Source organism: Elephas maximus, chromosome 7 (assembly GCF_024166365.1).
Source record: "Elephas maximus indicus isolate mEleMax1 chromosome 7, mEleMax1 primary haplotype, whole genome shotgun sequence".
Classification (NCBI taxonomy): domain Eukaryota; kingdom Metazoa; phylum Chordata; class Mammalia; order Proboscidea; family Elephantidae; genus Elephas; species Elephas maximus.
The window spans coordinates 127,723,953-127,988,041 of record NC_064825.1 but is presented as its reverse complement, the minus strand read 5'-3'; the positions used below and the strand labels follow the sequence as shown (position 1 = coordinate 127,988,041).

The following is a 264,089-nucleotide window of genomic DNA, read 5'->3' as shown; positions in this document are numbered from 1 at the left end:
CTGTGGCTTTTGGTGGAAGAACATGGCCACGCCAAGCAGGAAGCCAACCCGGGAAATAAATCTTCCTGCCTCCCTTTGTCCAAACCCATCCAGCAGCCAGAAGGCCCAAGAGCCCAGTTATGATCTTACAGGGCAGTTTGGGGGGCACAGATCAGAGAGGAGAAGGGTAGAAATGGATCTGGAGGGGCACACCCAGGGTATCGAGCACCCTGATGCCTGACCCGGGGGAGGGAAGACCTGGTTGGAATCTCACTTGCTCTTAGTGTGGTGTCCATGCCTGGGCAGACCCAGGCCTTGAGGTTGAGCTGGATGTTGAAGGAGTGGGGCCTAGGGGTCCAATGGCTGTGCCTGGAGGCTCATAACCTAGCCCTAAAGCTGGGGACAGTACCCAAGTACCACCATCTGGGTGAGGATGGGGGGCTGGAGAGTGCCCACAGAATTCCAGGGCCTGGTTAGGAGCCCAGGCTTGAGAGTCAGATGACTGGATTCTAGTCCAGCTGTGCTGCAAGTTACTTGACCTCTCTAAGCCTCAGCTTCCCCATCTGTAAATGGGGATCATTAAGCCCATCTCATGGGGGTTTTTGGTGAGACTTTGGCAAAATAGAAATGTGTCCTCTGTGTGCCTATTGAATGCAGAGGTGCAAAGAGGGGGCCCTAGGCAGACAACAGGATGCTCAGGCCTCTGGCAAGCTAAGGCCTCCAGCCATCCCTCACCAAATGAAGAAATAGCCTGCTCCCCAGAGCCCAGCAATCCTTTGCCAAAAGATAGAATTTTCAAATTAAAAAAAAATTTGTTTTCCCCATATTTTATGAGGATGAATTTCAAGTCTACACAAAGACTGAAAGAATATGAATAATAGATAAGTGGTAACTTTGGTGAAGGGTAAAAGCCTACCAAACCTGTTGCTATCAAGTTGATTCCAACTTATAGTGACCCTATAGGACAGGGTAGAACTTGCCCCATAGGGTTTCCAAGGAGTGCCTGGTGGATTCAAACCGCCGACCTTTCGGTTAGCAGCTGTAGCTCTTAACCACTACGCCACCAGGGTTTCCTTGGTGAAGAATAAGACAGTTAAGTAATACTGGGGAAGTCCACACAACTTGAACAAGGCAAGGTCATGGAAGCTTCATACACACCTTCAAACTCCCTGGGGGACCAATTCACTGGACTGACAGCTGGGAACCGTGGTCTCAGGGGACATAGTTTACAAAGAAAGTGTTCTACATCCTACTTTGGTGAGTAGCGTCTGCGGTCTTAAAAGCTTATGAGCAGCCATCTAAGATACTCCATTGATCCCACCCATCTGGAGCAAGGCAGAACGAAGGAAACCAAAGACACAGGGAAAGGTTAGTCCAAAGCACTAATGGATCACAACTACCACAGCCTCCACTAGACTGAGTCCAGCACAACTAGATGGTTCCCAGCTACCACCACCAACTGCTGTGGCAAGGATCACAATAGAGAGTCCCGGACAGAGTTGGAGAAAAAGGTAGAACAAAATTCTAACTCACAAAAAAAGACCAGACTTACTGGTCTGACAGAGACTGGAGAAACCCCGAGAGAATGGTCCCCAGACTCCCTTTTAACTCAATACTGAAGTCACTCCTGAGGCTCATCTTTCAGCCAAAGATTGGACAGGCCCATAAAACCAAACGAGACTACATGGGCACACTAGCCCAGGGGCAAGGATGAGAAAGCTGGAGGGGACAGGAAAGCTGGTAATGGGGAACCCAAGGTCGAGAAGGGGAGAGTGCTGACGTGGGAGTGGCAACCAATGTCACAAAACAATATGTGTATTAATTATTTAATGAGAAACTAATTCTGTAAACCATCTAAGACACAACAACAAAAAGCATATGAACCCATACACCCTCCACCTCGTCTCCCTGATTATTAACATTTTCCAGCTTTTGCTTCCCCTCTATACTTATTGGCAACCCTGGTGGCGCAGCGGTTAAGAGCTACGGCCGCTAACCAAAAGGTCGGCAGTTTGAATCCGCCAGACGTTCCTTGGAAACTCTGGGGCAGTTCTACTCTGTCCCATAGGGTCCCTATGAGTTGGAATCGACTCGACAGCAGCGGGCTTGGTCTACACCTACCTGTATCTAGTACATATACATAGTGTGTATTTTGCTGAACCATTCTAAAGGAAGTTGCAGACATCTTAATACTTGGCATCTATATGCTTTAGTAGGCATCTTTTAAGAATGAAGAACCTCTCCTTAGAAACCATTGTTACCATCTCAGTCTCAAGAACTTTAACAGCGATACAGCAAAATTATCTAATATTGCCTCAAAAATGCCCTTCACAAGCCCACTCCTCAGACAAATATTAGGCTGGACTATAAAACTTGAAATAATACTCATAAAGACTATATCAGCCTGAGACCAGAAGAACTAAATGGTGCCCGGCTACATCTGATGACTGCCCTGACAGGGAGCACAACAGAGAACCCCTGAGGGAGCAGGAGAGCAGTGGAATGCAGACCCCAAATTCTCGTAAAAAGACCAGACTTAATGGTCTGACTGAGACTAGAGGGACCCCGAAGGTCATGGTCCCCAGGCCTTCTGTTAGCCCAAGTCAGGAACCATTCCCAAAGCCAACTCTTCAGACAGGGATTGGACTGGACTATAGGATAGAAAATGATACTGGTGAAGAACGAGCTTCTTGGATCAAGTAGACACATGAGAATATGTTGGCACCTCATATCTGGAGGGGAGAGGAGAGGGCAGAGGTTTCAGAAGCTGGCCTATATGGACACGAGGAGAGTGGAGGGAAGGAGTGTGCTGTCTTATTAGGGGGAGAGCAATTAGGAGTGTATAGCAAGGTGTATATAGATTTTTGTATGAGAGACTGACATGATTTGTAAACTTTCACTTAAAGCACAATAAAAATTAATAAAAAATAATAATACTCCAATGGGTAGGAGAGAGATGCTGATGAAGAGTGAGCTACTTGTATCAGGTAGACACTTGAGACTGTGTTGGCATCTCCTGGCTGGAGGGGAGATGTGAGGGTAGAGAGGGTTAGAAACTGGCAAAATTGTCACGAATGGAGAGACTGGAAGGGCTGACTCATTAGCGGGAGAGCAAGTGGGAGTATGGAGTAAGGTGTATATAAGCTTATATGTGACAGACTGACTTGATTTGTAAACGTGCACTTAAAGCTCAATAAAAATTATTAAAAAAAAAAAAATAATACTCATGAAGAGTGCTTCTGAGTGTGCTTCTTAGTTCAACCAAATACACGAGACCATATGGGCGGCTCCTGTCCGGAGTCAGGATGAGAAGGCAGGAAGGGACAGGAACCAGTTGAATGGACATGGGAAATCCAGGGTGGAAAGGGGGAGTGTGCTGTCATATTACAGGGATTGCAACTAATGTCACATAATAATATGTGTATAAATTTTTATTTGAGAAATTAATTCGAGCTGTAAGCTTTCTCCCAAAGCACAATAAAAAAATGTTCTTCAGAACTTTTTTTTTATGTTAACTGAGGAGCCCCAGGATCACATGTTGCATTTGGGTGTCATGTCTCTTTACCCATTGCCACCAAGTCAATTCTGACTCATAGTGACGCTATAGGACAGATTAGAACTGCCCCCATAGGGTTTCCAAGGCTGTAAATCCTTATGGAAACAGATTGCCACATTTCTCCTGAGGAGCAGCTGGTGGGTTTGAACCACTGACCTTATCATCAGCAGCCGAGCCCTTAACCAATGAGTCATGTCTCGTTAGTCTCCTTTAATCTGGAAAACCCCATTTCCCCCTCCTTTTTTTTTTTTTTTTAATCTTTTATTACCCTGACATTTTTGAAGAGTCAAGGTCAATTCTTTTGTAGAATGGCCTACAATTTGCAGTTGTCTGATTGTTTCCTCATTAAATTCAGATTAAACTTTTTTGGTCAAGAATATTACACAGCTGATGTTAATTTAAATTAACTTTAATTACAATAATACACAAAGATTTTTTTGTAAAAAATTTTGGGAAAGTTAGTTCCCCCTTTGACTCCTGCTGTCTCCCCATAAGCATGGTTTATGCTAACATGTTCCATGTGTGTTGTTAGTTGCTGTCAAGTCAATTTTCTACTCATAGCAACCCCATGTGACAGAGTAGAACTGCCTAATAGGGTTTCCTAGGCTGTAATCTCTACAGGAGCAGATCGCTGGGTCTTTCTCCTGCAGAACCTCCAACCTTTTGGTTAGCAGCCAAGTGCTTAACCATTGCACAACCAGGGCTCTTTATGTATACCTGCACATGTATATGGGCAGACATCAACAGGGACCATCCTCCCCAGCCTCCATGCTTCCATCTGCTGGAATCAAGTGGGAACCCCTGCCCCTTCCTGCCCCCAACATTCACAGCTGGCCACCCCCACCCCCACTTTGAAACCATCAGAACCAATCATGCCCTTCATCCCTGTTGGTAACAAGCCCTGGTGGTGCGATGGTTAAGCACTCAGCTTCAAACCAAAAGGCTGTTAGTTCGGATCCACCCAGCAGCTCTGTGGGTGAAAGACCTGGCAATCTGCTTCTATTAAGGTTACAGACCGGAAAACCCTACTGGGCAGTTCTGCTGTGTCACAGGGGGTCACTATGAGTGGGAATCAACTCACGGCATCTAACAACACAACATTCCCGTTGGTCACTTTCACTATGAGATGCTCAGGGCTCCCAGGCTCCCTACAGCTCTGTCCACCCCCTTTCTGTCCATCTCATGGGCCCTTCGGCTCCTGACACCTGTCCACTGTGCCCTCTGGAATTGATGGCCCATCTTCAGCAAACTCTCCTGTGTCCTCACGCCCTTACCTGGATGGTCCCTTCAACCCCCTGCTCTTGAAGACAGTTTGCTGTCCCTGAAGCCTCTGCCACACCCCTGCTGCCGCCCGCTTCTGGGCCTGGAGGCGGGGTAGGCATCCTCTTTAATCCTCACCACAGGTTGTAGACTTCCCGCCTCCTCGACACACAGGTTTGAACTCAAGTTATCAGTTTATACCACCCACCGGGTCTCTGAAATCTCCCATCCCACAGAGGCTCATTTCTGGATCATTTTAGCTCCTGACTTGCTGTCACTCTCCACCCTACAAAACCAAACCAAACCAAACCCACTGCCATCGAGTCCATTTCATTTCGACTCGTGGCAACCCCATGTGTTACAAAGTACAACTGCCACAGAGGATTTTCTTGACGGTAAATCTTTACAGAAGCAGATCGCGAGGCCTTTCTTTCATGGCACCAATCGGTGTGTTCAAACCGCCAACTTTTAGGTTAGATGAGCGTAAACTGCCTGCACCACCTAGGGGCCTCCCTCCATCCCGTTGTTGTTGTTAGGTGCCATCGAGTCGGTTCCAACTTGTACAGACCTTAGGTACAACAGAATGAAATCCTGCCCAGTCCTGTGCCAAGCTCACATCCTTCATCCTACTGCTGTCTTATTTTATTTGTTCTGTTTCAGTTAATATTTTATGGTGTTTAAGGTGAAAGTTTACACAGCAAATTATGTACCCATTTAACAATTTCTGCATAAGTTATTCAGTGATATTGGTTACAGTTTTCACAATGTGTCATTATTCTCATTCATTCCCTTCGAGTTGCACCCTTTCCAGTACTCTAGTTTCCATGTCCCCTAACCTTCTCACCTTCATTTTAGAGTAATTTTTGTCCATTTGGCATCCTATAGATGATTTTTCTTAAAGAAGCTCATTACTCACACACACACACACACACAAAAACCCACTGCTGTTGAGTCAATTCTGACTCATAGGGACCCTAGAGGACAGAGTAGAACTGCCCCATAGAGTTTCCAAGGAGCGCCTGGTGGATTTGAACTGCCGACCTCTTGGTTAGCAGCAGTAGCATTTAACCACTACACCACCAGGGTTTCCTCATTACTCACAGGTGATTATTTTTTATTTTATGAGCCAAACTGTTACTTAAAAGGTGACCTCAAGAGTTAATTTCAGTTTAAGGTTTAAAGCAGATCTGAGAGTGATAGTCTCAGGGAGTCCTATAGGCTCAACTGGTCTAGTAAGTATGCACTTTTTAAGAATTTGAATTCTGTTCCACATTTCTTTCTCATTCTGTAAGGATCCATCTATTGTGGCCCTGAGCGGAACCATAGGTAGCGGTAGCTGGGCACCATCTAGTTCTTCCAGGAGCCAGCACATCCTTTGGACCTGGGATCCCTGTGTTGAGAAGCTCCTGGAACCAGGAGACAGCGTGAGCTGTAATCCTGAAGTCAGCAAGAAGCAGCAGCAGGCGAGGGTGTAGTGGGCTTCCTGGCTCACTGAGAAAGTTGAGGGCCTTTGGGCAGAGGCCTAGGGCAAGGGAGAGGCATGCCTGCAAGCACAGCTGGGAAGAGGCAGTCCTGATGGAAGAATTATATCCTGAGTGTTCCTGACCTCGAATTGTAACCTGTTACTTCCCTAATAAACCCCATAATTGTGAGTATTATCTGTGAGTTCTCTGTGGCCAGTGCAATGAACTATCAAACCCAGCAGAGAAGAAGAAAGTGCTGTGGGAGGGACAGTTGATGTCAGAACTGGTTAAGATGGTAGAGAGAGGAGGCATGTCTGACCTCCACCTCTTAAGAATCAGCCTCAGGCTACTGATCTAGGTTCTCCTTCCCCCTTGTGAAGTTAGAGGAAGTCCGACACTGCCCCCACGCCATTTTTACAACTATTAGTCCTTTAGACTAGTTTCTTCTCTGAATCTTTGGTTTCCCCCTTTCTCATTTGTTCCAGATGAGTAGAGACCAATTACCTGTGTTTTATTGACTATGCAAAGGCATTCGACTGTGTAGATCATAACAAATTATGGATAACACTGCGAAGAATGGGAATTCCAGAACCCTTAATTGTGCTCACAGGAAACCTGTACAAAGATCAAGAGGCAGTTGTTTGAACAGAACGAAGGGGTACTGCATGGTTTAAAGTCAGGAAAGGTGTGCATCAGGGCTGTATCCTTTCACCATACCTATTCAAGCTGTATGCTGAGCAAATAATCCAAGGACCATTATGACTATATGAAGAAAAACAGGGCTTCAGGATTGGAAGAAGACTCTAACAACCTGCATTATGCAGATGACACAACCTTGCTTGCTGAAAGTGAAGAGGACTTGATGCACTTACTGATGAAGATCAAAGACCACAACCTTCAGTATGGATTGCACCTCAACATAAAAAAAAAAAAAAAACGCAGTGCCGTCGAGTCGATTCCAACTCATAGCAACCCTATAGGACAAAGTAGAACTGCCCCATAGGTTTTCCAAGGAGCGCCTGGCAGATTTGAACTGACAACCTCATGGTTATCAGCCGTAGCACTTAACCAGTACGCTACCAGGGTCTCAACATAAAGACAACAAAAATCCTCACAACTGGACTGATGAGCAACATCATGATAAATGGGGAAAAGATTGAAGTTGTCAGGGATTTCATTTTACTTGGATCCACAATCAACACCCATGGAAGCAGCAGTCAAGGAATCAAACAATGCATCGCATTGGGCAAATCTGCTGCAAAAGACCACTTTAAAGTGTTGAAAAGCAAAGATGTCACCTTGAAAACTAAGGTGCATCTGACCTAAGCCATGGTGTTTTCAATCATCTCCTATGCATGTGAAAGCTGGACGATGAATAAGGAAGACCAAAGAAGAATTGACGCCTTTGAATTGTGGTGTTGGAGAAGGATATTGAATATACCATAGACTGCCAAAAGAGTACAACCAGAATGCTTCTTAAGAAGCAAGGTTGGCGAGACTAGGTCTCACATACTTTGGTCATGTTGTCAGGAAGGATCAATCTCTGGGGAAGGACATCATGCTTGGTAAAGTATACGGTCAGCGAAAAAGAGGAAGACCCTCAATTAAGTGAATTGATACAGTGGGCGCAACAATGGACTTAAGCATAACAACGATTGTGAGGGTGGTGCAGGACCAGGCAGTGTTTCGTTCTGTTGTACATAGGGTTGCTGTGAGTCGGGACCAACTCGATGGCACCTAACAACAACAACAGAGACCAATAGTTGTGTCTTAGCCTATCCCTGTCTTAATCTTAGAGATTTCAATGTACATGGAGATGATGCAACTGCTGGACCTTTCAGTTCCTGGAACCCCTCTTCTTCCACCATCTTGTCCTCCATCCTACTCCAGCCATTCACTCCCAGAGTCACACTGGAGAGCTGTGCTGGCCTGCACAGTGGCCACCAGCTACACGTGGCTACCGAGCACTTGGAATGTAGGTAGTCTAACTGAGATGTGCATGAGTGTAACATACACACTAGATTTCAAAGACCTAGTGTAAAAAAAAAGTTAACTATCACTAATAATTTTTATATTGATTACAAGTTGAAAGATCATTTTGGACATGTGGGATTAAACAAATAAAAAAATAGATTAGTAAAATTAATTTCATCAGTTTCTTTTTACTTCTTAGAACACAGCTACTAGAAAAGTTTTAATTACATGTGTGGCTTGCATTACATTCTACTGGAAGTACTGCTCCACACCTTTTCATTGCCAGTAAGAGCAGCTCCCTCCCTGTAATAGCAGTCCCCACCTCTAACTGGCACTCCTATCTTTCCAGCTTTCTCTCACACCCTAACTCCAATAAACTTTTGACTCAACTGGGACTACTGATTCTACCACATTTTTGCTGTCACCCACCCCTCTTGCGTCCTTGCGTCCTCCCTACCTAGGCTCAGTTCCACAGACGATCATTATAATCACTCCTTTGCATAAATGTATTTATTTATTCAGTAAATATTTGGTGAACACTTGTTATATGCCTGTTATTCAGCACATGTCATCGAGTCGGTTCCGACTCATAGCAACCCTGTGTACTACAGAACAAAACACTGCCTGGTCCTGTGCCATCCTCAAAGCTGTTGGTATGTTTGAGCCCCATTGTTGTAGCCACTGTGTCAATCCATCTTGTTGAGGGTCTTCCTCTTTTTCAGTGACCCTCTTTTACCAAGCATGACGTCCTTCTCCAGGGACTGGGGCTTCCTGATAACATGTCCAAAGTACTTGAGACAAAGTCTCGCCATCCTTGCTTCTAAGGAACATTCCCGCTGTACTTCTTCCAAGACAGGTTTGTTCGTTCTTCTGTTAGTCCATGGTATAATGAATATTCTTCAACAACACCATAATTCAAAGGCATCAATTCTTCTTTGGTCTTCCTTATTCATCATCTGGCTTTCGCATGCATATGAGATGACTGAAAATGCTATGACTTGAAGCAGGCTCACCCTAGTGCTCAAAGTGACATCTTTGCTTTTTAACACTTTAAGAGGTGTTTTGCAGCCAATTTGCTCAATACAATGAGTCTTTTGATTTGATTTCTCGGCTGCTGCTTCCACAGTTGTTGATTGGGTTGTTGATTGTGGATCCAGGTAAAATGAAACCCTTGATAACTTCAATCTTTTCCCCATTTATCAGGATGTTGCTTATTGGTCCAGTTGTGAGGATTTTTGTTTTCTTTATGTTGAGGTATAATCCATACTGAAGGTTGTGTTCTTTGATCTTCTTCAGTTAGTGCTTCAAGTCCTCTTCACTTTCAGCAAGCAAGGTTGTGTCGTCTGCATAACGCAAGTTGTTAGAGTCTTCCTCCAATTCTGATGCCCCATTCTTCTTCATATAGTCCAGCTTCTCGGATTATTTGCTCAGCATACAGCTTGAATAGGTATGGCAAAAGGATACTGGCACATGGGATACATCAAGTAACAATATAAACAAACTCCCTGCCCTTGTAGAGCTTATATTTTGGTGCCAAAAGATAAAGAATAAATAAATAAATAAATAAATTATATGCAAAGATGTTGGTTCTTGTTTTGTCCTCCAGGGAACATTTGACAAGGTCTGGAGACATTTTTGATTGTCACGAAGTGGTGGGGGGGGTGGTTGTTATCTCTAGTGCATGGAAGCTAGGGATGCTGCTAAATATCCCACAATGCACAGGAGAGCCCCCCACAACAAAGAATTAGTCAGCCCTGATGGTGCAGAGGTTAAGAGCTTGGCTGCAGTTCGAATCCCCCAGCCGCTCCTTGGAAATCCTATGGGGCAGTTCTATTCTGTGCTATAGAGTTGCTATAAGTATGAATCAACTCTACAGCAATGGGTGTGGTTTTTTCTTTCTTTTTTTTTTTTTTAATGTCAATTGGAGTCCCTGGGGAGTACAAACAGCTAATGCACTTGGCTGCTAACTGAAATGTTGGAGGTTCAAGTCCATCCAGAGGTACCTTGGAAGAAAGGTCTGGCAATCTACATCTGAAAAATCAGCCACTGGAAACCATGTGGAGCACAGCTCTACTCTGATATACGGGGTTCACTGTGAGTCAGAATCTACGCATAGCACCGGACAAATGTCAACAATGCTGAGGTTGAGAAACCCTGTGTTAGAAGGCATTCATGCCTTAGAAGAAAAGCAGAGCAGCGTGAGAGGTGTTGGGAATTCTTTTGGGGTGGAAGGTGTGATTCTAAGTACAATGGCCAGGTCTGGGGCAACCTCACTGAGAAGGTGACATCTGGAGAAGAGATGATGACCAGGCTTCCTATTTCATTGAAAAAAACTGAAGCATCCATCCCATGGGCTGTGTATACTCCTTTGCACCAGTTATTATGGATAAACTGTTTACACTCTCAGCAAAGACCAAACCTCCACTGGGAACTCCCATTCCCTCTCTCCCATTCAAGGCCATCACTCCAGCAAATGTCTCCTATTCAACAACAACAACATGACCTTCTCTTGACTTTCTGCCCCACTGCAGCTGCCATCATATTTCTCTCCTTCCCTTTGCAACAAAGCTTCTTGAACGAGTTGTCTAATATCACTGCCTCCAGTTTTTTTTCTTCCATGTTTCTTATGCCCAAGTCCATCAGGCTTTTCTCCTAAACTGTAGTAAGGCCACTGGGGATTTCCATAGAGCTAAATCTACTGGTCAGTTCTTGTCTTCAACTGGCTCGACCTTTCAGCAGCATCTGACACCCTCGATCATGCCTCAGCTGTGACAAACATTCCTCTTTAGGTCACCATGCTTGTCTGTTTTTCCTTCTAGCTCTCTGGCCTCTCCTTCTCAGACTCCTGTGCTGATTCTTCCTGGTCTCCCCAACCTGTACACAAGGGAACCCATTGCCATTTAGTCAATTCCAACTCATAGCAACTCTAGATGACAGAGTAGAAGTGCCCCATAGGGTTTCCAAAGCTGTAAATATTTACAAAAGTAGACTGCCACATCTTTCTCCCTCAGAGCAGCTAGTGAGTTTGAACCACCCATCTACTGGTAAGCAGCTGAGTGCTTTATCCATTGTGCCACCAGGGCTCCTTACATGAAAGGGTGCCCCAGAATTCAGTCCTTGGGCATCCCATCCAATCTTCTACTTTAAATCTATATACTGATGAGTCCTAAATTTATATCTCTAGCCCAAGCCTCTTCCCTGTACTCTGGACTCTGGTGTCTGGACTAGTATCTCCACTGGAAGGTCTAACCCAAACCCGACATGCTCAAAACCAAACTTCTGCACAAGTGGAGGGAGTATGGACAGTTTATCCATAATAAGTACAGAAGAGGCAGAGCATACAGGCACCTTGGAGCCATCCTTGATCCCCCTTCTCACACTCCACATCCAATCTGTGAGCAAATCCAGTCGGTTTTGTTTTGAGGCCTTAAAATGTTTTTAATATAAATGCTATCATATCACAATATTGTTCTACAGCTTTTTTCTCTCTCTCTCTTAACAATATGCTCTGGAGATCCATTTGAGAATGCACAGGCTCCTTCACTCTTTTTAGCTTTTACCCTCTAACAAATAACCACAGTGGTCGTTTAGATGTTCCTCTTTGCACGTGTGTTATATTTTCTCATGGGCAGAATTGGGGACGAATCCAACTAAAACGGCTGAACACATTTACACTCCAGCAGTGTCTGACAGTGCACGTTCTCTTTACATCTTGCTAACACTTGATAACAATTTACAGAAGCTTGGTGGCCTCAGAAGCGTGCCTGATTGCCACCCGGACTACATCTCCCAGGATGCACCGCGCTCCCCTTCCTACCTGATTCCCCGTAAACTGGAATGACCAATCCCTGAGGACCTCAGGAAGGGGGCGCTGCCTCTATCCCTTACCTCCTCTGCGGCGCCCGGAGCAGAAGGACTACAACTCCCATAAGTCACTGAGGACTGGCCGGGCCGGCAACCATTTCAAGGCTCGGCACGGGCGAGAGCGGGTCCAGGACTTCACTTCCCGGCAAGCCGCGCGGCCCAAGGTGCGGGACTCCATTTCCCAGCAGGCTCCAGGCCGCGGGCGCCGCGGTGCCTTGTGTGGGATGTAAGCGCGGAGGTGGGCGCGGGGGACGGAGGCCAGGACTCTTCTCGGGGTCTGAGGGGGTTGGCTTGGGGGCGCCCTTCGGACGGACTCAAAGGGGTCGGGGAGCAGGGTTCAAGGGAGGGGGCGGGGCGGCTATTGGGAGCCCCGGCGGGGTCCTTGGGGCTCACCCCCATCGGGGCCGGGGTACCGGGGCTGTGGGGGACGAGGAGGCCCTACAGCCTCGGCTGAGGGGGCCTCGCCAGCAAAAAGCGGGAGCAGGTGCGCAGAGGGTGAAGGGGGCGGGGAAGCAGGGAACAGGTGTGTGTGCAGGGTAGGGGAGACCTCAGTCGAGCCTGGGAGGGGGCCTCCCGGCCGTGCCCACCTGAGCTCCTTCCCCGGGCTCGCCCGCAGGCCGCTGCCCGCCGCCATGGGCCTGAAGGCCGCTCAGAAGACGCTCTTTCCGCTGCGCTCCATCGACGACGTAGTGCGGCTCTTCGCTGCTGAGCTGGGCCGGGAGGAGCCAGACCTGGTGCTCCTGTCCTTGGTACTGGGCTTCGTGGAGCATTTTCTGGCTGTCAACCGGGTCATCCCCACCAACGTGCCTGAGCTCACCTTCCAGCCAAGCCCTGCGCCCGACCCCCCTGGCGGCCTCACCTACTTCCCCGTAGCTGACCTATCCATCATCGCTGCCCTGTATGCCCGCTTCACTGCCCAAATCCGCGGTGCCGTCGACCTGTCCCTCTACCCCCGGGAGGGGGGTGTCTCCAGCCGTGAGCTGGTGAAGAAGGTCTCCGATGTCATCTGGAACAGCCTCAGCCGTTCCTACTTCAAGGACCGGGCCCACATCCAGTCCCTCTTCAGCTTCATCACAGGTTGGAGCCCGGCCGGTGGCAAGGGGCGGGAATCCTGGCCCACCTCTTCCCAGCACTGTAGGGTTTACAGAGCCCTTTTGAGCCTGTAAACCTTGTGAGGTGGGGCAGGTGTTACTTCTCCCCCTCCCCCCGCCTTGCCTTTGCAGTTGAGGAAACTGAAGCCCAGAGAGGAAAGGGATGTGCCAAAATCACACAGTGAAAATGGCAGGACCGAAACTCTAAATCCAGTAACCCACCCTCTGCCCCCCTCAGCACCTCCCCTCCCTGCCATTGAGCAGCCACCGGAGTCTGCAGCCCAGACTGAGGCACACAGAGCGCCAACAGATTTGAGGGTGAAGAGACAAAATAAGGCTACATTTGAGAAAGTTAAATCCAATAATATGTATAAAAATGTTTAGAAGTGAACAGACCAGGGGCTTAACCTCAGGAAGCTTAGGGCTTGCAAAGTCAATTGGCCGTCAGGTCCTGGATTGCCATGTTCAGCAAGAGCCTAGCAGGAAAAGAGTGCAGATAAATTAGGAGCATCTGCCGTGGGGTGTGTGAGGAGAGTGTTGGTCAGAGTGTCCTGTTTGTGCCATCCCTATTATCATCTAAGAAGTGCAATACAATGAGAAAACCCTTAAGTAAACAGAAATATATAATACGGTTGTGGAAAAAGGGAAGGGACAAGGTCAAAGACTAGGTTGAGCTAGAGAAGATCCAGGAAGGTCTTTTGCTGGGAGGAGGGGTGGAAAGGAGGAGGGAGAAGCTTTGAACACATAGAGGGATGGGATAGAGGAATGATGGGCAGGAGTGGTTGAATTCGGGCATAGGCTTCATGGTGGGGTGGGAGAGAGCATGACCCAGCACTACCTGGCCTCCTTCTGCCCAAGTCAGAGAGGACTCAATTTCGTGACTTTTCCCTCCCACAGGCACCAAACTGGACAGCTCCGGTGTGGCCTTTGCTGTGGTGGGGGCCTGCCAGGCCCTGGGTCTCCGGGATGTCCACCTGGCCCTGTCTGAGGACCATGCCTGGGTTGTGTTTGGGCCTAACGGGGAGCAGACAGCTGAGGTCACCTGGCATGGCAAGGGCAACGAGGATCGCAGGGGCCAGACAGTCAACGCGGGTGTGGCCGAGCGGGTATCACATCCCCTCCCTTGCCCCATTCACACTGCTAGCCCGAGCCAGCCAAGAGACTCTGCTTTCTTGGGCCACCCTTCTTCCCGTCGCTTCCCTCATATGTCAGGAAGAGAAGGCAGGCGGGCCCCTTCCCTGGCTGTCATTCCCTGGAGCAGGCACAGGCTGGGTGGGCCATCATGAGACATCTTGTCTTATCCCCTACCAAGAGCTGGCTGTACCTGAAAGGATCATACATGCGCTGTGACCGCAAGATGGAGGTGGCATTTATGGTGTGCGCCATCAACCCTTCCATTGATCTACACACTGACTCACTGGAGCTGCTGCAGCTGCAGCAGGTGAGGGCTGCCTCAGGGCCAGAGAGGGCTAGGCCAGGCTGCTGACTTGCTGTGGCACCCTGAGCAGGGACACTTTTCCCCCCTGAGCCACAACTTCCTCCTCTGTAAAATGGGTTAATAATCCCTGGCCTGGCCTTTCCCAGGCTCTTGCAAGGGTGGAATTGACATGTGAATGGGCTTTGACTCCAGTGAAGGACTGGTTCCTCAGTTCTGGCCCTTCCCACCTGGCAGGAGGTCCCTGCAGGTGCTGGACATCACCTCTGCCTGATGGGCTGAGAACCCCCGGCTCACACCTCTCTCCTTTGGCCCCTAGAAACTGCTGTGGCTGCTCTATGACCTGGGACACCTGGAAAGGTCAGCAATGGGAAGGGGCGAGGCTGGGCCTCAGAGGGCTGAGGGGTTAGGGGGCGGCCTGGGCTCAACAACATTCTCCTAGATACCCCATGGCACTGGGGAACCTGGCAGATCTGGAGGAACTGGAGCCTACTCCTGGCCGGCCGGACCCACTCACTCTCTACCATAAGGTGGGGCATCTCTGGAGGGTGCAGAGGGGAGGCCTCAAGCAGTGGCTGGGGCCCCCTTCTTCCTGGGAACTAGCGGGGGAGGGCAAGCAGGGCAGAACTTTGTGTGTTGGGGGCAGCACTCATATACTCCCCATTTTGTGAGTGTCTGCTGTGTGCCTCGCTCAGCACTGGTTACAGGGGGTGGAGACATGACCCCCTGCTCAGGTAGTCCTGGCTCTGGAAGGCGGGGGCTGCAGGAGGCTTTATCATCAGTGCGGTCCAGGATGTCCAAGAGATGGGATAGATAACCTTGTGTCCTGGGCTCCTCAGCCTGTGAGTGGCAGGGCCTGGTGTGGATACATCAGCCTTGCTTTTCCTGTGGTCTCTCAGGGTCCTCCCTAGAGTGTAACAGAGATCAAATGTGGTGGGAGCATTGAGGAAGAAGGGGTGGGGGCAGGAGGGATGGTGGTCTGGGCTTGGAAGGGTTCATGTTCGTGTAGGACAGGTGTGTGGGAAAGCCTGGGAAGGGGACATGCCCAGAGCTGGGAGGGTGTGCTCCTCCCCCACCCTAGGCCTTGGTGGGAGTGAGCGGCCCACCCCCCACAGGCCAGCCCAGGTCTCAGCAGCCATGTTCTAGACCCAGATGAAAAATACCTGATAGAGGGGCTGGCAGGCAGCGCAGGTGGGATCAGAGGTTGGGACTCCGGGATCTCCTGTTGCTCCCTCTGGGTGTGACCCAATGGGGCATGGGTGCCGCTGGAGCAGCTGAGGGCTGCTCCCCTGAGGCCCCACTGCCCACCCCCCCAGGGCATTGCCTCAGCCAAGACCTACTACCGGGATGAGCACATCTACCCCTATATGTATCTGGCTGGCTATCACTGTCGCAACCGCAATGTGCGTGAAGCTCTGCAGGCCTGGGCCGACACAGCCACTGTCATCCAGGAGTGAGGACCCCCACGAGGGCCCCCAGTCCTCCCTTCCTGCCCCACCTCATCCAAGAGTGAAGCCTGTCTCCCAAATTCCATCCAGTCCCTGGGCCTCCAAGGCCACCATTACCTGGGGGGAGGACCCCTGATAAGGGCCTTGGGCTTCCCCTGCCTTCGCCTGTCCTCCCCATCTCCAGCCACCCTCAGCCGGCAGCGGGACTCCTCCCCTGGTCTGACCACCCCCACTCTCGGTCTGGGCTGACAGACAGTCCTCTAGGAGTGATGACCCCAACCACTCCCCTGGACCCTGGGGCTACTCACCATGGCCAACACCCCACAGTGCCCTACTGCTCTCGCAGCTACAACTACTGCCGTGAAGATGAGGAGATCTACAAGGAGTTCTTTGAAGTAGCCAATGACGTCATCCCCAACCTGCTGAAGGAGGCAGCCACCCTGCTGGAGGCAGGCGAGGAGCGGCCAGGGGAGCAGGCGCAGGTGAGTGGCCAGGCCAGCCATCGGAAGACACCTGATCTCCCAGTCCCAGGACATGCAGATGAGGAAAGCTGCCTTGGTTACGCTGTGGCTGAGGTCCTAGACCTGAGTGTGAGGAGGCTGAGGGTGTTTTGAGGGGCTCTTACCCTTTTTTTAGGGGGAAACCCTGGTGGCATTGTGATTAAGAGCCATGGCTGCTAACCAAAAGGTCAGCAGTTGGAATCCACCAGGTGCTCTTTAGAAACTCTATGGGGTAGTTCCACTCTGTCCTATAGGGTTGTTATAAGTTGAAATTGACTTGATGGCAGTGGATTTGGTGTTTTGGTTTACCGTGTAGCTTCAGATAAATGGGGTCGAGACCTACCCCTCTTGTGGCCAGGGCCCCTCGTTCAGACTGGGGGTTCGTTGGAGATCGGGGATGGTGCCCACTTCTCAGTCCCGGCTGTTGTCATTAAGTGCTGTCAACTCAGTTCCTACTCATAGCAACCCTGTGTACCACAGAAGGAAACACTGCCCGGTCCTGCGCCACCCTCGCAATCATTGTGCTTGAGCCCATTGTTGCAGCCACTGTGTCAGTCCATCTTGTTGAGGGTCTTTTTCTTTTTCACTGACCGTCTACTTTACCAAGCATGATATCCCTCTCGAGGGACTGATCTTCCCTGATAACATGTCTAAAGTACGTGAGAGGTAGTCTTGGCTAATGACCGGTTTTGCCAAGGAAACCCATTGCCAATTCTGAGTCGTGGTGACTCTATGTGTTACAGAGTAGAACTGCTCCTAGAGTTTTTTTGACTATACTCTTTACAGAAATCCTTCGCCAGGCCTTTCTTCTAAGGCACTACTGGGTGGGTATGAACCACCAACCTTTCAGTTAGTAGTTGAGCGCAAACCGTTTGTGCCACCCAGAGGTTCTAAGAATGCTCTGCACCTGTGCTCACCTTTTCTGGAGCCAGGGCTCTCTGCCTAAGACTCCAACCTGTGCCCTCCCTTTATCTCACCCAGGGCACCCAGAGCCAGGGTTCTGCCCTCCAGGACCCTGAGTGCTTCGCCCACCTGCTGCGCTTCTACGATGGCATCTGCAAATGGGAGGAGGGCAGCCCCACGCCGGTGCTGCACGTCGGCTGGGCCACCTTCCTCGTGCAGTCCCTTGGCCGTTTTGAGGGACAGGTGAGGGGCCCTGCATTGGATGTTTTCAGGGGGGCTGGGGACAACAAGTGGTGCTGGAGGTCGCTAGGGAGTCAAAACTTTTATGGCCCATCCTCTGGGTACAGATGAGACTGAGACCCAAGACAGGATGGTGGCTGCTGGGGCCTGGAGTCCTGGACACTGGCCTGCAGCCCGCCCCTCAGCTTGCCCCGCCTCTTGGCCCAGGTGCGGCAGAAGGTGCGCATTGTGAGTCGGGAGGCTGAGGCAGCAGAGGCTGAGGAGCCCTGGGGCGAGGAGGCCCGGGAAGGCCGGCGACGCGGTCCGCGGCGGGAGTCCAAGCCTGAGGAGCCGCCGCCGCCCAAAAAGCTGGCGCTGGACAAGGGCCCAGGCGCTGGGCAGGGTGCGGTGCCAGGACCGCCCCGGAGGCCCCCAGCGACCAGCCCGGGTACTGCCCGTGGCCCTGAGGGAGGCAGCGCGGGCCCGGCACCTGTGCCTGCTGCGTCACCGCCACCGGAGGGCCCGGTGCTCACGTTTCAGAGCGAGAAAATGAAGGGCATGAAGGAGCTGCTGGTGGCCACCAAGATCAACTCGAGCGCCATCAAGCTGCAGCTCACAGCGCAATCGCAGGTGCAGATGAAGAAGCAGAAGGTATCCACGCCCAGCGATTACACACTGTCTTTCCTCAAGCGGCAGCGCAAGGGCCTCTGAACCACCAGGACTGCAGCCCGGATCCAGGCCCTCTCCCTCTGGGTCGAGGTGCCACCCCCACCCCAGGGGGCCTAGGCCCAAACCAGGCCCCACCTGTTCTTGACCCCAGGCTTCAGACTCTGACCCCATACTCCCAACTCTGTTGCCCCCAGCTCAGAACTGAGGGCTCTGCTTCTGCCCTAGGGATATAGGTCTGGTACCCCAGAATCCCAGCCTGCTGCTGGAAACACCACCTCAGGCCCCCACCACCAGCCCCTAGAAACTCAAGCCCCACCTCGGAAGCAAGGACTAACACTAGGCCCGTGGTGTAGCTCAGAGTGGGTCCCAGCACCTGGGGTCCACCAGCCGGGGAACCAAGGACGCCTCTCAGTTCGATCTAGGAGCTCATTTCCGCACTTGAGCATTATATCCCTTGGGAGTCCAAGCCCCGGTCCATAAACATCTTGTCCCGCTTCCAGAACTTGGAAATCTAGTGTCTTCCCCTCCCTAGCGAACCGTCTGGGACCCGAAGCTCCGCCCCTTTCCTGACCAAACTGGCCCCGGGTCAGAGCACGAGCGCCCTTCGAGCCTCCCCGAATTCCAGCCCGTCTCGGGGGACCTCGGAGGAAATCTGCAGGGGTTGGGAGTGGGTGAGGGGAGCCTGATCTCTTCCTGTTTTGTACATAGATTTATTTTTCAGTTCCAAGAAAGAAATACATTTTGTAAAAAAAAAAAAAAAAGGTCTGTGTGTCCTCTGGGGAATCGGGGACGGGCGGGCGGCCGGGTGTGGGACTCCCCGTTCTCCGCCCTCTGCTCCGGACGCGCCACCTGTAGAGCGCGGGGAGCCGCCGCCGCTGCCGCAGGACCTCGGCGCCCTGGGCTCCGCCCCCGGCCTCGGGACTTCCCCTGGCCGCCGGGGGCCGGCCCCACGGGCGCCACCTCCCGGCCGGGCGGCGGGGCATCCCCAGCTGGCCCCGCCCCCGGTGGCCGGGCCCCGCCCCCGGCCCCGAGCCCCGCCGCCTGCCCCGGCCGCCGCCCGCCCCGCCCCGCCCCGCGCAGCCCCGCGCCGGCTCCGCAGCTCGCGCCGCCCGCCCGCCGGCCCGCCCGGCGCCGGGCCATGGCGCTGCTGCGGGACGTGTCGCTGCAGGATCCGCGCGACCGCTTCGAGCTGCTGCAGCGCGTGGGAGCCGGGACCTATGGCGACGTCTACAAGGTGCGCCGGCGGCGGGCGGCGGGGAGGAGGGTGCGGGCTCGGCGCCCCGCCAGGGCGCCGGCCCCCAGCCCCGCCCCCCCTCACCCCGCTGCGCCCCTCCGCCCCTGCAGGCCCGCGACACGGCCACGTCCGAACTAGCCGCCGTGAAGATAGTCAAGCTAGATCCAGGTGAGGGCCCGGGGTCAAGGCCTCTGCGCGGCAGCGAGGGCAGCGCCGGGGCGCGGGTGAGGGGCCGAGGGTTGACACTCCGAGCCCCCCAGCAGGTGCTGTCGCCTGGCACCTGTCTGGCCCAGAGGGAGGCACTCTGTGTCCATTTTGCAGATGTGGGCACTGAGTCAGGGCAACCTCTCTGCTGCCCCATCCCATGATGCCCTGTGCTCCCCAGGGGACGACATCAGCTCCCTCCAGCAGGAAATCACCATCCTGCGTGAGTGCCGCCACCCCAATGTGGTGGCCTACATTGGCAGCTACCTCAGGTGAGGCTGCTCCCTCTTCACACCCCCCAGGCAGTCCACATGTGACCCTGCTATGTGCCCACCCCAGCTCTGTGTCCCCCCAGGAATGACCGTCTGTGGATCTGCATGGAGTTCTGTGGAGGGGGGTCCCTGCAGGAGATTTACCATGGTGAGGCCCAGGACTCCGAGACTCCAGTCCCAGAGGGCCACAACCTTCCCCCAGGCCCAGGATGGGGCAGCAGGAGAGAGCCCAGGCCGTGGACTTGGGCCCCTCGCCTCCCCTGACTTGCTGTGTGACCTTGAGAGAAATGCTGTCCCAGACTGTGCAGGGAGGAGATGTGGCCAACATTCCTTTGACCCAGCACTGCCTGCTTTCCCCTACACGGGGTGGTCTGGGAGGATTGGCATGTCCCCCAGCCCCCTTTCCAGCCCTTACCCCTTCCATTTCAGCCACCGGGCCCCTGGAGGAACGGCAGATTGCCTGTGTCTGCCGAGAGGCCTTGAAGGTAGCTGGGCCCACAGAGCATCCCCATCCCCTAGTCCCCAGGAGCTGTGGGCAGGGAGCCCAGCTGGCCAGTGTGTGTGTGTGGAGGGGGGGTGCTCCAAGCAGGGCTGGCCTGAGGGGCTGTGGGTCCTGGGGGGTAGGGGCCCCAGCCCTGTTGCAGGAAGCAGCCCATTTCCCTCTCAACTCAGTCACTTCCTGTTTGGGGAGAGGGGAGGAGGAAGCAGCTTGGGTGGGGGGCCCCAGTCCTAAGAGGAGGTTCAGGACAGGTGGGATGGTTTTAGAGTAGGCCTGCTCTCAGGGGCTCCTCTTTGTCCCCAGGGATTGCACCACTTGCATTCTCAGGGGAAGATCCACAGAGACATCAAGGTAGGGGTCTGGCCAAGGGCATTGTGGGAAGGAAGAGAAGGATCCTTCCTCTAGGGGCACCAGACAGGATTCGCTCTTCTCCATTCCCACAGGGAGCCAACCTTCTCCTCACCCTCCAGGGAGACGTCAAGCTGGGTCAGTACCTGGGGACGAAATCAGGGTGAGGGTTCTGTGGATGCTCCTGAAATCTTAGATCCCTAATTCAGGTTCCGGGTGTCCTTGGGCAAGCTGCTTTTCTGCCTTGTGCCTCAGTTTCCCCGCTTAGAACATGGAACAGTGTTCCATTCCTGCTATAAGTTGATTCAGGTTGGGTCTGTACAATGTCTGATGCAGGACCAGGTGCTCGGTCAGGGTGAGGGCTGGTGACCCCTCCCAGGGGGAACGTGGTCTTACCTCGGGCCTGTGGCAGCTGTGGCTGGACCTGGACGGTCTGCTGTCTGAGCCCCACCAGGTGCATCCTGACCCTGCACCTTGGGTGTAGTGGAAGCCGGAGGGTGGATGAGAGTTGCCGTTTCTCCCTGCAGCTGACTTTGGGGTGTCAGGCGAGCTGACAGCATCTGTGGCTAAGAGGAGGTCTTTCATTGGGACTCCATACTGGTGAGGCTGTACCCTGGGTAGGGGGCGGGGGCCACAAATGGGGTACCCAGTCATCCCATCTGTGACCCTGCGTCTAGGATGGCCCCGGAGGTGGCGGCCGTGGAGCGCAAAGGTGGCTACAACGAGCTGTGTGACGTCTGGGCCCTGGGCATCACCGCTATTGAGCTGGGCGAGCTGCAGCCCCCACTCTTCCATCTGCATCCCATGAGGTCAGCCCAGCAAAAGCCCCTTGCCTACCCCTGGCCCTGCTGATGACCCTTGACTTCTGACCTCGCATCTTCCACAGGGCCCTGATGCTCATGTCCAAGAGCAGCTTCCAGCCGCCCAAGCTGAGAGACAAGACTCGATGGTGAGGGCCCCCTGCCCCCTCCTGGGACCCCCTTTTTAGCCAGGCCTCCTGGAGAGGAAGAGCCTTCTGCCAATTCCCAGGGTACACTGCGAGAGCCCTGCCCTCTCTGGCCTCCACAGACCACCAAGTGAAGACTTGGCGTGGGCAGGAAAGAAGACTGCCTGGTGATAACAGAGGGGTGGCTGTGTCACAACAGCAGTTGTTGCTCAGGCAGGGGCCCTCGGCCTCAGGCTGGCTCCTTCCTGGGCGGGCCCTGCTGGCTCCTGCTGGTGGCTGGGACCGCTGGCAGGATGCCCTGCTTGAGGACTCACCTGGCTCTGGGGATGGGGTCTCTTGTGCCCACTAGGACTCAGAATTTCCACCATTTCCTCAAGTTGGCACTGACAAAGAACCCCAAGAAGAGGCCGACAGCAGAGCGGCTTCTGCAGGTGGGAGGCAAGGGGCAGGGCAGGGGGGCTTGCTGCTCAGAAGTGGGCCCCGAGACCAGCAGCCAACCTGATTGGCCCCCTCAACCCTCCAGCACCCATTCACAACCCAGCAGCTCCCTCGGGCCCTCCTCACTCAGCTGTTGGACAAGGCCAATGACCCCCACCTGGAAAGCCCCTCCCCTGAAGACTGTGACCTGGAGGTAGGTGAGGGGAACTGGGGAAATGGGTCTTGGCTGGCCTGGTTGGAAGGAGCCCAAGGTGACATAGGGCAAGGTCCCTTCAGCTTGTCTGTTCCAGCACAAGAACCCCCTCTTCAGACAGTGGAACTCAGCCTGAGACCCTTTCCTCAGCCAGAGCTGGGTCTGACAGGTTCCTGCCTTTGGGCCTTGCCCTGCCCGTAACACCAGCTAAGGTGTCTTCTTGCTTTCTGTGTGATCTTTGGCAAGTGTCTTGACCTCTCTGTGCCTGTTTTCCCACCTCTAAAGTGAGGGTTGCATTTTACTTCATGATCATCTGAGAGGGTTGTTGTGAGAACTTACTAGGCTGGCTACATGGCCACTATTTCTGCTCTTTCTTAGACTTATGACATGTTTCCTGACACCATTCACTCCCGGGGGCAGCATGGGCCGGCTGAGAGGACCCCCTCGGAGATCCAGTGTGAGCCTGGGGGGTGGGGTGTGTGCGGGTTTGGTGGAGGGGGCCGACACTGAGACCCTGGCCCCTAACTCCTTTACCTTGGGCCCCCCCAGTTCACCAGGTGAAATTTGGTGCCCCCCGCAGGAAGGAAACAGACCCACTAAATGAGCCGGTGAGGGGTTGGAAGGGTGGCACGTAGGGGTGGGATGGGGTCAGGAACAGGGGGGCGGAGGCGAGGGGCTCCAAAGGAGGTGGGGCCTCTCGAATTGAGGGAGCTGTCCCAAGCAGGCCTGTCCCTCCTGGGTTCTGGGTGCTGAGGGTTCTTTCCTGCACCAACCCCTTCTGGACAGCCAGCTGGGAGGTGGCAAGATGACCATGCCTTTCTAAAAAGGGGATCTCTCATACCCTGAAGACCACCCCCCGCCCCCGCACATTCAGCCACGTTTCTCTCTGCCTTATTGCTGCATCTTTGAGTCACTGTCTCTCACTCTTGGTATCTCTCTTTGCTCCCACAGTCTCTTAATCTCTCTATCACTTGCTCTCTCACTGTCTCTGTGCCTCTTCATCGCTGTCTCTGTCTTTGTCTTTCGCAATCTCTTGGTCTCTGTCTCTTACTGTCTCACAGTCTCCTGCCCACTGTCGTTTCACTTTCCTTCTCTCTGTCTGTCTTCTCTCTCTCCCACAATCTTTTGATTGCTCTCTCACAGTGACTCTCTGTCTCTCTGCCCCTCCCCTGGCCTCTCTGCCTCGGTTTCCCCACAGTGGGAGGAGGAGTGGACATTGCTGGGAAAGGAGGAGCTGAGTGGGTAAGTGAGGGAGGGAAGGAGGCGGAGGCAGGGGAGGTTGGGGCGGCAGAGAAGGCTGACCTCTGACTCCTCCCACCCAGGAGCCTGCTGCAGTCCGTCCAGGAGGCCCTGGAGGAGAGGTGAGGGGCTAGGTGGGGGAGGGGGCAGCCAGGCCTGGGCCCGTCACACCTCCTGCCTCATTTCTCTCGTGTTTGTCCCCTATAGGAGCCTGACCATCCGGCCAGCTTTGGAAGTCCAGGTGTAGAGAGAGGCAGAGATGGGCGAGGTGGGGTGCTTCAGGGAGTGCTGTTGGGGTCCCCCTGCTAACAGCCAGTCTGGCCCTGACCCTCCTGCCAGGCCCTGGACTCCCCAGACGAAGCCATGGGAACCATCAAGCGGGCCCCGTTTCTGGGGCCGTCCCCCACTGAGCCTCCAGCTGAGAACTCTTTATCCAGCCCTCCCGGTGAGCCCCAGACTGGGAATGCTGGGAGGCAGCTCCAGGGTGGCATCAGGGCTGGACATCACAGAGGTTCTGTGCCTGCAGGGACCCCACCCCTGGCTCCACCAGGCCCTGACAGCCCCCCACTGCTTCCCACCACCTGGGCCACCATGAAGCACCAGGCGGATCTTGAGGTGAGAAGTGCTGTGGGGGGCTGGGGGCTGGGGAGGCTGGGGCATCACCTCGGCCCTGATTCCCTCCCTCCCTCCCAGAGATCATCCTGCCACGGGCTCCCCCCGACCCCCAAAGTGCACGTAAGTACTTGCCCCACAGCCCACAGCCCTGCCCCTCTGCCCCCCATGCCCCTTTCCAGCTCTGGCCCCCCCACAGATGGGCGCCTGCTTCTCCAAGGTCTTCAATGGCTGCCCCCTCCGGATCCATGCAGCTGTCACCTGGATTCACCCTGTCACCCGGGGTAGGCCAGGGTCAGGGGGCCAGGGAAGAGGCAGGAGCCGGGACTCTCCTGGCTGGGGTGGGGTGTATGACTGATCTCTGACCCGTACCCAAACCTGCAGACCAGTTCCTGGTGGTGGGGGCTGAGGAAGGCATCTACACGCTCAACCTGCATGAACTGCATGAGGATACCCTGGAGAAGGTGAGGTGGCAGGCAGCCGCGAGGGCAGGTGGCTCGGGGGCTGGGTGCTGACCCCCATCCACCGACCTCTCTCCCTCCAGCTGATTTCACACCGCTGCTCCTGGCTCTACTGCGTGAACAACGTGCTGCTGTCACTGTCAGGTAGACATCGGGGCGGGAGGAGGCGGGCCTGCAGCACCCTGGCTCCACAGCGCCTGCCCACCAGCCCTCTCGAGCCTCCTCCCACCCTCCCTGCAGGAAAATCCACGCACATCTGGGCCCATGACCTCCCAGGCCTGTTTGAGCAGCGGCGGCTACAGCAGCAGGTCCCCCTGTCCATCCCTACCAACCGCCTCACCCAGCGCATCATCCCCAGGTCAGGGCCCCTGGGGGACTGGGGAGACAGAGGGCCAGAGCCGGGGTGGCACTGTGGCGTCATCTGTTCCTGGGACTGTTGTGATCTCAGACATGTGACATCATCTCTCTGAGCCTCAGTTTTCTCATCTGTCAGTGCAGTTGATAGCCTTCTTCCCCCACCCCTGAGGCTTGTTGGGAGGCAAAAAAGGAGATAGCGGATGTGAAGGTGCTTTGCAAACTGTAGGGGACCTGCAAACTGTAGAACGCCTACCGCGCTTCATAGGTTGAGGGGCTTAATCTGACGGTTGGCAAACATTTCCTGAGTACCCGTTATACGCCAGGCCTTCTGCTGGGCTCGGAGCTATAACGAATCGAATGCATCCTTGTCTTCAAGAAAGAGGGTGAGGTAGACCCAAAACCAGACAGTTAAGAGCTGAACTGTGGCCGCTTAGGCAGTGGTGGCTCAGTGGTACGGTTCTCCTCTTCCATGTGGGAGACCCAGTTCTATTCCCCAGCCAGTGCACCTCTGCACAGCCTCCACCCGTCTGTCTGTAGAGGCTTGTGTTGCTATGATGCTAGACAGGTTTCAGCAGAGTTTTCTGACTACGATAGACTAGGAACAAAGGCCTGGCGATCTACTTCCTAAAACCAGCCACTGAGAACCCTGTGGATCATAAAGGTGCAATCCACCGCTGACCACGGGGATCGTTCTGCTGTGCGTGAAGTCCCCATGAGTCAGGGCCCGACTTGATGGCAGCTAACAGCAATGCTGAGGCCATCTAGAGGGAGAGCTTGGGGGGAGGAGTTCAGAGAGGTGGACGAGTTCGTGGATTTTGAAAGTGCGTAAAGGTTTTCCCGGCAGACGAGTTAGGGAACAGCACTCCGGGCAGAGGGAACAGCAAGCACAGATGTGTGCGGGGCCCCTGGGGAGCTACAAGGCGTTTGGCTGAGGGAGGGGGAGGAGCAGTGGAGACGAAGCTGCACCGGGGCTGAGCCCTTCCGGTGGTGCCAGGTCGAGGATTAGGCTTTGTCCAGCTGACAGAGGGCACCGCGAGCACGGTAGAAGGATTACTTTGCGTGTCAGTCAGGATTCTTTCTGTGGCTGGTGATTCTGGTCACTGGCTAAGCTAAAAGGGAACTTAATGGCTCATGTAACTGGAAAGCCCACGAATAGGTTAGCTTCAGGCCCAGTTGGATCCAGGACTTAAATGGCACCCCTTGGCTCTCTTTTTCTCTTGTTAACTGTATTCTCAGGCAGGCTTCCTCCTCAAATGATGGCCACCTGCAGTTCCAGGCCAGTGTTCCGGTAGCAAATGGCCCAGTGAAACTGGAACTGCTCTTTCCAAGGAATTTCAACAAATATTCCAGGGTCGATTCTATTTGGTCTAGCTTAGGTCCGTGCCCATCCCTGAGCCAGTTACAGTGGCCAGCCAGTGAGGAGCTCTGGTGGCCAGGCCTGGGCCGTGTGCCCTCTCCTGGAGCCTGGGGGAAGGGGAAGGGGCTCATCAGCCCCACCCAGAGGGAGGAGATGCTGGACAGATAGAATAGGAGGCACCTGGTGGATGGTGGGAAGGGTGAGCTAGGGGGAGGTTGACAAGAAGTTATCTGGAAAGGAGTCCCATGTCCGTGTCGTGACCAGAGATGAGGGGATTAGGCTGAGGGATGGTGAGAACTGGATGGACTGGAGCAGTATTTAGGAAGTGGAATTGACAGGATTTGGTGGCTGATTGGAGCAAGGGGGAGGGAAGGAGGGAGGGATCAGGGACCTCCAGAGAAGCAGCTCAGCTTCGCAGTGTTTTATGAGGTGCTGGAGGCAGTCCAAGGTCCCTCACTTAGTCATTCAGCAGATATCTCCTGAGCCCCTAGTACATGCCAGGCACTGTTCGGGGTGGGTACATCCATGAGCTAAAGAGCCCAATATCCCCGCTACCTTCTCCTGACTTCCTCATGGCAAGACACACAACACGGTCGACACAAAACAGGAGTAAATTCTGTGGCGATGCCCAGAGAGGGAATGCTATGGAAGGCAGAGAAGCAGGGAGAGGGGAGGGCCTGGAGGGCTGTAGTTTTAAACAGGGTGCTCAGGGAGGTCTGTTTGAGCAAAGACTTGAAGCAGGTGAGAGAACAAGCCCTGTGGATCTCTGGGGGAGGGCATCCGGGCAGAGGGGCCGCCCAGTGCAAAGGCCCTGAGGCAGGAGCACACCTGGCCTGTTGGAGGAACATCATAGAGCCAGCTTGGCCAGAACAGAAGGACTGAAGGGAGATGTGGCCTTGTGGCTGCCCTGTGGTCTTTGGTTGTGACTTTGTGATCTGAGGGCCACCTCACGGTGTTTAGCAGAGAAGTGACGTGAGCTGTCTTAGGTTTTAACAAGATCACTTTAGCTGGAGAATATACTGAGGGGTGAGGGTGAAAGTAGGGGGACCCGTAGGAGGCTATTGCGGTGAACCTGGTGGGAGGGGGTGGGGGCTCAGCCAGGGTAGCCAAGGAGGAGGTGAAAGTGGTCAGATGCTGGACCTAATTTGGAAGACAGCCAACAGGATTTCCTGACAGATGGGTGGTGGATGGAAGAGGATGGGGAGTCAAGGATGACTCCAAGGTTTTGGCCCAGGCTGCAGGAAGGATGGAGCTGTCATCAGCTGAGGGTGGAGCAGGTGTCAGCAGGGCGGGGGCGGGGGGGTGGTGAGAATCTGGTGTGGTCACATTGAGCACCGATTAGTACGAGGGAAGCTGTCCCCTGGTCGCTGGCTGGGTGGGGCTGGAGTTCTGAGACCAGGCCTGAGTTGTGGGCTTAGAAGTTGTCAAGGCCAGGTGGGTGGTGATGGAAGCTGGTGGACCAGGCCATGAGGACGGGGAAGCTAGGCCAGAGACTGTCCCAGCTAGGAGACATTGAGGGCCTGCCTGCCCTGGGCCCTGGGGTGCGCTCCCTCCAGGGCTGTAGTTGCAGCCTGTGACCCGGGCTTCATGAGCTCAGTCCCCCAGCGAGCCCTGCTTTGGCCCAGGACCTGCAGGAGATGGCCCACCAGAGCCACAGTGAGCCCCAGGTGGCTTTGGGCGTGTGTTTGGAAAATTAGAGTTGTGGCATCCGCCACTTTGGACATTAGGAATGGAGACTCTGAATTGTTGGGAGAAAAAACAAACACCGAGAACTGTGCCTCTGATTCATTTGCAGGCCGTTTGGGGAAAACAGTGGGAGGAACGTGGGGAGAGCCGAGGGCGGATGGACAGCCAGAGGCAGACTCCTCAGCGGGGCCTGGTGGAGGCAGCAGGCAGGGCTCCAGACATGGAGCCCCACTCCCCAAAGGAAGAGACAGGCTCACAGGGCCTCCTGGGAACTTGGGGAATACCAGTAGCCAAGGCAGGGATCCTGCTGGTGACCACCCCTTGCCATTTCCTCCGGGCCACTGGGCCCACGTGACCTCAGCTGCAGCCAAGGCAACAGATGGCAGGTTGCTTGCCATCTTCTTGCAAGTCATTTGACCTCCTTGGGCCACTTCACCCATCTGTGAAATGGGGCGAGTGGGGGGGGGATGGGGCCATGAGCACTCTCTGTAGCCTGCAGAGCGGAGCCTGTGTATGTCCTGGCCCCTCCACGCTCTCCCTCATGCCTTCATTTCTTCATTTATACCCTGCTTTCATCTACACGGGATTTCCAGACTCAGAATAGATGGAGAGGTCTAGTCAGGGATGGTATAAGCTTGCCCTTTTTGAGTGCCCACAGGGTACTGGGCGCTGCTGAGCCCTCCCCTGTATGAGCTCATTCAGTCCTCACAGCAATCCTATCAGGTGGGCACTACTGTTATCCCATTTTACAGATGAGGAAACTGAGGCATGGAGAAGCTAAGTGACTTGACCGAAGTCCCACAGAGTTAGTGGTCATTCTGTAATTGAGACCTTTGGACTCTGGAGGTGCTCCAGGCTGTAGTGGTGGATGCTGGAGCCATGAGACTGCCTTCAGATCCCATTCACTTCACCAGCTGTGTTACCTGGGCAGGTCACTTTACCTCTCTGGGCCTCAGTCTCTCTCACCTGTGAGGCAGGGATGATAGAACCCACCCCATGGGGCTTTGCAGGCCTCACCCACAGATGGCGCCGTGACACATGTCCCGTTGTCCCTCTGCAGACGCTTTGCCCTGTCCACCAAGATCCCTGACACCAAAGGCTGCCTGCAATGTCGCGTGGGTAAGAGCTGGGCCAGGTGGGCTGGGGGAGGGAAGTGGGGTGCAGGCCAGCACGGCGCCCACTGCCCTCTTCCTTTGCAGTGCGGAACCCCTACACAGGCAGCACCTTCCTGCTGGCTGCCCTGCCCGCCAGTCTGCTCCTGCTGCAGTGGTACGAGCCACTGCAGAAGTTCCTGCTGCTGAAGGTGCGGGGTGGGCGGCTGTGAGGGACCCAGGGAGCACCAGGCAGGGGCAGCCGGGGCCTGAGCACCCTTGTTGCCCCCCAGAACTTCTCCAGCCCCCTGCCCAGCCCAGCAGGGATGCTGGAGCCCCTGGTGCTGGACGGGAAGGAGCTGCCACAGGTGTGTGTGGGGGCTGAGAGCCCTGAGGGGCCTGGCTGCCGTGTCCTGTTCCACATCCTGCCCCTGGAGGCTGGCCTGACGCCTGACATCCTCATCCCGCCTGGTGAGCAGGAGCCCAGGCTGCTGTGTGCGTGTGTGCGTGCATGTGTGAGAGAGAGAGCTAGCTAGCAGACTCTCAAAGCAGGTCCCCCCAGCCTAGGGCTCCAGGGATACCCTGGGGCTGACAGCAGCCAAGTGGGGCCCACCTCAATGAGCCTGGGCTGAGCTTCCACAAAAGATGCCATGGAACCAAAGGGCTCGGCAGCTAAGGACGAGTTGAGCAGCACCGCTCTGGGTTGTTGCGGAGGGGCTGCACAGACAGAGGCCCCCATTGCAAGCGAGGAGACAGGATACTGGGTGCTGGGATAGTCGGGGGGCACAGCAAGCATGGTGGGTAGTAGGTACCAGGGGCAAGGCAGACAGGTTGGCTGGGGCTGCACACGCAGGCTTTTACCCTCAGTCCTCACGAAGGCCCTGCAGGGTGGCCGTTGTCTCTGCTGTGCTGCAGACAGGGACCCTTGGGTCCCTGTGCAGAGAGGTGAGGCGACTTGCGTGAGGTCATGCTGTGACTGAAGCAGGAAGCCTGGTTCACCTTACCCAGCAGCCCCGGGCCCTGACTCCCCCTCTTGCCTCAGTTTCTGCAACTGTTTCCTGAGACTAGGTATCTGAGCCCACGGGGCCATTGTAAGGCTGGCTATTGCATGTCCCCGTGTTCTCTTGGGGGCCAAAGGTGGTTGGTGGCTCAGCCAGGCTGTGTCCCCTTTTCTGCTTGCAGAGGGGATCCCAGGCTCGGCCCAGCAGGTGATCCAAGTGGACAGGGACACAGTCCTGGTCAGTTTTGAACGTGAGTGCTCATGAGGTCAGGGCTGGGGCCAGTAGAGCATCGGGGGGTGGGAAGCCGTGTGGGTTGGCCTCCCTAGAAGGGAGTCCCCCATCCATTCTGGCCCACTGCCCTCTCCCTGTGCAGGCTGCGTGAGGATTGTCAACTTGCAGGGTGAGCCCACAGCCACACTGGCACCTGAGCTGACCTTTGACTTCCCCATTGAGACTGTGGGTGAGTGAATCAGAGGTGGGGGTGGGATTGTCTCCAGCCCAGAGCACATGGTGTGGCCCTGGGGCCTTGGGCTGGCAACTGGACCAGGAGGCAGGTCCCCCAGCTCCTCCTGAGAGCCTCCCGGTAACCCACAGTCAGTGAGGGCCTCTGTGGCCCAGATTTGGGCCCGGGGTGTGGCTGAGAGACTGACCCCCCAGGGCAGGATGTAGGGCTGACAGTGGCCCTACCCCTCCAGTGTGTCTGCAGGACAGTGTGCTGGCCTTCTGGAGCCATGGGATGCAAGGTCGCAGCGTGGACACCAACGAGGTGAGTGGGTTGAGGGGCCCGGCTGCCCATCCACCCAGCTGCTCCCCCGCCTGTCCCCACCTCCTAGGAGAGGACCCGCCAGGGTGGCCTCAGTGTCCCTTTTCTTCCCAGGTGACCCAGGAGATCACAGATGAGACGAGGATCTTCCGAGTGCTTGGAGCCCATAGGTAGGACATAGAGGCCCAGCCTCCCCTGAGGCCAGAGAGGAGATGGTCATGGCCGAGGGGTCCCCTACCTGCTCACCTCTGGTCCTCTCTCCCCTCCAGAGACATCGTCCTCGAGAGCATCCCCACTGACAACCCAGATGCTCACAGCAACCTCTACATTCTCACGGGCCATCAGAGCAGCTACTGAGCGGCCCCAGGCCTCAGCTGCAAGACCCGAAGGCCAGGGGCCTCCCAGCGTGGAGCAGCCCGGGCCTCCGGCTCTGCTGGGTGAAAGGGCAGAAGAATCCTGAGAGCCATTTTGGGGCCTGGGAGAGGGGAGCCCACCCCACACCTCTGCAATAACTGGACCTGACAAAGCTGTTGTCACAGCCCCGCTCCCAGGCAGCTTGGTCCCCAGTGGCCCAAGGCAGCAGTCTGGGACAAGACAGGCCGGGCCTGGGCGATCCATTCCATTTTGTTCCACATTCCCTTTCCACTCTTTCTGCCAAGAGCCTACCCCTACATGCTGTTCCAGGGAACAAGTATTTAAAAGAGAAAACTATATTGGTATTAAAACTGGTTTGATTTTGCTCCACTGGTCCCTGTGGGGGGTGGGGGCTGAGCCATGCCTCATGCCTCATCTTCCCACACCCTCCCTCCTGTCTGTGGGTCCCAGGGCTGTGGGTGCGTGCCTGTGTCTCCTGAGTTCGGAAGCCAGGCAGCAGCGAGGAGCAGCCGGGGCCCCAGCAGGCATCTCAGGGCCAGGTCCTCTGGTGCGCCCCAGTCAGGATCTAGCCCCGGCTCTGCAGCTGAGGCCCCTTTGTGGCTTGGACCCCAAGGGGTGATGTGGATGGATGAAGCTGGTATAGAGGCTTAGGAAGGCCTTGAACAAATGGGTTTTCATCCAGGGCACCCCCTGCCCCAGATAGGACTGCACCAGGTCACCTGTGGGTGGGCCAAGGGAGGCTATTGGCCTTGAGAGACAACCCTGCAGTGACCACTAAGTGGGGTCGCTGTTCCAGTCCTGGGGCTGGCTTCTGTCCGCTGCCCAGGCATGTGTCAGGCCAGGGACAGCTAAAAACGGGCATGATCATTGGGTCTGACCTCGGGAAAATTAGCCTATGTCCATTTAACAGATATTCCCCAGGGCCCTCAGTGCCAGGCCCTGGGGTCGTTGCCAAGATGTGGGCCAGCCCCTGGTGAGGAGACCCCACCAGCTCCTGAGCCTACATCTGGAGGGCATGTCTGCCCATGGCTGACCTTGTGCTTACATTGTCATTGTCCCACGGCTCCCTTTCAGGAGGCTCCATACCCCCAGGGCCAGGGTGCCCCTCACCCCAGCACTTACCAGGTTGTTCTTAACCAGAGCCAGGGATCAAGCCAAGGGTCAGGTGAAGCCAAGGAGGCAGGATAGAGGCTGACCTTGACAGAGGTTGGGGACACAGGCAGGACCAGGGCTGTGAGGTGCAGGAAGGCCCTGGCCTATCACCCTCCTGCTAGCCAAGGCCAGCATCTGAATGACTTCTTCACACCTGGCAGCCCCTCAGGAAAGATTTGCTGAATGACTGAAAGGATGAGTGGGTGGGTGGTGGGGACATGGCAGCTCATGTGAAGAGACTTGGTGGCACCATGGTTGTCACATTATCCCCTTGGCCACCCTTCAACAGAGCCCCAACTGGTGTGACTTAAGTCTGGGAGGGCTTCTTGGCTGAGATGGGGAGCCAGACCAGGGGAGGGGCCGCATCTCCTGTGTGCCAGTCATCCATGTTCCCCGAGAGGCCCGAAGAAGAGTGAGAGGCCCCTTCCAAGTCCTGAAGGTTTGCGCCTACCTGGAAGAAATTTGATGGGCCGAACAGTGGGGTGACAGGGGTACAAAGTGAATTCCTAACTCCCAGGTTTCCAGGAAGTGGTGCAGGATTAAGTTGTGGAGTTCAGGGACAGAGCCCCCACTCAGCAGAGACCCTGGTCACAGGTATCCTGGGGACTGCATCCACAGAGCAGCAGGCAGCACACAACGCCACCTTGTGGCAGGTCGTCCCAGCCCTCAGACACCCCCATCCTGAAATACCACATTCAGAGTCTGAAGAGGATCGGGGTCTCAGGGTGGAATATGCCAAAGGAGGGGGACATGCGAAAAGCAAGCGCCCCTGATAAAATGTTTGTTTCCAGCAAAGACAGGTAAGGAGCGAAAGAAGGGCCAAGAATACTAACATTGTTTCTGTTTTGTGTATTTTTTTTAATAAGTAGTGTTTGCCCAGCATACAATTTCTTTTCTAATACAAAAGAGGTACAAGGAAACTGGTGAAGGCTGTCTGTTTTCACCACCCTCAAAGGAGATACAATAAGAGTCTCCTTCTCACCCCCGTCCCCAGCACCCCTCCCAGACACTCGGAAGCCCTTCTAAGGTATGTATGCATGTTTGAGCAATCTGGTATGTTTCATGCCTACCTTTCCCCGTTGGGTACATATGGTAACATAGTCCACACACTGTTCTGTCCTCGCTGGCCCTTTTCATATTTGCCCTGGAGATCTATCATCAGCACTTCCCCCCTGGATTTTTTTCAGGAGCTACAGGGTGTTCCATTGTATGGGTTTCCCAATTAATATTAACTTTAAGTAGATCCCTATAGATGGAAATGGTTGTTTCCAGTATTTTTTTGATATGACCAAAGACGCTGCCTTAAAGATTCCTATGCCAGCGTCACTCTGTACATATTCCGGTGTTTCTGCAGGAGACATCCTGAAGTGTCATTGCTGGGTCCTAGGAGGCTGTGTTTGTCACCGTGATAGTTGGTGTCAAGTTGCCTCCTGGGGGGGGAGCTTCGGGGATGAGTCCCATCAGCATTCCTGTGGGAAAGCAGGAGGCGCAGGGCACCCGAGATCCCCAGGACGTTTGGGTAATTTGCCCGTTAAACACAGCCTTCCAGGTGTGAGGGCCAAGGGAGCGTGACACTCAGAACGTGCTCTTCTGGACATCGAAGGGCTTGCTGTGTTCGCTGTAGCATGTCCAGCACCTGGTCACCACCTGGGACCCATAACCCACTGCTGTAGAGTCGATTTCCGCTCCTAGTGACCCTATTGAGTAGAGTGGAATTCATAGGGTTTCCAAGGCTGTAATCTTTAAGGAAGCAAACCGTCACATCTTTCTCCCTTAGAGCGGCTCATAGGTTCAAACTGCCAACATTTGGGTTAGCAGCCGAGCACTTAACCACTGTGCCACCAGAGCTCCTTTTTTCAGGACCCAGTTGGCTTTCCCTGTGAAGGAGTAAACACGATGTAGTGCTGAAGAGGAAGCCTGGAGTAAGGCCCCTGGACTTCGGTAGCCACCCCATCTTGCTGAGCTTTGTTCTCCCCAGGTATACCGTATCCTAAGATCTCTAAGATCCCAAGATCCCTGGGTGGCACACGCAGTTTATGCTTGACTGAGGAACCCTGGTGGCACGACGGTTAGGTGCAACCGGAAGGTCTTCAGTTCAAACCCACCACCTGCTCTGCTGGAGAAAACACCTGGCAGTCTTTTCCCATAAACAGTAGTGCCTAGGAAACCCTCTAGGGCACTTCTACTCTGTTACACATGGTCATTAAGGGTCAGAATTGACTTGACCGCACACAACACTAACCTGGAGGTTGGTGGTTCAAACTCACCCATTGGCACTGTGGAAGAAAGGCCTGGCAATCTGCTTCCATAAAGATTACAGCCAAGAAAGCCCTATAGAGCAGTTCTACTTTGTAATGCGTGGGTTCCCCATAAGTCAGAAGTGATTTGACAGCAACAGGTTTGGTTTTGTTTGTTTGCTTTTTAATATATTGTAAACCTACCTGCAGGGCTGTTGAGGGGACTGGAAATAATATACATAATGCAACAACAGGGATGAATCCTACATATGTAACAATGAATTAAAACAGCAAATCTCATAAAACTGCACACGGTATGAGAGCACCTTATACAGGGCAAAAGCAAGCAAAACCAACCATGTATTGTTTGATGCTACAAGCGCAACTCGATTCAAAAACCAAGGGAAGGAAAGCACAAATTCCAGACGGTGGTCCCTCCAAGGGGGCTTGGTACTCAGCTTGGGTGGTAGCTTCACGGGTGCCGAATTTACAACTCAGTTCCTAACTTACATAGGTGCATCCTTTTGTGGGTAACAAATATTGTGTAAAAAAATGTAATAAAATATTCAAAAATAATTACTCAGTGAAACCCTTCAATGGCTAAAAACCAAAACAACCTAAGACAATCCTTTCCTAGATGATGACTTAAGTGGAGAGAAATCATACCTGTGTTCTTTCCCAAACTGTGAACAGAATCCTCTCTCTGTAGTTGCCTTCTTCTATTATTTTTTAATAAGCAGCTTTATCAAGGTATAACTGACATACAATAAAATGTACTATTTGATGAGTTTTGATGTAGGTATACACTCATGAAACCATTGCCACAGTCAAGATAATGAACATTTCCATCATCACTTTCGAAGGTTCCCTCGTGCCCTTTGGTAATCACTTCCTCCTACCCCTCCTGGCCACCCCATCTTCTGTCACTGCACGTTCATTTGCATTTTCCAGCATTTGTATCAATGGAATCATAGTGCATGTATTCTTTTTGTTTGGCCTCTTTCACTTAGCATAATTATTTTGAGATTTATCCGTGTTATTGCAAGTATCAATAGTTCACTCCTTCTTATTGTCAAGTAGTATTCCGTTGCATGGATGTCTCACAGTTGGCTGATGGGCATTTGGATTGCTGCCAGTTTTGTACTACTAGAAATGAGGCTGCTGTGAACACGCATAAAGTCTTTTGCGGCTATATATACTTTCATTTCTCTTGGGAAAATACTTTGGAGAGGAATGGCTGGGTCATATGGTAGGTGGTAACCTTTTAAGAAACTTCCAAACTGCTTTCCAAGGTGGTTGTACCACTTTACATTCCTCCCCACAGCGTAGGAGAGTTCGTTACGCCACACCTTTGCTGACATTTCATACCCAGTAAACCCAGTGCCGTCTTAATTCTAACCATTCAAATGGGTGTGTAGTGGTGCTGTAGAGTGGTTTTTTTTAATATATATTTTATTTTTGTTGTTGAGAATATACACATCAGAACGTATACCAACTCGACAGTTTCTACATGTACAATTCAGTGACATTGATTGCATGCTTGGAGTTGTGCAACCGTTCTCACCCTCCTTTTCTGAGTTGTTCCTCCTCTATTAACATAAACCTCCTGCCCCTAAGTTTCCTATCTGATATTTTGATCTGTTGCATAGTGTTTTTCATTTGAATTTCCCTAATGACTAATGATATTGAGAATCTTTTGTACTTATTTACCATCCTTTGGTGAGGTTTCTGTTCGAATCTTTTGCCCCTTTTAAAAGATAGGGTTGTTTGTTCTTTTACTGAGTTTTCAGAGTCCTTTATGTATTCTAGATACAAGTCCTTTATCAGATACGTGATTTGCACACATCTATTGCTCTGTTTTTCTAATTTGTACCTAAGTCACAAATTCTACTACCCATCTCCCCCCCCCCCCCCCGCCCGGTTCAGATTGGAAGCTATAAGTAAACATGGTTTTCCAGAAAAGAAAAATTATGGGAAGTATGTGGGTCCTGGTGGTGCAGTGGTTAAGAGCTTGGCTGCTAATCAGAAGGTCTGCAGTTTGAATCTACCAGCTGCTCCTTGAAAACCCTACGGGGCGGTTCTACTCTGTCCTGTAGGGTCACTATGAGTTAGAATCAACTTGAGGGCAACAGGTTTGGTCTGTTTTTGGATGTGGGTTCTCATTCCATGGTAGATATCATTACTCCTAATTGGGATATGGGATCACATGCAGGGCTCTCCAAAAGTTGGACAGGGGATTCACTCCTTACAGGCTTGGCCAGCTGTATCTTGCCCAGGGCCTGGGGGTTCTGAGCTATCAAGTATAGAGTTAAGACACAGAAAATGCCAGGGATTAGGAGGAAAAGGCTGAAACTTCTCACCCTTGTATAAAGCCAGGGAGCATCTATGTCTGAAATCTGTGTGCAGCTCTGGCCCCTGCAGCTCAGCAGATACCACGTTAAAATCAACTGTGTTCTCCGATCTCATGGAATCTACACAGTACCCTGCAGCGCAATGCCATCATCTATATTCTGCAGAAGTAACTGAGGTACGGAGAGATGAAATGACTCCCCTAGTTGCCAGCTGATGGATATCTGAGGCTGACTCCCAACTTGCCTCAAAACTGGGAAGCACTTGCTCAACACTCCTTAAAATCAGAAAGTGGCACAGTTTGGATTCAAATCCTCTTCCGTCCAACTCAGGAGTCTCAGGCAAATAGAAACTATATGACTTTGTAATCTTGGGCTAGTCTCTTAAAGCTCTCTGTGCCTCAGTTTTCTCATCTGTAGAGATAATACTCATCTCATTCAACAGAATGCTTTCCAAAAAAGAAATTCACAGTAGGTGCTAATATTTACATATTTTGCCATTTTGATGGTTATATATGGAGATTCCTGTACCATTTTAATTGGCATTTTCTTAGGGAGACTGTGCACCTTTCATGCTTCTTGGCTATTTGGATTAGCTCTGGGAACTTGTCTGTTCATATTCTTTGCTCATTTTTCTATTGTTTTTGTCTTTTTTGCTAATTAAAGAATTGTTTATTATAGACATTAGCCCTTTATCTGCCATATATGTGCCAAATAGCTTTACTAACCTATCATTTCTGTTCTCTTTTATCACAGGAAATTTTTTTGTAATCAAGCATACCTTTTATAAATAGTTTGAGTTTCCTGTCTTCCTAAATTCTCTCAACCCCTAGATTACCCTATTGTCTCCTAAATTGTAATCTGAATGTTTATTTATATTTAAGACTCTGTACCATCTAAGGGGAAACCCTGGTGGTGTAGTGGTTAAGTGCTACAGCTGCTAACCAAAGGGTCCACCAGGTGCTCCTTGGAAACTCTATGGGGCAGTTCTGCTCTGTCCTATAGGGTCGCTATGAGTCAGAATCGACTCGATGGCACTAGGTTTGGTTGGTTTTGGTACCATCTAAGGAGTCTTGGTGGCACAGCTCGGCTGCTACACCAGCTGGTCCTTGGAAACCCTATGGGGCAGTTGTAACTCTGTCCTATAGCGTTGCTATGAATTGGAATTGACTCAATGGCAATGGGTTAATAACTAAATCATTTTTTCTTTACTGAATTGAAACATCACTTTTCTGGTATTCGTGCTTGCATATGGGGAATCTATTTCTGGACTCTACTCAGATTCTGCTCCACCGATCTGTCCTTCCTACAGCCAATATACGGTTTTCGTCATTGTGTCTTTATACTACCCTATCTGGAAAGGCGAGCTCTTCCTCAACCTCTGTTACACCTTTTTCCACCATTTTCATTCGGATATGATTTTTAAGATAATTTCTCCAAATCCCTTCCAACCCCGTTGGGATTCTAATGGAAACGATTTATTCTTGTTAATTTTAGAACTGACAATTTCATATTATCATTCACCTAAGATTTTTTTTAAGATTATTTAAGATTATGTTCTCACATTAGCTCAGATAATTTTTAATCCTTCAATAAGACTATGCCGTAGCTGGCTTCTTTTTTTTTTTTTTTTTTTGCACTTTTTAGTTTTTTCAAAGAAAACCCAAACCAAATCCACTGCCGAGAAGAGTCGATGCCGACTCCTAGCTATAGAACACAGTAGAATTGCCGCATCTGGCTTCCCAGGCTGTAAGTCTGTACTCTTCCGCAGAGCGCCTGGTGGGTTTCAACCGCAAATCTTTCGGTTAGCGACCCAGCGCTTAAACACTGCGCCACCAGGGCTCCTTCAAAGAAAACAGGAAGTCCCTTTTTACCTGCAGCGACAACGGATCCGGTTACTGCGCGCGCGCGCGTCGCCCCCCCCACCCCGCCACTCCACGGGCCCGGGTTACCATGGGAATAGAGGATGACGTCACCCAAAGCTTCAGCGCCGGACCCAGGGGTCCACAGCCGACAGGGCTGGAAAGGCGGCTTTGCCATATCTACGCATGCGCACTCCCTGCCCCTCCTTCCTGCCTTAAAACTCGTTGGTGCTGGGGCTCCTCAGCCGCGACCTCTTGGTTCATCCGGTCGAAACTTCGCCCCGGAGAGTAGAAAAAGAATCGAGCGAGTGACAGCCAATCCCAAGACATTACGACGCCATCAAGATTGACTGACTCAACGGACTCCAGCCAATGAGAGAGCGCTCCTCTTCCACGTCATAGAGTTTGCCCATCCCCTCCCCGCCTTCCTGGACTCCGAGCTCAGTCCGCGCAGTAACAAACGAACTGCGCGCAGCGACAGCCCCAGCTCGCCAGGCTTCGCCGCCATTTCCTCCCTCGGCCTAACGGTTCGGCCAATCCCAGCGCGCATCGACAACGGCTAGGGACCGGCCAATCGGAAGACGCCGATCCCGACCCCTCGAGCCTCGGCCCGGTCCAATCGAGGCCCCGGCCCCGCCGCCCCCGGCCCGCCCCCGCGGCGCCCTCTCTCCTCCCTCTTTGTGCGTCTCGCGCCGCCGCCGCCGCCGCCGCCCGCCGCGTGAGAGGACGGCTCCGCGGCAGCGCAGTCCGGCCCCCCCCCGGAAGATTGGCGAAGGAGAAGCCGCCGCCGCCGCCGCTAAGGAAAAGGAGCCGCCGGTGCCGGTCCCAGGGGCGCCATGGCGACCGGAGCGCTGGGTAAGCTGGGCCTCCCCGGGCCCAAAGGGAGCTTCGAGCCGGGGCCGCCGCCCGCCCTCGGGCCTGGGGCGGGTCTACTGGTGCCCGGGCCGCCGCCGCCGCCGCCCGCGGGCGCGATGGGGGCCCTGACCGCGGCCTTCCCCTTCGCGGCGCCACCGCCGCCGCCCCCTCCACTGCCCCGGCCGCCGCTGCCGTCCCCGGGCTCCGCGAACCCGCCGCCGCAGCCGCCCCCTCCGCCGCTCTACCAGCGCGTGTCGCCGCCACAGCCACCCCAGCCGCCGCGTCAGGACCAGCAGCCAGGCCCGGCCGGCGGCGGAGGAGGTGAGTCGGGCCGAGCGCGCGAGCGGCGTCGCGCCGACGGGCCCGGCCGGCTGAGGGCCGCGCGGCTTCGGCGGCGGCGGCGGCTGCACGCGGCAGGGGCGCGCGCGGCCTGGTTCACGGGGACTCTACCGCGCACGCGCGCGGGGGGAGGGGAAGAGCGGGAGGCAGTCTGCTGTGCGCAGGCGCAGTGTGGCGGCCAGGCCTCGGGGCGCCGCTGCAAAGCCCGGGGCCCTTATTTGCTCTCCGGTCCGCTGGCATAGGGGGAGGCGTTGAGTGGCCCGGGTGTAGAGGGTGGCAGGTGGGTAGACCGGGAGGACAGGAGAGCGAAAGGGTGAACTCGTGACTTGGGCCGCCCTTTTGATGGTCTAAGTTGTCTGAAAGGGAAAAGAATACCCAGAATCGCCTCCCTAGTTGCACCTTAAGGCGAGGTTTTCAGTACAAAGAATGAAAGAGGTTGAGAGTTTCCACCTGATGGTTGGGGCTGTTCCTTCCTGGTCCCTTTTTGTGGGGTGGGGTGGGGGGAATCTGGTCACTGCCTTCCCTGTTTTATTTTCTGATCTCCCTTCGTTTACCCTAGAGCTTGCTCAGTCTCACCGCCTCCACTTTACTGTTGTTTTTAAAGACTTTCCCTCTTGGCTTGCACCCTTGGGGAACTAGAACGACTTCTGCGTGCTAACAGTTGGGAGTTTCTGCCTCTCTGTCGGGGAAGGGCCGCTTAGCTGCTTTCACATACCTTGTTGGTGTGAACTCATACATCTTTGAAGAGTTCAGACTTTAAGTGTCTACCTGGCCGGGATCACCGAATGCTGATCATGGCTAAACGCATGGAGAGTAAGGTGGTGGTGTTGAAGGATTGGGCTTTTCACGCAGTAGTGTGTAGTGATGAGTTCAGGGGTATCCCGGCTCCATTCAGAAAGGTGACTGGTGCGGGGTGGAGGTAGGAGCCAGCAGTTCCCCCAGCATTGTTCTACAGATTGTCTGTGGTCCTTCACTCTGCTCCTGTCTCCCCTGGGGCTTCTGAGGCATTCCGGCCAAGGTAGTATAGACGCTATTTACTTTGTTAGTATTAAATTTAATTACGTGAGATTTTGTGTACTACGTTTTGTCATTTCATATACACACGTTAGTAGTTTCTTTAGAGGGAAGTTATAAATGTGTAACGTTAACTTCTCTGACCCAGCTTCTCTTACGCTTGTAGTAGCCATATGTTTCGTTTTAATCTCTGATCTCTGACATTTGTCTTACATTCCGTGATGTTTAAGTTTTAGGTTGGGCCCTCAGTTTCGCCATCTGCTGAGGTTCTGTGGAATACAGGTGTCTTGTGCTGCCTGTTGGCAGTTACTGTGCTAGTTTGTATTTGCATCTGATGGATTTTATCTGCCTTTAGACTTCCCGAGTAAGAAGCGGAAGAGGAGCCGCTGGAACCAGGACACAATGGAACAGAAGACGGTGATTCCAGGAATGCCTACTGTTATTCCTCCTGGACTTACTCGAGAACAAGAAAGAGCTTATATAGGTAAATACACGTTCTGCATCTAAACGCATTTTCAGGTTGTTACTGTTTATCCTGAACAATATTTCTGTCCTTTGGCAGTTTGAGATTTTAGTGGTTTCTTTTTTGACAAGAGGTATGATGAGGTGTACTTTTATGGCTTTAACATAACCTGCCAGTTTTTGCTCAGTGAGTCCTGCTTTTGCAGTTCAGTGTTTTGGTTTGTTGATAACAACAGTGTTCTCCACGAGCGCCAGGAAGGTAGAGGGGCCCACTTAGGAGTGAGCGTAGTGTCCAGGCCATCCCCCACCTCACTCCATCCTTTTCAGCTGCTGTTCAGTTTCCTTGCCAGTTGGTGAGGTGAGTGTCTGGTGCCTCTGGACATGGCCCCAGTGGAGAACACTGCAGGTATTGTACACCCAAGTAAAGTGCCTTTTTCGCAGCATGGCCTTTCATCATAATTTTGTATTCCTCCCTCCCCCTAAAACGTGGTTTTACTTTTTTATAGGTACTTTCTGAAAGAAAAAAATAAAGCTCAGTTTAAACAAAAAAGTGGTTCTTTAAGTGTGTTTACAGTTCACCCCTATTTACCATTTTGTTGAATTTAACCTTCCCTTCAGCATCTTTTCTGGTTTGGTCCTTGGAGAGCTGTCTTAAAATGAAGGCTCTTGTATTTACTACTAAAGGATTCTGCTGGGAAAGGGATACGGCTTGGACATGGAATGAGGTGTAGGGTAAAAGGTCTGGTCTGTTGGGAAATTTCAAGAATTAAGCATGACTGCCATTGGCCCACACTGGAATCAAAATTAATCTCAGAATTATTTTTTCTTAAATGTAAGGTTTTTAACGCAGGTTTTACTTTTACATACCCGTGCAGCTGTTTCAAAAAAAGTTCATTTGATAAGTGATTTCTACTAACTAAACAGACATTCCCTTTGGGGAATATTAGCCTAAAGACCTCCTAGACCTTTGAGGCTGTGGCCTTCACAAACAAAAAACTTGAGGGCTGGAATGTTGTAATTCTTGAAGGCCTTAATTCTTAGATTGCCGAGAGTTTCGAAGCATTGGAACTGTCTTTCTCCTTTTCACAGTGCTACTAATACTTCTTTTTTCCGCACTGATCCTCTACTCCCGCCAACCCCTTCTGTTTCACGTTAGACCCATTTAGGCTTTACAACCCCACTGAAAATGTTCCCTAGTGGAGGGATGTCCCAAGAACATGAGCAGGCTTAGAAAATGGGGAAAACGCATCCTGTATGTGTCCACTTCCCTCCCTGTGAAGGTATAGCGAATGCACTGAGTTCCAGGGGCTATGTATAGCTGTCATCAAAGTAGATAGAAGCCAAGTAGAGGCTGGGGTGGATCTCAGCTCCCTGAAAACCACAGAACAGAAGACACAAAAGCTTCAAACCTATTTGTTTCAGCTGGAAACCCTGCTGAGAATTTCCGCTTTTAACGAGTTCCCAGGCGATGCTAATATTGCTGGTTAGGGACCAATTCAGAGAACCACTAGTAGAGCATGGTTCTCAAAGTTTATTATACATAAGGATCAACCTGGGTATCTTGTTAAAAAGTAGAGTCTGATTCAGTATATCTGGGGTGGAGATGCAAATGCTCGGCAGGGTTCGAACTGGAAGAGACTGGTTTGAAGCCCTGGGAGCTGTACACCATCAGCAGAGGGAATTGTCTTAAAGTTATTAGCGTGGGGACTTCCTGATTTCTCTTTAATGCCAACTGTTTATTCAGATTAGATCCCACACCCCCACAGTCGAGAGTACCGCCCGTCCCCATGAAGGTGACTGTAACCTTGAGTTGTTGAACTTAATACTCGACGATAAATTGGAAGTTTCTGGCACGAAGGAGCTTGGGGAAGGATGTTTTAATTCATCTGTCCCTACAGTGTACACTGTCTTGTTCAGAATGCTCCCAACATCTCTTGACATCAGTAGATTCTCCATTTGTTCAGAGCTTGAGTGGTGTGTGTTGTAGTTCTGTGAGATATATTTAAAACGAGGGGGCCTGGGGTTAGGCACGCATTAGTCCTGTCTTGGGGCCAGCTCAATATTAAGCCAGCCCAGTAAGGCCTGCCCTTGTTAGAGATGTCTGCTCAGTTTTCAGGTACTCTGAAGGTAAGAAACAGGTGGTTATTCAGCTTGCTGAAGAAAGGTGATTGGCTCAGCAGTTGCCATTATCTCGGAAAATCAACCGTGTAACAGCTCCCCTAGTCACTGGCAGCTTTCCTGATACCCTCCTCTCTCTCTCTCACATACAGTCTCACATGCCAAGGCCTGAGAGCCATGTACATTCTCCTTGACCCACACTTTCCAGCCTCTGCACCCCACTTTCGCTCCTTATATTTAACAGCAAGTTTAAAAAAGACTCTTGTGTCCATGTGATTACCGGTTTATTAAGGTAAATGGTGTGTCATCTAACGTGAATAAAAAGTAGCAGGAATGGGGAGAACCTTACTAGAACGGGTCTGGTTGCACAGAGCACGTACAAACTTTTGTTAAGAGGTTGAAATGGGTATTAAACGTCTTGTTGAAGAATTTTTTAATGAAAATGATCGTTGTTCAACTGGTTTTTTGTTTTTTGTTTTTTTTTTGTCCCATGTAATTGGGTCTTATTTCAGGCCAAGTTTAATATTTTAATGAAGAAAAGTAACTTTTGCCCTCAAAGTAACTTGGTGGGAACGGGGTATTGGTGGTCGCAACTCTGGTTTTGGTTCTGGGTGTCAGGTGTATAGCAAGCCTTGGGGAGGACGAGGTAAATCACCTCCTAGTAATTGCTTTGATGTTAGCTTTAGTGAATAGTCTTTACTGCTAACCCCTCTTCCAACAAACTGTTTGCCTCCTAAAGTGATAACCATTTTGAAGTGAAAAATACCTATAGATGTAAATGGACTCCTGCCGATAGGTGGTTGGGGGTTTTTGCCTCAATGTGTTCACTGATCAGTCGTCCCTTTCAAAGTCTCCGAGTTCTTCATGCTTGTTGTTGAGATTTGAGATGTTTTTTGGTAACATTGTCTTTTTTCCATCCTTTTTTTTTCTTTCCTAACCTGGTTTCTTCCAGTGCAACTGCAGATAGAAGACCTGACTCGTAAACTGCGCACAGGAGACCTGGGCATCCCCCCTAACCCTGAGGACAGGTTGGGAAACAGTTTTAACCAGCTGACAGTAACGCTTTTACCTTTTTCTCAATACGTTTTACTGGTGGCAACATGTTGTGTCAGTTCGATAAAATTCTAGTAAGACGACCGGTACTGTGACTATTTTAAGGTATAGGTTTTAATTAGCAATATCGTATAGCAGTCAACAGTTAGAAAGTTGGAATGAACCTTAATTACTAGCAGAATAAAAAGCTACAGGAAAATGGACAACTGGTTTCCAATTGGTAAGCGTGTAGGTTTTAACCTGATTTGCCTATCCGTAGGGACAGTGAGGTGGCCTGTTAACCTGCCTTTTCAGTACCTGCTTGGCTGAAAGCCCAGGGTGTAGAGCTTTTCTCACAGGTACAAGATGCAGGATTAAGACTATTTTTGAGCATCACTGAATTTGAGCAGGCCAGAAACTCTACCTGGTCAGCTCATTGCTGCAGTCTTCCTGCTGATGGTTTTAAAATCAGATGAGATTTCTAACCAATTCCTTTCACTGCCCGTTAATTTTCAGCCTTGGCTATTGCCTGGGGGCGGGGGGTTGGGAGAGGCCAGAGCTTTCTTACCTGTTTGGGGAAGGCAAGCACCCAACCCTTGCATTTTAAGGGGGCTGTGGTCATGACCTTCAGTTCACAGGTACTTTCACCTCTGAAAAGTTGAAAGTTTATCTGAGGGACATGAATTTTTTAAAAAACAGATTTTATTGGCTGGTTGATCTTTGAACAGGTAAAATTTGGTCTTTTAATAAAAGGGCACTAAATCTACCTCTTAGTGACGTTTCTTCTAGTGCATGCGCATAGCAGAAAACACTAAAGAGGAGAGTTTTGGGCTTTTTGTTTAGTGCATTAAATCAGGACGATGACAGAATGGCTCCAGATGCAAGTTAAATATTTGCATCTTTCTGCGGCCCCTTTACCAACAAATTAACTTTCTGATTTCTCCATATTCACCTTTAATTTTACTTATTAAATTTTAATTTTTTCACCTGTAGATAATGGTTGGAGGGCTGTGTTGTGTTTATATTTCTTTTTGATTTGAAGATTTTTTTTCCTTAAGAAATTTGCATCGTAGGCTATAAACTACAACTGTTTAGCGCCTTTCTGGCCTTTTTCTGTTTAATACTATGTCTACAGGTTACCAGGCAATTCTTCAAAAGGTTGAATTTTTAACAAACCTTCTTTGCTTCCTGGAGAGGTGGGATTAGAATTTAGTTGATCTAATACAATGCTAATTCAAGGTGAAGAAATTGGGCCAACCTAATCTCTAGAATATTAGCTAATCTAATCTCTAGAATATTAGTTATTGTCTTTTACTTTCATAATTTGTCAAGAGGTTGCATTGTTACAAAGCCTTTAAATGACCAATTTTGTACTGGTAAAACTCGTTTTGGTGATCAGCCAGAAATGCTTAATTCTAGGCAGTGATGGGGTGGGCGTTAGAAACATGAGACACGTTAGAAGTGAAGTCAGCGGAGTTTTCGTCTGTCATACTCAATTTGAAAGAGGCCCTAATGCCTGGTTGGTTTTGTTTTGAGCCCAGGTTGGAGGGAAATGCATGAGTTTCTTACTTTAATAAAATAAGATAATTTTCTAAGGTGTATTCTCAAAATTAAGCCATTTTATGCTATTTTGATGTTGCTTAACTTGCACAGTTTAAAAATGTCTGAAAATTTCTTGTAGATTTAAACGTGTAAGATGGTAGTCTGATGAGCCGGGGTATGTTTGCTTTTCACAATTATTGGATTGTGCTAACAGTTTATACAAATGCTAGAAGCGGAGGTGTCATTTAGCCGTCATTAGCCATGAACAAACCTGACCTTTTATTCCATCGTGTGTGTAACGTGGTGTGACATGGTTCCCTTTAGGCTGAAGACAGTGGGAGCAGCCGAGTTCAGTCCTTGCTCCAACTAGGCAAGGTTCTTTCAACTAAACCAAGGGTGTAGGAGTCTTGACAACTTTCAGGATGTTTTTTTAATAACCTGATCCACATGGTCTCTTCCCTTCTTGCAGCTGCTACTAAATTTTTATTCAGAAAATCAAGCTATGGTCCTTTTTGTAATGTGAACTCAGATCTCTAGGAGTGTAACTTCTCTTTTTTTATCACCCCAAAATCCAGCTGTGGTAAACTGACCATTTTATCGTTACTATTTTTTACTTGTAACAACAGCATTTCACTCCTTAAAAAATGAGAGAGAGAAAATCTGCTTTCTGGACTTGTAAACTAGGGTGGAGAAACAATAGGTTTTTCCCTTGCTGTTTGCAGGTTCAGACCCTAAACAAGTATTTGACCAAATCTGCATTCGCAGCCTCTCTTAGAAGCTGCTTTAGCTTTTAACGTTTTTCTCTACCTAGACTCCCCAACCTCGAACAGCCAGAAAACAGGTTGACTCCTGGGCCTTGGACACAGCCAGCCAGGCCATTGAAGGAAAAGCAGAGACGAAGCCTTGCACCATCTCTCTCCATTGTGGGGGCCAAGTAGCTACAGTAACCTTGAGTCCAAATTGCATTGGGTCAAAGAGCTCATACTTCTCATGTGTCAGGGGCACAGACACTCTTCCTGATAGGGCGTGAGCTCTCCACAAGTTAACGTTTGACCTAGACTTGGGGTTTCCGTGACTCATAAAGTTGTAACGATGTAATTTTTTTTTTTTTTTTCAAATAAAAGAAAATCCGTATTTGGCAAGAAGATTCCAGAGGATGATACTGTCCTTGCCATTTACAGTACAAAGATTACCCCCAAAATCAGACCTTTTTTCCTCTCATCACTGTTAGAAGCAACACACACACACACACACACACCCCTCTCAGCCCCGTTATGCTAAGCCAGCCTCCATCTCTCCATTCCACACGATCTTGAGTAGCACACGTTATGGTCGGTTCCTCCGAAGAGTTTGTGTTAGGGTCTAAGAGACAGAGGGCTGGGAAAGACTTACTATAGCCCGTGTGGGGATGAGAGAATAGTGGGGGCCAAGCAGTGACGGTGGTCTGTCTCCCACAGGTCCCCTTCCCCTGAGCCCATCTACAATAGTGAGGGGAAGAGGCTTAACACCCGTGAGTTCCGCACGCGCAAAAAGCTCGAAGAGGAGCGGCATAACCTCATCACGGAGATGGTTGCGCTCAACCCTGATTTCAAACCACCTGCAGATTACAAGTAAGCAGAGGGCTGGGCCATCTGGGATGAGGACACGTACCGATTATGTGTGGTCTTCTGGCACCAACTCTTCATCTCTTACCCAAATCACCCCTAATCACAAGTGGCGCCAAGAGTTGGTTCCAGAAGAGCTATTGGTTATGTGTGTCATCTCTCAGACATTGCACAGGAGTTGACAGCCTTGTCTGTTTCAGACCTCCAGCAACACGTGTGAGCGACAAAGTAATGATTCCACAAGATGAGTATCCAGAAATCAACTTTGTGGGGCTGCTGATTGGACCCAGGTGAGTAACCACTGCTCTGTGGGATGTAGCGTTCTAAGAACCTCTGTGGCTTGTTTCTTTTGTGCCTAATTGATGCTCTTGGCTTACTTGCCTGAATTTGACAGGAACTTCACTTGGGCTGAGTTAGGCCTTCCTGTGAGAAAATCTCTGTAACTTCCCCATTTTACTGTGGAGAAGTCAAATCCACAGGATTGCTCTGCTGACCTTAACTTAGAGGTCACTAAGCTTTTGTTGAGTGGAAAAATACTCTGTTTTCTATACTTGTAGTTTCTCACCAATGTCCAGCCTGTGTGCTCTGGACTGAACTTGCATGTCAGGTTTGGTAGCTCAATGCTTTTTGCCCTTTGGTTTCTGTCGCTGATAGAGGGAACACCCTGAAGAACATAGAGAAGGAGTGCAACGCGAAAATTATGATCCGGGGGAAAGGCTCTGTGAAAGAAGGGAAGGTTGGGCGTAAAGATGGCCAGATGTTGCCAGGGGAAGATGAGCCACTTCATGCCCTGGTCACCGCCAACACCATGGAGAATGTCAAGAAGGCAGTAGAACAGGTGAGCCAACCTGGAAATGAAGCTTCTTACAGAATCCAGGTGGTGGCCCCAGCACATCTGTAACTATACCTTTTGCATCTTCACCAGATAAGAAACATCCTGAAGCAGGGTATTGAGACTCCTGAGGACCAGAATGATCTACGGAAGATGCAGCTTCGGGAGCTGGCACGGTTGAATGGGACCCTCCGGGAAGACGATAACAGGTATGTGGTCAGTTTCGGGGAGGGCAGGGAAACTTGAGGAGCCGTGGTAGAGGCTAGGTCGTGTGTGTTCCTTGAGTTGATTTTTTCTCCCCCCTGAACAGGATCTTAAGACCCTGGCAGAGCTCAGAGAGCCGCAGCATTACCAATACCACAGTTTGCACCAAGTGCGGAGGAGCTGGCCACATTGCCTCAGACTGCAAATTCCAGAGGTGAGGGGCTGCAGCTCGTCCATGGTATGCCTGGCCGCCCTTAGCACATTGATCATTTGTTAATCTTGTGGGCCCGAGAAAGCCTGTTTTCTGTGAATGTGGTCTGTAAGGGTATGATTTAAAGCCCAGAGTTAGAAACAGCTTTGCATAGAACCCCCCTATTTTACTGCTCATCTGAGTCCAGGAAAGTTGGAAGTTTCCATTGAGGGTATAAATGTTTTCAGTGGGGCTCAATATTAACTGTTGTTGCTGCTTGGTATTTGCCCAGGAAGACTAGGTGGCCTTTGAACACCTACTGTCAGCATTTTTCTGTTTCGGGTGGCAGCTACGTAAGGCCTTGTTGGGGGGTTCTGGCAGCTTCTCCAATGTTGCATAGTCTTTCTTCCCTCAGACTAGAAGTAGCGATGAAGCTCAGTTGTTGGGAGAACACGTGCTTTCCTGGCTGATGTGGCTGGCTCTGGTCGGGTGCTACTCTCCTTGGTTCTTAGCCTTGGGTCTCTGCTGTGGCAGAGGTACTTATAGTCACAGGTGCAGAACTGGGCACTGAGCTGAAAAGCTGATGAGACTTGCCCAGTAAGGTTTCAGAGAGGAATGATGGGCTGATACTGATTTTTCTCAGAACATCTGTATGTAAATTTCCTGGGTATAAGTTTGTTTCTTATTTGGTTTTTTCCATTTCTCTCTCCCCACTCTGCCCGCAGGCCTGGTGACCCCCAGTCAGCTCAGGATAAGGCACGTATGGATAAAGAATATTTGTCCCTCATGGCTGAGCTGGGCGAAGCACCTGTCCCAGCATCTGTGGGCTCCACCTCTGGGCCTGCTGCCACACCCCTGGCCAGTGCACCTCGGCCTGCTGCTCCGGCCAACAATCCACCTCCACCGGTGAGCCTCGGGCTACTTCTCTTGGTCTGGCTTCCTCATTCTCTTCCTCAGAGACTGGGAGCTATGACCAAGTGCCTTGGATGGAACAGAGTGATGGACATGGCTGGCAACATTGTCCTTCCGGGATGTCAAACCAGTTTGGGGACCGCTCACTTTGAGGACACCTTGTCTGTGTTCTGGTCCCTTGGCATAGCCGAAAGAACAGTGTTGCCACCAGGGGGAGCAGGCAGGGACGTTGGCGGGAAATGCCCTCACATAGTCTCTCATGTCCACCACCCAGAGTCGCCCACCGTGGATGAATTCTGGCCCTTCGGAAAGTCGGCCCTACCATGGCATGCACGGAGGTGGTCCCGGTGGACCAGGAGGTGGCCCCCACAGCTTCCCACACCCATTACCCAGCCTGACAGGTGGGCATGGTGGACATCCCATGCAGCACAACCCTAATGGACCCCCGCCCCCTTGGATGCAGCCGCCGCCACCACCGATGAATCAGGGCCCCCACCCACCTGGGCACCATGGCCCTCCTCCAATGGGTAAGTAAGTGTCAGACCAGAAACCTTGGGGCTCTGGGATACGCAAGGGTTCGTATCAGGTTGCTGGAAGCAGCTGGCCATGGCTGGGTTGTGCACTGGGTCTCCTTGACTTCCGAGGCCTGGCTCCAGAAGGAGCAGGCTACCACTCTGGTTCAAGGGGTGACTTCTGTGTAGGCAGGCCTGGGCCCACCTCTTCTAGGAAGGTTCTCGGATAAGTTGGTGGTAGGGTGTTTTCCTGGCCAGTTCACATGTCCTGCTAAGTCCCTGCTCTTTCCTTCCATCAAGATCAGTACCTGGGAAGTACGCCTGTGGGCTCTGGGGTCTATCGCCTGCATCAAGGAAAAGGTAATGGAGATGATGCTGTTCTCTTGGCCCCTTTGGGTCCTCCCTTCAGCCTGGGAGTGAGTGGGGGTTCTGTTCCAAGCTCATCTTCTCTGAGAACTCAACCTTTGGCTTGCCTCTCCGTGCAGGTATGATGCCGCCGCCGCCTATGGGCATGATGCCGCCGCCGCCGCCGCCTCCCAGTGGGCAGCCCCCGCCCCCTCCCTCTGGTCCTCTTCCCCCATGGCAACAGCAGCAGCAGCAGCCTCCGCCACCCCCTCCGCCCAGCAGCAGTATGGCTTCCAGCACCCCCTTGCCATGGCAGCAAAGTGAGTGGAGTATGTTGGGCTCGTGGGGGTGGGTGGGATGGGGTTGGGGCTGGGAGGAACACATGAACCTCAGCTCACACACACACACACACACACATCTGGGGACGAGGCTCTGGTCTCTGCTGGGGGCAGGGGTGTAACAGAAATGGGCCACATGGCCCAGAGGGGTTTTCTGGGGAGGAGAGCTGATGTTTGGTGTGGTTGTGTCTGGGGAAAGGTTTGTGGGGTGCCTGGAGGACAGCCTGCTGTCAGAGGTAGGGTGTCAGAAGTCTAGGCTCTCGCTGGGTTGGGCGAGCCGCAGGCTGGCCTGGGCCTTGTGTGCTTGGCCAGGTGGGGTGGTGCACGCATGCTCAAGGAGAGGGCTATGACTGGGCCTGAGAGACTGCTGGGCGGGCCAGGGAGTGGGGAAGAGAGCAGCTGTGGCCTTGAGGTTGATTGTGCCGTTTGGTGGTGGCGGCGGCGGCTGGGCGGAGGGATGTCAGAGCCGGTTCTTGTGTCTGGTACCTTCCCCTCAGCCCTTCCTGGGGCATTGGTGACAAAGGGCTTACTCTGTTAAGCCCCAGAGACCTTGAGGCTGACCCCAGGGTAGTCCTGCCCACCCCTCCACTCCCATCACCAGGACAGCCCTGCCCGCCCGCCTGCCCCCCACCACCGTACCGCATGCCAAGCAAGGAGCAGACGCCCTCGCCCCCCATCCCAAGGCAGCAGCCGCAGAGAGCCGCGGTGTGCCCCCCGCGCGTGTGACCTTGGGCTTCTTTACCACCCCAGATACGACGACTACCACCACGAGCGCTGGCACAGGGTCCATCCCGCCATGGCAACAGCAGCAGGCGGCTGCCGCAGCTTCTCCAGGAGCCCCTCAGATGCAAGGCAACCCCACTATGGTGCCCCTGCCCCCCGGGGTCCAGCCGCCTCTGCCGCCCGGTGCCCCTCCCCCTCCGCCGCCTCCGCCGCCTGGTTCCACCGGCATGATGTATGCCCCGCCCCCTCCTCCTCCGCCTCCCATGGACCCTTCTAACTTTGTCACCATGATGGGCATGGGGGTGGCGGGCATGCCGCCCTTCGGGATGCCTCCAGCTCCCCCACCGCCTCCACCACAGAACTAGACTTGTTTTTTTAAGAAAATATATATTATAGAGAGAGAGAATTGGTCTCGTTTAAACACACGCCGAACCTCACCATATGGAGCCAGACATTGGGACGCACGCATGTGATTGTGTGTGCACGCATGTGTGTGTGTGCACGCACTGGGCTGGGCCAAGCGACGACGACTCGCTTGGGAACGGGCAGGTGGTAGCAGGGGCGCCAGCTTGGGCTCTCCTGGCGCCCCGTAGCATCGAGTGTCTTCTTTGTCTTCTTTCTCTCCTCACCCAACTCCCTTTGCCTCTCCCCAAACCGGGCCGCCAGGATCCCTCCCCGCGGCGGCGATGGCCAGAGCCATGAGAGTGAGGACTTTCCGCGCCCATTGGTGACCCTTCCAGGCAGACAGCCTCAGCAGCGCCCCTGGTGGACAGGATGGTTCGGCAAAGCAGCCTGAGTTATTTTTGTGGACGGAATCGGAACACGCTGGCTCCATATCGTGAAATTGTTATTAATTTTTTTCTTTTTTCTTTGTTATTTCCTTACCTCTTCCTTTCTTCAGACTCCGTCCAAGGAGACGCTCTCCCCGGTCTTCTGCTGCAATTCAGCTCCTTTCCCTCCTCTCCTCTCCACTCCTCGGTTCTTCCCTTTCCAAGGAGAGGGGAGCAAATGGTTTTAGGCACAGGCTCTGGCTATTAGTGTCCACCTAGTGATGATGGGGTTCCTTTGGTCCTAAGTTTTTCAGGGTGCCAATGCTACCCCAGCGATGTTTTTGATAAGTTCGGGGCTTTTTATCTGCCACTGTGATGCAGCATCTCGTAAAGTGCAGAAGGGGGCTGTTCTCCAAGGTTCCGGGGTCCACATCCATCCCAGCACCCCTGCCAGCAATAGGTAGGGCAGCCACCTCGGCCTAGCCTGCCAGCCCAATGTTCTCTCCTGTCTCCTGACCACCTAAGTGGCCTCAGATTCCATTTATTCCTCTCCTTCCTGGAAGGCTTCATTTTAAATTTTATTTTTATCCCAAACGTCTGAATGTTTTGCAGTGTCTAAGGGTTTGAGCCTCTTGTTCTTGATTCTGCTTCCTTTTTTCCCCTTCCCTCTTCATGGAGTGATGACGTTGACAATAATGTATAATGCGCGTTCTCTTCACTGGTTTATCTGCAGAAATTTCTCTGGGCTTTTTTTCGGTGTATGATTTAACGCTGCGTTAAAGGGGGATATTCCATTGAATAAAAGAGCAGTGTGGTTTTCTGGGTCTGTTTTTTTTTTCCGTTTTCTCTTGAATCCCTTCCACCAGCAGCAGCAGTGCATTACCTTTGCTTGTGTTCAGCACCTGGCTCCATTCTCTCCCCTCCCTGGGGGAGCTGTGGAGCAGTAGTGAGGGAAGCCTGCCACCTGCCTCCCTGTGTTGTGGCTGCGGTGATGGAAGCTGAGTATGTGGGCGGCCCCATGCTCCCCGTTGTTTACTAGTTAATGCAGCTAAGGACCCAGTTAAGCCTTCCCTGGTCACCCCCCTACTATCCCCTGGCCTCCATCCTTTTGAAAGCCTCCCCCTGGCTTGGACCCCCCCTTTTGATGAGCTCTAGTTGTGATCTGTGCTTGGAAGCTGCCACTTACTGAGGCCCTGGGCCTGGGGAGCCTTGACACTAAAGGTCAGGCCAACTAATCCTGCCTGTTGGCACAGAGCAACTAAAATTAAAACCGCCAGGTGGCTTTTTCTTTCTCCGCTGGTGACTTGCAGCCTGCCGACGCTGCAGGCTTGGGGGAGTGGTGGGGGTGAGCTAAAGTGCCCCACCTTGTACTTTGTAAGCACTTCTTTGTAAAGGGCCTTAAGCTGTTCGTTCATGTCTGGGGCAGTGGACAGGGCCCATTGTGGCACCAGAAAAATGCATGTTTCATCTCCATGTAGTGGTGAGGTGTCACCTGCCTCTGCCTGTTGTCGCTGAGGGGCATGGTCTCTGGGAGGAGAGCTATGTTAGCAACCCTTCGTCTCCCGCTGCCTTTCCTTCCTTCAGGCAGGTTGAGGGACAGGCAGGCTTCTGTTGCCCCTGGCATCTGTCCAGTGGGGACAACTCTGGACTGGGCCGCTGTCCATCCTTGAGCCAGGGCTGGCTACTGCTGTTTACCCAGAGTGGGGCCTGGTGCCTGGGCCCTGGCCGGGATGCGTGTGCTGCTTTGCTATATATAGGTTGATGGGCTGAGGACGCCTCAGAAACAAGGCCGGTTCAGCGGGTTCCCACAACCAAGCCCTAAACTCCAGTCAACCAGAAGGCAGAGGGGAAGGATCTTTTCGTTTGTCTTTAACCGGGGGGCAGGGACAGGGCTGGCTACCTACCGTCTTTGACCTTGGCTTCACCTCATTGCTTCCCCGACAAGCTCAGTTTCCCTAGTGGGCTCATTGGGCGGTTAATTAGCTCTTTGAAGCTCTGGAAGAGGCAAAGTGGCGCTATGTGGGTTTTAGAAATAAAATCAATAAATGACTTAACCACAGCCCAGCTATCTCCCCTGGCTCTCCCCTGGGGCCGGCACTATTCCTGGGCTTGCTCCCTGCCGTCAGCCTTTGTTAAGGTTTCAGGGAGTAACAAAGTGGCTGACGAAGGAAGGCATCAGTCTCAGCCTTTGACCAAGCTGCTCCAGGCCCCAAAATGGGAGAGAGCAGGAAGCCTGGGCACTTGGCCGCAGCAGGCACCTGCTTTTGTGGCAGAGTTGGAGCTGGGAACCACTTCCCCACCTGACTCAAGGCGCCCGGGGCGGAAGGAAGCCAGGCACCCCCACTTCAGTTTGTGCTGCTACAGCAGTGTTTCCCCGCCCCCACAAACCTGGGCGACAGGAATGCATTTGGGAAAGGTCAGCACTGGGCTCCGTTACTGAGACTGGCCAGGCGCTCTGCCGGAGACACCCAAGATTTATCCAGAGAAGGAGGCGCGATTTCTGTTTAGAAACATAGTCCGATGTAAACAACCCAAGTTAGTCAAGGTTGGGAAAGGGCTTTCAGGGCTTACTAAGGGAAATCACACGCACTGGGGGGTGGTGACAGGAATGGGGAGAAGGAGGTAAGCCTGAGCCCCCAAGGTTTGATTGTGCTGGGCTGTGGCCTGCATAACAAAGGGAGGGTTCTGGGTGGCATCAACCCTGGGGGAGAGCCTGGGAGCTGAGTGTGGGAACACAACAAAGGCTGAACCACGAGAAAATCAAGTAGTGGGACAGACAGATTGAAGACACCTGCATGCCAGTGCAGTCACGGAGCAGGGGTCTTAACATAAGCACACTGTGGATAAGCAGGAAGGGGGCAGGTGGATCCTTGGGGCCAACAGCCGGAAAAGGCTTGGATTACTGGGAAGCAGGATGACGTGGGAATGGGCTGTGGGACCAGTTCTTAGTGGTAGGCCAGAGGGGTCCGAGTGAAGGAAGGCCGTGGCCGGAATGTGCTGCAGCTCCAGGTGTGACATGCAGCCCTGATGCTTGAGCAGGTTTGCTGTGCCAGTCTCCTGAACTGTCCTCCCGGCAGCCCACCATGGAGGGAGTACAGGCCAAGGACAGGGGTGGGACACTTTGAATTTCAGATGCTGGGTCAAGCCCAGAGATGAGGTGCTTGTGGGTAGAGGGTGGGGTGCGGTCTCCACAGCAGTGCAGCCCGGGGAGGGGCCCAGCTTGCAAGTCTCCAAGTGGAAGGAACCAGAGAGCGCCAAGCATTTGTTTTTTAAATACCAGAAGAAAAAAAAACAATTACTGTCGAGTCAGTTCTGGCTCACAGTGACCCTATAGGACAGAGTGGAACCGCCCCATAGGATTTCCAAGGAGCACCTGGTGGATTCGAACTGCCAGCCTTTTGGTTAGCAGCCGTAGTTCTTAACTACTGCCACCAGGGTTTCCATTTTTTAAATGCAAGGACAAACTGACATTTTTATTTCGAAGTAAAGCTTTTCATATTCCTACTCTGTGTCAGCATGTTTTGGTGTTTTCTTCCTGATCTCTAAACAAGGCACCAAGGTAACGCTGTTTGGGGCATGGGTAGAGCAGACCAAACCCGTTGTTGAGTAGATACCGCCTCATAGCGCCCCTACAGGACAGAGTAGAACCGCCGCATAGGGTTTCTAAGGCTGTAATCTTTACGGAGGCAGACTTCTCCCATGGAGCGACTAGTGGAGTCCAAACCGCCACTCTGGGTTAGCAGCTGAGTGCTGAACCATAGCACCACCAGGGCTCCTTAGGGGTACAGCAGGGCCTGGGAATCCAGTCCCAGGTAGGAGTTGCAGTTTGGCCACAACACCAAGCTGGTGATGCCAGAGCTGGGTCTAGTGTGGCTCAGGAAATCCTCAGGAGCAGCTTGGCCTTCTCCAAAGCCTGGGGCTCTCAAGAGCATCCGGCAGCTGTCCAGGCCTCTGACCTGCTTTCTTGGCCTTCAGACCAGAACAACCAGTCCTCCACCTCATCCTTCCTACCACCTGCCTGGGAGGCCCAGGCCTGGTTTGAAATAGCACAAGGTGCTTAGGGCTCATTTGCTCAAAGAACAAAGCAGGATCTAGCCTGCTCCCACAAGATTAGGAGGCAGCAACTGGATGAGGGATTTATACTCTCATTTGAAAATACAAGAGGTCTCTGGGTGGAGCAAGCTGTTTGCAAAAGGTTGGTGGTTTGAACCCACCCAGTCGTGCTGTGGAAGAAAGACCTGGTGGCCTGCTTCTGTAAGGGTCATAGCCAAGAAAACCTGGCGGGGCTCAGTTCTACTCTTTAACACATGGGGTCACCATGAGTTGGAATTGATGGCAATGGGTTTGGTTTTGGTTTTGGTTTGAGAGTGTAAATTTGATGGAGGAACCCAAGGCTCAGAAAAGTAAAGCAACCAGCCGAAGGTCACACAGCAAGTCAGCACTGAGGCCAGGACTTGAGCAGGTATCTGGGCAGCCAAAGCCTCAGAAGGAAAGGCCAGAAGCTGCCGGGCCTCACAGACATGTATAAAGGCTCTGGCCTGCAGGTTAGACACTCCTTTTACAGGCGCGGTCACAACTGAGGATGCTGGCCCTCTGTCCCACTCCTCTGCTCAGTGCATGGTCCCTGGGTGGGAGGGGTGAGTGAGAGAAGGGCTCCTCCCATCATTCACCTGCAGCTGGACCACCAAAAAATAAACCTGTTGCCGTTGGGTTGATTCTGACTTATGGCAACCCCGCTTGTTAGAACTTCTCCATAGAGTTTTCTTAGCCTGGGTGGGCTTGAACTGCCAACCTTTAGGTTAGCAGTCGAGTGCAAACTGTTCGCGCCACCCAGGAACCTAGCTGGACCACAGGGAGACCCCCATATAATTAACCAATAATATGAGTGTGTGGCAGGGTGCTTCACCTTCTCCCACCCCTGTGGACCCACACGACTACAGTTCCCAGGGGCCCCTGCTCCAGGCTGGGTGCTGCCAGCCAAAGGAGACCTGTAATCTGACCGTCCCCCTCAAAAGGTCACTTCAGAGCTTCTTGAGGGACAGCAACAAAGGGATCTCAGTGGCTCAGCTCTGATGGGAGTGGGGCAGGGGCAGTGGCCCTGCCTCAGTCGACCTCCCCCACACCACCCCCTAGGACCATGTAGTCTCAGACGTTCAGTGTCCTGTCTAACAGGGCACACTGACCCTCAGCTCCTGCCTCTCTAGCCACAACACGCAGCTAACGCAGGTCCTCTGTCCTGTGCCTGGTGTGGAGCCCTCTTGGTGGGGCACTGAGAAGCCTGACCAGAGCTCTGCAGCCTGTGATCTGCTGGGACAGGGCAGCCAAGCTGGCACTGATGAACTCCTGCCACCTGCTCTCCTTGCCAGCCCCCTCACCGCACCAGAAGCCTGGTTGGGAGCTCACAATCCAGCCCTGCCTTCAGCTGTTAACTCAGGAAAGGGGCCCAGAGAGGGAGAACACCTTATCCAAAGTTGCACAGCAAACCGGGGCTCCCCGCCAGAGGCAGGGGACAGAAGACCCAGTGTTCAAGGACTGGAGGAAGTGGGCCAGCACAGGGCTGCAAGCAAGCCAGGCTGAGCCTGGCCTGGCCCGTGTGGAGGCTGGGCCTTCCCCTCCCTCCTCTCTTCCCCTTGACCCCAAAATAGCTCCCAGAGCTGTCTAGCCAAGACCCTCCCAACCCATCACCGGGAGGGGGGAGGCGGAGTGTGCTGCCCAGAGCCAAGCCTTAAATCCCCCCCGGCAGCCGGGACGTGCTCCATTCCCTGGCTGGAGGCACCGCGCGGCCGCCTGTCCACCATCAGTCCTCTGTTCCGCCTGCCCACCTGCCCACAGCCATGTCCCGACCACTATCAGACCAGGAGAAGAGGAAGCAAATCAGCGTGCGCGGCCTGGCCGGCGTGGAGAATGTGACCGACCTGAAGAAAAACTTCAACCGGCACCTGCACTTCACGCTGGTCAAGGACCGCAATGTGGCCACCCCCCGAGACTACTACTTCGCTCTGGCTTACACTGTTCGCGACCACCTCGTGGGCCGCTGGATCCGAACACAGCAGCACTACTATGAGAAGGACCCCAAGGTGCCACTTGGGGCGCTTGGCAGGGGGGCCGGCTTGGCTCCCCTAGGGAGATAGGAGATCCTGGCCTCCGGAATAGTAGCCCCTTCCTGGGTCAGGGTTTTCTGCAACAAAATAAAAGGCCACCTCAGTTTCCTGGGGCCAGAGGATGCAGGGTGCCGGGGCAGTGGGTGCTGGGTGCAGCCTAGAAGGAAGGACCTGGGCAGGGGCCGGTCAGGGGCTGGGGTCAGAGGCCCAGCGTCCACTCAGAGAAGGATGGAGGGGCTACTGGTGGGCAGGAAGCCCCCAGTGACCTGAGTTGGTCACGGAGTGGAAATGCTTATTATTGCATATGTGCAAGCGTGTGCCGGTGCAGTGGGCAGGAAGAGGCTGGGCAGCTGGGGCAGACGGATCAAGTGTCTGGTGGAGTCACTGGTAAATGTCAGCAACCTAACACCCCCATTCCCCAGGCAGGAGTGGGGGCAGGGCAGGTGGGGAGGGGACCCAGGACACCAGGAGAGCAGGCACTATCAGCATCCTGAATCCCTCTTGGGACAGAGGCTTCAGGGCCTGGGCACTGTAGGGACTCCAGCCCTGAGTCATGGTGACCTTGGCGGGTGACTTCCTGTCTGGGCCTTCCCCTCCACATTGTGCAGGTGCCTCTCTGTGTCCCAACCCCATGGGCTGTCAGGAGGCCAGAGTGAGGAGGTGGCTGGGAAAAGCCTCCCTCCTCTCCCAAGCACTGCCCATCCACGTGCTCCTTCAGTCCTTACAGGCATGGCCAGCCCCACTTTCCAGATGAGGAAAATGAGGCTCAGAGAGCAAAAGTGATTTGTCCAAAGTCAGAGGAAAGCTGGGACCAGGTCACTAGTTCCTCCGAGTGCGGAGAGAAGATGGGGACAGAGATGGGTCATGCTGGGGCCTGGGAGTGGGGCAGGAGGGATGGGAGGTCCAGGCCTCACTGGACCTGGCTGGACGTGGGTGGGTACCCCTGACCCCCTCCCCTGCCCACCTGTCTCTCTGGGCAGAGGATCTACTACCTGTCACTGGAGTTCTACATGGGACGGACACTACAAAACACCATGGTGAACCTGGCCCTGGAGAATGCCTGCGACGAGGCCACCTATCAGGTGCGTCGGGGGTGAGGGAAGCGAGAAGGCCAGCCTTAGGGACCAGGGATATCCTGCTGGCACTCAGCTCTGAGTGCTACTACCCCTCCCCTTCTAGCTGGGTCTGGACATGGAGGAGCTGGAGGAAATAGAGGAAGATGCAGGGTTGGGCAATGGGGGCCTGGGCCGGCTGGCAGGTAAGTGGACATGGGTGGGGGAGGGGTGCAGAGGGCTTCTTCATGTTGGTCCCTGACATCCACCTCCCTGCATGTCCCCAGCCTGCTTTCTGGACTCCATGGCGACTCTGGGTCTGGCTGCCTATGGCTACGGAATCCGTTACGAGTTTGGGATTTTTAACCAGAAGATCTCTGGGGGCTGGCAGGTGAGGCATCCAGAGCCCCGAACCTGTGGGGGCCTAGTCCTGAGGGGGAGACCCACTGGGCCGTCTATTTCCAGAGTTCCAGAGTCAGCCCCCACCTTGGTGGGAAGCATCCTTGCCCTCTCTCTCACCCTGAAGTCAGCTAGTCACCCATGGAGTGGGCAGTCCCCACCCATGGACTGCACAGACTCACATACACACACATACACACAAACACATCCTGCAGGGTAGGCCACCCGACTGGGGCCCACCCAGCACCCACTAGGGTGCCACTCCTTCCCTCCTTCCCGGGTGGGCTGCAGTCTGAGTGTGTGGCTCTGACCCTGCCCCCTCTCTCCCCTGACCTGCCCTGGGCTCAGATGGAGGAGGCTGATGACTGGCTTCGCTACGGCAACCCCTGGGAAAAGGCCCGGCCTGAGTTCATGCTGCCTGTGCACTTCTACGGCCATGTGGAACACACCAGCCAGGGGGTCAAGTGGGTGGATACACAGGTGAGGGTAGGGCCAGGGGGGAGGGGTAAGCTGGCAAGGTGGGCAGGGAGGAGGAGGTGGGCCCTAGAGAAAGCAGGAAACCAAGGGGTGAGTCTGGAGGCTACTGGACCTCGTGCTATCATCCCTATTTTACAACTGAGGGCACTGATGCTCAGAGAGGTTAAGTGCCTTATTCAAGATCACACAGCTGGATCCAGGATTGGCAGAGACAGGGTCACAGGGGAATCAGGTCAAGTGCAGAGCCCAGGAGGAAGGGAGAGGCTGCCCTGCACCACCAGTGCCCCTCCACTGACCTTAACTCTCATGCACATCTCAACTGAGGGCTCAACAGGAAGCCAAACAACAGCCAAGAAAGGGGGACAGGGAGAAAGTGCAGGTCTCCAGAGGGGAATTGACTTGTTCAAGGTCACACAGCAAGTCAAAGGGAACCTGACGTCAAACCAGGCACCAGGAACTCAGTGTAGTCAACATATTTTGCTGTGGCTCCAGCAAGGCTGGACAAAAACCTCTCGGGGTCTAGAATCGGGCATTCATTTGTTTGACCATGGTCCAGGAAGAAGCCTGGCAGGACAGCTGGCTCAGTCTGGCTCTGTTGACCTAGCCATGTGCTTTTGGGCCAGTCTCCCCTCTCTGAGCTGCAGCTTCCACTCTGCTCCATCAGGGCCTACTTAAGTGCTGGTGTCAGAGGACAGTGCCCCTAAAAGGGCTGCCTGGTAGGAGCAAATGTGCCCCTGGCACCTTGGCGGCAGGCAGGTATTGGCAGCAGTGATTGACACCTGCAATTGTGGGACATGGAGCCAACACTCCTCACTGCTAATCAGCCCTGTGGTCAACCAGGCATAAGCTCCTTGGATATACTCCACCTCTCTGGCTGCTTCCGCCTGACCATTGACTCCCCCAGCCCTTCCATGAGTCCACAGTGTCCACTGGGGTGTGCTCAGGCCAGGTGCGCCACCCAGCCCCATCACTCATGCCTCTGCCTGTGGTCCTCACAACAGCCCTGTGAGGCAGGGGTGGGAGTGGGGTGGGGGGGAGGTGTCGAGTGGCAGTCTCTCTTTATAGGTGACATACAGAGAGATTAAGGGGTTTGCTCATGGTTACTCAGCTAGTTAATGCCACAGGTGGGACTGGAACTGAAGGTGGGCAGAGTGCAGGGACAAAGCCCAGTGAGTCAGACATGGGCAGATGCCCAGGCTGGTACCCTTGGCCGATGTCCAGCTCCTGACATTGGTGCCACCCGCAGGTGATACTGGCCATGCCCTATGACACACCTGTGCCTGGCTATCGCAACAACGTTGTCAACACCATGCGCCTCTGGTCAGCAAAGGCCCCCAATGACTTCAACCTCAAGGACTGTGAGTTGCCTTGCCTTCAGCATCAGCTGCCCGAACCACCCCTGGCCGACACTCAGCCCGAGCCTGACCCTGTCCCCTCTTTTGTCCCTTAGTCAATGTTGGTGGCTACATCCAGGCTGTGCTGGACCGAAACGTGGCTGAGAACATCTCTCGTGTCCTGTACCCCAATGACAATGTGCGTCACCCCCTGGGCTGTGGCCCTGGGAGAGGGCAGGGAGACTGGGGAGGGACGCTCCCTGGTGCTCTGGTCATACCCAGGGCATCTCACTGGCCTCTGCATGCGCTGCTGTTTCCCTGAGTCCTGAAGGAAGCAGATTAGGGTCCAGGTCACCTCGGAGGGGCTGCTTCCTGGAGGAGGAGACCTGGTGGTGTGGTGGTTAAAGTGCTTTGCCGCTAAGGGAAAGGTCAGCTGTTGGAACCCCCCAACTGCTCTGTGGGAGAAAGATGTGGCAATCTGCTTCTGTAAAGATTACAGCCTTGAAAACCCTATGGGGTTGCTATGAGTCGGAATTGACTCGAAAGCAGTGGGTTTCGTTTTTCGGTTGGGTTTCCTGGAGGCATCTACAATACTCTTGTTCCTTGCATGCCCCCTCCTGACACTGTCCCCCCACCAAGAAAGACCCCTGGGTCTTGGGTTGGGGACAGTTCAGGGTTCCACATCTTGGCATGGATGGGAGTGTCCCTCTGCCCACACCTGCAGCAGCTGTAGGCCATGCCCTTGACACCTTGACTCTGCCCTGTCTCTCACCATCCTCAGTTCTTCGAGGGGAAGGAGCTGAGGCTGAAGCAGGAGTACTTTGTAGTGGCCGCGACACTCCAGGACATCATCCGTCGCTTCAAATCCTCCAAGTTTGGCTGCCGCGACCCAGTGCGCACAAGCTTCGATGCCTTCCCTGATAAGGTACCAGGCCTGGACGGGAGGGCCACTCCCTACAACTTATATAGTGTGTTCCAGATCCTCTCCTCCTGCCTCAGCCAACCCTGCCAGGCACGGGGTTCCTGTCCCCATTTTTAGAGGAGAGAGCCATTGAGGCTGACGGGGGGAGGTGGTGACTTGCTCAGGGCCCTCAATCAACTGACACATAGCCTGGGCCTCCCTCTTCGTTCTCCTGCTCCACAGCTGCCCCCAGGAGGGCCTCCACCCTGGGACAGCCACAGAGCCAGGCTCTGGAGAGAGAGCCTGGGGGGCGGGGAGCTCTGAAGAGGCAAGGACCGTCCCCATGGGCACTTAGTCTGCAGCCCAGCCTGATCCCCAACCCATCCCCCTCCCCACAGGTGGCCATCCAGCTCAATGACACCCACCCATCCTTGGCCATCCCTGAGCTGATGAGGATTCTGGTGGACTTGGAACGGTTGGATTGGGAAAAGGTGGGCGCAGGACCTGTCTGCCATGAGGACCCTCAGTGCCTCAGGGACTGGTGGACATTTAAGTCCCTTCTCAGTCTGGGGAGACGGTGGGAGTGCAGCCCCCACTGAACTGGGGGACAGTGAGCCCCAGGTGGCAGTGTCCTAAGTCCGACCCTACAGTCCTACCTGGAGCTCCATGGGGCCTGGGCCCAGGGTCCTAACCCGCCATGTCTGCCAGGCGTGGGAAGTGACAGTGAAGACCTGCGCCTACACCAACCACACCGTGCTGCCCGAGGCCCTGGAGCGCTGGCCGGTGCACCTCATGGAGACGCTGCTGCCACGGCACCTGCAGATCATCTACGAGATCAACCAGCGCTTCCTGAACGTGAGCAGGGCCTGGCCAGGTCGGCCGCAGAGTGGGAAGCCAGCCTGTGTCTGGACGCTGGGAATCCGGGAGCTATGGGGAGACCCCTGGGGGGACGGGGCTGGGGCCGGCCCGGTTCCTGGGTCCTAGTCCTATGCTGTGTTCTCTGGGTACAGCGGGTGGCAGCCGCGTTCCCAGGGGATGTAGATAGGCTGCGGCGCATGTCGCTGGTGGAGGAGGGCGCTGTGAAGCGCATCAACATGGCACACCTTTGCATCGCGGGATCGCACGCGGTAAACGGTGTCGCTCGCATCCACTCTGAGATCCTCAAAAAGACCATGTGAGCCCAGCCTCCAGGCCCCGCCCCTTCCCTAAGCCCCGCCCACCCCAGCGTCAGTCTAGGGTCACCCATCATCCATTCATGGTCTACCTCAATTGCCCCTTTCCACAGGTGGCATTGCCCTTACAAGCTCATAGCCTCCTCCAGGACAGTCCTGTCCCCAGATGACCCCTCTTACACGCAGCACCCCCACCTCCTCCAGGGCCGCCCACTACCAGACCCTTTTCAGCAAAGGGTAGAGAGGAGGCCTTTATCCCACGGGGGTGAGTGGTGACCCTTCCCCAACCTCTTCTGCAGCTTCAAGGACTTCTACGAGCTAGAGCCTTATAAGTTCCAGAATAAGACCAATGGCATCACCCCTCGGCGCTGGCTGGTTCTTTGTAACCCTGGGCTGGCAGAGGTCATTGCTGAGGTGAGAGGTCACTGGGTCAACATGGGGTCAGCACAGCCAGCAAAGTCAACATGGGGTCACTATAGGGATCGGCTGGGTATGGTGGTGTAGGCTGTTCATTAACCAAAATGCCTAGCTGAGGGTCGAAATCCATCCCTACTGGATTCCCCAAGCCTTTCGTTTGCTTGGAGGAAGGGGCAACATTTTCTTATTTGAAACAAGGGCACCCTATGGGCCAATGAAGGCTCTGACTGTGCAGGTCAACATGGTACTGTCCACAGTCTAGTGGAAAGGGTCATCAGTGGGCACATCTGAGGGGGCAGAAATCTGGTGGAGGAGGCCTCAAGGTCATTGGCCACCTTAGGACGAAGTTAGGAAGGCCCCGCATGGGGTCAGGTAGGGTCAACCATGAGAACTCAAGGTTGGGAGGGGAGGAAGACAGCCATGCACACACCATACCCTAGCTGGGCGTTCAGAGAGGGAGGGGGGGAGGGCTTGCAAAGCCGTCCGCTGGGTGGATGGGGTTGGTTGACCCAGAGGGGTGTTGGGAGGAGAGAGGGTGGGCTTGAACGAGAGCCATCTTCTTGCAGCGGATTGGGGAGGATTTCATCTCAGACCTGGACCAGCTGCGCAAACTGCTCTCCTATGTGGACGATGAAGCCTTTATCCGGGATGTGGCCAAAATCAAGCAGGTGGGGAGGGCTGAAACCTGGGACACCTGTGCCAGGACATGTTCTTTGGGCCAGGTGTCTGGGTGAGGAATTGCAAATAGAGCTCATCTCTCCTGCCAACCCCAGGATATTGGTAGATGTTACCTGGAGTCCATGGAGGGAAGGCATCATCTGAACTCACTGGAAGAGTGCTGACGTTGATTAGCAATGTCTGCCTTGGTGTAGGCATGGAGAAAGGTGGCAAGTCAGCCTCCTAGCAGCTGCCTTCCTGAGCCTTGGTGGATGGAGAGAATGAGGACTGTGGGATTTCTTGAGGCCTCTTGGTGAGCCCTCCTCCCTTTCCTTGCCTCCAGGAAAACAAGTTGAAGTTCTCTGCATACCTAGAGAAGGAATACAAAGTCCAAATCAACCCCAACTCGCTCTTCGATATCCAGGTGAAGCGGATTCATGAATATAAACGCCAGCTCCTCAACTGCCTCCACGCGATCACCCTGTACAACCGTGAGTGGCAGGGACTCAGCTCTGTCTCTCAGTTCTCCCCTCCATGTGCCTCCCAGCATTTCACATGCTTCTTAATCAGTATCTCCTTTGGCCTCATGACAGTTCTTGGGACATGGAATGATCCCTTTTTCACAGATGGGCAAACTGAGGCTCAGAGAGGGGGAAACGACAGATCCAAGGTCACATAGCAAGCGATTGCCCAAGTTAGGCCTCTTGTTTCCCAGCCTGGACCTTGGTTGGGTGGGTGCTGTCAGGCGCTACTGCCCAGAGGGAAAAAGCTTGCCCACTTGAGCCTTCTCTTTTATCCACAGGCATCAAGAAGGAACCCAATAAGTTTTTTGTGCCTCGAACTGTGATGATTGGAGGGAAGGTGAGAGACTGGGGCACAACCACAACTCTGGTCCTTTGATACCCAAGTTGAGGTCAGCCTGGTGGGTCATAGGATAAGGGGTCGGGGTCAGGGATGTGAAGCTGACCCAGATTGTGTCCCGCAGGCTGCACCTGGGTACCACATGGCTAAGATGATCATCAGACTCATCACGGCCATTGGGGATATGGTCAACCATGACCCGGTGGTGGGAGACCGCCTCCGCGTGATCTTCCTAGAGAACTATCGAGTCTCATTGGCAGAGAAAGGTGGGGGCCACCAACTGGAAGCCTAGGGAGGTTCTGATTAGTTCAGTCCCAGGACAAGGCTAGTTAGGCACTTGGGCTTTAAAGAATCTGGAGAGGGCAGTGCTTACACAGTGAGTTCTGAGGGAGGAAGCCCACCCCACACTGCAGTCCTTAAGCATTCCCCAGTGGTCTTCTTGTAATGGAATTTTAGGCAATGGAGCGGGGGGGGAAATTAGAGTGGATGGTGGTCTTCAAGTCCTGCTACTGATGGGGGGCAATGTAGGTTGGATCTGAGATGTTCAAGAACTCGCAAGAGATGGTGGCGAGGTGGGGTGGGGGTGGAGACTTGGTTGGTGAAGACTGGAGGATTGGGGTAGAATCTAAATCTGGCTCTGTCTAGGACCAGCCTAATCCCTAAGTACCAGATGGGGTGGGGCTCCTCCCTGCTCTGATTGTGTCTTCTGCTGCCCCTGCCCCCACAGTTATCCCAGCCGCTGACCTCTCCGAGCAGATCTCTACTGCGGGCACTGAGGCCTCGGGCACTGGCAACATGAAGTTCATGCTCAATGGGGCGCTGACCATCGGTACCATGGATGGAGCCAATGTGGAGATGGCAGAAGAGGCGGGCGAGGAGAACTTCTTTATCTTTGGCATGCGGGTGGAGGATGTGGACAAGCTTGACCAGAAGGGGTATGGAGGTCAAGGGCTCCTAAGTTCAGAGTCCACGGCCAGGAGCTGTGGTTCCTGGAGGGCAGGACTGGGGTTGACAGATGTGCTTGGGAAGGCTGGCCTGGGCTGCACAAGGTCTTAGGTATTACGGCCATCGGGTTCTGGAAAGCTTTTGAGGTACTGTACAACAAATAAGGTTAATGAACTGGGAGAAGAAAGAAGTAATCCAGAACTGAAGGAAAAAGAAGAGAAAATTATATCAACCCTAAGAGATAATACTGTTTCTGGAATTGGAAGTAAAATTAAATCTGTAGCTTCCCGGCAGCCATGGCAAAAAGGGAAATAAGAGTACAGTAGATACAACGGCTGTGTTTGTGGTCAGAAACACAGTTCTTCAGAGGAGACATTTTCCTGGTATTTTAGTTTTTAAAGTCTGGTTTAAAATATGATGTTTTTTCTTATAAAAATAATGCATACTAATTAACTAGAATAATGAAAAAAATACAAAGAATGAAATAATTATCATCTATAATCTTATCCTCCAGATATAAAGTCACAGTCCACTTTTTAACATGGGAAACCCAGTTTGATTTTTTGGCCAGTGTACCTCAGCACAGTCACCTCCCATCTGTCAGTGGAGGCTTGCGTGTTGTTATGATACTTAACAGGTTTCAGCAGAGCTTTCAGACTAGGAAAAAAGGCCTGGCAATCTATTTCTGAAAAATCGGCCACTGAAACCCTATGGATCACAATGGTCCGATCCCATCGTGCATGGGGGTCACCATGATGGCAGCTAACAATAACAACACAGTTTTAAAAAATTGGGAACAAGGTATGTACCATTTTGAATCTTGGTATCTTCTTCAACAGTAGAGAGACATTTCCAGTGTCATTAAATAGTCTTCAAAATATTTTAAATGCTTGCATAATGTTCTGTCATAAAGACATGCTATAACTTATCTATTTAGTTTTACATGGTTGAACCTTGGTTGATTTCCCGTTTGTTACTCTAAGTATCGCTGTGATGAGCAACATTTTACATTTTTGAGTACATTTCTGAATATTTCCTTAAGATAATTATTAGAAGGGGGTTATTTCTGAGTATGGAAGAGTATGGAATTTTTGAAGCTCTTCACACATATTGCCAAGTTGCTTTCCAGAAAGTTGGTGCCAGCTTACACACCCACCAACAACTTACAAGAGCTGCTATTAAATAGTGAGAGTGATTTCTTCTGTGAGATTTGACTGGAAACTTCAAACTTTGTCCTTTGGGCAGAAGCAGTCATGTAGTGTTTTGAACAAAGTTCAACATATTCAGAACTAGAATTCAGAAAAACGATTCTAGCTGCAGTATGGAGAATGAATTAAAGGCGACAAAAGTGGAGGTGGGGAACCGAAGTGGAGGCAGACACCATAATGCCTGGAGTGTTGCCTGAACCAGGGCAGTGCTGGAGGTAGAGCTTAAAGGGACACCATGGAGAAGGAGGCCTTGGTATCTAGCTGGAGGTGGGGAGGAAGGGAAGGAGATGGGCCAGGACTTGTGGAGGGGTTTGAACTGGGCTGACTGAGAGGATGGTTGTGATGCCTCAGAAAGCAGAACACTGGATGGAAAGCTGGGGTTCTGGGGACAACAATGAGCTTAGATGGACAGCCTGAGATTAAGGACATTCCTGAGGACATACCTATTGGCCCCCTCCTGGAGCCAGGCTAGGGCTGGACTGGGTGCGTGGTTGTTGTTAGGTGCTGTTGAGTTGGTTCCAACTCATAGTGATCCCATGTACAGTAGAACCAAACGTTGTGTAGTCCTGGGCCACCTTCATGATTGTTGGTATGCTTGAGTTGATTGTTGTGGCCACTGTGTATTCTGAGTGCCTTCCAATCTAGGGGGCTAATCTTCTAGCACGATATTGGACAATGTTCTGTTGAGATCCAGAAGGTTTTCATTGGCTTATTTTTGGAAGTAGTCTGGAAACTCCCTTGAAACCTGTCCATGATGGGTGACCCTACTGGTATGAAATACCAGTGGCATAGGTTGGCATAACGGGGGAGAAAAGCCATTCACAGAGGAACAAACCGGAAGGAGACTGTGGTGGTGGTATGTGTTATGGAGAGAAGCATTCACTTTGGCGTTTCAACCTGACATGAAATTTTCTGTCTCCTCTGGACCTCAGCTTCCTTATCCACAAAGTGGGGAGTGACAAGTCAAGCAGAAAAGGAAGGGGGCTGCAAGGAGGATCAGGGAAGGGCGAGAGAGGTGGTGTGGCAGCTCCAGGGAGTGCAGCAGCAGGCTGGGCCTAGGTTCTGACCCTGAGGTTTGAAAAAACCAAATCAAACCGATTGCCATCCAGTCCGACTCATAGCAACCCTATAGGGCAGGATAGAACTGCCCCATGGGGTTTCCAAGGGTGTAATCTTTATGGAAGCAGACTGCCACATCTTTCTCTTGCAGAATGGCTGGTAGGTTTGAACTACTGACCTTTGGATTAGCAACTGAGTGCTTTAACCACTGCACCAACATGGCTGCTCCCTGACGCTTGAGATGCATCCATTTTCTTGAAGGGGAGCCAGGACCCCTTTTCCAGGGTGCTGACCACAGCTCTGCCCCTGCAGGTACAATGCTCAGGAGTACTATGACCGCATTCCCGAGCTCCGGCAGGTCATCGAGCAGCTGAGCAGCGGATTCTTCACCCCCAAACAGCCTGATCTGTTCAAGGACATTGTTAACATGCTCATGCACCATGACCGGTGAGGGGCACCTGGCCAGAACTGTGCAGGGTGGAGCTGCTTGGCCAACCCTAGCTGAAGCAGGGTGGAGAGGCTGGGCAGGGGTCCTAAGCAGCTGAGACAGGCTCCTCTGGAAGCAGCCTCACTCTCCAGGCCCCCAGCTGTGAGTGTGGGGGATCTGCCTGGACAGGACCACTTAGCCCTTGCTTAATGGAGCTTCCTGCCTCTCCATTCCGCTTCAGGTTTAAAGTCTTTGCGGATTATGAAGACTACGTTAAATGCCAGGAGAAAGTCAGTGCCCTGTACAAGGTGAGGGGGCCTGGGCCTGGCGGTGGGTCTGGGTGGCCCTGGCCGGGATGAGGCTGAAGGTAGGACCCCTGGGTCCTCTGCCGGCGGGTGAACCCAGAGCTCCCTACTGGCCTATAGAATCAGAGAGAGTGGACGAGGATGGTCATTCGGAACATAGCCACCTCAGGCAAGTTCTCCAGCGACCGCACCATCGCCCAGTATGCCCGGGAGATCTGGGGGGTAGAGCCTTCCCGCAAGCGCCTGCCAGCTCCTGATGAGACCGCCTGAGCCTACAGACCAGACCCCAATCAGCCCGAGTCTGTGTGCGATACCTCGGGCCAGCCCTAGCTCCTCGTCCGGGGGGGAGGAGAGGGGGAGTTTCTGTGTCAGACGTCTAAACCCCTTCCTGGAATCCCCATTCCGCCCCCTCGAGGTCTCAGTGTCCAGCTTGACTAAGGACATTGCCCCTCTTCCGGTCCTTGGGCTCCCAGCCCCCCGCCTATTTGTGGAGTCTGACCAACTGCACCCACTCCCCAATAAAATGATTCTCCTTGGGAGCCTACTTATTCCTTTCTCTGTTGGGAAATATTTTTAGCTCTTGGCGGGCACAGCAGCTGCTGAGCAGTGCCCTCTTACCCCCAACCCTCAGCAGGTGCATCCCCTCGGAGGCGGCCAGGGGGCGGGGCCTGGGACTCTGCAGCTGTCACCCTCCACGCCTCCCTTCCCAGTGCTGTGTCCATACTAGGTCAGCGGCCAGCCCGGCTGGCCGGGGGCGGGGCGTGCGCCTGGGTGGGGCCCACGGGGCTGGGAGTTGGGACTGGGGCTGAGGCCTCCGGGACTACGGAGGATCCACGCTGTCGAAGCAGAGCGGGAGGAGGAGGAGCATACGGCTGCAGGGTGTTTTCATGGCTCCGCCCTCAGGTCCGCCCACTGCGGCGTTTAAGGGTCTCTTAGCAGGTGGCTCTGCTCGGTCTAAGGCTTTATCTAAAGCTAAAGCCCGGGAAGGCGAAGGTGGCGGACACTCAGGCCATCTAGGCTCGCCCTCTTCACGATGGGGAAACTGAGGGCCAGAAAGGGCCTGTTTCTAGGCCTCCCATTACGAAGCCTGAGGTGTGGGGGGAGTCCCGCCTCTCCGGGCAGGGAGCCGCAAGCCTCGGAAGGGAGTTTTGGGGCTGGTGGTTTCACAGTGACTGTGTTTGAACCCAAACAGCCGGAAACAGTTACCAGCTCCTCTAGGCCCCGCTGGTGGGGACCCCAACCGCCTGTGGCTGCCCCTCCCAGGTTCCTCCCGGTCGGGGCCCAGGCACCCAGTCTCCAAACTGCGGAAAACCCACCCCCCGTCTGCAGCTGCCCCTCTCCATGTGGCCCCTGGGGAGCCAGGCTTCCGGGGCCCCGTTCCTGCTGTGTGTGAACTCCAGGCCTCCTGCAATGCACCTCCAGACACCTCCGTCTCCAACCAGCTGCATTTTCATCTCTCCCTGCCCACAGGCCCCTCTCCCTAAATGCTCCTATCACGTCCTAGCCCCTCCCCCAGACCCTCCCAAGGACCCGCTGCCCTAGGCCCCCACCTCCTCTGGCTGTGCCCCCCGCTGCCCGCAGGAAGACGACCGCCCAGGGTCGGGTGAGCCCCGTGGGAACGGTTTGTCTCGAAAACAGGAACCCGGGCCGGGGGCTGGGCGGGGCGCCCCTTGCCCACCGCAGTCCGCTTCCTGCCCCTCCCGCTTCCTCTGCCCGACACCCGGGCAGGGCGGGGGGCGGCAGCGCGGGAGAGCGGACTCTGGGTTGGTGCCCCCCACGTCCCGAGCCTCCTGCCCTCCGCTATCCGCCCTCTGCGCGGCTAGTGGCGCAGCCTGCCGCCCGCAGCCCGGCCTCCGGGGCGGCGCGGCAGGGAAAGGGTTAAGCTGCCGCAGGGACCGCGGTGTGCGGGGCGCTAGGGAGCCCCGCCGAGGAGGCGCTGCCGGAGGTGCTGAGCTGTGCAGGGCGGAGGGCAGAGGGGAGGGGGCGCCGCGAGCGGGGGCGGGGCGCGGAGAGGGGCGGGAGGCGGGAGCCGCAGCCGCAGCGAGGCCGGCCGCGGGAGCGCACGGAGGTGGCGCCGGCCCGCCGGGTGCGGGTTCGGTGCGGCGGGTCCCGAGAGTGAGTGAGCGGGGGCGGGCGGGGCGCCGGCGGAGGAGGACCCGGCCCCCAGGGCCTCCCCCGCGGCATAGGCGGGCTGGGGCGGCGGGTGAGTGGGGAGTCTGAGGTGGGGGTCTGGGTAGGAGGGAGCGGCTGGAGAGCTGGGGAGCTCTGGGTGATCCGGGCGAGGGGGCGGCACCCGCTGCGCACTGGGTTCATCGCAGCCACTTCTCAGCAGGACCCTCCCCTGAAGAGCCCATTTGACAGATGAGAAAATTGAGGCTCTGAGAGGCCAAGTGACTCTCAAGGTCACACAGCGAGGAAGCGGCAGAGCTAGGCAGGGACTGCTCTGGGTGGCTCCTAGGAAAAGTCTGCCGAAGAACTCCATTGAGGAGCCCCCAGCCACAAGCCCGGGGGAGTGTGTGTAGGGGCGGGGGTCCTCTCCGTGGTGCAAGGCTTTGCCAGGGCCGGGAGTGGGGGGCGTCAGGGCGCTGGAACCGCCCTGGGCCGCGAAGGAAGGGGGGGGCGGCGGAATGGGCGTGTGTGCGCACCTATGGAGGTGTGAGCATGTGTGTGGGAGAGTGTGCATGCGTGTAGGCGAGCTAGCAGGCTTGTAGGCACACGTGTGCGGATGTCATCGCCTCTGTGGCCCGGGACTCGAGGCTGGCCTGGCTCGAGTGAGCAGCAGTCCGGGAGTCGCGCTCGTGCACGGGTTTGCATTCTGGGGTAGAAGAGCTGGGTATGTGTGCCCGAGGGCTCCTCCGTGCAGGTGTGCATGGGTGTGGGTACCATTGTGTGTGTGAGACGGAGGTTGGGAGGCAAGAGCCTGTGCCCCTTTGTGAACTGGGGGTCTTGCACCCCCATGTGGGTCCCTGTCCTCGGTGAATACCTTGTGTATGGAATGAGTGCCTGTCCCTGCATTACTGGTGGTGTCATACACGCACCCGCCACCCCCCATTGCGCTAGCGCCCCCTTTGGGGCGCTCTACTCTGTGCCTGAGTGTGGCCGGCCTGTGAGCGCGTTCACAGTTCGACTGTGCAGGGTGGGGGCCTGGGAGTGGAGCCTAGGAGAGGAAGAGGGCCTGTGGAAGCGCTGAACCGGGACCCCCGAGGCCTTCACGGAGAAGGGGGCCTGGGAGCGCGCGGTTCCCAGGCTCAGGCTTCCCGCTGACGCCTCCGGGCCGCAGCGGGTCCCCCCGCCCCAGGAATGTTTCTCTCACCACTGCAGCCCGCCTCCCCAGGGGCAGGTCCCCGGGGGCCGCCTCAGCCCCGCCTCCTCTTCCCGGGCGCCCACGAGGGGGCGATGCGGGCAGGACGCCTGGGTTCTCTCCTCCCCCCTCTCATCTCAGGGAGAAATTCCTCCGAGGTCCCCTCAGGCTCTGGGTTCCCAAAATAACCCTGCGGGGGAAGGGAGGCTGTGTAGGGAGGGAAGCGGGAGGGGCGCAGAGACGAGCTGCGGAGTGCTGCAGGTGCCTCTGGGAGAGGGGGGCGAGGAGCAGAGGGCCTGCGGGGGGCTGGCTCGTCCTTATCCCCGAGGAGCCCCTGGGCCCTCCGGGGACTCCGAGGGAGGGCCGGAAGCCTCTCGGCAGGTCCGTTTCCCAACCCGCGGGTTGCACCATCCCGGCCGGACCGTTTAACCTGGGGAGTGGCCGCGGCCGACGACTCCGCCCCTGCCCAGCAGGGGGCGTGCCCGCCCCGCCCCATTTCTGCCCGCAGGGACGCTCCCCCGGCCGGCGTCTCCGCAGACTCGGGTTCTGCCTCTCCCGGGACAGGGGTCCGGTCCGAGCCCGTGGGAGGCTCCCGGAGCGCAGCTTGGGCCCAGCCCACCCGCGCCTGCGGCCATGGCGGGCACCCTGGACCTGGACAAGGGCTGCACGGTGGAGGAGCTGCTTCGCGGCTGCATTGAAGCCTTCGGTGAGTGGCACGGGAGGGCACACCCAGCTGAGCCCAGCCTGAGCCCGAACCCGGGACCCTGCCTCCCAGCGCAGACCCCTGGCCGGGACCCACCCAGCGCCGCACCCTGCAGCGAAAGCCTCTTCCTCATCCCAGGGTAGGGAGACACACAGGCTTCAGACAACTAAAACATTACCCAGACCTAGTTTGCCCGAGCCGGCCTTGAAGGAGGCCCCGGGGTCCCCAGACTCTGACACGAGCGACATTATCTGTCTCGGGGGGGATCCGGAGGAACTTGCCATCTCCGGCCCGGGAGCTGTTTCCGGCTGATGGGGGGCGGCCTATCTGGTGCAGGGATGCCCCTTCCCCCAGCACTCAGGAAATGACCTCTGGACTGTTGACCCCGGGAAACCCAGGCTCTTTCCTTCCCAGCTGGTTCCCCTCTGGACCATGGGCCTGGCCCGGACGCCTCCCACCCCCTGCTCCTCAGATCCAGCCTGTTCGGGAGGGGGCGGGGTCAGGAATGCCCCCGGAGGGGCCAGATGCGGGGTGGGGGGGCTGGGGGTAGTGTCGGGGACCACAGCTGCGGGACCAAGGGTCAACCCGCTTCTCTTTGACTCCTCGGAGTTAGATGACTCTGGGAAGGTGCGGGACCCGCAGCTGGTACGAATGTTCCTTATGATGCACCCCTGGTACATCCCCTCCTCTCAGCTGGCGGCAAAACTGCTCCGCATATATCCTTGGCGGGCCTGGCCGGGGCCCCCGGAGTCCGAGTCCCTGAGCGAGCCCGGCTGTCCAGCCCCAACCCGACAGAGCTTCGCTCCCGGAATGTAGGCCCCGCCTATATCCCAGAATTCAGGCTGCGCCCCAGACTCCCTCTAGGGCCTAGACTCCACCCCTCGCAGCTCAGGCCCCGCCCTCAGACTCTCTCCCCCCACCTCAGCCTTGGTCCCCTAATTCTCCCTAGAGTCTAGGACCTGCCCTGCTCCCAACCCAGGCCCCAGCTCTTGCCTCTCTCCCAAAACCCAGACCCTGCTCTCGGTCTCCCTCCAGGACCTAGGCCCCACCCCCACGCCTCCTCCCGAAGCTCAAGCCTGCTCATCCTCAGAACCCAGGTCTTGCCCTCAGCTTCTTTCTAGAACTCCAGCCGCGTCCCACCCCAGGCACCGCCCCACCCCAGGCACCCCCCCCCCAGTACGTCTCCTAGAACCAAGCCTCGCCCCGAGCCCCCTCTCCCCCAGTTCAGGCCCCATTTTCCCTGACTTGCTAGAGGTAGGCTCCATCTTTGTATTCCTTAACTCTGGCCTTTACCTACCAACAATCCCGGAAGGACAACTCCAATTCACTGCAGGTGAAAACGTGTCACCTGGTCAGGTGAGTTCCTCCTGAGGCTCTCTTCCCTACTTTTGCAACCTTCTCCTCAGGCTTCAGACTCTGATGGGCCTGAGGGTGGAAAGAGCATAGTTCTGGGAGCTGGGTCATGTGAGGTTGAATCCCGGCTCTGCCCGTGGGGGGCTGTGCCTCCAGAGCCTTGCCCCTTTTTCTGACTGGGCCTTGTTTTTCTTATCTGGCCAATGCCGGGTGGATGTCTCAAGGGGCTGCTGTAAAGAGGAAGGAAAAGCTGGCTGGGGAGGGGGCAGGGAAACACAGTTGGAGCCATGACAGGCGTCCCTTCCTCCTTGGAGGACTACAATCCTCATGAGCTCCTTGGACAGCCCTTTGGGGTGGGGGAATGGCTGCCTTAGGTGACTCCGCCCTCCACCAGGTACTGGATCTCGGCATTCCCAGCGGAGTTTGACTTGAACCCTGAGCTGGCTGAGCAGATCAAGGAGTTGAAGGCTCTGCTAGACCAAGAGGGGAACCGGCGGCACAGCAGCCTCATCGATATCGAGAGCGTGTGCGTGAGGCGGGGGGAGCTTGGAGGGCTGAAGCCGGGCTCTCAGCATTCCACACCATCTGCGCTTAATAAATGTTTGTTGAATTGAATGAATGAGGGTCATGTCACTCTCTTGCTTAAACACCTTCCATGGTTCCCTATCACCTTCAGAGCTCCTCAGCTGGGCATTCCAAACCCTTCACAGCCCTGGGCCAGCCTGGCTTTCCTGACTCATCTCCCACCACCCATCCCATGCACTTCATACCCTGGCTATGTGGGCCCGTGCACCATCCTCTGAGCCTGCTACTTACCCCTGCTCATAACCGTTCCATTTGCCTTCTCCCTGTTATCAAGACTCAGCCCAAGTTTGAAGTTTCCGCGGGTTCTCCCAGGGCAGCGGAAGTAGTTCTTTCCTCATTCCCGTGGCACTTTGTACAGACGCCTGTACAAAGACCTCTGCACGTGTAGCGCGGTCCTGTGACTATTGTTTCTGTGTCTGTCACCGTCAGTAGACTGTGAGGTCAAGGGCAGGGCCTGTGTCTTGTGCACCTGTTTCCTCAGTGGCTCGCACAGTGCCTGGCACAGAGTACCTTTTCCCTAAATGTTGAAACGATGTTTCATGTCAACTTTCCATGTGTTGAGCGCATGACCAGGAGAGACACTGAGGACTTAGCGGAATGGGACAGCATTGCTTAGGACAGTGCCTCGCACCGTATGGTCCTCAGTCGGCTTGAGTGACATGTTTGCGTGAGTGTGGGACTGTGAGGGGTGGGGATCCGTGGCAAAGGGCTCACTCCCCCTGCCCCTCCAGCCCCACCTACAAGTGGAAGCGGCAGGTGACCCAGCGGAACCCCGTGGCTCAGAAAAAGCGCAAGATGTCTCTGTTGTTCGACCACCTGGAGCCCATGGAGCTGGCAGAGCATCTCACCTACTTGGAGTATCGCTCCTTCTGCAAGATCCTGGTATGGCCCCAGGGCCTGCAGTCAGGGGCAGTACAGCTGGGGAGGGGGTTCTGGCATGGGTGGGGTCCCTGGGGTAGGCTGGGGCTTCGGCGGAACCAGCACAGGGCAGCCGGAGGGCAGCAGCAGCCAGCGGTGGGAGGCGGGGGAGCTGGGAGGCACTGAGGTCCTTCCCGCCTGCAGTTCCAGGACTATCACAGTTTCGTGACTCACGGCTGCACCGTAGACAACCCGGTCCTGGAGCGGTTCATCTCCCTCTTCAACAGTGTCTCGCAGTGGGTGCAGCTTATGATTCTCAGCAAGCCCACAGCCCCACAGCGGGCCCTGGTCATCACGCACTTTGTTCACGTGGCAGAGGTGCCTCCCCCCACCTCCCCCTGCCCTGTTGCCCAAATCCACCAGCTTCCCCAGTTGCCAGTTGGGCTAAGGCCCTCCTCCGCACTAACCCACTGCCTCCTCCCCAGAAAGTAGGGCCCCATTCAGTGACTCTCTGCCTCCCCTCCCCCATCTGCCCCCCAGAAGCTGCTGCAGCTGCAGAACTTCAACACGCTAATGGCTGTGGTTGGGGGCCTGAGCCACAGCTCCATCTCCCGCCTCAAGGAGACCCACAGTCATGTCGGCCCTGAAACCGTCAAGGTGCCTGGGATGGGGATGGGAAGGGGCATCCCTGGGGGCTGGGCACTACTGCCCTCATTTGACAGATGAGGAGACTGAAGCTCGAGAGTTTAAATGCTTTTCCCAGGTTGCACCATGATAGTGGCAGATCGGGGACTTTAGGTCTGCCTGACTCCAGAGCTGTGCTTTCTTCTCCTTCATCTTTTATTTATTTATTTATTTTAACGTATCAGGTGATAGAATAAACATAGAAAAGTACATAAAACATATGTGCATTTAAAGGAGAATTATAAAGAAAAAACCTGTGTAACCACCACCCAGGGCAAGAACATTGCCAGCCCCCAGAAGCTCCCAGCAGCTTAGAGCGTAACTCCCCCCCTCCGCCCCCACCGGAGGAAACCACTGTTGTGACCTTTGTGGAGATGATAACCTTGCTTGTCTTTATAGCTTTCCTACCTAGGCAGGCATTCCAAAACAGTGTGCTCTTTTGTTGCCTACTTCTGAACTTTCTGGAGCTAGAATCAGAGGTCCCTGAATGGCGCAGTTTGTGCTCCAGTACTAAAGATTGGCGGTTGGAATCCACCGCCCAGTGCCACGGAAGAAAGACCTGGCGATCTGCTTCCATAAAGATTGCAGCCAAGAAAACCCTATGGAGCAGTCCTGCTCTGTCACACACTGGGTCTCCATGAGCTGGAATTGACTCAATAGCAGTGTTTTAGTTTTTTTTTTATAACTGGAATCATGTGTATTTTTTTAATGTCTTGCTTCTTTCACTTCACGCGGTGGCAAGCAGGGGTAGATTACCCAGTGAGCAAGTTACGCACGGGTTTACTTCTGCTTACTTACTAATCTGAGGTACATAACTGCACCTGTTTTCACCACAGCAAAGATCTAGAACAAACAATTTCACATGGGTTTTTACCACATCAAAGATATGTAATTAACAATTTCACATGGGTTTCACCACATCACTGGTTTGGTGTGTTCTAGGTTTGGGTGAAACCAGTGTGAAATTGTTCATTGCAGACTAGTAAGTAAACACAAGTAAGCCGGTGTGGACCTTGCTTACTGGTTAATCCACTCCTGGTGGGGAGATCCGTACATTTTGTTCTGTGGAGCAATTGTTCGTTCCTTTTCTTTTCGTTGCCATATAATATTTCATTGTAAGTCTCTACCCCAATTCATGTATCTACTCTACTGTTGAACATTCAAGTTTTTGGCTGTTACGAACAACACAACTAAGAACATTCTTCTAGGTCATTGTCCTGTGCTGCCTTGCCTCCTTGAGCCTCAGTTTCTTTTTCTGTTAAATGTTGATGATAATCTGTGCCCAGGCCTGGTGTTCAGGTGTGGTATTTGGCAGTGTGTGTTGCCTTGAGTCTGTGACCTATGAACTCTGACCCCAGGGGCTGAGGGAGTCAGTGCTGAGGGACAGTAAGGAAGGATTTGAACCTTCACCCCTCCTTAGCCCTGACTACTCATCCTCTCCCACATTTCCAGGGCTGGGGGTGGGGGAGAGGGTGGTGGTTGAGCTAGTGAACAAGTGTGTATGTGTCTGTGTGTGTTTGTGTGTGTGACTCCCACCACTCTCTGCCCCCCAGCTTTGGGAAGGTCTGACGGAGCTAGTGACGGCCACAGGCAACTATGGCAACTACCGGCGCCGGCTGGCAGCCTGTGTGGGCTTCCGCTTCCCCATCCTGGGTGTGCACCTCAAGGACCTGGTGGCCCTGCAGCTGGCACTGCCTGACTGGCTGGACCCTGCCCGGACCCGGCTCAATGGGGCCAAGATGAAGCAGCTGTTCAGCATCCTGGAGGAGCTGGCCATGGTGACCAGCCTGCGGCCGCCAGTGCAAGCCAACCCTGACCTGCTGAGCCTGCTCACGGTGAGGGGCTTAGGGGTTTGGAAGCAGCGTTGACAATTACTCCTGCCCCTGGGTTTATGTGAGGCTCTGAGCTCTGCTTTGGGTTCTAAGCTGTGGCCGGTGTTCTGTGCTCTGAGCTGGGCTCCAGGCTTCAGATGGGGCTGTGGACTGAGGTCTGACCACTAGCTGGCATGTAGACCTCAGGCTGGTTTGAGGTTGGGCCGGGGTCCTGGGTTGAGTTCCTGGCAGGTGTGTTCTAGGTTTGGGATTAAGCTCTGGGTTCTGGGTGCTGGGGTGGCATCTAGACATGGTCCTGGGCTCTAAGGTTCTTGCTCTGAGCAAAGACATGGTCTTAGGGTCTAGGTTGGGTATTGGGTTCTAGTCTAGATCTGGACTAGGTATTAGATATTGGGCTAGGGCTTAGGTTTTAGGGTTTGTAGTGAATTCTTAGCTGCTTCAAGGCTCTGGACTGGGGTCAGGGTTGAATTCTGAATGCTGGCTGAATTCTAGGCTGGGGGTGAATTTCAGAGATCTAGGTTGGGTTCTGGCCTAAATTTTTGGCTGAGATCTTGAAAGTGGGTTGTGTTCAAGGTTTGGGGTCAAGTTACGGTTTTGGGTTGTGGCTAGGCTGGCTTGTGGGTACTGGGTGTGTTCTGAGTTGGGCTTTGGGGCGAGTCTAGTTTCTGAACCTGATTCTGAGCTGTGACTCTAGGCTGTAGGCAGTGGGCTCCTGAGAGCAACGAGGGCCAGGAGGGTGTGATCAGATCTGTATGTCCCAGGTGTCTCTGGACCAGTATCAGACAGAGGACGAGCTGTACCAGCTGTCCCTACAGCGGGAGCCGCGCTCCAAGTCCTCGGTGAGGGAAGGGATCCCTGCTTCTCCACTCTTCACATCCTCTTCCCAGCCTCCACCTCTGCCCCACCCGAGAACCCTGGGATAGGAGGACAGGAAGAGCTCTTAGAAGCTATCTCACTCTTTCTGCTTGTTGGACAGATGGGGACACTGAGGCCTGGGTGGTGGCAGTGACCTTAGGCAGGATCCCTTCTCCCCCGGAGGTTGCCCTGAATCCTGGGCTCCCACTACCTCTGGCTCTAGCTCAGCCTGGCCATTCTCACAGCCAACCAGCCCCATGAGCTGCACCCCGCCTCCCCGGCCCCCAGTGCTAGAGGAGTGGACCTCAGCTGCCAAGCCCAAGCTGGACCAGGCCCTCATGGTAGAGCACATTGAGAAGATGGTGGAGGTGAGACTCTGGGGTGGCCGGTTCCAGAGCCTGGGGGCTGGGAGATAAGTCCACTGGTGGAAGTAATGGTCAATACGGTGGGCTTTGCCAGAGCACCACCATGGGAACCACCCTAGTGACACATCTGAGGGCCAGTGCTCTGTCTCCCGAAAGCACAGGGCTAGCAGGTTGGCTGCATGGAGCCGAGATGCTGATGGGGGGAGCTGGGTGGGGAGGTGGTGGGGAAGCTGGACAGCTGCCCACATCTCAGAGACAGCCTTTGTAACACGGATTGGGAGTGTGGGAAGGGGTAAGGCCTGATGCCCCTCCTGCTCTGCCCGCTCCCAGCCGTGTGTCCCTCTGTGCCCCCCAGTCTGTGTTCCGGAACTTCGATGTTGATGGGGACGGCCACATCTCACAGGAGGAGTTCCAGATCATTCGTGGAAACTTCCCTTACCTCAGCGCCTTTGGGGACCTGGACCAGAACCAGTGAGGAGGCCCGGAGGGCTGGGGCTGGGGGAGAGGGAAGGCCGCCCAGCCCGCTTCCCCTTGGGCTTCTGTTTCCTCACGTGCAAGCTGAGGCTCTTGAACCAGATGGTCCTGGCAAAGGAAAGCACCAATGTGGAGAGGGGCTCTTATTCTGGTGGGGAGGCAGCCAGCTGTGCAGGCTCAGTGTTACCTCACTCATTCCGACAGATGAGGGGCTCCGCCTGAATCCTGCAAAGACTATGGCCTGGGGACTGTTGCTACAAAAATGTTGTTTTATTTGTAGAGTTCACAGCTGGCAAAAGTGTGGGGAAGTCGAGCTCCTTGGTAGCCTGTTGTAATGAATAGATAAGAAAGGCCTGTAATTAGCAGCACCGGCTTGCTTATCAACAGTCCATAGGCTGACAATTTGGAAAAACAGCTGGTTTTCTTAAGTAGGTTAAACATGCCCCCCGGCAACCATGCCCCCTACCCCTGCTTTGTTGAGCAGACAAAGCTCAAATCAAAATGAACAGTCCACCCCAGGTCGTTTTTTTTTTTTTTCTTTAATATTACCTGTATTTGCAAAATCTTATTTTTTTCAAATTATAAAAATTGGTGGTAAAAAAAAAAAAAAAAAATCCAGATAGTGAGATAAGCTCCCTCCCACCTTTGCCACCAGAAGACGTAACTCTCCTAACGTTGTCAACAATGTCAAGGGGTTGGCAATACGTGTATCCTTCCAGTCTTTTTTTCCATGCTGGTGCAAATCGATACACATTTTGTTTATTTGGTGTCTGCTTCATGGACAACTGAGATTAGAGTATAAATCTACTTCTGCCCTTGGCTTTTCGTGGTGGTTGCTTGTTTTTCCTCTCAGAGCTGGAGCAGAGGTGGATAGGTTCCACCCTGTCTCCCCAGGGAGGCGGGTGGGTTTTTTCCAGGCCCCTTTTTTTGGTGATGGTGCAGGCTTTGAGACCTTTGTCTTCTCGGATTTGTGTTATTTGTAGAAAAGCCCTTCCACACCAGTTGCCATCAAGTCAGTTCCAACTCATGGTGACTCAGGTGTGTCAGAGTAGAACTGTGTTCCACAGGGTTTTCAATGACTGATTTTTTTTGGAAGATGCCAGGCCTGTCTTCGGAGGCACCTCAGGGTGGACTGAACCTCTAACCTTTTGGTTAGCAGCTGAGCATATTCATCATTTGTACCACCCAGGGACTCCCAGAAAGGCCCTTATTCCCCTCAAGATTACAAAAATTCTCTATACTTTTGTAATTTTATTTTTTATATTTGTATTCTCAAATTGGCAGGAATTTAGTTTTCAGGCACAGTGGGAGGAAGGAATTGGGGTTTGTATTTTATTTTTTATGGAATGGACAGTTGTCCTAGTGCCCTATTGATTTGAGGGACCACCTGGATCACATTATGGGCCTCCAAATACAACAGGTGGAATTTTCCAGGGCACCCTTTCAATGAGGGTGCAGCCCCTTGAGACCATTGAGGGGCCCAGCTTCACACGGGGACCTCAGCCTTAATTCCCTACCTCTCCCAGGCCCCAGTGGTCCTGTGGCCTGGGACTCTTGCTACAATAGACTTGTGCCTGCCCGGCCCCTGGTTGGGTACAAAACCAGCACCTGTCTCATCAGGAGGGTAACCAGCAACTCCCTCCCACAGCAGCTGCTGTTCAGGCCCCAACTCACTGCCTCATTCTAACGCTCCGTCTTTGTTTCTGGAACCATTTCTTTCTTGCAAACACACCTATGCATTGAAAACAATTTTTGATCTGTTTTAGCCAGTATTTCTAGATGTTCCTAGAAGTGGGGTTTTGGGGTTTTTTTAAATCACTGTCTTGTCAGAACTGCATACCTGGTTTGTTTGTTCTTTTTCTTGTCACTTAACCCTTTAGCATGCACATCGTAATTCATGCCCTCATTCTTTAGGGCGGCTGCAGAGCAGCCTGAGGGGCAGCTGGGCTCTCATCTACCTGCCCCTTCTCCTGCCGATGAACATGTAGGCTGTTGCCAGTTTTTTGCTATTCTGTGCTGTGCTGCTGTGAGCGTCTTTCTACCGATGCACTCCAGGCAGCTTTTCTGTAGGAGAAATTCCTAGAAGTGGGATAATTGGAACAAAAGATATGCACATTCTAAATTAGGAGAGAGACTGCCAAACTGACCTCAGACAGGGTTGTACCAGTTCGCAGCCACATCACCAGTTACCAGTGCCCGTTGCCAAACTTCCTTGCCAACACCGGGTGCTATAATAAGCTGAAAAATGTTTACTAGTCTGATCGGCAAATGGTATCTTGGTTCAATTTGCATTTCTTTAATATTAGTGGGGGTGGGGCATCTTTTCATATGTTTATTGGTCATTTGTATTTCTCATGTTAATTGCCTGTTCATAGTCTTTGTTCATTATTCTGCTGGGTTGTTGGTCTTTTTTGCATTGATTTTTAGAATCTCTGTTAATGGATATTAACTCTTTCCTGTTGAATGTGTTTGAAAATATTTTCTTCCCGTCTGTCATTTATGTCGTCTTATTCCATATAAAATTGAAAACTTGTTATGTGCTCAACATGTCCGTCTTTTCCTTTTTGGCTTCTGAGATTTGTGTCATTTGTAGAAAGGCCCTTTCACCATCAGTTGCCACTGAGTCAGTTCTAACTCATGGTGGCCCGTGTGTGTTTAGAGTAGAACTGTGCTGCGCTCCTTGGAAACTCTATGGGGCAGTTCTACTCTGTCCTATCGGGTTGCTATGAGTTGGAATCGACTCGATGGCAGTGGGTTTTTGGGTGCTCCACAGGGTTTTCAATGGCTGAGTTTTCAGAAGTAGATTGCCAGGCCTTTCTTCCAAGATGCCTCTGGGTGGACTCTACCTTTTGGCTAGCAGCCGGGCATGTTAATCATTTGCACCACCCAAAGACTCCCAGAAAGGCCCTTATCCCCTCAGGATTACAAAAATCTTCTCCTATACCTTTACAGATACTTTCGTAGTTTTATTTTTTTACATTTGTATTCTCAGTTTGGCAGGAGTTTAGTTTTCAAGCACAGTGGGAGGAAGGAATCTAGGTTTATATATATATTTCTGTCCCAATGCCCTACTGATCTGAAGGACCACCTGGATCATATTATGGGTCCCCAAATACAACAGGTGGAAGTTTCCAGGCCACCCTTTCAGTGAGGGTGCAGCCCCTTCAAGACTTTTGAGGGCCCCAGCTTCACACAGGACCCTCAGCCCCAGGTGAAATAACTCCCACTGGCTGAGGATCTGGGCCTGTACAGGCACTGCCATAAACACTGTGTGTACATTATCTGCCTTATTAACACCCATGGAAGCAGCAGTCAAGAAATCAAACGACATACTGCACTGGGCAAATCTGCGGCAAAAGACCTCTTTGAAACGTTAAAAAGCAAAGATGTCACCTTGAAGACTAAGGTGCACCTGATCCAAGCCCTGGTATTTTCAGTCACTTCATATGCATGGGAAAGCTGGACAATGAAGAAGATTCAAGAAGAATTGATGCATTTGAATTATGGTGATGGTGAAGAATATTGAATATACCATGGAATACCAGCAGAACAAACAAATCTATCTTGGAAGAAGCACAACCAGAATGTTCTTTAGAAGCGAGGATGGCAGGACTTCATTTTATGTACTTTGGACATGTTATCAGGACGGACCAGTCCCTGGAGAAGAACATCATGCTTGGTAAAGTAGAGGGTCAGCGAAAAAAGAGAAGGACCCTCGATGAGATGGATTGACACAGTGGCAGCAACAATTGTGAGGCTGGCGCAGGACTGGGCAGTGTTTCATTCTGTCGTATATAGGGTCACTATAAGCCAGGACTGACTCAATGGCACCTAACAACATCTCATTAAATTGACAAGAACCCCAGGCGATGTAGGAACTATAATTATCCCTATTTATAGATGAGGAAGAAGTCCTCGTGGTGTAGTGGTTAAGCACTTGGCTGCTAACCAAAAGGTCAGTGATTCGAACCCATCAGCCGCTCCTCGGAAAAAAGATGTGGCAGTCTGTCTCCATAAAGATTAAACCAAAAAAACCCCAAACCCATTGCTGTTGACTGGGTTTCGACTCATAGTGACCCTGTAGGACAGAGTAGAACTGCCCCATAGGGTTTCCAGGGCTGTAAATCTTTACAGAAGCAGATTGCCACATCTTTTTCCTCTACAGAGTGGCTGGTTGGTAGGTTCAAATCACAAACCTTTCAGTTAGCAGCTAAGTACGTTAACCACTGTGCCACCAGGGCTCCTTATGTAAAGGTTACAGCCTTGGAAACCCTATGGGTAGTTCTACACTGTCCTGTAGGGTCGCTGTGAGTTAGAATCAACTCGATGGCAAAGGATTTGGTTTGGTTTTTGGCTTGTAGATGAGGAAACTGTGGCGCCGGGAGATAAACCAGCCTGAGGTCACATGGCCAGGAAGTAGTAGAGCTGGGATCAGAACTGAGGTCTGTCTATCTCCAGAGTCCATGCTGGCTCTTTCCCCAAAATATGTTAATAGGTGATAAGAGGGTCCTGTGGAAAACCCTGGTGTGTTTCCTGGAGGATTATGCAAGAGGGGATGGGCCAGCTTGTCCCAATCTCACCTGGCCCCAGAGCTCATCAAAAGGGTCTGAGTTCTCAGAGTTCCCAGTGGTGTTCCACAGAGCACACCTGGTGAAGCAGAGGCGGATGCCGGGGGCGCACAGCCCCTTTTCGTTTACATACCAACTCTGTGAGGTGGGCAGGGCGGGAATTATTATCCCCACTTTTCTGAGGAGGAAGCCAAGGGAAAGTGAATTCCTTAAGACCACACGACTGGTCAATGACAGCTGCTAAATCTGCCCGACTCTGAGTTTAGTGCTCTTTCTTTTCCCTGCGTCAGGCGCCCCAAATCAGGAGTTCGTAAGGACTTTTCATTTGGTAGGGGGATTTCCCAGTGGGAGGGTTAGGCAGCTGAGGGCGGTCTAGGAGAGGGCTCACGCTGAGGCTCCCCCTCCCCGCGCAGGGACGGCTGCATCAGCAGGGAGGAGATGGTCTCCTACTTCCTGCGCTCCAGCTCCGTGCTGGGCGGCCGCATGGGCTTCGTACACAACTTCCAGGAGAGCAACTCCCTGCGGCCGGTTTCCTGCCGCCACTGCAAGGCCTTGGTGAGTCCCCGCCCATGCCCCGCCCCCTCGGCCGTGGCCACGCCCACACAGGCCCACCTCCGGTTCTGGCCCTGCCCCTCCCTTGCTAGCGCCTTCTCAGCCGGGCAAACTATTAATTCCACCTTTCTATAGGGTCGCTATGAGTCGGAATCGACTGGATGGCGCTGGGTTTGGGTTTTTTTTTTTTTTTTTGGCCTTTCCTCTCGGTGCTCTGCACCTGGCCCTAGTGTCCCAGAGAGGGTCAGTCCTAGTCCCCGCCCTCTAGAAAGTGGAGGCAGGTCATCCCCTCTAAGTCCCCGCCCCTCAGCATGGACCTCTCTTCTATTTCAGATCCTAGGCATCTACAAGCAGGGCCTGAAATGCCGAGGTGAGATGGAAGGGTAGGGCTGCTGGGCTGAGTGGACAAGAAAGGTTTTCTTGGAGAGTGGCTATCTGGGTGGAGAGTCTTATTTTGGTGGAGCAGTTGCCATGGAGTGAAGTTTCTTAAATGGGGAGAAGCATGCCGATTGATGTGAAGGGTTTCTTTTAAGACAGCTTTTATCTTGGTAAGGCAGCTGCCCAGGGACAGAGAATTCTGGAGAGGGCATAGACTGGTGAGTGGGTTGAAGAGAGGACTTTAGAAGGAGACTCTTATTTTGGTGGGGCAGCTGCTCAGGAGAAACACGGGAGAGGTGCAGGCCTGCACAATGGGATGGAGGGTGTTCTGACCAGCGGTCCCTGCCTGGGCTCCTCCTCTGCCTCCACTAGCCTGTGGTGTGAACTGCCACAAACAGTGCAAAGATCGCCTGTCAGTCGAGTGCCGGCGCCGTGCCCAGAGCATGAGTCTGGAGGGGTCTGCACCCTCACCCTCACCCACACACACACACCACCGGGCCTTCAGCTTCTCCTTGCCTCGGCCGGGCAGGAGAGGCTCCCGGCCTCCAGGTAAGCATGGGTCTCATTCTTTACTGTTCTGGGGAGGGGGGGAGGCAGCATGCTGTGGCAAAGTATTAGTTTATCCAGGATTGTAATTCTCTTATTTTGGGGGGGGGGTGATGAAGAAGGGTTAGACAGGTAAGGGTGCCAGAAGGTTGCCAGGGAACCCTCTACTTTCTGAGGCTGGGGAGGAGAAAAACTCTTATTTATAAAGAAGCATGAAATGAAAGGGGCTTCAAAGCCCCAGCTGCACTCTTATTTTGTAGGGGGATTGACAAAGAATTAGAAAGGGTGTTATCTGAGCCATTTGGCTGCCCTGGAGGCCACTCTGAGAAAAGTCACTTGCTCTGATAATTTCCCAGTGGCTATCTTGGGGTCTCTGGTGGTTTGGGGTCAGTTTGCTGAATGACAGTTTGCCACCTGGTTATTTGTGGAGAACAGTGTCCACAACTAAGATGGTTGACCATAACTGTTTGGGTTGGGGTAAGTCCTCAAAAATAGAGGCAGACACAGGGCATAAGTCCTCCAAACCAGAAGAGAAAACCATTTGCACTGAGCCTTCCAGAAGTGCTGGTATCTAAAATGTGAAACACACACAAAACCGACATTTAAGCAAACTGCTCTGACAGATCTGCGGCTGCAAAAAAGCTGCGGCAAACTGAAAACAGAAAAAATGCCTCAAAAACTGGGCCATTCGGTCAGCCGGTGAATTGATTTTTGGTGGATGGGTTTGCTTCCGGGATGGGGTGAGGTGCCTTCGGCGTGTAGGGGGAAGGGCTGCTGAGGTCACAGGGACCGGGAGTTGGTTCTGTGACACCCCCTCTCCCCCACTGCAGAGATCAGAGAGGAGGAGGTGCAGGCCGTGGAGGATGGCGTGTTTGACATCCACTTGTAATAGGCGGTGAGTCCTCCTGGGGCCTGCCCGGAGCCTCCCCACTGAGGGCAGTGAGGGTAGGGATAGCAGGGAAACCGGCGCTTGGTCCAAATGGCCCACGCTGGGTGGACTCCTGCCTTGCTGGGGAGGGTCTCCCTCACAACCTCTGTTTTTCTCTTCCCAGCTGTGACCAATTCCAGAACTCATGTCTGCCTTGGAGAAAAGACTTGGACCAGAGCAGGGAGTGCTGGGGCAGGAGGCTGGGGCTGGGGTGGGGGTGGCATGCAACTGAGGGTAGGCAGGGCCAGGGCTGGAGTCCCTAAGGTTGTACAGACTCTTGTGAATATTTGTATTTTCCAGATGGAATAAAAAGGCCCGTGTAATTAACCTGAAATCAGAGCCTAGACTCCTGGGGGGGCTGGAATCCTTAGGGACTAGAATCTTGGGCTCTAGAACTTTGTGGCTAGAGGATTTGGAATCTCACGTGTCTGGAATCTTGTTGTTGTTATGTTGTTAGGTGCCCTGGAGTCCTTTCCAACTCATAGCAACCTTACGTATAACAGAAGGAAACGTCGCCCAGTCCTGCGCCATCCTCACAATTCTTGCTATGTTTGGGCCCCTTGTTGCAGCTACTGTGTCAGTCCATCTCGTTGAGGCTGTTCCTCTTTTTCGCTGACCTTTGGGAGACTAGAATCTTGGGTAGAATTAGAAAACCTTGGAACATAAGAATTTTGGGGGTGGTTCTAGAATCTTGAGGAGTCCAGAACCTTGGGAGTCTAAAACTGGAAACGAGAGCATCTTTGCACCCCAGAATTGCTGGGTCCAAGTGGTTATCTACACCCATCACCTTCAGCGCACAGCTGGAATTCTCTTCCTTAACAGGTGGTCTTTCAGTCTCTGCTTGAACAGCTCATTACAGAGAACTTTGTGGGGAGGGAGGGAGAGGAGCAGCCCAGAGTGCTGGCTGGGATAGGGAGGGGGAAGGCCCAGGGCAGCCTGGGGCACCTACTAGGCTTTCAGGCCCCAGGGTGGGGCCTGCACTCCCTGGGCAGGCAGCCTCCTGGCCTGTGCTTCTGCCAGCCGGAGGACAGTGATTTCCAGAGGAAACGCATATTGATCCTGTTCTCAGCCTCTGGCGGCCTCTCCCAAGCCGGCCCTTCCCTCCTGAGCTTGCAGTGGAGGTTTTGGGGGTCACCACTGCCTGACGGACGAGTGCTAACACCCCTTCGAAGGATGCTGTGGGTAGGGAGGGTGGGCTGGGGATCTTCTGATGATTCCGAAGCTGGGCCTGGCTGCCCTTGGGGTCAGGAGGCTCAGCAGACAGCAGCCTTGGGAATGGGAACTACCTCCCCCTACCATGCTGGGGGTGCCTTACAGCAGCTGCGGGAGTGTCCTGGGGGTGGAGGCCTGAGTACCCCCAAATGCAAAGCACGTATCTGTGGGCCTGACAATGGCCTCAGTGCCCCAGCGAATGCCACAGTCCCCTTCCCGCAGGGCTCCCTCCTCCCTCTGCATCTCCCTCTTTGAGAACCCCACTTCCCCTGGCCTATTCCTCATTTTAAGTCACCCTCTCTCCTTGTTACATTACATCTCAGGGGAAGCCCTGTCCCTTTTTGGGTCCCCAGCCTTGTCCCCCATTGGGTTCCCTGCTCTGCCCCTCCATCCGTCCTCAGCCCCCTCCCGCCCCTCCCCCTCCAGAGGCTGTAATATCCGTTTCACGATTTGGGGCTGAGTTGCTATAACAACAGACGGCGATTGTGTTGTGAAAAGCAGCTCGCCTCCTGCGCTGCCTCCATCCCTGCAGCCTGGTCGGCTCACCTCCCCACCACCCCCAGCCCCAGCCTGGCCTCTTCCCAGGGTGTGTGTGTTTGCATGGGAACCCAGGTGGGTGCGTGCCCCGCCGGGTGTGTGACGTGGAACTGGCTTGTCGTGGTCATATGTGTCTTAATTTGGTGTGTGAGCTTCCTAGTGTGTGGGCATGCATGTGTGTGCACGGACATGCACGCCGTATTTGCTGCATTTCCCCTCCACCGAGTGTCCCCACTGGACTCTGCGTGGGGGAGGGGCGTGTGCTCACCTCAGTGAGCCAGTGTCCATGTTGGGTGGCTGCGTGTGAGGAGGGGGACTTTTTGAGGCCCCCCTGCATCAGGTGGTCTGAAGCTTGGGCTTTGGAGGAGATAGCCTGTGGCTGGGGGGAGGGGCAGTAAGGTGTGGAGTTGCTAGGTGACCTTTCCTGCCCTTGGATGGGCAAAGGTGGCCCAGAGAGCTGGGCGCTGGAACAGGACACAAGTGCCTCACTTTCCTCCCTGCCTCTGTCCCCCATCCCCCTATCCCTGGGCCCATCCATAAGGGTCTGAGAGGCAGAGTGTGTGTGTGTGTGTGTGTGTGTGTAGGGGGTGGCACACCTAGGCTGCAGGGTGTGTGTGTGTGTGTGTGTGTGTGTGTGTGTGTGTAGGGGGTGGCACACCTAGGCTGCAGGGGGAGGAGTGGCAGGGGCAGGGCAGGGGGCTGTGGGGTCAAAGAGGCGATTTCACATGCATAGCCCTGACTCAGCAGTTCCCATTCTTCGGCTCCTCCAGTGGCCTTGGTGAGGCTGGCCTGAGGGGCTCTCCAAGGTCAGACAGGGCTTCAAGTCTGGGACCTGACTCAGGGGTCCCCCTTCCTAATCCCTAGGAAACACCCCCTGCAGCCTGGGTCCCCTTTTCACCTTCTCACAGGCTGGGGAGGGAGGTCCCCTCAGGCAGGTGGGTGTCCATGTTCATCCATTCAGTAATTGAGAGCTCCGTGCAAAGTGCCTCAGGGGGGCACGATGACCCCGGGGCAGCCCCCCGCCCCGTGTTTGCCTCTAAATGTGTGCAAAATCTGTGTGTTCTTAGCAAAGCCTGTGCTTCCGGGGTGGGGTATTTCTGCAGGCGGCCTCGTGTGTCCCTTTGGGAATACATGTGTGTACACATATAGGCATGCACGGGTGTGAGTGTGCCCCATGTGCACATGTGTATACCAGTGGTTGTATGTGAGTATTCTTGCATGTTGCCTCTGGGTAAGGAAGAGCTAACCACCACTGGCTGTGCAGATCACAGACTTGTCACAGAAATCAGGGTCCTGGGGTGCACTGGCAGAACTGTCTGGTGCACACACCCCACACACAGCCTCATTCAAAATCCAATGTCCAGCTTTGTAGTACACACACTAGGATCCAGTTCCCCCCTTCACTGCATAGTGAGTGAAGGGGTGCTCCCCCCTACTCATACGCAGGCACAGTGATGGAGACAGGCACGCTTACAGAGAAGACCTTCCCCTAGGGCCACGCTCATTTTGATACTCAGGGTTGGGGGAGAGGAGAAAAGAGAAGGGGTTGCAGCCCCCTTCCTGTCAGTGGTCCAGGCAACATGCATGTTCGTCCCTGTCCCCAAACCTACTCCTACCCTAGCGCAGTGTTCCAGGCAGGGACTCATGCTTCAAACTTTGGGATTCCCATGAGGCAAGGATGGGAAACCCCAAGTCCCTAGGTCTACCCCGCCCCCATCTCTGCCTTTCCCTCCCCCATTCCCTCAGTCCTTATCCCAACAAAGTCCCCCCTCCTCAGTTCTGGGAACTCCAAGCCAGGGGGCCCCGGGCGGTGGGAGGCAGAGGCCAGGTTGTAGCCTGGAAAAAGTCCCCAGCAGCCGCGGGCGGGTATCCCTTCCCCAGGCTCCCAGCAGCACCGGCCCGCCCCTGGGTGTAGCCAGCAGAGGGCGCTGCAGTCCAGGCCCCGCGCCGGTCCTGCTTCCCGGAGCCCCAGGTCCCGACCCACAGCCTCCCTTTCGGCCTGGCTCAGCCCTGGACGCTGCCACAGGGTCCCGCTGGAATAGGGGTGCGGGACCCGAGGGCCCGCCCGACCCACTGGCAGGGGGCTAAGGAGCCTGGGTGCCCGGAAAAGGCACTGAAGCTGAGTTAGGGTCTGTTTGGTCGGGGGCCAGGTCGCCTGGATCGAGGACCGCGAGAAGCCGGGAAGAGCTCGGATGCCCCGGGGCCGGGACGCCTGGGTCCCATGCGGGGGAGAGAGCTGGGCCAGTGGAGCACGGGCTTGGCGGGGTCTGCGCCTTCTCATTGGCTGCGCCGTGCGTCAGTTAGCGCAGCGTGACCCAATGCGCGCGCCCGGGGGGCGGGCCCTGGAGCTAATGCTGCCGTCAGTCGGTGTTGCAGGGATGCGGCGGCGGGAGCAGCCGCCCTGACTCGCGGAGCATCCTCCTCCGAGCGGCACCGCGGCTGGGCGGGCGGACGGGCGGACGGGCGGACGGGCGGGCGGGGACGCGGCGGGGAGCAACAGAGGCGCTAGGCGGCCGACATCGCTCGCCTTGCCTCTGCCACCCGCCGGAGACTGGGCGGCCCCGGGGCTGTGATCCCCACCCTCCAGCTGCTGGCACCCCCAGAACCAGGTACGGCGTGGGGGGGGTGCTGCGGCGAAGACGGGCGGGGGGCGGGGGCCGATCGGGGGAGGGGAGCGGATCAGAGGGGTCGGGGGAGGCCGGAAGGATGGATTGGGGGGCGGGGGTGCCGCACGGAGAGCACTGGCTGTGTGACAGCAAGGAGGTGAAGCGGCTGGGGGCCTGGGGGTCGGAGGCTCCCGGTGGAAGGGGCACTGGCCCTGAGCGGGGGGAACGGAGGGGCATCGAGAGGGAGGGTCGGTGGGGGAGGGGAGGAAGCGAGGAGGGGCACCCAGAGGGCTATGAGAGGGGCTCTGGAGGGGGTCCCCAGTCTGTGCTAGCCCCAGGCGCTGGAAGCAGGGCTCTACCAGAGGGGCTGGGGAGATGTGCTCTGAAGGGTCTGCAGGGGAGACACCAGTGAGGAACTGGGCTTCGTGGGAGGAGACAGAAAGAGGGCTGAAAGGGGGAGAGGAGAGAAGTGGAGAGAGAAGGAGCAGCGGCCAGGCCAAGGGCTCTGAACTGGGGGGCACCGCTGAGCACTAGGCTTTACTGGGGGATGGGAACCAAGGGGAGAGGAGGTTATTGGGAGGGAGCAGAGGGGACATGTGCCAAGGTGCTGGAGGCAGAGACGGCAGTGCTGGTGGAGAGACGGGGGTGATGGGGGGCTGAGGGAGAGGAGCGGAAGCTTGCGGGGGAAGGCTGGGGTGATGAGAGGGAGACTGGGAGATCAGCAGGAGGGGCTGTGTTGGGGTGGGGATGTGGTGGGGGCGGACAACAGGGTTATGGGCAGAGACTGCTTGCTGCAGGGGGAGAGAGGCAGCAGGGCCCTGGGCTGGCCCTCCACCCCAGAAGAGGAAGACACCATTCCTCGTGTCCCAGCCTCCTCCCCCAGCTGGAGAGCCACCTGCCCTGGGTTCTTTTGGGCTGGGTGTGAGCCTGTGAACCCTTGATGGGCCCTTGGGGGCAAAACTGGCTTTGGGGGCTGTTGTCCCCTTTACTCTCAAGCCCCACTTGAGACTGGGGGGGGGAGTACTAGGAGGGCATTTGGTGCCTCATTGAACTAGCCAGGGTGGGGAGGGGGCTGTTGTCTGGTATCTGGAGGCAAAAGGGCTGCTGTCCAGTCCTGGACTGATAAAATCTGAGGGGGTGGGTCTCCAGTCTTCTTGACTGCTGTAGGGGCTTCTGTGCACCCCCGCTTTTTGTGTGTGTTGGGGTGATGGTGGGGCGAGGACCTTCCATTCATTCCTTCCCCTCCCTCTTGCCCACCTTCCCGGTGTTTGGGTGCTCCTTTGGGGGGGGTGGGCTTTAGGGTTTTACACCCTCTGTCTTCTGTGGAGAAGGAGAAAGAGAGGAGGGAGAGGGAAGGAAGAGAGGAGGGAGGTCTGTTAACCCGGGAGGCCTTCTGTTTGGTGGGTGCTTTAGCCTCAGCTCTCTAACTCTTCCTGCTTCCAGGGATGCCTCCAGACATACTGCTGTCTGAGGCTGGGCTGGATCTTTCCGGGTGCAGGGAGAAGGGTCCTTCATTCCTGCTAGAGGAAGTGTCCTCAGATCCATCCCAACCTCAGCCCCATAGAGATGGGTAGGACTGACCCACAGGCATAGGTTGGGGGCCACAGGGGGGCTGGGGAGTTCTCCTCAGGAGCCCGGGCCTCTGCCGGCTTCTTTGCTTCTTGGTCCCGGCTGAATCCACATGATGATTCCTGAGGGGGCAGAGGAGGGCCCGAGTTCCAGAGGGGCTGTTGGAGGGGCTCTTGGAAACCTCTCTTCCCTCCTGGGCTCTCAGTCTCCCTCCAGCTCCAGATGCTCCCTTCTGCCCACCCTTGACAGTGACACAGACACCCTGACACTGATACACATGCTTGGTGACACCCACCCAGACACACACCTACACAAGCACACACACCTGCGTACACAGTACACCTCCCAGCAGCATATCGCCCACACTCCCCGCCCAGAGAGACTGCCACCTCACTGCCTGTCTCTGAGACGAGACCTCCCTCGGTGCCCTGCTCCTGAGTCCATGGTGCACGTGTGGCCCCTGCTTATCTCCAGAGCCCCACTCTCCACTGCCCAGCCCTCACCCTCAGGCATACACAGCGGCCCGCCCAGCCAGCCAGCCCCCTTCCCAGATTCCCAGTCAGCTCAGGCACACCTGTGCTTTTCCAATAATCACCTTCATTTCCCAAGCACTCACCTCCAGGCACATCCTCCCCTGCCAGGTAGACATTCCCCCCCACACACATGCTCCCAGTCATACAACCTTCTCCTGCTCCCCACCCAACACACATGATTAGATACCACGTGCTTGTTGCCCAGGACTTTGTGTGTGTGCACACCAGCACACACATACACACAAACACACAGACACGTGCATGCCAACACACTGTGCCTTGGATCACTCCCTAAGCCTCCATTTCATTCTCTCTGTCATCCTTGTACCCTCAGAAAGGCCTCCACGCCCCAGGCCCTCCTTCCCCTCCTGACCTTCTGCAGTCTGTCCTGGTCTAGCCCAGCCACACCTGGCTTCCCTCAGAACCTTCCCAGCAGCCCTCACCCAGAGGCCCCCGGCCCGCCTGTCATGGAGACACTCAGTCCATTCATCCACAGCTCCAAGGCCAGCCCCCATGGGGATGCCCCAGCATGTGTCCTCACACGCCACCCACCCTGCTGCTCCATCTGTCTGTGTGGCTCTCCCACCCCGGCCCCTTCCACACCAATGGGCCTCAGAGACTCATTCAATAAAGAATCCAGAGCACCCCCTCTTCTGGGTGCCTGTTTCCCCACCGCTGCCACCCTTTACCACCATGGGGAGAGGGTGAGGCAGTGTGGGCTCACAGCTTCCACATCGGTAAAATGGGGGCCTCATACCTACCTCATGGGCTTGTCAGGAAGACTGGATGACATGATCATGGCTATGGTAATAATAGTAACAACGACTGTGTTTGTCGTGTACCTACTGTGTGCCTGGCTCTGTGCTAAGTGCTCTGTGAACGTTCCTCCATCTGCTGTGTGTGTCAGGCACATAGAAAGCCCCCAGCACATGGTGGCTATTTTTATCACCATTGTCATAACCTCCCCCCCAACACCTGTCATTGGGCACCTTTAGGAACATTCCCAGGCACCTCATGCTTACTCACAAGGCCGCCCCTGGAAACCATATGCCCCCTCTGCATCACGGGGGTGCACCCGCCCAGGCCAGCATCCTCCAGCTGTGCCAGCCCCCATGCTCCTAGGCACCTGTGCTCCAGCCCCCACTCCAGCGAGTCATTCTTTCACACCTTGCGCCCCAGCCCACCCATTCGCTCAGCCCCGCACACCTGGCAGACTGCCCTGCAGTGCGCACCTCGAGCTGCTCCCTGTGCCCAGCCCCTGCAGGCGTCTCTCCATGTACAGAGACCTGCTGGGGGAGGGGGGGTTGCAAACACACCTGCCCACTCCCACCCTGTGCTGGTATGGGACACCCACTGGTCTTCAGTACCATGTGTCCATTCTTCTACCCTTCTAGGCAGGAGGGGCGCCTGCTGAGTGGATGAGGGCACAGAGGCTCTGGGGTCAGAGGGAACCAAGTCTGAGTCTCAGCTCTGCCACTTATGAGCTTCACGACCTTGGGTGGCCCCCTTCCCTGTCTGAGTACAAGTTTCCACATCTGTAAGAGGGTGTAGTGACAATGCCCACCTTCCTCATGTCCCTCGCTAAGCCCTGATGAGAATCAAAGAAAACATTGGACACGTGTAGTTTTGCAAACTCTGAATTGCTGAGGAGTTATGAAAGTAATCATTAATACAGCACACACGTTTTCACACTTGGTTCTCTGCTAGGCGCTGTTCTAACTGCTTTGCATATATTAACTCATTTTGACAACATTACTATTATCCCTGTTTTACATATAAGGAAACTGAGGCACAGAGAGGTTAAGTAACTTGTCCAAGGTCACACAGCTAGAAAGGAGTGGAGCTGGCATTTGAAGGCAGGCTCCAGAGTCAGTACCTGTAACCATGGCATTGTCTTGCTTGTCCAGCTGCTGAGGTTGTGGCTGGTTGTGGACATGCCCAGGTCATCAGAGCTGGGAAGAAGGACCTGGAAGGGGAGGCGGGAACTCTTCTTAGTCTTCCAATCCTGCCTGAGGTTTCAGGGAGGAGAGGAGACCCTCCAAAACACATTCTGTAATTGAAAGGGACCTCAGGTGTCAAGCTGTCCTCTGTCCCCTCCCATATGATTCCAGAGCCCCATCCTGAGCCTCTCTGAGCAGTAGTCATCCGCCTCAGCTCACACACCTCCACAGACAGAGAGCTCACCACCCCCTGGAGGCAGCCTACTCCGCTGTTGGATGGTTGGGATTGCCAGCAAGTTTCTCTTAAGCTCAAGCCAAATCTCCCCCCATACCACGCTCTTCTCCCACCTGTCCACGGGCTGCCTTCTGGGGCCAGCAGAATGTGTGTAAACCCAGCTCTTCCTCCCTGGCGCCTGGGGGAGGCCCCTGCTGTCGCACTCCCAGCTGGCATGAGAGGGAGCTGGCATGAGGAGCGGAGAGCCAGAGGGAAGGGAGGCCTCGCGTTTCCCACGGCTAGAGGGGTGTGTGTGAGTGTGTGTGAGGGAGAGTGTGTATGTGTGTGTGTGTGTGTGTGTGTGTGCAGTGGGCATGGCCATAGAGGGGCTGGGCTGTGTGGATGCTGGGAGAGGGCCCCTGGGGGAGGGGCAGCAAGGAGTTGGAGTGACCCCTTGGGCCTGTGCAGGGACTCTGCCAGGGTGGGCATGAACCGAGCCCCAGGGCCAGAATTTGCATCCATTTGTTCCACTTGCCCTGGTGGCGTGGGCTGAGGCCTTTGGTCAGGCAGGAAGGCCTAGGTCTGGAGCAGTGGGGATAGTCAGAACCATCCAGAACAGAAGGCCAGTGACTTCAGCTCTAGTCCTGCTCTGCTGTGTGACCCTGGGTCGGTCAGTGCCCCTCTCTGGGACTCAGTTTCCAGCTAGGAACAAATGATGGGGTGGACTCCATGAGCTCTGAGGTCTCTCTCAGGCCCAGGGACTGCGGGGCTGGGACATCTGCAGAGGGCAGTGTCCCCTGCCGAGGCCAGATCAGAGAAGGGGGGCTTGGCATCCCAGGCACCATGCTGAGGCCTGTGGACAGTGCTGAGTAGAAGAAAGGCCACTGGCTTTGGGGCCAGCAGACCCCTTCCCCCCACCGTGACCTTGGACAAATGTATTCATCAGTTTAAGTGCAGTTTCCTTGTCCTTAGGCCTAGGATGACAGAAGTACCTCCTAGAACCTTGAGGATTCAATAACACCATGGGCACATGGCCCAGTCTGGGGCCTGACACAGAGTGGAGGGCCCAAAAGATGTACCCAGATGCCACAGTGGCATTGCCGTGGCACGAGCCTGGCCATGGCAGATGAGGAAACTTGTCCAGCTCAGAGGGACCCAGAAAGGGTCACCAGGAAAGAATGCAGTCGGGGAGAGTAGCCAGGGTACCTGAGGGTAGTCCAGTCATCCCAGCTCCCACCCCCGCAACTCCAATACCACTGGACCAAGGCTGCAGAGCCCCTCTGTGGTTAGGGGGTGCTAGAAGGTGGCCTAGGAGGGGAGAGGCCAGCTCCCCAGAGGTGCAGTGGCAGGCAGTGTATACTGCACTGGCATCAGGAGCAGGCAGGATCTCCTGGGCTGCTCTGGTCAGTGTCCCTTCCCTGGCAGTGGGCACTAGAGGGGGCGAGTGGGTCTTGGGGGGGCAGCACCTGGCCACTGCAGTGGGTGCAGAGGTGGCTTCCACCACAGGAAGTCCTGAATGGGCCTGGGGGAGGGGCATTTGTCTGCACAACTCCAGGGGGCACCAGTTCCTTGATGCAATTGTGCTGAGCAATGGCTGGGCCCTGGGGGAGGAGAGCTGTGAGGATAGGGGTTGTTGCTGAGGCCGGAGAGCTGAGTACCAGGAGTTGAGGAAGGATGAAGTGTGGAGGGGGCTTAGCAGGAACCCCGAGTGTCCTGGGAGAAAGGGTGGTTGAAGGCTGGACCAGCAGAAGCCCGGGTCCTGGGGCAGGGGATGGGGAAGCTGAGGAGGGGAAAGGAGCTGGGAAGGGCAGTAGGTTTCCTGGGGATGCTGGGGTGGTTGTGGAGAGGACTCAGGTGTCCGCTTAGCTCACTCCTCTCGGGGCTGTCTTTGCCTTGCAGCCTACAACTGCCCCATGGATCTCTCTGGGTCCCTGAAGAGCAGACCCAGGGAGGGCCAGGGAGTCCTGGTCAGCCCACAGCCCCTGTGGCCCCCCTCCCCCAGTGCAAAGCCAGGCTGGCCTGTGCTGCTGAGCTGCGGGCTCTGGGCAGAATGAGTAATGAGCCCAGCCCCTGCCCCTCCGCCCTCCCTAGCACGTCATAGGCCTGGCCTCTGCCCTTCAGCCAGCCCACAGGCCTGTGTGCCCAGCCCCTTGCCACATTCTCCGTTCACTTCTTAGCACACATACACAGACCAGTAGCATCACCTCCCCCCCCCCAAGTGACCCCCGCTGGCTCTGGGCTCAGGACCCAGCCTCTGAAGTCCCCCCACGATCCTCCAACATCCAGGGAAGGGTGGGGGAACCTGCACCTAGCCTTCTCCATTGACACCCCCCTGCCATCTCCCTAGAGGGCCCGGTGGGTGTGCCTATGACAGGTGGACCAGATTGGGGAGGGGGCAGGGGACCAAACCTGCTCCCTCTCCTGAGCCAGGGTGAGGACGCAGCAGCACGCAATCCCATGGCCTTGCCAGCAGAAATCGATAGCTAATTAATTCCCTCCCCAAAATAGTGTCCGGAGGTGGGGGCGGGGCCGGAGAGAGGCAGACAGAGGCTGGGAGAGACCAAGACCCCAGGGGGAGGGAGGGAGGGAGGACGGGAGGATGGTCACTTCTGGCCACCAGAGCTGATGCCTCTGCTGGCGGTCTTAGGTAGCGCCTTCTGGAGAGGAGGGGAGTGTTGGCCTTTCCTTCCCCCAGGTCTGAGGGATGCCCCTCCCCTGCCCTGGGCTGGGGCGGGGTGCATGTGTGTGTGGCGAGGGCCTCAATCAGGCCAGGAGCAGGTGCTGCATTTAATTTGATTGGCTAATTAGCTCGCACATGTTAATTATCCCCATTACCCAATGAGGAGAGGCAGTGGAAAGGCTATATATAACCCCGACAGTGTTTGTAGGGAGAGGGGGGCTGCATGCCTGGGTTTCCTTACCGCTGCTAGAAGGGGCAGCCCTGGGAGGGACTGGGGCCAGACACTTGGGGCCCTGTTGGAGCCTGTGGGATGGGGCCAGGGGGCAACAATCTGAAGAAGCCAGGTGGAAGGAACTGAGGAGAGCTGAACTTTGAGGGGCTCTTGGAGATGGCTCCCCAAACACTGCTGCCAGCCTCCTGGGCCTTCTATCCCCATTTTCCTTTTGCACACGTGCTGCTCCATCCGTCACTGCCCACTGGTGATGCTCTGCTCACGTCCTCACTATTAGCCATCTCTCCTTGCATACCCCAGCTTCCTCCCACCCCGCCCTCCCACCTTCTCCCTCTCCAAGTCACCCGCTTCTTCTGGTTGCCACTCTCTGAGCTACACCTGTGGCTGCTTTGCCCTTTGTCACTTTTGTGGAGATGCTGGAGTCAGACAGACTTGGATCTAAGTCCTAGCTCCCTGCTGACTGCCATGTGACCTTGGGCAAGTCCCCAAACTTGTCACCGTGGGTTTCCCCAGTGGTTAATGGGAATAATGGGACTCCTCAGAGTGATTAAGTAAAATGACATTTGTAAAAGTGCCCAGCACCCAGGTCCTTGACAAATGCTGTTTGAATTTGGAACTTAATTTTCTTCCATCTTTCCTTTTCTCCGCTGTCAGGCCACCTTTCTCCTCCATTACTCTTCCATTTCTGTCACTTTTCACATGCTGCTTCTCCTTCCTCTTTTTCTGGACACCCCCCTTCAATCTCTCCCTGTCTCTTCCTAAACTCTCAGCCCTCCCTGCTTCTCTCCTAGGCTTCTCCCCACCTCCTTCCAGCCTCTCCCTCCCCAAAATAAAATCAATGCAATATTCAGGAGGGTTGTTGGATATAAATAATTACGACTCGGAGTTTAACGAGATGCAAATTCCCCTCCCTGGCGTGGGGTATAAATTGCTCTCTGACAGCCCGTTACAAGGGTAATCATTTCAGAAAGGCAATTTTATGCAAATGAGCCTGCCTGCCTCCTGGTGGCTCCCCCAGCCCTGCGGGGGGAGGGGCCTGAGGGGTGAAGAGAGCCCAGGCAAAGGGGCCAGGCCTGAGGCTGAGGACTGGGAGCTGGAGGTTGAGGGTGACAGACACAGGTTCAAGAAGGACCTGGTCTGGTGAGCAGTGGGCTTGGGGCCAGGGAAGTGTGTGTGGGGGGGTGTGATTTGGGGGGGAACTGGAGACTTGAAAGCAGATGCCCATGTCCTTGCATGGATGGGAGAGCTTGGGGCCTGGATGCCTGGGTCCTGGCTGACTTCTCTCTCACCCCCCTTCCCGGCCCAGTTACCAGGTGATACCATTGACGAATTGGCATTTAATTAATCCCAATGAATTATTTAGCAACTTCATTACCCAGCATTAGGGACTGATGACAGAGAGCTGAGGCCGGAGGTGGGAGCCACGGCACAGAGGTTGGGTGGCTGAGAGAAGAAGGGGCTGGGGTCACCAGCTGTCAGGAGAATCCCCAGGCCTCATGGACAGGAGCTGGCCCTGGTCCTTCCACCTGGGTCCTTCTGGAGGGTGAGGGTCAGAGCAGCTGGGTTGGGCTCCTACTGAACTCTAAGGTGTCACTGGGTGTTGAGTATCACCTTCCTTCCCACGTGTCTGCATCTCAACCCAATAACGCCCCTAATGAGCCATCTACCCCACTTGGCTTGTTGGGCCCCCAGTATCCCTGTCCATGGTGCTACCTCCTGCTCCCTACACCCTCGAGGTAAGGGCCGGCTCATCAAGTCCTAAAGGGAAAAGTTGGGCACCTGCAGGTGTGAGGGGGGAGCTAGACACGAACGGCCAGCCCCCTCTGAGCCCCTCATTAACCCTTTCCTCTCTGTCTTCCCGCAGGCTTTCCTCCCCCATCTTCCACCTGAGCCTGCAGCAGGGGAGGGGCGCTGCCGCCGCTGCCCTTCAGGGAGAGCCGGCACCTCGGCCTCTGCGTTCCTCGCCCTGCGGCCGGGCCCATGGCACTGTGAGCCGGCCAGGGAGCCCCGCTCGGCGCGGGGGGCGCCCGGCCCCCTCCCCGCCCCATGTGCCCGCAGCTCTGAATCCTGAGCGGGGCCGGGGGCCGGGCGGGGCCGGGGCCGCCGGAGGCATGGCATCTGGGAGCCGGTGGCGGCGGCCGCCGCCGCTGCTGCTGCTTCTGGCGCTGGCGGCGGGCGTGAGCGGCCTGGAGTTCGGCGGCGGCCCGGGGCAGTGGGCGCGCTATGCCCGCTGGGCGGGCGCGGCGAGCAGCGGCGAGCTCAGCTTCAGCCTGCGCACCAACGCCACACGCGCGTTGCTGCTCTACCTGGACGATGGCGGCGACTGCGACTTCCTGGAGCTGCTGCTGGTGGACGGGCGCCTGCGGCTGCGCTTCACCCTCTCGTGCGCGGAGCCGGCCACGCTGCAGTTGGACACGCCGGTGGCCGACGACCGCTGGCACATGGTGCTGCTGACCCGCGACGCGCGCCGCACGGCACTGGCAGTGGACGGCGAGGCCCGCGCCGCCGAGGTGCGCTCCAAGCGGCGCGAGATGCAGGTGGCCAGCGACCTGTTCGTGGGCGGTGTCCCGCCCGACGTGCGCCTCTCGGCGCTGACGCTCAGCACGGTGAAGTACGAGCCGCCCTTCCGCGGCTTGCTGGCCAACCTGAAGCTGGGCGAGCGGCCCCCGGCTCTGCTGGGCAGCCAGGGCCTGCGTGGCGCTGCAGCCGACCCGCTGTGCGCGCCCGCGCGCAACCCCTGCGCCAACGGAGGCCTCTGCACCGTGCTGGCCCCCGGCGAGGTAGGCTGCGACTGCAGCCACACGGGCTTCGGCGGCAAGTTCTGCAGCGAAGGTGAGCCCGGGAGCCGGGACGAGGGGGTGAGGGGGCTCCGGGGTCCGTAGACTTTAGGAGGTGCGAGGGTGTGTGTGTGTGGCAGCACAGGAGGCTAAGGATGTGTCCCTGTGAGCGGCGTGCGAGGAGCAGTGTCCGGGTGAGAGGGCTTGTGCTGTCAGCGGTGAGCAGGGTCGGTGTGTGCGAGTCCATGTCCGCCTCATGGGCCTCTGAAGTCCCGAGGGTCGGGCCAGGGAGGCTGTGCTGAGGCGGGGCCTTGGGAGAGGAGCCGGTGGTGGGCGTCAGATCCGAGGCCTGTGAGGGGCCCACGAAGGGCAATGGGTGGGCCCTGGGGCGTGGTCAGCTCAGAGGACTGGGCCTGTGGGTTCGTGGGCGGCCCAGGTGGGCGGCTGTTGGCGGCGCGTCTGTCGGTCTGTGAGGGTCGGGCAGGGAGGTACCGTCCTTGAGGGCTGTGAAGTCTGGTCCGGACCGGCAGGCGAGGCGGCTGGAGGAGAGTGGGGATTGGTAGGCCGTGACTGCTGCGTACAGGAGGGCGGGACGGAGGGTTTCCTTCTTGTCTCAGAACCAGCAGAACCCCTGAGAGTGAAGGGAAAATGAGGGTGAGGGCAGCTCCTGCTGAGGAGCTATTCTGGTGAGGGGCAGAAATACTACTGGTGGTCAGGTGAGAGACTGGGAGTGGGTCTGCCAGCGTGAGCTTGGGAAGGGGGAATGCTGGCTGGACAGGGTTAGTTAGGACTCCAGACTGACTCCTACAGGCTGAGGGAGGACGGAGTCCGCCAGCACCCAGCCACAAGAGGCAGAGTGTTTGGCAGGCAGATGGGTGCGGTGAGGGGACAAGGCTGCCCTGTTAGTGGAGTGGTGGGAGGTGGAACTTGAAGATGCCTCTGTTCGGTCCTGCTGGAGAGTGGGGGGCTGGGGGAGTTCCCCATTAGTGTTGAGGTGGGGCCCCTGCAGCTCCTTTGTCCTCTATCCGTGGCAACTCTTTTCTGAGCAGGTGTGTGCAGACAGACATGCTTTCCTTTCCCCAGCACCTCTCGGAGTTGTGGCCACTCAGTAGTTGTGTGTGTGTGTGCGTCTGCCCTCCGAGAGGTAGTGACTTTTGGGGAGCATGTGCATGTGTGTGCCCACAAACTAATGCCGCCCTGGGGATGCTTTGGGAAGGGTTTCCTTGTGGCTGCACGTGTGGGGACAGCTATAGGCCGAGCAGTCTGCAGGTGTGGCTCTGCACTTTGCACAGTATCTTGGTCTTGTGTCTGAGGACATAGCTGAATACATAAGGATGGTTTTCTGTGTGTTTTCTTGGGGTTATTTGCTCAAGGTTGAGGGATGTATCCACAGAGAGCTGTGTGTATTAAGTTAATCTGGCACCTTCTCACCTTTTCTCCAAGGAGCTCAGGTGCTCCCTAAACTGTGAATGGCGTGTCTGTGTGTACGCCTGCACACGGAGGCCGTATATCTGGCAGTGTATATATTATGCGTGAATGGGTCTGTTTGGATAGTAGTATTTATAGAGAGAAGTCCAGTGCCTGGTGGAGTAAGTTGTACACAAGCATAAGAGTGGACGCTCCTGCACAGGCACCCATGTGCCTGTGGTTTTGTGAGATGGACCTCACTCAGACACCAGGACTCTATAAGGAATCTTTCTTTCCGGACCTTAACCTGATTCTTTGGTTCCTAAAAAACCTTCCTAAGAAAATAGGATGAACTACCGTTCTCATTTGATGGGAGGGAAGTTTGAGCCATAGAGAGGTTACACTAAGTGGTCCAAGGTGTCACTGTGGCGGAATTGAGTCTGGGTGGAGGAAAATGCAGCCAGAGGCACTCTGGTCCACCAGAGTCCTTGCATTGATTCCCAGGGAGGAGTCACTGGCCAGCGGCCCCCAGTGAGCCAACAATGTGTGTGCTTTTGAATGCTAGTTGTGCAGTTGTGTGGTTCTCACACCTGTGTGTGTTCTCGTAGCTGGGTGTATCATCTAGGTGTGCTGGATGGCTGTTTGTGTTAGCTGTGAGAGATGCTGCTTGTGTGTCTGATCCACTGTGGGGGGTGCGTGTGTGTTCGGGATCCATGTGAGAAAAGGGAAAGTGAGATAATAGGTGGGTGTCAGGCAGCTGGTAGGGGCAGGGTTGCCTCTTTGTGTGTGAGGTGTCTGCTGGGAGACTGGTGCCTTGTCTGTGATAAAAGGGCAGGGATGGTGTCTTTACTCATCTCTGTATTCCCTGCACTGAATATAGTAGCAGGCACTTAGTGGGCGTTTGATGAAGATTTGTGGAATGAATGAAGAGATATTCATAATTGTTTGAGAGAATAAAGGCTGGGGGGTAGGGCCAGAAGTATGTATGAAAATATGTATGTATGTCTTTTCAGATGTATGTTGTGGGTGGGTACCAGGAGGTGTAAGCACCGATTGCTTTGCACCTGGAGCAAAGAGACACAGTGACAACCCTTTGGAGTCCCCCTTCCTCCCCTCACCCAGCAACCTCATTCCCTCTCCTTATATTTGCAGCTTATTTCCTGACCAGCTTTCACAGTATCCTGTGCTCATTATGCTTTTTCTAGTGCATTCTAATCCAGCTCAGGAGGAAAGGCGTGGGCTCCCACTGTTGGGTGCTGGGGTGAGGGGAGCAGGCCTGGCTCATTATCTCAGAGATGGATCTTGGGTCCAGAGTTCCCAAGCTTCCCTGGAAGTTCCAGTCACTTCGTTATTATCCCCTTTAACTGGTTCCCAACTTTTCTGAGATTTAGGACATTTTTAAAAGTCACTAATTCATAGCACTCCTTTCAAATAGTGGTTATTATTTTTATATCTGTTTATCGTGAAAATAAAGGTCTCAAAGCTACTATGAATTCAGGAATGCTTTTAGATGACTTTGGTTTATATGTGCTGTGGTTAATCAAATTTACATTCAAAAAAATAGTTTTAGCTTTATATGCGAGACGTACCAATCCGCTACTAGATAATATTTTGTGGGCGTATGGATTTGCAGGTCCTTTGGAATGCCCTCCTGCCTTCCTGAGTCTGGGAGATTGACCCACTGACTGAGGAACCTGCATGCTAGGAAAATTGCTTTTTTTCTCTGGGGGTCTGGCCACAGGTAATGAAGATAGAAGTAAATATGAGTAACGGAGAGTCTGTGTTTCACTGGCGGTTCTCTGCCGAAGCTGGGATGGGGCGGACTGGGATTTTGCAGCGGTTGGCATGTGAACTTTCCCTCATGTCACTCATGTGTGTGGAGAAGGGTCTGAAAAGTGGTCAAGGAAGAAGGGGTGTGCCGGTGTGTGTGGGAAATGTAGGGCAGGATGGGGCGCAGGTGTATAGGAGGGTGTGCGAGGTGTATACCTTGCTTGGGAGAGAAGTAAGAAAGGAGTGGCGATGTGTGTGTTTGCAGGACAACAGACACGTGTCTCACGTGTGTTTTGTAAGTTTGTTGGTGATTTAATTCAGCAGTACTTATCGAGGCTCCCTTTGTGATAGGCCTTGTGTCGGGGCTGAAGGAGAGTCAGAGATGAATAAGAGGACCCTTTCTGCTCCAGGAATTGACTGTTTCATTGGAGACCAAACTAAACCCATTGCTGTTGAGTCATTTCTGACTCATAGTGACCCTACAGGGCAGAATAGAACTGCTCCATAAGGTTTCCTAAGGCTAAAATCTTTATGGGAGCAGACTGCCACATCTTTCTGCTGTGGACTGGCTGGTGGGTTTGAATGTTGATCTTTCTGTTAGTAGCCGAGTGCTTAACTGTTGCACCACCAATTGTTGTTGTTAGGTGCTGTTGAGTCAGTTCCGACTCATACTGACCCTACGCACAACAAAACGAAACACTGCCCGGTCCTGCGCCGTCCTTACAATCGTTGCTATGCTTGAGCTCATTGTTGCAGCCACTGTGTCAATCCACCTCGTTGAGGGTCTTCTTCTTTTCCGCTGACCCTGTACCCTGCCAAGCATGATGTCCTTCTCCAGGGACTGATCCCTCCTGACAACATGTCCAAAGTACGTAAGACCAGTCTCTCCATCCTTGCCTCTAAGGAGCATTCTGGCCGCACTTCTTCCAAGACAGATTTGTTCGTTCTTTTGGCAGTCCATGGTATGTTCAATATTCTTCGCCAACACCACAATTCAAAGGTGTCAGCTCTTCTTCGGTCTTCCTTATTCATTGTCCAGCTTTCACATGCATATGATGTGATTGAAAATACCACAGCTGGGGCCAGGCACACCTTAGTCTTCAAGGTGACATCTTTGCTCTTCAACGCTTTGAAGAGGTCCTTTGCAGCAGATTTGCCCAATGCAATGTGTCTTTTGATTTCTTGACCGCTGCTTCCATGGCTGTTGATTGTGGATCCAAGTAAAATGAAATCCTTGACAACTTCAATCTTTTCTCCATTTATCATGATGTTGCTCATTGGTCCAGTTGTGAGGATTTTTGTTTTCTCTGTGTTGAGGTGTAATCCATACTGAAGGCTGTGGTCTTTGATCTTCATTAGTAAGTGCTTCAAGTACTCTCCACTTTCAGCAAGCAAGGTTGTGTCATCTGCATAACGCAGGTTGTTAATGAGTTTCTCCAATCCTGATGTCCCATTCTTCATATAGTCCAGCTTCTCGGATTATTTGTTCAGCATACAGATTGAATAGGTATGGTGAAAGAATACAACCGTGCTGCACATGTTTCCTGACTTTAAACCAATCAGTATCCCCTTGTTCTGTCAGAACAACTGCCTCTTGATCTATGTAAAGGTTCCTCATGAGCACAATTAAGTGTTTTAGAATTCCCATTCTTCGCAATGGCTTTGGGAATGGTTCCTGTCTTGGGCTAACAGAAGGTCTGGGGACCAGGACCACTGGGGTCCTTCTAGTCTCAGTCAGACCATTAAGTCTGGTCTTTTTACGAGAGCTCCTCTTAATTGGGGCAGCAGATATAAAAGCTGTCATGTAGTGGTTAAGAGCATAGATTCTGCAGCCACACTCCCCGGGTGGTGACCTTGGACTTAAGCTCTCTTTGTTGTGGTTTCTTTATCTGTAAAATGAGAATAATAATAGTATCTGCCTTGTACAGTTGTGAGAATTTAATGAGCTAATTCATGTGCTTAGAACAGGGACTGGTGCATAGTAAGTGCTCAATAAATAATAGCAAAAACAACACCATATAGAGTGTGATGTAAGTCCAAAGAGATGCAGCAAGGCTGTGTGGCCTAGTGATGAAACCACAGACTCCAGTGGCACAAACCTGAGTTTAAATCTGTCTTTTCTGTTCACTGGGCGTGTGACATCAGGGGAGTACGTAGCCTTTAGATGAACTTTTCTTTATCTGTAAAATGGGGAACAGCGTCCCTATCTCACAGTCTTGTTGTGAGAATTAAATGAGTGTCTGGCATATAATAAACAGTGAATAGATGGTAGGTATTATTATAAGCCTCCTGGCCAGTGCACGTCACACACAGCCACCACCCATCTGTCACTGGAGGCTTGCGTGTTGCTGTGTTGCTCAATAGGCTTCAGAGGAGTTTTCAGACTAAGACGGATTAGGAAGAAAGGCCTGGCAATCTACTTTCAAAAATCTCCCCATGACAAAGGATATGAACAGGTGCCTCACCAAAGAAGACATTCAGGTAGCTAACAGATACATGGGGAAATGCTCACGATCACTAGTCGTTAGAAAAATGCAAATCAAAACTACAATGACGTTCCATCTCACTCCAGCAAGGCTGGCACTAATCCAAAAAACACACAATAGTAAATGCTGGAGAGGTTGTGGAGAGACTGAAACACTTATACACTGCTCGTGGGAATGTGAAATGGTACAACCACTTCGGAAATCGATTTGGCACTTCCTTAAAAAGCTAGAAATAGAGCTACCATAGGATCCAGCAATCCCACTCCTTGGAATATATCCTAGAGAAATAAGAGCCTTTACACAACCAGATATATGCACACCCATGTTTATTGCAGCACTGTTTACAATAGCAAAAACATGGAAGCAACCAAGGTGCCCATCAAAGGATGAATGGATAAATAAATTATGGTATATTCACACAATGGAATACTACGCATCGATAAAGAACCATGAGGAATCTGTGAAACATTTCATAACGTGGAGGAACCTGGCAGGCGTTATGCTGAGTGAAATTAGTCAGTTGCAAAAAGACAAATATCGTATAAGGCCACTATTATAAGAACTCAAGAAATAGTTTAAACAGAGAAAGAAATATTCTTTGATAGTTACGAGAGGGGGGAGGTAGGGAGGGTGGAAGAGGAGTATCCACTAATTAGATAGTAGACAAGAACTATTTTAGGTGAAGGGAAAGACAGCACACAATTCAGGAGAGGTCAGCACAACTGGACTAAAACCAAAAGCAAAGAAGTTTCCTGGATAAACTGAACGCTTCGAAGGCCAGCGTAGCAGGGGCAGGGGTTTGGGGACCATGGTTTCATGGGACATTTAAATCAACTGGACTAATAAAATCTATTAAGAAAACATTCTGCATACCACTTTGGAGAGTGGCGTCTCGGGTCTTAAACGCTAGCATTCGGCCATCTAAGATGCATCAATTGGTTTCAACCCACCTGGAGCAAAGGAGAATAAAGAACACCAAAGATACAAGGTAATTATGAGCCTAAGAGATAGAAAGGGCCACATAAACCAGAAGACTACATCCGCCTGAGACCAGAAGAACTAGATGGCGCCCAGCTACAACTGATGACCGCCCTGACAGGGAACATATCAGAGAGCCCCTGAGCGAGCAGGAGAGCAGTGGGATATAGACCTCAAATTCTTGTAAAAAGACCAGACTTAATGGTCTGACTAGACTAAAAGGACCCTAGTGGTCCTGGTCCACAGACCTCCTGTTAGCCCAAGACAGGAACCATTCCCAAAGCCAACTCTTAGACAGGGATTGACTGGACAATGGGTTAGAAAATGATACCGGTGAGGAGTGAGCTTCTTGGATCAAGTAGACACATGAGACTACGTGGGCAGCTCCTGTCCGGATGGGAGATAAGAGGGCAGAGGGGGTCAGAAGCTGGCCAAATGACACAAAAAGAGACAATGGAAAGAAGGAGTGTGCTGTCTCATTAAGGGGAGAGCAAGTAGGAGTATATAACAAGGTATATATAAATTTTTGTATGAGACAGACTTGATTTGTAAACTTTGACTTAAAGCACAATAAAACTTAAAAAAAAAAAAATCTGCCCATGAAAACCCTATGGATCACAATGGTCTGATCTGCAACTGATTTGGGGGATGGTGCGGGACCAGGCAGCATTTAGATCTGTTGTGCATGGGTTTGCCATGAGTCGGGGGGCAACTCAATGGCAGCTAACAACATTACAAGTAAAGTATTATTGGGGTTCTAAAGAAGGCGAGAGTTAACAAGTTGGGGGGGATCCACACTGGGTTTTACCAAAGTCATGCTATTTAAGATTATCCTTGAAAATTGAGTAGCGTGCTGGGTTTGGGAGAGGTTGTTCCAAACAAAAGACTGATAAAAATAAAGGCATGGGAGTGGGAAAAGGTAAGTCATGTTTGTAGGGGGCCAGTGAGAAGCAGAGGGAAAATAGTGGAGGTAGGGAATAAAGTGGGAGAAATAGGTTGAGGCCATTGAATAGTATGTACAGAATATTGGCAAAGGGAGCCATGAAAAAAAATTTGAGCAGGCGTATGACTAATCAGAGAAGAGCTTTATTTAGGAAGCTGGGAGTGGCGTGTAAAATGGACTATAGGGGCAGAGTTACGTGGTGGAGAAGTCCATTGGGAGGCTGTTACAATAGTCCAGGAAGGACTTATTGAGGCCCTGGACCTTAGTTGTTGAGGGGGATGGGGAGGGAGGGTGATGGCAGCACTGGTGACAGAGGAGGTTGAGAGCCACTGCTGAGGCAGAAGCTGTAGGACACTGCCTTTGGGACGTGAAGGGAGAAGAGGGGAGTCAGAGATGAGGTTTCAAGGCTGGAAGGATGGTGGAGGGGTTAAAGGAAGGAGGGAGATCGGGGAGGGGGGAAGGTTTGGGGGAACACACAATCTGTGTGTTGAGCTGTGGTGCCCCTGTGAATTCCTAGACAGAGATGCCCAGGCAGTTGGAAATGGGAAACCACAGCTTTGCATTGAAGGCAGATGGAGACCTGGGAGCCACGTGCATGCAGAGATAGTATTTGAAACTCAGGGACTGGGTGAGGTGACCGAGGGTGAAAATGAAGAGAAACGAGCACAAGATTTCAGAGGAGCATACAGTTGGAAGGAGGAGGAAGAGGGGCAGCTGCAGACACGGTGAAGGAGGCGTTCAGAGCAAAAAAAAATTACGATCCCGCAGTCAAGGGGGGAGAGAGGGACTAGCAGCTATTGAGCATTTGCTGGGTGCCTTGGATGTTTTGGAGTCCCTGCGTGATGCAGATGGTTAGTGTGCTCGGCTGCTAATTGAAAGGCTGGAAGTTCAAGTCCACCCGGAGGCTTCTTGGAAGAAAGCCCTGGCAATCTATTGGAAAAATCAGCCATTGAAAACCAGAGCATAGTTCTACTCTGACAGACGTGGGGTCGCCGTGAGTCGGAATTGACTGGAAGGCACCTGGTTGGGTTTGGTTTTTGGTTTTGAATGTTTTAGCTCCTGTAATCCTCACCATCACCACGTGAAGTCACTGTTTCCACTTTACAGCGGATGAAACCCAGGCTCAGATGTAAGTCACATAACTGGAGGTAGAGCCTGTTGTCACCTCCCTCTCCCTGCTGCCTCCACAAAGAAGGGGTGCTCAGCAGGGCCTTTCGATTGCCTGTGGCTGGTTTATTGGGGTTACTTAGGGAGATTGCTTCATCAGAAACCAGTAGCCACCCCAAATCCCAAGAGCTCTTAGGCCAGTATTTGAGGAGGGTGTTCTTGTATTTGTTGGTCAGTTGTCCCAGCACTGAGAGAGGGAATGGAAGTAGATCAGTAAAATCGCAGTCTTCCGGAGCCCGCAGGGAGAAACTCACCCTGAATAGCGGGGATGATCCCGTTAAAACACGGAACTCACCAAAATTTAACACATTTCAGGTGAAAAGCTTTCCGAACTATGTTATACATTCGTCTCTGCCTCCTAAGCATGATATCTGGGCTGCGATTTAACCTTTTCTCCATGAGTCAGGTTGGTCGGGATTCCCCTAGGGTATCGCACCAGACCGTCCTACAGTGGTTGCTTCATTGAGGTTTGTCCCTGCATGAAATTATCCCCGGCTGCGGTGCTTTTGAGGCGCCCTGGTGGCGCAGTGGTTAACAGCTAGGCTGCTAATCAAAAGGTCGGCAGTTGGAATCCATCAGCTGCTCCTTGGAAACCCTGTGGGCAGTTTTACTCTGGCCTGCAGGGTCGCTATGAATTGGGATTGACTCCACAGCACCGGGCTTAGTTTGGGCGGTGCTTTTGTGTTCCCATATCAGCTTCTTGCAGTTTTTCCATCTCTGCCCTTTGGAGGGGTTGTTAGGTAGCAACCCATCTCCTGACTCCGACTGCGGTTCCTGCTTGTGTACCTGTGTGTGTGTGTGTGTGTGTGAGCCTGGAAATCAGCATTCCCAAACATGTTAGAATTGTGTGTCACTAAGAGTGAGGCTGTCCCTGGGTGCTGCAAACAGTTAACGCATTTGGCTGCTAGCTGAAAGTTTGGAGGTGTGAGTTCACCTAGAGGTGTGTCAGAAGAAAGGCCTGGCAATCTACCTAAAAACCGGCCGTTGAAAAACCCATGGAGCACAATCCTACTCCTACACACATGGGGTTGCCATGAGTCGGAGCCAACTCTGACAGCTACCGATACGGTGAACGAGTGACGATGGGGCCTGAGAGGCTGTCCTATGAGAAAATAACGGTTTTTAATGTCTGTTTTGGCTGCTGCAAAGCCTTTTTCTCCCTTCTTTTGTTCTGGTCTTCATTACTGTCCTTGATAACGAATCAGTTGGAATCCTGAGTTCATGTTAGGCCAGGTAATGCCATCTACGGCACAGTCCCTGCCCTCTGGCGGGACCATCAGGACCTATCTAGGTGAGTGAAAGCTCAGCAGAAGAGGGTCACTTTGCAGCTCTGACGTTCAGTCCCTGTGGTCCTCACGGCTTCTGCTGTTGTGAATGGCTCCAGGCAGAATGTGGTGAGCTGCTCAAGAGAAGAACTCAGGGAGTAGCTGCTTTCAGAACCCAGAGATGAGATAGACGCTCCTAAGTAAAGGATCCTATGACGTAATGGTTAAGAACGTGGGCTGTCTGGGTTTGGATCCTGGCTTTGCTACCTGCTGGCTTTGTGAACTTGGACAATTTACTTATCCGCATTGTTTTTCAATGTCCTACTCTGTAAATGGATGTAAGAATGTTGTAAGGACTAAATGACTTAGTGTATAGAAATCCTTGACCGTGTGTCAGGCACTATTCGAAGTGATCAATAAATGCTACTATTGTTATTAATCCCAGTGGTCAGGGAGCCTTCAAGGAGGGGGCAGGACTTGGCTAGATCTTGAAGGAAGGATGAGTGTGGTTTGTAGAGCTGGGAAGGGAATGGTTTTCCTGCCTGAAGAAGAGCCTAAACAAGGATGTGAGTTGAGTGTGTCAGGAGACAGTGAGAAGACCAGAATGGTTGCAGCTTTGTGGGTGATAAAAGCTTAAAGTAAGCTTCTGGAAGTCTTGACAGGCCAAGAATGTAGCCCATTAGAAGTTTTAAAGCCAGACAGATTTGGGTTCAAATTTCAACTCTGTTCCTCACCAGCAGAGTGACCTTGGACAAGCTACTTCTACTTTCTGAGCCTTAGTTTCCTCATCCCTAAAAGGAAGTTATGATCGTCTCCACTCACCAGGGAACAGTAGTGAGTCAATGAAACAACTCATGGAAAGAGCCAGGGACACTATAAGTCCTCAATACGTGAGAAGTGTTATTTTATTATTCGCTCAACAAACCTATGGATGCCTGTTTTTGAGCCAGGAACTGTGCAAGCAGCTGGATATGGAGAGATGAAAGAGGCATTGTCCTTGCTCTTGGGTATCTCATGGTCCAGTCAGGAAGCAGACATGTAAACACAATTGCAATATAGATTTGCTAAGTGAAAGAATAACAGAATGTACATCTCCTGGGAAGTTGGTTCAGAACACAGATGGAGGTATATTGACCTGGGTCTTAAGGGAAGAGTTAACTGTCTCAGGCACCTGAGGTAAGAGTTGTGGGGATGGGGAAGGGTGTTTTCAAGCAGAGGGAAAGCATGTACAGAAACATGCCGTATTAGGGAAACGGGAAGAAGTTTGGCGTGGCTGGAGCCTGGGTTGTTGTAGGAAAGGAGGTTGGAGGGAAGCATGGCCACATTTCAAGTAGATTTTTCCTGAGAAGATTGGCCTTTATCCTGTAGGCAGTGGGAAGCCTTGATAAGTTTTAAGCAGGGTTGGATCACTTGGTGTGTGGAATAGGAATCACAGGGTGAAAAGGCTGGCTGCGGGGAGAGACGGGTCAGAGGCTTGTTAATGCTGGGGCGTGAACATTAGCGCCTGGACTTGGGGCAGTGCTGGTGGGGAGGGAGGGATAAAATGGGTTTCTGAGAGTAAATTTAGTTTTTAGGGTTTTAGGAGGTGGAACCGATTGGACCTGGAAATTGGCATGAAAAGAGAGCAAGGCTGATTTCTGTGAAGGAGCCCTGGTGGCACAGTGGTTAAGAGCTTGGCTGCCAACCAAAAGGTCAGCAGTTTGAAGCCACCAGCCGCTCCTTGGAAACCCTATGGGGCAGTTCTGCTCTGTCCTATAGGGCTACTATGAGTTGGAATCAACTCGACAGCAACAGGTTTGGTTTTGGAACCTGATTATAATGAGCCCTGGTGGTACAACGGTTAAGTGCTTGGCTGCTTGGTTCGAACCCACCTAGCAGCTCTGCTGGGAAAGACCTGGCAATCTGCTCCCATAAAGATTAGAGCCTAGCAAGCCCCATGGGGAAGTTCTCCTCTGTCACATAGGCTTACCATAAGTCTAAGTTGACTCAAGGGCACCTAATAACAACAACTTGATTAGGGTAAGTCCCTAGGTGGTGCAAATGGTTAAGTGCTCAACTACTAATCAAAAGACTCGTGATTCGAACCCACCCAGAGGTGCCCTGGGGGAAAGGCCTGGCGATCTGCTTCTGAGAGGCCGTAGCCTTGAAAACCCCGTGGAGTACAGTTCTACTCTGCACACATGGGGCCGCCATGAGTTGGAATCAACTCAGCATCACTGGTTTTCTGGTTTAAGTCTGATTAGGGAGTGCTGACAGGAGGGCAGAAGTTGGGGGGAAAGGCTTTAAAAAATTAATTAAAATACATTTTAAAAATCGATTTTATTTCTTAGTGCAGTTTTAGGTTTACAGGGAAATTGTGCAGAAAGTACAGAGAGTCCCCATATACCTCTTCTCCCCACTGCCCGCTGTTTCCTCTATGATTAACATCTTGCATTGGTGTGGCGCATTTGTTACAGCTGACGAACCAGTACTGATACGGTATTCCTAACTAAAATCTAGGGTTTACATGAGGGTCCGCTGGTTGTGTTGTACAGGCCTATGGGTTTTAACAAATGTATAATGTCACATGTCCACCATTACAGTATCATGCAGAGTAGTTTCACTGCCCTAAAAATGCCCTGTGGCCCCACCTGTTCATTGCTCTAGGGGGAAGGTTTTTCAGTTATAATCGTGGTTATAATTTATTACAGAGAAAGGATACAAAGTAAAATTAGCAAAGGAAAAAGGTGCATGGGGAGAGGTCCAGAGAAAACCAGGCACAAGCTTCCAGACTCCTCTCCCAGTAGAGTTTCACAGGACACTTGATTCCTCCGCCAACAAATTGGGACAACCCTTGTGAAATGTTATTTACCGGGGAAACTTACTAGAAACTCAGTGGTCTGGGGGGAAGGGTTTTGAGATCCATGTTGGACGTGCTGAGGGTGAGATGCCTATGAGACACTCAGGTCAAGCTGCTCAGAAGGCAGATGGTTATAAAGGTCAGGAGCATAGGAGAAAGGTCTGTACCAGGGACACTGGAAAGTTCTGCATATGTGCGTGTGTGTGTGATTATCACGGCAGTATTTAGGAGGTCTGTCTGGTAGCTGCGTGGCGCAAATGGTTAAGCCTCGGCTACTAACGAAAAGGTTGGGGGTTTGAACCCACCAAGAGGAGCCTCAAAAGAAGGGCCTGGCTATCTGCTTTTGAAAGGTCACAGCCTTGAAAACCATATGGAGCGTAGTTCTACTCTGTGAGACATGGGTTGTCCATGAGTTGGAATCTACTGGACGGCAGCTTTTTTTTGTTGTTATCTGGTACCCGTGCCAAGAGCGCTGGGCTGGGAACAGGCAGATAGGCCAACCAGGAGGAGGCTCTTGCAGTAAACCAGGTGTGAGGGGTGTAGACTGTGATGACCTAGGACTGCAGTGGACCAAGGCAAAGATGATTTTGTGCTCCTGGGCAAGTTTCCCTTTTGTACAAAGGAGATGGATAATGCCACCCATCTCGTTGGGGCTGGTGTGAGGCTGACACGTGCGAAGGGCTGGTACGGTTGCCTGGTATGTGGTTAAATGAACGGAATCTCTGGAACCTGGCAGAGTGTAGGGCAATTAGTGGGTGCTTAGTAAGATTTTTTTTTTTTTAGTAAGTGCTTGTTGAAAGCAGTGCCTTCGCTAAACACAGGGCAATGGGGTGCTTGGCTGGGTGTGGGGATGGGTTTTGGTGGTGGCGTTTCCGTGTCAGAGAGCTGTCCCGGTAACTGCTGAGCAGATGGCTGGGAGTGCAGGCTTGGCACTCAGGGAAGAGGCCGGGGCTGCAAATACAGGCTCGGGAGTCCATTAGCCACAAAAGGGAGCTATCACCACTGCCAAGGTGAGCGGGTAGAAGAGAGAGGAGTGCAGAGGGCAGGGATGGGGCCTGGAGGGGCCGTTATACCAGGTTAGGGCTGTAGGTAAATCAGCAGAAAGCAAGAGTAGCAGAGGAAGTAGCCAGGATGGGGCAGACTCAGGCAGGGAGCAAAACAAGCTTGGCTGTTTCACCATGCTAAACCGAGCATGGTGCACGTCTCTGGCAGGTAGAAATAATTTTTTAAATACCTACCATGCTGGATTATCTAAAAAAATCACTGGCCTCCTTGTTTGCCCAGTTGCCGGAGAGATGGTTGTGCTGAATGACCAGGGCTTCAGCACCCTGGGACCCAAGGAATCCAGACACACAGTCTTCTCTTCACAAAGGCCTTTCCCCAGGGCCTCTTAAACTCACCAGCTCCCCCTGAAGATGTAATGCGATTCTGTTTATTTAATAAAATTGTTGTATACACAGCTTCTTGGGAATGCACTTGTTGGGAAGAGCAGCTCTGGGTTGTGTAGAAGTATGTTGGTAAATCACGTAGACAGAGAAAGCTTTGTTGTGCAGGCTTAGGAAACAGAGAAAATATGTACATGTGTATAGAAAGGAGTCCCTGGGTGGTGCAAAAGGTTAGTGCACTAGGCTGCTAACTGAAAGGCTGGAGATTTGAGTCCACCCAGAGGTACCTCAGGAGAAAGGCCTGGCAATCCACTTTGGAAAAATCAGCCACTGAAAACCCCATGATGTGGAGTTCTTCTCGGATACTTATGGGGTTGCTGTGAGTCGGAATAGATTCAATGGCACCGGGTTTGGTTTTCGACATATATATACATGGAAACCCTGGTGGCGTAGTGGTTAAGAGCTACGGCTGGTAACAAAAAGGTCAGCAGTTCGAACCCACCAGGCACTCCTTGGAAACCGTGTGGGGCAGTTCTACTCTGTCTTATACAATCGCCATGAGTTGGAATTGACTCGATGGCAATGGGTTTATACACATATATATGAAAAAAACTGTCGCTGTTGAGTCAATTCCAACTTGTGGTGACCCTTTAAGACAGAGTAGAACTGCCTCATAGGGTTTCCAAGGAGCGGTTGGTGACTTTGAACTGCCGACCTCTTGGTTAGCAGCCAAGCCCTTAACCACTGCACCACCAGGGGTCCATACACATACACACACACACATACACACACACACAAGCAAGTTGGACACATTGTGTCTTTGGCCCCCAGAGGGAGGGCAGGGTGGTGGTTGTGGGTATATGCGTTATTATGTATTAGATCACTGTACAGGCACTGAAGTTTGCATTCAACCTGTGTGTGTTGTGTGTGTGTGTGTGTGTGTATGTATCACGGGGGTGGTATAAGCTATGATAATGATGGTGTTTGTTTTGGAGTATAGGTACCTCCCCTAAGAGCAAACAATGTGCAGTGGGGTTGGTGGTGGGAGGCGGCAGTGTGTGTGTATGTGTGTGTCCCGAGAAGGTGTTGGTATGTATGTGTCCCAGGCCTGTGTCTGTGCGTGTGTTTCCCCACTGGCTGTGTACGCTGTGCTGTTTCTCTCTTCCTGACTATAACTTGTCCTACAGGCTCCCAGTAGGTGGGCATGTTGGGAATGATGTGTGGAGCTGGGGGAGCCTTGGTTCTTTTGAAAAACATACCAGCGCACAGCCTGCTCCGGGAGCTGTAGCTTAGTTGGAGGAACTGGCCCACGTTCCTCCTTTAGTTCTCTGTCTTGATCCATTTGGTGAGCAGGGCCAGGCAGGCCCCTGATAGGTGAGGCGCAACTGCCCAAAGGGTGTGATGTGGCCTAGGAGTGGGCCCAGCGTTACCCCTCCCAGCACTGAAGTGGCCCTCCAGCCTGGAGACCCTTTGCCTCACACAGCTGTTAAGAAGGCACTTATCCTAGAATCTCAAAACCAGGGCCAGAGGGGCTCAGATGTAGTCTACCCCACTCCTCCTCACAGAAGAGGGACTGGGGCTCAGAGAGGATAAGCCGCTGTGATGGAGGTCACACAGCACTTTGCTGCTGGCCTGTGTTTTCTGACAACCAACTTAGTGCACTCTGCGTCTGGATGACTCTTCTCCACTGGGTGAGTGGGTGGGGGTGGGGATTCCTTGTGTGCAGAAGCTTCAGGTGTGAGAGCTGATGCCTGTCACTGGATTGCTGAGTGCCTGTGTGTGTCAGTGTGTCACTGAGCGTGAGTGTGCCTGTGAGACGGTTACTGGTGTGAGCGTGTCCCCATCTTTCTCTAGCCTCAGTAGCATGCGGGGGGAAGGCCTGGGGGAGTCAAGAAGCCTGGCAGCTGGTCTTAGCCCTGCCCTGATTCTCCCTGTGACCTTGGGTGCTCTCTCCCCTCCCCTGGGCCTCAGTTTCCTGAAATGTAGCATGAGGGTTGGAGTGATGTGAGTCTGGGCCTCGCAGCCCCATCACACCGTCTGACTCTGAGGGTGAGACACCTACTCCAGGAGCAGCCCTGTCTCCATCTCCGCCCAAGCCAATACAGAGCTAGGCCCCAAGACCTGGGCCTGCCCGGTGTCTTATGTCAGGGCCCAGGGCAGGCTTGGGGACCTCAAACCCATCACTCTCCTCTGGGCCCTTATCCTTGGCACCCTTACTAACAGTCCTGCTCTTTTCTTTCTCTCTGCCTTGCCCCTTTTCTGAACTGTGCTGGCCTGCAGAGGAGCACCCCATGGAAGGTGAGTGACGTTCTGGGTCACTGGGGTAGCCGACCTCTCGTCGTGGGGGTCCTATGTGAGGGGGTGCTGTTGGTTACCTAAGCTCCCCCTCCCCACCCATGTTTAGGGCCCCTCTGGAAGGATGTCTGATTTCCTGTCTTGGCTACCTTGGCCCCACCTCTTGCCCATTCCCTATTTCCAGGTTTAGAGGGAAAAACTGCCAGGCCAAGGGCAGGCCCTGATGCTGGCTAGTGTCTGTAGCTCCAGTCTGCTGTTGGCCTTCCTTCTTCCTTGAGGGAAAGGAAAGGGGATGTTAGGGAAGAGGCAGGCAGTGGGGTGGAGGGGGAGGGACTGACAGGATTCTCAAGTGCCCAGAGTGAGTGGGTCCATAGCGTTCTGCCCAGCCCAGCGTAGGAAGCTCAGACAGGCAACGCTGTCAGGGAGGGGAGATGGTTGGTGGGTGGTGGAGCTGCCCCCCAGATACCTGGGTTGGGTAGAATCCACTCTGATGTCTGGGTGCAGGAGGCCTGGGGTCTGCTGTGGGGTGCAGGTGGGCGGGGTACACTGAGTGCAGGTAGAGGGGGTTCCATCCCTGGGTCAGGGGTTGTGGGTGGGGTGAACCTCGGCACCAGGGACTCCCCTGCTTCTCTGCTCCAACAGGCACTTCCTGCAGGTCCATTCCTGTCCCAGTGTGCCAGGTGTTAGGGGTGGCCTGCTTCTTCCTCAGCCAGAGGCTCAGGGCAGGAGCGAGGAACACGCTTCTCTTTGGGGTCTCTTCGTCCACTCTCCCTGTCTTCTGTTCCATTTGCCTTTTCTCTCTCTCTGATTTCTGTCGTTACCTCTTTTTCTCTGGGGCTCAAGACTGGACCTCTTGCTTTGTCTCAGTCCGTTCCCAGGCCCTGTCTGGGTTTCCATCGTCTCTGACCCTTTCCCTCTAGCTGTGACTGTACCTCTGCTACTTTTCCTTCTCCTGTGGGGAAGTTAGATCAGGATGGGGTGGCTCAGGCCCGCTCTTCTGAGGCTTCTGGGCTGGCCTGAGGAGAGCCCCCACAGCCACCAAGAGAAGGCACAAGGAGAACGTGAGATGGGACCCCAGTCACCAAGCCTGCCCCCTTGTATATTCTGGAAAAGCAGGAGTGGAAGGAACCCAGGTGGGGCCTCAGCTCAGAGCTCCAGGTCTGGCTTGCCATCCCTGTCCCTGTCCTGGGAGGTGTAGAGGAGAGTACCGAGGAGACAGAGGTCCCCAGGAAAGAAGGAAGGGGAGGGGCCTTGGCCTGAGTGGACAGGGGTCTGTTTTTCCCTGTGGTGTCCACAGGGTCCACAGTGTGACTGGTCTGTCTCCTTGGGTGCCTCTTCTCCTGGGGTGTCCCCGTGTGTGTTTGTATTCGCCTGTGTCTGTGTGCACACGTGTTCATATGACGTTGCTAGTCTGTTGCGTATCCATGTGTCTTTGTGCATGTCTGCAGATCTGTGCTTGTGTATGTGTGACACAGTTTTGTTCCTGTGTGTGTGCGTGGATGTGTCGTGCATGACGCTATTGTGTCTGCTTTGATGTGGCCCCACCCCTCGGTGGGAGTGTCTGCCTGTGGCTTTGTGTGTGCATCTGTGTTTGCATCTGTGTCTCGGTGACTACCTCTCTGTGTGTGTTAGAGACGGAGAGTCTGCATCTGGGTGGACACAACCTTCTGAGGGCTGGAGATAAGATTTAGTGCTGATGTGACTTTTACTTGCTCTTGATGTCATGTCTTCTCCGGAACAAAGGGAGAGATGGAGGAAGAGAAAGAGGAAAAAGGTTTGGGGGGGAGAGTTTGGAAGGAGGAAGGAGGGACCAGAGACAGGAGTAAGGAGGGGGGTGAGTAAAGGGGTGGGGAGGGGAAGGACACAAGGGGGGCAGAAGGGAGAGAAGCAGGGATGGAGACAGGGAGGCAGGAGGCAGAGGAGGCTGAGAGGAGGGAGCAGGAGGGCTGGGGGGCCCCCCCCACAGTGACCTGGAGACAGGAGGGGAGAGAAGAGGGGTAATTTTTTACCAAGCCTGTAGGCTAGACGGGGATAAGAACGGAAGCTGGGCTTTGGGGACAAGTGGGGAATGAGACCTGTGGACCCCACCTAGCCATTTCTTTGGGGTGGCATGGTGGTCTGCTGGTTTAGATATGGCGCTGAACGTGTGTGTCAGTAGCTGTGCAGGGGTGTATATCTGAGGCTGTATGTGTGTGTGTGTGAGAGAGAGAACTTGTGTGTGTGTGTATGAGTGTGTGAGTGAGAGCTTTGTGTGAGTTTGTGTGTGAGAGCTTGTGTGAGTGTGTGAGAAAGTGTGAATGTGTGTGAACGTGTGAGAGCTTGTGAGTGTGAGTGCTTGTGTGAGTGTGTGTGAGAGCTTGTGTGAGTGTGTGAGAGCTTGGGTGAGTGTGTGAGAGCTTGTGTGAGTGTGTGTGAGAGCTTGTGTGACTGCTTGTGTGAGAGTTTGTGAGTGTGTGTGAGGGCTTGTGTGAGTATGTGTGACAGCTTGCGTGACTGCATGTGTGAGAGTTTGTGAGTGTGTGTGAAAGCTTGTGTGTATGTGAGAGTTTGTGAGTGTGTGAGAGCTTGTGTGAGAGTTTGTGAGTGCGTGTGAGAGCTTGTGTGAGTGTGTGTGTCTCTCTGTAACATGTCTGTGTGCCTCTCGGTCTTGTCCCCCATAACTCTCTTTCCCTCTAGACGCTGGTCCTCTCTGGGACTGTGGGAGAGTGTAAGGGGCTGAAACAACCTGAGGAAGTGGGTTTGGCAGGTGGTGGTGTAACAGGGGTGAGCAGGGCTTTTCTACTTTCTGGACCCTGAAGTCCCCTTTTCAGATCTCTAATGTGTCCTCTGCTGCCCTCACCCCCATACCAGCCCCTGACCCCGTCCTCTTTTTCTGGTGGACTCAGTTCTTTTCCCAGCCTTCCACACTGTGCCTCAGGCTAACTTTCTCCCAGGGACCCAGACATCCTGCTCCCAGCCCCCTGCTGAGCCCACCTCCTTCTGGAGACCCTGGTTTCCCTGCTTGTTTCTCTGCCTAGCCTCTATGGCGGGGAGAGGATCCCCAGAAACAACCAGACAAAGTGCCTTAGGAAAGGACCCTTGGTGCTGCTATCCATCACTGCCGCTCACTTCCTGCTGCCGTGGGCTGAGGGGCTGATGCCACAGGTGGGCCTGGGGAGAGCACCCACACAGGGCTCGAGGGCAGGAGGAGGGAGCAGAGATCTCAGGCTGGGGTGGGGAGATAGGCTTTCTGGAGTGGACCCCCTGGCTAGGCCAGGGCCATCCATGGGTAGGCAGGAAAGGGAACTGGCTCCCCTTCACCAAGATGGCTGGTGCAGTCATGCCTGAGGGAGCTGAGCAGCTGGTTGCCGTGGTGACGAGGAGAGTGCCGCATGCTAATGAGGCTGTTTGGAGCTGGGCAGTGGAAGGGTCTGGGAGGGCCCGGAGTAGCTCTCCCCTAGCAGCAGCACAGGTCTGAGGAGGAACTGGGTAGGTTCAAGGGGCACCAGTATCTGGGCTTGGGGAGGAGCAGAGGCCTGACTTACCAAGGATGGATGCTGAGGGCAAGTGTGTTTCTGGTAGGCGAAGTTGGATGTGGGCTTAGGGCTGGGGCCTGTTCCTGGATTTAAGAGGCCTGCGAGAAGATGCTGGGAGTTTTTGGGGGAAGAGCCCAGGGCAGGGAGTGTTCAGTGCAAAGAATAAGACTCAATCCAAATGCCTGCATCCCTCACCTGTTCTACAGGTAAAGCCTTTGTCTTCTCGAGAGCTGGTCTGTCTTCAGGCTGCCCTGAGCAGCTGTGGCTCCCTCAACTACTCTCAGACCTGGAGGTGGGGAGAAAGCAGTGCTGCCCAGAGAACTGGGGGAGAAGAGGGCAGCCTGGGCCGTCTGTCCATGTCTTCCACGGGGTCCGGGCCTTTGGCCCCAGCCATGCCTTCCTGGCCTCCTAGCTGCCCTTCCTCCCGTAACCTAGGCCGACTGGCCCTCAGCTTCGTCCCAGAGACACTTGTGGCTCTTTAACCTCGATACTTCCGTCCTGGCCTCAGCTCTCCCTAGGGCTGCCATCTCCTTGCTGCAGCAACTGGGATAATTTCCAAGGGCTTCAGTGGCAGGGCTGTTCCCTTCCTCAGCCAACTTTCTGGCCAGATGCCACAGGGTAATGGTGGGGTGGGTGCAGGGCTGGTGGTCTCACGGGAGCCCTGGGATCTCAGTTTAGCTGTGGGGTCTGGTGATTCAGCCTCCGGGAGAGAGCATTACTTGGCTGGTACCCTTTGGAGACAGGGCACTGCTTCAGCAGGCCAGGTTCCTTCCAGTAAGACTGAAAGGAGCCCTATATTAGGGCTGACAGGGCTGTCTCAAAGCCCTGATCATCCTGGTTGATAATCCCAGCCTGGTCTCGCTCTCATCTTGGATATAGGGCTGCTGTTTTCCGTTTTTGAAATTCAGCTTTTAGGTCATCTCAGAGAGGTCCTGGCCAGAGAAAGGGGCCTGTAGAGTAATTCATGAGCCAGGAGTTTTGGCCTCTCAGAGAACTGGGCCCCTGGCCCAAGGTCTTCTTTGGCCCTTGCTGTCTGGGAGCCTGACCCTAGTCTCCAGTCCTCCTTTTGGAAGAACCCAAGCCCCTATCTTTGCTCCATGAGGCATTGGTGGTTCACTGGTAGAACTCTTGCTTCCATGTGGGAGACCCGGGTTTGATTCCCAGTCAAGGCACTCATGTGCAGCTACTGCCCATCTGTCAGTGGACGCTTGCATGTTACTATGACGCTGAACGAGTTTCAGCAGAGCTTCCAGACTAAGACAGGTTAGGAAGACAGGCCTGGCAATCTACCAATCTACTTCCAAAAACCAGTGAAAACCCTATGTATGACAATGTCCTGATCCACAACCGATCACAAGGATGCTGCAGGACCGGGCAGTGTTTTTTTCCATCGTGCCTGGGGCCGCCATGAGTCGGAGGCCCACTCGACAGCAGCCAACAACAACGTCTTTGCTCTAGTGTTTCTCTAGATTCCACGTTCTCCTACTGCTTCCTCTCTAACTTTGTCATCTTAAAGCCCAATTTCCTCTTACAGCTTAGGTGTGCAGGATCCCTACTGTCCATACAGAGCTTGTGGGAGGGGTTAGCTGGGAGGGTTAGAGCTGGACAGATGTCTTTCCAAGCCCCCCCTGGGTGGGGGATTCCTTTGAGGCCCAGGTTCCCCATACTGTCCCTCTTCTTTCCCCCTCTCTGCCAGGGTCCTAGGGGTCACGGGCAGCGGGAGGGGGAGTTGGAGGTCTCTTTGCCCGCTCAATCCCACGCTAACAGGACACTCTCTCTCTCTCCAGGTGGCTTTTGATTTTTGTGTCGTGTTTTATTTTCTCCTCCATCTGAATCGTTTTTCTCGTTGACCGTTTTTTTTTCTCTCCGCCTCCCGGAAGAAAAAAAAAAAGAAAAAAAGAAAAAGGAAAAAGCAACTCTCCCAGCCTCATGCTTCTCCTCCTTTTCCTTTTTTTTTGTCCGGCAAGAAGAAAAAAAAAGAAACCAAAATCTCCTCTCCCCCCCGCAGTGACTCCTGCCCAGCCCCCCTCCGGCTCTGCCTGCACTCCTCCCTCTCTCTGGTGCCCCCATCTCTCTCTCTTTCTCTCCCACTCTCTTGCCCTTCACCCTGTCTCGGCATCGGGCCCCTCTCCTCGGCTTCCGGGCTGGGGGCTTCCCCCGATGTCTGTCACAAGTTAAAAAGGGTTTTAAATTGTGGCAGTAAAAGCCTTTTTCTCCCTTCTCTCTGGCTGATTTTGATGACTCGTGTTTTCTTTGTTTCTTTCCCCTTTTCTTTATTTTTTCTTCTTTCTTTCTTTCTCTCCTTCCCCTTTTCCAAGGTCCGGCTCACCTGACGTTAAACAGCGAAGGTATGGTTTGAAGTTTTGGTTTGGTTTGGATTGGATTGGATTGCCCCCCAACCTACGCCTGGATTTTCTGTTCTTCTCCCCAATCCCCTGCCCCTTGGCCTTGCCCCTCCTCCACCTGTCCTACCTCCTTCCTTCCCTCCCCACCCCCTTCCTCTGCCATTTCTTTATTTTCTTTTGGGGGGGTTCGGGTAGGGTGGGGGGGCGTGTCCTTGTCTGTGCTCCCCTCTGCTCCCCTTCCCCGAGCCACCCCATCCGCCCTCATCTCACCTTGGTTTCTGACATCAAGAGATGTTTGAACTCTGCCGTTGTCTCCCGTCACATTTTTTGCGTTTTCCTGGCAGCGTTTCTTCCTTTTTTTAAAAATTTTTCCTGCTGGTGTTTTATTTCCTTCCACTCATTCTGATCATTCTTTCTTTTCTATAAACCTGAGTGAAAAGAGAAAAGCTTAGGCTGGAGAAAGGAGTTTAGGGGGCCCCACCCCCCTAGCCCCTGCACTACAGGGTGCCCCTCTGCCCATAGAGGAACAAAGACAGTTATTGGAGGTGTAGGCTACCTCCTTCCACAGCTGTCCCACCGCATGCCTTCACTTCACCCTTATATCTCATCAGCGTCTTCTAAACCTGTTTGACAGATGAGAACACTGGGGAGAAGAGAGATTAGGGGACTTGACAGTGATGGCACAGTTGCTCACTGGGGGTACGACTGGGATTAGGCATCTAATGTTAGCCGCCCTTCCACTGGTCCCTACTGTCCTTAAAAGTCCTGGTGTGACTTTTCTGGAGACAGAACCCAGGAGTCCTGCCTGTGACCCCGGTACTCTGATCCCACAGCCCTTCTCCGCTGTCACTGTTTCCTTTGGCCTTCTACACCCTTAGGCACTGCTCCCCCACCCAGCTCAGTCCTCTGTCGGTGGTCATCTTACAATGGACAGGCTGGGGTCCTTGGCCCACAGGAAGGAGAGGTCTACAGGACAAGACTAGACAGCTTGTGGGGGGTGGGCTATGCAGAGACACTCACATAGATATGAAATTTGGGGGGATTTAGATCTGGGGAGGTAGGGGTCTGGGATTCTTGCAGGGATGTACAATCATGGCGAGAAACGTGGGGGAAGAGGATGTCCTGAGTGGGGAGTCAGCCATAGAGGCCCTGATTGGGTCACTCACATCCCTCTTGCCGAGTCAATACCCAGTTCTGGGGGTGCTGGTGGGGGGCTGTCCTCTGTAGTGGATGAAGGCCCAAAGGATCCCGGAAAGCCCTTCCACTGGAAAATGCCACAGCTCAGGTGTTATTCTAACTTTAGTTCTGGGGGCTTGGGATTGGGGTTGGAGTAAGAGCCCAGATAGGGACTTTTTTACTCCCTCTCTGAGTCCTCCTCCTCCCGACACCATTCCGTGGCATCTGGCAGTAGGGATGGTGCCTGGAAGCCTGGCTGGAGCTTACAAGTTCAGTGGCAGGGGCGGGTGGAGAGTTCAAGCCTGCTGGAACCCAGACATGTTACTTGTGCCTGCAGGGTGGGAGGGTTGGCGCTGAGGGCTTTGGAGAGGGGGCCTGGTGTTGGTGAGCTGGACGGCAGTGAGTGGGAATGGGAAATAATTCCTGAGAAAGGGCTTCCCCGCAGATGCCATGACACCAGTTTGTCAGGAGCCCCTTGGTGCGTCCAGCCCTTCTCTAGGCACACAGAGGGAGGAAGAACACACAGAAACCCTGGCCTTGGCCCCTGGAAGCCAGTGGTCCCACGTCTGACTGGGGGCAGGGTGGGCAGAGGGGACATAGCGCTCTCAGTGTAGTAACCAAACAAGTGTAACCGGGAGTGTGAGCCGAGGGGACAGGAGAGGAGGAGAGGGGCTTGGGGTGTGAGGTGTTTGGAGGAGGGGTGCCTTGCAGGCTGTTGAGCAAGTTGAAGACCATGAACTCTGACCCTGCAGAAGGCGTGGTGAACAAAAGATGCAAAGGGGTGGAGGATGGGCACCATGGAGGAGGCAGAGGCCAGGAGAAGGCAGAGACATTGGAAGTGGAGCTCAGGACCCTCCAGGCCTGGGGCTGGGCTGTGCCTGTCACAGGGCAGAAGGGGCTCCTGAACCAGAGTGAGGGCCCCTGCCCTGCTGCCCCAGTCCCCCCACCACTGGGCAAAGGGTGGAAGCTAGTGGTTGTGAGTCTCATAGGGTCTGTGGGGCAGATGCTCCTTGGCTTGTCACCTGAGTCCTTCCCCAGAGGTCCCACAGGCAAGTGAGTTCCCCACAAAACCCCTCCTCTCCTGTACCTCCAGGCAGAACTTCCGCCCTGGAGCAGACCTTCCATCACCTCACGGCTGGGGTGGGACTGGCTGGGTAGCCCCTGTGCCTGACTCCCCAATTCTGCTTCTCCAGTAGGGTCCTTACTGTTCTCCGAGGGGGGGGCCGGGAGAGGAGGAGCCGGCGAGGTGCACCAGCCGACAAAAGGTCAGTGACCCAAAGGTCCCCAGAGAGCCCAGCCCTCAGCCCCCTGCAGGCTAACTACACTTTCTGGGGGAAACCGAGACAACAAGGTGTATCCCCTTTGTACCCCCTTTGAGGCCCACGGAACTGAGGGGCTTGAACCCTCAGTGCCACTCTGAAGGCCCCATTCCCAGCCTTGGTGTGAAGGGCCCCAGACTTTCATTTCTTTCCCAGAGCCCCGTTGTCCTGTTGGGCTCTTTCTAGAGCCCAGAGATGCCTTTTTCTGTGGAAGTGGCTCCGACCCATCCCAGAAGGTATCTTTTTTCTCGGTAGAGCGACTAGAGCGACTGGGCAGCAGGGTACCCCCCATTTAATCATCAAATTCTGAAAGCCCGCTAGGTGTCCAGCCCAGGGGGATTCCAATTGGAGCTGTGGGCATTTATGATGCATAGGTATCACGGGAAGCACCTAACTTAACCTTCACAGCGTTTGTGGACTGGGATCATTACCCTCACTTGCAGGCAAGGGAATGGAGACTGGCCCGTGGTCAGCATGCGGAGGGCCTTTCAGCCCATCTCAGGGTTCCAGGTTTCAAGTTCTATCTTCCGTACCAGGCTGCCTCTCTTAACAGAACCTCTTTCCTGAGTTTATGGCCAGTATAACAGCCTCCCAGGGCACTCCAGTTGGGTGCCAAGCACCAGGGCTATTGAGTCCCATCTCCATTCTTCTGTACAGGCTGTTCTGTCTGCCTGGATTTCCGCCAGGCCCTGCCCTCTCCACCAGTAACTTGCTGTCTCTTTCAGCTGACTCTCAAAAAAGCAACTGGGCCGTCCACACTGAGATGCTCCCTGGCCTTCCCTCCGCACTCTGTCTACACTGCCATCCTACCACTCGCCACACTGCGTCGTAACTGTCACTTTACCTGCTTGCCTCCTCACTAGGCAGAGCCCCGAGGCCGGGGATTGGACACTTTCTTTTGTGTATCCCCAGTGTTTTGCACAGAGCCTGGCACAGATGTGGGCGTGTGCTGAGGACATTTATCTCACATGGGTGAATGGTCTCTCTTCTCAAAGGATTCACTGATGTCTTAACAAATCAGCGCAATAAAGCGTGGTACAGGTAGGCAGACAGGTACATGGAAGATGCAGACTTGGTTCAGAGGGTTTGATTTATTTGTTGATCTGGAAGAAGAGGCAGCACCCACAGAGAAAGTTAGGTACCAATATGCGAGCTGTTTATTTGTGGAACAGTACCCTGTCTGTTCTCTTTCTAGATGCCCACAACAACCTGCGAGGTAGGCCTACCATTAGCTCCTTTTGGCAGAGGAGAAAGCCGGGCCTCAGAGACGTTACATCCTGGCCAAGGTCACGAAGCTGGTGGTAGAGCCAGCAGTAGCACCCAGGTCTTCTTTCTCACATCACACTTCCTCTCCAGGGAGCAGTACAAGATGTTACTAGGCAGTAAGTGCCAAACGAGCAGAACAGACAGCTGTAGTGGTTGAGAGTAGGGAGGGGCTCCGGGGGCTGGAGCCGCTTCCCAGAGGAGGGCTTTGAGCTGGGCCTGGAAAGAAGGCAGCTGCTCTCCCTCAGGGTACTTAGAAACCTAGGACCACAACTCCTGTCTAGCCACACTCAGCTTGACTGGGGACAGTTGTGGAGCACCAGGCTCCCCAGTTGTGGGAGGTAAATAAGTGTCAGCTCTTATCCCCCTTCCCATGCCAGGAACTATTAGGAGCTCCAATTGTTCAAGCAGGGAGGCCTGGTGGTACGGTGGTTAAGCGCGGGGCTCCTAACTGTAAGGTCGGGGGTTTGAACCCACCAGCCGTTCCATAGGAGAAAGATGTGGCAGTCTGCTCCCGTAAAGATTACAGCCTAGGAAACCCCATACGGCAGTTCTACTTTGTTCTATAGGGTCGCTATGAGTCTGCAATGGACTCCACGGAACCGGTTCGGGTTTCATTGTTCAAGCGCTACTGCGAGTTGTAGTTCTTTACGCACGCGTGCGCGCGAGACGGGGCAGAGCGCCCCCTGGTGCTCAGATCTGGTTCATGCTCTTCTAAGCATCCTAATAGAATTGCCCTCCCACCCCCGGATCCGTGGGAGTTCTTCTCCTGTCCTTGCTCTCATGCCCGGGTTTTCTTTTTCCCATTTGCTCATCTCTTCTCTGCCCCTCTCTTCAAATTCCAGGCTCCCTTTGGCTGCTCCATGCCTGGCTCCATCTCTGGGCCCACCTCGGCCAGGTGTCTGGCAGCAAAGGGGGTGGGGTACGTGTAGACTCAGGCTCCAGAGTCGTTGGTCTGCCTCCTGTCCTAGTAGACCCGAGGCCGAGCCTGAGGCTGTGAGGAATGGCCTGGTTTCTCACGGCATTGGCAGCCACCATCCAGCCTCAGGCCCGCCCTTCTCCTTTTCTCTCTCCTCTTTTGTTCTGTCCCAATCACTTTTTCACGTGGTTGCCTTATTCTTTTCTTTCTTCTGTCTGACTCTCTCTTTAAGGATATTTTCTTTGACTGCAGTGAAGGTGAGGGAGTGGGAGGGGAGACCTGGCTTCTGGGAGGGACTGTACGTGTCAGGACAAACCCAAGGTCAAACACATTCCTGGTTCTGGTTCTTGAGCCCCCTGGCTCTGCCTGTGCCTGGGCAGCAGGCCTGGTTGCTATGGAAACAGTAAGCACCTCCCACCCCTGGGCCTTGGCTTTCGTTCCCTAGAGGCCCCTGTCCCCCTTTCCTTACTGGCCCTCCTACTGCCACCTGTACCTGTCCCCTCAGGGCTTGCTCCTTTTCTGTGTCCGTACATATTGCTTCCCTCTCAGCCCTGAGCCATTGCTCTCAGTCCTTCCTGAGGGTCTGCTTTCTCCCTCTACCCTGCCTCCCTCCATGTTGCCGTTCACCCCACCTGCCCCTGCTTGATTCCTCTGTCTTCTGGTCCTCCCCACTGGAGCCCTGAGGTGGACAGAGGGAGGGGTTTAGACTGTCCCACAGTTGTCCCCACCAGCTTAGCTGCCCTTTGGCCTCAAGAAGCTGGGCCTCGCCAGCTGCAGTGAACGCCGTGCCAGGCTCTGGGGCAGCAGCTGGTGCCTTGGCATCGGAGGCAGTGGGACAGAGTCTGGGCAGCCTGCCCAGAGGGAGAGAAGCAGGGCTGTGTGAGGGGGTCTGCAGAGTGTCCACCCAGAGGCCTCCCTCCCTGCTTCCAAAAGTTGCCCCTGCTGCTGGGCTGGCTCCCAGTGACCATACACAGCCTGGCCTTGCCTCCTGTTCTTTGTGGGCCCTGGGCCCATCATCAGACCCTGCCCTTACGAGCTCACAGCCCTTCACAGGGACCTGTCACTTGCAGTGTCTGTCCCCAGGACCCAGTGAGGGAGGCGGGGCAAGCTGTGCCACCCGTCATGGGCAGTGTCCAGGCCCTCTAGACCCTTCTGACTCCATCTCTTGTTCTCGTTTCCTCTGCTTGTGCTCCTGCTGGTGATGGGATCGGGCTGACGCTCCAACTTCTCAGTAGCACTGATTCATTCTCCTCTCACATGTCACCCACTCACAGAATGCTGAGAACCCCCAAGTACCTGGGTGCCCTACACACACACTCACAATACTCACACACATGCACACACTCATACATGTAGTCACCCATACTCCCTCTCACCCACTCAAACTCAACACTCACATCCACACTCACACACACACACACATCCACACATACACTCACACGTCCACACTCACTGTCACCCACACACTCATGCTTTCACCCACACACACACTCACATATGTACACATTCACCCACACTCACTCTCACCCACACACTCATGCTCATATCCACATAGTCACACTCTCACACACACATGCACACACTCACCCAGTCACACCCTCACACACATCCACACCCACACTCCTGAGCTAGGCCTGCCCTTGCACCCTCACTCCAGTCACTTGCTGCTCTGCCCTGCCTTCCTGCCTGGCACACATGGTCCCACACCGAGCACTCTGGGCCCTCAGGCCCTCTCTGCTCGGGCCATGTGCACTATCCTTCACAGGTTAGAGCTGGAGGCCAGGGTGGGCATGGTGGCTGGTGGGTGGCCACCATTGTCAGCTCCACCCAGTCCCACCTGGTGCATATTCCTGTCCCTCTATTGCCTTCCCATGTGTCTTACAGCTGCCCTCCCTGTCCAGCTCCCCCACCTGCCCCATTCTCATCTGTAACAAGCCTGCCAGTCCCATTGCGTATGGCATTTGGCGAGGCCCCGTATTGTCCCTGGGTACCAGGAATGGACCTCACCAGAAAGACCGGTGAGAGGTGGGCTGCACTCAGGAGTCCCTCTTGCCTCAGCCATGGGAGCCTCCCAGGGAGGAGTCAGGGAGAGGCTCCCGTTTTCCTGCCACCTCCTTGGTCAAGGGAGTGGCTGATGGGAGACTGTGGGGGGTGGGGGGAGGAGACAGCGGAGACAGCCGCTGCTTTGCCTGGCCCTGTGGCAGCTTAATTGTCAGCTGTCAGCCTGAGAGCCACTTAGCAGCCTTCTGGCTGGGAAACGGACATGGGGGAGTTGGCTTTTCACTGGAAGGACTACAGGGTCCTGAGAGGAGGACAGGCAGGCTGAAGGGGAGGGGGGCCTTCTGCTCAGCCCAGACTGCTGGGCTCCAGGTGCCCGGCTGTGAGGGCAGAGGGGTCTGGTGCGCCCTGCCCCACTCAGCCTTCTCCCGTTTCCCCAAACCATGGCGTCCAGGGAAGGAGGAGTTTGTGGCGACCTTCAAAGGCAATGAGTTCTTCTGCTACGACCTGTCACACAACCCGATCCAGAGCAGCACTGACGAGATCACGCTGGCCTTCCGCACCCTGCAGCGCAACGGGCTGATGCTGCACACGGGCAAGTCGGCCGACTACGTCAACCTGTCCCTCAAGTCTGGCGCTGTCTGGCTGGTCATCAACCTAGGCTCGGGCGCCTTTGAGGCCCTCGTGGAACCCGTCAACGGCAAGTTCAACGACAACGCCTGGCACGACGTCCGGGTCACCCGAAACCTGCGCCAGGTAGGGGGAGCAAGACCAAGGCTGGGGGCCAGCTGTGACTGGAGCAGAATGAGAGGGGGAGGGGCTGCAGGGGGGGACCTGATGTGCAGAGGAGAATGGGGCTGGGGGGGGTGGTCCAGGAGTGGGACAGAAGCATGGCAACCTCAGACCAGCAAGCCAGCTTGGGAGGTGGCTGCAGAGGGTCCATGGTCAGGGGCTGAGGGAAGGGGAAGGCTGAGCTCAGGTTGGTGGGAGTAGCGGTGGTTTCAAGGGTGAGGCTAGGAAATTGGGTGATCTGGTGGGAGAGCGATTCAGGAGATGGGAGGAGTGAGATAGAGCCTGAATGGATGGGCCCTGGGGTGCTGTGCAGTGGAGAGGGAGTAGACTCTGGCTTGGCAGAGCAGGTGTGGGTGTCCCGATACTGGGGCAGAAAGGCACAAGTGAAAGCTGGAGGTGTGTGTGGGGCCGGATGTGCCTTCCTCAGGCCTGGCTGCTCTAGGAGAAGAGGCAGGGACAGGGACAGGGTCAGGGTCAGAGACAGGGTCAGGTGGAGGTGCAGCAGGTGGGAGAGCAGGACAGGAGAGAGTGGGTGGTCCTGCTTCTCTGGGCAGGACGTGCCCTCCTCCTTCCCCTCCCCTTGCCAGAAGCCCAGGCTCTCCCAGCACCCTCGGTTACCTTCCTGGCTTCTGGGCCAGCTCACACGGGTGCTCAGAGGAAGCTGGCCTGGTCGGCCGTGCAGATGGGACTCTTCTCTGCAATGCTGCCACAGCTCTGGCTCCCAGGCTCACCTGCTGCAGAGGTGCAGCTGCTTTGGGCATTGCCCCTGTCCGCTTAGTGTGACCTCTTCACAGCTCTCCAGGCCCAGGGTGGCCACTGCGGGTGAGGCCACCTCTCTGCGGGGCTTTTGCCTAATAGCCCCACAGCCAGGGACAGATTACCCAATGAGCAAGGTACACGTCGGCTTACTTATGCTTCCTTAAAAAAAAAAAATAATAAAATGCTTCCTTACTAATCTGTAATGTACAATTTCACCTGTTTTTCAAAGAGGTGGTGAAACCCCTGTGAAATTGTTCACTACTGACTAGTAAGTAAACACAATTAAGCCCATGTATACCTTGCTTACTGGTTAATCTGCCCCTGCCCATAGCTTGCTTCCACCTCTGAGAGGTTCCTGTCCTAAGCAAGACCCAAGCCAGCCCCTTCTTCCTAAGCAGGAGAGGCTGCTGTGTACCTGTGGTGCCTCCTGGCTCTACCCCCTGACTCCCTCCTCTGCTCCATAGATACTTGGCTCTCAGGTGTGCTGGCTTTTGCCGGTCCTTCTTTCTCTTGGGTCCACTATCTGGTATCTGGAGCAGGGCAGCGACTGCAGCTCCACCTTCACCAGGGACTCTGACCTTCCCTGTCCTTGTAGGCTCCTTCATGGCTGTTTGAAAGCCATCCCCTCACTCCTTGTCTTCTCAGGTGCTTCATGGTTCTAGTTGTGTGGGGGTGAATATTCCCTTGTCTCTCCCTCTTCGTCACCCTCCCCTTCCTCCTATCCAGCAGTTCATTGGTGGTGGCTCAGGATTCTGGCTGACCTCCCTGTCTTCTCACCTGTTCTTACTCAACACCGTGGAGTGATGATCTAATGGGGATTCCTCATTTCGTGCCTCCCCTCGGCTGTGAACACGGTGACGAATCTGCTGCTCCTTTCCCAGCCCACTGTTTCTTGGGCTTCTGCTGATGGACCTATTCTGAGTGCGCCTTGTGATCTGAGTGGGGGGATGCTTGGTGGGGGCACTCCTGCCCAAAGCAGTGCCCTCTCTTCATGTCACATCGTTCCCTTGCCCGCTCAGAGGGCTGGCAGTAGTGTCACTACAGTTGGGGCAAACTCAAGTATGCCATGTACGTTTGTGGTACTTCCAGAGGCCACATCTGTTTTATTGGGGAGGGAGTTGGCTTTTGGTGCTTCTTGCTGTCTTTCCTTCCCCAGGAACAACACTGTCATTTGGTCTTGCGTTTGGCAAAGCATCGCAAGCCCTGAGTCCCTGTCCATGTGTCATTTGGCTAACACATGTATTGTGGATGCAGTGCTGGGTGCCATGGGGGATTCTGAAGACGTGGTCCCTGCCCTCCCAGCACTTAGGCTCTCGAGGAGACAGAGGCGTATGTAAGAGCAAACAGAGCAAAGCCATCCTGGTGCCAACTGAGTATCCACCCGTTGCCGTCAAGCCAGCTTTGACTCATGGCTACCCCATGTGTGTAAGAGTAGAACTGTGCTCCATAGGGTTTTTTTTTTTTAATTTATTTATTGTTGTTGAGAATATACACAGCAAAACATGCACCAGCTCAACAGTTTCTACATGTACAGTTCAGTGACATTGACTACATTCTTTGAGTTGTGCAACCATTCTCATCCTCCTTTTTGAGTTGTTCCTCCCCGTTGCCATAAACTCACTGCTTCCTAAATTTCCTATCTAATCTTTCGAGCTGCTCTTGTCAATCTGATCCCATATAGATAGTTCTTAAAAGAGTGTAATGCTCAAGGCAGACATTTTTTACTAGTTAAGCTAAAGACTGTTGCTTGGTTTTAAGAAGACTTCAGGGAATATTTTTGGCTTAAGGTTTACAGATTATCTTGGGGCAATAGTTTCAGGGGTTCATCCAGCCTCCATGGCTCCAGAAAGTCTAAAGTCCGTGAGAATTTGAAATTCTGTGCTGCACTGCCCCCTTTTGATCAGGATTCTTCTATGGAATCTTTGATCAAAGTGTTCAGTAACGATAGCCAGGTACCATCCAGTTCTTCTGGTCTCATGGCAAAGGAGACCACTGTACGTGGATGCAGTTAGCCACACATTCCATATCCTCCTCCTATTCCTGATTTTCCTTCCTTCTTTGTTGCTCCAGGTAAATAGACACCAATTGTTGTGCCTTGGAGGGCTTCTTGAGAGCTTTTAAGACCCCAGGCACCATGCAACAAACTAGGAGGTAGACCAGAAGCACTAAACACATTATTAGGACAATTAACTGGGATGTCTCATGAAACCATGATCTTAAACCTCCAAACTGCTCCACAGGGTTTTTAATGGCTGATATTTTAGAATAGGTCACCAGGCCTTTCTTCCAAGGTACCTCTGGCTGGACTCAAACCTCCAACCTTTTGGTTAACAGCCTGAGTACCTTAACCATTTGTAGTACCCGGGAAGTGTATGCCCTAAAGATTCTAGGAACTCGAGAAGTACCAGAGGAGGGAAAGGTCTGTGGCTGGGGAAGTGGGAAAAGCCACACAGAGGGGAGGCTGGGTCAGACCAGCCAGCAGCACTGAGTGTGGGTAGTGATGGGTGACAGACTCTTCCCAGAGCTCGCAGAGTCGTGGGCCCAAGGTGGTAACTGATGGAAACCACCTCCCTCTGCTTTGTTCTAGCCAATGGATCACAGCAGAGTCAGGCCAGGTTGACCCAAAAAGCAGATCCCCAGGGTCAAAGACGGTACAGCCCCAGGTCTGTAGCTGAGTGCCTTCTTTACAAGGGGCTTTGATGGGAACTTATTGGGCTCTAGCCTCTGCCAAAAGTGTGAAGGGTAGGATACCGTGTGTTGCAGCCCTCTGGGGTTATGGTGAAGGAGCATGGGTGGCAGGGAGCAGTCAGCCCACAGGGACATGCTCTGTCGTATTGCCCTGGCTCAGGGTCTGGCCTGTGGCCGAGTGCATCCTCCTTAGGCTTCTAGGAGTAATTTATTGAGTTCTCTTGTCTTTAGGGGGGCAGTGGTAGATCTGTGGTAGAATTCTTGCCTTCCACGCGGGAGACCCAGGTTCGATTTTTGGCCAATACACCCCAAGTGCAGCCATCACTTCTGGTCCGTCCCTGGCCAATACACCCCAAGTGCAGCCATCACTTCTGGTCCGTCCCTGGCCAATACACCCCAAGTGCAGCCATCACTTCTGGTCCGTCCCTGGCGGCTTGCACGTTGCTATGATGCTGAACAGGTTTCAGCAGAACTTCTACGCTGAAATGGACTAGGAAGAAAGGTCTGGTGATCTGCTTCTAATGATCGGCCAATGAAAACCCTGTGGATTACAATGGTTCAGTCTACAGCCGATCGTGGGAAGGGAACAGGACCAGGGCAGCCTTTGGCTCTGTTGTGCATGGGGCTACCATGAGCCGGGGGCTGACTCGAAGGCAGCAAATAATAACAAGTTGTCTCTAGAGTAATGGTTCTCAACTAGGGGAGACTGTGCCCTCCAGAGACATTTGGAAATATCCAGAGGCATTTTTGGTTGTCACGACTGGCACTTGCTGCTGGCATCTAGTGGGTAGATGCCAGGGATGCTGCTAAACATCCCATAATGCATAGGACAGCCCCCACAACAAAGAAATTTCCAGTCGAAAGAGCCAATAGTACCGAGGTGGAGAAGCCCTGTTCTAGAGGGGGAGAGTTACCCTCAGGCAGGTTTACACAGTTGACACCCTGGGTGTAGGAAGGTCTTTTCTCACCTGTGGACCCCACTCTGTTTTCCCTAGATGACTAGAAAGGCAGGGAGATGCCTCCTGGGGGAGGGCCTCCCTGTCCTGTCTCTGTAGCCTTCGTGGTGGGTCGAAAGCTCCAAAGGCTGGAGGCAGGCAGGATTTTTCCCTCTTTTCCCCCTGAACTAAGTAATTGGCCTCAGAATCATCAAGAGACTGTAAGAAAATAGCAGTGAAGGCCAGAAACGGCACCTCGCTGTCTCTTCTCCTGCCCTTCCAACCTGGCCCTTGAGGCCACTGTGACCGTCGGAGTCTCTCAGGGGATCTTTGTGGGAATGATAACCTCCGAGGATTCCCTGAGACCTATTTTTAATCCTGGGCCCACTTGCCTCCCCACTGCCTTCTGCCACCATGCAGACAGTGCAGACTCGCTTTATCCTTAGTCAGCACCGAATTGGGAAGACCAGCTGGCTACCAGAGCCTCACTGGGGCTCGCTTCTGCCAGCTCTGATGCTGTCAGCCTGGAGGATGGAGCCCAGCTGCCTGACTGGGTGCTTAGGACCCCTCCCACTGTCCTTCTCAGCCTTTCTTCCTGGCCTATTACCACGTACTGTCTTGGGGATAACTGGGCTCTCCATGCCCATCCATGGGACTTTCTAGCTCCTCCCATTGTTCGCACAGTTCTCCCCTGGAGACCATTCACTCACCTTCCTTTCTGCCTGGTGATATCCCAGAGCTGGGGTTTAAGTCATACAGACTGTGTTCAAATCCTAGCCCTTCCCCTAGCTGTTTGAGTGACTTTGGCCATGTTATATAGCCTCTCTGAGTTTTAGCGTCTCATCTGCAAAGTGACAAGAAGCTTTTAGAAAATTTTAATTGTCATAAATATATATGCGAGGAGTCCCTGAGTGTCATAAATGGTTAAGTGCTCGCCTACTAGCCGAAAGGTGGGTGGTTCGAACCCACCCAGAGGCGCCTGGGAAGACAGGCCTGGTGATCTACTTCTGAAAGGTCACGGCCTTGAAAACCCTATAGAGCGGTTCTACTCTGCACACCTGGGGTCACCATCAGTTGGAATCCACTTGACAGTAACTAACCGCAGCAACAAATATATACGTAACAAAACACTTGCCATCTCAACAGTCTTCACGTGTCCATTCCAGTGACATTAACTTGTGTTCATCATGTTATTCAACCGTCCCCTTTATCCATCTCCACATTTTTCTGCCACCCTTAACAGAAGCTCAGTGTCCCCTATGCATTGAGTCTTCCTTTCCCCCACCTGCCTCTCCCTGGTAACTAATCAACTTTGGTCTCTATACACTTCCCCGTTCCAGATATTTCATATAGGTGGAACCATACAGTATTTGTTCTTTTGTGACTGACTTATTCCACCCAACAACAAGCCTTTTGATGACTACCTGAGGGAACGCCATCAAGCGCTCAGCACTGTGCCTGGCTGGTGTGAGCCCTGCAGGGCTGGCTCTTGCTGCTGTCATTACCAGTAGTATTGTTGGTTGTTAATCCTTCAGGGCCAGCTTAAATGCCAGCTTCTTCAGAAAGCTTCCTTGATCTGTCCCTCTAGCCAGTCTCCCTCTTTTCTCTGTCCTTGGAGCCCTTGGAGATGCTTGCTTTAGACCTAGCACCATTCTGTCTGTGTTGTCAACATTTGTGTTTCTTATTTCTGATTCTACTTGGGAAGCTCCTTGAGGACTTAATAGCAGCAACTATTGAGTGTTTTTAGTTTTCTAGGTTTTCTGGTTCTTTTGGGCTCTTTCTTGGACAGATTGGACTAATGGTCCAATTTGTGAGACTTGAGGCCTGAGGACCTGACAGATCTATTTGATACAAGCACTGAACTACCTTTTGTCCTCCTGGGAAAAAACTCCTGTTTGTCTTCCAAGACCAGAAGAATGCCTCCCCCACTCTCCCTTCTGAATCTCCTCAGGACTCTGCCTGTCTGTTACAGCATTTCTCAGGTGAGCTGTAACGTTTCTCCTCCCCCCGCCACCGCGTTCAAGCACAGGGACCAGGTCTCATTTCTCTTTTTGTATCTCACTTCATTTTTATAATAGTTCTTTGAGGTGAGGTAGGATCTATTAGTCTCATTTTACTGATGAGGAGACAGACTCAGCAGGTTAAAGGACTTGCCTTAGAACTACACAGGGTGGGGACTCTAGAGACAGGGGCAGGAGAAGCTGGCTTATAGCTTAAACCAAAAAAACCAAACCTGTTGCCGTCACGTCGATTCCAACTCATAGCGACCCTATAGGACAGAGTAGAACTGCCCCATAGAGTTTCCAAGGAGCACCTGGAGGATTCAAACTGCTGACCCTTCGGTTAGCAGCCTTAGCTCTTAGCCACTACGCCACCAGGATTTCTGGCTTATAGCTTAGGGAAGAGTAAAGGAACTTGCTCTGTAGCCAGTTCTCCAGAATGTCATCTGGTTGACCAATTAGCTGTTAGGAAGCGGTGGAATTGGAAGTCTGTCTGACTTCAAAGCCACTCCATTTCTCTTCCTCCCTGGGAGGGTCTGGTTAGTGTCATTGATGTAAAATGCTAAGGAGAGGCTATAGTTCATCATGTGGTTTTGTCACTCTTAGAAGTTCCCAATATATTTCATACTACAGAAGTTCCCAAATCTTGAAACCATTTGAATGTTCTGTTTTTTTCTCTGAGTAGACCGGGGCCCCTCTTTTCATTGTCTTGAACTTCTCTTACCCAAGTTCCACAGAGTTTGCCTTTATCCTCCTTTGTTGTATAAACCTCTTTCTCAGCTTTCTTGAGGGGCTGGAGGTCAAGGTGGAAATGGGGTATAGTTTTATCCAAGGTCCTTGACCATGGCAAGTTACCATCTGCTATAATGACTGACTTCTCCCCTGTATAGCTTTAACCTCCTCTATCATCACACGTAGACATTCTCGTGCTCCTAGACTTCAGGAGCTCTCTGGCCATTTCTGTGAGAGCAGAAAAAGCTGCCATTGCTCATTTGGTTAGTCCGAAGCCTTAGCTCACCAGAGCTTGGCACTTGAGGAGGCACAGGCTGCCATGTACCCCTTCTGTGTGTCCCAGGTCTTGAGGAATGGGTTACAGCGGAAGCTCCACTGTAGCACCTGGCACGCTTGGCCTCTCAGGCATGGTCACGGGGATTGGGCCCTGAATCCCCCGTCCCTGGGCATAGAGGGGCCCCGTCTCATCCACTTCAACTCTGTCATTTTCCGAGGAAGCCTGGGTCACTTCGCAAATTAGCAGAAGGCCCAAGCTTTGAACTCACATCTCTTCCAACGCAACCGGTGTGTGTTGTACCTTCAGTGCCCTTTTCCTGCCTTGTTCAACTGGCACAATGATACCAGGCAACTCTTCCCTTCTTGAGTGCAATTGGTTCAGCTGCCTTGGAGCTAATTGTTCTTTGCTCTGACTAGTTGGCTTCTCCATTTCAGGCCAGTCCTACTAGCTAGAAGCGCTGGTCTCTTCCCACCTGTCATCCATCCCCTTGCTCCAGTCACTGTACCTGGGACTAGAGTCTTCTCTTCCTGCCATGTAAACTGCCTCCACATCACTAATAATTAATATTGGTTGTTCAGCACATCTTCTAGCTGCTAAATATTGAATTCTGTTATTTTTAATTATACCAGGCCTTTATTAATTGTCTTACTGAATTAGTGCTGTGCCCACTGGTTATAATAACTTCTAACAAATGGATCTGTCCCCAGAATACCTCTTGTTGTCTCAATCACATTCCTAGGTGTGTACTTTCGTATTTCATGGGCATCAAGCAATAGTGTCCTTTCTTTTCTGATACTTCAAGTGAGGCTGCCTTCATCTCTTTGACATCTCCTCCCCCAAAGAGCAGGGTACTTTTGAAGGTGGTGGTTGCTGCAGCCTTTGGCAATGAGAAGAGGAAATGAGCTTAGAACCACACAGAGGTGGGGGCTTTAGAGATGGGGGTAGGAGAAGCTGGTTTATAGCTCAGGAGGAATAAGAGATTTTAGAGGTAGGTGGGCCTCTGTGTTTCTTTTGCTGGTGTGTGGGGGGTGGGTTTCTGATGCTGGCTGTGGGGTGGAGGCTCAGGGGTCTCTGGGTGTGCCTGGAAGGAGGTTGAGATGTTGGCATAGCCTTGCCAATCCTTGCAGGGGTGGTGGTAGTGGGGCACTTAGTTGCGAGAGGGATGGCTGCCCAAGGAGAATAAAGGACTGGGGGCAGGTAGCACTGTTAGAAGAGCCAGAAGGACTTGTTGGAAAATGTGGGCTCAGAAAAAGGTTGGGCAGGAAGGAGACCTCGTCAACTCTGGGTGGGAGAGTGGGAGGAGGGCCTGGGGTGAGTGGCTATAATGTAAGAGTGAACTCTCTGCCAGCCCACAGACGGCAAGGTTTCTTTTCTCTGTTCCGGTGGCGACTCACTCTCTCCCTTTCTCAAGGAAGAGAAGCAGAATCAAAAGAGAGGAACTTCCCCTCCCCCATCCGCTCCCTGGATCTATTTGCCTCTCCCTATCCTCAGGAAAGCAGACACCCATTTCCCCTCCAATGCTCTTTGGGAACCCTTTCCTGCTGCCTTCCAATAAAACTGCCTCTTATACTTGCCAGTCCTTTGATTTGCTAGTGGTGTTGGCCATTTTCTCCCAGCCTGAGAGCCAACTGGCCTATCGTCAACCAGTTAACCTATTAACCCAACATGGTCACTGATCAGCCAGTTGGCCAGCACCAACTTGCTCTGTAGCCAGTTCTCCGGAAAGGCATCTGGTTGACCAGTTAGCCAACAAACCCATTGGTCCATTCCCTGAGTCAATAGTCCATTCCTTTCTCACACCCCTTGTTCCCTTCCCTTCCTTACCCCCAGCTCTCTAACATTTCAGCTGATAGGACTTACTAATCCTGCATAATTGGGTCTGCTTTTTAACCCCCTGCCTTCCCTCTCTCACCCTCTGTTGGAAAACCCCGTTGCCAACTCTGTGTGTTACTAACACGCTTATAACCCAGGGGGCCAAGGGATGGGGCAGGGACAGGTGGGGAAAGGTATGAGTGAAAAACCGAACTAACCTTTCTGTCTCATCTGCGGAATGTCGGCCATCTTTAAGTCTTTGCTTTCCTGGTCCGGTTCTTTTGTTGTTTCCTTCTCTACTAACAGAGGTTTCTAACTGTTCCCCCTTCTCTACAGACGGGTCTTCCTTCTGGGAGGGAATGGGGGGGAGGAACCCAGAGGAGGGGTGGGGGAGGGCCTGGGAGAAGAAGGGGTTTAATTTTGTGTGTGTGTTTTATTTCTCCCTCCCATTATAATTTAAGTTTTTTTTTTTTTTTTTTTTTTTAAAAAACAAAAAACTTTAGCTGCACCTGAGGTGGGGGGGTCTGAACAAACAACCAAATATCTATGGGTGTATATTTCTCCTCCTTCCTTGAGTTTCACAGTTGGTCATTTTATTTTTCTTTTCTTTTCGTTCTGTTCTTTTGTTGTTGTCTTTGTTGTTTTTATGTTTATTTTTGACCCCCCCCTCCCCTCCCCATATCTCCGGTGAAGCACGCAGGGATTGGACACGCTATGGTAAACAAACTGCATTATCTGGTAGATATCACTCTAATTGTCTTACCGTTTGGTTTGCCGTGGGTTTTTTTAACTGTTCAATTCTCCCTTTTTTGTTTCCTTTCCCTTTTGGTTTTGGTTGTTTCGCTCTTCCAATTTTTTTTTTTTTTTTTTGAGTCCTGGACAATCTTTAAATTTTGCTTCTCTCTCTTTTAATTTTCCTCTTTCCTTTTTCTTTCTTTCCTTTTTTTTTTTTTTTTTGGTCCAAACTCAAATCCAAAAGACAAATGGCAATCAAGGAATTTGGCCTGTCCTGCCCTCATCCCTGATTCCTGAATTCTGATTCCTGGCCAGAGAGATCTGGGACAGGCCTGTGCTCATCGGCTCTGGTCAGGCCAACCCTGTGCCAGGCTGCTTATTTCTCTTGCTTTCTTTTGTTCCTTTTTTCCCCCCTCTCCCTTGTTTTTTCTCTTTGGTTTCTTTTTTTTCTTGGTCTCCTGAAAATCCATGGAAAACACCATCCCATGACATGCTATGCCTCTGCTCACTGTCAGCTCCCAGATGGGCCCCTCAGCTTAGGGGAGAGGGCTGGGGGTGAGACCGCCAGTGGCAGCTAGCTGGGTAGGGTCCCCAGGGGGGATGACCTCGAAACGGGGCTCTGTGGAGATGAAGACCTGCCTTGGGTCTGTCCAGACCTCATTCAAATCACAAGCTGACACCAGTTTCAGGGGCTGCCCTATGCTGGCTGCCAGAGGAAAGGTGACACCCCCCTCCCTTCTCACCCTTGAGGGTTCCTGGTTCTGTTGCCCCCACATTTTGCATGGCATGAATGGTCTTTTTCCCCACCAGGGATAGTGTCCAGTGTCCCCCAAACTGCTCCACTGCTCTGACTAACACCGTGTCTCACACTGTCTCCCTCCCTTCACCCTCCCACCAACCCCTGCCTATGGCATGGCCCCTGGGGCGGGTGGGGTCGCCTTCCTTCCTGGGAGGGAGCCAGAGGAAGAGGCCTGGCAGGGCTGAGTTGGGGAAGTCTTGTCCTGGCAGGGCTGAGTTGGGGAAGCCTTGTTGCCAAGCTCCTCCGGTTGGTTGGGTGCCGTCCGTGAGCCTGGTGTGGGTGTCTGTGTCAGTGCAGCTGGTGTGTGTCGGTGTGTGGGTGCGACTGTGTGTAAATGTTGGTGTGACATTTAGGGGATGTTGGTGGGAAACCGTACTGTGTGTCTGAGAGACTGCTGGTGACTCTATGTATACAAACAGGGCTGTGAACTGGGGGAGGGGTGCCTGTGTGTTCTGGGGCCTGGTGAGGACTCTGCCCCTGGTGGATGGGGGCGGTAAGGGGGACTGGGGAGGACCTGGGTGCTGGCCCTGAAGCCTGGGGGCTGTGGTGAGGGGAGGGTAGGGGGGCTGGGGAGGAGCTGAGGGCTGGCCCTGAGGTCTGGGGGCTCTGGTGAGGGGGGTACATAGAGGAGGCTGCGGAAGAGCAGAGGGGCGGCCTTGGAAGTCTGGGAGCCCTGGTGAATTGGGGGAGGGGGCAGGGAGGAGCTGGGGGCTAGCCCTGAGGTCTGGGGGTCCTGGTGAATTGGGGGAGGGGTGGGGAGGAGCTGGGGCTGGCCCTGAGGTCTAGGGGTCCTGGTGAGCAGGGCCGGGGGAGAAGCTGTGGCTGCTGGCAGTGTGTGCCTGCAAGCCCTGCTGTGTGCCATCCCCTGGGATTCCCTCAGTCCTGGATCTGCCGCAGCAGCGGGTTAGTCATTGCCTATTAATAACACAGAGTGATTGAGCACCAGGCTGGGGACCCTGCAGATGGACGTGTCTGCTCCCGTGGGGATGGTGCTGCTTGGGGCAGCTGCCGGGCCTCCCAGCCTCCCAGGTCTGCATGGCTGCCTGCTGGCTGGTCAGGAGGGAAGCATGGTAGGTGGGGCTCCAAATCTGGGGGGCTCCTCAACTTCCCACGAGGCTTTACCTCTGAGGCAACGTCTGGCCTTTCCTGGGACTTCAGCAGGTCCATGTTATCCTGCGTCCCCAGTGACCTGTGGTAGCCATCTTGTTTGTCCTTGAGCTAGTGCCCATGGCCAAGGCCATCCAGCCCTCCTCAATCCCAGACCTGGTCTGGCCACTCCTAGTCCTCAAAGTGTTCACGTGGCACAGTGGGTTATCCCAGCACCAACACTCCATGGACTCTATTCTAACAGCAGCTTCTACTAGGAGTTAGCTGGCCCACTGTGCCCAGGCCAGACCACTGAGTCCCTGTCCAGGGCTGGACATTTGGTGTTCTTTCCTATGAGCGTCACTGCACAGCTGGCCTGTAACTTTGGGGGCAGGGGAAGGCCAGATAAACCCACGTGGTACATACCAAGCACCAAACCTATGTGGTCCTAACAGACTTTCTTTTTTAGTCCCAGTTCAGCTAATGATTGACTGGTGGGCTGGGACCCCAAAGCTCTGTTTCCTAATCTGCCAAATGGGCTGATAATACATCTGCTTATTTTATGAGACCAGTGTGAAGATCAAGTAGGGTGATGGAAGTGAGAGCATCTGTCCTCCGTAAAGGGGAGTATACTTCTATTAAGCATTACAAAATGCTGATTATCTCAGCTTTTGCAGTGCAAGGATGTTTTTAAAAAGAAGTGATTCCCTTCCTGTAGCAAACCCTGGAGAATACGGCATCTCTGGCCCCACAGAGACCCTCTTACCCTCTCTTCTTAGGAATCGGTCCCAAACTAGCTGCATAAAACCCCAGAATGCTGCAGAAATTGGGCTGAGGAGAAAGACGAATGGTAGAATGACTTGGTTAAGTTTGGTGATGCAGACAACCCTGTTCTGTTTCAGCCCCGGTCGGAAAAGTACTGGAGACATTCCAAGTCTCAAAGGCCCCTCCTGTCCTTTGGGAGAAATCACAGCTTGATGACCAGACTTGGGTGCCTCTCGGTGGCCCGAGTGTCCTTGTAAACCCACGTAAACCTGGTCCTTGTTCTAGGGGTCAGTTCTTTGAGGCTAGGACTGGAGTCAGAGAACGGGGCACTGACAGAGATGGGGTTCACTGTGTTCCCATTTCCAGGCATCCCTCAGACATGCTTCATTTAGCTTGGTACTGAGTTTTACTAAATCACTTATCGGGGTTCTTTTCTTGCTAGCTGGCCATTTCTTTTTGAGGGGTGGGGGGATTATAGACAAGAAAGGGCCAACCAGTGGAGAGGTTTGGGCTAGATGTGATCAGGCTGATAGAACGTTTCTTGTAAAAATAACAATAGTTTCTTGTACATAAACTGGGCGTCTTTGGCTCTTTGAATCAGCTTTCACGTTTTGAATATCATTTAATCTTGTATGCCTGGATGGCAGGCAGCTGGCAGAGATTACTCCCAGGAAAAGATGGGAAACCCAGGCCCAGGGAAAGTTGCTTGCCTGAGACCACATAGCCAGCTATGGAGAGTTTAGCATTTTTACTTCAGTTATCTCCTTTGATCCTCAAGGGAAACCTGGAAGAAGTGGAAATGACTTATGTCGTTACATTCCTTTGACAGATGAGAGCCAGAGAGGGAAAATGAGATTGTTCTGGAAAATGGTAAAGGCTAAAGGGGAACCCAGGATATCTGACCTGAAGTCTTTCCCCTCTCTTCCTAAAACCAGACCAAACCCATTGCTGTCGAGTCTATTCCAATTCATAGCAACCCTGTAGGACAGAGCAGAACTGCCCAGTAGGGTTTCCAAGGCTGTAATCTTTAAGGAAGCCGGTTGCCAGATCTTTCTCCTGTGGAGTGGCTGGTGGGTTAGAACCACTGATCTTTGGGTTAGTAGCCCAGTGCTTAACCACTCTGCCCCCAGGGCTCCTTCCTATATTCCTAGACTTTATCAAATCCAGATTTCAAGATTCACCTGTAGGGCTAAATGATTAGCAAGTTCATTCTCTTGTATGTTGTTCCAGCTTGTCTCTCAGTGGCGTCACTAGGGAGGTGACATTGCCAGAGGGGGTGACACCAAAATGACTGTCTATAAAATTTTGTGCAGTGTTTCTGCAGAAATGTATTCTTTTTTAATAAAACTACCATGTAGCTAGTTATAACAACAAAAACATTTTTCATAAGCCTAGCTTAATGTATCAATACACCTACAAGGCTAAAACTCTATGCTAATTTACTTTTTGAACTTTCTAATGCACTCAGGTCAGAGTTGTCATTATTGACCAGTTACAATAACGCTTTGAATCACATGGTTTTGTCTGCACGCAATACAAGCACGCACTGTTGTTTTCATTGCTGCCCGTGTTTCTACAGTCTCTGATTTTGTCAAACTTTTTGGTGTTTTAGCTACAATATTGTGGTAATTAATATTTGTGAACCTTTATCAATAAATCTTTTTTTTTTTTTTCTGAGAACGAAGTGGTAATTAAAGGGAAAATCAAACCCACTGCTGTCGAGTCGATTCTGACTCATAACGATCCTATAGGTCAGAGTAGAACTGACACATAGAGTTTCCAAGGAGCACCTGGTGGATTTGAACTGCCAACTTTTTGGTTAGCAGCTGTAGCACTTAATCACTACTCCACCAGGGTTTCCAATTAAAGGGAAAGAAAAATAAAAAAAGGGCTCTGCTCAGTTACTAATAATGTAATTCAATGTAGAAAGATTTTACAAAACAATTTTGTTGTTAGTATTTATAAAAAAAATTAATCTAAGACATATTACATTTAAGCAATTTATGACTATATTTATCACACATTATTCTATGATTATAATTGATAATAAGCATTACTAAGGATTCTGTATGGCCTGGTCTAGGAGGAGTTTCATGGAGGGGGGGATGACACCATGAGTTACTGAACTGGGTGACACCAACCCTAGTGAGGTCATTGTCATCTGTCTCTTTAGCTTCTCTCCCCCACACCAAACAGGTAGCTAAACTAAACACTTACCGGGACAGCATTACCTTACTCAGCCTTGAATACCTTCAATTCCCTTCTGTCTTCGCCCCTGTCCCACCCCACCTCAATCCTGAGGAGATAGCAGGAGCTTTCTCCTTACCTAGCTGTTCTTAGCCACTTTTGGCTTGTGGATCCTTTGAGAATTTGATGACAGCAGTGGACTCTCAGAGGGAAAAAAAATGACCATTGATGCCATTTTGCATTCAATGTCAAGGGCTTCATGAATCCCAGAGCCCACCCAGCTCTCCACAAGTTAAAAGCGCCTGCCCTCAATCTTATTCTCTCCAGAGTAAGTTCCTCTCTCAAGGAGGCCAATGACCCAGTGACCATAGCGGGGAACTGAGAAAAGCTCCAGGCACTGCCAGCAGGGTACTTCCCCTCTTCCTCAGCCTTTTTCCCAGACATTTGGGCATGGGGTGCCCATGTGGGGATGTCTGTGGCCAGGACCTGGTTTCACTGCCGAAGGGGAGGGGAGGTGATCAGAGCAGAGCAGGAGAGAAGAGGGGCTGGCAGGGGGCACTGAGAGCCCACCCAGGTGTAGGCTGCCCCTTCCGGCCACCTCCAGCCACTGTCCCTGCCCTTGAGGAGTGGAGCGGAGTGGAGCCTGGGTGGTGGGCTCTGCTGTTCTCAGCTCTTTCCCCTTTTGCTTGGCTGGACGCGACCCCCTGGGCCCAGAGCTGCGGTGTTCATTCCTCTCGCTGTACCCGGCACCCACACAGGGCTCCCTTGTCCGTGTTGTGGGCTCAGCGGGGGGTTGGGTGCAGGGTCTGCTCTGTCTCGGGTTCTAGCCATGGTCCTGATAAGGGAGAGGTTGCTGCTTGGAAGTGAGACAGTCCAGCTGCCGTTGAGGCTGTGGTCCCCTGTGTGTGGCAGCATTTGAGTGTGTGCAGTGTGTCTGGGCCGATGATCTGTGTCAATCGGTGGTTGGAGTGAGCCTGCAGGTCACCCTCTGTAAGGAAGGTCAGAGTCTAATGTTCCTTCCCTTTCTTTCTAACCCAGAGATGTCCCTGGCCTAGTGGGCTCTCCTCTCTCCTCTGTTGGAAGGAAGCGCCTCCCTCGACCTGGCTCTTGGCCTCCATCTCTGCTCCTCCCTGTCACCCCCGCCCGCCCAGCATGCCTCTCCTGTGCCTGCGGCTGCTTCCTCTTCCTGCCCCGCTGGGCCTGGCCCCACCTGCTCTTCTAACCCGCCTGTGTCCTGGCTGCGGGCTGCTCTGTGTCCGCATGGCCTCCTCCCCTTCCTCCTCCCCCGCCGGCCCCACCCTTTCCAGAAGCTGCGCGGGGGGGCTGGGGGGCAGGGGCATCATGAACCCCCAGGGTGGAGGGGGACGGGGGAACGACTTCCCCGTTTCCTGCTTTTACTAACGAACCTGCCATTTTTGTGTCTGGACTTTGATTTGTCTGGGGAACAGTCGGGTTTTACTAATCTGAGTCATCTCCCTCCTTGCCTTCCCCAGAGACCTCTCTCCGTCCCTGGACTCTTGGCTTCCTTTCCACGTAGTACCCGTCTCCCCCTTTCTCCCTCTCTTTCCCCCCAGTCTGACTCCCCTTCCTCGGTGCCCCTCCGTCGTTACCCTGCCTCCTGCTACCCTCTCCCCTCACACCCTGGATCAGGGCTCTCTCTAAAACAATGGTTGCGAATTTGGGGGACAGGTAAGAGAGTGATTAAAGCCCGGGATGGTGCAGCAGGGCAGCCCTTCTCCAGCAGGGGCCGCCACATGGAAGTCTTTTGTAAAAGCCTTTGGAGGAAGGTCAGATTTGTGCCTGGTCTGGAGGGGAGTTGAGGAGCCCCGCACCGCAAGTCAGGTCATTCTAACTCTGAGAGGGCAAAGGAGGGGGACCTGGCCAAGTTGGGAGGGATGAAGAGAGCTGAGAGGGTGAGGAAGCTGGCCAGGGTGAGAGGGCACAGCTGAGAGCACAGGTGCAGCTGAAGGTGGAGCTTACCTGGTGGAGGCCAAAAGAGGACACTTCCTGGGGAGCTTTGGAGTCGGGCGTGACCCTCCCCCTGCAGAGAGGCAGGGTGCCTAGAACAGAGCCCTCCTGGGGGCTTCTGACTACAGAGACTCAGACTCCAGGGGAGTGACAGGGCAAGGGTGGCCCTGGGTCACCTTTAATGACCATGACCTTGTCCTCTGGCTGTGCCGGGATTAGCGGGGTTACAGGGACATGCCAGACTGGGTGCCTGCTCTTCAGGAGCAGACCACCTGGCTAGGGTGACCAGACTTAGGCTCAGGAAGTAACTAGCATCCCAGCTCCCCAGATCTCAGGAGGAGAGGGGTGATGGAAATTTGTCCCAGAGAGTCCCCTCCACCCTGTCACCCCCCGCCCCCGTCTTTTCCTCATCCCCTCATCCTGGCCACCTTCTTCCCTTCCTCCAGCCCTTCTCTGCCCATTCTAATCTCGTTTGCATGTTTTCGTGACTAATACTTTGACCCATCCCTTTTCTACCCAAAACTCCACCTCCCAGCCACGGGGTGGAATAGAGGGAAGAAGAAATAAACAATAAAGACTACCCTACCTTTCAAAACAAGATTCAAAACTTTCAAACTGCTGCTCCCACAAAGACACCACTTCACCTCTGCCCTTAAACTGAGTTTCCCCCAGCACAAGTTTTGATGGTTCCCAGGAGGTAACCCTTTCAGTCCCCACTCTGCTCACCCTTAGCCCACTCCCTCATGAGGCTCCAGGCAAACACAAGAGGGACCTGGGGGCCCTGGGCAGGGGGGAAGCTCCCCCTTGCCTCAGTGCTGTCCATGCCTCTCAGGACTTCCTCCCCTGACCCCTAGAGCTACCTCCGACCCCCAGCAACAATGGAACCCTGGAGACCAGGTGCTGGAAGATGACTGATGGCATGGGCATATGGACTGGTGTGGGTCGGGACATCACAGGAAGGGACTGGAAGGCCTAATCTCCAGGCTTTTCCCAAAAGGGGTACTGAAGCCTGTTGGGGATCAGGGAGTGGGAGTCAGCTGTGGCCTGTGGAAGGACAGCGCTGGGTGACCACAGGTCAGCTTCCTGCTCACTCTGCCCTCTTTTGCTGTCTGAAGAGTGGGGGCTCATGGTCCCATAGCCCATGGCTGATACGCACAACTTGCTGGGCATCTGGAGCCCTTCTGGGCTGCTCCTGCAACAGACTTTTCAGGGCCCAGGTGGGCATTTGCAGGGGGGGTGGGGGGGCATGGCGTCAGAGAGTTCCCTGTACTTGTCACTCCCCTGCAAGGTCACTTCTGCCTCCTCAGGCCACTGTTGAGTCCCTCCCACTCCTTTGGAAGACCAGGTACTTCCCCATCCGCACCCACGTTGCTTTCTTACCTGAATTTCCAGCCCATGGTCATGGTATTCCTGAAGTAAGTGCTGTGCCCTCTGTTCCCTAGCCTGGCCCTGATGCCCTACAGTAACCACAGTGGTGATGGTAGGGAAGAAAGGCTATGCTGATGAATAAAGGGCTACCATCTCCTTTGGAGGCAAGAGAGTGACCTGAATATAGGGGACCCAAGAAGTAAGGAGCCAGGCTCAGGAAGGGGCCAGGAGAAGTGGGTAGTGGTGGGAGCCAGCCCTGAGGGGTGCGATGCGACCCCCTGGAAGTTCCAAGACTTCCCTGGAATATCTGAGTTCTTGTTCCCCACGGCCCTATGGCCTTCCGTCTCCCTACTGAGCTATGACTGAGAGAACCCCTCAGTGCTCCAAGGGGAGAGCTGTAGGTAAGTGTGGTCACAGACCCAAGGAGAACTGGTACTCCCTGCCTTATTCTGGAGAGAAGACCTGAAATCACGTGGGGCCAGAGTACCTTCAGGAGGAGAGAAGTGAGGGTGCTGTTGCATCCCCCAGAATAGGGCCCTGTCCTGAGGTCCCTACTCCTGTTCAGAGGGACTTCCAAGAACCACTTCTTGGCCCCCTTCATGGTGAGCTCTTCAAGTGCCCTTCGGGCCTCTGTCTGCAGAGCTGGGGACCCAAGGGAGGCCTTAGCTCATCCTGAAACCATCAAATCTTGTGCTGCCTCCTCTTCTTCCTCTCCCATCTTCCCCACTGTTCCTCCTTTGAGACAAGCAGACATAAAAATGGGGGTCCCCCTCCCCCATTGCCCCCTGGCCCCTACCTTGCCCAGCCCGTGGCTCTTCCCAGGGAGTTGATGCCGGTTGTCTCGTTGTCTCTCCCCCTCCCTCCCTGGGCTGGGCAGGTGACCATCTCGGTGGACGGGATCCTGACCACCACAGGCTACACACAGGAGGATTACACCATGCTGGGCTCTGATGACTTCTTCTACATTGGGGGCAGCCCCAACACAGCTGACCTGCCGGGCTCACCCGTGAGCAACAACTTCATGGGCTGCCTCAAGGACGTGAGTAGGGCTAGGGAGGGGCTGGTGCCAGCCAGGGACCCTTTGGCCCCTATCTTCAGTGTGATTTAGTCTGACCTGGCCAGCTGCCCAGGTCCTCTGTTCCTTCCAAGTCCATGGTGGGAGAGCTCCTCTCTTCAAAACCCAAGGCCTATTGATTGGCTTGGTCAAGAGGCTTCTGCCCTCTCCTTTCCTGGGAGCCTTGGAAGCCCTTGTCCTTTCAGACGGCCCTTGAAGGCAGCTCTGGTTCAGAGGAAAGAATATGGGATGTGAAGACTAAAGACCTGTGCTTGAATTCTGGCTCCTCCACTCATTAACTTTGTGACCTTAGCCAAGTCACTTGACCTGTCTGACTCAAAGTTTCTTCATCTGTAAATGAGTGAGTGGTCAGGACCTGCCTCTTATGGTTGTGGTGAGAAGCAGATGAGAGAGACTAAGTGAAAACACTTTGTCAACTAGGAAACGATAAACACATGTTAAGTGGTGCTCGCCTCCAATTCAGTAGGCTTGGAGAGCCCACCAGGTGAGCCACCATGCTAGTATAGGCCAGGAGACAGGACAGAGAAAGTAAATGGGGCAAGAACAAGGGAGATGCCCATCCTCTGTGCATTAAGTCCTAGAACAGAGGCCCAAGCCATGTAGTCTAGTGGCACTGAACAAGGGCCACCAGGGATGGGTGACGGGGTCCCATGGTGATTGGCTGCTGCTTGTACTTCTGTATCCCTGACCCACTCCTCCCCACAGGTGGTCTACAAGAACAATGACTTCAAGCTGGAACTCTCCCGCCTGGCAAAGGAAGGGGACCCCAAGATGAAGCTGCAAGGGGACCTGTCATTCCGCTGTGAGGATGTGGCTGCCCTAGACCCAGTGACCTTTGAGAGCCCTGAGGCCTTTGTTGCACTGCCCCGCTGGAGCGCCAAGCGCACTGGCTCTATCTCCCTGGACTTCCGCACCACTGAGCCCAACGGGCTGCTGCTCTTCAGCCAGGGCCGGCAGGCCGGGGCCGGTAGCCACAGCTCTGCCCAGAGGGCCGACTACTTTGCCATGGAGTTGTTGGATGGCTACCTCTATCTTCTGCTGGACATGGGCTCTGGGGGCATCAAGCTGCGGGCATCCAGCCGCAAGGTCAATGATGGCGAGTGGTGCCACGTGGACTTCCAGAGGGATGGGCGCAAAGGTCAGGGGGCCTCTGGGCCCTTCCCCTGTCACCTGAGCACGCCTCTCCACCTGCCCTGACACCCTCTCTGGTCTCCTCAGCTAGTCTGTTCTGCTTCATTCCCAGGGCTCCTTCCCTGCCATTCCTCCTCCCTACTCCCCCAGTCCTCCCAGTTCCTCCCTTCCATCATGGTGCAAGGATGGAAGGAGCAGAGTGTGGGGACTCAGTCAGCCCTGGGGTCACACCTCAGCTCTCCCTCTTACGGGGCATATTACATAACCCCTCGGAGGCTCAGTTTCCTTATCTATAAAAGGAATGGTTACATGAGGGTCATTGTATTAGTCATCTAGTGCTGCTATAACAGAAATAACCACAAGTGGATGGTTTTAACAAAGAGAAATTTATTCCCTCACAGTTTAGGAGGCTAGAAGTCCAAATTCAGGGTGCCAGCTCCAAGGGAAGAATTTCTTTGTTGGCTCTAGGGGAAGGTCCTTGTCATCAATCTTCCCTTGGGTCTAGAATCTTCTCAGCACAGGGATACTGGGTCCAAAGGATGGATTCTACTCCTGGCTCTTCTTGCTTGGTGGTAATGAGGTCCCCCTCCTCTCTGTAAGATTCATTTTTTTTTAATATCTCAAAAGAGATTGACTCCAGATACAACCTAATCCTGTGGATTGAGTCCTACCTCATTAACATAACTGCTTCTAATCCTGCCTCCTTAACATCATAGAGGTTAGGATTTACAACACACAGCATAATCACATCAGGTCACAAAATGGTGGACAACCACACAATACTAGGAATCATGGCCTAGCCAAATTGACACACATTTTGGGGGGACAGAGTTCAATCCATAACAGTCATCAAGAGGAGAAAACAAGAGAACATCTATAAAAGCAGTAACATAGTAGCAGAGTACATATCCCATTCTTCTTAAAAAAAAAAACAAAAACTTCCCAATCATGTCTCCCTTCTATCTATATTGATTAAACTTTCTTTTATTAACTCACTCAAGGAATGTGTAGTGAGCACCTACTAGGTGCCCGGGGCTGTCCCAGGTGCTGGGGATACAGTTGGCAGTGAACTAGCCGGTCTTGGCTGTCACGAAGCTCATCTTCTGGGGTGGAGGGGGGCAATAAAGCAGCATAGAGAGCTGGGGCCGGCAGGTGCTCTTTCCTGAATCTTCTGCTGGTCTGTCCTCCTGGTCCTCTACTCTTCCCTTTCTGTCTTCCTTTCTCATCTCCTTGTTTTCTGCCTCCTCCCATTTCTCTTCTCTTTACTCTTTTCCATCTTGTTGAACATGAGAGAATTATCCACGAAAGAGAGAATAGATACAGATGAGACCTGACACATCAGCCAGTGTAAGCATTTATCAACATCAGCAAGAGCTACGTGCCCCCCCACCCAGCGGTCGCCATGCTGCCGAGCTGGGTGGGGTGACTGTGGCTCTGGGAATTGTCTGCTTCTCGTGGGCTTGCTGCTCCTTTGTGTTCCTTCCCGGGCTTTATGTTAAATGGTTCATCCCTGGTTTGTCTCATGATGGCACTGGTGGGTTCTCACAGAATGCCCACTGCCGTCCAGAGCTTCCACGCAGGCGATGCTGGTGCTCTGGGCTGGAAAGCTGCCGAGCCTTACAGAGAACCCCAGGGCCTTCTGCTCCTCATTGCCTTCAGGAGGTGGCCTTGTTAGCCTCATGCAGATCTCTTGCCCGGACACCAGGTCTGGCTGGTTCTTGGATCACCGTCCTGATGAGCCCTAGACGTCTTTGGTGGCTCACATTTACATACCCAACCACGCAGACTTGGCGTTCATTCCAGCAAGGCTCTCTTTGACCTTTTCCATTCTTTTGAGTGACCTTGGAACAGAGGCCGGTACTCCACTTCAATTTCCTCTCATTGATTCTCCGTGAGAACCAAAACCAAACCGGTTGCCATTGAGTCAGTTCCAACTCACGGCGACCGTGTGTGCAGAGTAGAACGGTGCTCCGTAGGGTTTTCCATAACTTTCACAATAATCTTTCACAAGTAGATCACTAGGCCTTTCTTCTGAGAAGTCTTCGGGTGGCTTCCAACCACTAACCTTTGGTTAACTGTTTGCTCCACCCAGGGACTCTGAGTCTCCGTTATACACCCCCTTTCCCATCTCTTTGTTTCCCTTCCTCTCCTTCTCCAACATTCAGTTCAGTTCACATTTGCTGAGAGTCCAGGCAGGTGGTGGCAGGTAGGGAGGCCCAGCAGGTGGTGGTGGGGGGGAGGGTAGAGCTTGCATCTGGTGACTCTGACTACACAGGGAGGTGGGAGTGGCCAGGCAGTCCAGGTTTGGGGGCCTGCGAGAGTGAGTGGGCCCCTAGCCCTGGAAAGTGAGTTCAGCAGTGAGACCCTGGGGGATCTGACAGGTTGTTGAGAGAGAACAAGTTCAGGGCTGTGTTATTAAAATGAAGCACAGGGAAGCAGATCCTCTGCTTCAGACAGGGTTTTGAGCAGAGGTGGTGAAAAAAAAAAATTTTTTTTTAGGGAGCCACGTGTGCAGAAGAGGCCCTGATTGCGCCCTGTATTTCCCCAGCCTGTGTTCACGCTCTGATGTCCTGCAGCCATGCCGCCCCTCCCCAAAGATCCCTTCCAAGCTCAGGCATGATATGGACCAAAACCCTCCTGGCCTCTCTCTTAACTCCGCTGAGATAGGCCGACTTTCAAGTTTTTTTTAAAGAATTCTTCCAAACTTGAGAAAGGAAAGGGGAAGGACAATATATAGAATAAAAACTACAAACAAGAAAAAAATGTTTCTAGAGTATAGGTTTCTGCTGCTTAAAATCTCAGTAAAGGCTTTGAAACTCACACCTGGCCCCAACACTTTTTTCTAAGATCACTAGCCTCTTTCCAAAAACTTTTCCAAGTCAAAAGCTCCTGGCCTAGTCTCCTCCTGGTCACTTCTTGTCTCATAGGCTCCAGGAGCTGGTCTGCCTGCCTGTCCTGTCCACCAGCCAGGAGGGCAGGCTCAAGGGCTGGCGCCATGGGGCAGGAGACTGGGGTGTAGGCTCTGAGGTCTTGCTGCCTGGGTTGGCCACTTTAGCCAGACTACCTGTCTCTAAGCCATGCCTCTCATTTTGAAATGGGATCTTAAAGTATCAATGTCACTGGGCCATCCTGAGACTTAAGTGGAATCCCGTGTGGAACAAACAGTTAACACACTCAGCTACTTAACGGAAAGGTTGGAGGTTCAAGTCCACCCAGAGGTGCCTCAGAAGATAGGCTTGGCAATCTGTTTCTGAAAAAACAGTCATTGAAAACTGTATGGAGCACAGTTCTACTCTGACACACATGGGTCTCCACGAGCCACAATCCACTCAAGCGACAGCGGCTGTTTTTTTCTTTTTATGTGCCTGGAACACAGTAAGAAAAACTCAGTAACAGTGGGTAAACAACTCTGGATTCAACCAATTCAGCCTCCTTAGGCTCTCTGTCTCTGCTTCCTGGTCAAAGGAGCTGGCTGGGGGCATGACTCAGGGAATGTTCCAGCCCTTTTAGGTGTGTCCACCTCCTGCACAAGCTCTGGGGACTTGCTCAGGTGGGAACAGGGGTCTGCACAAAGGCTCACAGCCCACTGCTGCTGGACTGGGTGGGGCAGTCACGCCAGGGCCTGGACTTGGAAACATTTGTCAAGCCATGCCTGGGGCCGAGCTTCCAGCCCAGGGCTGCTGCTCGGCCCCCTCAGCCCACGGTGGGTCCAGGGGTGGGACGGGGGCTTCCTGGCAGTCAGGGCGTCCCCTCTGTGACCTGTGGCGCCTCTGGGTCGCCTTCCCACTGAGACCCACTCTTCCTTCACCCCCAGGCTCCATCTCGGTGAACAGCCGCAGCACGCCGTTCTTGGCCAGCGGAGAGAGCGAGATTCTGGACCTGGAGAGCGAGCTGTACCTAGGCGGTCTCCCCGACGGGGGGCGGGTGGACCTGCCCCTGCCCCCGGAGGTGTGGACGGCGGCACTCCGGGCTGGCTACGTGGGCTGCGTGCGCGACCTCTTCATAGACGGGCGTAGCCGAGACCTCCGGGGCCTGGCGGAGGCCCAGGGCGCGGTGGGTGTTGCGCCCTTCTGCTCCCGGGAAACGCTGAAGCAGTGCGCCTCCGCCCCCTGCCGCAACGGGGGTGTCTGCCGAGAGGGCTGGAACCGCTTTGTCTGTGACTGCATTGGGACCGGCTTCCTGGGGCGGGTTTGCGAGAGAGGTGAGGCACGTCTGCTTCCCGGGGACCCCACTTCCCACACCCTGCCCCTCCTTCTCAGGGTGAACCCCGGTCTTCCGTCCCTAGGCTCCCTTCCTCAGGGGCCCCTCGTAGGCCAGCCCGGGACTAGTCCTCCTTGTAATCATCTCTTCCCCTTCTCTCTCCCTCCGCTGGCCTTTGCCTGCCCACCCCACCCCTGTCCCCCCACCCCTGGGGCAGAGGCCACGGTCCTGAGCTACGATGGCTCCATGTACATGAAGATCATGCTCCCTAACGCCATGCACACGGAGGCAGAGGACGTGTCCCTGCGCTTCATGTCCCAGCGGGCCTACGGACTTATGATGGCCACCACCTCCCGGGAATCTGCTGACACCCTGCGACTAGAGCTGGACGGGGGGCAGATGAAGCTCACAGTCAACCTCGGTAACCATCCACCCCAGTGACCACCTGCCCCAGTGACCATCCTGCCCGCACCTCCTGGCCCTCCCTGGCCTGGCTCTGACCATCCCCCCCTCTGTCTGGAGAAGCTGGTGGGGGCACTGGTGAGGGGTGCCCTCCATTGGGCTTAGAGGTGGGAGGTGCCAGCCTGGGCCAGAGCCCTGTGAGCTCTGTCCCTGAGGAGGGTGCGCAGTATGGGGGATGCTCCGGTACTGCCAGCACTGTGAGTAATGGAGATGCAGAGGGTGGCCATACCATCTGCCCGAGTGTGCTGGGGGTGTGCCACCTGTCCTCCCAGGGCACACACGTGGAGCCTCGGCAGTGCCCATCCTGCACACACTCGCTCTGACACAGATCATTCTCGGTTGTTTGCTCACCTGCTTGCTCATTCATTGGCTCATGCATTGGGGAAGTGCTCACTGACACCTCCTGGGTGTTAAGCCTGGGCTCAGAGCAGTGGCAGATACAGACATGAGAACGAACCTGTATCAGCCGCCCTGGTCTGCCCCGCCTGTGTAGATTCATCTCTACGTCTGGGTCTGTGTGCATGGCACACAGCTACACATCACCTTTCCTTTGTCAAGCACCATTTGCATCCCCGTTTGAGTCATAGAGTTGACCCAGGAAGACATAGGAAAAAACCAAACCTGTTGCCATCGAGTCGATTCCAAGAAATGGCGGCCTCATGGGCTACAGAGTAGAACTGAGCTCCATAGAGTTTTCTTGGCTGTAATCTTTATAGAAGCAGATCACCAGGCCTTTGTTCTGTGGTGCTGTTGGGTGGGTTTGAACCACCAACGTTTTGATAAGCAGCCAAGTGCAAACTGTGCCACTCATGGACCTGTGAAGACACCACATAGGCACTAAAACCCAATGTTGAGTTGGGTTGATTCTGACTCATAGTGACCCTATAGGGCTGAGTAGAACTGCCCCATAGGGTCCACTCTGTCCTATAGGGTTGCTGTGGGAGTGACTGCCACATCTCTCTTCTGCGGAATGACTGGTGGGTTGGAACCTCCAACCTTTTGGCTAGCAGCCGAGCACTTAACCACTGCACCACCAGGGCTCCTTACATAGGCATTAGCCTCCTGTTTTATAGGTTAGGTAATTCATATACTGATGTGTCCAACATCCCAAAGCTAGTGATGGGGGAGGTGGCCCTGGATGCAAGCCTAGGCTTTTTGCCTTAAAATTGAGCGCTTTTCCCATGCCCCTACCCCCCACTTCCGGAATAGGGCTGGGCTGCTGGCCCTTGACATTAGGTGGTGCTCTTCTCTGCCCGTGCCAGTGTGGGAGAGGTGGCTGAGCTCAGCTTCGCTGGCAGTCCCTGGGGTGGCCACGGGGCAGGACCCTGAGGCCCGTTGGCTTGCTCCATGGGCTTCAGCCCTCGTGCTCAGGGGCAAGAGGAACGCAGCAGACCCACTTATTCAGCCAGTGTTTATGGGGCACCTTATGAGTGCCTGGTAGGTTCTGAACCCCAGGGGTACAGCAGAAAGTAAGACAAGGTCCCCACCTTGTAGAGTGTTTGCTTCAGGGGAACTCTGGGAGTGGAGGTCCTGTGCTGTCCAGGGTGGGGTCACATCTGTCCATCTTAGCCGGGCCTCTCTAAGCTCATAAAAATGTAGCACCTGCTGTGTCCTGGACCAGATGAGACATCAGTCTCTTCTGAGGAGATTAGAATCCTCACTGGAAAGAAGGCACAGCTTTGAGCTTTTAACTATTTATCTGGAGTCTCATCCTAACAGTGGCCTCCAGGGCATTTTGGGCTAGATCAGGGCCTTTTGGGAGCCTATTACCTCATTAATAAATGTATACTGTCCTTTCCTTTTCCCCTTTTGGGCATTTGGCCTTTGTACTCCCAGGACAAGGATTTGCCAAGAGTGTGGTTGAGGCTGGAGAGGGGGCTGTGAGCAGGCGGGTGGGTCTCAGTGAAGTGTTCCCTGAGGCGTTTCTGCTTCTGTCCACCATTACAGCCCATGGACAGTGGATGGTGGGCGGGGGCAGCTCTGCCACAGAGAGCAGGTTGGGAAACACCCCGTGGCCAACCCTCCACAGGCCTGCCTAACACCTCCTTACATCCTTGAGACCGTCACAGGTCACAGGAAGGACCAGCCCAGGACTTCATGAGTGGTCCCGTGCCCAGCCCAAGACCTGCCCCTACATGGGTCTTGAACGCATGGCTCCGTGTGCTGGTGGCAGACAGCAGGGAGAATCAGGGCCTCCTATCTGCAGGGAAGGCTCTGGGAGGCAGATGGCTTCTTTCTTACTTGGACTACCTTAGGAAGAAGCTTGTGTTTCTCTAAATTAGACAGGAGAGAGAGTCCTCGGCCAGGAAAAGTACCTGGTGGGACCTTGGGTCTTCCTACTCTTAGAATCTCGCCTCTCCTCCCTTTGGGCATGACATGCCACACAAGTCTCTGGAGAACAAGGAGGCCCCCCTGGCAGGCCCGATCATGTTAAGAACAGGCTTCTCAGACTGGCAGGCAGCAGGATGGTCCTCCCGCCCTGGTTGTGCCCCTGCCGCTGCCACAGAGACATATGTGCTGAGAGACCATCTCAAATGTAGCCCATGAAAAGCCGTCCATGACCCCGACTGATGTATGTATACAGAGGTGTGTAGCCACCACGTAGGCACCTGCAGACACATAGCCACGTAGGTACCTGGAGACAAGCAGGTGGGCCACACCCAGCCACACAGCCTTAGGCCATGATGGGAAGGGCACTGTGCTTGGAGCCAGAAGATCTGGGTTCTAGGCCTGGTGTCTTGACTGCTGGGTAAGTCATTTCCCTTCTCTGAGCCTCTTCTTTTTTTACCTATAAAATGGGGATAAGGATCCTCACTTTGCTTCTTCCACGTGGTTTTGAGGCTTCGATGGAATCATGGGTATGAAGACATTGTATAGATGCAAGACACATGCTTAGAGACCTGCCCAGCCTTCTCTGTACTGGGATAGGGACCTAGGCTGGGAGCCAGGCCTTTGGGCTTGCCTCCTTACAGCGTGACCCATTCTGGTCCCCACTTCAGGAGCCCTGTTCTGATCCTCATCCTGTTTATCACCAAGGGCTTACAGGGCCTCACAGACAGGCTCAACCGAGGCCCTCATCCTGGGCTGGACTCGCTGCTGGGGCATCACGGGGAGCCTGATGGCGGCCTGGGCTGTGGCCTTTGGTCTCATCCTCTAGGAGGGAAGCCAGGCTTACGGAGGCAGCTAACGATGTAGGCTCAGTACTGGGCCATGTCCTGAAGTGGGCCCTGAGGCTGTGGTATGACTTGGCGGGCAGTTGGGAGGAGGCCCTCAGTGCCAGCTTCGGGAGATGGGGTACTTGCTAAACAAGAGAGGGCCAGAGGCACTGCTGTCTCTTTCCAGGCAGAGGATGGCAGCGAGACTGGCCTGAGCCTCCTACCCCACTCCCAAGCCTCCACCACACCAGACACTGAGCCAGCTCCTGGAGCCCTCTGTTGTCCCCTGAGCAGGGCAGTTGATCTCTGTCCCCAGAAGATGATAGTGTCTCCGGCATTCTTTACCCTGTTCCAGTGTGGCCTGGGTCTCTGCCTTCTGCCCTGCAGTGTGGCCTCGGGGGCCTCCTCCCCGATCCCTGGGGTGCCCCCACCACATGTGCCCATGCGGCCCCAGCTCTGAAGGGGGCTGAAGGGTGGAGGGTACACTGTAGTGAAAGGATCTCCAAGCTGGAAGGCCCTCAGGGGACACCCTGTTCAGCCTTCTCCAGAGGCAGTCGCTGGCCGGCTCGAGCATCTCCCATCGCCAGGGGGCCCTTTTTCAATGTCAGGAGCACCCACCTCTGAGATGGCCAACCTACCCTTCTGAAATCCACACTTGTGGACCAAGCTCTGCCCTCTTAAGGAATACAGAGCAGACCTAACCCTCCTTCACTTTTAAAGTCAGGCTAAACAAACATCACACTTCAAAGCCTTTTAATCGCCGAGGCCATGGAAGGAGGGAGCTTCCTACCCGAGGCTGTAGGTTCTTTCAGGAGTTCCTGGCTGTGAACAAGGGCTGTACCAGGAGTGCCCGCTGCCACTTTGTGATGTCTTTCCAAGACGAGATGACAGCTGGTAGGCTCCTGACGCTGGCCTTGCCTAGAGCCTTGGTCTCTAATCCTCCCGGGTGGGATGGGACCAGAAGCCCAAGTTCACTTCCTGAGTTCCTTTCATGTGGATTACCTTCCCCTACTTGTCCCATCATCCATTCACACCCTGACCCGGTCTGTTGGTGGGTCAGGCAGGCTAGTTGCTCTGTCCATTTCCTGCACATGGAGCACAGGCTGTTCTGTTAGGGCTCCCTGACTCTGTGCTGGGCAGGTGTGTGCACAGAAGCCTGACTTTCTCCCACTGGCTCTCAGTTCCTGGCTGCTCTCCTCCAACTCCACCGGAGCGGGGCTTCTGAGGGTGGACTTGCTGCAGGGGGTGGGCCTGGTGCTAACACCTCTTCTCTGGACAGACGGACTTTGAGCTTCCCTGAGCCTGGCACTCCCCCGCTGGGGAGGGCAAAGAACTGAGCTCCTACCCTGGGGCCTCTTTCCCAACAGGGGATGGGCCTGCCCTCCCAGCTCCCTTTTTTCTTTTTTGGACCCTTCATTGGTGAAGATTCTGCTGGTCCCGAGAGAGCCCCCGTGACCTGACTCCAGGGCTTGGCACCCTCCCCCCCCCACCCCATCCTGCCGCCACCTGCTGTCCTCACTTTTTCTCTTCCTCCTTCCCTCTGACCCTCTCTCCCTCTTTCCTCTCACTGTGGCTCTGACTTCCCCCATGTCTGCCCCTTGGCCTTTCTCTACCTCCTCTGCCCCTCCGTTGGTGCCAGGCTGTGGCCGAGGGTCCCGGCTGCTCCCCCCACTCTTCTGCTGCGGTTGACAACGCGTGTGGAGCTCAGCTGTACTTCCCAAGGGGCCCACAGCCCTCCGAGCCACAGGGGGCCTCTGTGTACCTCCACTACAGGAACCTTCAAGGGCCCAGGGGATGCCAGGTGCCACCCCCTTTGCTTCCTGGGCCACCGAGTATGTGGGCACACCCTCTCCTGGGAGGAGGCACAGGATACCAAGGATATGGCTAAAAAAAGGAGAGCCCGCAAGCCCTTCTGTGAAGGCAGGGCCAGCCCAGATCACTAATTCCTGCTCTAGCCTGGGATCGCTTGCTCAGCCCGTCAGTTCACAGAGGGGAAGCTGAGGCTCAGAGCGGGGTGATTTGCCTGAGGCCACACAGTGAGTTAGCCTGAGGACTGGGATTAGGGCTGGCTTTTCTGCCTTACAGTCCAGAACTTTCTGCCACCCCAGGCAGCCTCTCTCTCCCTCAGGCTGAGGTCTGGGGTCTGGGTCTGATGAGATGATGTGGGCATCCAAAGACCTAAACCAGAGCTTCATAGGACCCCAACACTCTGTCCCCTCAACAAGGGCTGGCTCACCCGCTCCCCTTGTGTCTGGTCGGGGGACTGGGGCCAGCGCTGCAGGCTCTGAGCAGACAGTGTGCTTTGTGGCCCCAGGGGCCCTTGACCCCAGAGTAGGAGGAAAGCAATGTCAGGGCTGGGGCAGGGCCAGGGCACTTTGCTCAGGATGTCTGCTTATGCCTGCCTCGCTTTTTGTCCTGAGGAATCATATTGGGGGGCCCTGTCTGTGAGGCCTTTGCCCCTCCTTAGTCCCTCTTCAGGGCTACGGGTTGTTTCTGGCCCTCAGTGGCAGCCTGGCATTCTCCAGGAGAGGAAGAGGTGGAAGGAAGGTTCCTGGAGCGGTGGTGCTAGCCCCCTGGGACTTCGAGAGGCATATGGCCACGGGAAGGGGACCCTGGGATCAACCCTTCCATTTAGCTCAGAGCCCAGAGGTGTCACAACCTGGGCTCTGAGCAGGGAGTTGTCCCAGAGCAGGGGATGCAGGGACCCTGACCCCCCCATCAAATTCTCTCCCAGAGACTGGGGAGATGGGGGTTGGTCAGGCCCTCAGCCCCCCATGATCCCCTGTACGACTGTGATCCCCAAGGTGCCCATCTCCCTCAGACACAAGAGGCCTGGACCCCTCTAAGAAGAGGGGCACAAGCCCTCCTCTCATCACTCAACTGCCCTGCCTCCCATCTCTGGGGAGGGTTGGAGCCCTTTGGGGGCTGGAGGGACAGGGGTCCAACTGAGGAAGGGGAACGGGCACCTGGGCACGCGTGGTCCCCGGAAAGTGGCCCCCGGGGGGAACCCCCGCCCGCAGACACCCCTCCCTGTGAAGGATGTAAAAAAAAAAAAAAAAAAAACTTGTTCTGCCTTTTGTCTCCCCTTCCCCTCTGCCCGCCCCATGGCCCCCCCAGACTGCCTGCGCGTCGGCTGCGCACCCAGTAAGTGGCTTCCCTCTTCTGCAGAGACCCAAGGGAACTGGGACGCTGGACACCGGGATTTGGGGAGGGGTTGGGGGGAAGAAGAGGCTTCATCTCTGGCTTGTATCGGGGTTGGACAGCGGGTGGAGGGAGGGCAGGCATTGAGGGTGGGATTGGTGTGGTTGTGGAAGCAGAGGGTCCTGGACAGGAAGCTCACTGGGTGCTAGGAGGGGGAGGCAGACTCCTTGTCATCCCGAGTCAGCGGGATGGTGGGGAGGAGGCTGTGGGTAGCCGCTGCGTCAGGACGGTCCCCCTACCTTGTTGCAGGAAGGAGCCTTGAGGGGGCTGGGGATATTCCGCTGCACCTCCAGCAGTGGCCACAAGAGGGCGGGCGAGGCACGCGGGAAAGAAAATGAGGGCGGGGAGGTGAGCGTGTTCAGAGCCCCGAAAGTTCAGCCTTTCCCAGCTTGTGTATCGGGTGGGGTGGCGAGTTTCTGTCAAATGGGGGTTCTCTCAGAGGGGTCAGATGGAGAGCGGGAGTGGACATTCCTGAGTATCCGAGTGTGCCTGGGTTCAGTGCTCTGAGTGTTTCTGCGCGGTATATCCGCCTGAGACTGCACACCAGAGCCCTCCAGTGTGGTAGGGCAGAGGCAGAAAGTCTGTGTGTGCTTGGTGCTTCTCTCTGTGTGTGGTATGGCCCTGGGCGTATGTGTGAACCCTGCTAGCCCACCAGTACCAGTTGCCCTCAAGCTGATTCCAACTCATGGTGACCCCGTGTGTCACACTAGAACTGTGCTCCGAAGGGTTTTTGATGGCTGATTTTGGGGCAGTAGATTGCCAGGCCTTTCTTCCGAGGCACCTCTGGGTGAACTCAAACCTCCAACCTTTTGGTTAGCAGCCGAGCATGTTCACTGCACCATCCAAGATCTCCTTTAATGCCAGAACTCTCCCTCAGGGGTGGATTATTCAATAGGGCAAGGTAAGCACGGTGCTTACGTTGCTTACCAGATCATCTTCAAAGAAATTGTTCGCTATAGATTGGTAAGTAAGCACAAGTAATCCTCTGCTTACCTTGCTTACTGGGTCATCCACCCCAGTAAGGAATTGTAAATTTGAAAAGAGGCTTTGATTCTGTAGGAAGATGCTGTGGGGTTGGGAGAGAGACAGATGCCAGCCATACCTAGAAGCAGAGTTTTTGATGTGGTGGAAAAATGTGAAATTGTTCACTACAGATGAGCTGGTAAGCAAGGTAAGCACTGTGCTTACCTTGCCTATTGAATAATCCACCCCTGTCTCCACCCCAGCTAGAGTGAGCACCAAGGGGCCCAGGGATGATCTAGGAGTACTGGAAAGTTCAGCAACACTTGACAGATAAGTATGTTCTACTTTAGACTTGGGAGCTATAATCCTGGCATTGAATAAATGGTCATAATTCCTAAGAAAGAGAACGTTCCCCTCCCTGCCCATGCTGGATACCAATGTACCGTGTGTGTGGTTGCATGTCCCGGTGTGTGAAATTACCCAGGTGTGCACAGAAAGGCCACAGTGGGTTCGATTGTGGGTGGGATAGCTGTGTGTACAGCTGTGTACAGCTGTGAAGGTGTGGGTGTGTTTTTACATTTGGGTAGATGGTGAGGCTCTGCGTGGCCTTGAAAGTTTTAAGTCTGTGTGTATATGCTAGGAATTTAGGTGCTGGCTATGCACAGTGGAGGTCCTTAGGTGTCTTATGGAATGTGTGTCAGTGTGGGGGAGCTCGGCGTACAACTCCAGGTGGCCCCATTCACATTGTATTCTAGGTGAATGGCACCCCCTGAGGTCGTATGGAATGGCAGTGCTGAGTGTGTCTGTGTGTGTGACTAGGTACGCACAAGCTCTGAATAGGTATGTGCTCCAGGTGTGAGGTGAAGTTGCACGTGTGTGTACTTGTGTGCAGACCTGGGCCATAAGGTAATGTGGATGCACACGCAAGCACAGGGGTGTGCAGTGGCGAGGCGCTCTGGGTGCCCACCCGGAGTGCTACCTGAAGCCCTGCGGGAGCATGTATAGAGAGAGGCCTGCTCACTCCCTCCTTGGTGCCGCAGGTAAAGGCCCTGAGACACTCTTCGCGGGGCACAAGCTCAATGACAATGAGTGGCACACGGTGAGGGTGGTGCGGCGTGGCAAGAACCTTCAGCTGTCTGTGGACAACGTGACCGTGGAAGGTAGGTGGTCTGGGGCCAGGGAGGTGGACGTATTACTAGGGTTTGGCCCCATTCTTCTGCGTGGCCACTGACTGGGCTGCCATTCCTGGGCCACCATCTGGGCAAGCTGCCTCTGGCATTTCTCCCCAAGAGGTGGTATATTACGGGGGTCTGGACTCTGGGGGCCATGTCACTTCCCCCAGGCAGCATTTGCCTGGAAGCCTGTCAGCCCTTGACTGAACAAACCCCTCAACTCCTCCTTGTCACCCGGAGCTATGATTGCTGTTAGCGCCTCCCTGAGGGCATCTCTGCTGATGCTTCTCACATGGGACCCTCAGGTGACGGATGAGGCACCTGGGAACCTGAGGGCCTGCCCCACAGATGATTTTGCAGCCAGTGCCCCAAAGCCACCCCTCATTTCTGTCCCCTGTCCCGAGCAGGACAGATGGCAGGAGCCCATACACGGCTGGAGTTCCACAACATTGAGACGGGTATCATGACGGAGCGGCGCTTCATCTCTGTGGTGCCCTCCAACTTCATCGGGCACCTGAGTGGGCTGGTGTTCAACGGGCAGCCCTACATGGACCAGTGCAAGGATGGTGACATCACCTACTGCGAGCTCAATGCTCGCTTTGGCCTGCGTGCTATTGTGGCTGACCCTGTCACCTTCAAGAGTCGCAGCAGCTACCTGGCGCTCGCCACACTCCAAGCTTACGCCTCAATGCACCTCTTCTTCCAGTTCAAGACCACCGCTCCCGACGGGCTTCTCTTGTTCAACTCAGGCAACGGCAATGACTTCATTGTCATCGAGCTGGTCAAGGGGTGAGGTGCTGGGCCTTGCACCGCTGTCAAGGAAGTGGTCCCCTTCCCCCTGCTGGCCAAGTTACAGCTCCCTCAACCACTGGCTGAGATGGCCAAGCCCCCCAAACCACAGGCTGAGATGCAGTTCCCCAACCACCAGCCAAGATGGAGATGAAGCACCCCCTTCTTCTACTGTGGTGACTCCCCAGTTGCTTCCTTGCCAGGGTCTTTCCAGTTGTATCCATTCTTTGCTTACTGGCCTGGCTCGGGTCTCCTGCCCTCTCTACAGGCTGTACACAGAGCCTTGTCCCTGTGGCCTCTTGCTTTAGAGGACCCCACCTGAGAGCAGCCCTGCCCCTGCCTCTAGAGCCCCCCCCACCCCACAAACCTCTCCCCTTGACTAGCTCCTCTGAGCCCATGTCAGTGGCACTGGCTCCTCTGTGGCCTCCCTCCCCTTGTTCTCCCCAGGATGGGACCTCCCACTAGAGTCCTCTTGCTGTTGGTGTGAGTCCCTCTCTTATGGGGTCAGGAATGCTGCCCTCCTTCTCTGTCCCTACTTCCCATGGCCGCTAGGACTCTTGCTCACCGTAGCTCCACCCCTGGCATGGCCCTCCTGACCGAGTGTCTCCTCCCTACTACGGGGCAGGTACATCCACTATGTGTTTGACCTGGGGAATGGCCCGTCCTTGATGAAGGGGAACTCGGACAAACCAGTCAATGACAACCAGTGGCACAACGTGGTGGTGTCCAGGGACCCAGGCAACGTGCATACGCTCAAGATTGACTCCCGCACTGTCACGCAGCACTCCAATGGCGCCCGAAACCTCGATCTCAAAGGTGGGGTCAGAGGCCTCTGAGAAGGCCTGGTCCTAGCCCAGACACCCTCTCCCTGGGGTGCTCCAGCGCTCTTGTGGTTCTCCATCTGCCCCTGCCCATAGCTTCCCATCACTCTTCCCTGCGTCTGCTCTCTCCACACTGGAAGCCTGGCCACAGATTGTGTCTCACCAGGCGCCTGGTAGCCTTACTGTAGAGTGAGGAGTAGGTAGGCCAGGCCTTCCAGGGACCCCTTGGACTCTGAGGTTGAGGAACCTTTCTTGGATGAGAGCTGGAAAGAGAAAAAGGGGTGTAGCCTCCTGGCAGATGCCTTCCTTGGTTGGGGTGGAAAGTGGTTGATTAGAAGTGGGGATAGCAGTAACTGGGGTCCCTGGAGACTGGTCATCTATCTTGAGCACTTGCTGGGATAGCTCTGGGGACTTTCTGGACCCCATACCTTCTCTGTTGGGCTCAGGGTCACACCAGGGTCCCATTTCCCCAGCACTTCTCTAGCAGTCACTGGAGGCCACACTTGCCTGTCCCCAGAGTGGCTGATTGAGTCAGGACGAGGAGGGCAAGCGAAGAGACACGGGTATCAGAACTGGAGTATAGCTGAGGCCTGCAGCTTCCCCATCGCCCACTGGGGCAGCGTGAGCTACCTCCTTGCACGTGCTCAAAGCAGCCGTGTAGGTCAGTGTGACTCAAACCCGTCAGAGCTGGGAGGGTTCCTCAGAGGCCACTGACTCCAACCCCCTTTTGTAGAGAGGAGGAACAGAAGCTCAGAGATGTTAGATAGCTTGCCTGAGGTCACAAAGCAAGTAGACAGCAGACGGGGTTGGAACTAAACTAGGTCCCATCTCATTGCATCCCGTTGCCGTCGAGTCCATTCTGACTCATAGTGACCCTATAGGACGGAGTAGAACTGCTCCAAGTAGCAGCTGGTGGATCTGAACTGCCAACCTTTTGATAGGGTTGCTGTGAGTCAGAATCGACTGGAAAGCAGTGAGATTTGGTCTCCTTGCAAAGTGCTGTGAATTCTCCCTACTCCCAGAAGGGGGCGCTGTGCCACAGGTAATCCAATGTGGCAGCACTCCCAGGGGTCATCCAGGTTGGTCTTGCATTGCACGCAGCTGTGACCAGGAGAACGTCTTCCCATCGTCCCCAGGCCAAGCCCTAGTTGCTGGGGACTGGGCTTAGAGACCTGCCGGAGTTCTGGAACTGGAGACATGGGGGGAGGAAGCGGGGGTGGGGAGATAGGGCCAAACATCTATGAAAGGCCCTGATTAGAGGCCGGAACTGGAATCAAACGTGTGGGAGAGAGCATGGAGCAGGCGCCTCCAGCTGCTCCCCTTCCTCCTGCATCTGGGAGGGGAGCAGACAGATGGCAAAGTGGGGAAGGAAGAGGTGGGTGGGGGTGGGGCTGTGCAGATCTCCGGATCTCTAGAAGGGAAGTGGAGTCTGGGGTGGGATACCTAGAGCCTGGGAGGGTGGGAGGACCTGACAGCTGATAGCCCGGATGGGAGCCGGGGAAGCCTGGGTTTTGACCCCACTCCCCTTGCAGGAGAGTTGTACATTGGTGGTCTGAGCAAGAATATGTTCAGCAACCTGCCCAAGCTGGTGGCCTCCCGGGACGGCTTCCAGGGCTGCCTGGCCTCCGTGGACCTCAACGGGCGCCTCCCAGACCTCATCGCCGACGCCCTGCACCGTATCGGGCAGGTGGAGAGGGGCTGTGACGGTGAGTGGAGGGTAGGCGAGTTCAGGGTGGCCCTGCTGGCTGCAGAGAGACAGGCTGGGGCAGGGTAGCCTCTGCTCAGCAAAGCGGCCTTCCTTCCCAGGGCAGGGGACAGTGGGGTGAAGACTCACTTGTCCTCCCTGTGGCCTGTCACCCTAGTTTCCTATCAGAGTCCAAGGGCAAACCTAGCAGTGCTTGAGACCCTCCCAGCCCCATCCCTGGTCAGTGCTTGGCCTTGGCCTTGGCCTTGAAGCTTCCGAAGTTCCTGAGGAGGGAGGGGGCTTGGCTGAGCGGGGGGTGTGCCTCCTCCTGCCTCTTCCAGGCCCCAGCACCACCTGCACCGAAGAGTCCTGTGCCAACCAGGGCGTCTGCCTGCAGCAGTGGGACGGCTTCACCTGCGACTGCACCATGACTTCGTACGGAGGCCCTGTCTGCAATGACCGTGAGTGCCAGGGCGGGCTGAGGGCCGCAGGCGAGATCCAGGCCCCTGGGTTCCAGCTGCTGGGACTGCTGGGGAGGAGAGAGGGTCCCCGAGAGCTGTGCTGCATGCCTTCTTGTCACGAGAGCCCAGGTGGCGCTGCTGCCCTCTGTCCCCACCAAGGGTCTTTTCCATCTGCCCTGTTGCGGAGTAGCTTGCTGCTCCTGGAATCCCGAGGGGATCAGTTGGTAGATGGCCTTTCCCACCTTATCAGAGGGTGGGACACTGCTCCCTTCAGCCACCTCCAGTGGTGTCAGCCTCTGTGGGGCTGAACTTGTTGCTCTACCCATGTGATTTTGGCGATGGCCTCACATGGTGTACACATAGCTCACGCGTACCCACTATTGCACAGGTGGGGCTGTTAGCCACCTGCACCCCCTTTCCTGTGGTGCCCTCAGAAGCCTGCAATGGAAGCCTGTTCTTTCCTGTCCAGAATAGGCTGCACCTCAGAGGGCAGGCTCAGGGGAGTCCCTGCTGCTCCCCCTTCCTCTCCCTAGAATCCCAGCTGCAGGTTGTCCCTTCGAGCCAGAAGGGTGCTCTGTCGTGTCTTCTGCTTCTCCTCCCGGGCTGGGCATCTGCCTGCCAACTTGCATGTTGTTGGAGGCCCCTCCCTGGCACTTTCCAGTCCCCGGTGGGTGGTGGCCAGAGCCTGGTGGAGGGACGGCAGCTGGGCAGAAGGGGGAGAGGCCACCCTGTACTTTGGTGGTGGCTTTGGAGTTTCCCAAGGATGATCGGACTAGAGGCTGGGGAGAGGGCAGCTTGAATTTTCTTCCCTGGGGTAGTCCTGGAGCGCTGGTGGCAAAGTGGTTAAAGCGATTGACTGCTAATCAAAAGGTTCACAACCACCAGCAGCTGCGGAAGAAGGATGTGGCAGTCTGCTTCTGTAGATTCCCAGCCTTGGAAACTCTATGGGGTCTCTATGAGTTGGAATCAGCAGTGGGGTGGGGCGTTGTCCTTCTGAGACCAAGCAGATGAGATTCTGCCTGGGAGAAGACACACACACACAGACACACACACGGAAACATGGAAACTGAGGCTGGAGAGGGCCGGGGGTTTCTGGAAGTAGTTAGCAGACTTGGGGTAAGAATGGGGCTCAGAGCCTTTGTCTCCATCCCACTTTGCTGAGGCCTATCATCTGGGTGTAAGCCCTGAGTTCCTCACAGGATAAACCTACTGCTTCCAGGGACTGAGGATCTTGGGAGGGTCTTAGTTTCCCTTCGTCTTTGGAAGAATGGCCAGACCATCTCCCTTGGTGATTTCCTGGTGCTCTCGGGCACGGCCAGCCCTGGGTACCACCATATCCCCTCCCTGTCTCCAGGGTTTTACTTATCTGACCTGTGGCTCTCTGTGCCTTCTGAAGCCTCCCAGTTAATGGCCAGCTCAGGGGTCCTTCAGCCCTGGCTGCTGGGGTCTAAAGACAGGGCTAGGTCAAGGCCTCTCCCCTCCCAGGTAACTAAGCATTGAACAGGAGGTCCGGAGATGGCCCCTTTGTTACTTACTAGCAACAGTCCCTACTGATTCTGTAGCATCTTGTGGTCTCCAAAGCCCTTTTCATCTGACCCTCAGAGAAGGTAATGGGATGGAGACCATCCTTCCTATTTAACAGATGAGGAAAGAAACCGAGGCTTCTGAGAGGCCTGGTTCCTCACCCTAAGCCATAGCGCGTCGGTGGTAGAGCTCCGCTAGAACCTAGGCGCTGTCACTCCCAGTCCCAAGCTCTCTGTATGTTACCCCCTGCCACCCACTGCTCATGGGTCGGGGAGGGGGGGCAATGCTGATGATGGAGGGAGGCCATCAGGGTCAAGGACTCTACCGCCCCGTCTCACCACTTCACTCCCACATGGTGGAGCCTCGAGCCTTCTGGGATCACAGCATAGCGTGGATAGGGGTTCAGGGCACGGCCACCTTTCAGCAGGGGTGGGAAGAGAGGCTGGATCTGGGGTCCAGGCCGGTGGGACGGAACTGCCTGCAGGACAGGGTGGGTTGGGACTGGGGAACAGGGCCCATCTTGGGAAGGGTCACTGTTCTAGAGCACTGGTTTGCATGTCTGGACAAAGCTGTGGCACTTAAAACAAGGTGGGTGCAACCTGAGAGCTGCGTGGGGAACAATGTGCTGACCTTTGGAGACCTCTGACCCTGGGGCAGCTCTGAGGCCTGTGCCCACAGGGCAGGGGCAGGAATCTGGTGGGGCGGGGGCTCTGCCAGCGTTTTTCCAGCCACAACCCCCCCTTCTCCTGGGCTCTTCATGCTTTCAGGCTCTCTGGCGGGTCTTCTTCGACTTCCTCCTCCCCCGCAGGCACAAGGTCATCAGGAGCCCAGCCGGGAGGGCCCGGGTCAGTAAGCTCCACTCATGGAGGCACTGTGGTCACCTGGGAGCCCTGGGCCTGAAGAGAGGGAGGAAGGTGGGAATGGGCAAGGTGGAGGGAGCCAGCCTGTCCACCGAGGGTTGGGGTTGGGTTGGGGCGTGGAGCTGTCTGGTGGGGGAGAGACTAAGATAAGGAACGGTCTTTCCCCACTTGTTTCTTCATCGGTGACTTCGGGACTCTCCCTGTGTTCCTCTAAGGCTCAGGGGTCTCCTCCCTGAGAAGACAGGGGGGAGAAGACCAGAGGAAGAGAATACTTCTCTTTGGTGAGAGAGATAAGGGAGAGAGAATATGAAATGAGAGGGAAAGGGAAGGTGGGAGGCAGGGGCACTTCCTGACACGCGCCCAGGGTTCTGGACCAGGGCTCCCACTGGGCCCTCCTGTGCTGTCCATTCCAGCCAGTCTCAGCCTCTAGGCAGGCAGCTCCTCACCACCTCTGCCTCCCGTCTTCGCCTCCGTTTCCCATCTCCCCACTTGCTCCATTCTCTCTGCAGCCTCTATTGATCCTCACACACCTCTGGTCCCCTGCTTGGTTTTTGCCCTGTCTCCCCTCCCCCTCCCCAGCACCTCCCCCCTACTCTCTCCAGTTCCCACTCACTGATATTGATTGGCCTCTAGGCGGTTTCCCTTCCTCTCCTCTCGCCACCGGCTCCTCCCTCCCTCCTTCCCTCTGGGACCATAAATTTTATGCCTGCTCAGAGCTGTGTCAGTCTCTGTTCCAGAGTTGGGCAGAGGCTGGGAGAGAGAGGGCGGGAGGACGAGGCTGCAGGGAGCCCGCTCCCCTTCCTTTTGCCCCTCTCTCCTCCTCACTGTATTCTACAAGTTCTTGGGTTCCTTTCAGGTCCCCTGTCTCCACCTCACTCCTCCTTCTACCCTCTGCCTCCTCCCCTCCACACCCTCTGCCCCCATCCTGGCAGTCGTCTCTTTGGGGCCAGGTCGATGGTGGTGCTGACGTGGCCCCGGTGTCCAGATGAGATCTGAAGCAAAGACCATCTCTCTCTCTGGCACTTAGCTCTCAGGCCTTGGGTGCTTCCCAGAGGCCCACAAAAATCTGGGGGGCAGATACCAGTCAGGGGAGGCGTCCTGAAATGGAAGTGACTTCCCAGCTGGCTGTCAGTGGGGAAAAGAAGGGCTCTGTCCTGAGTGCTCAGTGGACAGGTGTCCTTGCGTCCGCCGTGGAGGGAGGGGCAGAGGATGATGGGGGGTGGAGTGCAGAGGAGGGCTGGAGGAATGCAGGAGGGGCTTGTGCCAGGGTGAGGGGCGCACCCTATCGGGGAGGTGGTGAGGAGACTGTGTGTGGTGTGCCTTACCCTTTATTATCTGCGGGGCTTTGGGTGCAGTGTTTGCAGGCACATGGACGGCCCTGTTTTGGAGAGTGAGCTGCTTGGGCATGTGTACAGGTTAGCCATTCATTGCCTGTGCCCAAACATGTATGTGTGCGTGCATGTCTGCCTCTGTGAGCACGTGTACACGCCTGGCTGAGTGTGAATCCGTGTACTAGTGTCTGTGAGCACATGTGTGCATATGTGTCTGAGTCTGTGTGTACGCGGCGTGCGCGCGCACACTAGTGCCTATATGGGTACGTGGGTGTTTCCGTGCCCAATTCCGTCCACAGCCCAGCGTGCACGTGTGTTCCGAGGGGTGCGTGCAGGGTGGCGGTGGCCGCATCTCTGCGCGCGGGCCCGGCGCGCACTCTCGGAGTTCGTCCAGGTGGGGGGGGGAGGGGGAGGAGCGCGGCCTCTCCCGGAGCCCCGTCCTGTTCAATTATTCAGCAGGCCCTTCTCGCCGGCGGGAGCGCGCGGAGGGCGGGCCGAGCCGGGAGAGGCGAGCGGAGCGCGCTAGCCAGGTGCCGCGCCAAGCTGCCCAGCGCCGCCAGCAGCTCGGGAGCCGCGCGGTCCTCCGCCCTGCCCCTCCTCCCGCGCTCCCCTCCCCTCCCCGCCCCACTCCCTCCCTCCCTCCTCCCCTCCCTCCCTCCCTCCTTCTCCCTTCCAGCCGTCTCAGCCTCTGCAGCAGCACTCCGCTGCCTCCATCTCTCCGCCGGAATCTCGCAGGCTCGCGCCTTTCCTCGGCTCAGCCCGGTCCCCGTCCTCGCGTCTCCCCTCTTCCGCTCTCCCTTCGTCCTCCCTCACCCGGATTTGCTTCCCCTTTCCCCACCCCCCTCCTCGGCCGCTCCCTCCTTTCGCGGGGTCTCCGTCGGGCGGCAGCTGTAGCGGCGGCGGCCCTGGTCTCCGTCGGTCCCCCGCTTGCCTTGCTGGGAATCGGAGCCTCCGTCCGCTTCTCTGCCTTCGCCCCCTCCCCCTCCCCGGCTCGGTTTTCCGCAGGATTTCCCTCGCTCTCCCTCCCTGCCTGGCCCCGCGCCTCCCTACTCCCCCCTCCCGGCACCATGCCCCCTCCCCCGGGCGCTCCCCTGGGTTTCTGACGGCCCTCGGCGCCACTCCGACCCCGCTGGCATGCGGGGAGACCCCTAGCTCTTCGCGATGGACCCAGGCGTCTTGGACCTAGGCGCTGCCGCTGCGCGGACCCCGGATTCCCCGGCGGGATCCAGTTGATTTCGTGGGATCCGGACCGAGGCTTGGGCTCTGGTTTTCCTTCTCTTCACCCCTACCCCCCTCCCGGGGCTCGGAGCAGGAGGGGGGCTTTGCCGGGCTGCGCAGCCCCGCGTCCCCGCCCCCGGCCATGGGGCTGTGAGGCGGCCGCCCCCGGGCCGAAATGCCCCCCGGGGGGAGCCGGCCGGGGGGGTGCCCGCGCCGCCCCCCCGCCCTGGCCGGGCCCCTGCCACCGCCGCCGCCGCCGCCGCCTCTGCTGCCGCTCCTGCTGCTGCTGCTGCTGCTGGGGGCGGCCGAGGGGGCTCGGGTCTCCTCCAGCCTCAGCACCACCCACCACGTCCACCACTTCCACAGCAAGCACGGCACCGTGCCCATCGCCATCAACCGCATGCCCTTTCTCACCCGCGGCGGGCACGGTAAGTGGCGCCAACGACGGCGGCCGGCTGGCCCCCGGTGCCTCTGCGCGCGTGGCCCTGGCCCCCGCGAGCCGCACCCTGGCCTGCTCCTCCGCTTTGCGGGCTCCGGACCCCCTCACCTCCCCTCTCAGGCTCCCATCATCTCAGCCCCACCCTTGCCTCTCCGTTACTCCACCTCCTCCCGTCACCCCCATCTGTGTCTTCATTTCATTCCCGGCCTCACCTTCACCTCCTCGGCCTTGTCTCTGGCTCCTTATCAGCTTCTCATCTCTGTACACCCATTACCTGCCTATGTCCTTTGATCATCTGTGCCCAGCTCCCCCTTCCCCATTTCTGTTCCTCATCACTGCCCCCATCCCTGCCCCTTATCATTTCTCCATCTGTCTCACCTCCACCTCAGCCTTACCGTCAGCTTCCATTACTGGCTTTCATCTCTGTGTCCCTTTACTTCTTACCTTGATGCTCCCACAACCTCCACCTATCATCTCTGGCCCTGACATGTCCCATCTCTTCCTCTTTCACCTCTTCCTATCCACCTCCATCTCACCTCTGTCCCTCCAGCAACCTCCCCTTCTTCTTCCCATTACTGTTTTTTCATCACCTCTCAGTCAGCTCACTCCACTTGTCCATCATTCTCCCATCCTCTTTCCCTTCATTTCCTGTTCCTCCATCCATACCTCCCCATCTCTGCCCTACCTCCACCTCTGATCTCCAGCATCTCTCACCCTCTGTAACTCTATCACTTCTAATTTATGCTCCTTCACTATATCCCCTTCCCAGTCCCCCATCACCTCCCATGTTGGTCTGTCATCAGCTCCCAGTTGGTCCCCCATCACCTCCCATTTTGGTCCCCATCACCTCCCATTTTGTCCCCCATCACCTCCCATTTTGGTCTCCCATCAACTCCTATATCAGTCCCCCATAACCTCCCATGTCGGTTTCTCCTCATCTCCTACGTTGGTCCCTCCTCACTACCTATGTCAGTCCCTCCTCACCACCTATGTTATTCCCCCCTCACCTACCATGTCAGTTCCCCATCACCTCACCTCCTGTTTCGGTCTCCTATCACCTCCTATGTCGGTCTCCCATCCCCTCTCATATTGGTCCCCCATCGCCTCCCGTGTCAGTCCTCTATCACTTTCCACACTTTCTTACCTCAGTTCCTCCTAACCTTTCATTTTAAAACCTACTTCTCCAACCCTCTCAAATGCTATCACTTTGCATTTTGGACCCTATATCGCTTCTCATTTCTGCCCTTCACCACCTCCCATCTCACTCCTCTCATCTCTTCCTATCTTAGACTTATTTTTGACCCATAAGAGTCTCTGTACCATCTCTTCCATCTCTGTACCTGTCACCTCCCGTGTCTGTCCTCCATACTCTCTGTGTCCCCATCTCTTCCCATCACGTGCTCCCATCTTTTCCCATCACTACCTCCATTATCTCCCATGTCTGTCCCTCTTCATGTTTTATTTTATTCCTAAGCCAGCCTCCATCACTTCCCATCTCAGAGCTCCTATCATCTCCTACCCTAGAGACCCCATCACCTCTCATTTTAGTCCACTCATCCTTTCCTTTTTCTGTACCTTCTCGTCACCTCCCATCTCTGCACCTTGCCATTGCCTCTCTTATAGTACTCCTATCACCTTCATTTCTGTACCTTCATCACCTCCCATCTCTATCTCTCTCACCTCTCATATAGTACTCCTCATCACCTGCCATCTCTGTACCTCCATGCCATCCCATCTGTGTACCTCCACCCCATTCCATCCCATCCCATCCCATCTGTGTACTCTCATTACATCCTATATCTGTCTTCCCATCACTCCTATCTCCATGTCCTCCATCCTCACCTCCCATCTCTCTACCTCCATCCTCCCATCTCCCATCGTCACCCATCACTGTACCTTCATCAATTCTCACTCTGTCCCCTTGTTACTTCCCATCTGTGTACTTCCTATCCCTAAACCCTCATCACTTCCCGTTTTGTCCATCCATCACTTCTCGTTTGTCTACCGCATTGTGTTCCTCTATCATTCTCCATCCCTGTGTCCTCATCATTTCCGATCTCTGCCTTTCCTTGACTCCCATTTCTGCACTCATCATCTCTGCCTTCCCACCATTGTTCCACATCTGCCCATCTGCCCATCCTTGCTTCCCAGTCTTTGTTCTTGCACATCACCTCCATCTTTCTGCCCCTTTTTTATTCCTCTTCTCTTTTCTCCTACTTCATCTTTATCTCCTTTTTCGTAACTCCTTTTCTTCATCCACTTGCCAGGATGAATTGGCCCTTCAAACCCTCTTCCTCATCCCTTTCATCTCTCTTCCCCAGTATTGTTCCCTCATGGAATCTCTGTCCCACCTGGGGTTCTCTCCAGGCAGGACTCTCCAGTTTCTTTCTTTTCTTCCACTTTTTCGCCCTACACCTTGCTTCTGATCTCAACTCGCTTTTCCTCCCCATGAACTTTGTGGTCCTCTTTACCTTCACTCCCCTCTCCATTGTCCCCTTTTGACTCCTTTGAGGCACAGTGTTGCCTCCAAAGGGGCCCACCTAGGACATGGCCTTTCTGGGCAATGAGGAGATGTGTGAAGGGATGAGATAGGAAAGGGGAGTCAGGCATAGTGGGGGAGAGGCATGTGGGGTGGGGAGGAGAAGAGGTGAAAGAGGGAGGGGAAGGAGAGAGGAGCTAGCCCAGGGAAGACAGTAGGGTGGAAGGAAGACCTGGGAGCTGGAGCCAGAGGAAGGTTCGCTGAAGGAGCTGGATGAAAAGAGCTGGGGAAAGGAAAAGAAAATGGAGGAGAGAATATGGGGGCAGGCAGGAACCTATGGAAGGAATTTTGGCATTGGGATTGCCTCAGAGATGGCCAGCCCCCTGCTGTGCAGAGGAGAAAAACAGTGCAAGAGAGGGCCAATGACTGCCCAGTGCCACATGGAAATAGAGCTGGGGCTGGAGGATACTGCAGGACAGTGACAGAGGTGGTGTGGGACATGGGGCAGAGGAGCATGTGAAGGGTGAGGGAGGTGAGAGGAAGGAAAGGAGTCAAAGGAAAGATAGAAGAATAAGGAGGAGGCCATCCGTCCTGGCTGGACCCCACCTCTGCTCACCTTAGCCATGGGAGGAGCTAAAAGAACAAGCTCCTTTGGGATCCCATGCTTGGCTGGAAGACCAGGCCAGCTTGAGAGGCCTTTCTAGCCAGGCTTCCTCTCTGTCCCAGTGTCTCCCTAGCATGCCCCATGTAAGGGCACCTCTCTTCTTTCTGCATCTGTTTCTCCACTTCCTTTCTCTTGGGTTCTCCCTGCGTTTCTCCTTGCTTTCCTTCCCTCCTTCTCTTCACACTTTTCCCCTTCACCCTTCCATCCCCCAGCCCCTCCTGTCACATGATATTCCCACTAACCTGCCAGACACTATTGACACTCCTTCACCTGATGTTGGTCTAGGGCCTGGGAGGACCAGCACACCTGGGTCCTAAAAATGGGCTAAGGGAGTGACAGCTTCCTGGTCCTTGACCTCAATTCTGGTTTCAGAGTCCTTGAGGACTCTTCGAGCCCCCACCTTCACTTCTGGTACCCTCTGAAGCCAGGACTGGAGGGGTCAGTCTCAGCCCCATTCTGAATCAGTAGCTTCCAGGGGTTCTGGATGTAATACCTCTGCTATTAAAGGCGACTGATATTTATTTTACTTCTGGATATGGGTGTGTTACCTTGGAGTTTTGACTGCATGGTTTATAGCCGAGAACGTTTGGGTTAAGAAGTGGGGGGTTATTGTTCTGGGATTCTAGATAAAAGAGAGCTGAGCCCAGGGATCTGGACCCACGGAGATCCCCTGTCTGGGTGTGAGAGTCCATCTACAAAGAGCTGGTGTGGGCTGTGGCCACCTTGGACAGAGGCTTTTCTGGATTGTGCGGGACCTTTTATCCTCTCATGATTCTAGATTTACCAAGAGGGTTTGATCATGGTTTCTGACTCTGCAGGGACACAGGGATGAAGAGGGCCTGCGCATGTATTTTTGACCACAGGGGCATCACTGCATGGGTGGTTTTTGTACAGGATGGTTATGTTGTTTGGGTCTGGGTTAGGGTTAGATAGCCATTATTAATTGTTGCTTGGTGTTTTTTCGAGGATGCGGGTATGTGGGAACTGTATGGCAGATTCGTCATTATGCAGGGTATTTAAAGAGTCTTTTTTTTAATCTTGTAGGGTGTTTTACTGGATCAGTGTATTTCTGGGTTTAGGAGGCATTGAGAGGACTATGTTGGATGCAGGCAGAAGCTGCTGACTCTGGGGCCTTTGGGTGTTGGGCACCTGGGCCTGTGGCATCCTGTGCCTGGAGAGAGGCTCTCTTGCCTTGGGGAATATGCTTCCTGAACTATTATGCACAGTGTAGCTCACAGGTTTCCACAGGTTTCCTACGGAGGTCAAGACCAATTGGTCTAGACCACCCTCGGGCAGCATCCTGGGACGTAGCTTAGGCCCCCCTCTTGTCCTGGAACCCTTTTCGGAACCTCCCGAGGTTCTAGATGTGGTGCGATGCCCTGGGTCCCATGTCCCCTAGAGGGCCGGCTCGTGCCTTGGCGGGGGAAGTCTGTTGGTCAGGGGGGAGAACAGCTTGCCTGGGTGAGAGGCGGAGGCGCCCCTGGAACGCGGCCGGCGGGGCGGGGCCTGCGGGAGCTCCTCCCCCGCTCCGCCTCCTCCCTCCAGAGCCCTGTGCGCCCTCCGGCTTGAGCGGTGGAGCTGGGGAGACCAATGTCTCCCCAGGGTGATTACTCTCGCCCCAGTCCAATAAACCATTCATCCTTCCCTCTCCTGCCCAAGAAGTGTCTCTCCACCGGTCCCCCCACAGTGCCATAAACGCCCTTAGGCTTTAACAGGCGCGCCCAGCGTAATAAACTGGCTGCAGGAAAAGCAGCTGGGCAATAAATCCCGGGGGAGGCCTGGCCGAACAGGGCCTGCTGGGGGCGCGGGGCTGGGGAGGCCGGCGGGCAGCCCTGCGTCCGTCCACGACCACCGCGGGCTGGGCTGTGTCGCCCCGTCCTGCCCGGCCAGCCGCTGCCCTTGCGCCGGGAGCTCCGTGCCCGCCTGCGAATGCCCGCCTTTGTGTGCCCACCGCCATGTTTCTGGCGGGCCTTGGGGCTCCCGTCGGGGGTCTGCCTCGCCCCTCTCGGTCTTTGTGGGAGGCTGTCGTCTCTCGGTGGGGGTGTGGGGTTTCGGGATGTGTCTGGTGGGCTTGGTGCTTGGGACAGCTCGCCCGCCTTGCTCGCTCTGGTCCCTGCCTGCTCCCCAGGTGCTCTCTGGGCGCACATAGGGCCCCCTCCAGGGTGCTGTGGGGCTGGGTCCCTGCGGGAGGGGGGTGAAGAGAAAAGGCCTCCTTTTCCCTGCACCTGGGCGATTTGAGAGGGGAAGGCTCCAGGTGGCCGGGTCTTCCTTCGGCTGGTCTGAGGCCTAGGAAACCTGATGCCAGCCCTATTTGGACCCATGAAGCCCCAGGGAGAAGAGGCCGTAGCCCATGGCCAGGGAGGCCAGGGAAGAGATGTGGGTGGACAGTCAGCAACTCCATTCCCCTGGCCCTCTGCAACCCCCAAATTTGGACGTGCAGCTTGTGAGTGGAAGGGGAAGGGAGGACCCTGGGTATTACGGTTGCCATGGAAACAGCCGATTTTCCAGAGTGCTGCAGTGTCGGGAGTGAAGAGCCTGTTAGGGGCCGAGGTCTGTCCATCTTCTGCTTTCTGTCCTGCCCTTTCCTGGCAGGTGACCCTTACACAGGTGGGGCTGCGGCTCACACCGTGCACCCCTCTCCCACCCAGCTCTCCACCCTTCTCCTGGGGCCCCATTCTGAGGGTTCAGCTCTCACCACTGTGCCTCCCAGGGCCCCAGGTAAAGAGGACATTCAAGACATGAGGGGTACAGCTGGCTTCCCTGCCTGCTGGGGGCTGTGTCTCCAGCGGCAGGCCGTGGGGCAATGTCCGGGTTATTAGGCTTCACCGCCATTCTCTCTGGCTTACCCTGCCCCTGGATTATCAGCCTTCCCTCTCTGGTCCTACCTGGGCAGGTGGCAGACCCTGGCAGTTAATCCTTCCGGGGCCTGACAGATGAGCTTATGGCTCTGCACCCCCAGACCCCTGCTGGCCTCACTACCTCTCTGGGACCCAGGCAACAGCCTTCACTCTCCTCAGCTCTTCACTGGGGTATGAGATGGTAGCTTCCTCCAAGCACTCATGGGTCTGTCTCTCCTTTGGGGTCTAGGAACTCCCTGGGGCAGGGTTCCCTTATCCTTGATTGCCCTCGAACTGGGACAAATCCCTGCGGGGAGACATGCCCAGGTTCTTGAAGAGACCAGGCCCTAGTGTTACCAGCTGGGTCCCCATCATGGTTATCAAGTTTCTGTCTAGAGCCAGGATATTCTGCCCCTCAAGCTCCCAGCCTCCCTACCCCGGGCTTCTAGTCCCACTCCAGAGCTCTCCCATCCCCAAGGCCTTTCTCCCAGCCTGCTCCAGGCTTTTGCCCTCAGGCCCTATCTGCCTCTCTGTTTCTCTCTGGGTAACCCTCCTTGGAACCCCCCTCCCCGCAAGAAGTGCTTTGAGAGGAGTCGTTAGTGGCTAATTATTTAATTAAACATTTTATGAATCTCATTTGCTCCATTTATGTTCTAAAGAATGCAGGATAGTTCTCTTCCCTTTTTTTCCGCTGGAGGCCCCAGAGTCCCAGTCCTCTAGGCCTCCCAGACAAGCCTCCCTTCCTGGAAACTGGGTGACCAGCCCCCCATCCCCACCCCCAAGGAGCTCAGTCAGCCACAGGAGGGAACATGGCGACTAATGGGGTTTATTTTGGAGCTGAGATTGTTAGGGACCTCACACCCGCCCCCGGCAGCCGGATGGCGTGGAGGAGAGGGAGAGGGGGAGAGAGGGTGGGGTGGGGGAGGGCAGGGAGAGGGAGCCTTCGTCTCTGGCTCCCACTCTCCTGCTTTCTCTCACCTACACCCCTCTCTGTCCCTGTCTGTCCATCTGTCTCTCTGCCTCCTTCCTCCTCTGGCTGTCAATCTCCCCCCTCCCCACCACGCCCTTCGTCTGTCTCTTCCTTCCTGGGCAGGGCTCCAGGACACCCCTGCTTGGGGACCCAGCTTCATCATCTGGTGGAGGCAGCCCCCCCCAGGGGAAAGCAGGGAGTCCTGGGCAAGTGGACCGGGAGGGTTTCAGGGGCTTGGAAGGGAGTCAGGGTAGGGGACGGTGCTGGAGGGGCCACCGCCTGTGGACTATGAGTCAGAGCTGAACGCAGCCCCTGCGCAGCCTCCCGCCATTGCCTGGGGCTCCTTTTTCCTTGGTGCCTGCTTAGCTCTGGCTCCCGAGAAGCACACACCTTCAATCAGTCACCTCTGCTAGCCCTGGGAGCAGTGGAGCTGGTCAGGCCCAGGCCCCCTGGGTCCTTCCTGCCCACAGCACGCTCACCTTCTGGCCTCCTTGCAGCCTCTCTCTGGGCTCTTTCTCTGTCACTCTCTCCATTACCTCGCTGTTTTGCTGTAATTAAAGCTAGAATTCTTGATGAGGCAGCTACATCTGTCTGCGTGTGTGCACAGATTCTGTCGGGTACCCGTTGGCCAACTGCTCCCTCGTGTGGCAGGGCCTGGGGGCTGCAGGGGGTCTCACAGCTGGAGCCCCACACCCCAGACCTGGGGTCCCAGTGCTGACCTGCTGATCTCACCCTCCTGATGCTGGATCTCCCTCTCCTTCTCTCTGCAGCTGGGACCACATACATCTTTGGGAAGGGGGGCGCGCTCATCACCTACACATGGCCCCCCAATGACCGGCCCAGCACGAGGATGGACCGCCTGGCCGTGGGCTTCAGCACCCATCAGCGGAACGCTGTGCTGGTTCGGGTGGACAGCGCCTCTGGCCTGGGAGACTATCTGCAGCTGCACATTGTAAGGACCCCGGGCCCTGGACCCCAACCTTCGAGCCTCACCCTGACCCCGGAATCTGCTCAGTCCACTCACTGCCACGGAGTGCTCACCTCATATCTCTCCCTCAAGCGGAGCCCTCCAAACCTCTGCCCCCTGATTCCGGAGTTTCCGGCTAAGTAGTTCTACTTCTGAGGCCCAGTCTTCCTCCCAGTCACTCATGGAGACCCCAGAGCCCACCCATCTGATTTGAATATACCTGCCCCCTCCCTGAGACCATCTGTCTTCTGACCTTACTGGAACTTAGCCAAAACCAAACCAAAACCAAAACCAAACCAAACACACAGCCATGGAGTCGATTTGGACACATGGTGGCCCTACAGGACTGAGTAGAACTGCCCCACAGGGTTTCCAAGGAGTGCCTGGTGGATTTGAACTGCCGACCTTTTGGTTAGCAGCCAAACTCTTAACTACTAAGCCACCAGGGTTTCCGAAACCAAGCCAAGGGCCTCCCAAATCCCCAACCAAATCTGATGCCTTTGAGTCGTTTCTGACCTATAGCGACCCTATAGGACAGAGTAGAACTGCCCCATAGGGTTTCTAAGGCTGTAATTTTTATGTAAGGAGCCTGCCACATCTTTCTCTCATGGAGTGGCTGGTGGGGTCAAACTGCTGACCTTTCCGTTAGCAGCCGAGCGCTTAACCACTGTGCCACCAGGGCTCCTATATATCTAACAAAACATACACCAGTTCAGCAATTTTTTACATGTATAATTTGGTGACGGATTACCCTCATCGTGTTGTGCAATCACGGCCACTATCCTTTTCTAAATTATTCCCCCACCATTAATAGAAACTCAGCGCCTCTTAAGCAGTGACTCTCCTGTTCCCCTATTCCCGCCCCTGGCAACCACTAACACGTTTTGGTCTCTTATGCATTTTCCCAGGCCATTCTTACGTAGCTTTAGAAGATGTCTCCACGTTAGTGACTGCCTTGGCTGCCACCTGCTCGCTCACCCCAGGGTGCCCAGTGTGTCCTGCACCCCTTCCTGCCCCACCCCCTAGGACCTCCTCTGCCCAAGGACAGCCCACACTTGCTTCTCCATCTTGCCTTCAGGTCCTGCCCCGTCTCTGCTCTTGATCTCTGACGTTTGCCCTTCTGGTAGCCCCCTTACCCTGCCTTCCCTTTAGCTTCTCTGGCCAGCCACTGGGCCTAGCCGCACACTCCCACCCACCTTGGCCTGCCGTCCCTTCCCAGCCCAGCTCCTCACCACGGACCTAGCCTCTGCCTGGGCCGTACCCGGGGCCTCCTGCTATACCCGCTGCTCCTTGCCTCAGTTTTTCATACTGTCTAACTCTGGTCTTCAGGGAGTCCCTGGGTGGCGTAAACAGTTAAGCGCCGTGCTGCTAACCAAAAGGTTGGCCGTCCAAGTCAACCCAGAGGCACCTTGGAAGAAAGGCCTGGTGATCTACTGCCAAAAAATTAGCCATTGAAAACCCTGTGAAGCATAGCTCCACTCTGACAAGTATGGGGTCACGATAGTCAGAACTGACTCAACAGCAACTGGGTTAACTCTAGTCTGCAGGCGGCCCCTTCCCCCATCCCCGGTCCTGCCTTACACCCTTCCCCGTGACCTCTGGCCTTGGTCAATTTCGTCTCTGGTCTTGGCCTCTCCCCTGCCGCCTCCCTACAGTCTTAACTCCTGGCCTCTGACCTCAGACTCTGTCTCCACAAGTACAGCCCCTCACAGCCGCCTCCTCTCCCTGCTCTCATCCCTCAAGCTGTGTGTTGAGCAGGGTGGCCAGCCTCTGAGTGCTGGGAAGGTCACAGAGGGTGGCGGGGGAGTGCTGGGCTCTAAGAAGGGCAGAATTGGGAGGGGAGAGAGGAAGCCAGGGGGAAGGTTGGTTGGTTTGGGCCTGGCCTCCCTCATCTCATGTCTCCTGAGGAGGACGTGGCTACTGACCCCTCTTTATGAAGCAGCTTTTCGTGTCCCATGTTTGCACACGCCTCCCCGAGGCTGAGAGGGGAAGGAGGTGTGAAGAGAGAGTGGAGGTGGCAGCTGATGGGTGCTGGGCGGGGGAGGCCAGGTGGGATGCGTGTAAGGAAGGGGTGCAGAGTGAAAGGTGTCGGGCGAGACAGTTGCTCAGGCCTCAGGAGATGGTTGGGAGTTCCATGCCTGTGTGTGAGTGCAACAGACAGGGTCTGTAACTGAGAGTGACGGCCTGTGGGTGAGAGACAATGTGGCAGGGGATAGTGTGTATGACAGCGTGGGCCTGGGTATGTGACGAGGACGTGTCAGGAATGATGGGTGTGACTGTCGTCACGGTGTGACCGTGAGAGGGACTGTCTGTCCCATGATCTCTGAGGGTGTACCTCCATTTTCATAACTCCATGCAGAGTGCCATTTGCAGTTGTTTCAACCACTTGACTATGTGGCAGGGTTTGCCTGTGTCTGTCTGAAAGTGAGGGCTGCTTCTCCTCTCTTCCCGGTTGTGTGAGGCTCCACAGGGCTTTGGAGCACATGGCCTGATTTGGAATCCCAACTCTGCCACCCCCTTGCTCTGTCTTTGTGCCAGTTACCGAACTTCTCTGGGCCTTAGTGCCCTCGTCAGTATAGTGGCATACTAACAGGACAGACTTCATGGGGGTGCTGGGCGGTTTAATGAGATACTATATGCAAAGCCCCTGGGACAGTGCCTTACCTGTATGAAGGCTCAGTAAGTGCTAGCTAATATAACGGTCACCCGTGTTGTCCCCCTGGACTGTGTCTCTGTGTGTTGCGTGTCTGTATCTTTGCCCACAGCTGTGTATTTAGGGGACAGGGCTCCCCCAGTGCTGAGGAGAAAGGGTAGGGGAGCAGGGTGCAGGGGGAGGGGATTTCCTCCTTTTCCCTCCCAACAGTTGCTCACAGGCCTCACCTGGTGCAGGTTGTGGAGGAACAGGCCTGGTGCCTGGGTGCTGCAGAGGGTGGGGAGGAGGGGAGACCTGACCTGGCATGGGGGGAGTTCAGCAAGCGTGGCAGGCCCCAGAGGAGGTGTGTGAGCCATGAGAGAGACCAGCTCTGAGGGGAGCACTGGGCACTAGACAGCTGAAGCCCCTTGGGGGCAGTCCCCAGCCCCCCTCCCCTCATGCTCCCCCCTCCATGACACATCAGCTCCCACCACGCAGCGTCTTTAGCAGCTCTCAGAGAGTGGGGAGGCGGCAGCAAAATAAGAGAAAAGCAATTTGACGTTTCTAATAAAGCGTCGCTCCACTTTGCCAAATTAATTTTGACTCCCATAATTATTTGCTGTAGGAGCGGCCGCGTTCTCCCCACCACCGCCTAATGAGGTAATTGGGGAATTAGGAATTAATGACTTTAACAGAAGTGACAACTGACTTCACATCGGGAGCAGCTCTGGGGAGTTGCCTCTCCCCCGGAGTGCACGGCACCAAGCCCTGCTGCCTCCTAGGAAACCCAGGTGTCCGCCTCCCAGCCCCTGGCTCACCGGCCCTCTCTGGCCCCAATCCCAGGCTGCATCTGCCCCTGGGCCACCACCACCACCCCTGGGTGGAGCCTGTGGGGAGGAAGGCATCCAAGGGGCTGATGCTATTCTGGGTGATATTATAACTAACAATAGTAACAAGGAAAATTGGCTCTTCCCTCATGCGTGTGGGGAGCAGACATGATCGTCTCTCTGGGGATGCTGTCAGTCTGTGGGTGGTGGATAGGTGGAGCTTGCTAATACTCTTTGTTAGGCAAGCCTGGCCTCAGTTTCCCTGCTTTAATGTATGGGTAGGAGCCTGAGTAGCACAAGAGTTAAGTGCTCAGCCGCTAACTGAAAGGTCAGAGGTTTGAACCCACCAGCCGCTCTGAGGGACAAAAGACCTGGTGATCTGCTCCCATAAAGATTACACCCTTGAAAACCCTGTGGGACAGCTCTACTCTGTCACCTGGGGTCACTGTGAGTCGGAATTGACTTAATGGCACACAACAACAATGTATGGGTGGAGGGGAGCTTTCCCAGGTTCTGGACAGCTGGACCCATGGGGGAAAAGGATAGGATGTGGGTGTCCCAGTCAGCCAAAGCTGTGCACCCTGCCCCCTAGCTCTCTGCGCAATCTGTGAGCCACCCCGCCCCCACCCCCAGTATCACCAAACCTTTCAGCTACACTAGATGCACGTGGTGGCAGCTGAATGGTTCCTCATGCCTAGGCCAGGCTAGGGCAGTCTTTCAGGAAGATCCTGGGGGCTGTTGTGTGTTTCTGTGATGGGCTAGGCCCCTGTGACTGTGTGTGACTGAAGGGGGCTGAGTCAGCCTGTGTATCTGTCATGTGTGGGAGGAGGGGCCTGGGGAGAGGGGGATTGTCCGGGGGACCCAGACGGCTCAGTTCAAGAGTGCTGCTGGCATGTGTGCACGAATGCAGTGGGCCTCAGGTTTCGAGCCCAGTGGCCCTTCCACCAACTTCTGTAGACCCCTTGGTAGAGATGGAGGGAGGCTGGCCTTAGGGGCCTCTCAAATCACCCCCCAGCTCCGAGGGTCAACATTTCCTCAGACTAGTGGGCAAGGAGAAAGAGCACTGGCTGTGGAGTCAGGTGGGGTTCAAATCTGGGGCTCCTCTCTTATGGGCTGTGAGATTTTGGGGGTGTTATTTAACGTCTCTGAGCCTCAGTTTCCTCCTCAATAAAATAGGGATGACATGAGGAGTCCCTGAGATCAGCACCCTCACAGGGTCTGACCCACCTTAGAGGTTCAGTGGAGCTCCCCCTCTTGCTCCAGTGCCAATGAGGGGGCTCTTCCTGGGATGGTTTCTGGGTGGCCGCTTCTACACAGAAGACTGCTACACGCAGGGTGTCCTTTCCAGTGCCTGGGGCCCAGGCCCAGAGGTCGCTGAGGCTCTTTATTTCCCTTCTCTGTGCCTCAGTCCCTGTCTCTCCTCTACTTGCCCCTCCCCAGCCCCATCCCACACCCCACACACAGCCCCCATGCCTATCTTTCTTTAGTCACTCCAACATTGCTTGCTCCATGCCTGCACCCTCGAAGACACACAGCCCAGACCCTCCACCTCTCTGCCCCTGCGAATGCCTGCACCCTCGAAGACACACAGCCCAGACCCTCCACCTCTCTGCCCCCCTGGCTTCAGAGGGCCCACCCCCACACGAAGAGCCTGACCTACTTCAGGCCTTCCAGGCTGCCAGGAGAGGCATAGGGATGCCCAGTGTGGGAGCCTCTGGGGCTGCTCAGTGCTGATGGTGCAGGGGCCAGCAGCTTGAGGGTGTGTGTGACCTTCCCTAAGCTTCTGTACACTTCTCTGTTGGTCTTGCCTTCTCCCTGGTCTTCCCTGTCTCCGGCCTGGGCTCAGTGGCCCTTGCACAGTGTAAGTGCTCTGTAAATATTTGTGAATGTTCTAGATGAATGAAAAGGCAAGAGTCTGGTGTGGTGTGTGGAAGGGGCTCTGGTCCAGGCTCTGCACTCCCACTGGCTTCCCCTCTGAGCCTCCCGACATCCTCTCTCTCTGCACAGGGGGTCTCAGCCCTGCCCCACCCACCTGTCCCATAAAGGCAGGCCTGGGAAATGGGCGTGTGAGGCTGTCAAGTGCCGCGGGGCTGGGCGAGCGGTGGTCATAGGTGGAGTTACAGGAGCGGATGGTTGCTTCCTTCTGCTCACTGACCTCCACCTCCCTGTCCTCAGGACCAGGGCACCGTGGGGGTGATCTTTAACGTAGGCACGGACGATATTACCATCGACGAGCCCAACGCCATCGTGAGCGACGGCAAATACCACGTGGTGCGCTTCACCCGAAGCGGCGGCAACGCCACGCTGCAGGTGGACAGCTGGCCGGTCAACGAGCGGTACCCGGCAGGTAGGCGGTGCGGGCCTGCGGAGGATGCGCGGCGGGTGGGGCGGGGCCGGCGCCGACAGCGCCTGATAGGAGCGCTGCCCGGCCTGGGGCGGAGCTAAGCGGAGAGGCTTCTGGCGGCGGGGCGGGGCTACGGGAAGGGCGAGGGCTGTGGGCGGGGCCAGCGCTGGGCGGGGCTAAAGGGAAAGTCAGGATTTGCAAAAGCTGGACTGAGGCGGTGGGGTGGAGTCGGGGTCCGCGTTAGCTAGGAGGTAGGGTGAGGGGCTGAGCCAGGAGGCTCGCAGGGCCGGAGTCCAGCATGGGGATGGGGCGTGGGGGGAAGAGAAGAGGAAAGGTAGAGGTAAAGAGACTTAGACGCGATTGAGGAAAGATTCAGAAAGGAGGGACAGATAGAAATGAGGTGGCAGAAAACAAGGAGAGAAAATCCGGAGGCAACATCAATGCTGGCTTGGCAGGGAGGCAGGGCTCTTTCCAAGGACAGATCAAAAGAACCAAGGGCCTTAAACAAAGCGAGTCAAGAACCCATATTAGCAGATCGTGATAAAAGGAGAATGTAGCGAAGGAGACCCAGAAAAAAAAGGCCTCAGCGTCTTGGGGTGTAAGGGACATGGTGAAGGGGAGAGAGAGAGAGACAAGCGACAACAAGAATGAAAAATAGGGTCAAATGCATTCACCAAACCTTCACCGCCAACCTTCTTGGCCTAAGGCCCTGTGCTGGGATCTGGGGCACAGGGGGGCCTGGCAGGGGCCTCACAGCCTGGTGGGGAGCCACAGCAATGCAGGCAGTGGTAGCTGAGGACCAGCCAAGGTCTGAGGAGCCCAGAGAAGGAAGGGGATGAGGACGTGAGGGACATGAGGAGGCAGAGACTGCAAGATACTGAGGGAGGCAGGGAAGAGAAGCGCCTCCGAGTGAGAGGAACAGGGGAGCACTGGGGAGATAGGGCAATGGTCACCGAGACATATGCAAAGACGGGGAGCTCCAGGATTGATGCAGGAGATATGCAGCCACTGACATGCAGCCCCAGCCGGGGAGAGAAGGGGTAGAGAGAGCCTGGAGGGGAGAGGAAGAGCCCCGGTGAGGAGATAAAGAGGAGGGAAAATAGCAACACTGCAGGTGAGAGCTGCAGAAACAGAGATGCTGAGATACAGGCCAGCGATGCTGCAGTCACACACACGGGGCTGATGGGAAGCAGAGGGAGCGTCCCTGCCTCAGTGGGTCTCCTGGTGGAGAGACGGCCAAGTGGAGGCAGAGAAGCTGCCACATTGATGGATAGGGGTGTGGGCAGAAGGACAGTGAAAGGGGCAGGTGTCCACATCCCACCTCTGCTGGACTAAAGATGCCAGTTCCAGCCCACAGCTCACAACCACACAGGCTTAGTGCTCAAACATTCATGGGCAGTCCCTGAATGGAGACTCACAGCTCCCTCAGTGAATAAAGGGGATGATGTCCACCCCCAGACACACACAGCTCTGCAGACATTCATAGGGTCAGACAGACATATGAGAAAACAGCCCTGTAGAGGGGTGCCTGCCCACATCAAGGTCCTGGGCATGTGTGAGGTCACTCAGACATGCACCTGCTCCTACGCAGTCATACACGGCTGCCGACACAGACAGGCTGTGGGTGTGATTGCCCCGTGGGCATCGGACTTCTTTTTCTCTCTTAAATGCATATATACTGTCAACCTGTGTAGCCATGGTGACATGCACCTATGCTGGACAGGGCTGGACCGTGAGGACCTGAAGGCCTCGCCATGCTAAGCCAGGACCCAGGTGCAGAGCTTTGTCTCTTGGAGCCCAGCAGGTCAGAGACCGGGTCAGGGGAGTCACACCTGCTCTCCATTGCTCAGAGACCCCTGGCTGGGGAAGAGGACCTCGGCAGACTGCCAGGGTGCCCCCCAGCTGCAGAGCGGAGTAGCCTGAGGGCTGGTAGCTGCCTACGTGCCCTGTGAGGGCAGGTCCTTTACAAGAGCTGAGTCACATTCCAAGCCACTACCACAGGCCAGGTTAGCAGTAAGCACCGGCCCAGAAACTGGGGCTTGTCAGACTTTAGGGGACACAGGGACACAGCTTGTGGGTCCTAGTCAGCCAGACCTGGATTCTAGTCTTGGATCTATTACTGACAAGTTGTATTACCTTGGACACGTCATCTAACCTCTGAGTCTCAATTCCCATCTCTGACAGGTGGGGCTAACACCCACCTTATAGGGATAGTATGAGATGATATAAGGAAAGCTCTAGAACAGCATGGCGTAGGGGAGAAGCTCAATAAACAGAGCTTTTGTTAGAACTGTTATATATTCAGCTTCCCACTGATGAAGGAGACGTACACACTTCCATTCCTCCTAGGACTCACATAGACACACACACACACATAGCTACCCCAGTGCCCGTAGTTCCCTGAGTGCCTCCTGTCCTCCTGCCTGTGTGCCCTGCATGTGTGTCCCCTTCCCCACTTCCTGGCCTGACTCCTCTTTACCTCTCCTTCACCCCCTGCTTCCTAGGGTTGGGAGTTCTGTGCTACCTGTAATGGCACACATAACACCACTGGTCACCGGTCTCCCTTGCTTGACTGAGCTCCTTGTGGGCAAGGCCCAGGCTTTCCTCTTTCCACCCTCAGTGCTCAGCCCCAGGAACAGAGTAGGCACTCAGCAAATGTTTGTTGAGTGAATAAACAAGCGAGCGTCCATTTTTGGCTTAAACACGAGTGTCTTGAATCTCTAGGGAGATCTAGGCATACCCAGGCCCAGAGCTCCCTGGCAGGTGCACACAGCTTGGCGGGAATGGGGTGGGGGATGGGAGTGAGTTAGTGGAGAGTGAGTAAGTGGTTTCAATGGGGATAGTGTCCAGATCCTGAAAGACAATCATTTCCATTTCTGCTGCTGCCAACTGGGATCATCCACAGCCCATGGACGCAGGGAGGACTCACAGATACTCCTGAGCACACTGACAACCCCCTTTCCGTACACATGAGCATACACACACACACACACACACACACACACTCTTCCCCAGCCCCTCCAGTGGCTGGGGAAAGGACAGCGGAGAGAGGAACAAGTGGGTATCCATATGGGTAGCCCAGAACTGGAAGAGGGGTGAGGGTTAGGAATTGGAGAAGCTGAAGGAGAAAAGCCATGGGGAGCTGGTAGGGTGAGTAAGATGGGCGAGAGGGCCTCGGGGAGCTGGGGCTGGCTCCTGAGGGCAGAAAGGAGAGGATGGGGGTCCTGGATGTGAGCAGAGTAGTTTGAGGAGCTTGAAATGGAGCTGAGATGGGAGAAGAGAGGTAGGCGAGGGCTGAGGAGGAAGGGGACACCTGTAGGGAGGTTACTGGGGAGGAGGATGGGGTGGGAGAAGAAGTGAGCTGGGGAGCACACAGAGGGCTGTGGGACAGCCTGCTGAGGCGGGAAGGTGGTGCAGGGAGGCTCTGGGGGCTGCTGGGTGGTGGTGGGCCCCAGCCAGGCCCTCAGCTGTTGTCACCTGCAGTGGCTCCAGGGCGGAAAGGGTGCCGGGAGCAGGGCAAGAGGCAGGAAGTGCCGCAGTCAGTGCAGCGGAGGGGTTTGGCAAGGTGTTGAGGTGGAACTGGTCAGGGTGTGGTGTGAGGTGGGGAAGGAAGGAAGCTGGAAGCCGCATGGCAGTAAAGGGAGTGGAGATGCTCGGAGAAGTTTAAATCTCAGTGGTAAATGCGTGTGCCGGGTAACCCCTCTAAAAGCCGCATAAACCCCGCTTAACCCGCCCCCAATTCTAAACCGCCCTCTAAACGCAGTAACCAGCTGGGCCCAGACTTAAACCTGCTAAATGCCCCCCTCCCGCCCCAGTGCCCCACTTTGGGATGGGGACCTAAGTGGGGCCTCAACAGTTTGACCACAGATAATCCTGTTTAACCTCTGACCTTTGACCTTCCAGCTGCCTTTTCTTTCAGTTCTCTTTCCTTCTTTTTTCCTCTCAATTTTTCTTTGGGTTGCTCCTGCCCCCAGGGTGGGGCTGGCTCCGGCTGGGGAGCCTCGGGAGGGGGCTGGGGCCAAAGGAGGGACCCAGCCTTTCTTGTCTTGGCTTTGGTGGACCGTGGCCCCTCTTTCCGTGGATGTTACTGCTTACTCTGAGACTCCTGAGAAATGAATAATTACTTTTCTAACTCCTTTGGACTTCGCTGCCTGAGAAACCTACTGTCTTTCTAAACTTTTCCAAGGAAACTTTGATAACGAGCGCCTGGCGATTGCTAGACAGAGAATCCCCTACCGGCTTGGTCGAGTAGTTGATGAGTGGCTGCTCGACAAAGGTAATTAATCAGAATTAATTAATTAATTAACTTTAAAAACACTATCTTAAAGGTACAGAGCTCTCTCTTCCCCTATCCGTGACTTCCCCGTCACCCACCCCCAGGTAAAGGGACAATTGTCCTTCCAGAAGGCTCCCCTCCCATTTGTGGTCAAGGGTCTGTGCATTTTAGCTTGGCGACTTGGGGGTGGGGTTCCTAGAAGAGGAAGAGTCCCTCTTCTCAGGCTAGGACCATCCAGGAGATCCTGACCCCAGGACCTCCCGCAGGCACACTGAGCTGGTAGGTTATGAGCAGGCTGGGAACTTAGGGTCAGCAGGTCAGTTCCCTCTGCCCGAGGCCCATCCCAGAGGCTTTGAAAAGGGACAACATTCCGAGGCAGGAAGACTTTGGACAAGCAGGGAGGGCAAGAAGGGGACAAAGGAGGCACAGAAAGGTGGCACCAGGGTCATCTAGGGAGAAAAGAAGAATGGGGCCTCAGATCCTACTGGAAAGGCCCCTAAAGGCTGCCTGTGGGCCGCTGTCTCTGGCATGGACCGCTGTGGTCCAGAAGGCCTCTTAGAAGTTGAGGAGAGAACTAAGGGAGATGGAGGAGGAAGGGGTGGTCTCACAGGGGAAGACAGAGTAGACTGCCGTGAGGCCCACCAGTGCTGCAGGGGTGAGGGAGAAGGCTTCTTGCCACCAAGGGAAGTTGGGGGCCAAGGGCAAAGCCATCACAGTCCTCCTGTTCCCTTTGGAGGCTGGGCGAGCTCTGTACCTCTAAGGCTAAACTCTAGGGGGGAAGTAGAACTGTTAAACGTCCACTTAACCAGCTGATAACTTGGCTTTTAAATATCCACTGGGGCCTTCCCCAACTAAAACCCCCAATGTAACCTCCAGCCCCCACAGGCCAGCGGGGACTAAACGTGCTGATAACCAGATGTGATAAATCCATAACAGGACAAAAAGTTAAAGGGACTCTAATGGACATCGCTAAAACCTACAGCCCCCAGCCATGCTGGGCTGCTGTCTCCAGCGGGGCGAACTTTAACCCTTTGAGGAGTTCATGGTGGGTGGGGGCAGGGGCAGGGGCCACAGGGACCAAGTTTGCTAAGGTTATGTGGCTTCCTCTCCATTACCCACCCCACCCCCTCAAATCAGAGGCCAAGGGAGCAGCCTGGGCTGAGGCCAGGACAACTTGTGACCCCAAGGGTGGGGAAAGCTGAACAGGCCGTTTTTATGAAGGGGGGAGTGCTGGAGGGATTTGTGGTCTAGAAGAGGCAAGAGCTCAGACTTGGATTGGAACCCCAGCTGCCCCTCACCAGCCACGTGCTCACACCTTCTCTTCAAGCCTCTTATTTCCTCTTCTAGGACTTGAAGCATTGGGCTAGCTCAGCATTTCCCAAAGTGGAATGGGAACGCACTTTTTGTGTGGCCTTGGACAAACCGCTCCATTCTCTGAGCCTCATTTCCCTTAGTACTACAGGGATAGCTCACTTTTGCTCAGCTCAGCTGACCTCGCGGATGACATCAGGGGCCGGAAAGCGATTGAGAACAAGGGCCAGGCGTTCTTGGAGGGATTATTTTATCACCAGTGCCTGGTATTGTGGTAGATGCTCAATAAATTTTTATTGAATGAATCACTTACCTGGTTCCAAAGCATGTTCTGTGGAGCATGGTCCCGTGAGGTGCTTCACAGTAAAGAGCTTTGTGGTGAAATAACTTTAGGAAGTCCTGAATCCTGATTCTTCTCAGGGAGTCACATGTACATCAGTTTCGTAAAGGTCCTAAGAAGTCCTGTGAGAAAGAAGCCTGTTTCATGGTGAAATGGTGTGTTTCCCAAACTCATTTGACCACTGCGAACCTTCTCCCTATTGTTTTTTTTCCTAACTCCCATGGCTTGGGACACATTGCTTTGGGAAACTCTGGACACAGCAGTCCTCAAGGACTTCTCTGGGTCCGGCATTCTCAGCTGCCATCCTAGTCCTTGACCACTCCGGGCCCCAGCCCTCCCCCGCCATTTGTCAGATGGTGTGATGGAGCATGTGGGGGGCCTGGGCATGTGAGAACCATGGGGATGACTGTGCAGAGTGTCCTCCCTAGTCCTTCTCTGGCCTGGGCTAAGGAAGCAGGGGCTTCAGGAGCCTGCCTGTTCCTGGGACCATTCCAGGGGCTGTCCTTGCTGGTGCAGGCGGTGGGAGGGTGCTGGAGGACAGGCTAAGCAGAGGGGCTGGGAGACACACCAGTGGCTGGTCATTGGCCAGAGGCGTGGGCAGGAGCCTGGGTGTCCCAGAGAAGCTGTGTTTCCAAAGAGGGTGTGAGTTTCACAAGTTGGACTATCCTCAGCGCGGGTCTTGGGGTGTACAGGCACTAACTCTAAACCAGATCTCTAACGAGGCACTAACCAGAGGCTAACAAGGGCTAAGCCAGGTCTTAAACTCCGCAGCGCCAGCAGCTCAAGGTCCGGGGAGAAGGGGGCAATGTAATCATCCCTCTGCCCAACCCCTTCCCTCCCAAAATAAGCCAACTCCAAAAACAAAGTTAAATCTAAACTTAAACATAATAAACATCTTTTCTAAAAACCAAACCAAAGCGACAAACTCAGAGGGTTAAACTGACCCCCAGATCCGCTAAAACCAAACAGCAGCCAAGCCCAACCAGTGGGCATTCTGAGGTGTGACTGCCGAGTGGGGCCAGATTGGAGCTGGAGCGTGTTTTTTTGGCTGTCAGCAAGCGAAGCCAGGTCCCTTTAACATTTTCCATTTCTGTGCTTGCACACCCTGGCGGGGAGGAAGGCTCTGCCGCACAGGCCAGTTTTGTGGCCAGTGCCTGGACCTTGGACAGGGAGGAGAGGAGAGCCAGGGCCAGAGGTCCTGGGCTGGTTGTGGGGGGCGGGCAGAGTGAGGGAGGCCAGCTTGGAGCAGTGGGGCCCGCACTGCTGCCCCAACCCCCTATGTATGCCCTGTCCCGCCTTCTGGGTGCCTGGTCCTGCCTTCGCCACCTCTCTGACACGCACGGGCCCATCTCTGCCTGGCAGTCTCCTTCTGGGTCTCTCTGCCTTTTTGTCTCCTCTGTCTACTGCTTCCAAGGGCTTCATGGCTTGGGGCAGACACTGGGGATTAGAAGGGAGAAGGTGAGGGTCCAATTGCAAGAAGAGAAAGAGGGGTGATGATGTCACTGGAGTAAGGGGGGAAGGAGAAAGAGGCATGAGCATGGTGGACGCGGGGGTCCCTGGGCTCCCTTCTCCCAGCCCATGTGTGCCCTGGGGACCTTCCCCCTCTATGGGGCTCCCATCTGCCTGGGCAGGGGCCAGTGGCTGATGAGGACTTTCCCTTTGGTTGTCTGCCCCTTCCTCCTTTCTCCCTCCTGACACCTTCCCTCCTCCCCCTCGCTGGTCTCCTCCTCCCCATCGCTGGTTTCCTCCTCCATCTCTCCTTCCTCCCCTCGGCCCCCCTCCATACTCCCTATCCTGTTCTGGTCTTCCCCCATTGCCTGTCCCTCCTCTGTCTGTCACCCCCACCCACCCTCCTCCCCCCAGGCCGCCAGCTGACCATCTTCAACAGCCAGGCTGCCATCAAGATTGGGGGCCGGGATCAGGGTCGCCCCTTCCAGGGCCAGGTGTCCGGCCTCTACTACAATGGGCTCAAGGTGCTGGCACTGGCCGCTGAGAGCGACCCGAATGTGCGGACCGAGGGCCACCTGCGCCTGGTGGGGGAGGGGCCGTCCGTGCTGCTTAGTGCGGAGACCACGGCCACCACCCTGCTGGCCGACATGGCTACCACCATCATGGAGACCACCACCACCATGGCCACAACCACCACGCGCCGGGGCCGCTCCCCCACGTTAAGGGACAGCACCACCCAGGTAAGGGCCCATGTGGGCTGGTGGGTAGGGGCAGGGCTGGGGCGGGTAGGGCTGATGTCTGCATAGTAATTGTGGTGCCCAGGTGAGGGCCCAAGAGGTCTGGTGGAATCCTAAAGGCCTTTGGCCTTGTCCTTGCTGCCGTGGTGACGGTTCAGGTAAGGTGGGCAAGACCCACTTTCAGGAAGGGGCTAGCACCCTGGTGATGAGGAATGTTGTGGATATGGAGGTGGCCACTATTTCTAGAGGGGCCATTCCAAGAGCTGAGGAAAGTTTGGTGCCCTAGGCAGACCAGGGAAGACCACCCCAGCTACGAGAGGAAGTCTGGGGACTCACTCTGCCCCCTCCCCATAATGCAGGCTATGTCCTGTGCCCCTGGGAGTGAGTGGGAGGTGCATAGCATCTTGCTGGGCAGGGCACAGAGGGGCAGCACTGGGGGGGCTAGATGTGGGCACCCAGGCCTGGAGCACCCAGGCTGGTAGGGACCAGGAGCAGCCCCTCCTGGCTACTGAGTCCTTTCCTTCACAGCCTTCTCTGTGTGACCTCAGGGGCCTCAGGGACCCCTGAGTCTATGGTCCTGATGGGGATTTCATTTTGGATGGTCCTCTGGTGGTCTATCCTCCCCCAGGGCTCACCCCACCTGCTCACGTGCACTTTCTGGTCAGGCAGGTACAAGTGATTTGAGTGCCCGGGGGAGGGCTGGACCTGGGGAACTGAGGCTCTGCTGGGTCCGGACAGGCCTGCCTTTCCTGTTGTCCAAAGCTGACCCAGTGTGTGCAACTGACTGAGGCAGCCCTGGGGGTGGGCGGAACTTTCTAGTGCCTGCTGTGGACTGTTGGCCTAATGAGGGCTCTCACCTACCTTACTCAGGCCTAGTTAGTCTTTACACTCAACCGCTACCCCTGAAAGCTGCCCTCGATCCCCCATCACCCTAACTCACCACCGGCGACTATTGGGCCTCTAGGCCTGGAGGGGCCTCTCTCCTCCCTGGGCGAAGGAGGGACCTAGGGGCGGCCATGAGGACGTGTTTCTACTCCACCATCTGCCTGGCTTCAGCTTTTTTTCCCTCTGTAAGTGAGGGATGGGCTGGCGGTGCTGAAAGCCCCTCCTCTCTGCCAGGCTGTGGCTCTGAGGGAACCTGGGACTTAAGTGGGAGAGAATGGGGGTAGGGGGCTAGGCAGGCTCTTCGAGTGTCTGTTTCCCGTTCCCATTTGCCAAGAAAACCAAGGGAATCCCAATGCCCAGGCCTTGCCCCTGGGGTCCCGGGGAGCATGTGAGAAGGGCTGGGCTCTGCCCCAGGCCAGCGCCCACCATGTCTGCCGGGCTGAGCCAAACAAGAGCAGCAGCCTCCACGCCTGGGGAAGAAGGGCCTTGTATTGGGCCATTTGAGGCTGTCCAGGTGGAAGAGGGGGTGGAGCCTCGGGATCCAGCTGCCACAGAGAAGTGCAGGAGGCCGCGTGGTGAGGGAACAATATAGAAGGGAAACTGGTCCCCCACGCCCCCTTCCCCTGGGTGAGGGCTGCAGAGTCTGAAGCTGGGGGGCAGGAAGAGGCAGGATGGGAGCCCTTTGCCCCATCCCCCCAGACCCCTCCCAACTTTGGCCCTGCAGCCTGGCCCTTTCCTTCTCTTGCAGTCACTCTCTGTGGCGGGGTGACCCCTTCCTGCCTGGACTTTGGGTTCCCTTCCTTGAGTCTCTTCCCTACTGCCCTCCCAAGTGACACGCCCCCCCCTTACACTCACTCTGTCTTGGGGATTCTCTTTCTTTGCAATCAGGAGGAAAGAAAATGCTGACAAAGTCGACTCCCGTTGTCATGGCAACCACAGCCCTTAATTACTGTGTGCAGCGGGTTCTCTCTGGCTCTGGGAAGGGGGTTGGGAGAGAGAAGAGGGGTGTTGGGGAGGTGGAGCTGCAGCCCAGGAACTCCTCTGGGTCCTGCTCCCCACTCTGCCCAGGCTGGGCTCCCTGATGCCCTGTCCCGATGCACCCTGGGCCCCAGCTCTGCCCTGCAGCCCCAGGTCTGGTGTCCAGTCTCCTGAGCCTTCCCGGAAATAAGATGCAGTACATGAGCTGTCCCATTGATCCTCAGGAGCTGGGGGAGCCACTGCAGGGCTGGTGCCCTTACCCGAGGAAAGGAGGCCCAAGGTCACCCAGCCAGTGATCTAGGAGCTGGGCCTTGAACAGGGCTGCCTGACTCCCCTGTGCTCCTCCTGCCGTCCCACCTAAGAGGGGGCTGTGGAGCCTGCTGACCCACCGGGAACCCTTTCTCTCCCCACCCCTCCTCTCGCCCCCTAGAACACAGATGACCTCCTGGTGGCCTCAGCTGAGTGTCCGAGCGATGATGAGGACCTGGAGGAGTGTGAGCCCAGTACTGGTGAGTGCCTCTCCCCCCTCCCCTGCCCCGGGGCCCACGTGACTCTGAGGGGAGGGGGGCGACTGTCCCTGCACCCAGCCCACGCCCAAGGGGCTTGCTGCCTGGCCTTAGCCTGTTCTGATAGTCCCCTTCCTTCCCAACATGTGCCCCCAGGCCCCCAAATGTCCTCTGGCCAGGCAGTTGCTGGCTTTTTGGTGCCCAGCCCTCAGAGGTAGTGAGGTCCTTAGCTTGGATCTTGGGGTTAAGAGCCAAGGGATTCTGGGAGGAAAAAGGGAGACTTTTCCCTAGAAAGATGAGCAGCTACAGCTTCCTTGAGTCCCCAGTGGGTGGGGGGAGGGGGGGTTGGGGGGGGGAAATGCAGGTCCAGGAACTACAACTCCCATCAGCTCTTGGGTCCAGAACTGCAATTCCCATCAGCCCTCAAGCTGGGTGTTCTCCCTGGCACTGGTGGAAGAGGCCTCTGCTTAATCCTGAGCCCTCCTTGTTCAGTCCCAGTGAGTGTCCGGTGCTCTGGTTTGGAGGGTCCCAGGCTGGACCCTCTGCCAGAACTGTCAGGCTAAGCCTGCGCCTGGCAGGGTGCTAGGGTGGGATGTGTCCCCTAGGCCAGACACTTGGCTCCTGGGTGAGAGGTTGGGGCCTGAAATCTGACCCAGATTTCCAGTGGGGAATGGGGGGAGGCCCTGCTATGGGCTGAAGGTTTCCCAGGGTGGGGTCTGGAGGGGCTGATAAGGTATCCAGTCCCGATCCTCCAGCTGAAACCCAGGGTGCAGCTGGGGGGAGAAGCCACACTGGCGAGGTGGTGGTGGTGGGATGGCTTCAGTGCTGCCTAAGTGTGGAGGGTGGCATGGCACTGTGGGTGCAGGATTGGTGAGGCTGAGAGAGACTGAGGGCCTGGCACTCGAGGGTGGTGGCAGGAATGAGGAAGACCTGGATGAGGCCAGGATTCCAGCCAGGGAGCATAGGCCTTGTGACAATGACCTGATGAGCCTGTGGGAGAGGAGGGGCCTTCTCTGGTTTTTCAGAGACTTCTCCCCATTACCTTGCATTGGATGGCACTGGGAAGCTGGGGTTGGGGGCTGGCAGGGTTGGTAGGTGCTGTCAGCTGAGGTGGGCAGTGTGACCTAGGCGCATCCTGTGAATCTGGCCTGGCTTGGGAAGAAGGGGGACTGGGGAGCCTGCCAGCCCCAGAAGAGACATCCAAGCGGAGGATGTGACTGCAGTCCCAAGGGGGGTGGGCAGGACAAGAAGACAACAGGATCTCAGCATGGAGATGGGACCTGGGGCAGAGGTGCAGGTCCCAGAGACCAAGGTCAGGTCCCCCAGACCCAGGGACTGGGCCTGACTGCTGTCTGTGTCCCCACAGTTGACCAGAGCTGAAGGCTGTTCCCATGGTCCTGGGAGCAGAAGGCTGTGGGGCTGCAAAGGCCTCCCCCTCAGCAAGGGCCTGTACCTTCCGCACCATGCCCCTCCTCTGTGGGTGTTCTGTCAGGGCCTCTGGAGCAAGGGGAGTGCTGTTCTCCCACCTCACAGGGTGATCCTGGCTCAGGGACTGCAGCTCATACCCCACCGTTGCTTTGGGGGGTTCGGGGCATTTGGTGGCTTCAGCACAGAGCGCCCTCCCTACCCCCCATATCCCTCTCTAAACTCCATTCGTTTCCTGGGGGCTTCTGCAGGTGGACAGCACATCTTGCCCAGTGCTGCCAAGAATGACTGTGACAAATAGCCCCCCTGAGAGCCCTGGCATGGGGCTCAGGGACAAAAGGCTGCATGGGTCACAAGCAGGGCTTTGTGTGGTCCATCACATGTGTCTGCACGCACATGTCCATGTGCACACACTGGGTGGGGAGCTGGCGGGCTGAGAAGAGGTATCTCTGTATGTTCTCCCTGGGCCAGCTGGCTGCCATCAGGGACATGCAACCCCACCGGGCCACACCAGGACTACACATTGTCACCAGGCCCCAGCCTTGAGCCTTGTCAGGTCCTGGGTGTGACACTGAGTATATGCATGGGCCATCTGAGCACCTTTAGGTGCCTTTGGATGAGGGAGTGACAGGGAGTGACTTGGCAGGTCAATTGCCCTCCAGGCAGAGCTCTAGGAGTCACTGATAGCCAGGTGGATCCTCCTGGGAAGAGGACCAAGGCTGTGAGGGAGAGGATGGAGCAAAGGGCAGGAGTAGAAGTGGGGCAAAGGGAGAGCCTGGTGGGCCAGCCCAGCACCCAGCCTAAAAATAAGGAGGGCAGAGTGTATGCTGAGCCCCAAAGGATACCCTCAGCGGATCCCACAGGCCCTCCTGAGACAATGGTGCTTCCATGTTTACACATACATACTTGCAGCACCCTGAAATGTTAAAACTTGGAGTCTCATCATCCTTATGGAAGGCCAGGCAAGGACCGAGATGACCCCAGGGCCTCCAGGCTGGTCTTTACCATTAGACCACAGTACCAGTCCCCTCCCTCCCCTCCCTCAAGCCTGAGTACCTCCTGTACCCAGTGAGCAGAGCGCCAGGCCTTCCTTGGGGCCAAGGTCAGTGTTAGAGGTAGCGGCAGCCTGGCTGGAGACAGCGGCTGCCTGGGATGGTGAGCCGGGGTGTTTGTATCATCCCACCTGGCAGATCCTTGTCCGTGGGTCCAGGTGTGGGGCCTGGGATCATCCCAGCTCACCCCTTCCACTCTTTACCTTTACCTGGGCCCCTCCATAGCCCCCACACCCCAAGCGCCTCCTCCAGCTTGGTGAGCCCCTCATCTGTCATGGCTGTTTTACCTGAGGTTGGCGGCCCAGCCAAAGAAGGTTATTGTTTGATGGGCATGGTGCCTACATTTTTCTGAATGTGAGTGTGTGTAGGGGGGCGTGGATTGTATACTTGGTGACTATACTGGTTATCTTAGACAGCCTGACCCGCACATTGTGTTAACCTGCCTGGCCCCTGTAGGGATCTGAGTTTGCAATCCCTGAGACACGTAGGAAGAGCATGTACAGGCTCAGACCACAGCAGCACACATATATATGCACATATATGTGCTACGAACAACGTCATGCACACGTGTTTGGACCTGCCTACAAGCCCATGTGCCCAGTTCCTCGGGGTACATGCATTTTCAAACCTGGAAGAGCACATGCCATTCATGCCCAGACCAACAGAGGCTCACATGCTTAGACCTAAAGAGGCACATGTGTACTCAGACCCCGGAAGTCCCTACACACAGATGTACACCTGTTGGGACCCACGGAAGCACAAACACACATATGCACAGTCTCACAAAGGCATATACACAGACCCATGGAGTCTTGCATATGTGCGTTTAGATAGAGACAGGTAGGCTGCAGAGTTGACTCTGACTCATGGTGACCTCGTGTACAACAAAATGAAACGTTGCCATCCTCATGATTGCTGGCATGTTCGAGTGCATTGTTGCGGCTATTGTGCCAGTCCACCTCATTGAGGGTCTCCCTTGCCCTGTCTGGTGCCTACTTCACCAAAAATGATGTACTCCTTAAGCAGCTGATCCCTCCTGATGACGTGTCCAAAGCAAGTGAGTCACACAGCGTTCTGTTATGATCCATAAGGTTTTCATTGGCTCATTTTTGGAAATAGGTCACCAGGCCATTCTTCCTAGCCTTATTCTGGAAGCTCCACTGAAACCTACCATGGATGGCCCTGTTGGTATGTGAAATATCAGCGGCACAGCAGCACGCAAGCCGCCACAGTACAACAAACTGACAGATGTGTGCTTCTTGTTGTTGTTAGTTCTGACTCATAGCAACCCCATGTACAACAGAACCAAACACTGCCCTGTCCTGCGCCATTCTCACAATCGTTGCTATGTTTGAGCCCCTCATTACAGCCACTGTGTCAGTCCATCTCCTTGAGGGTCTTCCTCTTTTTCTCTGACCCTCTACTTTACCAAGCATGATGTCCTTCTCCAGGGACTGGTCCCTCATGATAACATGTCCAAGTATGTAAGAAGAAGTCTTGTCATCCTCACTACTAAGGAGCATTCTGGCCATACTTCTTCCAAGACAGACTTGTTCATTCCGGCAGTCCGTGATATAGTCCATATTCTTTGCCAACACCACAATTCAAAGGCGTCAATTCTTCTTTGGTCTTCCTTATTCATTGTCCAGCTTTTGCATGCATATGATATGATCGAAAATACCAGGGCTTGGGTCAGGCTCACTTTAGTCCTCAAAGTCACATTTTTGCTTTTTAACACTTGAAGGCCTTTTGCCCCATGCAGTGCGTCTTTTAATTCCTTGACCGCTGCTTCCATGGGTGTGGATTGTGGAGCCAAGTAAAATGAAATCCTTGACAACTTCAATCTTTTCTCTGTTTATCATGATGCCGCTTATTGGTCCAGTTGTGAGGATTTTCCTTTTCTTTTTTTAAATAATTTTTATTGTGCTTTAAGTGAAAGTTTACAAATCAAGTCAGTCTCTCACACAAAAACCCATATACACCTTGCTACATACTCCCAATTGCTCTGCCCCTAATGAGACAGCCTGCTCTCTCCCTCCACTCTCTTTTCGTATCCATTTCACCAGCTTCTAACCCCCTCTACCCTCTCATCTCCCCTCCAGGCAGGAGATGCCAACATAGTCTCAAGTGTCCACCTGATCCAAGAAGCTCACTCCTCACCAGCATCCCTCTCCAACCCAGTGTCCAGTCCAATCCATGTCTGAAGAGTTGGCTTCAGGAATGGTTCCTGTCCTGGGCCAACAGAAGGTCTGGGGGCCATGACCACTGGGGTCCTTCTAGTCTCAGTCAGACCATTAAGTCTGGTCTTTTTATGAGAATTTGGGGTCTGCATCCCACTGCTCTCCTGCTCCCTCAGGGGTTCTCTGTTGTGTTCCCTGTCAGGGCAGTCATTGGTTGTAGCCGGGCACCGTCTAGTTCTTCTGGTCTCAGGCTGCTGTAGCCTCTGGTTTATGTGGCCTTTTCTGTCTCTTGGGCTTGTAATTACCTTGGGTCCTTGGTGTTCTTCATTCTCCTTTGATCCGGATTTTTATTTTCTTTACGTTGAGATACAATCCATACTGAAGGCTTTAGTCTTTGATCTTCATCAGTAAGTGCTTCAAGTCCTCTTCACTTTCCGCAAGCAAGGTTGTGTCATCTGCATAATGCAGGTTGTTAATGACTCTTAATCCAGATGCCCTGTTCTTCTTCATATAGTTGAGCTTTATGGATTATTTGCTTAGCATACAGATTGAATAAATATAGTGGAAGGATACAGTCCTGACACACACCTTTCCTGATTTTAAACAACGCAGAACCCCCTTGTTCTGTTCAAACCACTGCCTCTGGTCTAAGTACAGGTTCCTCATGAGCACAATTAAGTGTTCTGGAATTCCCGTTCTTCACAATGTTACCCATAATTTGTTAGGATCCCCACAGTCAAATACCTTTCCCTAATCAATAAAACACGGGTAAACATCTTTTTGGTATTCTCTGCTTTCAGGCAGGATCCACCTGACATCAGCAACGATATCCCTTTTTCCATGTCCTCTTCTGAATCTGGCTTGAATTTCTGGCAGTTCCCTGTCCATGTACTGCTGCAACCATTTTTGAATTCAGCAAAATTTTACTTGCATGTGATATTAAGGATATTGTTTGATAATTTCCACATTCTGTTGAATCACCTTTCTTTGGAATGGGCACAAATACGGATCTCTTCCAGTCAGTTGGCCAGGTAGCTGTCTTCCAAATTTCTTGGCATAGATGAGTAAGCACTTCCAGTGTTGCATCCGTTTGTTGAAACATCTCAATTGTTATTCCACCAGTCCTTGGAGCCTTGTTTTTTGCCAATGCCTTCATTGCAGCTTGGACTTCTTCCTTCAGTACCATCGGATCTTGATCATTTGCTACCTCCTGAAATGGTTGAAGGTCGATCAGTTCTTTTGGCACAGTGACTCTGTGTGTTTCTTCCATCTTCTTTTGGTGCTTCCTGTATCTTTCAATATTTTGTCCACAGAATCCTTCAAAATTGCAACTTGAGGCTTGAATTTTTTCTTCAGTTCTTTCACCTTGAGAAATGTAGAGCGTGTTCTTCCCTTTTGGTTTCCTAATTCCAGGTCTTTGCACTTTTTACTTTGTCTTCTCCAGCCACTCTTTGAAATCTTCTGTTTTGCTCTTTTACTTCAACATTTCTTCCTTTCATTTTAGCTACTCTGTGTTCAAGAGCAAGTTTCAGGGTCTCTTTTGATGACAATTTGGTCTTTTCTTTCTTTCCTATCTTTTTAATGACCTTTTGGCTTCTTCATGTGTGATGTTCTTGATGTCATTCCACACCTTATTGAGTCTTTGGTCATTAGTGTTTAATGCATTAAATCTATTCTCGAGATGGTCTCTAAATTCAGTCGTACTTTGGCTCTTGTGGATTTGTTTTAATTTTCTTCAGCTTCAACTTGAACTTACGTATAAGCGATTGATGGTCTGTTTTGCAGTCAGCCCCTGGCCTTGTTCTGACTGATGATATTGAGTTTCTCTATCATTTCTTTCCATAGATGTGGTCAGTTCGATTCCTGTGTATTCCATCTGGTGGGTCCATGTGTATAGTTGCCCTTCATGTTGTTGAAAAAAGGTATTTGCAATGAATTTGCTGTTGGTCTTGCAATATTCTATCATGTGATCTCCGGTATTGTTTCTATCACCAAGGCCATTTTATCCAAATACTGATCCTTCTTTGTTTCCAACTTTCACTTCCCAATCATCAGTAATTATCAATGCATCTTGATTGCATGTTTGATCAATTTCAGACTGCAGAAGTTGGTAAAAATCTTCAATTCCTTCATCTTTGGGGTTAGTGATTAGTGGGTAAATTTGAATAATAGTTGTGTTAACTGATCTTCCTCATAGGCATATGGATATTATCCTATCACTGACAGCATTGTACTTCAGGATAGATCTCAAAGTGTTCTTTTTGACAGTGAATGAGATGCCATTTCTCTTCAATTTATCATTCCTGGCATACTAGACCATATGATTGATTCAAAATGGCTGATACCAGTCCATTTCAGCTCACTAATACCTAGGTATTGATCTTTATGCATTCCATTTAATTTTTGAAGACTTCCAATTTTCCTAGATTCATACTTTGCACTTCCCACGTTCTGATTATTAATGGATATTTGCAGCTGTTTCTTCTCATTTTGAGTCCTACGACACCAGCAAATGAAGGACCTGAAAGTTTTACTCCATCCCCATCATTAAAGTTGACTCTGGTTTGAGGAGGCAGCTCTTCCCCAGGCATCTTTTGAGTGCTTTCCCACCTGAGGGGCTCATCTTTCGGCACTATATCAGACCATGTTCTGCCGCTATTCATAAGGTTTTCACTGGCCAATTTTTTAAGAAGTAGATCGCCTGTATTCTTCCTAGTTTGTCTTAGTCTGGAAGCTCCCCTGAACCCTCTCCTCAACGGGTGACCCTGCTGGTATTTGAAATACCAGCGGCAGAGCTTCCAGTGTCACAGCAACATGTAAGCCACCGCAGTAAACTGACAGACAAGTGATAGTTAAAGTTCTCCAAAACGCACCCATGTGCACAGATGCACAGGTACCCCACCTGCTCAGACCCAGGGAGGTTCCCACCTCCGTGTGTGCCCGGCCTTACAAAAGCACACACACACTCAGACCAGAGTGGCACCTGTGTGTGCTAAGGGCCACACCATCCATGCCTGTTCAGTCCCCCAAGGCACTTCACACACATGTTCAGACTGATGAGAAAAAAGACCCAGAGCTCACACTCATACCCACACATGCACACCTGTAGAAGCACTCACGTATTTCAGGCACACAGGGTTCACGTGTGTATGTACAGATGTGCACTTGTACACATACCTGCTGAGATTCACAGAGTAACGTGCACACCTGTGTGCTCAGACCACAGACTTATACACGTGTTCAGTCGTACAGAATCTCATGTATTTCAGGCCCACAGATACATGTACCTATGATCATATCAGGCATGTGCACACATGTGCTCCAATCTGGAGGTGCATACACACACATACACACGCCAGGCCCAGGCTTACAGGCGCTTGTGTGTCATAGCTCCACCCCAGTGCACACTTGTCCATGGACCTATGGTCTCATGCACATATGTACACACTCACCAAGTTGCACACGTGTATCCTCAGAGTGATGTACTCATGTACCAACATGGGTGTGCATTCCCGTAAAGGCATGTCCATATGCACACAAAGGTGCGTGTGTGTACTAAGATCCACAAGGGGACATGTATGCATGTCCTGAGAGGTGGGCTGTGTGTGCCCAGCCCCAGGGGTTCACGCATGTGCACACACTCATTTGGAGTCCCAGACCAACACCCATCAAACAATGAGGGGAGAACCTGAGAGACTCACATGAGCTCAGATCTTCAAAGGCTCCTACTCATGTGCACACTTACACACACGCACCCGGCCAGGCCCCATGAGTCTGCACACACACTCTCAGTCCCACGGAGTGTACACATACACATGTGCTAACCTGCAGAAACGTTTCAGACTCACAGACTTACAGAAGCATACTCAGAAGCACAGGTACGTGTACCCAGACCCACAGAGGTCCACGCATATGCATGTGCTCAGGCCCCACAGGTGTACTGACTCACCTTCTCGGAAGTACACCTGCAGCTGCACACAGATGGACTCAGACCCACAGAAAACCAAAAAAAAAAAAAAAAAAAGTTGCCATCCAGTCAATTCTGACTCACAGCGACCCTATAGGACAGAGTAGAACTGCTCCATAGAGTTTCCAGGGAGCAGCTGGTGGGTTCAAACTGCCAACCATTTGGTTAACAGCTGAGCACTTAACTACTGCGCCACCAGGGCTCGTACACAAGGACACACACATATCTTCAGACCCATAGAGGCACACCCACATGTTAGGACCCAGCAAGATGAATGCTTGTGTGTTCACACACAGCTGTGCAGACCCCCAGGGGCACACGTATGCACACCTGTACTGAGATTTACATGTGCCTGCTGGTGTGCTCAGACCCACAGAACATCCTCCTACCTGTACCCCATATGCACGTATGCCTTAGGCATGGCCCCCATGCCTACATAAACAAGACCCTTCAGAGGCACACAGGCCAAACAACCCGGAGACACACACTTGCTCCGCCCCACACTTGAGTGCTTAGAATCACAGGCACAAATGTGTTCAGATTCCCAGTGTCTTAAGTTGAGACTAGTTGTAATAGCAGATAAACTCCAAAACATCAGTGGTTTAACACGTGAAGTTATAAACGGGTGTCCCTGGTGGGTGGGCAGCTCTTCTCCAAACGATGCTCTAAGGCCCAGGCACCATCCTTCTTGTGCGTGCACCGTCACCTTCAACGTGTGGCTTCCTGTGTTGGGTGGAAGCGGAAGGGGCATGGAGAGTCACAAAGGGGCAGTCTTGTGGGCCAGGCCTGGGGGGGACACACACACCTCACTCCCAGCCAGACTCCTTTGGCCAGAGCTCAGTCACGAGGCCAACCTAGCTTCCAGGAAGGTGGGGAATATGGCCTCGCTTTGGTCCCAGGAGGAAGCAGAAACAGATTGGTGACTAGCTAACAAATTGTTTGCCACAGTCTGGGCTGAGTTGCTAAATATCCATTTCATTTCTCCTCCCGCCCACAGAACACACCACCCCTTCCCAAGTCCCACTGATTTAGGACTTTCATTCTCCAAGTTGAGGATCTTTGGGAGATGGGGCCGCTCCTCTGGTCTGAGGACCCATACCTGGTGTGGGTACTGGGGAGCTAAAATGTTAACTTACCGCACTGCCTCCGTGTCTCAACACAGGGAGGGCAGGCAGAGAGCAATGATGACAAAACCTCCCACTCAAGGATAGAAGACACACAGAAGTTCCCAGCAGAGAAGCCACCCAGCCGGCAGGCAGGGTAGGCTTCTGGCCAGCGGGGGACTGTTTGTGCATTAAAGCCCCCTCTGCTCTCTGGAGAAACTCCTCTGTTCTTTGGGACCCCTGGCTCAGCTGCTAACCAAAAAATTGGTGATTCGAACCCAATCAGCAGCTCCATGGGAGAAAGACCTGGCGATCTGTTCCCATAAAGATTATAGCCAAGGAAACCCTATGGGGCAGCACTACTGTGTCACACGGGGTGGCTGTGAGTTGATACCAGCTCAACGGCCCCCGACAACAACTGCCCTCTGGAGAACCCCCTCTCCTTTGGGGCCCCACCTGGTCCTCTGCAAGTTCTTTCCAGTTGGTATCCTTCGTGGCCACCTCTGAAATGGGCTTTGGGGAGAAATGTCCTCCTGGGAGGCTCTACAGCCTTGGCAGCCAGCTTCCTGTTCATACATTCTTGGGGGCCCAAAGGTGGTTTTAGGGCTCAAACAGTCAAAGTCACTACACCCCGGGTTCTCTCCAGACATCATTCTCAAGCCCAATTTATTTCCTTGTTTCTCTGCCCCCATGCCTGTCTCTCAATCACAGTGGTTAAAGGTTGGCAGTTTAAATCCACCAGCCACACCTTGGAAGCCCTATGGAGTGGTTCTACTTTGTCCTATAGGGTGACCATGAGTCAGAATCGACTCGATTGGCAACGGGTTTGGGTTTTTTTTTCTTCAGTTTATTCTGTAGGGTCACTATGAGTCAGAATCGACTCTATGGCAATGGGTTTTTTTTTTTTTTTTGTATCCTTGAGGGTGGTTCAGTGGTCGAATTTTCACCTTCCACGCAGGAGACCTGGTTTAATTCCCAGCCAGTGCACCTCATGTGCAACCACCACCCATCTGTCAGTAGAGGCTTGGGTGTTGCTATGATGCTGAACAGGCTTCAGTGGAGCTTCCAGACTAGGATGACTAGGAGAAAAGGCCTGGAGATCTACTTCTGACAATCAGCCAATGAAAACCTTACAGATCACATCACAACGGTTCAATCTGCAACCGATCACAGGAATGGTACAGGACTAGGCAGCGTTTTGTTCTGCTGTGCACGGGGTTGCTGTGAGTCCGGGCCAACTCAACAACAACATTCTTGATGGCAGAAGCTCTGGGTGGTACAGATGGTTAAAGCACTTGGCTGGTAACCAAGAGGTTGGCGGTTCGAGTCCACCCACAGGCACCTCAGAGGAGAGGCCTGGCGACCTATGGAGCACAGTTCTGCTCTAACACATCTTGGGGTGCCATGAGCCAAAGTCGACTAGATGACTAGAGGGCAGCTGGTTTGGTTTTCTGGTATTCTTAAAGGCACTGAAACAATAGGTAAGAAGGCCACACCTTCATCTGAAGCTCGCAGCCAGGCTGAGCCCTCTCATACAGGTGAGAAGTTTTATGGGACCATTGTCCCTCAAAGCCTTTTCAACCGTCTCTGTTACTGTTTGGGGTTTGGAAGCAGCTGGCTCTTCTGATGCTTGCAGACCCATGTTTCTGGACTCCCCCTACTCCCTGGCTTTTTCGCTTGCAAACCACCCAATTCTTTCCCAAGCGGCTCTTTTTCTTGTAATACGTTGATAAAAGCAGATGAGAAAAAGCCAGCATAGTCACTCCGACCGTTTCCGCCACTTTCCTGTAGTCGCTCAGTCTCAGTAGGCACCTGGCCTGCCTCTAGTCACCACAAGCCCTGGCTTTACCAGGTGTTTCTCCACTGCCTCACGTGGTCTCCGTCTTCGTAGCCTCCACACCCGCGTCCTTGGGTTTTTCCATGCCTACCGCAGGCTCTTGTTATCGGGCCACCTGTTTCTGGTGCCAGTGTCTGATTAGTTATGGTAACATCCATTTCTCTATCAGATAGCCATCAAGCCTCTGTGGTTTATTCAGAAAAGCTTCTCACTCAGGGTGCTCCTAATTAGCAGGAGGTCCACCAAGCAGTGCTTTGAAAATCCAGGCTCCTTCCATCTTGGGGCTCCTCTGTGGTCAACACGTGGTTCCCAAGATCTCCGTAGGAGAAGGCCTGGAGGATCGCCAACCCAAACCCACTGCAGTCGATTCAATTCCGACTCATAGCAACCCTGTAGGACAGAGTAGAATTGCCCCATAGAGTTTCCAAGGAGCACCTGGTGGATTCGAACTGCTGACCTCTTGGTTAGCAGCCATAGCACTTAAGCACTATGCCACCAGGGTTTTCTGGAGGATCGCACACAGGAGGATTTTACAGGCTGGTACTAGTGGTGTCAACTTGGCCATATGGCCATGCCTAATTGCAGAGGCTGCTGGGAAATGTAGTCTGGCTGCCCAGGAGAAGGAGGAAATGAGCTTGGTGCACAGTGCGTTCATTCTGCTACACAGGTATGCCACATGTGCTCAGACTCATGGTGGTGTGCTCACATGCTCTCGTGGCACTTTCATGTATTCACACGAGCTCAGAGCCAGAGTACACTCGTGCACATGTATGTGTTCAGACTTACCGACACACAGACACACACACACATGCCCAGATCCATCGAGGCTCATGCACACATGTGCTTAGAGACATACACCCAGATGCATGGAAACATAACTTCAGAGGGGTGTGCGCACACACATGATGTATCTCACCCCCGGCCTTGAGACCCCCCTGGCATTTGCCCTCTCAGTGTTGGCATTTCAGCGTGGGGGGGCACCATCCTTCAGGCTGCTGAAGTTGTATAAGTGGTTCTCTGCTAAAATGGGCTGAGCCCCAACCAGGCTTCTGCTTGCCAGGCCATGTGCCTGGGCCCCGGCGCAGGGCCATGTCCACCAGGAGGGGGAAGGCCTTTCTCCAGTTTGGTGCAGAGGTGTTTGCCCCACTGTGCACCTGCAGGACCGGGTCCGCTTTGAGAGGCTGCCTTTTTTCTAATCCACACAGAATACTTTTTGCTCCCCCATAGCCTCAGCAGGGCCACCAGATGGCTTAGACTGACACTTTCAGTTCTAGACTCCCCTTGGGACGGACACAGCTGGCTTCGCAAGGATTGGGGATCTTGGGTAGATTTGGAGTCAGGGGCTTTAAGCGGCCCCCAAAGGAGGGAGAGTTGGGGGAGGGGTGCTCAGGAGTAGCCGGTGGTCTCCTTGGTCAGAATGGAATTCCCTTTAGTAAGAGGGACCAGCTGCACTGAAATCTAGGTCTTCTTAGGGTGCAGAGGAGCAGAGGTGGGTGCACCTGTGATAAGTGTTCACCTGTGAGTATTTTCCAAATGCTGCAGCTGCCTGAAGTGAGGGAGGGGGACAGGTACCCCACAGCCTCCCCCGGACTCCGAGTGCTCCCAGGAACACCCCATCCCAGCGTGTACCATTAGTGTAGAGCTAGACCCAGGTCCCAGCCACCATGAGTCATCATGAGTCTTTAGCCTCCAAGAGCCCAGTGGGAGGGGTAACCCAGGGAGCCCCAAGTTGGACTTTTTGCAGTGAGGGGTCCTCCCCTCCACCAGGGCCTTTCTAGACCAGTTTATGACCCCAGAAAGCCTGGTACCGTACATTGTGTGTGACTTAGCCACCCAAGAGCCCAGGCCGGGCCAAGTAGGTATTGGGGAAGGCAGCACTGCCTCTCGGTAGCATTTTCTCCTGTGAGTGGGTGTGGGAGTGTGGGCCCAGGGAGGACGTGGTGTGGGGAGAGGCTGTACAGAGACGTGAAACAAGGGCACCAAGGGGCTCCTGACCGTGTGGGGATGACACCCTCAGGAGATACACGGCCAAAGCCTTGGGCAGAAAAGAGCCCAAGGAGAGCCCCAGAGGAGACAGGGACAGGGCAGAGATCCATATCTGGAGGCTAGGAGGTGGCTGGGGTTAAAGGGCAGCGGTGTAGGTCACTGGGGCCTCCTCAGCCCTGTGATCAGCCCTGGAGGGCTGTGGGGGGCTGGGGAAGGCTGTACTTGGGGGAGCCTGGGAGCCTGTGAGCCCCAGGACCTGGAGAACCAGTGCACAGTGCACTGGGCTGTGGGGTACTCAGGCTGGGCAGGGTTTGTGTGTGGTCCAGCCTTGAAGCCCTCACACTGTAGCCTAGTTGGGTAGGCAAGGGAGTCAGAGCCACATCTGTGCCCTAGTCAGCCCTTCTAGGGCAGGACATGCCCCAGCAAGAGCCAGCTGGTCCAGGGCCACAAGTCCACCTGGGGCAAGCCTTGACTATGAAGTTTCCAGGAGTAACTGGAGCCCAGTCTAAAATCGAAGGTGGAGTTGGCATGATGAGACCTGGGCATGTGGGGCAGAGCTCCTGCTGGGTGGCTTTCAGTGTGCCTGTGGCTGAGAGAGGGCAGACGAAGCACTCAGAACCCAGCTGCTCAAGGCCTGAGGGGGCCTTCACCATGGCGGTCCTTCCCATGCACTTCCCAGTTGCCTGGCCTGGCTCAGAGGAAGCACTTGATGAAGACGGACAGGCTGCCCTGGCAGAGAGCCCAAGTCCTTCGCCTCCAGCACAGAATAGGAACAAGGGGTCAGGGACTTCAAGACAAGGAGGACCCTCTTTCAGTCTGTCTGGAAGAGGAGGTGCTTGGCCGGACTCTGAAGGCTAAGTGAGATGTACAGGGGAGGAGGGGACGGTGTTCTTAACAGAAAGGTCTGGAAGACGGTAGGTGTGTGGGCCAGCATGAGGACCCCAGATGTGCTCAGGGTCTATGCAGCCAGGTGTAAAAATGGTGTGGCAGGGGTGGTGTTTGACCTCTAACTTCACAAGAAGGAAAGGGAATCGAGATCAACAGCCCAAGGCCGATTGCCATGAGGCGGAGGCCAGGCATGCCTTCCCCCTCTCCCCTTTCTACCAGTTCTGATGCCAACCGTCCCTCCCACGGCACACTTTACTTCTCTGCTGGGTTCAGTAACTCATTGCAGTGGCCACACAGAACTCACAGACAATCCTTATGATTTGGGGGTTTATTAGGGACGTAACTGGTTACAATTCAGGCTCCGGAAATACTCAGGATACAGTTCTTCCATCAGGACAGCCTCTTCTCAGTCTTGCCTGCAGGCTGACCTCTCTGGCCCCTTGGCTTCTTAGCCCCTTGGCCTGGCCTCTGTCCTGCTCAGGCAAGTGTTACAAAGCTCCTTTAGCTCTGCCAATTAAGTGCCCTGAGATACTCCACTCCGCCGGTAAGCCTCGTGCCCGAAGGCACTCAGCTTGCTTGCTCTGTGGGCTGGAAAACTCCACTGCAGCCATCTCGCTGTGGTCTCCTGATTCCTGCCATCTCGTGCCGCCATCTCGTGCCGCCGTCTCTTGCTGTCTTCCATGTTACAGTTCCTCTCTCTGTCTCCTGGATCTAGGAGGTCCTCAGTGTGGGGATCCCGGGTCCAAAGGACAAGCCCGACTTCTAGCTCTTCTTTCTTGGTGGTGTTGAGATCCTCCCTTCCAGCCTCTGGGATGGCTCATTTTAAGCCTAGCAGAATGGCAAAAGTGACCAATCCCCTTGTTAGGGTTCCATACATCTTATTTGCATGGTCCCACCTCCACAAGGGTGCCACGTTCCTTATTTATATTATTAACAAGCTCTCCAATCTTCTCGGTGGGCCACAAGCACCTTATTTGCATAGTCACACCCAGTCATTTGGTGAGAGTTACAAAAACTGGATAGAAGAGCCATATTAAGTAATTCACTGCAGCACTCCAGGGGACTCCTGCCATGATTGGGCCCGGGGTGCCACCGCCTGAGGGTCTGCCAGCCCTCCTTCCTGAGAACTGGCAGCTGAGTTTGCCCCTTACCCAGGGCCAGGGCTCTGGGCTGTCCTTTGGTGGGCCTGGGTCTCTGTGGACGCTGGGAGGACCCACTCTGTCATGGGGGCCAGGCCTTGGCCCTCGCCCTGGACTAGGGCCCATTACCCTAATTTTATAGATGAGGAACCTGGGGCCCAGACAGTGAAAGAAACCTGCCCAGGGTCACACAAAATTCAGTGACAGAACAGGTCTGTGGCCTCCCGGGTCAGCTTCCAAGCTGAGTCAGGCAACCCAGCCAGTTCATGGAGGTGTGGGGAGGGTGAGGTAGGCTTTCCTGGCTCCCTGTGAGACCAGCCCTTCTCTGGCCTCCGGGAGCCTTGAGGGGACTGGTCAGTCCATTCCTTCACCTGGTCTGATTCTGACACCTGGTGACCTGGGGGAGTCACTGCCTGCCCCAGGCCTCAGCATCATCCTAAAAAGCAGGGAACTCTGGTGGCGTAGTGGTTAAGAGCTACAGCTCCTAACTAAAAGGTCAGCAGTTCGAATCCACCAGGTACTTCTTGGAAACCCTGTGGGGCAGTTCTGCTGTCCCATGTGCTCACTATGAGTCCAAATTGACTCGATGGCAACAGGTTTGGTTTGGTTTGGGCAGTCCCAGCTCCACAAATGCACCTCTCTGCTATTGGCTCAGTATTTCAGGGTGGCTGAGCCAAGGGGGCAGGAGCTCAGGGGCTTCAAATCCAAGGTGCTGGTGAGCCTTGCCCTGGGATAGGGTGGAGCTTGGTGGGAAGAGCAGCCAGGCCTACTGGCTTGTGAGCTGAAGCACCGACAAAGATGCTTTAACGGCAGTGCAGAGCAGAGACAGGGATTTAGGTGAGAGAGCAGAAGCACCAAGATGTGGTGGTGGTAGGTGGCTGGCCTGGCTGCAGTGGGGGCCTGGGATGCTCACTCAGAGTGGCGGGGGCTTGTGGTCGCGGTCTGTGAGGGCCAGACCCTGCAGAGATCAGTGAGAGGCATTCAGGTGTGGGTGGAGCTTGGGCTGTGCTGTTGGGATAGCTAGTGAGGAAATCTCCAGCCCCACCAGACCCAGAGGTGTCCCTCCAAGAGGAGTGAGCCTTCTGATCACTGGCAAGGTGTACTCCCTCCCCTCCCCTCAATTTCAAGTTGAATAGAAGTGACGCTTCAGTAGAAAGGCCTTCTTTCCTCTTGTGCAGCTGCCTCATTGGTGCCTTTCATATTTGTGGCGCCTTGGAATGTAATTCTGTGTCTCCTCTGGCACCCTTTGGACTAGCGTCTGAGGACAAGTGTCCCCCCTCTGCCCCCCACCCTCACTAGCCTCTGCCCACAAGCCCTACCTTTTACCCCAGGCCAGCAAGTTGCAGTACTTTGCTTTAGAGGGGGCCCAGGGGGCTGATGGGAGTTGCAGTTGTTGCCCCAGGGGCTGATGGGAATTGGGGTCCACACCCTTCAAAGGGCTAGTGGGAGTTGTAGTACTCACCCTTTGGGGTTGATGGGAATTGCAGTTTCTGCCCAGGGGAACCCAGTTCTTAGACCTAGAAAGAGGAAGACCTTCCCCCACAAATCCCTGTCCACTAGTTCCCCTGGGCCTTATATTAGCAAGTACATCCCTCCCAGATGGCTGTGTATGTATTTTCTTTTCTTTTTTTGCTTTCTTCTTCTTTCCGTTGTTTTATTATTGTTTTAACAATAATAAGAAGGCCAGAGGCAGTCAAGCCCTGGCCAGGTCCTGGCGGCCCATGGGTGTTCTGGGGAGGGGGAGGGGGGAAGTCAGTGGGGGTCAGAGGTGGAGGGTGAAGAAAGAGAAAGTTGGGGAGTTAGGGTTAGCTCAGGAACAGTGTGTCCCTGCCAACAGCCCTCACTCACTACCTGTCCCTCCCCACCTCCCTGCCTCTACATGGCTTCTCCACACATCTGCCCTGAGTCCTGTGGGACAGGATCTGCTCCAGTGTGTCTGTCTCCTCCCTGCCACTCTTTCTCATGAGACTCCTCACCTCACACTCTCAACTAACTTCTCTCCCCATGGCCAACCAGCAGTTAGCTTTCAAAGCCCCTCCCCACGGCTGCCCCCTCCCAAGTCCTCTCACTCATCACAGCAGTGCTACATAGATGCCCATCATGTACCTCCTCCCGATCCCTCCTACCTACTCCTCCACCGCTCCCCCACACACTGATACCAAGTGGCGGTAACACTTCCTCAACCCGAGCCTGCACTGTGCAGATTTCAGCTTTGTGTTTAAGGAGGGGGAGAGGGCACAAGTGAGGGAGGAGAGATTCAGGAGGAAGCAAGTTGTCCAGGGAGAGAAGAGTGAGGGAGGGAGATACCAAACAGATAGACAGAAAACGTTGTACGGAAAAGTTGTTTTTTTTCTTATTTTTTCCGGGAGAACCCGCTTACACAGCTCTGTTTGTAATTTTTTTCTTCATGCTAAAATCACACGGCCTATTTGTTGATGTAAGTTGCCTGAATTCCGTGGTATGCTATCTTCTTTTTTAAAAACAAAAGCAAAAAAGAAAAATCTAGAAAAAAACCCTAAAAGATACCATTGTTAGGTTTGTTTAAATGCTGCTGTTGTATCTGTTTTTTAAAGCCTTAAATCACTAGAGTTTGTTTTTTTTTTCTGTTTCTTTTCGATTTCCTTTCCTTTCTGTTCCTTTTGGTTTCTTAAGACAAACCAAAGACCAAAACTCAGAGAGCCACAGAGCCCTGCGTGGGGTGCCCAGGGCATCCGAGCCGCTGCCCGCTTAAAGCGCTGGGCTCCGGCCGGCTGGCGGGCGGGCCCGGCCCGCTCTAGTCTCCGCCAAAGCCAATTGGAACCGATTTGGGTGTGTGAGGCTGTTGTTTCTCTCTCTGTGCCGGCCGCCTGCATCCTGCGCCCTCGTTGACGCCCTCTCTTTTCTCTTCTCTCTCTTGTTCTAGGAGGAGAGTTAATATTGCCCATTATCACGGAGGACTCCTTAGACCCCCCTCCTGTGGCCACCCGCTCCCCCTTCGTGCCCCCACCCCCCACCTTCTACCCCTTCCTCACGGGCGTGGGCGCCACCCAAGACACCCTGCCCCCGCCCGCGGCACGCCGCCCGGCCGCCGGGGGCCCGTGCCAGGCCGAGCAGGACGACAGCGACTGCGAGGAGCCCATGGAGGCCTCGGGCTTTGCCTCCGGGGAGGTCTTTGACTCCAGCCTTCCCCCCACGGACGACGAGGACTTTTACACCACCTTTCCCCTTGTCACGGACCGCACCACCCTCCTGTCACCCCGCAAGCCCGCTCCCCGGCCCAACCTCAGGACAGATGGGGCCACGGGTGCCCCTGGGGTGCTGCTCGCCCCCTCCGCCCCAGCGCCCAATCTGCCAGCGGGCAAAATGAACCACCGAGACCCTCTACAGCCCCTGCTGGAGAACCCGCCCTTGGGGCCCGGGGCCCCCACGTCCTTCGAGCCGCGGAGGCCTCCGCCCCTGCGCCCCGGAGTGACCTCAGTCCCGGGCTTCCCCCATTTGCCCACAGCCAACCCTACGGGGCCGGGGGAGCGGGGCCCGCCGGGCGCGGTGGAGGTGATCCGGGAGTCCAGCAGCACCACGGGCATGGTGGTGGGCATCGTGGCGGCGGCGGCCCTCTGCATCCTTATCCTCCTCTATGCCATGTACAAGTACCGCAACCGCGATGAGGGCTCCTACCAGGTGGACCAGAGCCGTAACTACATCAGTAACTCGGCCCAGAGCAATGGCGCCGTAGTGAAGGAGAAGGCCCCGGCCGCCCCCAAGACGCCCAGCAAGGCCAAGAAGAACAAAGACAAGGAGTATTATGTCTGAGCACCCCGGCAAGCACTGCGCCCCACTGCCATCTGCCCCTTCTGGGAGTGCCTGGGAGGACGGTTGCGGCCCTCACCCTGCCAGGGGCCTTGGGGACCCACTACCCGCAGCCTCAGACTTCTCTCACAACGAGGAAACGCAAAAAAAAAGAAAAAAAAAAAAAAGGAAACCCCGTGCTCTTCCCCTTCCTCCTAATGTTGGAGGCGGCTGTCCCTCTGGCTCTGCGCAGCCAGGCAGGCCATGTGCTCACAGCCCTGGGTTGATTTTATTTTTTTAAGGGGGGTAGTTTTATTTTGGTGGGTTGGGTGGGAAAGAAGGCTGGGGGTTTTGTAAAGTGCCCACTACTCGTCCCCTTAATCCCCCACCATTTCTCTTCCACCCTCTGCCCCTCCTGCCTTCCTTCTCTCCCCAAGCCCTCCAGTCCCCACCCCAGGCTTGCTGTGTCTGTCCCTACTCTCCTTCTCCACTTCTCCCTTTTTGTGTGTCTGGTTTCTCCCTTCCTTTCCTCCTTTTGGGTTTCCAGAGTTGGTGGGAGAAGGGCGGGAGGGTGGGCTGAGTAGCCCATTGGGTGGGTGGGGTGAGGCTGGGCAGTGGGGTTGTCCTTTGAATGCCCCAACCCCACTCGTTGGAGGAAGCCCTGGCCTGGTGCCGCCCAGGGAAGGGGCTCGGGTCTGGCTGGAGGCCCATTCTGTTCTGTGCCACCGGGCAACGTGCATTGAGGGGGACGCTGTTGGAGGAGCAGGGGTGGGGGGCGGGGGGAGGGAAGGCAAATGCAGATATATATTACAGACAAATACTCTAGATCCTCGAGCCACAGGGAGGAGGGAGCAAGGCATTGTCCAGACTGCTGGGGCCACTTGTCTGCCCACGGGCTCCCTGCTCCCCTGGTTTTTTTTTCTCTCTTTGTTAACAAACGTGTCTGAGTCTTGGAAAACATCCCAAACCCGGAAATGTGTGGGAAAAAGAAAACAAAAACTTTCCAAATCCCAGCGTTCCTGTGCAGTTTGTTTGGGGGGGGGTGCTATTGAGACACTGGTCCTGGCTTTGGGCTGGGGTCTGGGCCCAAATTCGGACCCATGAGAGCTGGTAAGTTGTCCCCAAACTTTTGGGCTGAGCATGGCTTTGAGCTCCTCGGGTGGCTTGTCTTTGTCCCACCCTCACATCACTGCTGGGGTGAGGATAGGGACAGAGAACAGTCCCCAGGCTCGTGGCATGGCTGATCTCTGCCTCTGGCTCTGCCATCTTTTTGCTGAGCACCCTGCCACCACCCCACCCGAGAGCTCAGCTTCTCATTAAGAACAAACAAAATCAGGTGCTGCAGAGTTGATTCCGACTCATGACGACCCTAAGTATTACAGAGGAGAACTGTTACATAGGGTTTTCAAGGCTGTGACCTTTTGGAAATAGATCACCAGGCCTTTCTTCCAAGGCACCTCTGGGTGGGTTCTAACCAACCTTTTGGTTCGTAGTTGAGTGCTAACCATTTGTGCCACCCAGAAACTCCCATCTTCTCATAAACTCATTGCCATCAAGTCATAGCAACCGTATAGGATAGGGTAGACCTGCCCCGTGGGGCTCCCAAGCCTGTAAATCTTTATAGATGCAGACTGCCACATCTTCCTCCCGCAGAATGGCTGGTGGATTCGAACTGCTGGCCTTTCTGTTAGCAGCCAAGCACTTTAACCACTGCACCACCAGGGCTCCTCAGCTTCTCATAAAAAAATACCAAACCCATTGCCACTGAGTTAATTTCGATTCATAGTGACCCTAGAGGACAGAGTAGAACTGCTGCGTAGGCTTCCAAGGAGCGGCTGGAAGATTCAAACTGCCAACCTTTTTGGTTAGCAGCCATAGCTCTTAACCAACCACTTCACCACCAGACAAATCCCAGAGGTGTGGACACCATGTTGCCCCCTAGTGGCTGAGGAGGGCCTGCCTCTCTGGGCTCCTGTGTGTTCCAGGCACTGCCTGGATGTAGGACTTCTGTTACCCAGCCTTCCAACCACCCTTGGAGGGAGGCAGTGCTATTCCTGGCTCAAGTGACTGGCCCCAAGGTCCCAAGGCCAGTCAGTGGCTGAGTCCAGATTTGCCTCCAGGAAACTCTGTGGGGCAGTTCTAATCTGTCCTATAGGGTCGTTATGAGTCGGAATCGACTCGACGGCACTGGGTTTTGTTTTTTTGTTGCTAACTCCCAAGCTTATGCCTCTTCTGTGTCTCAAGGGGACTGGACCCAGGAAAACCTCCCCCCTCCCCCCCGCCGCCAGGTTCGCTCTGATTCACTGTGGGCAGCCCCTGGGATGGGAAGCCTGACACAGGCCAGGCACTGGAGCCCAGAGTGCACACCTGGCTCACAGGTGTTTACTGCTCATGCAGGGACTGGCATATGTGTCCACGGGCCCTTTAAGAGATGGCTGTGTACTCATCAAGCCTCTCAGGTGCAAGGAACAGATGCTCCAAGCTTGGGGTCGTAGTGAGGACCCAGATGGCCGGGCATCCTCCGGAGAGCAGAGTGTGAGGGGTATGGACCTCCAGGGTGAGGGCAGTAGGTCGTCAGACCCCTGACACCTGGTGGTGACTTGCCATGCTCCCGTAGCTCAGGTCTCCTCCTTGACCCACCTGCTTTTCTGCCTCCTGCTTGGTCCCTCTGCCCTCCGGTCGGCTCACCATCACCCTTCCCTGCCGATGCTGCATCATGACCTCCGTCTGCAGCAGCCTGGCTGCCGGCCAGCTCATCTGGAGTCTTCCAGTTCAAGAGTCTGGCCCATCTTTAGCCAAGGCACCTCACGGGGCCCTTGGAGTCAAGGCTGGCTGGTGGCTGTGTGAGCCCCACCCTTCAGCTGGGGAAGGCCCCTCAGCATGGTAGGTGCTCCCCTGGGTGCCTCTGCCTGACTTCAGAGGCTCCAGTCAGCCTCACCCCTTTCCCTCCATCCCCAGGGAAAAGCCTCTCTTGGGACCCTCACCACCAGAGGTGTGCTACCAGGAGCCCTTGGGAGTTGCTTACAAAGACCTATCAAGGGTGGGAGAGCAGGTCCCACCTCCCACCTCCACTCCTGGTCTGCATTTCCATGTACTTGGCCTCTCCTTTTCCCTCCAGACCAGGCCACCCCCAGGGGTGGGGCTCCTGGCCCTGCTTGTCCCCAGTGCTGCTCACAGCCATGGGGACCTGGAGGTCAGCCTCTCCAACCAGCAGTAACTGCTGGGCAGTCTTGCCAAGATATCCTGTCCCTGTGCTGGTGATGACCTCAGCCTGGGGTCCTCTGTTGCCGATCTTGCTGTCCTAGGGATGGAGACCTATCTGGGGTCCCCCCTTCCCCCATTACCACTAGCCAAAGAGAATAAAGGCAGGCAAGAGCTCCTTGGTGTCAAGAAGGGGAGGGGCATCCTCCAGAAGTTTCCAGAATGGCCCTGCACAGTCTGTCAGGGTAGGGGGAAGAAAGAGAGACAGGCCAGGAGTTGGAAGAATGGCCCCAGATGCCATATGGCTGTCTTATGACTCTGGGACTTGTTTTCCTCTCTGCACACCGAGGCTGAGGGCTCCTGTCACCAATGGTGTGGCTGTAAGAGGAAAGATCCCTCAACTCTGGCACTGACTCAGTTTACCCATCTGTAAGAGACCATCACTGTGGTCTCAGCTCCATTAACCTGTGCATCTGAGGCTGAACTCAGAACCTGGCCTGAGCTGGGCTCCTCGGGGTCCAGCTGGCCTGGCAGTGAGAGCCCCCTGAGAGTCCCCAGCAGCATCTGGGGTGGCAGTAGTTCCAGGCACCTGGGCTCCCTGACAATTAGTACACACTGGGATGTCTCAGAAGACTCCACCTCTCCACCTCGGGTGGGGGACCAAGGACAGGGGATCAGAGAGGAAAGTTAGCAGGGAAATCTGGCTGATGCCCTTAGACCTGAAAGACCAGCCCTGGCCATGCCCCCAGGGGAGGGAACACCTGCCCAGCCAGCTGCGGGGGCTTCTGAGGAAGCCCCTTTCTGGAGTCTTGCCAGGGTAGTCTTGTCAGGAGGTCCTGTCCCTGTGCTAGTGATGGGCTGGCACTGCTCCTCCCCACGTCCTCCTGGCCAGAGCAGGAGATGGACAGAGTGGGTCCTGGGCCCCTTTCCTCAGTCCCTGCTGCCTGAGGCCTGTTGCCATGGGGATGAGGCTGTGTGTAGGGAGTGTCGACAGGTACTTCTTTCCCACCCAGAACCTTTGGCCCCTCACTGGGGGTGCTCTGGCAGCTTCTGAGGTCAGGAGCCCCTCATGGTGGGCCTCAAGAGTGGACGTGTCGCAAATAAAGGCGGGCCCTGTGGGCAGCACCCAGCCTGGGATGCAGGCCTTCAGCTACTGCTGAAGGTGCCCCTTGTCCCTTTCAGGGCCCACTCAGCTACTTTGATGCCACTCACCCCCCAGGGCCCTCCCAGCTTCCAGGACCTGGTCAGTTACTGGAGGGATGGCAATGTTGGAAGCAGACAGACCTCAGGTCCCAGAAGATTGTGATTAACTGAAAGGCGAGGCTGGGGGAGCAAGTTCACTCTGAAGTGACCACTTGGAGAGCTGGAGGGACATCTCAGGGGAGAGGAGGAACCATCCTGCCCTAGTCCTAGGTCCTGCCTTCTGGAAGTTTCTGGGCACCCTGGGATCCCAAGAATGCTGAGCAAAGATGAGAAAGGCAGCTGGGCCTCAGACAGACAGATGGACGGAAAGTTCAGGGAAGGCTGGGACACCCTCATCTTCAGGAACACGATCCCCGCCCCACTCCCCTTTGTCCTGGGGCCTTCACTGAGGGGTGGCCATAGGCAAGTGGCTTGGGGACATGGCTCCCAGAGGCCCTTCTGGAGCTGGAAAAGAAAGGGAAGGGGCTGCAGCTGACAGGACCAGGCCAGGGAGTGATCTGGGTCTCCTGGGGACAGGAGCTGTTTTCTGTTTCCCTGGAGTTTCTGGTTGACCTTCTGTGTGAGTGTGCACGTGTGTGTTTCTGTATGTGCCCATGTGCATGTGCGCACACGTGTGTATGCACATGCCTGTGTGCACGTGTGTGCGTGTGCACATGTGTAGAGACGTCACTGATGTTGGGGGGAGGGGTGCAGCCCTCTGCTGCAGGTGCCTGGAAGGATGCAGAGACCCCGTGAGCACAGCTCAGGGTAGGTCGCTGGTGGGGGCCCCAACTGGGTGGCGATTGGCTCCTGCCAGGACCACATCTCCATCAGCCAGGCTAGGGGAGCTTGGGGAAACCCAGTTCCCCCTAGGCCCCTGCACTGTGCTTCCCATGAGCCAAGCCAGTGGACTCCATGGTCCCAGCTGGTTCTGAGCAGGAGGAGGCCCTGGCTCTGCCCCAGAGAAGCAACACTGAGGGTCCAGACAGTGAGGCCCGAGGGCCGGCCAGGGACTGTGGCCTGAGCTGGGCTCTGGAGACCTACAGCCCAGGGCTGAATCCCAATCCTGCCCTATCCTAGCTGTGTGTCATGAGCAATCAATTTCTCTGGGCCTCAGTTTCCCCATCTGTAAAATGGGGACACCATCTACTTTGCAGGGTTGAGGAGACAATGAGACGAGGTGATGCCTGTGCGGTGCTCACACTAGGTGCTGGGAACTGCAGGGCCTCTGGCCTGCGCTCGGGAAGCCGGGCCCCAGCCCTTCACAGCTGCGGGGAAAGGCCTTCCCAAGAGGAGTGCCAGAATCCTCCTCTTCCCAGGTGTCTTCCTCTCCCCAGCCGGCAGATGCAGGAAGCTGACCTCGAGTCAGTGCAGGTGGCCTTTATTCACTCCTTCATCTCCCTGCACTGGTGCCCACTCTGGGTGGCTCTGTGCTGGGAGCTGGGATTCTTGGGCTTCCCCAGCCCTCTGCGAACTCACAGGCTGGTGGGGGGAGGGGGCGGGTACCTGGCCCTGGGAGGAAGGGCCACTGGCCTGGGTCTGGGAGGCCGAGAGGGAGAGACGATCAGGCAGAGATGGTGGGGAGGGGGCTCCAGGGGAAGATGTACCACGGGGACTGGCTGTGTGGCTGAGGTGTGGAGAAGGGGGAAGAGAGGGGCCACAGCACTCAGGGTCCAGGGCTTTCCAGAGGAAGCTGAGGAGCGGAGATGCCATTCCCTCTGCCTCTGAGCTTGGTGGGTGGCAGGGGCAGTGAGGGGAGCACAGGGCCCACAGGGCAGGCCCCCCCACCCCCGGACCTGGTTGCCCTCCCAGGGTGGCATGCATGGGGCAGCCTCCCAGCCAGTCATATCACCCAATGGCCCTTCTATGTGGAAGACGGCTCCTTGGACAGTGAGGGGGCAGCCCTGGGAGGGGAGCGAGGACCCCATGTCAGCCCATGCCCCTGGAAATCAAGGCCTCTGCTCTCTCTCCTCCACCTCCTCCACGGCCCCATGGCAGGGACCTAAAACCACGTGGATTTCAGGACAGGGTGGCCCTGTGTGCCCTGGGCTGCTTTCTTCACTGCCCTGTTCAGGAAAGACACGGAAGGGAGGTGTGGGGATGTACAATGCCCCCGACCTGGTACCTGTGTTCATCCTGAGGACTCGGGATACCGCCACCATGCTCTTGGGAATGCAGGACCAAGGATTCCAGAACACGTGATGGGGGAAGTGACTGAGCCCCTGTCAGCGATCTGGGGGCTTTACTGGTAGCGTCTGTGGTCTCTGAGGACTCCCAGCAACAGCCACTGCAGCCTGGTGCTCCACCTCACAGGGGGCAACCCCCTCTTCCCCTTGGCCACTCTCAGTGGAGCTGGGCAGAGCTGGCCCTTTGTGGCATCCATGAGGAAGGAGGAGCAAGAACAGCCCAGCCTTAGTCTCCACCCTCCCAAAGGTGTGCTGTGTGACTTCAGGCCAGCCCCACCCCTCTCTGGGCCTCTGCCTTCCCTTCTGTCAAGCCAGCCCTGCTCTGTGGCTCTCTGGTGGGAGGGAGGGGTCCCAGGCTGGTCCACTCACGGGCGCTGTAAGTCCTGGATGGTGTCAGGTAGTGGCAGGCTCCGGGTCTCGGGCAGCAGCAGCGAGGCCAGGCCGGTCAGCACGGGCACCGCCCCATACACCAGCAGGGGTATCAAGGGGCTGTACACAGCCAGCATGCGGGTCAGGGGCCCCAGGATGGCCCCCCCACGAGCTGCCATCTGGCCCAGGCCCACTGCAGTCATCCTGCCAGCAAGATGCATGTGAGTGACTGCTCTGCCCGCTGTGGCCTTGCCCTGTCAGCCCAGGGAGACGTCTCAGGCCAGGCTGGGCCAGGAGCACCGGGGCAGCCCTGAGACCACATGGAAGAGAAACTCGTGCCCAGACATTGGGCCTGAGGGAAGGCCACCCCAGCCTGCCCCTGGGAGGCCACCATGCCCAATCCAGGACGCCCCTCTTGGGCCCCGCTCCCCCTCACCTGAGCACGGTGGGGAAGAGCTCACCACTGTAGATGGTGACACAGGTGAAAGCAGCCCCCACCCCGCCCAGCCCCAGCACGGCCAGGGCTGAGCGCAGGGCCTCCATTTCTGTGGACAGAGGTGGATTAGTGGGGTGGGTGGCAGGGCCAGGGTCAGATGCGGGGGGTTGGGGGGGGCCTCCAGGCCTGTCTCTCCAAATGTCTCTGATTCATCTCTACCTGGGGGTTCCCATTGCTATTGTTATGTGCCCTCAAGTCGATTCCGACTCATAGTGACCCTATATGACAGAGTAGAATTGCCCCACAGGGTTTCCTAGGCTGTAATCTTTTACAGACAGAACCCTAGTGGTACAGTGGTTAAAGCGCTCGGCTGCTAACTGCAAAGTCTGTGGTTCAGACCCAACAGCCGCTCTGTGGGAGAAAGACGTGGCCAGTCTGCTTCCTTAAAGACTACAGCCTTGGAAACCCCATGGGGCAGTTCTAATCTGTCCTGTGGGGTCACTATGAGTTAGAATGGACTCAAGGGCAAGGGGTTTGGTTTTTGGTTAATTGTTGCAGAAGCAGACTGCCAGGTCTTTTGTCCTGAGGGTTCGGACCGTCAGTCTTTGGTTAGCAGCTGAGCACTTAACCATTGCACCCCAGGCCCCACAAATGAGCCATGTCCTAAATGACCTCATGAGCACAGTCCCCACCCAGTCACCGAGAGGCTTGACCCCTCCCTCTCTTTCCGCCTCTGCCTCCTCCTGCAATCCACCCTAAATTCTTCTCACAGTTTTTCACAACGCTGCCCACTCCCCATCCGACCTCTCAGTGCCCAGCACAGACCACCACCACCGCCTCTCCCTAGACGCCGCCCCTTCCCCGTCCCCCAGCCTCTGGTCCAGTGCCCTCTGAAGGTGGGAGGGGAAGGAAAGGGTCTCTGTTCCTGGCTCAGGCCCCCAGGAAGGGAAGCCCCGCCCCATGGCGCCCTGCCCCTGCTCGCCCGCTCACCACGGGGCACCACCGTGTTGGCCAGGATGCAGAGCCCGGCCAGCACCAGGGACGCGGACTGTGTGGGTCGGCGGCCCAGGCGGTCCAGCAGCAGCAGGGTGCCTGTCTTGGCCGGGATGTCGACCACCCCAATGAGGACCTGGAGCAGGAAGATGTTGCTGCCTAGCGCCTGCAGGTCCAGGGCCAGGCCATAGAAGGTGAAGCCAATAGCAAACCTGGGGGCGGGTGGAGTCAGGTTGAGGAGGGGGCTGGTCATGTGCTCATTTCTTCTCAGATCCGATTCCTGCCTGCCCTTCTCCCACTGGGCTCTCTACGGGATGTGTGTGGGGGCGGGGGCGAGGGTGTGTGTGTGGGGGGGGGTGATCTCTTCGGACTACATTTCCCAGGTTCCCTTGCGATGTAGCTTTCGGTTTGGTTTGGCCAATGGGAGGCTCTGGTGAGAGACTGGAGGTGGGACAAGGGGAGAAGCCCGGGAATTTCTCCCTTCCCTCTCTGTGTTGGGGAATTTAATAAGGGAGAGATTCTACAGAAGGAATTTAATAAAGAGGATTTGTAACAAAGGTGTAGGGATAGCTGAAAAACTCCTTTATTAAATTCCTCTTACTAAGTCCACCTGGCGTGTGACGGGACCCTGGCTGACAAAGGGGAAGTTGGCTGGGCTTCCGGAGTGGTCCCCGAGTCACTGCCAGTGGGGCCGGCAGGGGAGGCAGTAGAGGGCCCCTGGCTGGATGCCCCTAGAGCCCTGACTCCAGCTTCCCAGCTGCCGGCAGTCCCGGGGGTGGGCCGAGGCCGAGGCTGGGTGTGGGTGGAGTGGGGTGTTGACAGGGCATCTACCAGCATAGTACGGAGGGATAGGTGCGGTGGCGAAGTCTGGGTGTGCGGAGCAGGTCACCCACGCTGGCAGGAGCCTGGCCTACGCCCAGCTCCTCCTGCATGGCTGAGAGCAAGACCTGCAGGGAGGGGGTACTGTCAGTACTGGGGACACCCAGGTGGTCTCACTCCCTGAAGCCTTCCTCCCTGGGAGCCGAGCCCTTGGTTGGGACCTGCAGCTGTTTCCCAAGTGTGGGACAGGGAGAGGGTGAGGGTCTAGCCCTGGGGAAGGCTCGGCCTCCCTCACCTCAGTGGTCAGCGCCTCCCCTGCTGCCCTCTTCCTGTTGATGTCAGCCACCCTCTGCAGCTCCCGCAGGCCCCTGGCCAACCTGCCGGTGATGAGGAGCCAGCGTGCTGACTCTGCCAGCCACCTGGGGGGACGAGGAAGTCACTGCCCTGCCTCACTCTTGGCCCTTTCATCTCCTGCCTGGATGTAAGTCTGCCCCCTGCAGCCTACCCCTGCTCCCCCAGCCCCCTAGCACTAACCTGGCCCCACTCCCCTCAACATCTAGCCCGCCCTCCACATTCGCCCCCAGCCTGCTGAGCGCCTGTAGCTCCCACACGCTGTCTGGCTCCAGGCCTCTGCCCAGGAAGTTCCCTCAGCCATCCATGCTGTCCCCAAGGAGCAGGGCCAGGGTTGGGCCACCTGTTTCCTACCCACCCAGGCCCTGGGGTCCTTGGCATTTGCAGGGGAGAAAACAGGGAGATTCAAGGGACACATTAGAGGTAGGGTTGACAAGATCCGGTGACTGAGTGGACTTGGGGGGTGGGAGAAGAGTGAGATGTCATGGCAGCTCCAAGCCCAATACCTGGGTGGGTGGCGATGCCCTCCAAGTTGGGAAAGCCTAGGGCAGGAACAAGTGTAAGGAGGTGTTAGGTTTGTGAGTCTAAGACCATATGGAGGTGTCCCGGAGGCAGTTAGGGACACGAGGCTGCAGTGGAGATTTGGTGTCTGGCAGCCTTTGGATGGAGTTAGAGCCCTTGGCATGGATGAGGTCACTGGCGAGGGAGTGTCCACCTATCTGGGAGAAGGGGCTGGGCTGAGGCACCCACCAGGAGTACACAAAGCTGAGGAAGAAGGGAACAGAGACTGTCAGCTGCAGCATGGCCCAGTCGCGCACACCGTAGGCCACAGCAGCCATCAGGGCCTGGCCGAAGCTGAAGCCCAGGGCGTTCAAGGTCATCACCAAGGGCCGGCCTGGCGCTGATGTCCACTCCATCACTGCAAGGAGACGGGAACAGGTCAGCCTTGTGCAAACCTTCGCCTGCAGGGCCTTGGGTCTGGGTCTTACAGAGTGTGGCTGTGTTCATCATGACGCCTGCCACAGCAAAGGCCACCAGGAAGCGGAGCAGGCAATACACAGGGAAGGTGGGGGCAAAGGCAGTCGCGGTGCCCACTGTGGCCAGCTGAAGGTAGCTCCAGGTCAGCACCAGCCTGCGTCCAAACCTGTGACAGAAGAATACCTGGGGTCCACAGTGTGCCACAGCACCTGGCATGGGGGTTGGGACCTCTGAGAGCCCACCTTTCACTGCTGGCTGTGTTGAGATGAAGGTCAACAAGACACCCAGGGCCAGACCCTCATTCTCCAACCCTGGAAGGCTTATGAGCATAAAGAAACATGTCCCTGACTCCGAGCAGAAAGAGAGCTCGCTCTCAGCAGGGGATGCGTTCCCCGTCTCCAGGAGGACTCAAGCAGGTATGTGGCACAGCAGGTTTCAGGAATGAGTGGTTGATTGGAAGCAATGACCCCCCTACAACCCTGAGAGTAGAGTCTGTGAAAATGAGGCTCAGAGAGGGCACACCCTTGCCCAAGGCAGCACAGCTAGAAGGTGGCAGGACTGAGGCCAATATCCAGACATTCTGGCTACACGCAGAGCTTTCTTCCTTGAGGCTGGCTGCAAAGGGGGGTCAGGGGCTGGTCAGGTCAGAAGTCTAGGGCTGCAGTGATGGCAAGGAGTTGGGAATCTGTTGGAACCAGGTGGCACTCACCTGTCGGAGGTGTAACCACACATAGCAGCTCCCACCAGGATACCAGCCATGTAAATGGACTGGGCCATGGGCTTCAGGCCCTGAGAGTCACACACCAGGTCCCACTGGAAGGGAGAGGAGAGGAGAGAGCTAAGCTCAGGAGCCAGGAGGGACAGAGGAGCTAGATGAGGTTTTGGGCAGCTGACCTGGTACTTCTAGGGCCATCTAGACCCCTGTGGGACAGTGAAGGCACTCATGAATGTGGCTTTGCCTTGTGAGAGGTTTCCGGTCACTGCTTGCCTAAGCCTCTCCATGGTTCCCTATTGCCCAATGGGCCAAGGGTCAATCCCTCTCTAGGCCTTGCCTACTCTGCAGTCACCACCCCGAGCTGGTGTTACCCGAACCTTCCCTCTGTTCTTTATACAGCCCTGCTTGCGGAGATGAACTGCCCCTCCCCGCCTTCCAGATTGACCTGGTGCCCCTTCTTCTCTGGAAAGCCACCTGGAATGCCCTAGCCCCAGCTGGGTGCTTCACCTGCTGCTCCCAGGGTCCTCAGGGAGACCTGTGGGCGGGCCCAGTTCCCTGTTAGATGGGGAGCAAGACCACACCTCATCCATGTGTCTCCGGCACCCAGCCCAGGGCCTCCGTGATTCAGCAAACCCTTCACCTGAGTCCGTATCTGACAGCCGAGTAAAATGGGCTGGGCGAGGTGGAGTGAGCTGCCTGGAGTTACAACTTGGAGGTGTGGGCAGGACCAGGCCAAGAGGAGGCCAGCAAAATCCCAAGTGCAAATGTTAAAGGGGCACTCGGGTATCCACCCAGCACTCCCATGAGCCCACCTCCTTAATGCTTGCACTCGGACCTGTTGCTGGCCTTCCCTAGTCCCAGCCCCACAGACAGTCTTTGCAGACCAGCTGGATTCTACGTTACCTTCTAGGATGGTGGGACTGAGGAGGGGTTAGATGCCAGTTCCCAGGACTGGGCCATTTTCAGGCCAGCCAACTGTGACCTGTGATTTTCACCTCTAGGGTGTTAGGACTCAGGGTGTGTATGTGTGGTGGGGAGAGGCCCTTACCTGGGTCACAATGGTGGAGGTGAATGTGCTACGGTCATAGACCCAGCCGTCCATGCACGGCTCCGTGGCAGCCTTGCTCCAGTTGGTGGACATAGCGTTGGGGTCCAGAAGCTGCCACTGTGGGTGGCGGAAGCGGCGACACCGGTGGGGTTCTTGGTTGGGGCCAGGCGGGATGGAGATGGTCAGCAGGGCCTCAGGGCTCAGGGTCCCGGGTACACTGGCCTGGGCTGTGCTGTTGTCCAGGAGTGGCACCCAGCAGCGGTGGCTGGGCACGGCACCTGAGAAGTTATCCAGCATGTTGTGCATGGTAACCCACATGATGGGGGCCACCAGGGCCACTGTCTGGAGAACCTGAAACCTGCCCTGGCTGCCCACTTGGTCGAGGAGTTCAGCAAATGCCATGGGGCCTCCCAGGGGACCCGGAGGAGGCACCCACTTCCCAGAGGGCAGCCTGTCAGGGGCCACCCGCCTTGCTGACCCAGAGCCACTGCCCAGCGCTGTTACTTGGGGCAGCTTGAACGAGACTGGAGTCCACTGACATCTCCCAGATACTGTACCCTGGGACCTCCCAGAAATGTTAAATTTGGGAACTGGGGAAAGTGGAGACTGAGGTCACCCTGGCCAGAAATTAAACTGTGACCAGGTGTCACTTATGGAACAGGGTTTAGTAATCATTTTCTCAGTCAAAGTTTAACCCACTCAGAGAGAGACGTCCACTCATCCATGCCTTCCCACCATGTGTCGGTGCTGGCCAGTGCCTTTCTGCCCTTGCTCCTGCTGCACCCCAACCTGGAATGCCTTCTCCAGGCTCCTGCTGGGGCCAGACCCTGAAGGTCCTATGAACGCCTCCTCCTTCAGGGGGCTCTCCTTGCTTGTTCCTGCCCACCCCCGGGCTCGGAGGTATCTTTGGAGCCCATCTCTACACTGTCCTGCATCCTTGTAGTATTGTCCAGGAGCCTTGTTTCCAGCCCATTCCTAGAGGGTGGGGGCCGTTTGTCCTGCATCCTTGGGACCCAGCACTGATTTGGGCAACAAACAGAGGTTCCATGAAGATGTGCTGAAATGCATGGATGGTTTTCAAAACAGCTTTAATTTTTTCTGACTATAAAATTAATGTATAGATCTTCCCTGAAATTCAGAAAATATTGAATGATATGAAGAAAATAGAAATTATTCCTAAACTTCCCCAACCAGGGATCTCCACCATTAACATTTTGGTGTAAATACTTCCAGATTCTTTTAGTAACTGTATGTCCAGCTTCATCAGTCTTCATCAGCTTACATCTCCTTTTGTAAGATCCAAATGAAAAGCCCCCGGCCTTTGTGTGTATGTGTGGTAGAACATATATCACATAAAATCTTAAGTGTACGATTTGGTTAGTTAATCACATTTCACTACGCTGTGCAACCATCACCAATATCCATTTCCAATTTTTTTTATCACCCCAAACAGAAACTCAGTACCCCTTAAGCAATAACACCCCATTTCCCCTTTCTTCCCTGTCTTAGGCTGGGTTCTCTAGAGAAACAAAACCAGTAAAGCATACATATCTATATACCTATATCTATATATCTATATCTAGAGAGAGAGATTTATCTCAAGGAAATGCCTCACACAGTTATAGAGGCTGGCAAGTCCCGAGTCCATGGGTCAGGCAGCAGGCTGGAGGCTTCTCCTGACTCATGTAGCTGTAGAGGCTGGCAAGTCCCAAGTCTGTGGGTCAGGTATCAGGCTGGAGACTTCAGCAGGGGCTGATGAACTCACGATTGGCAGGTGAGACGGCAGGCCACTGGCTCACAGGCTGCGGAGGCCGACTGATCCCAACATTGGCAGGTAAGCTACTAGCTCAAGTCCCAAGAACTGGATGTCAGATGATAATGAGCCAGATGCAGGATACAGAGCAAAAGGCTTGCTGGAACATCTATTTATATACTGGAGACAGGCCTCACTCCAAAGGAAACTTCCTTTTAACTGATTGGCTGCTCATAACATACCTCATGGAGTTAATTACGTCATTACATAACTGCCAAATTACATCATAGCTGCCAAACCACTGAGAATCATGGCCCAGCCAAGTTGACACACAACATTTACCACCACAGTCCACCCCTTGTCAACTTGGCATCTGTACACATCTCATTAAACCATACATAATCTCTATATAAGGACAATTATAAAGTCATACTTGCACATAGCATGATATAACACGTGTACAACTGAAAACACACTAGCCCTGCTTACTTCTGATATTTTATAAATGAAGAAAACAAAAATATTTGATGCACACATGCAGGGAAGAAATACTTATAACAATTGCACTCCTCGTTTCTGCAGCTGGTCATGTGGTTGTAGCTGATATTTAGAACTACTTTCTTCCACCACCCTTTGTGTATTCCCTTTACCCTCAGCAAGCACCTCAGCTAGTTGTGGTCCTTTGCTTGGTGGGATGACCCAAACCTTCATTCCTGAAGAGTCTGGGCCATTGGTAGTCATGTCATAATTTGGTTGCTGTAGTTTTCCATTGACATTACCATTCCGTCACAGGGCATGGTAGTACTAAGAGATGCCCTAAGAGATCTCCTGTATTCCAGACATACTCTTCTTTACCTCCATTATGTAATATCAATTTGATTTCCTCTTGGTAATCTGGATCAATCAAACCAGCCAGTATGGTAACTCCCTTCTTTGTTGGTTGATCCAGAGGCATGAGGAGCCCAAAGTGGCTGGGTGGCATTCTTAACTTCCAATTCAACAGAATCAGTGATGTGTCTCCAGGTGGGAGCATTCCTTTCTTTGGAACTAAGACCTCTAAATCCACAGAGCATAGGGTAGTGGGGAGAGAAGCAAAAATTTTGCCAGTGGGTCACTAGGGGTAATAGTGAGTGATGCCACTCCCATTTCTATCCCCTGATTCCTGGACCCATGAATCCTGGCTATGGGAGAAACAGCGCCATATATTGGATGCTGGTTTAGAGCATATACAGCCTCCGGGAGAACATCGCTCCAACCCTGCAAGGTATTGCCACATAGCAGGTGCCATAACTGTGTCTTTAGAAGGCCATTCCATCGTTCTATCAAGCCAGCTGCCTCAGGACAATGGGTAACATAAGACCAGTGAATTCCCTGAACATGGGCCCATTGCCATACTTCATTTGCTGTGAAGTGAGTCCCTTGATCCAAGGTGATGCTGTGTGGGATACCATGACAGTGGATAAGGCATTCTGTGTGTCTACAGATGGTAGTTTTGGCGGAAGCATTGCGTGCAGGGAATGTAAAACTGTATCCAGAGTAAGTGTCTATCCCAGTAAGAACAAAATGCTGCCCTTGCTATGATGGAAGCAGTCCAATGTAATCAACCTGCCACCAGGTTGCTGGCTGAGCACCTCAAGGAATGGTGCCATATCAGAGACTTAGTGTTGGTCTCTGCTGCTGGCAGATTGGGCACTCAGCAGTGGCTGTAGCCAAGCTGGCCTTGGTGAGTGGAAGTTCATGTTACTGAGCCCTTGCATAACTTCCATCCCTGTCAGCATGGCCACTTTGTTCATGAGCCCATTGGGCAATGGCAGGAGTGGCTGGGGAAAGAGAATGACTGACTCCCACAGAATGCATCATCCTATCAATTTTTGGTGAGCATTCACGCGAGACACAAATATCTTCACTTCTTTGGTCCATTCAGAGATGTCTATCCACAAATCTTTTCCCCGTACCTCCTTGTCACCAATTTTCCAATCATGTTCTTTCCAAGTCCCTTATCATCCAGTCAAACCATTGGCCACAGGCCATTAATCAGAATACAGTCACACATCTGTTCATTTATCCTTCCAAGAAAAGTGAACTACCAAGTGCACTGCTCTATGTTAAGCCCATTGGGAGGGTGTCCCTTCACCACTACCCTTCAGGGAGGTCCCAGAAAGGGGTTGTAGTGCTGCTGCTGTCTACTTTTGAGTGGTGCCTGTGTGTTGTGTAGAACCATCTGTAAACCAGGCACAAGTTTTCTCTTCTTTAGTCGACTGACCATAAAGAACTCCCCATGAGGATATAGGTGCAGACTGGGACAGGGCATATAATATGACAGGAATGAAGACTTTGGGCATTTGGGCCACTTCCTCATGCAACTTACTTGTGCCTTCAGGTCCAGCTCTGGCCCGATCTCATACATACCACTTTCGTTTAATGATGGAGTGCTGCTCTGTACATCCAACTTTATGACTCTCTGGGTCAGACAACACCCAGTTCATGATGGGCAGCTTAGGTTGCATGGTGACTTGGTTACCCATGGTTAAGTGTTCATTCTTTACTAAGGCCCAGTAACAAGCCAAAAGCTATTTTTCAAAAAGAGAGTAGTTATCTGCAGAGGATGGAAGGGCTTTGCTTCAAAATCCTAAGGATCTGTGCTGTGATATGCTGATACAGGCCTGTCAAAGACTCCATACAGCATCTCTATCTGCCATGGACACTTTAGGCAACATTAGATCAGCTGGATCATATGGCCCAAGTGGCAGAGTGGCTTGCATGGCAGTCTGAACCTGTTGCAGAGCCTTCTTTTGCTCTGGGCCTCACTAGCAGCTTTTCGAGTCACTTGATAAATAGGCTAGAGTAGCACACCCAAATGGGGGCTATACTACCTCCAAAATCCAAAAAGGCCCATCAGGCATTGTGCCTCCTTTTTAGTTGTAGGAGGGGCCAGATGCAACAATTTATCCTTTACTTTAGAAGGAATACCTCAACATGCCCCACACCACCAGACCCTTAGAAATTTCACAGAGGTGAAATGTGCCTGAATTTTTTTGGGTAAATTTCTCACCTTTTATTAAGCAAAAGGACCCTTGTGGTGCAGTGGTTAAGAGCTATGGCTGCTAACCAAAAGGCCAACAGTTCAAACCCCTATGGGGCAGTTCTACTCTGTCCTATAGGGTCACTATGAATTGGAATTGACTCAATGGCAAAGGGTAGCAAGCAAATGTTTTACTAATAAGTCCATAGTCATTGACACTTCTTCCTTACTAGGACCAATCTGCACAATATCATCAATGCAATGGACCAGTATAATGTCTTGTGGAAGGGAAAGGCAATCCAGCTCCCAGAGGACTAAATTACGACATAGGGCTGGACAGTTGATATACCCCTGAGGCAAGACAGTGAAGGTGTATTGTTTGCGTTGTGAAGGCAAACTAATTCTGGTGATCCTTCAAAACAGGAATGAAAAAAAAAGGAATTATGCCAGATCAATAACTGCATACCAGGTACCAGGAGATGTATTAATTTTCTCAAGCAATGAAACCACATCTGGAATAGCAGCTGAAATTGAAGTCACCACCTGGTTAAGTCTTCAATAGTCCACTGCCATTCTCCAAGATCCATCTGTATTTTGCACAGGCCAAATAGGTAAGTTAATGGGGATGCGATGAGAATCACCACCCCTGCATCCTTCAAGTCCTTGGTGGTGGCAGTAATCTCTGCAATCCCTTCAGGAATGCAATATTGCATTTGGCTTACTCTTTTCCTAAGTAGGGGCAGTTCTAATGACTTCCACTTAGCCTTTCCTAGCATAATGGCCCTACTCCACAGGTCAGGGATCCAATGTGGAGTTTTTGCCAGTTACTGAGTATGTCTACTCCAATTGTGCGTTCTGGATCTTGGGAAATCACTACAGGATGGGTTCAGGGTCTCATTGGACCCACTGTGAGAAGAGCATGAGCTAAGACTACATTAATAACCTGACCTCCATATGCCCCCACTCTGACTGGTGGGCCACATTGATGTTTTGGGTCTCCTGGAATCAGTGTCAGTTCAGAGCGAGTGTCCAGTAATCCCTGAAAAGTCTGATCATTTTCCTTTGCCCCAATGAACCGTCACTCTAGTCTTTGGGGAAGGCTAGGAGAAAGATTAACAGAATAAGCTTTTGTAGGTGCCGTGGGGTCCTTCCTCAAGGGGACCGGGCCTTCCCATCATTCAAGGGGTTATGGGTCTATAAATTGGCTCAAGTCTGGGAATTGATTGAGGAGTCGTGACTCTCTATTCTGGCGATTCAAGTTAGACCGCTGTTCACTTGACCTAGAATTCTGCTTGTATGGATCAAGTAAATTTATTTATTTAGTTGATTTCCCATCTACTTCACTCCTAGGGACACCATGACTAAGTAGCCAATGCCATAAATCCACATGAGTCAGACTGTTCTGATTATTGCTTTGACTCTGCTGTTCATTGTGGTAACCATGCCCACTTTGTCTTTGTCAATTAAGTGCCGCCGCTTGGCCCCTACCACCACAGGGTCCAATCAGCACCAGTGTAGTTGGGTGTCTTAATTCAGTTAGGGCAATTCCCACTGTCAAATCTGACTTACATAAAATAACAATCACAGCAGTCTTAAAGGATGCTGGGGCTCCCTTCAAAAATTTGTTCTTCACTGTAGTGGTAAAAGGTATGTCCTCTGGGCACTCCATGTATGGGCCTATGGGTCTGACCTGATAAATCCACTGTAACTGCCCATTTCTGTAAGCCTTTGGATACCTTACTCTACAGTATACCAAGGCTGGCCTGGTACTTCAACTTGATTTAGTGTAGGTCACTGCATAATCCATGCTTCAGTGAACCAACCAAGTAAACTATTAGATCCTTTCCTAACCTCTTGAGCTGAAGCATTGAATAAAGAATCTGTGCTTAGTAGGCCCATATCAGTGAACTCAGTCTGATCCAACTTTATGTTCTTTGCATCATTATCCCTCACCGTTAATAGCCATTTCCACACATATTTCCCAGGTTTTTGTTTGTATGTATTAGAATAGTCAAGCAGTTCTTTTGGAATGTAGCATACCTTCCTTCTCCTGGGTCACACTTTGTACTTCACCTTTTGGGGCTCTCTGGGAGTTAAGTCCAGTTATAGATCTAGAAGCAAAAATGGGTGGTGGGGATGTGTTCTGAGAACATTCAGCAATGTCTTATAAGGCGTCTGCCTCAGTCGATGCCCCAGGCAATGACGCAGAGCCTCTCCGTGGGGTTGACTCAGACAAAGACTCTTCAGACACAGCTGGGTTAATCTCATAAGATGGGGGTGGAAGGGCTAATGGTTTTACTGGGGGAGGTTGGCTTAGCAGACAAAGATGGAATAATTCCTTCAGATGGGAATGGGAGGGCTGTTTTTGTTGGCAGGAGTGATTCAACAGAATTTAGGGACTCGTTGTACCCAGATTCCTTATTATCTGCCCATATGTCCCCATACCAAGTTTTAGGATCCTATTTCTTCCCAATCAATGCCTTCATTTTAACTTCAGACACCATTCAAAGTTGGGTATTCAATTAGCATTGTAATTCAGCCACTCTTACACTAAGACTCTGGGTTTGATTTTTGGCAATATCAGCTCTGTTACTACAAGAAATAAGGATTTCTTTTAGGGCACAAGTGGCCAGTCAAGAATGGTGGAGAGATACAGAGCACCTGAGTCGTGTGTGTGCAAGGGAGTGGCTACAAAGATGTTTTCAGGGTAAAGAGGAGATGAGGACATGGAGGTGAACATCAGCAGAGAGTGGGGAGTATCACTGGGATTTGGAGACTGGTGGAATCAAGGAATTGTTATAGTCCAGATCCTAGAGGGAATGAGCTGCAAACAGGAAGTGGGGGTCAGAGAGAGAGAGAAGCTGGGGTGGAGATCTTGGAGTGGGGCAGTTATTACTCTAGATTATGATCTTGAGGGTAAGTGGCAGGTGGAGGATAAGATTGTGGGAGAAGAGAAGGTCAAGGAGCAGAGAGATGAGACAATTGGATTAAAAAAGAGGGAGGGAGCTCATGTTCCTAAAAGACTTAGCATAGTCCCTGCCCACAGCCAGGCCTTGGTGAATATCAGGAATCATTGCTAGACAGATGAAGTAGTTTTGAAAGATAGGCACAGGCAAACTTCTTGTCAACTTGTTAAGTTTTCTTTGGACCTAGGGACACATGGTGGACATTTTTCTGGCTGGATTGTGCAGCAGGTTTTTTGTGATTCCTCCCAGCCCCCGATGTCCTGCAGTGACAGCAGCTGCCTCTGGTCCCAGACCAGGCAGGAGAAAGGGCAGGCACCAGGGCTCACTGCCAGTGACTCAGCAAAGTCCAGGGTCCAGCAGGGCTGTCTGAATTGACATAGATGGCCGGAGGAGGCAGCTGCCAAAGCTGGCTGGGTTTGCTCAGTTCCCACCAGGGCTCCAGCCCCTCAAAGTTCCTTAGGGCTTGGGGAAACTATGTTCATATAGGATCAGAACCCCTTTCTCCAACCTTCCCTCACCTCCGTGGGCTGGGTTTTTTGAGACCGAACAGTGGGAAAAAGCTTCGTTCATCTTTTCGGGGAAAGACAAGAACTGGTCCTTAGAAGGTATCAGCCAGCCTCCATTGCCTCCCCTTGTTCAAGGCCTTAACTAGTTCCCTAGTGCTTCAGAGAGAAGGCCAGGGTGTTAAACAATCCTCTTCTCTCCAGCCCGTCTTTGGAGACTGCTTTTGGTGCCTCCTTCACATGGCCTTCACAGAGAGCACTGACTCCCCTCCTGGCCAAGTATCTTCCCTTCTTCACTGTTTCTTCTAGCTAGAGGCCATTCTTGTCATTCCCACCAGTCCAAACTATCTCTCCCTACAAGCTTTTTCACCAGCTGGGAGTGAGCCCTTCTACCTGAACACTCTAGAGTGGTCCCCACCCTGTCGTGGTGCCTTGAGTTATCACCTGTCTCAGGAATAGGTTGTAAGTTTTCTGAGGGCAGGGCTGAGTCCGAGTCATTGTTTCTCTAATGGTGCCCAGCACAGGACTTGGCACCCAGACTAGGGACCAGGTAGGGGAGGGGAGAGGGTTTGGTAGTTCTTCATAGTCTCAGTTTGAATCCAAACTCTCTGGGCCTTGGTTTCCTCACCTGTAAAAAGGGAAATACACTCCTCAAGATTATCTCAAGAACAAGAAGTCATGGTTCTCAAGGGTTCTCATCTTCTCCAGCCACCCGAGTGCCCACATAGAAATAATTAGAGCTCCCAACACACGTGATGCCTGGAGTTCCAACTTCTTGTCCAAAACCTCTGAAGATCTGGTCTCCTGGGTGTTGCCTGTCCCAAATTGCTCTTCTGAGCAGCTCCTGGAAGTCTAGACCACTGTCTTTCTGGAAAACAGGAGGCACTCCTCATCACCACCAAATGGGTCCCAAATATGGCCATAGGCTCAACTCAGAATTCCCCACGAGACAGCTGACAGATGAGTAATAATGGTGGTGCTTGTGGTAATGGTAGTGGTGATAATGGTTATAACTATGATACTAATAAAGGTGTTGATGGTGATGATGGAGGTGATGAAGAAAGCGGTAGAGGTGGTGATAGGAGTGATGATGGTGATAGTGATAATGATGGTGGTGGTGATGGTAATGATGATACTGTCTGTGTTTTTAACTATGAGGTTGGCTGAGGCTTGCAGGTAGTAAAAGGGGGAAGCCAGGAAGCCACTTACAGCTGTGTGGCAGGCATCCTTGCTTCAGCATCCTTGCTCTTCCTCCCTCTCACCAGGGGTCCTGCTCTCCTCATATCAGCAGCCCCTTGATTCGTGTCCCGGCTTCCTTGAGCCCCAGGACCACCTTCTCCTATCTCTAACACCTCCCCATAGGAAGCACCCAAATCAATAATTTCCATCACAGGCCTCTTGACACCCAGGGAAGAGGGCATTTATTTCTGGATGCTTCTCTCCCTCTGGACCAGATTCTAGCTTTAGCTTTATGTAACCAAAAGGGCCAGTAAAAGGTTTTCCCAGACAGAAAAGCAGCCTTTCTCCCCAGCTAGCTTGCGGAGTCCCCCTGGGCACAGCCCACTGCTGCCTCTGCTGCACTGTGCATGGCACTTGCCCAGTACCAGCAGGCACTCAGTCAATGCTGCCCCTTCTTCCTAGCCCTGGTGTTATTCCAGAACATTCACAAGCATTGGTTGAATTGGAATGAGTTTTCCTCTGGCCTAAAGGCTGCTGAGCCCTGGGAATCGGTGAGGGACAGCCACCTGTGTGTACCTGCTGCCCAGGCGGAAGCTGGCAGGGGAGAGGTTAGTAAGGGAGGGCAGCAGCAGGCTGCTGACTTGGGCACCATCTTAGACAGGTGGCCAGGGCTTGGGGGTGAGTATCCTTACTTTGGCTTTAATTGGCTTCCCTGTGTGGGCTGCAGCCACGCTGGCCACAGACCCCATGCTGTGCTGAATAGTTCTCTCCAGCTTCCCAGGAGCCCCCAGCCCAAGGGGTTCTTCTGTCCCATTGAACAAATTACTCTAAGTAGGTCAAGGAGAGCTCTGGGCAGCCTTGGCTCGCCTCTCCTTCCGTTTCATGTGCCTGGTGGCTGCTGCCAGCCTGGCCTCCCTTCACTGGAGGGACTTTGCACTCCTTGCTGTGTCAAAGAGATATTTCATGTTAAAATTCAATGGAGAGATGTTAAACAGCCACCCGAACCAGGCTCGTCAAAATGGGAGCTGCTCCAACAGGTTGAACTTTGTGCTGTTGCATGGAGGGTCTTGCCCACGGCCGGTAGCGATCTACTGGCACATTTTAACAAGGCTGGGTGAGGATGCTGCTCTTGTCCTGGCCCTGTGCCATTTCCCTGGCTCCAGAGCCCCTCTTCCTGGGCTCTTGGCCCTTACTTTGGGATTTGAAGAAGTCATACTCTAGCTTGAAGACGGCACATGCTGGTTTGGAGTCCTTGGGTGGTGCAAATGGTTAATGGCTTTGGCTGCAAACCAAAAGGTTGGAGGTTTAAGTCCACCCAGAGGTGCCTCACAAGAAAGTCCTGGCAATCTATGTCCAAAAAACAGCCACTGAAAACCCTATGGAGCACAGTTCTACTTGACACATATCGTGCGGCCACGAGTCGGTATGTGCTAGTTTAGCTGAACTCAGAAATTCCTGGTCTTCAAGAAATGGGTTGTTTTCTTTCTGGCTTTGTGAGCAGCAGTCTGTGGTTAAGAGAAGCAATTTTAGGTGGCTTCAAGGACAAACCTGGCTGTGAAGAAGGTGGGGGAAGGCATGACGTGGATTTTGGCAAAATCCCTCTCATCTCACCGGAAACCACAGTGGCAGGATTTGGCCAGCCACCTGCAAACACACCGTGCAACCAGGAGCTTTCTTTTTCTGCCTCCCCTTGTGGATGGGAGGGGCCACCTGACTTAGCATCAGAGTGACCAGTGATGGCCATCATTTTAATAAACCCCGTAGGGTCAAGTGCAGAAAATGCCTTCCCTGTGGCTGGGGTGAATGGAAGCTCAGTGATGTTGGAGAAGCACTGGTAATCCAGAGGCACTGTGCTTGAGTGGTTATACACACAGATTCTGGAGTCAGGCTGCCTGGATTTGAATTCCTGCTCTGCCCAAGCTATGTGGCCTTGGGAAAGTTGCTTAACCTCTCTGTGTCTCACTTTCCTCCTCTGTAAAACTGGGGTGATAGTAGTTCTGATACCCTAAGACTCTTGTGAGGACTAGCTGAGTTTATGGAAGTACTTAGAACATGCCTAGCACACATGAATCCTGTTATGTGTTGTTATTATTATTTGAGGACTAAGCTGCTCCTGACCCAAGCTGTGGTATCTTCAATCACCTCATACACATGTGAAAGCTGGACGATGAAGAAGGAAGACCCAAGAAGAGTTGATGCCTTTGAATTACGGTGTTGAGAAATTGGAACCCTCATTCATTGCTAGTGGGATTATAAAATGGTGCAGCTGGGGTGGAAAACAGTTTGGTGGTTCCCCCCCAGATTAAACGTAGAGTTATCTATGACCCAGTAATTCCACTCCTAGGTATGTATCCCAAAATCTGGATAACAGGGACTCAAACGGATTCTTGTACACCCACGTTCGCTGTAGCACTTTTCACAACAGCCACTTGTCTATCAGCAGATGAATGGGTGAACAACGTGTGGCATATCCACACAATGGAGCACTGCTCAACCATAAAGAGAAGTGCTCTGAAACAAGCTACCGCACGGGCAAACCTTGAAAACCTTAGGCTCAATGAAAGAAACCAGACGCAAAAGGACAAACATTGTATGATCTCTATCAAGGCAGAAGATTAGTAGTCACCAGGGACGATGTCGGATTGTAATAAGGGTGATGAAGGAAACCAAGAGGGTGTCGGCCATAACAGGGAGGGGTGGGTTAGACAACCCTCTTCTCCCCAGTCCGTCTTTGGAGACTTTGCTTTTGCTGCCTCCTTCACATGGCCTTCACAGAGAGAACTGACTCTTTCCAGAACATTCCCTGCTCCTCTCCTCCCCCAGTATCTTCCCTTCCTTGCTGTTTCTTCTAGCTAGAGGCCATTCCTGCCATTTCCACCAGTCCAAGCCAACTCTCCCTCCAAGATTTTTCATCAACTGGGGGTGAGCTACCCCTGAAGACTCCAGAGTGGTTCCAACCCTGTTGTAGTTCCTTGAGTTATCACCTGTGTCAGGAATAGACTGGAAGTTTTCTGAGGGCCGCTTAGCTGATGGCCAGGGGTCTTGGAAGAGGGGACATGCATTCACACCTGAGGGTGGAAAGGAGCTGTGATGAGAAGTGTTGGGGGAAGAGCAGCCCAGCAGAGGAACAGAGTACGCAAGGTCCTTGTGGTAGGACAGGACTTGCCAAGTTGGAAGCACTGTGAACAGAGTGACCGGTGCAAGAGGAGGCAGGGCCCCAAGTGGCAGGGGGAGGGCCTTGTAAGGACTTAGGATTGTACTGGAAGTGGGGTGGGAAGCCACAGGTTGGCCATAAGCCAACATGGACTCTACACAGTGACTCTACTGTGGGTGGAGTGTGCTGTTGGGAGAGGTGTGGGGGAGCAGGAGGCCAGCGAGGAACTCTTGGGGTGTCCAGGGGAGAGGGGACAGTGGCTTGGGCCAAGGAGGTGGCCGTGGTGTGGACAGATGTGGCTGGATCTTAGGTGCATTTTGGAGATAGAAATGACGGGACTGGAGATGTGGGGTGACAGAGGGAGACTTCCAGGATGACTCCTAGGTTTCCAGCTTCCACAGCCGAGCAGAACTCGTTGCCATTGACAGAGATGGGGAGGCTGAGGGTAGAGTGAAAGTCAGGAATTCATGTTGAGGTCAAGTGTCAAGAAGGCAGTGCAGGGGCTACTGGGAGCACCTGGGTGCAAGACTCTGTGGAGATGCCCCCTGCTTTGAATCCTGGGAAAAGAAGCAGGCTGGAGGCCAGGCTAGTGGCTCCTGCCAGAGTGTCCTCACAGGCAGCCTGCTGGCTTGGTTCGGCTGGCAGATGAGCATGACTTGGCTCCTCCTGACATGTTTGGTGTGGCCCACACGCTTTTAAACAATTGAGGCAACGTTGAACATTTTGGAGTTTTCACATAAAACTTGGAACACCTGACTTTAAAAAATCAAAGTTTGGCAGCCCTGGGCTCACAAGCCTCCTTGACAAGTAGCTGGACCTGAGTGGCCACTGGCCCCTTTCAGGCAGAGGTGTGCACTGCCCCCTTCAGGCAGAGTGATGCTTCCCATTCCTCTGTGTCCTTCCCTCTCTCGCTCCACCTGCCTGGTCTCCATAGATGTCTGAGTTCACAACATTTGCTCTCTGCTTTGGGAAAAGATCAGCCTTGATATCCCTTTCTGCCTCTCTCCTGTGTGGCTGTGGCGGCAGCATGGGGGTGCCAACAGATTGGGCTCTGTTCTTAGGCTCACAGTTCAATGCCAGCGCCACCCTTCCTGGGTGTGTGACCTTGGGCAAGTCATGTTCCCTCCCAGAGTCGGTTTCTTCTTCTGAAATAGCAGTAATAATGGTACTTTCCCGACTGGGTTGTTGGAAGAGTGACAATTGATGAGAAAGTGCACAGGTATAATGCTTGGCTCTTACTAGGGGCTCACACCCTGAGGATGACTATTATTTTGGTAATGAACTTTTATTTTGAAATGATTTTAGATTTATAGAAAAGTTGCAAAGATAGTAGAGGGAGTTCCCACCTAGCCCTCACCCAGTATCTCCTAACTTTACATAACAACCATATGTTTGTCGAAACAAAGAAACCAGTACATTGCTATCAACTAAAACACCAGACTCTCTTCAGATTTCACTTTTCCCATCCCAGGGCACCACATTACATTTCTTCTAGGCCTCCTTAGTCTCCTGTGGTCTGGGGCAGTTTCTTGATCTTTCCTTATTTTTCCTGACCTTGACATGTTCGAAGGGTCACCGTCAGGTATTTTGTAGAATGTCCCTCAGTTGCGTTTGTTGGATGCTCTTTCTCATGATCGGATTGGGGTTATGGGTTTCAGGGAAGAAAACCGGAGAAACGAAGTGCTTTTCTCATCACACGTATCGGGGGTACATAAACAGGCCCGTGAATATCTGATAAGTACTTTCATCTCTGGTGATGCTGGGACAGGTGGTGTCAGCCAGGCTTCTTGGGGACTGTTATTAACATAATCACTTGTATTGCTGGGATCTAGTTCTCTGACAATGCCATACCTGTATCGAAGGAGCCCGGTGTGACTGGAACACACATACTCACATACACACACTCACACACACAGCCCTGCTGACAGGGTCCACTCGAAGTTTACGGCCACAGACCTCAAGTGGGCCCTGTGCATGCTCAGCAGCCTGACTCTATTTCCCATCACTTCCTTCTCCACTCTTAAGAGGGCTTTTCTCCCCTTGGCCTCTCCCTTCATACCATCATCTCCCTCCCCACCTCCGCCCCAGCAGATAACTTGGTCTCTTGCTTCATGGCCAGTAGAGGACTTGGCACCCTCCCACATCTCATTTGGCCCCTCCAGCCCCTGGGCCCTGGACTCTGCCTCACTGTCATGCTGGAGATGGCACCTCCATTTGCATGTCCCATTTCGTGTCAGGTGCTCAAGGACTTTGCTCCTGCAAGTGCCCCTCCCTCTCCTGCTGTTTCTCGTTTCCTTCTCCTGGGGTCACTCCCAGTAGCCTGTGCAAAAGTTGCATCATTTCCTATTTAAAAATAAGACCATCACTTGCAGGCAAAACATCTCCTTGAAAGGGCGCCTGCACTCCCGGCCCCTCCCACCTCCCGCTCCTTGCACCCCATGGAACTGCTCTCCTTGACGTCACCAGTGATCTCTGTGTTGCCAAATCCAATGGTGAGTTCTCAGCCTCGTCATACCCAACCTCTCACAGCCTTTGTCATAGCCAATCCCTCCCTCTGAGGTTCTTCCACGTGGCTCGCGAGCACCACAGCCTCCTGGCTCTCCTTCCACGTCCCTGGCCAGCCCTGCTAGATGCTGTCCTGGATTTGCCTTCTCTCCCAGGCCATGTCCTCCACACTCTACTCTTGGCCCTCCCTCCCTGGGTGAGTCCATCTGGACCCATGCCTCTCAATGCCATGTGTACCCTGAAGGCTGCCAGTTTTGTATCTCTATCCCCGATCTTTCCCCTGATGTCACGGCATACACCCATCTGCCTCCTGGACCACTTGTCTTGAATATCTAGTAGGTATTTTCATCTTAGTGGTAGAATTCTCACCTTGCATGCAGGAGACCCTGGTTTGATTCCCAGCCAATCCACCTCATGCGCAGCCACTACCCATCTGTAAGTGGGGGCTTTCGCGTTGCTATGATGCTGAACAGGTTTCAGGGGAGCTTCCAGACTAAGATAGACTAGGAAGAAAGGCCTGATGACCTACTTCTGAAAATCAGCCAATGAAAACCATATAGATCACAATGGCCCAATCCACAACCGATCATGGGCATGGCACAAGACCAAGCATTGTTTCGTTCTGCTGTGCGTAGGGGTCGTTGCCGTGAGTCAAGGGCCAACTCGATGACAGCTAACACCCACCTGCAGGCCTGGTGTTACCCATCTCAGTAAATGCCCCATCAGGCAGTCATTCAGGCCAAACATCACAAAGTCTTCCTCGACTCTTTCCTTATTTTCAAATTCCACTCCTAAACTTGCAACAAATGGAACGGACTCTTCATCCGAATCCCGCCCTGGATCTAAGCACTTCTCTGCACCCACACCACTGTATGCCGGCCCAAGCCGGAGTCAGCTCTTGCTTGGACTGATGCAACAGCCTCCTATTTGGTCTCCTGGCTCCCAATTTCACAGCCCTGTAGTCTATTCTCTCTCCTCAGCCAGAGTCATCTTTTAAAAATCGAAGTCAAATCACATCACCCCTCTGCTCAAAATCTTACGTGGCCCTCTGCTCACTCAGAATAAAGTCAACATTCCTCACCATTCCACAAGGCCCCATGTGACCTGGACCTGCCACTTGGTCAGCCTCAGGACACACCCCATCTCCATCACTCACACCCCTCTGCTGCCCTGACCTCCTCACAGAGCTCATGCCGGTCTTGGGGCCTATGCTGGGAACTTTCTTCCCACAAATAGTCCTGAGGCTTGCTTTCAAGCTTAATAAATTGTGGTATATTTATATAAAGGAGTGAAAATAAGCAAACCACAGCCACAATCATCAGTGAGGGTGTCTCAAACACATGATATTAAGAGAAGCAAGTCCAGAAGACCATAGAATCTTAAAGTGTCTTTGTGTCTTCTCTGAGACCAACTTTAAATATCCTCTCTGACACCAGCTACAAATGGAGTTCATATGGCCTTACCCACTCAGAGCTAGACCAGAGCTCACAAGTTAAATGGCACAGTCCTCCAGACTCCCAGGTCAGTTCGAGACTTCATCACCAACCCTGAGCTCGGGGACTCCACAGTGTCTTCACTTCTGACCAACTGGCTGCCAATTCAAGGGTACCCACTACCCCTTTGGGTTGGATAATTCACTAGAACAACCTACGGAACTCAAGAAAGTACTATATTTACTACTACAATTTTATTGTAAAGGATAAAAATCAGAACCAGCATAAAGAAAAATGCATGAGGTGAGATCTAGGAGAGGTCTCAAATGTGGCATTTCCATGTCCCAAAGAAGCATTACTTCCCATGTTTCAATGTTTTTCACCAACTGGGAACCTCACCCAAGTCTCATTGTTCAGAGTTTTCAAGGGATTTCGTTCTGTAGGCATGAGTGATTGAACCATTATCCACATGGTTGAACTCAACCTTCAGTCTCCCTGCCCTCAGGTAGGGCTGATCTCATACAGTGGGTCTTTCTGGCTCGGGCCAGCCCTATCCAAGTGGCACCTCATTGGCATAACCTGTCGGGTGTGATGTGGAGGCCCTCCATGAATAACAAAGACTCTAGTCACTGGGGAAACTCCAAGGATATTTAGAGATTCCCAGGAACTAGGGACAAAGGCCAAATTCTTTGGGTAAAGTTAATTGTACACCCCACAGATTCCAAGTCAGTGTTACAAACTGCGTATTGTTGAGGTTAGATATAAAAACGTGGCACATCTTTGAGGAAAAACAAAGGAATTCAGGAGAGCAGTTGGGTTTGGTGGGGTATATGACTGGGAACACACAGGGGTTCACCAAGTATTGGTAAGACTCTATTTCTTAAGCTATGTGCCAAGTACATGTGGCTGTTTTGATTATAATTTTTTAAGGTGTATATTCTGTTTTTATAAAAACCGCTTTCTTGAAGAACAATTGACTGCACACATTTGTGTACAATTCAGTGGGTTTTGACATACATATGTACCTATGAAACCATCTTTGCAACCAAGATAATGAATATATCCATCACCCCCAAAATTTCCCTGTGCCTTTTTGTAATCCCTCCGTCTTTCTCCTCACTCTTGTCTTGGGCAACCACTGATCTTTCTGTCACTACAAATTAGTTTGCAATCTCTAGAATTTTATATAAATAGAATTTTATACAGTATATACATTTTATATAAATAGCGTTCCATTAGATGGATATACCAAAATTTTTTTTATCTGTTCATCTGTTGATGCACATTTGGGTTGTTTTCAGTTTGGGGCCACTCCAAATAAAGCTGCTATGAACACTCATGGTGAAATGTCACTTACATTCACAAGTTCATAGTGAAGAACTGTTTGGAGCAGAGCACAGACCAGACTCTTCTAATGGTGTGATCAACAGACATTTATTACTCACAGAATAAACAAAGTTAGGCCCCATCCGCAGGGTTAAATTCCATGCAAGCATGTCCCAGTTCACGTCTTGGGAAGAGAATGCCTAAACTCCTCTCTCCTGGGATTAAATACTAATTGGACAGCCATGTCTATGTGCCAGACAGCATGTACAGAGAATAGGTAGGGGAAGGGACAATAAAAGCGGATAATACAAGGTAAAATGTGGTGATAAAAGTGAAAAGTCTTTTTTTTTTTTAATTTTTATTGTGCTTTGAGTGAAAGTTTGCAAATCAAGTCAGTCTGTCATACAAAACCTTCTATACACCTTGCTTTTTTTTTTTTTTATATACTCCTAGTTGCTCTCCCCCTAATGAGACAGCACACTCCTTCCCTCCACTCTGTGTTTCCGTGTCCATTCAGCCAGCTTCTGACCCCCTCTGCCCTCTCATCTCCCCTCCAGACAGGAGCTGCCCACATAGTCTCATGCGTCTACTTGATCCAAGAAACCCACTCCTCACCAGCATCATTTTCTGTCTTGTAGTCCAGTCCAATCCCTGTCTGAAGGATTGGCTTCGGGAATGGTTCCTGTCTTGGGCTAACAGAAAGTCTGGGGACCATGACCTCCAGGATCCCTCTGGTCTCAGTCCGACCATTAAGTCTGGTCTTTTTACTAGAATTTGGGGTCTGCATCCCAATGCTCTCCTGCTCCTTCAGGGATTCTCTGTTGTGCTCCCTGTCATGGCAGTCATTGGTTGTAGCTGAGCGCCATCTAGTTCTTTTGGTCTCAGGCTGATGTAGTCTTTGATTTACGTGGACCATTCTGACTCTTGGGCTCACCCTTACCTTGTGTCTTTAGTGTTAGTGGAAAGTCTTCCATAGGCAATGGACATCATTTATTGGCTAGCTTTACTGGTGCCAGAGAACAGCCCTTTCCTCCTCTACCCCACTAAGACAGCTTAACAAGAGTTCTGGGTTTCTACATAGGGCAATCTTCTCCCTCTAAAGCACATACTTTACTTTATGTCCATTAGCAGGCGTTATGTCTATTAGCAGCTAGGGTGATAAAAAAAAAAAAAAAAAAAGAGGGTAATTATATACAGCACACCTGTGCATCCAGCACTTGTGTAAGTCTTTAGATAGGTGCATGCTTCCATTTTTTTGGTTAACTACTTAGGAGTAGAATGTCTGGGTTGTTTGCTAGGTATATGTTTAACTTTTTTATGTTGCCGTTCAAGATTGTTAATCACAGTGTTTTTAATTTCTTTTTTTAATCTTTTTTTATTGTACTTTAGATGAAGGTTTACAGAGCAAACTAATTTTTCATTAAACAATTAATACATATATTGTTTTATGACATTGGTTGCCAACCCCATGACATGTCAACACTCTTCCCTTCTCGACCTCGGGTTCCCCATTACCACCTTCCTGTCCCCTCCTGCCTTCTCATCCTTGCCCCTAGGCTGGTATGCCCATTTAGTCTCATTTTGTTTTATGGGCATGTCTAGTCTTTGGCTGAAAGGTGAGCCTCAGGAATGACAATTACTGACCTAAAAGAGTGTCTGGGTGCCATACTCTTGGGGTTTCTCCAGTCTCTGTCAGACCAGTAAGTCTGGTCTTTTTTTGTGTGAGTTAGAATTTTGTTCTACATTTTTCTCCAGCTCTGTCTGGGACCCTCTACTGTGATCCCTGTCAGAGCAGTCAGTGATAGTAGCCAGGCACCATCTAGTTGTCCTGGACTCAGTCTGCTGGAAGTTGTGGTACCTGTGGTCCATTAGTCCTTTGGACTAATCTTTCCTTTGTGTCTTTGGTTTTCTTCATTCTCCCTTGCTCCAGACAGGGTGAGACCCATGGAATATTTTGGATGGCTGCTCACAAGGTTTTAAGACCCCAAACATTACTCACCAAAGTAGAATACACAACATTTTCTTTACAAACTATGTTATGCCAATTGAGGTAGCTGTTTCCTGGAGACCATGGTCCCCACAGCCCTCAGCCCAGTAATTTGGTCCCTAAGGGAGTTTAGATGTGTCTGTGGAGCTTCCATGACCTTGCCTTGAACAAGTTATGCTGGTTTCCTCAGTATTGTGTACTGTCTTACCCTTCACCAAAGTTACCACTTGTTGTTATTGTTGTTAGGTGCTGTCGCGTTGGTTCCGACTCATAGCAGCCCTATGTACCACAGAATGAAATGCTGCCTGGTCCTGCGCCATCCTTACAATTGTTGTTATGCTTAAGCCCATTGTTGCAGCCACTGTGTCAATCCACCTCTCTTTTTCTCTGACCCCGTACTTTACCAAGCGTGATACCCTTCTCCAGGGACTGATCCCTCCTGATAAAATGTTCCAAAGCATGTAAGACGCAGTCTCGCCATCCTTGCTTCTAAGGAACATTCTGGTTGTACTTCTTCCAAGACAGATTTGTTTGTTCTTTTGGCAGTCCAAGGTATATTCAGTATTCTTCACCAACACCACAATTCAAAGGCGTCAGTTCTTCGGTCTTCCTTATTCATTGTCTGTATGAGGTGATTGAAAACACCATGGCTTGGGTCAGGCCCACCTTAGTCTTCAAGGTAACGTCTTTGCTTTTCAACACTTTAAAGAGGTCTTTTGCAGCAGATTTGCCTAATGTAATGCGTCTTTTGATTTCTCGACTGCTGCTTCCGTGGCTGTTGACTGTGGATCCAAGTAAAATGAAATCCTTGACAACTTCAATCTCTTCTCCATTTATCATGATGTTGCTTATTGGTCCAGTTGTGAGGATTTCGGTTTTCTTTATGCTGAGATGTAATCCGTATTGAAGGCTGTGGTCTTTCATCTTCATCAGTAAGTGCTTCAAGTCCTCTTCACTTTCAGCAAGCAAGATTGAGTCATCTGCATAACACAGGTGAGTGAGTCTTCCTCCAATCCTGATGCCCTGTTCTTCTTCACGTAGTCCAGCTTCTTGGATTATTTGCTCAGTATGAAGATTGAATAGGTATGGTGAAAAGATACAACCCTGACACACAGCTTTCCCGACTTTAAACCACTTAGTATCCCCTGGTTCTGTCTGAACAACTGCCTCTTGATCCTATGTAAAAGTTCTTCATGAGCACAATTAAGTGTTCTGGAATTCCCATTCTTCACAATGTTAGCATTGTTTGTCACGATCCACAGTCGAATGCCTTTGCATAGTCGATAACACGAGGGTAAACATCCTTCTGGTATTCTCTGCTTTCAGCCAGGATCCATCTGACAGCAGCAATGATATCCCTGGTTCCACGTCCTCTTCTGAATCTGGCCTGAATTTCTGGCAGTTCCCTGTCAATATACTGCTACAGCCACTTTTGAATGATCTTCAGCAAAATTTTCCTTGTGTGTGATATTAACGATATTGTCTGATAATTTCCACATTCGGCTGGATCACCTTTCTTGGGAATAGGCATAAGTATGGATCTCTTCCAGTCGGTTGGCCAGGTAGCTGTCTTCCAAATTTCTTGGCATAGACGAGTGAGCACTTCCAGTGCTGCATCTGTTTGCTGAAGCATCTCAATTGATATTCCGTCAATTCCTGGAGCCTTATTTTTCACCAATGCCTTCAATGCAGCTTGGACTTCTTCCTTCACTACCATTGATTCCTGATCATATGCTACCTCTTGAAATGGTTGAACATTGACTAATTCTTTTTAGTGTAAGTATTCTGTGTATTCCTTCCATCTTCTTTTGATGCTTCCTGCATCATTTAATATTTTCCCCAGAGAGTCCTTCACACACACACACACACACACACACACAAAGTTAGAAAAGAAAAAAATAAAGAAAAGCTTTACTCTGCCAAAAAAAAAAAAAAAATGCTGTTGGCTGTTGGTTTTATGCAGATGCTCTTTATTATATTGAGGAATTTCCCTTCTATACCTTTTTATTTTTTAATTTTTACTGTGCTTTAAGCGAAAATTTACAAATCAAGTCAGCCTCTTATACAAAAATTTATATACCCCTTGCTATATACTCCTAGGTGCACTCCCCCTAATGAGATAGCACACTCCTTCCCTCCACCCTCTATTTTTGTGTCCATTCAGCCAGCTTCTTACCCCCTCTGCCCTCTCATCTCCCCTCCAGACAGAAGATGCCCACACAGTCTCATGAATCTACTTGAGCCAAGAAGTTCACTCTTCACCAGTATCATTTTCTATCCCATATTCCAGTCCAATCCCTGTCTGAAGAGTTGGCTTTGGGAATGATTCCTGTCTTGGGCCAACAGAAGGTCTGGGGACCATGACCTCCCGGGTCCTTCTAGTCTCAGTCAGACCATTAAGTCTGGCCTTTTTATGAGAATTTGAGGTCTGCATCCCACTGCTCTCCTGCTCCCTCAGGGGTTCTCTTTTGTGTTCCGTCAGGGCGGTCATCAGTTGTAGCCGGGCACCATCTGGTTCTTCTGGTCTCAGGCTGATGTAGTCTCTGGTTTATGTGGCCCTTTCTATCTCTTGGGCTCATAATTACCTTGCATCTTTGGTGTTCTTCATTCTCCTTTGGTCCAGGTGGGTTGAGACCAATTGATGCGTCTTAGATGGCTGCTTGCTAGCGTTTAAGACCCCAGATGCCTCACTCTCCAAGCTCCCGTCCCTGCTACACTGGCCTTCGAAGTGTTCAGTTTATTTAGGAAACTCCCTTGCTTTTGGTTTAGTCCAGTTGTGCTGACCTCCCCTGTATTGTGTGCTGTCTTTCCCTTCACCTAAAATAGTTCTTGTCTACTATCTAATTAGTGAAAACCCCTCTCCCTCCCTCCCTACTCTCGTAACCATCAAAGAATATTTTCGTCTCTGTTTAAACTATTTCTTGAGTTCTTATAATACTAATCTCAAACAATATTTGTCCTTTTGCAACTGACTGATTTCACTCAGCATAATGCCTTCCAGATTCCTCCATGTTATCAAATGTTTCATGGTTTCATCATTGTTCTTTATCGATGTGTAGTATTCCACTGTGTGAATATAGCATAATTTATCTATCCATTCATCTGTTGATGGGTACCTTGGTTGCTTCCATCTTTTTGCTATTGTAAACAGTGCTGCAATGAACATGGGTGTGCATATACCTCTTTGTGTAAAGTCTTTTATTTCTCTAGAGTATATTCAAAGGAGTAGGATTGCTGAGTCATATGGTAGTTTTTTTTTTTTCCTAGCTTTTTAAGGAAGCGCCAAATCGATTTCCAAAGTGGTTGTACCATTTTATATTCTCACCAGCAGTGTATAAGTGTTCCAGTCTCTCCACAACCTCTCCAACATTTACTATTTTGTGTTTTTTGGGTTAATGCCAGCCTTGTTGGAGTGAGGTGGAACCTCATTGTAGTTTTGATTTGCATTTCTCTAATGGCTAATGATCATGAACATTTCCTCATGTATTTGTTAGTTTCCTGAATGTCTTCTTTAGTGAAGTGCCTGTTCAGATACTTTGCCCATTTTTTAATTGGGTCGTCTTTTTGTAGTTGAATTTTCACAGTATCCTATAGATTTTAGAAATCAGGCGCTGATGGGAAATGTCATAGCTAAAAACTTTTTCCCAGTCTGCAGGTAATCTTTATACTCTTTTGGTAAAGTCTTTGGATGAGCTTAGGTGTTTGATTTTTAGGAGCTCCCGGTTATCTAGTTTTTCTTCTGCATTGTTAGTAATGTTTATGCCATGTATTAGGGCTCCTAGCATTGTCCCTATTTTTTTTTCCATGATCTTTATCGTTCTAGATTTTATATTTAGGTCTCTGATCCATTTTCAGTTAGTTTTTGTGCATGGCGTGAGGTATGGGTCTTGTTTCATTTTTTTGTAGATGGATATCCAGTTACGCCAGGACCATTTGTTAAAGAGACTGTCTTTTCCCCATTTAACTGACTTTGGGCCTTTGTCAAATATCAGCTGCTCATATGTGGATGGATTTATGTCTGGATTCTCAATTCTGTTCCATTGATCTATGTATCTGTTGTTGTACCTGTACCAGGCTGTTTTGACTACTGTGGCGGTATAATAGGTTCTAAAATCACGTAGAGTGAGGCCTCCACCTTGTTCTTCTTTTTCGGTAATGCTTTACTTACCTGTGGCCTCTTTCCCTTCCATATGAAGTTGGTGATTTTTTTCTCCATCTCATTAAAAAATGTCTTTGGAATTTGGATTGGAATTGCATTATATCTATAGATCGCTTTTGGTAGAATAGATATTTTTAGAGTGTTAAGTCTTCCTATCCACGAGCAAGGTATGTTTTTCCACTTATGTAGGTCTCTTTTGGTTTCTTCCAGTAGTATCTTGTAGTTTTCTTTGTATAAGTCTTTTAGATCTCTGGTAAGATTTATTCAGAAATATTTTATCTTCTTGGGGGCTACTATAAATGGTATTGATTTGGTGATTTCCTCTTTGATGTTCTTTTGTTGGTGTAGAGGAATCCAACTGATTTTTGTATGTTTATCTCGTATCCTGATACTCTGCTGAACTCTTCTATTAGCTTCAGTAGTTTTCTTGAGGATTCCTTAGGGTTTTCTGTGTATAAGATCATGTCGTCTGCAAATAGAGATAATTTCACTTCTTCCTTGCCAATCTGGATGCCATTTATTCCTTTATCTAACCTAATTGCTCTGGCTAGGACCTCCAGCACAATGTTGAATAAGAGTAGTGATAAAGGGCATCCTTGTCTGGTTCCTGATCTCAATGGGAATGCTTTCAGACTCTCTCTATTTAGGATGATGTTGGCTGTTGGCTTTATATAAATACCCTTTATTATGTTGAGGAATTGTCCTTTTATTCCTATTTTGCTGAGAATTTTTATCATGAATGGGTGTCGAACTTTATCAAATGCCTTTTCTGCATCAGTTGATAAAATCGTGTGGTTCTTGTCTTTTGTTTTATTTATATGATGGATTACATTAATTGTTTTTCTAATGTTGAACCATCCCTGCATACCTGGTATGAATCCCACTCAGTGTTGGGGAATTATCTTTTTGTTATGTTGTTGAATTCTATTGGCTAGAATTGAGGATTGTTGAGGATTTTTGCATCCATGTTCATGAGGGATATAGGTCTGTAATTTTCTTTTTTTGTGGTGTCTTTACCTGGTTTTGGCATCAGGGATATGCTGGCTTCATAGAATGAGTTTGGGAGTATTCCATCCTTTTCTATGCTCTGAAATACCTTTAGTAGTAGTGGTGTTAACTCTTCTCTGAAAGTTTGGTAGAACTCTCCAGTGAAGCCATTGGGCCGGGGCTTTTTTTTTTTGTTGGGAGTTTTTTGATTACCTTTTTGATCTCTTCTCTTCTTATGGGTGTATTTAGTTGTTCTACTTCTGTTTGTGTTAGTTTAGGAAGGTGTGTGTTTCTGGAAATTCATCCATTTCTTCTAGGTTTTCAAATTTGTTAGAGTACAATTTTTCATAGTAATCTGATATGATTCTTTTAATTTCAGTTGGGCCTGTTTTAATATCGCCCAAGTCATTTCTTATTTGGGTTATTTGCTTCCTCTCCTGTTTTTCTTTTGTCAGTTTGGCCAGTGGTTTATCAATTTTGTTGATTTTTTCAAAGAACCAGCTTTTGGTCTTCTTATTTCTTTCAATTGTTTTTCTGTTTTCTATTTCATTTAGTTCAGCTCTAATTTTCATTATTTGTTTTCTTCTGGTGCCGGAGGGCTTCTTTTGTTGCTCTCTTTCTATTTGTTCAAGTTGTAGGGATAATTCTTTGATTTTGGCCCTTTCTTCTTTTTGGATGTGTGCATTTATTGATATAAATTGGCCTCTGAGCACCACTTTTGCTGTGTCCCAAAGGTTCTGATAGGAAGCGTTTTCATTCTCATTGGATTCTCCGAATTTCTTTTTTCCATCCTTAGTGTCTTCTATAATCCAGTCTTTTTTGAGCAGGGTATTGTTCAGTTTCCAAGTGTTTGATTTCTTTTCCCTGCTTTTCCTGTTATTGATTTCCACTTTTATGGCCTTATGGTCAGAGAAGATGCTTTGTAATATTTCAATGTTTTGGATTCTGCTAAGGTTTGCTTTATGACCTAATATGTGGTCTATTCTAGAGAATGTTCCATGTGCACTAGAAAAGAAAGTATACTTGATTGCCATTGGGTGGATTCTGTATATGTCTATGAGGTCAAGTTGGTTGATTGTGGCATTTAGATCTTGCGTGTCTTTATTGAGCATCTTTCTGGATGTCATGTCCTTCACCAAAAGTGGTGTGTTGAAATCTCCTACTATTATTGTGGAGCTGTCTATCTCACTTTTCAGTGCCGATAGAGTTTGTTTTATGTATCTTGCAGCCCTGTCATTGGGTGCATAAATATTTAATATGGTTATGTCTTCTTGGTATATTGTCCCTTCAATCATTATATAGTGTCCTTCCTTATCCTTTATGATGGATTTAACTTTAAAGTCTATTTTGTCAGAAATTAATATTGCTCCTCCTGCTCTTTTTTGATTGTTGTTTGCTTGATATATTTTTTTCCATCCTTTGAGTTTTAGTTTGTTTGTGTCTCTAAGCCTAAGGTGTGTCTCTTGTAGGCAGCATATAGATGGATCTTGTTTTTTAATCCATTCTGCCACTTTCTGTCTCTTTATTGGTGCATTTAGTCCATTTACATTTAGCATAATTATGGATAGGTATGAATTTAGTGCTCCCGTTTTGAGGCCTTTTTTTGTGTGTTGTTGACAGTTTCTTTTTCCCGCTTAATTTTATGTGCTGAGTAGATTATCTTTATATATTATCCTTTCCTCATATTTGTTGTTGTTGATTTTGTTTCTGCTGAGTCTCTATTTTTTCATGTATTTTATTTTGATGAGTAGGATAGTTTGTGTCCTTTGTGGCTACCTTATTATTTACCCCTGTTTTTCTAAATTTAAATTGGAAACTCTATGGGGGCAGTTCTACTCTGTCCTATAGGGTTGCTATGAGTCGAAATCGACTCGACGGCAGTGGGTTTTTTGGGTTAAACCTAAATTTAATTTCTTTGTGTTGACGTATCTTCCTCTCCATACGGAAGATCTATGATTACATTTCTTATTCCCTCTTTATCGTTTTAATATCTTCTTTTATATAATAACATTGCTGTTACCCTGTTTTGAGCTTTTTTTTTTTTAATAATCTTGTTTTTTTTTTTTTTTTTTTATTTCCCTGTCTGGGTTGACTTCTGGTTGCTCTGGCCAGTGTTCTAGTCTTGGGTGATACGTGATATTATTGGTTTTCTAATCAAAGAACTCGCTTTAGTATTTCTTGTAGTTTTGGTTTTGTTTTTACGAATTCCCTAAACTTCTATTTATCTGGAAATGTCATAATTTCACCTTCATATTTAAGAGACAGTTTTGCTGGATATGTGATTCTTGGCAGGCAATTTTTTTCCTTCAATTTTTTAAGTATGTCATCCCATTGCCTTCTTGCCTGCATGGTTTCTGCTGAATATTCCAAGCTTATTCTTATTGACTGTCCTTTGTAGGTGACTTTTCGTTTATCCCTAGCTGCTCTTATAATTCTCTCTTTATCTTTGGTTTTGGCAAGCTTGATTATAATATGTCTTGGTGACTTTCTTTTAAGACCTACCTTATGTGGAGTTCGATGAGCATCTTGGATAGGTATCTTCTCGTCTTTCACTATATCAGGGAAGTTTTCTGTCAACACATCTTCAACAATTTTCTCTGTATTTTCTGTTATCCCTCCCTGTTCTGGTACTCCAATCACTCGTAGGTTATTTCTTGATAATGTCCCAGATGATACTTAAAGTTTCTTCATTTTTTTAAGTCTTTTATCTGATTTTTCTTTAAATGTATTAGTGCCAAGTGATTTATCTTCGAGTTCAGAAATTCTGACTTCTACTTGCTCAATTCTGCTCCTCTGACTTTCTATTGAGTCGTCTACTTCTCTAATTTTATTTTTAGTCTTCTGAGTTTCTGACTGCTGTCTATGGATTTCCCCAGCTTATTAAATTTTTCATTATGTTCCTGAATAATCTTTCTAATTTCTTCAATTGTTTTATCTATGTGTTTCTTAGCTTGTTCTGAGTATTGCCTCATTTCCTTCCTGATGTCTTGAAGAGTTGTATATATTAATCTTTTGTATTCTGGCTCTGGTAATTCTGGGAATGCACTTTCATCTAGAAGATCCCTGGATTCTTTGTTCTGAGAGCTTGTTGAGGTGATCATGGTCTGTTTCTTTATGTGACTTGATATTGACTGTTGTCTCCAAGCCATCTATAAGTTATTGTGTTAGTTTATGCTTGCTTACTGCGTCGTAGCTTCTTCCTTTGTTTTGTTTTGGTATACCTGAATGGGTTGCTTGAGTGAGCTAGCTTGATTATTTTCTCTTTTGGAGCTCTGACGTCCTCTCCTCTGATGGCTAGAACTGTTATCAGGTATATCAGTCTAGGAGTCCATTCAGTTTTCTTGTATGAATTCAGCTGAGGTGTCCAGGTAGCTGATCATCACGTGTGTGGCACAGGCTCTGTCCTACAGTCTTAGAGGGGCAGGAGTGATTGGTGTATGTACCGGTATCTGATTGTAGCAGGGGGTCATGCTCTGAACAAGGCAGGGGGCTAAGATCTGACCCCCGAGTGTCACTGAGGAAAGCACGTCCCTGTTCCCTAAAGCATGCAGGTGGGTGGGTCCTGCAGATGGATCATGGGCACCCAAAGGTACCAGTTTTCCTTGGGCCCCTGTCACGGGCGGCTGGGTGACCTGAGTGGAGCTACCAGTCCTTAGGTCCCTGATGCAGGTAGGTGAGGACCTTGTTTAATAAGTAAAGCAATGTCATACATCAAACACCCACCTCTCCACCACACAGGTGAAATGGTTGGAGTCTGCCAACAAGGGTGTATTCTCCTGAAATAGGCCCACACTGGTCCATGCAGAAGGGAAATGTGCTGAAAGTCCATGATCGGTTTATGCCTGGACAGGAGCCACTTCTGTCCGTAGTTCCCCTGGTTAGTGGAGCTAGCAAATTATCTTTTCCCCCAATTGCAAATTTTTTCCTTCCCTAAGGCCGGGAGGATGGCGCTAGGTGCTCGATAGGGCCTATCTCTGGCCTAGGGAATTCAGCCGCTGAAGCCGGCTTGGGGGGGGTGGGGCGTGGTAAAATATATGCAAGCACTTAGCTTTTGACGGGAGCGCCATTCTTCTCAGGTTCCGGAGGTATGTGTAGGGTGTGTGGCTGGCTGCTTCTCCTTAAGGAAACCGCAGCCGAATGCTAGTACCATCCTGCCACTGCCACCACTCCAGGAATGGTGCCTGAGGGCTCCCCGTGATTCAGGTCTGGTAAGTCCTCTTCGCTTCTGAACAGTCTCTTCCTCCCCCTGCCCCTCAGTTCATTTTCTAAGCTTGCTGTTGAAGCTCAGGGCTACCAGCTTGTCACAAATATACTCGTTTCACTTGTTTTTTCAGGTCTTTCTTGTAAAGAGGGCTCGCCGGAAGTGTGTCTATTCTGCCATCTTGGCTCTACCTCCTCTCATTATATTCTTGAATAACCTTTTTAATTTCTTCAACCACTTTATCTGTGTGTTCCTTGCTTGTTCTGCATATTGCCTAATCTCCTTCCTGATGTCTTGAAGCGTTCTGTATGTTAATCTTTTGTATTCTGCATCCGGTAATTCTAGGAAGGCACCTTCATCCAGAAGATCCCTTGATTCTTTGTTTTGTGAGCTTGTTGAGGTGATCATGGTCTGCTTCTTTATGTGATTTGATATTGACTGTTGTCTCTGAGCCATCTATAAGTTATTGTATTAGTTTATTTTGTTTGCTCACTGTATCCTAGCTTCTTGCTTTGTTTTGTTTTGATATGCCCAAATAGTTTGCTTGAGTGAACTAGCTTAATTATTTCCGACTTTGAAGCTCTAACATCCTGTCACCAGATGGCTAGAGCTGTTATCAGGTATATCAGCCTAGGAGTCCATTCAATTTTCTTGTATGGATTCAGTTCGGCTGGTCATCAAGTGTGTGGTATAGGCTCTGTCCTACAGTCTTAGAGGGGCAGGGGTGATTGGTGTAGGTACTGGTATCTGGTTGCAGTAGGGGATTATGTTCTGAACAAGGCAGGGATCTGGAAACTGTCCCCCGACTGTCTGTGAGGAAAGCGTGTCCCTGTTCCCAAGAGCACACAGGTGGGTGGATTCTACAGACGGACCAGGGGCACCCAATGCTTTTGGTTGTAAGGACTGGCAGATATCAGTTATCCATGGACCCCTGTCACAGGTGGCTGGATGACCTGAGTGGAGCCACCAGTCCTTAGGCCCCTGATGTGGGTAGGCGAGGACCCTGTTTAATAGGTAAAGCAGTGGCACACGTCAAACGCCCACCTCTCCACTGCACAGCTGAAACAGTTGCAGCCTGCCAACAAGGGCCTATTCTCCTGAAATAGGCCCACACAGGCCCATGCAAGGGGAAAGATATTCAAATTCCATGGACCATTTATACCTGGACAGGAGCCGCTTCTGTCCTGAGCTCCCCAATTTAGTGGAGCTGGCAGATTATCTGTTCCTCCAGTTGTGAATTTATTCTTTCCCCAAGGCAAGGAGAAATGCTCAGGGCGCTCAGCAGGACATATCTCAGGCCCAGGGAAGTCAACAGCCACTGAAGCTGGCTTGGGGGCTGGGGGTGCAGTAAAATATACACAAGTACTTAGCTTTTGCTGAGAGCGCCATCCTTCTCTGGTTCTGGAGGTGTGAGTAGGCTGTGCAGCTGGGTGTTTGTCCCTGAGGAAACTGTGGCTAAATGTTACCACCAGCCCACAGCAGTCGCTCCTTGGAATGGTGCCTGAGGGTTCCTGGCGATTCAGATTCTGCAACTCCTCTCCTGTTCTGAACCGCCTTTCCCTCCCCCTCCCACTCAGTCTGCTTTCTAACTTTGCCTTTGATGTTCAGGGCTCCTAAAAAAAAAAAAAGCTCCTAGCTTGTCATAAATATAATTGTTCCACTTGTTTTTTTTTTGTCTTTGTTGTAAGAGGGATCACTGGAAGCGTCTGACTACTCCACCGTCTTGGCCCCGCCCCCACACCTATTTTATTGAGAGTTAATTTTTTTATCAGGAAAGTCTAATGCCTTTTCTGCATCAATTGAGATAATTGTGGTTATTTTATTTATGTGGTGCATTATGTTGATTGATTTTGTAATGTTAAACTATCCTTGCATACCTAGTATAAATCCTACTTGGCATGGTGTATTTTTTTGTTTTATATGATGCTGAATTATACTGGCTAGAATTTTGTTGAGAATTTTTGCATCTATACTCACGAGAGATATTGGTCTGTAAATTTCTTTCTTTCTTTCTTTCTTTTGGTGTCTTTGCCTGATTTTGGTATCAGGGTTATTCTGGCTTCATAGAATGAATTTGGCAGTATCCCTTCTTTTTGTATGTTCTGAAGTAGTTTGAGAAGTACTGGTGTAAGCTCTTTTCTGAATATTTGGTTGAATTCTCCCGTGAAGCCATCCGGGCCAGGGCTTTTTTTTTGTCGGGAGTTTTTTTTTTTTTTTTTACCTTTTCAATCTCTTCTCTTGTTATGGGTCTCTTCAGATTTTCAACTTCAGTTTGTGTTAATTTGGGTAGGTTGTGTGTTTCTAGAAATTTGCCTATTTTCTCTAGGTTTTCAAATTTATTATAGTTTTTCATAGTAGTCAGTTATGATCCTTTTTATTTCAGGTGGGTCTGTTGTAATGTCCCCCATTTCATTTCCTATTTGGGTTATCTCCTTTTTGGTTTCGTCATCTTGGCCAGTGGTTTGTCGATTTTGTTGATCCTTTCAAAGAACCAACTTTTGGTTTTGTTGATTCTTTCTGTTGTTTTTCTATTCTCTATTTCACTTATTCCTCCTCTACTCTCTATTGTTTCCTTTCTTCTGGTGGCTTTGAGTTTCTTTTGCTGTTCTCTATTTGTTTGAGTTGTGTAGCTAATGTTTTCATTTTGTCTCTCTTTTTTTTTTTTGATGTGTGCATCTATTGCTATAAATTAAGTACTTCCTTTGCTGCGTCCTGAAGGTTTTGGTATGATGTGTTTTCATTCTCATCTGAATCCAGGAATTTTTTAATTCTGTCTTTGATCTCTTCTGTTACCCAGTGGTTTTTAGGCAGGGTGTTATTCAGTTTCCATGTACTTGATTTTTTTCCTTGACATCCTGTTATTAATTTCTACTTTGATGGCTTTATGATCAGAGAAGATATTTTGTATTATCTCAATGTTTTTGGTTTTGTTGAGGGTTGCTTTGTGGCCTAAGATGTGGTCTCTTCTGGAGAATGTTCCATGTGTGTTGGAAAAGAATCTGTACTTTGCTGCTGTTGAATGGAGTGTTCTATATGTCTACAAGGTCAAGTTGTTTGATTGTGGTCTTTAGATCTTCCATATCTTTGTTGAGTTTCTTTCTAGATGTTCTGTCCTGTACTGAGAGTGGTGTTGAAATCTCCTACTATAATTGTGGAACTGTCCATTTCTCTTTTCAGTGCTGTTAGAGTTTGTCTTATGTATTTTGGAGCCCTATCAGTGGGTGTGTAGATATTTATTATGGTTGTGCCTTCATGGTGAATTGTCCCTTTAATCATTATATAATGCCCTTCTTTGTCTTCTATGATGAATTTTGTTTTAAAGGCTATTTTATCTGAGATTAATATTGCCACTCCTGTAGCTGTTTGCTTGATATATTTTTGTCCATCCTTTGATTTTTAATAAGTTTATGTCTTTGTTTCTAAGATGTGTCTCTTGTAGACATCATATTGATGGTTTCTGGGTTTTTTTTTAATTCATTCTGTCACTCTGTCTCTTTACGGGGCCATTTAGGCCATTTGTGTTCAGTGTAATTATTGATAGGTGTGAGTTTATTGCTGTCATTTTGTAGTACTTTTTTGTGGTGCTGATGTTTTCTTTGTTCTTTTTATTCTTCTGTGCTGAATTCCTTTTGTTTGTTTTTTTAAGTTTCTTTCGTTTTTGCAGTTTTTTGTGTTTACTGAAACTTTATGTTTTTTCTTCTTTATTTTGATGAGTAAGTTTGTTAACTTTCTTTGTGGTTATCTTGAAATGTACCCCTATCTTCCTAGGTTTAAATCAGTCTTCCATTACTTGATAACACCTTGACTTCCTCTCCATTTGAAAGTTCTATACCTACACTGTTTATTCCCTCTTTTATTGTTCTGATGTTGTTGTCATTTACAGATTGAAGTCTCTGGTTCCCCATTATAAATTTTTTAGTTTTGTTTTATCCTTGAGAGTTCATTATGTAGGTTGGTATCTGGCTGATACTGTCTTATGTGCTAGATCCAGGTCGTTGTCGGTTCTCTAACCAAAGGACTCCCTTTAATAATTCTTGTAAGTTTGTTTTGGTTTTTATATATTGCCTTAATTTCTGTTTATCTGGAAATGTTCTAATTTCACCATCATATTTGAGTGAGAGTTTTGTAGTATATATTATTCTTGGTTGGCAGTTTTTTTTCTTTTGAGATTTTATATATGTCATTCCATTGCCTTCTTGCATGCATGG

At 53.3% G+C, this 264,089-nt stretch overlaps 7 protein-coding genes across 31 annotated transcripts; 6 read left to right on the top strand and 1 right to left on the bottom strand.

Moving 5' to 3' along the window:
* Positions 1–12,253: 12,253 nt before the first annotated feature.
* On the top strand, positions 12,254–19,112 carry MEN1 (menin 1). Of its 2 annotated transcripts, none has more exons than XM_049892402.1 (10): positions 12,254–12,334; positions 12,713–13,173; positions 14,085–14,293; positions 14,500–14,628; positions 14,942–14,982; positions 15,065–15,152; positions 15,939–16,075; positions 16,417–16,552; positions 17,552–17,716; positions 17,921–19,112. In XM_049892402.1, the coding sequence occupies exons 2-10, from the start codon at positions 12,729–12,731 to the stop codon at positions 18,401–18,403; spliced, it is 1,833 nt and encodes a 610-aa protein (XP_049748359.1). In that variant the 5' UTR covers positions 12,254–12,334; positions 12,713–12,728; the 3' UTR covers positions 18,404–19,112. The 2 variants fall into 2 exon arrangements, with proteins under 2 accessions (XP_049748359.1, XP_049748358.1); XM_049892401.1 differs by having other exon boundaries at positions 12,290–12,322.
* Positions 19,113–19,457: 345 nt separating this feature from the next.
* Positions 19,458–31,787, top strand: MAP4K2 (mitogen-activated protein kinase kinase kinase kinase 2). The gene is made up of 32 exons (XM_049892400.1): positions 19,458–19,595; positions 19,706–19,763; positions 19,981–20,071; positions 20,155–20,219; positions 20,501–20,556; positions 20,874–20,921; positions 21,014–21,056; positions 21,446–21,518; positions 21,596–21,727; positions 21,805–21,867; positions 22,214–22,295; positions 22,388–22,495; positions 22,874–22,952; positions 23,045–23,103; positions 23,694–23,737; positions 23,818–23,856; positions 23,942–23,975; positions 24,074–24,179; positions 24,261–24,349; positions 24,428–24,469; positions 24,546–24,630; positions 24,731–24,810; positions 24,891–24,951; positions 25,048–25,165; positions 29,268–29,326; positions 29,407–29,510; positions 29,592–29,769; positions 30,481–30,549; positions 30,673–30,759; positions 30,995–31,065; positions 31,177–31,232; positions 31,332–31,787. Exons 1-32 carry the CDS (start codon positions 19,500–19,502, stop codon positions 31,417–31,419), a joined length of 2,463 nt encoding a protein of 820 aa, XP_049748357.1. The 5' UTR covers positions 19,458–19,499; the 3' UTR covers positions 31,420–31,787.
* Positions 31,788–39,461: 7,674 nt separating this feature from the next.
* Positions 39,462–53,646, top strand: SF1 (splicing factor 1). Of its 10 annotated transcripts, none has more exons than XM_049892390.1 (14): positions 39,462–40,212; positions 41,600–41,728; positions 44,777–44,852; positions 47,856–48,008; positions 48,203–48,292; positions 48,657–48,840; positions 48,928–49,043; positions 49,145–49,252; positions 49,954–50,134; positions 50,394–50,667; positions 50,953–51,012; positions 51,138–51,317; positions 52,086–52,290; positions 52,725–53,646. In XM_049892390.1, the coding sequence occupies exons 1-14, from the start codon at positions 39,873–39,875 to the stop codon at positions 52,852–52,854; spliced, it is 2,226 nt and encodes a 741-aa protein (XP_049748347.1). In that variant the 5' UTR covers positions 39,462–39,872; the 3' UTR covers positions 52,855–53,646. The 10 variants fall into 10 exon arrangements, with proteins under 10 accessions (XP_049748347.1, XP_049748352.1, XP_049748346.1 ...); XM_049892394.1 differs by having other exon boundaries at positions 39,954–40,212; positions 50,394–50,671; positions 52,725–52,860; XM_049892395.1 differs by lacking the exon at positions 52,086–52,290.
* A 4,931-nt stretch (positions 53,647–58,577) lies between these two features.
* Positions 58,578–70,633, top strand: PYGM (glycogen phosphorylase, muscle associated). Its single transcript, XM_049889880.1, has 20 exons — positions 58,578–58,905; positions 59,910–60,011; positions 60,109–60,187; positions 60,269–60,372; positions 60,729–60,860; positions 62,104–62,215; positions 62,308–62,390; positions 62,973–63,116; positions 63,491–63,583; positions 63,801–63,947; positions 64,103–64,266; positions 64,564–64,678; positions 65,248–65,349; positions 65,682–65,829; positions 66,141–66,199; positions 66,324–66,465; positions 66,927–67,134; positions 69,724–69,858; positions 70,080–70,146; positions 70,264–70,633. Exons 1-20 carry the CDS (start codon positions 58,663–58,665, stop codon positions 70,411–70,413), a joined length of 2,529 nt encoding a protein of 842 aa, XP_049745837.1. The 5' UTR covers positions 58,578–58,662; the 3' UTR covers positions 70,414–70,633.
* Positions 70,634–71,810: 1,177 nt separating this feature from the next.
* On the top strand, positions 71,811–88,468 carry RASGRP2 (RAS guanyl releasing protein 2). Of its 6 annotated transcripts, none has more exons than XM_049892387.1 (17): positions 71,811–71,906; positions 74,009–74,150; positions 74,761–74,863; positions 75,441–75,503; positions 75,895–76,026; positions 76,817–76,967; positions 77,148–77,321; positions 77,484–77,600; positions 79,181–79,462; positions 80,221–80,298; positions 80,560–80,682; positions 81,035–81,150; positions 86,135–86,276; positions 86,607–86,643; positions 87,024–87,200; positions 88,028–88,092; positions 88,250–88,468. In XM_049892387.1, the coding sequence occupies exons 2-16, from the start codon at positions 74,078–74,080 to the stop codon at positions 88,084–88,086; spliced, it is 1,827 nt and encodes a 608-aa protein (XP_049748344.1). In that variant the 5' UTR covers positions 71,811–71,906; positions 74,009–74,077; the 3' UTR covers positions 88,087–88,092; positions 88,250–88,468. The 6 variants fall into 6 exon arrangements, with proteins under 6 accessions (XP_049748344.1, XP_049748341.1, XP_049748340.1 ...); XM_049892384.1 differs by lacking the exon at positions 71,811–71,906 and adding an exon at positions 71,913–72,088; XM_049892383.1 differs by lacking the exon at positions 71,811–71,906 and adding an exon at positions 71,913–72,088 and having other exon boundaries at positions 73,953–74,150.
* A 13,127-nt stretch (positions 88,469–101,595) lies between these two features.
* On the top strand, positions 101,596–218,633 carry NRXN2 (neurexin 2). 8 transcript variants are annotated; one of them, XM_049892380.1, is made up of 22 exons: positions 101,596–102,480; positions 118,946–118,963; positions 124,794–124,823; positions 127,193–127,261; positions 131,950–132,251; positions 142,184–142,207; positions 151,276–151,437; positions 152,179–152,611; positions 156,419–156,805; positions 157,022–157,225; positions 163,539–163,565; positions 165,626–165,745; positions 166,165–166,546; positions 167,172–167,362; positions 168,900–169,073; positions 169,393–169,512; positions 182,605–182,786; positions 188,436–188,607; positions 192,791–192,880; positions 196,395–196,720; positions 199,011–199,089; positions 218,148–218,633. In XM_049892380.1, exons 1-22 carry the CDS (start codon positions 101,760–101,762, stop codon positions 218,450–218,452), a joined length of 4,518 nt encoding a protein of 1,505 aa, XP_049748337.1. In that variant the 5' UTR covers positions 101,596–101,759; the 3' UTR covers positions 218,453–218,633. The 8 variants fall into 8 exon arrangements, with proteins under 8 accessions (XP_049748337.1, XP_049748329.1, XP_049748338.1 ...); XM_049892372.1 differs by lacking the exon at positions 163,539–163,565 and having other exon boundaries at positions 217,566–218,633; XM_049892381.1 differs by lacking the exon at positions 142,184–142,207 and having other exon boundaries at positions 127,190–127,261.
* Positions 218,634–224,813: 6,180 nt separating this feature from the next.
* Positions 224,814–231,108, bottom strand: LOC126079033 (solute carrier family 22 member 12-like). Of its 3 annotated transcripts, none has more exons than XM_049889923.1 (10): positions 230,707–231,108; positions 229,653–229,756; positions 228,955–229,109; positions 228,716–228,884; positions 227,910–228,033; positions 227,627–227,742; positions 226,793–227,007; positions 225,803–225,911; positions 225,367–225,570; positions 224,814–224,877 (listed from the first exon to the last, which is right to left on the bottom strand). In XM_049889923.1, exons 1-10 carry the CDS (start codon positions 231,106–231,108, stop codon positions 224,814–224,816), a joined length of 1,662 nt encoding a protein of 553 aa, XP_049745880.1. The 3 variants fall into 3 exon arrangements, with proteins under 3 accessions (XP_049745880.1, XP_049745881.1, XP_049745882.1); XM_049889924.1 differs by having other exon boundaries at positions 229,057–229,109; XM_049889925.1 differs by lacking the exons at positions 228,716–228,884; positions 228,955–229,109.
* Between the last annotated feature and the right edge of the window lie 32,981 nt (positions 231,109–264,089).

Coding starts and splice junctions, on each gene's coding strand:
- RASGRP2 (XM_049892387.1), top strand. CDS start 74,078: ATGGCGGGCACCCTGGACCTGGACAAGGGCTGCACGGTGGAGGAGCTG. Junction 74,864..75,440: donor GCGGCAAAACTGCTCCGCAT/ATATCCTTGGCG, acceptor TCTGGCCTTTAC/CTACCAACAATCCCGGAAGG. Junction 77,601..79,180: donor TCGGCCCTGAAACCGTCAAG/GTGCCTGGGATG, acceptor TCTGCCCCCCAG/CTTTGGGAAGGTCTGACGGA.
- SF1 (XM_049892389.1), top strand. CDS start 39,873: ATGGCGACCGGAGCGCTGGGTAAGCTGGGCCTCCCCGGGCCCAAAGGG. Junction 48,841..48,927: donor TCAAGAAGGCAGTAGAACAG/GTGAGCCAACCT, acceptor CATCTTCACCAG/ATAAGAAACATCCTGAAGCA. Junction 51,013..51,137: donor TCGCCTGCATCAAGGAAAAG/GTAATGGAGATG, acceptor CTCTCCGTGCAG/GTATGATGCCGCCGCCGCCT.
- LOC126079033 (XM_049889923.1), bottom strand. CDS start 231,108: ATGGCATTTGCTGAACTCCTCGACCAAGTGGGCAGCCAGGGCAGGTTT. Junction 228,034..228,715: donor CTCAGCTTTGTGTACTCCTG/GTGGGTGCCTCA, acceptor TCGTCCCCCCAG/GTGGCTGGCAGAGTCAGCAC. Junction 227,743..227,909: donor GGGAGGCGCTGACCACTGAG/GTGAGGGAGGCC, acceptor CCCTCCCTGCAG/GTCTTGCTCTCAGCCATGCA.
- NRXN2 (XM_049892372.1), top strand. CDS start 101,760: ATGGCATCTGGGAGCCGGTGGCGGCGGCCGCCGCCGCTGCTGCTGCTT. Junction 142,208..151,275: donor CAGGGATTGGACACGCTATG/GTAAACAAACTG, acceptor TGGGCTGGGCAG/GTGACCATCTCGGTGGACGG. Junction 199,090..217,565: donor GGAGTGTGAGCCCAGTACTG/GTGAGTGCCTCT, acceptor CTCTTGTTCTAG/GAGGAGAGTTAATATTGCCC.
- MAP4K2 (XM_049892400.1), top strand. CDS start 19,500: ATGGCGCTGCTGCGGGACGTGTCGCTGCAGGATCCGCGCGACCGCTTC. Junction 20,557..20,873: donor TCTGCCGAGAGGCCTTGAAG/GTAGCTGGGCCC, acceptor CTTTGTCCCCAG/GGATTGCACCACTTGCATTC. Junction 24,350..24,427: donor AGCACCAGGCGGATCTTGAG/GTGAGAAGTGCT, acceptor CCTCCCTCCCAG/AGATCATCCTGCCACGGGCT.
- MEN1 (XM_049892401.1), top strand. Junction 16,076..16,416: donor ACAGCCACTGTCATCCAGGA/GTGAGGACCCCC, acceptor CTGCTCTCGCAG/CTACAACTACTGCCGTGAAG. Junction 16,553..17,551: donor GGCCAGGGGAGCAGGCGCAG/GTGAGTGGCCAG, acceptor TATCTCACCCAG/GGCACCCAGAGCCAGGGTTC.
- PYGM (XM_049889880.1), top strand. CDS start 58,663: ATGTCCCGACCACTATCAGACCAGGAGAAGAGGAAGCAAATCAGCGTG. Junction 60,188..60,268: donor GGGCCTGGGCCGGCTGGCAG/GTAAGTGGACAT, acceptor GCATGTCCCCAG/CCTGCTTTCTGGACTCCATG. Junction 63,948..64,102: donor TCAACCAGCGCTTCCTGAAC/GTGAGCAGGGCC, acceptor CTCTGGGTACAG/CGGGTGGCAGCCGCGTTCCC.